Source organism: Hippopotamus amphibius, chromosome 9 (genome assembly GCF_030028045.1).
Source record: "Hippopotamus amphibius kiboko isolate mHipAmp2 chromosome 9, mHipAmp2.hap2, whole genome shotgun sequence".
Classification (NCBI taxonomy): domain Eukaryota; kingdom Metazoa; phylum Chordata; class Mammalia; order Artiodactyla; family Hippopotamidae; genus Hippopotamus; species Hippopotamus amphibius.
Window position 1 is genome coordinate 33,522,510 of NC_080194.1, and position 288,358 is coordinate 33,810,867.

A 288,358-nucleotide genomic window follows, 5' to 3' on the forward strand; every position below is an offset into this window, starting at 1 on the left:
ACTTGGCTTTAGATTGCATTGACTTCATCAGGCAGCTTTTTTTTTTTGTAATAAATTTATTTATTTATTTATTGGCTGTGTTGGGTCTTCGTTGCTGCACACGGGCTTTCTCTAGTTGCAGAGAGCGGGGGCTACTGCTCATTGTGGTGTGCAGGCTTCTCATTGTGTGGTGGCTTCTCTTATTGTGGAGCACAGGCTCTACGTGCTTGGGCTTCAGTAGTTGTGGCACATGGGCTCAGTAGTTGTGGCTCACGGGGCTTAGTTGCTCCGAGGCACGTGGGATCTTCCTGAAGCAGGGCTCGAACTTGTGTCCCCTGCATTGGCAGGCGGATTCTTAACCACTGTACCACCTAGGAAGTCCCATCATCAGACAGCTTTGAGAAAGGGATTTCCTGGGGGTGAAAATTGAATTCTTTGTTAGCAACTAGATTGAAAGAAAGATCCTGGGCCTTGAGATGTTCAGGTCCAGCTCTTTCAAAGAACAGCTGTGTCTTCCTGGATAAAGTATTTCATTTCACTCCCTTAACTGGAAAGTGCGGACTGAACATTTTGGGGGAATACATTTTGAGAATAAGTGATGGATATAAATTGCCGTGTATAGTACCTGGTACAAAGTAAGTCTTGTAAGTCATGACATAGCTCATGATGGAAAAGAAACACTCTGCCAGCTTTGTGGGGGCAAAAGAGAAATTAGAAGGCAATTGCATTGATGACATGGCAAGACGTCACAGAGGCCTAGACCAGCGTAGTAGTGGTAAAGTAGTAAGAAATGGTCAGATTCTGGACATATTTTGAAGGTAGAGCCAAGAGGATTTGCTGATGGATTTCCTGTGAGGTATGTGGGGAGCACAAAGGGGGATCACGAATAAGTCATGTTTTGTGTTTTGAGCAACTTGAAGGATGGAGAAATCTGAGGGCAAAGCAGGTTCTGGGGGTTGGATGGGTTAAATTAGAGCTGACTGTGAGACACCCAAGAGGAGGTGTTAAGTGGGCAGTTGGATATATGACTTTGGAGTTGTGGGGAGAGGTCCAGACTGGACATGAGCATTTGAGAGTCTTCTGAGAGTTTAAATAGATGATATTTAAAATCATGGGCTCGCATAAGATCCTCTTGGGAGTGAGCGCAGATAGAAAAGAATCTGGGTCTGAGAACCAAGCCCTGGAGCAGCCCAGCGTTCCCTATCGAGGGGATGAGGAAGAACAAATGCACCCCCCATCCTCCTCCTTCTCCTCTTTCTTCTTCTTTTGTTGTAATGAAAGGAGACTGTTCTATTTAATTCGGTTAGCCTTCACTTGAACCAAACTGCTCGCAAGATTTCTTTTGGGTTTGCTCTTAAAAAGTGATATATGCTCTTTGCAACTTCAAAGACTTTTAAAAAGGAAAAACACCCAACTCTGGGCTGTGGAAGAGGCCTCGTGGTGCAGGCATCCAACCAGCAAGTCAGCGCATCTGGAGATCAAGTTCCTCTCAGGATTAGTGAAATCGAGCTTTTGTTAGCATTAATTTAATGGTGGAATGTTAACTTGCAAACCTCAAAAATCCTTTTATGCTTCACATCTCTTTCCCTTTTTCATTAAAAAACAACAACAACAACAAAAAAACAAATCCCCAAACCTATGTGTAGCCAGAAAGGACAATCTGAGAAAGGTTTGACTCTTCCTTTGGGGAGATAAACAATCTGCAGTGTTGTGGCACCAGCACGGGAATCCTATGTTTGAAGAACAGGCTGAGACTACAGAGTTACTCAGGATAGTTTAGGGGATGGCAAGGTCGGGATAGCTCAATTTTTGTGATAAAGATCTGGGGGTCTCAGTGGACCATGGGCTGTCGATGAGCCAAGAATGACTTGGTTGTTACAAGAGCCAACACAATTGTAGGTTGGACTCAAAGAGGTCCTGGCCACAGGAAATGAGGATCCCCTGAATAAAGAGGCTGCTGGTTTGTTGACACCGGTATCTGGCTCCGAAAAGGGTCACCGTATTTAACACATGGCCCTGGCTATGACTCTTAGGCCAGCGAGAGATACCTCCTCCAAAGCAGCTAATAACTTAGGAGACTTGGCTTAAACAGACAAGCTAGGCCAGTCAGATGCTTTTGAAAATCTAAAGCAAGACACTTGTCAGGCAGCTGGGGAAGGAGACAGCTGGAGCTGAGAGGCCATATGAGCCACAGCAAGGGAAGTGTCCAGAAAAAGCAAGAGTAGAGAGAGGAGAAGGAGGAGGGAAAGATGCACAGGGAGAAGGAGAGAGAAAGAGAGAGGGGGTGAGGGGGAGAGATACAGGCAGAGAGAGAGGGTTATGTGGCGTGAGGGAGACAAAGGGTAAGAGACATTAAGATAGACAGAGGAGGAGCCTCAGGTCCTGACAGCTCTCTGCTCCCTTGAGGTCCACGTATGCTTCCTTAGGTTTTGTGGGGGTTCAGTTATCATCGGCACAGCCACCTTTACACTTGAGCCAGCCAGAGTGGGTTTCTGTTCTTTGCAACTTAAAGAGTCCTACATTAGAGCCCCTGTCTTTGAGGTCCTCAAAATTAGGTAGAGGAGGCAGAAAAGTCCTAACAAGTGACAGATGTCTAATATCGAGTTTCTCTTTGGTGTGCTCCAGCATTCCCGTGGCCTATGAATGTGAAACAGTAAGGCTGAGATGGTGATCCCTCTCAGCTCTTTGGGTATGTTGGTGAGGTCTGGGACCACCATAATCCCCAAATAACCACTGGCAGCCATGAACAGCTTTGTCCATTTACGCCTGCGTGCAGTTATGTGAGCCAAGGAAAGCTCTTCTCTGATGGATGTGTGTGAGCACAGAGTGCAGGAGGGGACAGATTTCTCCAGACAGACTTCTCCAAAGAGCAGTACTACCTTCTCTGAAATCCTCCCCAGTCCTCCTCCCCCTTACAGGACATCTAAGATCACCCTGGTATCACAGTCCATTCCTACCCACATCCTTCTCTTTTCCACCCACTCGTGTCAGCATATGGTTGCTGAGTGCGTGATGAAATGAGCCTCATCACCATCACATCCAAGACTTCACCAAACCCCTGCAATTTGGCTTCTGATTCTACCTGTTGACGTGGAATCAATGTCCCAAGCATCCAATAGCTTGTTCACAATCTTCACCTTTGACTTAAAGGTCTGCTAGAGATCCATATTTCTAAAATCTCTGCCAGCAGTCCGGACGTCTCTCAAGCAACAAGCCTTGCAATCCTGTATTTCTAAGCATCTTCTGGGCATCTCCACTTGGGCATCTCCATTTGGTTGTCTCCATGTGGGCGTTTCCATCCAGGTGTCCCCCCAGCCTCTCAACTCATCTTTCTTAACCAGGGAGCGGGGCTTCCCTGGTGGCACCGTGGTTGAGAATCCGCCTGCCAGTGCAGGGGACACAGGTTCGATCCCTGCTCCGGGAAGATCCCACATGCCGCGGAGCAACGAAGCCCGTGTGCCACAACTACTGAGCCTGCGCTCTAGAGCCCGTGAGCCACAACTATTGAGCCCATGTGCTGCAACTACTGAAGCCCACGTGCCTGGAGCCTGTGCTCTGCAACAAGAGAAGCCACGGCAATGAGGAGCCTGCACACCACAACGAAGAGTAGCCCCCGCTCACCACAACTAAAAAGAAAGCCCGCGCACAGCGAAAAAAAGACCCAACACAGCCAATTAAATAAATAAATAAATAAATAAAAATGATTAAAATGGTAAATTTGATGTAAAAAAAAAAAAAAAAAAAAAACCAGGGAGCACCTGCTCCTGGCTGCTCTACGGCATTAACATTCTCTCTACCTATCAAGGGATCAACCTCCAGAGTCACCTGACCTCTTCTTTCAACCCCCTACATGCACTTAGGTCACAAATTTATTGAGTCTATGTCTCTCTGCCCACCCTCATCGCTGTTGTTTCCACTTCTGTGCAGAGCTTCACATGTTCACTGTCCACGTGTCATCTCCCCTGGGATGTCTCATAGTCATCTAAAACTTAACATGTCCAAAATGGGACTCTTGAGTCTGTTACTCCTGTTCCCCAGCTGGCTTTCCCATCTCCGTAGGTGACTCCATCGTATATCCAGTGGCTCAACCTGATCATACGTGACATCTTCTTCTCTCTTGAGAGCCACATGTTTCTGGGGTGTTTCAGGAGCACCCAGGCTACAGTTCACCCCAGTTACCCCACTATAGCCATGTGTCGTTAAAGTATCGAGATACATCCCTGTCAGTTGGTAAGTAGCTCCTGCCCTGAGACCCGTGACTGCTCCTCTACCACCCCAGCTGCCCTGGACTCTCCCCTAGAATTCCCTGAATCTCCCCATGATCTGTCAGCTGAAGGGTTGGTGCCTGGTACTGCAAGGGACCTCCAGGACCCAGTGAATCCAGTAAGATAGCCATTGGTACCTATTATAATTGGCCAGCATGTGGGCCATAACAGGTATTTGAAGATAATCCCCAGTGTTACCCATTTTGAAGATGACAAAACTGACACTGGAGAGGTTACTTAATTTCCCCACAGTTCCTTGGACTCCATCTGGCTCCAAAGGACATTTATCAATAATCTCCTGACTGGTCCCCCTGTCCTAGAACAATCTTTCCAAAGCCTGGCTCTCATCACACATTGGTCCTGCTTAGAAACCTTCTGGGGCTCCCCACCCACATGGAGTTAAGTCCAAACTCAGGCCTAGGGTTCAAGGTCTCTTCATAGTCTGACCAACTCAGCCCACCCCCATGACAGAACCCCTGCCACTGCATCCCTGGGCACTTTCCCACGGCCACTCTTAGGCCCACACCACTTATTCCTCTAGGAACACCTTCCCTGATCCACTCTCCACATCTTGAAACCTTGACCTGTTTGGATGCATGACTGCCTCAAATGCCCACTCCGCTAGAATCCAATCTTCCTTATTGCCCCCACTTCTTCCTTGGAATGCCTGCAGCCCTTGGTTCAAGTTCAGTGATGACCCCAGCCCAGCCCATCCATGGTACTAATCACATTCGTCCTTGTAGAATAGTTTTACTCTAATGCCTCATGTAAGCACATTGACAGACAGTTTGAAAACCACTTTTACACACCTTATAATCATAGATGTCCCTTACTTTCATGAATCTTATACCATAAGCTTCTGGAGGGCAGGAGTCACATGTGGCTCACCTCCGTAACCTCACTGCCTGGCAGAGGCCCAGGAACAAGGTATGTGCACAGTGCACATCCTTGAAACAATGGGTAAGTCTTGCTCTTGAGAGAGAGTGGAGAAAGAGGAGGACAATTTTGCCAGTTCCCTCCAAGGCTGGCCTAATGCAGTCAGGATGCCAAGATCTTCTCTCTCCCTAGAGAGCACTTGTGGACCACCCCAGGACCACTTGTGAATTCTTACTTTATTCATGGGTTAGAATCCTTTGCTATCATTAGTTACTTTGATGCTCATATTGTCTCAGTTTTGGCCAGTGAGAGCCTCTTCAAATGGTCCTCTGTCCTCTTGACACGTCACCATCATTCTTGAAGCAGTTCCTTACTTTTTGGCACAGTAAAATGTTCCAGGCTCATCTTGTCTTTTCCTGTCCCAGCCCTAGAATTACCCATGTCTCCAAGGAGCCCTAGATCCTTTTATTGGAGAAGGGTATTTATAAACCAAAATTTGTGTGTAAAGTGTGTTCATTGCTATCGGAGCATCGTTATTTCCAGGCCCTCTCAGTGGACAGAGCTAGAAAACAGATGTATGTCATGAATACATGTCTTTATGTATGTATATAAATGTAAATAAATATGTTTACGTGTACATGCCCATATACACATCTACCCATCCATCTATCTATTCATCCACCCATCCATCCTTCCAGTTCATTCCAATACTATAATTCCAACAAAGCAGTGCGTGGTTTATTCTATTTTCTCTCCTTTCCATATTTGTCATTCCCTCCTTTGACAGTGAGAAACTTGACTCTCATTATTTACAATGTAGTTACTAATTTACTTAATCCTAGAAGGCACAGAAAGCATTTTGAGAATTGCTAATCCATATGTCTATGAAAAAGAAGTCTACTCAATGTTTGTTTGCGGCTCATTTTTTTCCCTTCAGCCGGAAAAAGGCATTTAGTCCAAATGCTGTGCACAAAAGTTACTTGAGGTAGTTCCTTTCCAACCCCTTCTGCCCAGAGATTTTAATCATCCCCTTGACTCCGTATCTCATTTATGTCCTCGTCACACCTGGCTTTTGAAGCCCAGGTGCCCCTCAAGGGGCCCCAGAATGGCTGAGCCCCCTTCTCTGGGGGTCCTCCAGGGTCCCAGCCTCATCAGGCAGCCCTCCTCCATCCCCTTGCTAGTTCCAGAGGTGTGTGCACTCATGCCCCCTCCCATCCCCTTTATGGCTAAGGATTTATTCTTTTTTAAGGCTTCATTTGCTATTATTTTAATGGGATGCTGGGAGGGAGAGGTGACACCTTGTGTTCCCAGTCTGCTCTCTTGAACTTGACACCCACAGATTCTAGAGTCACAAAGATCTGGGTTTACAGATTGTGAGGCACTGGCAGGCTCCTGGACCTCTCCGTGTCCCAGATTCCTCATCTAGGACTTGGGGATAAGAAGCCCTACGTCACACGGATTTGGTGAGGACTGACTAGACCTTTTATGTAAAGTAGCCGACACAGTGCCCGGCACCATGTTCAGTAAATGACACCTGTATTGACACCTGGATGCCATTCCTATCTATGTGGCCACTCATCTGTTCGCTTACTCATCCGGGGCCTCCTAAGTGCTGTGTATCGCACAGAGTCGCTAAGTATAAAAGGGGCAGGGAGGCCAACGCTGCCAGTGTGGGCATCCCAGCAGCCAGTCCCCGAGCTGGCAGTGTTCTTGGCAAGCTGCTGCTTCTCCTGGCTTGGCCTCCCTCGGCCCCAGGACGTGCTTTTGGCCTGGGAGTTTTAAACTTTTTCCCTGGCCTTGAGGCAGAGGGCTTGTGGGGAGAGCTTCCCCCAGCCGTGTGCCAGCGCTCTTCGGCTGGACCGCCTCTTTGATGCTGAAGACACATGATTGTCTCTGATGGGAATGAGTGATGAGCTGGAGATTTGGGTAGAGCGAGGCCAAATCCCTGTGTGGCTCCAGGAACAAGGATAAATATAGCCCAGTAATTGCTCATGCTCTTTTAAGGATTAAAAGTCAGCTTTCAGGCAAGCTGTGAAGCTCCATGACCAGGATAGCAAGGGACACAGTGCCTTTTTTAGAGCTGTGGTCAGCACTCCTTGTGCACTGCTGGGTCCTGGGCCTCCAAATGCTGTTCCCATTTAAATAAGGGGTCACCTTCACTGGTCTACACCCCATGAGGGCAGGGATGGCTCTGAAGTGTCCCTACCACATCCCATCAGCCAACCCTAGTCTGGCACACTCAATAAACATTTTAAATGAATATACGAGCTGTGAGAAGGCTATATTTTTAAAATAAGTTTTAGAATAAGATCTGTAGTCCAGTTAGCAATAACGTACCGATGTCCACTTCCTGGTTTTTGTATCATATAACAGCCATACACAATATCACCACTGGGGGAAGCTGGGTGAAGGGTACATGAGACTCTTTGTACTATTTTTGCAATTTCCTGTGTGTCTAATTACTCCAAAACAAGAAGTGAAAAACCAAAAATAACCTTTGGTCAGGCTCATGCCAATACTAGGGGAGGCAGTGCTGGAGGATGAATTGATTACAATTGTTTCCAGCAGTGCTTTTGTTTTATTATTATTTTTGAATGTAAACACATGATTCAAAACTTTAAATGTGTAAATAAGGTATACAGTGGATACACTTTGCCCCAGCCACTTAGATTCCCTCCCTCATGGGCAACTGCTGTTAATGTTGTTTGTTTCTTGTGCTGATTTTAGTGAGACTGTGCACACACACACGTACTCATGAGTGTGTGAATATGAGTATATGTGTGTGTGTGTGTGTGTGTGTGTGTGTGTATCTACACTGCTCTGTTGTCTTAGTTTCTCCACTTAACCATGTGATCCTGGAGGCTTTTTATATCACTACACAGAGGGCTTTCTCATCCTTTGCTGCGGCCATCCCCATCATCTTTTATGACCCACAACTGGTGGACATTTATGTGGTTCCCGGTCCTGTCGCTTTTATAGACAAAGCTGCAATGAATAGTCGTGTTCATTTGTCGTTTCCCAAGTGTGGGAGTGTGTTTGTAGAATAAATTCCTAGACGTGGAATTGGGTCAAGGGGATACGAGCCTTATAATTTTGATCACGCTAAATTTTCTTTTATAGAGCATGCTCCATTTCACATGCCCGTCAGTAATGTGTTTTATGAAATGCTTGTGCTAATGCAGTGATTTTAAAAGTTATTTACTTGGTGACCACTCTGTGAGTCTGGTGAAAGCTGTGGGCCTGTACCCAAGAAAAACAGAAATCACGCAGTGCTTTACATGCAGTTTCAGTTGGCTCAGAGACCCCTGAAGGCTATCCATAAACCTTAATCTAAGAAACCCTGGCTGAAGAGGAGGGAGTATGGTACAGCGGGGAGAGCTTTAGGGCTAAGCCACATAAGGGCACCTCTTAGCTCTACTGGCTGTGGAACATCAGACAAGTCTTTTCACCTCTTTAAGTCTCATTTTCAGAAGAATGATAAAATAATTCCATTTCATAGGGCATTTATGAGGGTACATACATACTTTTATGTAGAGCATCTAATGTAGTGGTTGGAATATGGTAGGTGCTCAATAGACAGTCTGTATACACACATACAGACACACAGGCGCACACACACACACACACACACACACCCCCTCACATGCACACAAAGCCTTCAGTTCCATCAACCTAAGTTTCTGGTTGTCTTTGTAGTAATTGCTGCTTGATTCATAGAATCAACCTTCAGAGCATCATTCCTTAAAGTGGGGTCTTTGGACCAACTACGTAAGAATCACCTGAGGGCCTTAATTAAATATAGATTCCTGGGTCCCACTTTAGATTCATAGGATTAGAATTTCTGGAAGAGGAGTCCAGAGAATTTCACACTTGGGGTTCTGTTACATGATGCAGTTGGAGAAACAGCACTAAAGAGTTTGGTAAATTCCTTCTAGTCCCTATACATGCAATTCTAGTAGTTACCACCATGTGGCTTTACCAGGGGGAGCCTGTTCCCAAGCAGATGGGTAGGGGTAGGCGCCTGAGAGAAAGCGTGACTAGTACCCAGGAAAGTCGCCTCTGGTTCCATCTGCAAAAATACAGTTATTTATGGGTGTGACAGACGGCATGCACTGTGGTCTCATCAGGAATCTCTCATAACAAGCAGGGAGGAGAGACACTTCAGGACTGGATGCCCGTGGAAGGGGCTGGGATGCACGCCCAGTGGGCTGGGTTCGGTGGAGAAAGACTGCCATGGCTGAGGTGACTGACCCATAGCCAGGAGCTGGTGATAAGGATTGTGTACAGCCAGGCAGCTGTCACCAGGAGGGCTTGAGGCCACAAGCCTTGAAGCACAACCCCTAGAGCTCTCAGCACGACTGGTGAATGCTTTCTGAGGCGGCAAATGATGGCCTGTGGCTAGAATTGCCAAACGTAGCAAATTAAAATACAGGGTGGGCAGTGAAATCAGAATTTTAGGCTGAAAAACCCCATATTTTCTTTTAATATAAGTATGTCTCATGCAATACTTGGGACATACTTATACTAAAATATAAGTGTTATCTAAAATTCAGATTTCAGTAAGTGTCCTGTATTTTATCTGACAACCTCACTCGGGGCTCCTCTGAGCTGCCTCTAGCTGCAGAAGAGGGCTGGAGCCCACGTGTCACTGGCTCAGGGCCCGCGGTGCCATGATCTTTCTCCAGGCGGGTACTGCACCCAAGGTGGCGAGGAGCGAGTCAGGGCAGGGTATGGACTTCCAGGAGAGAGGCAGCCTTTCCTCACCTGTGTCCGGGCAGGGGCAGGAAATTAATTTGTGTTGATCAGCAAGTTTAAGTTGCTGGCACTGTGCTGAGCCCGTCACTATTACCTCATTGAATCCTCCTGCAACCCTAGGAGTTAGGCAGGTGCAATCACTGTGATTCCCACTTGAGAGATGAGGAGACTGAGGCTCCAGGAGGTTAAGACCACAGGGCTGTTGAGTAGAGGAGCAGGGATTGAAGTCCCGGGGCTGGTGCCAGGTCTGGGATTAACTGAATCTTCCAGGCCCTTCTTTCTGCTAATCCCAAGGCTTAAGGTGGGTACAGCCCCCACCTCCGAATCCCCGGGACAGGAAATGGTCCCAGTTTCCCTGGCGCTGGGCCAGGGTCTTGTCCAGGCTCACACACTTGCTGGAGACTCCAGGCTGGGAGGCAGACCTGCCGAGTTCCCCTGGTCCCCGTCTGGCCAGGACTTGCCCAGCAGCATGAGCTGCCCGTGGGCACTGCCCTCTGCAGTGTGGGTGCCCGTGGGAGGGGCCCGGGGCAAGCTGCTGCCTCTCAGGCCCAGCCTGCGCTGAGCCCCGGGTGGCCTGGCCAGCTTCCCTGCCGTTAGCCCCCTGAGCCAGGCCAGAGGGGTCCCCGAGGAGCTCTGGGCTCTAAGTCCCAGCCCCACTCCGAGGAGGCGGGCAGCGGGGCTCAGCAGCCAGAGGCTTCTCAGCTCTGAGCTCCGGAGCCAGATGTAACATTGACCTTAAATGGTAAAAGCTCCCCAGAGTGAAGAGAGGCTGGCCGGAGGAGGAAAGGGGAATAACTCAGTTTTAGGTAAGTCTTCTCTATCTCCAAGAATAACCTGCCTCTTCGGGGCCGGCGGCCGGCGGGAGCAAGGGAACCCTTCTCCTCCTTAAAGGTACAGGGTGCTGGGATGGGGGCGCCTGACTTTAACTTTCCAGGGGAGTTGGCTTGGTTGGGTGGCATTTCAGCTGAGTATTTTTATTGTTGCTGTCATATTTCTTAAATAAGAAGTGAAACTTCCCATCCTAACTAAACTAAATTGTGCTCTTTTTGCTTACTGTTGGAAAGCATGCACAGGTTAGGGTGAAAATGTGGGTTCTAACTGGGGGTCCCCAGCCCCAGATTTCCTGTGGGCCCCTTTGGAGCAAGAGAGGGTCCCCAAATTACAGAAGCCCGCCGGGCAGGGCTTTCCCCACACCGCCTGCCACCCCTCCCCCAGCCCTGCTCTGTGCTTACTTGTACCTCTCTGCCCTCCACTCCCACCCTGTGCCACCCACCTCCCGTCCTGCTTGGACCTGGTGCTGGCCCAGCCCCGTCTCCCTCCTTGACCTGCCCATGTTTCTGTCCCCACACTTCCGTCCTGTGTTCCGGTCGCAGCCCCTGTTTTTATCCCTGTCCCCATCTCTCCCGTCTCCAGCTTTGCCCCCTGTGCCCTTTCCCTGCACCCTCAAGGGGTTATGGGTGCCCAGTCTGTGCCCTGAGCCCGCACACCTCCAGGAGCTTGGAGTCAGAGCTATTCCTAGAGTGAGCGGCACTGAGGCTGCCTTTCTCCAAAGGAAAGGTCGGGGGAAGCCAGAGGCCAGAGAGCAGCCCAGCTGTCTGCTCCCTCCTGCCCAGTAAACGGCTGTAGAAGCCCGGAGATGCACTGCAGATGGAGTAAACACAGTGCGGGATCTGGGACCCCCGGCTGGCTCTCCCTCCTCCCGGAGCTCGGAAGCTGCTGCTTTCTCAACATGCACTCTCAGGCTGCTCTTTGAGGGTCTCGGGAGAAGTAAGGCAGCCCGTGGGTCTCCTGCAGGAGGAAGGAAGCCGTTTCCCAGGGCACTTAGCCTGGGAGCACTAGGGAGTCAGAGCCTGCTAAGGGCTCCGTTGCTCCCACTAGGGGGCAGAGCCGTGCTTGTGAGACAGGTGGCGTTAAGGCCCCTCCACCTCACCCCAGCACGTTTATGGGGAGGAGACTCAGGTTCAGCGACTTGCCTGAGGCAGGACCACTAAGAAAGAGCAGAGCTAGGGGAGCTAGGAGTCAAACCCAAGCCTCCAGGGCTCCTCCCCCTCAACACAGCTGTGAGTGTGAAGGTACCCTCCTGCCGTGGGTAGCGTCTGGTGATTTTTGACCTCACGGATAGTACAGTTGTTATGGTCGTGTTTGTTTGGTCCATGATTCAGTGGTGTGCGTGTGTGTGTGTGTGTGTGTGTGTGTGTGTGTGTGTGTGTGTGTGTGTTTGGGGGTGGCTGTTTGTATTCACAGCGGTGTGCCTTCCTCTGTGCTTGGTAGCAGTGGGAGCTTCCTGCATACCGTCTAAGATTGTCTGGGAGGGATAATCATGTGCTAATTGCTACAACGTGATCAATGATGCTCAGAAACGTGTTTTCTAGAAGAGAAGCAAACATGCCATCCTTACTATGCACGTAACACTGTTCTAAGCACGTCCCCCCATGTGGTAATCCAAACTTCCACAGTCCTGCAAGGCAGGGGTTAGGACACCCCTCATCTTGTATATGGGACATTTTAGCACAGAGAGGCTCACACAGCTGATGACAGGTGGTGCTGGGTTTTGACCCCAGGCAGCCCGTCTCCGGAGGCTCTGCTCGTAACCACCATGCTCTGTAGGTCTCTGGTTGGTGCCGTTTCTGAGGGGGCAGTGGGGAAGCACCGACGCTCTTCCAACGCCACACCTGTAGCTTTCCATGCATGACTGCGTGTGCTCAGCAACGCTAAGAGGGATGTGTCTTTGCCTCAGTTTTACAGGAGGACGCTCGGACCAGAGGATGTTACATGGCTTGTCCAAAGTCATCCAGCCACCAAGGGACAAGCAGGAGACTTAGGATCTTGGATGAGGATATTTAGGGCCACGGAATGCCTCCTACTTAAAACTAACTCCCGGGGGACCCCCAGGCTCATAATTTCAGAGTGAGGGATTCTGTGAGTCTCCGTGAGAGGAAGCTAGATTCCTTGCCTGATGGGCTGAACTACACACATGGATCCCCAGCTTTCCAACCAGTCCCAGCCTCTTTCCTCTGTCTTGGTAATAACGGTGGATGGATGCACCCACGCCTCCAGCAGGAGTGGATATTGAGCCCTGTGAGGGCAGAGACCTTGTCTCATTCTCTATTGTGCATCAGGTACCCAGAATAATGCTGGGGGTGTACCAAGTGCTCAGCATCAAATTTTTTTTTTTAAATGAAGAAAAGGACATAGGCTCATAATGCATGTTCTGGTTAAACAGGGCCCTGGGTTTATTACGTATGTGTGCCTGATGATTAGATTTTTCTAGTGTGACTTGAGAGGATGCAGGGTGGGGGTCTCAAGTCATCCACCCTCCCCGTCCTGCCCCCTTTCCTGGGTAGCCCCGTGGAGTCTCTGGATTGCCCCTCAGCTGTCCTCTTTGGCCTGGAAGTTAGCAGAGGGACTGTTTGGTGACCGAGGTGGAACAGAGGCCTGGATGGGTGGGGAGGAGAGACCTAGGAGGCCTCAGACTCTGCTCTTTGAGCTCTTTGAGTCCTGGGGATGGAGATAGAGAACTGAGTTCTCTTGCAGTAAATGTAAATGAAGGAGGAGAGAAAATGGATATAAATTGGTCTTGTGCCAGGGCCTGTGTTAGAACTGCTGTTTAAGTTAATCCTTGTGGTAGAGATGAGGACATTGTGGTTGAAAGAGGTAAAGTCATATGCCTAAGGGAACACAGTTGGTAGGTGGTGAGTGGGGATTCCAGCTCAGGCCAGCCTGGTCCAAAGTGGGCACTTCTGGTGTTGGATGCCACTCAGCCTCTAGTTAGTAACCAGGGTCTCGGGCAGTTATCGAGTGTCACAGTCCCAACAATGCGAAAATCATGGGGATTGCATTGCCCCATGGACCCTGGAGGCCAGACCCTGAGTTCCGTAACAGCCCAGGGCAGCCTTCACTGGATGAGATGCAGAGGCAAGAGTCCGTGACCTCGGACATGCCCTGCCTTCTCTGTGAGGGCCTTCCCCATGGGAGAAGGAAAACAGGTGACAGTCAGCCAGCCAGACAGAAAACCTCTCTGTTAATCGGCCACAGATGTAAAAAAGAAAAGGCTGGGCTTAATCAGCTCTCGTCACTTTCTTTCCAGCAGTTTTAAAATTTATAATTCTTATTTAGAGTTTTTCCCTGGTAATAAAAGTAATGTGTATTCCCTGCTAAATAAAAGATCCCTCTGGAATCCTATCACTCAGAGATAAATATTGTTAATATTATTGTGTGTTTCTTTCTTTACATTTCTCTGTATTTTATAAAACCAGGGTCTTACTGTATGAGGTTTTGTAGCCTGCTTAAAAAAAATTTTTTTTTAAAGGGAATTCTCTGGAAGTCCAGTGGTTAGGACTTGGAGCTTTTGCTGTGGTGGCCCAGGGTTCAATGCCTGGTAGGGGAACTAAGATCCTGCAAGCCGTGTGGCATAGCCAAAAAAATTTTTTTTAGAAAGACTTTATTTTTTTTAACTACTTTTTTTCCATTTTATTTATTTATTTATTAACTTTTGGGGGTACACCAAGTTCAATCATCTGTATTTATACACATATCCCCATATTCCCTCCCTCCCTCAACTCCCCCTCACCCTCCCCATCCCAGTCCTCTAAGGCATCATCCATCCTCGAGTTGATCTCCCTTTGTTATACAGCAACTTCCCACTGGCTATCTATTTTACAGTTGGTAGTATATATATGTCTATGCTACTCTCTCACTTCATCTCAGCTTCCCCTTCACTCCGTGCCCCCGCAAACCTCGAGTTCTCCAGTCCATTCTCTGCATCTGCGTCCTTGTTCTTGTCTTATCACTGAGTTCATCAGTACCGTTTTAGATTCCGTATATGTGAGTTAGGATACAATATTTGTCTTTCTCTTTTTGACTTACTTCACTCTGTATGACAGACTCTAGGTCTACCCACCTCGTTACATATAGCTCCATCTCATTCCTTTTTATAGCTGAGTAATATTCCATTGTGTATATATATATATATATATATATATATATATGCCACATCTTCTTTATCCATTCATTTGTTCATGGCATTTAGGTTGCTTCCATGTCCTGGCTATTGTAAATAGTGCTGCAATAAACATTAGGGTACATGTTTCTTTTGGGATTATGGTTTTCTTTGGGTATATGCCCAGGAGTGGGATGACTGGATCATATGGTAGTTCTATTTGTAGTTTTTTAAGGACCCTCCAAATTGTTTTCCGTAGTGGCTGTACCAACTTACATTCCCACCAACAGTGCAGGAGAGTTCCCTTTTCTCCACACCCTCTCCAACATTTGTTATTTCCAGATTTTGTGATGATGGCCATTCTGATCGGTGTGAGGTAGTACCTCATTGTGGCTTTGACTTGCATTTCTCTGATGATTAGTGATGCTGAGCATCTTTTCATGTGTTCGTTGGCCATCTGTATGTAGAAAGACTTTATTTTTTTAGAGCAGTTTTAGGTTCACAGCAAAGTTGATAGGAAGGTCCACATAAAGATTTCCCGTGTCCCCCAGCCCCCACACGTGCATAGCCTCCCCACAATATAACAGCTCCACCAGGGTGGTACATTTGCTACAATGGATGAACCTACCCTGACACATCATAATCCCCCAAAGTCCTTGGTTTACCTTAGGTTTCACTCTTGGTGGTGTACATTCCATAGGTTTGGACAGATTGTATAATGACATGTCTCTACCACTGTAGTATCACACAGAATATTTTCACTTCCCTGAAAATCCTCTGTGCTCCATCTATTCATCCTTCCCCTCCAACCCCTAACAATCACAGATCTTTTTACTGTCTCCATAGTTTTGCCTTTTCTAGAATGTCCTACAGTTGCAATTAAACACTATGTAGCCTTTTGGAACTGGTTTCTTTCACTTAGTAATATGCAGTTAGGATTCTTCCATGTCTTTTCATGGGTTGATAGCTCATTTCTTTTGAGTGCTGAATAATATTCCATTATCTAGATGCCCCCGTTTATTTATCCATTCACCCACTGTAGGACATCTTAGTTCGTCTGCTTTTTTTTTTCAATTTTTTAAAAACTGAAGTAAAGCTGATGTGCAATGTTATATGTTACAGGTGTACCACATAGTGATTCACAATTTTTAAAGGCTGTACTCCATGTATGGTTATAAAATACTGGCTACGTTCCCTATGTTGTACATTATATCCTCATAGCTTATTTATTTTATACATAATAGTTTGTACCTCTTAATCTCCTACTCCTACCTTGCCCCTCCCTACTTCCTTCTCCCCACTGGTAACCACCAGTTTGTTCTCTATATCTGTGAATCTGTTTCTTTTTTGTTATGTTCACTAATCTTATTTTTTTAGATTCTGTGCTATCATACAGTATTTGTCTTTCTCTGTCTGATACATTTCACTTAGCATAATACGCTCCAAGTCCATCCACGTTGTTGCAAATGGCAAAATTTCATTTTTTTTTTTTATGGCTGAGCAATAGTCTGCTTTTTTTAACCAAACATTCTATCATGATCATTTTCTCATGTCATCAAAGATACTTCAAAACATGATGCTTCAAGGGTTGTCTACTACTGAGTAATTTTAGCTGTGCAACAGTTTAATCATCGTTCCTCTCGTTGGCCACTTACAAATGTGGTTTTTCTTTGGGACCTGTCTCACAGGAGCACACATGATGGCTTTTCCATCCATTTGTGGCATTTGGAAACTCACCGCTCCCAGGTGGGCTTGTGCAGTGCGCCCCAGAGCTTGTTCGGCAAGATTATAGCAAGTGGGATACTGACTCAGCTCTAAACACATGAACTCACCTCAGAATTGCCTTTTAAGTTCTTTTCTGTCCATCTGAGGTAGCCTGGGAGTGTGGGTGCTGCAGGACTTTCAGTACTAAAACCAGACGTCCCAGGCAAATCGGGGCAAGTTGTTCTCCCAACTTTGAACCTAGTGTGCCTTCCACATCTTTCACATGCTTGCTTGTCTCTCTTCCTGACAAAATGAGAGCAAGTCTTGGGCTTGGAGCCTTCATCAGGAATAGCTGGAATTTAATAACTGTTTTCACTAAATTTATTTTTACAACGAACTCCTCTCTATTTGTGGTATAAGTGGTGCTGACTTTTCCATGGATGGTAGGGATATAAAGTTTCCTTTTAAAATAAATGTGATGACAGGGGAAGCTAACACTTACTGAGTGCTTCTCGTATGCTAGGCACTGTTCTAATGCTTTCCCTGCAGTTCCTCCTTTAGTTCTCAAGGCAGCGCCCAAAGTAGTTACTTCTGTTATCCCTATTGTACAGATGAGGAAACTGAGGCACAAAGAGGGTAAAGAACTTGGCCAACAACACAGAGCTAGTAAATGGCCCTGGCAGGATTGCAACCCTGGCTTTCTGGCTCATTGCCAGTTAAATGAAAGATGATTAAACCAATAACTATATAGGTGGCACACAGACAGGAGAAAATGGGAGGGTGGTGTGCAGATGACTCATACAAGTTTAGGAAACATTGCCTTGGAGGAAACTGGGGTTCTATGATCAGGGGCATCAGTGAGTGCAGGGTGGGGTTGGGGGAAACTGAGCCACCCTAGCAAAACCAAGGGAAAGTTAGGAACCTGTGGGCCCATGGGAGAGGCTGAAAGGGATGGGGCCATCCAGTGATCTCAGTAGGGCTGCAGGGCTGAGACACGGTGCAGAGGGCATGGTGGTCGCCCGGGAAGGGACACACACAGGCTACAGGACATTCTGCCACTGACAGGCTAACCTGGAGGATGTTTCCAGAGAGCCCTGGTTCATCAGAAGGAGAAGAAAGCCTGAAGACATGCTTGCCTTTGCTCATACAGGTGTGGTCCAAAGAGCACTGGCTCCGAGTTGGGAGCAGGGCTCAGCCTTGACCAGCTCTTCCCTCGTGACCACAGTGGGAGCTGGTACCTGGAGCTTCAGGCAGCATCTCGCCCTGCTAGAGAGCTCAGGCCCTGGAGTGACCGTGAGACTCCACCACTGACCGGCTCTACACCTTGAGCCGCATCTAAATTCTCCAAGTCTCAGTTTCCTCTTCTGTAAAACAGAGATAATGATGGTGTCCACTTTGTAGGGTTAAGTCCCTCAGCCTGGTGTCTGCTCTTAGCACCCAGTAAACATTACGTAGTATTATTTCTAGCCTCTGTTTGTCTCTCCTCAGAGATTCCATCAAGGACACTTCTGGACTGGCTGTGAGGCTCTGATTGCCCATAATTCTGGGTCCCAGTCTCACCTCCATTAATGCACCACGGGCAGTGGCAGACTTATGTTCTAGATGATTGGCCATTGGTGCTTAGTGGGGTCTTTAAGGAAGCTCAGGAAAAACACCTCCTTCCTCCTCTTAAGTTCTAAGGCTCATTGAGAAGTCAGTCTAATATCACCCTTACGACTGATAAAGTTAATATTGGAGAACGAGGTTTACATTGACAGGCAAGCAGGCTGTCTAACGGTGAATTGAGCAGGCTTACCCCCCAAGCCCTATGCAGTGTCCTCCGGTGGAGGCAGGCCCCTTTACATCTTAGAGCCTGGAGGAGCAGAGCAGAATGTGTGTCCCAAGAGGAAGGGAAGAGGAAAGGGCTGACTATTCATGTTAACATTTATCGAGCTGACCATCAGACAGCCATTCCCCTGGGGTGGAGCCAGGAGTCTTACACTCTTGGGGCTCCTTCCACACGGAGGGAAACAATTGAGTGTGGAGAAGAAGCGTTATGCTTCTAACCGAACTGCAGTGACGGTCTGGCCCAAGTCATGTTGCGAAGCTGCAGGGCTGCCACGTGGTCCCAGGAGGGCAGGCACCCCAGCTCCTCTCCTTTCTGCCTGATGGAGCCTCACCATTTCTCCTCCTGAGATACCTTGGGCGGGGATGGCGGCATCTGTTTCAGGACAAGTCCTTCCTTGGACAAGGCATGCATCCAACTAGATGTATCTGGTGTGTTTTTTGTTTGTTTATTTTTTTAATGGAAGTTCCATTTAGGCAGTTCCAGCCAGGGAGGAAATGATCCTTCCCTCCTCTGGGATACTTCATATAGACAAGAGAAGAGGGTGAAGGGAACTACCTTTGTCTGAGCATGCTGTTCATACCAGGCATCTTGTGTATAATATCTCATTAAATCCATACTGTGGCTATCTATGGGAGATATTTATGAGCAACTGATTCAAGGAGGTCTGGCCACTTATCTAAGACCACTAACTAATAACTAGTAAGTGAAGAATGGGATGTCAAATCCAAACCATCAGACCCCCGATCTATAGCAATTTCCACCACTCTGTGGCTGATACACCAGGCCACAGGGCAGAGTGAGAATGTCTAGCCCTTATCCCTGCTCCTGTAGTTTGAGCCCAGGGGACCCCAGCACTGCTACGCAGAGCAGAGGCCTTCAGCTTTAGAGGCAGGAGTCTGGGGCAGCTGTTCCCCAAGGCTGACTCTACTTTGCATCTCTCTTTTGTCTCCTGTTAGTCTGTGACAATCTTTACCAGGTTTCATGACCTTGTCCATGAACAAGGCCCTTCCTCTGTTTAGCATGAAAGTACAAGTCTAGAACCATCAGCTTTTTATTGGCAGGAAATGCCATGTCGTACATCGTGAGTCTTGAGTCACTCTCTGTGATTCACCAAGGCTTGTGCCCGAAAAGTTTATAGATATGGCCATGGTCACCCAATCTGCCACAGAGGCAGGATGGAGTAGTGGTTGGGACCTCAGGTTCTCAAATCAAATGATCCGAGTTCAAGTCCCAGCTCTGCAGCTTTCTGTGTGACCTTGGGCAAAATTATCTAATTTCTGACTTACTTTTCTTATGTGTAAAATGGGGCTGATGATGATAAGTTGCTCAAAGAGTTGCTATGAAGATGAGATGGATTGCTGTATCCACAGCGCTTACATGTGTGTAAGTAATCTATAAATAATAACTGTTATTTAATCTCAGATTAACATCAAGCACATGGAACTCCAAATGGTCAGGTTTCCCTAAGGGCTGTCTTGTCATGATATTTTCAACTTGTTTGGGGATAGGTTCCCTGGTAGAAAGACTGTAATGTCCTCCTTGACTTCTTACTTAAGGTGTCTTTCCTGTTTCCCAGCTGAGGTCCAACTGGTCCCTGATGGAAGGTGATGCCGATGAGGCTGAGTACTGTCAGGAGGAATCTAGATGGCTGGATGCCAAGAGGACTCCCTAAGGAGCGTGATCTTGGGGCTATGCCGGGGTCCTCGCCCTCTCTCTGAGCCTAGTCAGTGGCCTGGAGTTGATTATGTACACAGAGACTAACACATGATAATCAAACTCACAAGAGACTGAAGTATATAATTCTGAATGTCTGTGTGCTAATGTATGGTGAGGGATTACCCTTTCCAGTAACCAAAATGCCTGGGAGATGAAGATTTTGCTCAGAAGGTGGAAAGTTCTGAGGGGTATTTCACATAGGCCATAAAGTGGCTTGATAGCCATCTGCCTGCAACAGAGAGACTTCCCCAGAGCATAGGAGGGGTCTCTCCACCGGGAACTTTATTTTGTTTTATTTTATTTTAATTAATTAAAAAATTTTGGCTGCGTTGGGTCTTCGTTGCTGTGCATGGGCTTTCTCTAGTTGCAGAGAGCAAGGCTATTCTTTGTTGTAGAAGCACGGGCTCTAGGCGCATGGGCTTCAGATGTTGTGGCACGCAGGATCACTATTTGTGGCTCGCGGGGCCCAGAGCGTAGGCTCAGTAGTTGTGGCGCACAGGCTTAGTTGCTCTGAGGCATATGGGATCTTCCCAGACCACGGATTGAACTTGTGTCCCCTGCATTGAGCAGGCAGATTCTTAACCACTGAGCCACCAGGGAAGTCCATCCCCTGGGAACTTTAGATAAGCATTTCTCTTGGAGTTCCCTTTGTCTTCTGTAGAAAGATGGGGTTTGTCGGAAGGTAGTTCAGAGAATCAAAGGAAGGAGTAGACCATTAGTCCTCAGGAACACAGCCTGCAGGGCAGTGACAGGGACCTGGCAGTAGGAACTTGCCAGTGTTTTCTCTATAGCAGACATTTTCTCTAAGGCAAGGGATTTTTGATGGTTCATCTCATCAATTAAAACATTTTTTTTAGTATGCATCTAATTTATGTGTATTTTTTATTTTAAATTATATTCATGAACTACTATGTTAATATGTGAGGTATAAAACGTAAAAATAGGAACTGTTAAAGGCTGAGAAAGAGAATATACTATTTGAAAATCTTGCTTTATGTTTTTAACAGTGCCAGCAGCTTTTTAATTTTTTTTATTTTTTGCTTCCCTTAAAAGAGTATTCTTTAGTAAGAGAAATGTGATGAATTATGCCTCATTGTGTTTTAAGATCTTAGCACTTTGGTTACCCCTGGCTTTAATAACCGTCATGGCTAAACAAGACAATGTACCAATCAGTCTTCCAGCAAGGAACCAAATCCAACTCAATTGGCTCAAGAGACTTTAACAAAAGGACCATTTACAGAGGTGTGGGAACCACAAGGGATGGTGCCCAGATACCCACCAAACTAGCAACAGCAGGGAGTCATTACCAGCCCTAGCCAGGAGGGGTGAGAGAAGAAGATAGTGTGATTGGAAGCCAGTGAAGAGCCAGGGAAGAGGGACCATCCAGGATGAGCTGTAATTATTGAGGGATACAGCCACTGCCTGAGATGTAGCGCTGAAGCAAGGAGGGGGCAGGGAAGGAAATGCCCAACCTCCCTCTCCCCCTACCCCCTGCTGGCCCATTGACCAAACTCAGCCAGCAAGCATGGAAGCCCAAGTGATGCATCCAAAAGGTGTCATCCTGGAGCACAGAGCAGAGAATGGATCCTGGGGCAGAGCAGGGAGAGGGAGGACAGGCAGAGGATAACCAGCTCAGATAGCTGATGTGGAAGAAGGGCATCCTCACTTACTGAATGCTAAGTGAAATTTTCAATTTGATCCACCAGTTGTAAAAACTTTCGAGTGTTATTAGTAGTAGTATTTTCACATTTTTTTTGCAGGAGCCTTTTAAGCCACTTGCCCATTTTATGATGGTTGGTTTGATTAAACTAGATAAATATATTTCACAAATCCACTTGGGCACGTTCAAGATGTATCATATTGATACTTCACTGAAAGCAAATGAATACATGAGGGTGTGGCTTCAGTGCCTTAGCACTTGAGAATTTCCCCTGTTCTCTCAAGACATCTCACAAACTGGATGTGACAGTGACCTTTCAACACTGAATGAAGGCGCCATTGCCAGTCTGCTTGTTTAATACTAAGGAAGTGAAAATAGATAGCAGTTTCCAATCGTCTTCGTGTATTGCACTGGATCATCTTGGTTATTCCCTGGGCCCGCATACCCCACCCTGGAGACACTGCGCTAGGGCTCAGCTCCCATCTCATCCAGGTTCCAGTCTCTGTCCAAGGTCTCAGGGGAGAGACCCCAATGGGACCAGCTTGGTTGGGTCGGTATCAATCAGCCACGGTCAGGTGACAGGATCATGGGGTATAGATGCGGCCATGGGAACCCCTTGTGTATAGGGGTTCCTCTTAGAGAAGGGGAAATTGCTGGAAGCAAAAATCTCTCCAAAAGATGTCGTCACGTGCTTATAAGTGTCTTCCTGTCCTGCCTTCTGGAGATCCTGGTCAAGCTTCCCATCTCCACAGCCACATGTACAATTTCTTGAGTTACTTCCACAGATGACTAATCGTATCCCTTGCATGTGGTTTTTCACATGGTTGTACATCAGAGGGCAGCCTTGTTTCCTTGCTGTTGTCCCCATGTACAGCCACCATTCCCAACAGTTCTGGGGTGCGCAGGGCCTTACGCTGGTAGCGGCAGACTGTTTCTTTGATCAGCGAGGTTCAGCAGAGAAAGATGCATGTGGCGGTGACCTCAAGGATCTGGCAACGTTAGACCCAGAAACACTTGGAGGTTGTCCCTCCTGTCATGAGTCCCACAGGCTGTACGCATAAGTTGTGTAGGCACGTGAACAAAGAAAGCCTGACTTTTCAGAGTGCTGGACGGGGAAGTTCAACTTGCTGAAATCCCCAGGAGCTCGTTTCACTTGACAATAACAAGGGTAATAATAATATACTTAAGATCATTACGATCCAGCTATCATTTATTGAGCACCAGCTACATAGTGTGTTAAATGCTTTACACATATTATCACATATTTTTGCAACACCTTGTATGGTAGGTAATAATAATATCTCCATGTTACTGATGAGACATCAAGGCTTTCTGAGGTTCACTAGTTCACTCGGGTTGACACAGTGGAACGTGGCAAGGTCAAGGCTAGATTGCCCTTGATGCAAAGCACATACAGCCCATCAACAGATAGAATCTCATGCTTGGAACTATTAGGCCAAGAGGAGGTAGAGGCTGGGCCGGTAAGATTTTTCAAAAGGTTAGATCATTATGGGTTTATTAAGAGATAGTAAGGGAAGCTAGAACCATGGCAGGTTTAAGATGGTTCTTGGTAGGTAGTGAGTGAATGAAAGAATGAACTCTCCCAGGTTTGAAAACATTAAAAGGTTTCCAATATTCATCCCTGGTGCTGAAATGAAGATAGCATATAAGCAGTGATCCCTGGTCCTAGGCTTGGCTCTGCTCCCATCTCATTTTGTGCCCTTGAGCAGATCGCTTATCCCTTTCGAGACCTTGGTTTCCTCATCTGTGAACAGTTCACCCACCAAGGCCCAAAGGTTCTCCCCAGTAGCTGCACGATTGAGGTCAACCCAGAGCAATAATTGAGTCAGATGCTGCATCTGTGACAAAGGAGGATTGCAGGTGTGTTAGAGGGTTGTTTATTACTGTCTGTTCTCTAAAAGCCCATGCAGTGCTTTTGGGGACAGTCAGAACTGGCATCAGGTCCAAAATAAATGGATGGCTGTGTTTTTAAGGAAACATTTACTGCTGAAGGGAATCCTTATTCATTCTCTTTTTTGTTAACAAGACATTTGACTCATGCTTCGGACATTTGCTGCTTGGATCAGAGACGATGGTCTTGGGTTCATTGCTAACAGAAGTGGCCCCTGGAGCCCGGTCCCTCTTCCCCTACGCCACAGGGCCAGCAGCTCCCAGCTCTCCAGCTCTGGGAGCACATGGGTGTGTCCTCTGGAGTCGGGACAGGGACCAAAAGACTGGAAGTCCCTTGGAAGAGATTTGGGGCAAGAATTTGTGGGCCTCCAAGAGGCATTGGGTACCCCTCGGAGCTCTTTAAGTGGCTATCTGGAGAACTTGAGGAGACTCAGAGAAATGGTTCCAGCAGCTAACTACATCTTGGGGACTAAGTCTAATGCAAGTTGGGGTCCCCACCTCCATCTTGTAGCAAGAAGTTCTAGAAGAGACCATCCTATGTGGAATATAGATCGTCAGCATTAAGTGCGTATATGGATGCCAAGAACTCCTGGATGACCTTGGCTACCAGAGCTGTTCTCTGCTGCTCAGTAGCACATTCTCATACTGCATCTCATGTGATCCTCGCAGAGGACCACGGAGTCCTGTTGTCTGTGTCAACTTTCATGAATTCTTCAGATTTCACAGCCTTATGCACTATAGATAGCACAGCCCCTCCCACTGCCCTTGCCCTGCCCCCAGGGCCACAGTAGGATTTCAGTGCGCCTTAGGCATTTTTGCCTTCATGAGCCCCTTCTTGCTTATGAAATTTATAACTCTGTTGGTATAAAGATGAATATATTGATGTTATCTGTGAAAACATGTTCTTTGACCTGAAAGTTCTTTTTTTCCCCCTCTGATTTTTAAAAGGAATTAAAACATTTTCAAGGGCACTAGGCACTGTTCCTGCCAGATGTAAGGAGTCAGCCCTGCCCCTCACCTAACTATTCAGAACAGGGTCTAGGGACCAGAAGCATTAGCATCACCTGGGAGCTGGTTAGAAATGCAGACTCTTGAGTGCTGCCTCAGAACTGCTGAACCAGAATCTGCAGCTTAACGACACCCCCAGGTAATTTGTGTGTATATTATAGCCCGAGACATGCTGTCTACCACACTGTTCCGTGGTACCGTTGGGGATATCTGGATCACAGGGCACACTGTTCCCCCAAATTACAGCGAGAAGTTTAGTAACAGAAAATCCTACGTGGAAGATACATCTTGCATTAAATGGCTGAGTAAATTCCAAGAATTCCTGGACGGCCCTGTGTGCAAAAGCTGTTCTCTCTTACCTAACCCACGTCCCACCTCCCTTCTCCTCCCCCGACGGACACTCAGTGGAGAAGTCAGACGGAGGGGGAGAGGACATATTTGCTTCTGAGCTGGTTCTTGCAGTTTTTCTATGAAGCACCTGGCCTCCAGAGCCAGAGACGGGGCGGAGGCAGGAGGCACGGCCCTCAGTGCCTCAACTCAGAGACGACACCCAGTCTCTTGGGCAGAGCTAGTTATACAGCCCCAACCAACTGCGAGGGGGGCTGGGAAATGCAGGGGACCACAGGAGTGTTCAGGGAGCAGTAACCATCTCTGCCCCAGGTGGAGAATCAGTGGCACAAAGGAACAGCTACTTCAGGGCCCGAGGCCTCCCAGAGGCAAGAAAGTGAGACACTGGGACGTGGACAACTAGAGACTCAGAGCTTACAGAGGAGTCTTTTAAAAGCTGAGAGAATTAACACAGAGGCAAACGCCTGCCCTCCCCCAAGCTCTTACTTCTCCAATAACGGGGGAGGGGAGCATCAACTGGGCAACAGAGCATGGCTTTGGCAGCCAAGGTCGTCCAGGAATTCTTGGCATCCGTAAACCCACTTAATGCGGGCTGCACATTCCGTATAGGTTGGTCTCTTCTAGAACTTCTTGCTACAAGATGAAGGTGGGCATCCCTGCCTGCAATAGACTTAGTGCCCAAGACATACACTCACAGCCACTGAGATTTTAGGTCTGTTGCAGCAGCTACTGTGAATGAGCCTAATTCACTCCCCAAGCCCCCTTGTCACAGGCCTCCTCTCCTGCGTCCCCCAAAGGGGAAGACACACACCGCCTGTCGCTGGTGCTGTCCTCTCTCTGCGGCTTGGCCATCCAGGCGCTGCCTGCTTAGTGCCCTAACCCCACCCGCGCTGTGCGGCGCCCTTGGGTTAGAGGCTTGGTACGTTCTATGTTATAGGGAAGGAAACTCAAGATCCCACTGGAAAATAAGTAAGTAGAGGGCAGCATCTTGGTGTCCTGACTCTTATGTGCCTATCTGTGAGGGAGGAAAGATGAAGTAGGAATAGAAGGAGGCTTTCACAGGCATCGAGGATCGGAAGGGTTATCCCTAAGGAGCCATGGCTGTCTTTTAATTGGCTTTACACCATCTCCACTGAGAAGTTTTATATAATGAGAGGCTGCTGTTGGCCTGGGGGCAGGGAGTGCCGGGTGTAGACTCCTGCTGCTACTTGCAAGGCTCCAGAAGGATTGAAAATGCCAGCTAACGTCTAGTGAGTGCTGACTGTGTGCTGAGCATTGTCCTAAGAAGCTTCTGCGTAGAATCTAATTTACACTGTTATCATTACCCACATTTTACAAATGCAGAAACTGAGGCACAGGTGGATGAAATAACTTGCCTGAGGTCATGCAGCTACCACGAGGCAGGGCTGGGATGTGATCCCAGGCAGCCTGGCCCCAGAGCCCACGTGCACAGCCACCATGCTCCCTCAGCTCTGGATGCCGCCAATTCGAGGGCTTGGGGGCATCTCCGACCAGGGCTTTGAGGTCACATTGAGATACTCCTTGGACAAGGAATCCTTCCATTTAACATTCCATAGTCAAATACGTTTGGGAAACTATCCATACTCTCTCTCCCTTTCGGAGACTTATCCCACATCTTTGCTTCTTAAGGGCTGAGAAGGGCTGCAGGACAAAAATCTGCCTTGTGCTATTATCCCCGAGTATATCAAAATGTGGAAGCTTTATTTTCAGAGCTCCTAGCGTCACCCAGAACTAGGGTTGAAGAGGACGTACCTTGGGAGAAGCTGTCTAGGGACATTTGTGCTTGAGTAGGTAGATCACATGGCATCTAGAAAGCCCTCACCACTTGTGAGACTGCCAAGGCAGCCTCCAAGGGGGCCAGGTCAGCTCCAAAACACTCTCCCCGGGAGGCAGATGGTGGCCAGAGGGGGGATGGTATGAACCCTGCCGGTTTCCAGTCCTGCCTGGCCACCCTCAGCTCTGTTACTCTGAAGAAGTCACTGCAGGGCACTGAGTCTCAGTTTCCTCATCTGCAAAATAACATCCTCCTTCTAGTGCAGTCAGGGGATTGAGTGAGCAAATATACATAAAGCGGCAGGGACAGTGGTGTGCTCTGATGAATGGTGGATGTTGTCACTGTCATCTGTTGTCTGTTTTGCTTGCCTTATTCTTTGTAGTCTTCTAGGTGGTTCTACTTGGAACTAGGATACTAGGGTTGGAAGCTTCCAAAGAGCAGGCTGAACCCAATTCCACCCTGTCAGGCTGGAGGTCGTTGTGCCTCTTTTCTGCCCCAAAGAGGTCAGGGGACTCCCCAGTCCAAGAGATAGTTTCCTCCTGAGAAGGGGAAGTGGATGCTCTTGGGTTGGACAAAAGAATAGGGAGGAAATGTCAAGAGCTGAGGCTGAGCTGTGGGACACACTAAGATTTAGCTTCAGATCAACATCAAAAGGGAGCATTAACCCAGGATTCCAGAAGGTCCCAGAAGATCCAGAAAAGGAAAAAGTTGATCTCCTTGCTAGAGGCAGAATCTGCACCAGGAAAAAAGTTTTGATTATAAATGAGATGCCAACTGGCAGCGTATGTGAGGTCTGTGCCAGCACTGAGCGGTCACCTAGCAGGGGGCGTTTCTAAACAATAATGGATCTGAGAATACATTTCAGAAGGCGATTATTTTAAAAAAGACCTTGGACAGAGAGGGCCATTGTGGTTGGGCAGAAAGGGCGCTGGGCTGGGAGTTCACCTCAGCTGGTCCCCTGATGGCTGTGACCTTGTCAAGTCATGTCACCCCATGGAAACTCAGCCTCTTCCTCTGAAAAACAGACATAATAGTATCTACCCTGTAGTACTTCTGTGAGGGACAAATTAAACACTGGATCTGAATAGCTTAGACAATGGAAAGCTCAAAACACCAAGAGGATAATATTAAAAACTAGGAACACCCTTTAAGGATTGCTTGCAGGAGACAGCCATCGTGATGAAACAGCGTCCATCTAAAAATCTGATGGACTCTCCCACGGTAAAGTCAACCAAGCAGACCCAGGGTGTTGGTGAAGATTAAATATGACAAGTGTGAGAGGCTTCCCAGTAGATGTAGAATTGCTATATGACCCAGCAGTTTCACTTCGAGGTATATATCCAAGAGACTGGAAAACAGGTATTCAAACAAAAACTTGTACAATAATGTTTATAGCAGTACTGTTCACAATAGCCAAAAGTGGAAACAACCTAATATCTATCAACTGATGAATAGATAAACGAAATGTGATATATCCATGCAATGGAGTATTATTCAATCATTAGAAGGAATGAAGTACTAACACATGCTGCAACCTGGATGAATCTTGAAAACATGATGCTCAGCAAAAGAAACCAGACACAAAGGCCACATATTGTATGACTCCATTTACATGAGATACCCAGAACAGGCAAATCCATACAGACGGAAAGCAGATGAGTGGTTGACGGGGCCTGGGGTGGGGGGAAGGGAAGGACGGGAAAGTGATTGTCTAACAGGTATGAGGTTTCCATCTGGGGGGGGGGGTGAAAAAGTTCTGGAACTACATTGTGATGATAGGTGCACAGCATTGTGGTGGCACTTAATGCCACTGAGCTGTATACTTTAAAATGGTTTACATTGTACAATTTGTGCGACGTGTATTTTACCACAATTAAAAAAAGTTTCCTGGTGAAGAGGAAACATGACCCCAAGGCTAGATTCCCCTCTCCTAGAGTGTGGTTGAGTGAAAGGGCGGGGGCTTCAGAGCTTGTCAGCTGGAAGCTGAGGTCTTGTGTTAACAAATTTACCAAGGGGCTGTGGCAGGCGATCCGTGTGCGGGGGCCCCAGGGGGCCCCAGAATCAAGTATGACATGCTTCCTGCTCTCACAGTGTATATGCAGTATTCTCACTTGAGGACAGACTGACAAGTACTATATGTAACAAGGAAGTAAGCGCAGGACAGTGAGATAGTCATTCTGCCTTGGCCACTGTGCTGTGCTGGCTTCTCGGAAGAGAAGATAGTTGAGGACGTGGAATTTTGGAAGGCTGGTAAGAAGGGGAAGGTTTTCCAGGGAAAGGCACAGGGTGGGGGAGCAGGGGGAGCATTTCAGAGTGGGTAACAGGTTGCTATGAATCAGGCACGGTGCCTGCGGAGCTCGGGGAGAGGGTCCTGAGAGAGATACACTCCGAAGGGAATTGGGTCAGACTGTGGAGGGCTTTGAAGGTGGAGCTGGGGAAGTGGGGACTTGCTCTCCAGGCCGGGGGGAGCCGAGGAGTCTTCTAAGTGAGGAGTAACATGACTAAGCCCGCGTTCGAGAAAATGATCAGTGTTGCGGAAGATGGACTGAAGAGGAGGGGGCTGAGGACGGGAAGGTGGGCTGTGGCATTATCTCTACAGGGCTCAGGGAGCCTCCCACCCCCACCCCGAGCAATGGTAGCGGGAAGGGTAAACCAAATCTGGTGAGCTTTGCAAGATTCTTGTTTGCATGGAACAGAAACTCATTCAAATTAGATTAGGCAAGAACCAGAATTTTCTATAACTGAGAGGTCTAGGGCAGTCCCAGAAATGGCTCGTTCCGTGGGGCTCGTTCCCTCCATCTCTCAACTGCCCTTGGTATGGGATCTCTCCTTAGGCAGCCCCTGCCTCTCGGCGGCACCGTGGTACTCACAGTCCCCGGCTTACCTCCTCCGCTCAGAATCCCCAGCAGCAAGAGCCCCCCCCAGGCATTCCAACGGAAGTTGCCAAATTGGATTTATTGGCCCATTCTTAGTCTTGTGTTCATCCCTCAGTGAATCGCCAGGGCCAGGGGTGTTCTGCTGAGCCAGGCCTGACCCTGCAGTGCGGTCAAGCAGCCCACCCCAAGCACAGGGATGATGAGATGCTGCTGTTACCAGAAGAAGGAGGACCTGCTGCTAAAGGGACATAAATTGCAGATGTCTCCCCAAAGCATCGTCTCTGTGCCAAGTCATTTACACATCTCATTTCATCCTCTAAACCAGCCTGAGGTGGAATCGGTTATCTCCCTTTTACAGAGCAGGAAACTGACTCATAGGCTAACTTGTCCTCCCTCCCCCACCCCCACCCACAGCACTTTCTCTGTTCTGTACTGCACGGGCATCTCTTAGGGAGGCAAAGTAGAGCCACTAAGAGGGTCACAGCTAAGAAAATGAGAACTAAAGGGCATGATCTTTAAGCTGAGAGACACTCAAACTGCATTCAGCCAGACAGCTCATGTGGGGGTTGGAGGTCCTGACCCCTTAGTCGTTGGAAGATTGGAGGTCAGTCCAGTTGTTGGGGATGCTCCTTCCCTGCGTTGCTCCTGTCCCAGGGGCAAGGCAACTGGGAATCACTGTTGATCGGAAGGTGGGAGAGTGGGTGTGTGCATCTCTAGACATGGAATACAAACTGGTGGTGATTCAAAAGCATTCATTGCAGACAGACTTCACGAACACCACAGCTTCCCTGCCCTTAGCAAGACATCAAAGAAGAGGGTGATGGGGCATCTGTCAGGGAAGAAGGAGTAAAGGGCATTCATGCATAGAGCACAGGATGTACAAAGGCACTGAGGCACGCTTGGTGTGACAAGTCTTCGTGATGATAAAATTCCCTGGGAAGCCAGAATAATTGTATCAGAGAGAGACAGGCTTCCGTGGAAATGGCTTCTTTTGGCATCAGCACCAGATTAGAAGCTTGGGCCTCCCCAGGTGATTCTGCTTCCCTGGTCTTCATCTTCAAGAATTAATTCACAGCTAATGACAGAGTCACCCAGGCCACCCTCTGCCCTTCCAAGCCATGTGCCAGGTTAAAGGCCTTTGACTTGGTAACAGCAAGCAGCATAAATCTGGAGCATTTCCTGTTTGGGAAGCAGGGCAAGCGATGCAGTGTCAAAAGGGCCTGGGCAGGAGTGAAGGCAACCAGCAGGGCTTAGCGGCTGCCCAGAGCCCCGCTGCGGTCTGACGCAAAGCACTCTGGGTGAATGGGGGCGTTCTAGAGATACGGACATCCCCAGGGGACTGGCCCGGCCCAGGGTAGGAGGCAATTTTAGATGCTCTGACTACTATTTTTGGAGTCTGGATCACACTAATTCACTACTGCTCCAAATGGTGAGCCGCCGAGGAGGCCTGCAGGGAACCCGAGGGCTGTTTCCCAGCCGCTCTGGTTCGGCCTGCCCGGGGTCTGACGGCTGGTGCCCACTGCCCCCACGTCCTAGGTGTTGTGCGCTTCCTAGTTATATGCTGGTCCATAGCACCCAGAGCGCCCGATTCCAACTCCTCCAAGGAGAATCCTTCACACCCTGATGGAAAGGGATGAAGCACCCTCTTAGGCGAGGACTCAAGACTCTGTCAGGCATATTGTACACCTTGGACTCTGGCTAACTTAGGAGAGAAGGGACCAGAGCAAGAGGCATCCAGAAACTTCCCTGGCCTCCCCTTCTCAGAGTTGGCTGAATCAGGCAGGGAACAGACTCTGTGCAGGGAACAGAGTCACTTTTCCTGCTGAGCTGAGATTTCCTCTTGCTTGCTTGTCAGCAGTAGAGGGGCCACAGGAAAGGGGAACGGGCAACACAGGATGCCTTTATTGGGACAAATCTGGATGGATGAAAGGAGCGTGTATGAGAATGTATCCTGGGAACCTTCCAGCTGAAAGCCCAGAGGCGCAGTGCTGGTGTGCTTGTCACAGGTCACATTCCTCTCTGTTTCCAAAGCCAGTCCTTACTGATGAAGGGGAAGAGAACAGGGAATCTCCAGACTGAGATGAATCCTGTCCTTGCACCTTGTTTCATAGAGACTTCAGGGTGAGAATAAAAGATATCATTCCCATTTGTGCCTGTGCTTGTGAAAATACAACATATGTTTGAACGTCTTTGCTGGCAGAATTCTAAATGCCTCAGGTGAGAAATGATGTATCCTGAAAAGATGATTTGACTTTTGGGAATGTTGCATGTGTTGAGCGTGGTCTGGAGTGAGTGTGTGTATGCATGTGTGTCCGTGGGCATACATACTGCATCCCAGCTCGCACCATCTGTTATTAATAGTTATTCCCACACAGGGAGGGGGGGAAGAGAAGCTGGGACAAAGTGAAAGAGTAGAATTGACATTTATGCACTACCAAATGTAAAATAGATAGCTAGTGGGAAGCAACTGCGTAGCACAGGGAGAGCAACTCGATGTTTGGTGATAACCTAGAGGGGTGGGATAGGGAGAGTGGGAGGGAGGCTTAAGACGGAAGGGGCATGGGGATATATGTATAAATACAGCTGATTCACTTTGTTGAACAGCAGAAACTGACACAACAGTGTAAAGCTATTATACTCCAATAAGGATTGAAAGAAAAAATAAATAAATAAAAATAAATAAAATAAAATACGTAAGATATAAGGATGTAACGTACAGCGTAGGAAATGTAACCAATATTTTATAATAACCTTGGTGGAGTGTGGTCTATAAAAATATCAAACCACTATATTGTACATTTGAACTAATACAACATTGTAAATCAAATCTACTTTTAAATAAATTAAATTTTTGTTCCTCCTCTAAAAAAAAAAGTTATTCCCCATTCTCCTGCATCCCTCTAGCCCTAGGCAACCACAAATCTACTTTCTGTCTCTATAGATTTCTCTATTCTTGACATTTTGTATGAGTGCAGTTATACAATACGTGGTCTTTTGTGACTGGCTTCTTTCACTGAGTGTGAAGTTTTCAAGGTTCATCCCTATTTCAGCAATGTGTCAGCACTTCATTCCTTTTTTCAGCTGAAAAATATTCCATTGTATGGATATACCGTATTTTATTAATCTATTAATTAGTTGGTCATATGGCTTGTTTCCACTTTTTCGATATTATGAATAATGCTGTTGTGAACGTAGTGTACGTGTGTTTGTGTGGACGTACGTTTTCACTTCTCTTGAGTATATACCTAGGAGTGGCATTGGCGGATCCTATGGCAAATCTGTGTTTAACCTTCTGAGGAACTGCTAATATGTTCCCAAAGTGGCTGTATCATTTTACATTTCCACCAGCAGTGTATAAGGGTTCCCGTTTCTCCACATCCCTGCCAGTTCTAGTTCTTATCTTTTTTATTGTAGCCATCCTACCGGGTGTGAAGTGATAGCTCGTTGTCTGGACTTGTACTCCCTGATGGCTAGTGAACATCTTTTCAAGTGATTGTTGCCCATTTGTATATCTTCTCTGGAGAAAAGTCTTTTCAAATCTTTTGTCCATTTTAAAATTGTTTTTTGTCTTTTTATTATTGATTTGTAAGTTTTTATACAAGGGTGAGTCAAAAATTATCAGCACTCCGGTTATATTAAAACTTCCGTTGGCCGCACTGTCTTATCAGTGCTTTCCATTCAAGGCTACTGTCTCCCCAGTCACTGCTGTGCAGGTGTGAACGTGTTACATTAGTTCATTTGTATCTGCGGTGTGAGCAAAAATGGATGCCCCATTTGTGATCTGCATGAAAGAAGAGCAGCGTGCAGTGATTCATTTTTTGTGGTCTGAGGGTGTACCTGATGCCGTTATTTATCAAAGACTTTGTGTGCAGTATGGAGAAAGTGTTCTGTCGCAAAGAAGTGTGTATGAATGGACAGAGAAGTTCAAGGAAGGTCGCACAAGTGTTAGCCATCAAAAAGGAGCCGGATTTACCTCTGATGAAGAAGTGAAGACAGCAGTGCATTCATGGCTCGCAGCTCAGCCTAAAACATTTTTTAATGAGGGAATATGAAAGCTTGTTGACAGATGGACAAAGTGTATTGAAAAGCAAGGAGATTATGTCAAAAAATGATGTATTTGTCTTTTCTAAAAGTTAATTAAAATAGTCCACAGCCAGAGTGTGGATAATTTTTGACTCACCCTTATGTATTCTGGATATAAATCCTTTATTAGATATATTATTGCAAAAAATTTTTCCTCTTCTATTGGTTGTATTTTCACTCTCTCAACTGTATCATTTGCAGTGCAAAAGTTTTTAATTTTGATGATGTCTAATTTATTTATTTTTTTGTTGCCTGTGCTTTTGATATTGTACCTAAGAAGATATTACACTTAAGAAGGTATTGCCTAACCCAGGGACACAAGGGTTTACTCCTGTGTTTTCATCTCAGAGTTTTATAGTTTTAGCTCTTCCATTTATGTATTTGATCTATTTCGAGTTAATTTTTGTATATGGTATAAGGAAGTGGTCTGACTTTATTCTTTTGAATGTGGATATCCAGTTTCAGAACTTTTTGTTGAAAAGACTATTCTTTCTTCCATTGAATTATCTTGGCATCCTTGTTGAAATCAACTGACTATAAATGTAAGGGTTTATTTATGGACTCTCAGTTCTGTTCCATTGATATATATGTCTATCCTTGTATACTCTCCAGTATCATGCTATCCTACTGTAGTTTTATCTATTAAGTTTTGAAATGGAGAGGTGTAAATTACCCTTTTTTTCCTTCTTTTTCCAAGATTGTTTTGGTTATTCTTGGTCCCTTGCATTTCCATATGAAGCTTAGGATCTGCTGGTCAATTTCTGGAAAAAAAAGGCAATTAGGATTTTGATAGGGATTATGTTGGATATATAGATCAGTTTGGGGAATATTTCATCTTGATATTAAGTCTTCTGATCTATGAACATGGGATGGCATTCTATCTATTTAGGTCTTCTTTAATTTCCTTCAACAGTGTTTTGTTGTTTTGAGAGTATAAGTTTTTCATTTCTTTTATTGAATGTATTCCTAATTATTTTATGCTTTTTGATGCTATTATGAATGGAATTGTTTTCTTAATTTCATTTTTGGATTGTTCACTGATAATGTATAGAAATATAGTTGATTTTTGTATATCCATCTTGTATGCTGCATCCTTGCTGAACTTGTGTATTAGTCCTAACAGATTTTTAGTGGATTCCTCAGGATTTTCTATATATAAGATTATGTCATCTGCAAATAGTGATAGTTTTACTTCTCCGTAACTAGAATGTAAAGGAATGAAACTGAGCTATATGTAATGAGATGGATAGACCTAGAGATGTCATACAGAGCAAAGTAAGCCAGAAAGAGAAAAATAAATACCGTATGCTAACTCATGTATATGGAATCTAAAAAAATAGTATTGATGAACCCAGTGACAGGGCAAGAATAAAGATGCAGATGTAGAGAATGGACTTGAGGACACGGGATTGGGCGGGGAGTGGTGCGTGAAGGGGAAGCTGGGACGAAGTGAGAAAGTAGCATAGACATAGATATACTACCAAATGTAAAATAGATAGCTAGTGGGAAGTTACTGTATAACAAACGGAGATCAACTCAATGATGGATGATGCTTTAGAGGGCCAGGACAGGGAGGGTGGGAGGGAGTCATGGGAGGGAAGGGATATGGGGATATATGTCTCAATACAGCTGATTCACTTTGGTGTACCTCAAAAACTGGTACAAGAGTGTAAAGCAATTATCTTCCAATAAAGAGCTTTAAAAAAAACCCAGAAAACAAAAAAAAAACTAGAATGCTTGGGGCCTACTCCAGAGCATTTTTATTTCATTAGAGGGTCCTGAAAGGAGCTTTGTAGCTGGCTTAGAAAAATACTAAAGCAGTTACTTACCCAAATTCATTGATACCAATTCCAAAGATTAGCTGTTTGAAAAAGAATTGAATTTAAACCTGATATGGCTAAGAAATTCTGTCAATAGCTGTATTAGTTTGCTAGGGTTCCCATAACAAAATACCACAGGCTGCATGGCTTAACAAGAGAAATTTATTTTCTCACAATTCTGGAAAAGTCTAAGATCAAAGTGTCAGTAACTTTGGTTTCTCCTGTGGTCTCTCTCCTTGGCTTGCAGATGGCCATTTTCTTGCTGTGTCCTTACATGGTCTTTCCCTGTGCACACACATCCCTGGTATCTTTCTGTGTGTGCAAATTTCCTTTTCTCATAAGGACATGTGTCAGGTTGAATTAAGGCCTAATGGCTTCATTTTAATGCAGTCACCTCTTTTAAGACCCCTATCTCCAGATACAGTCACTTTCTGAGGTGCTGGGTGTTGAGGCTTCAATACGTAAATTTTTGGAGAACACAGCTCAGCCCATAAGAATAGCCTTATTGGCTTTCCTCTGAAAGATCTGATTTCTGGTTAGTTGCAACTAGTGAAAGATTTATTTAAATAACACATTCACAAGACCACCAAATGCCAGTGATCTGCAGCCAGAATTAAAGGGCACTGCCTCTAGTCCCTGAGCTAAAGGATCCTCGCTTGTGGTCCTGCATGTTCCTTGAGCTCATCTTGGTCAGGCTACCCTAGAGCCACATCAAGGAGGGTCCAGCTATCAGACTCAGACATGCATGTAACACCTAGAACCTCTGTTTATACTACCTGCTTAAAAAAAGTAATTCCAGAGCCTGCTGGGTAAACAGTATGGTGACATACTTGTATGAGGAGTCCTGAGAAGTGAAATTTGAAGTTCTTAAATGGAAAGACTCCTGTGAAATGAACTTTAAAGCTCTGAAATGCAAAAGCTCACTCTAATTTTGTTCTTTTTTCAGCAAAGAGTCAGTTTTCGAAGCTCAAGATGCTAACTATTCTTTGCTCTTTAATTCTTACAATAGCCAAGAGCAAAATTAGTTACACCTATAGAAACCGAAAATCAAACTTTCTCTCCAGGTCATCTGACCTGAGGATACATCCCACCTCGGCTGGTAAGACAATCTCCGTCTTTCCTCTGCACAGTCTCTGCTCCGTTTTTCAGCCTTTTATTTTTTAACTCTCTTGCCTTCTGAGTGTTTTTATTGACGTCTGGCCACAAACCCTTTTAGGAAGCAGGCAGTTGTAAATCACCCACACGGAAATCAATAAAAACCAGTAGACCCCATAATAAGACTGATTTGCTCCCAGATAACCTGGATCCTGCAGGCTCAGAAGTTATGTCCATGGAGGGATCTGCGAGGAGGGTGAAGGGTAAGGGGGGGCATTGTATTCCGAAAGAGGAGGTAGGCAGCCAGCCCCCAGAAGCTCAGGGAAGGGATGGACTTTGGCTTCTGTCCATGCTCTTCTCATCTGGCCTCCAGGGAAAGCTCTGTGTTTCCATTTTATCCAACTCAGATTTTTCCAGCCACATCAGTGGCATTTTCTTATCTCCCAAGGATCTGCTTCAGAGCTAAAGTATCTTCTTTAAGCCTCAAGAAAGAGCAGTAGGAATGAACTGCTGGATTTCCTGGGGAGGGGGAAGGTGGCAGTGTAGGTTACCGTAGCACAGAGGCATGGAAGAGGAAAGAAGCTCTGTCAATCTGTCTATTACCAGGTCACTGCTTTCTGTCCCCTCCAGGGAGTCAAAAGTCAGAACTTTATTGTACAGAAGCTGAAAGCTAGGCTGGGAGAAAGGCATGACTGGCCCTAGGTCACAGAGTGGCTTCATAACAAGGTCACAAAGAAATGGCCTCACTGCTTTGAAATCCTAGTTTTGTTCCCAAAAGGAGCTTTGCTCAGGAAATGCAAATTCATGGGTAGTCAGAATGAAAAAAAGTTAAACTGCAGAGAAAAAATGTCAATCAGCTGGTTCATTTATTAAAGAGGAGTACATCAAATTGCCTCCTGTAAGGGGCAGGAGGGGTAATCAGGCTCAGAAAAGGACTGCAAGGAAAAACTCAGAATGCCTGATTTTGCTCCCCAGGTAGCCCTGGTTTCCTCAAGTTGTGCATCTCTGGCCCTCCAGGAAGTCTTGTCCCCCCTTCCCTTAGGGGCTTTCAGGAGACGTATGCATGTAATCTAGGGTAAAGAATTATTTGATTCAGTTTAACATTAGCCAAACCCTAATTATGTACCTGGTGCTGGGGATACAAAGATGAGAAGACTGGGTTTGGAAGGATGAATAGGAGTCTGCCATGAAGCCCATTGAGTTGCTGTCAGCCAAGTCGGGGAGACCAACCTGAAAACAAATAATTGGAATTGTGTTTGAGCAGGGTCGGCCAACTTTTTCTGTAAAAAGCCAAATAGTAAATAATTTAGGCTTTGTAAGTCAGGTAGTATATGTCTCACAACTCCACTCTGCCCTCAGATTGCAAAAACAGCCATAAGCAATGAATAAATGAATTGTTGTGGCTGTGTTTCAATACAATTTTATTTACAGATAGAGTCAGTGGGTCATATTTGGCCCACAGGCCAAATAGTTTGCTGAACCCTGTGTTGGAGGAAAGTCACTGTGACATGGGAACCAACCTTCCCAAGGGTCCATTTTCTGGTTCGTTATCAGCTTCTCTTACCTGGAAGTGCAGATGAGAAATTTCCAGAAGCTTCAGTGTTTCCAGAAGCTTCTTAAGAACGACTCAGCTTAAACTCTGGATTGAACTCTATAGTATTTTCCAAACAGTTAACTTAAGGAGAGATATTATACATAAAACAAATTGCAATTTAACAGACAGAGTATACGTCAATCTGTTGTTAAGGATGATACCTTCTCTATGATGAATCAGTGAATCCTCAGCCTCAAAAACCTCTTCTGGTCCTGTGCTGGTGTTTCTTTTGTGCCACCACTGCTGCTGGGTTCTGTGTTACCCTCATCATGGTGTGTTGAACAGAACCCTGGGCTTGGAGCCAGACCACCCTGAGCTCAAACCCTGTTTACAGTGCTTGAGAACTGTCATGCCTAGAGCAAATTATTTAGCCTTTCTGAGCTTCTCATTTGCAAAATGGGAATCATAATACCATGCAGCGCTGTTGTAAGGACTGAATATGATAAAAGGATGTAAAGAACCAGGTAGAGCACCTAGTGCAATGAATACAGGTCTCTTCTGCTGATGCCTCACCAGTTGTTTCCATGCGCTCACCATCCTTCCATTGTGGGAAGATGACAGCTCCGCTGGAGAGAAATCCTCTACGGTTCCTTCCTGTCTCAGATCATTGAGCAGCCGCAGTTGCTCGTGCCTGTTCAAGCAGCAGCATCCTGAAATTCATGTGCTTCAGGCCACCAAAGTTTGCTGTCGGGACAGTCATTCCCAGGCTCCCGCCTTTGCCCTCCCCACCCCCAGCCTCCCAGGCCATTACACATCACTGTTTACCATAGTCTGTTCTCAAGCTGTGCCTAAAGACTCAAATCCTGCAGCTATTTGCATGACTCTGGATGCCAAGGGAATTGCTCCATTTTACTTAAGCACATGGCTTCTTGTGGCCACAGCCTCCGTCCAAGGAGCGACTTTTGAGTCGACCAAACTGCAAATGCAGTTCAACTCAGATTCCCTTGGTGAAGAAAAGACCCTGGCCAAGATCCACAAGGGCTCCTGTCCCCTCCATAGGCCTGTGAGGTGTGAGCTTCTTCCTTGTCCTGCAAACCAAGGTCCTTGCCCCAAACTCTGGGGCTGGTGTCCAGGGCAGAGGGCAGCAATCATCTTCACACAGCCTTCTGTTGCTGGGGTCTTGGGGTCTGCTCTCCTGGGGAGGGTTAACAAATGCCGTCTGACTCAGGGCTGAGGAGTAGATGACGTGAACTCCCGGTGGTCATCCTCAGGAGGCAACGACATTTGAAAATCATTTGAAGGTTGAAATTTGACTCAGCAAACATGTCTTTGTGTTCACTGTGGTATCTTTGAACAGGAACATGCAGGCTGCTCAAACCTAGCTCTGCCTCTGGAGACTGAGTTTTGGGCCAGGGGTTCTGGGAGGATGCTGAGCCCACCGAAGGGGGCAGGGAATGCAGAATGAGGAGCAGGTTCTGAGGAAAGGGGCATGGTGATAAGTTTAGTTAGGGAATAACTTAGGGCAAGCGCATTTGCTCCAGACCTGAGTTTTTCAGATCAAACTCTCACACAGACAGCAGAGCGATGAAGGGAGAGAAGACTTTGGTGTTGAGAAAGACCCTGTACAGTCTTTACAGTCTGTAAAGACCCTTTACAAAGGCTAAGCTGTTTGTCCCAGTTGGGAATCTTTATTGAAAGAGCCAAAAAAACCAACATAAGCCAGGTTAAGCAAAAAGGAGTATCCATTTGTTCTTGAAACATAAAAGGCCAGGGATATCAGGCATGGTTTGATCAGGGCCTTAGATAATAGCCTCAGAACCTAGTTTCTTTCTGGCTCTTTGCTCTGTTTTCTCTTGTATCAATTCCACTCTTAGGTGAATTCTTTACTATCACAACTAGGATTCTGTTTTCTTACATTCAAAGTCTGCACTTAAGAGTAAGAATCTCATTCCCAGGATGCCCCGTGAAGTCTTAACTGTATCTCATTGGCTCACTGGTCACATGCTCACCCTTGAACCAATCACCGAAATGGGGGACGTGAAACAAAGATGGCCACAGGCTGCCTCCAGCCCTGGGATGCCAGTTAGACCCCTCGCCACTGATTGTGTGACGACTCTCAATAGGCTCCATGGACCCCAAACTCACGGGGCACAGGCTGGCGACGTAGCGCAACCCTAGGGCAGAGTGGCAAAGGAACGCATCCCCACACAGGCTGCTGATGTCACAAGCTGCTCTCCTCTCCCCCAGAAGGCCCCTGTCACCAACCCACTGTAGTCCTTCCTTTGGCCTCCTGAAGCACGTATTGGGCCCGACTCTGCCTTGCAGCCTGGCCCAGGCCTATTTCCACAGCTTCTGAGAACTGGGATTCCCAGTGTGGAGATAAATGGGGTGGGACTCGGAGCTGGGAGCTCCATCACAGCAGGGAAGAGCTATGTCTTCTGTTTTCCTTAGATGGTGCAGCTGCTTCCTATCTGCCCCGCACGGTGCTGTGAGAAGGACTTTCAGTTCCGCACCTCGGCTGGGGTTGCCCTTGCTGGCCCTGAGATAGGGCTGTGATCTGGAACCATCCAGATCCCCTGTCTGGAAACCTCTCCCAATACTCTTGTTCTGTCTCTGCTGAGATTAGATAGGAACAGGAGTGACTCTGCTCTTGAGAAAGAACAAAGACCCCATTTGGGGCACAGGAGACTCAGGTTTTAGTCCTGGCTCTGTTCCCTGACCGTGTGACCGGGCACGTGTCACTTTACCCCTCTGACTCAATTTCCTCATCTGTGAAATGGAAATATAACACCTTCCTCACAGAGCTGAGAGGGTTCAAAAGCTGATAAATGATATTGTACATGCTGTGCTGTGTGTGGAGTAAGCCCGATAAAAGGTAAGCTTTAATTCCTAGAGTCCTTTCTTTCAAGAGGAGGCGCCACCAGGTACTGAGCTCTGGACCCGTGCTGTGTTCCCACAGCTGGGGCGTAGACGAAAGCTCTCTGCCTTCAGGCTTGGCAGCTATGGTTTGAGTACAGGAAACCGCAGCGTGGCAGATGGGGGGCAGCTGCACCGTGCGATCACGGACCAGAGAGCACGCAGCGTCCGGGAGAGGTCAGGGAAGGCTTCCTGGGGAGGCAGCCTTGAAGGACACGCTTGGAGCTCCAGTGCCCAGCACGGCACTGACATCGAGCAGGCACTCATGAGTGTTTCGTGAATGAATGAATGATATCGCCGGGCACCGTGCAGGCCATCTTTTCCTTCTGACTTTCCCCAACCAGTGCCTGCGTGTAGACCCTGATGGTTACTCCCCAGAACAAAGCTGGGAAGGGAAGGGGAGAAGGAGGGGTCGTGGAGAGAGGCACGGCAGACAGGCACGCTGGGAATTGGACATTCGCTTATTATTTTTCTTTGTTTGGGGATAGGGGTGTTGCTGAATCAAGGAAGATATTTTATCGTATTTTAATATTATCATTTTTTTTGGCTGCGCCACGCAGCTTGTGAGATCTTATTTTCCCCACCAGGGATCGAACCTGGGCCCTCGGTAGTGAAAGCATGGAGTCCTAACCACTAGACATCCAGGGAATTCCCAAGAAATTTTACTTCTGTTTGGAACAAAGTTCCCAAGGTGGTAGGGTGCTGTTCCTGGCTTTTCAGACAGGCTGCTCCCTGGCGATTCTCTTTGATTTCTCAGGACACCAAAGAGACTATCTTTTTTTTTCTTTTAACAATTCCATTGTTTATTATGCAAGTAAGTCAGGCTCATTGTAGAAAAAAAATGGGAAAATATATACATGAATATATTAAAGTTATTCATAATTGAAGATAACCATTTTCAACATTTGGGTTTTAACCATCTGGACTTCTCTCCCCCACCCTCATGAATAGATAGAGCCATACATCTATCTACTCATATTTCACATAAAGTGTATATACATAAAAATATAGATGATTTTTAAATGAAAGTAGAATCATGCCACCTGTTTTTAATCCCGATCCGTATATTGCAAACAAAAATGACTATGTCTAAAGCATCAAACCTTTATGCCTTCGAACCTTTTTTTTTTTTAAGCTCTTTATTGGAATATAATTGCCTTACACTTTTGTACCAGCTTTTGAGGTACACCAAAGTGAATCAGCTGTATTTATATATATATCCCCATATCCCCTCCCTCCCACGACTCCCTCCCACCCTATAGATGTTTTTGAAGAATGTTTTTCGAACCTTTTTTAAATTTTTTTTTTTTTTTTTTTTTGGCTGTGTTGGGTCTTCGTTACTGTGCACGGGCTTTGTCTAGTTGCGGCGGGGGGGCAGAGCTACTCTTCGTTGGGGTGCTCAGGCTTCTCATTGCGGTGGCTTCTCTTCTTGTGGAGCAGGGGCTCTAGGTGCTCAGGCTTCAGTAGTTGTGGTGCACGGCCTTAGTTGCTCTGCGGCATGTGGGATCTTCCTGGATCAGGGATCGAACCCATGTGCCCTGCGTTGGCAGGCAGATTCTTAACCACTACACCACCAGGGAGGTCCCCCTTTGAACAATTTTTGATGGAAATGTTCTAAAATGTAACTCACTTTCCATTTTTCCCCAAGGAGCCAGCACGGGAGCTCTGCTTCATCCATGCTCACCATGGACATGCCGGCTGTACAGCAGGGCTGAGCGCAGGGACTGGGAGGCTGTCTAAGACAGGCCCGGACCCAATGGCCCCAGGGTCTGGGCCATACAGAGTGCTTGTGTCTGCTCTTCAAAGTGTGGCTGCTTCCTTCCTTGTGGTCAGTTGTGTCTTCTCACTGTTTTTAATCTGCTGTGGGCTGGAAAAACCAGAAAACCAAGCCTGCAGGGGAGCATATCTAGATTTTAAGCTGTCTTCTGTTGTGTGAGGCACAGGTGATTTGTGTTGTCAATATTTTCTTTCTCAGATATAAGTAAAGAAACACTTCTTAAGTATTTACTATGTTCTGGATACTTTACATGCCTATTTTATTTAAATCTCATAACAACACTTTGAGCAGCCTGATCCCATAGAAGTTCATTGCTTTGTCAAGGGCCACGGAGCTGTAAGTGCCAGAGCTCTGATGGAACCTGGTCTGTTTCACTCCCAAATCCCAGCTCTTCTCCCTGGACCATGTCCCATGCTTGCTGCCAGTCGTGGGCTGGATTTGGTTTGATGTCATGGCCAGAGGCAGGGCCACTGGACTGGGGAGCTGCTTCTGCAGGGGGCAGGGCTTGGCTCCCCTGAAGGTCTGAGGCCAGGAAAAGAGCCTTCTCCTCAGGCAGCACCTCCAGGGCCCGGACAACAAGGAGAGACCCGTAGAATCACAAATCACCCAGAGAACCTGTGAGATGGGGCCTCATCAAGCTTTAGGGAGGGCCAGTCTCCGCTTAGCTGACTGGCCTTCTCAGATAGTGCTCGTAGTTGGCACTGCTTATTGGACTTGATTTGAATTAGATTAATTGGCAGGAAAAGCCCAGGGGAACATTTTCTCACAGTATAAATCAGAGATGGCAATTGGTGGCTGCAGACCAAATCATGACCAGGGATATATTTGTTTGGCCTGCATGGTGTTTCTCTAAATTTTTTCTTTTTTCCTAAGCTCTTTATTGGAATATAATTGCTTTACACTCTTGTACCAGCTTATGAGGTACACCAATCAGCTGTATTTACACACACATCCCCATATTCCCTCCCTCCCGCAACTCCCACCCACCCTCCCCGTCCTGGCCCTCCAAGGCATCATCCATCATCGAGTTGATCTCCCTTTGTTATACAGCAACTTCCCACTGGCTATCTATTTTACAGTTGGTAGTATATATATGTCTATGCTACTCTCTCACTTCGTCCCAGCTTCCCCTTCGCCCCCCGACCCCCAACCCCGTGTCCTCCAGTCCATTCTCTGTATCTGCATCCTTATTCTTGTCTTGTCACTGGGTTCATCAGTACCATTTTTTTTTGACTTTTTGAATTAGGTTTAGCATTTATAAATTGGGAGATTTCATATTTAAACATCTGGGATTTGGGCTTATCTTGAAAATATTGGGAGATCTAGCCAACAAAGATGGGTATTTTTTCATGCCCCCCCCCCCCCGGGCCCCCAGTTGAATCGTAACTGCCCCTGTTAGATGGTGCCTGTGCTCTGTGGCTGGCCACACCCCACAGTGGCTATCATTCATCTCACCTGCCTGGCCTCTGAAGGATCAGAATTTACCACCTTTGCACATATCCTATTTTTACAGAAGCTGGTTGCCAAAGTCTTTTTAATCTGTTTACTAGCAATATGGTTTCATTCATTCATTAATTCGACTAACATATAGTGAGTAGCCATTCTGTGTTTCACCCTGTACTGGTTCATAAAATTTTGAATATTTATTTAAAAAGTTATAAAAATATGAATGAGATATAGTCCTTGCTGTCGAGGTGCTCAAATTCTAGCTGGGCTGAAGTCTGTGCAAATTGCTCTGGGGGAACGGGGGAGTGTGGTAAACTGAATAATCCTCGCCACTCCCTGCCAAGATGTCTGTGTCCTAATCCCTGGGACCTGCGCATATGCTACCTTAAATGGAAAAAGGACCTTTGCAGATATGATCAGATTAAGGTTCCTTGGATTTGGAGATCATCGTGCATGAGCTGTGTGGGCCAGTGAAATTCCAAGGGTCCTTATAGGAAGGAGGCAGGACAAAGTCAGACAAGAAGGGAATGTGAGGATGGAAGCCGAGGTCAGAGAAGAGAAAAGATGCTACACTGCTGGCTTTGAAGATGGAGAAGCGGCCACCAGCCAAGGAATGTAGGCAGCCTCTGGAAGCTGGAAAAGCAAGAAGATGGATTCTCCCCTAGACCCTGCAGAAGGAACACAGCCTGCTGATACTGACTTTAGTCACTGAGACTGATTTTGGACTTCTGACTCCCAGAACCGTAAGATAATAAATCTGTTATTTTCAGAGACCAGGTTGGTGGTAATTTGTCATAGCAGCCATAGGAAACTGATACCGGAAGGTAGACATTTTTTTCTGGGTGAGTGAAGGAAGGAATATTTGAACTGGACGAATAGGAGTTCGTCAGGTATAGAAAGGGGATGTAAGGCATCCACAGCATAAGGAAGAGGATTGTGCAAAAGGTGTAAAAAGGCAGGGGATGTCTGGAGGTTGGCTATTGGCTCATTGTGGCTGGACCATAGGCTATATGAAGGCTGAAATAAGAAATGGGGCCAAGGAGAGGGGCTGGGATCTTGACTTAAAACTGGTCCCATGGGGAAAGGGAGTAGTTCTAAGTCAAGATTTCTCACAACCTCAGAGATTATAAGAAAGGGAAGGTCGATCCGATTTATGTTTTAGAGAGACTGCTCTGGTATCTTGTGCAGGGGAGTTGGAAGGGGCCAGCCCAGAGGAAAGGAGACCAACGAGACTGTTGTAGTGACTCGGGTCACGCAGTGCCATGGCAGGGATGGTGACCACGGGAAGAAGAGAAGTGATCAAAAATACCTGAACTAGGATTGACGAGACTTGGAGCCAAACTGAATGTAGGGAGTGATGGAGAGGGAGGAGTGATGACGGTTGGGTTTTTAGCTTGAGTGCGTTCACTAGCACACAGGAGTGGGTTTGTGGGAGGGCAGGACTGGGGCCGGGAAGAAATGATGGGTTCTGTTTGGAACATGGTGAGTGTGAGGGGCCCACGGTGCACCTGGGTAGAGGTGCACACTGTCCAAAGGCAGTTGGCAATCACATCTCCATAAGCGTGCTCTCTAGGGTGATGTTCAAGTCATCTGCATTTCTTCTGTTCCCTGGCAGAGGTGAGGAGCAGGGGCCTGGGACCGAGGGGCTCAGTGGTGTGCTGATAAATGTTCAACAGCCGGCTCTATAGTGAAAAAAAAGACTTTGATATATAGCATTTGCTGATTCCTGTGGTATAAATACTCCCATCATGACCAGTTTTAATCTACTAACTCCGCATCTCTGAACATGGAGTTGGGAAGAGGTACATGGTAGCGCATCATTAGAGAGTGTTTCCTCCATACAGACACACTAGAAATGAATCATCTCAAGAGAACAGATAATAGTAAAATGTAGTAAAACAATTAGGACATCATTATTGTGGGTGCTTATTTCCTTTGTTTCTAGTCTAATTTAATTTTTAATAGTGTCTGTGTTTAACGACCAGCTCACAAAATACTTGACAATTTTATATTCAGCTCTTGTGAGCCTGTACCAGCAGGCACCAGCATACCACTGGAGAAGTTCCCGTAAAGTACAAGATAGAAGGTCCTAGAAGGCCACCTCCTTCCCAGACAGGGAAGTGACTCCGGAGATCACACACCTGGGGAGGCTAGAATCAGGCCCAGGATCTAGGAGGCAGCTTCTGGTCCTCCATTGACTGGAGGCAGCCTCAGGCCTCCCTGATGGCCCCTTGGTGCCCTGGCCAGCTTTGCAGACCCGGGAATACCGTGTGGTCCTTGACCCCAGGACGATGACTCATGTCACCCTGAAGTGAGTGACTCAGGGAAGAGGCTGCTGGGCGGCCTGGAACAAAGAGAACTGGGCGAGATTTATTTCTCCTGGGAGCTCAATGGGAGGCTCAGATACTTTTCTGCTGTTCCCGGTGCCTTTGAACTGCCTCCGATTAAGCAATTGCACATATTTCCAAGAAGAGAAAATTTTTTTCAAGTGGATTTATTTTAAAAAAAAAGAATTGCTGAAGTGAACAAGCTGGAGAGGAAAGCTCGGGAGATGTTCTGGCTTACTTCCTGTCCTGGCTGGGGCTGGGGCTGGGGGTGGGGTAGATGGAGGTCTGGCTGTGACTTGACCCCTTTTTAGGGGGTGTAGAAGCGGGATCCCAGACATTTCAGGATTTCTCCAACCCTCCCCTTCTTCCAGAGTGGCATCTAAGGTCCAAGGGCTTCCTGAGGGCCAGAGAGTCGGGGTGAGGGGGGCGCCATCATTTGACAAGGTGGCCCTCCTGTTCCTGTTAGTCCTTGCTTGGTAGGTAACTTCTGAATCCACCTTTTGAAGACACCGTCAGGTCTGGCAGCTGTCTGCTCCTGGGTGCACAGAAATTACTGTGCTCTCTGCCCCGTGCCCCCCACCCCGCCCTCTGTGAGGACGTCCAAAGGCCTTGTCTATCAAGTTACATCAAATAGCCGTTTCCTCTCTTGGGGGTCTTCTCCTCTGGGTACTGTCTGGGAAATGGGGCCCAAGACCTCTCTGCTCTCAGATGTGGGCATCTTTCCCCACCTCCCCAGGGAAGCAGGGCACAGGCCCCAGTCTCAGGCACTCACCAGCGTCCACCCCTCACTGCTTCCACCCCACCGCTCCTGTCTTTCCTTTGCCCCATAATCTTCACGAGTCTTGGGTGGGGGGACACTTACCCTTATTTAGGTTGTTTTTGCCCAAATCCTTTTTTCTGTGCGCTGAGCTTTTCCTGTTCCCCTACACGCTGGCTCTTTCTGATAGATAAGGCGGAGATAGACTCCCTCTCCTGGGCCTCCTGCTATTACAACTGCCCCCAACCCCCCACCCAGGCCGTGAGCACAAAATGGGCTCGCCGTTTGCCCGAGGGGAAGGGCAGTGGGGGAAGGGAGATGTGAGGAGTCTGTTATTCCAGACGTGCCATCTATCCTGTGTGGCTCCCCTGAGTGCCCCCACCAGCCAAGCATCCTGTTCACTCAGGTACTCTTCCTCCCGGGGCTGGCCCGGTCTCGCCTCCTGGATGTGGCCCTGGCACTGGTCTCAGCAGACGCTGGCTCACTCTCAGGGCTAGAACGGGTCTGAACCAGGGGAGGAAGGCAACCGCAGCCAGCGGGGCCGGTGAGAGATCCTCGGGACTGGAGGGCATGGCCAGAGCGTGCAGACCCCAGGGAGTGTCGGGAGTGCTTAGGGTCCTCTTCCCGAAGCACCACTAGGCCACAGCCCCTGTGCTCCCAGCCCCTGGACCACGAGGCCTGTGGCGAGGGCGAGGCCATGGAGGGGCTCCCTTCCCGTCTCTCATACTCCCCTCTCTGCTGCCCCTAAAGCCTCTTCCTTCCATCCTCCTACACCCCACCCTTGCTCTCCACGCCTCCTTTCAATCAGAATCTGCTTTCAGGATGGAAACTTGGGGGTCCCGCTGACATGCTAAGGGCTGTGCCCTCTTCACGTGTCCATTCTTCCATTTATCCTGTGCAGCCCAACACCTGCTCCAGGTCTCAAGCTAGGTTTCATCTCTCCCTTGCAGAATGACAACTTCTGTGTTTTGGGAGTCAGCACAGGGGTGGCAGAAAGGTCCGGGGCTTTGGAACCAGATAGACTCAGGACTGACCACAGCACAGATCTAGGACTCGTCACGTCATAGAGCTGAGCGTAGACCTGGGACTGACCACAGCACAGAGCATGGACAACCGCGGTGCAGACCTGGGGCTGACCACAGTACTGCACCCTGTCTCTGTAAACCAACGACTGCAGCCACTGGCTACCCAACAGCAGAGTGAATGGCCCCTTCTGGGTTTAATTCCAATTGTGTCTGTTGGTCTTTTATCTGATTGTCAGTACAGAGGAGAAGCCCTGGCCAGGCTAGGACTCTGTCTCCTTAGCTTACCAGAAACAAAGCTGAGAACTCTGCCACCCAGGAGGAACACCAGACTCTCTGGGCCTTGGTTGGGTTCTGGTGATAGCGTGGCTCAGAGAACTCAGCTGCCCAATTCAGAGAATGGAAAAGGAACTCACTGAGTGTATGCTTTGCGGGCACCCTGTGTGTATTTCCTAGTTTAACCCTTTCAACCTTAAAAGGTAGGTACTGTTGCCTCCATTTTATAGAGGAGAAAACTGAGGCCAAGAGGAGATGAATCCAGCAAGAAAGAGGAAGACGAAGAATTAAAACCTAGTCTGCAGAGCCCTCTCACAGCATCCTGAGGTTAGGAAGCAAGATAGAGCTATTGCGAGGCAGACCCTAACTTGGACTCACTTATGAGGGTACAGGACCCAGCTCCGCAGTTGGCCAGGTCTAGGGACCCACAGAGGCACCTCTTAGTTAGCATTTTGAGCTGATCTCTGATGCCCAAGGCGATTTTCCAAGTGTATCCAGGGCTGCCTGGGGCAAATGCAAAGAGTTGAGAGCATCTTCACTTGCCCAAGCTCAGAGACACTGCCAAGGGACGCCTGCTTTCACAGCACGAACACATCGGCTTATTATTTGCTAAAAGCAAACCCTTCAAAATAAGAGGCCAGAAGGCTGACATGTGTAATGGGATTAGGGGGCAGGGTTCTGGGACCTTCTCTGGCTGTTCCTCACTCACAGGTATGGCTTTGATCAAGTCCCTACCCCTGTCTGGGCTTGTCGGATGGGAGCAAGGGTAGCACTGGCCCTCCTCCAGTGGCCTCCCTGTCATCCTCTGAGTTTGCAGAGGGACTGAGAGAGATGTGTGTGCAGTCACCCCAAACAATTCCCTCCATCAAATTCTTCATCTAGAGATAGACCAGTGGTATTAATAGCAACCTAATCTCTTTCAAATTCTTTATGCTGCTAAAATGAAAGCAAAAATTCAAAACTGGAAGAACGAAAAAAAATCCTCCCTTCTGAGAATTCTGAGTCACTCCAGAAAGGTCAGTGGAGTCTAGGTTAACTCATTGTTTCCCAGAAGGGCCTCTGGCTCTTCCAACACCCAAAGATTAGTAGAGGGAATGTGAGAGCCACTCTGTTTGTAGGCTGTGCTCCTGAGACACTGATTGCAGAGAGGGGTTTGATCTCTTCTGGACTGGTCACAAGGCTCTGGGAGAGGCAACCCAGGGACCACTGTACGAGGCCACTGCTGGCCAAGAACACCACCCATGAGCTAGTGAACTTGGCCCTGCAGCGAGCTGGGGAGCCAGACAGATCTGTGGTTGACTCCCAGCACTGCCCCTCATGGGCAATGCGACTTTGGGGCAAGCCTTTGGGCCTCTGTTTCCTCATCTGTAAAATAAGACTAATTATAATGTTTATAATAATAGCACTTACATTATCCACCTCAAGGTTGCTGCGAGCATCGAAGGGAATGTAAAGGCCCTTGAGAAATCTTGACTCTTAATGTTGCCCCCATGCCTGCTGGCACATTGGCAGCCCGACACGAAGCCCCCCCTCCCGTGGCTGAGATGTAGGTGTTCTGCCGGTCATGGCTGGTCATGCCTGTGCTTTATGGCAGCTGTGTCAGAGCAGCCCCGTCCTGTCCTCTCCCCATGGCCCCCAGGGTCCTACGGCTGCTATTCCCAGGGGGCAGAGCCTGTGCTGCTCACCTAACAAGTGTGGGCCTTTCTGGGGTGAAAGGTTGGATGGACAAAGTAATGGACAGTTGCATAAAAGAAGATTAAGAAGTTGAGTGGTTGAACACATGGACCCACATACTGATGGATGGACAAATAGGTGCGCTTGCCACCCTGCAATAGGAAAGGCAGTAGAGGCCGAGTAGAAGAGGGGAAAGATGAGGGGCCTTAGAATCAAACTAGTCTGAGTTATAATTCTTGGCCTGCCACTTATTAGCTGTGTGATCTTGCACGAGTTGCTGCATCTCTCTGATCCTTAGTTCCTTAATATACAAAATGGAAATAATAAACAAGGTAGCATCTGAAATGCACCTAACATAGTGTCTGATATTTAGTAGGCAACTTAGAAGTGTCTGATGAATAAAAAGGAATAAAAGTATATTTGTTTGCTTTCTTTAATGAATAGCCAGGGGCAGATAAAAATATTTAAATGCGGTTTAGAGACTTTTGGCCTTTTCAATGACACCAATGATTGGCTAGTTATTCCAGCAAAGGCTTAGATAATTTGTGCCAGGAACAAAGGTAGCTGGACCAGTCAAGTTGCTTCACTTCTCTGCACCTCAGTTTTCATTGCTGTAACATGGGCCAAGCTGGGTACTTAAGCACTGGTTGGGGACAGGAAGAATACCGTCCAAAGAGCTGATGGCTCTTGGCCATGACCCACCCAACCCTTTACTGACCAAGCTGGACAGGCAGCGAGAAGAGCCCTGAAAATGGGTTAAAGAACGAGCGGCCTAGAGACCAAACATTACTAAATATTTTTTCCTTTTTTGGGTGAGTGCTCTAGATCACCACTTCCTGGAGATTATATTCTAAACTTTGCTGTGATGGATGCGAGGTCTGCATGCCCAAGAGCTCCAGCGGAACCCAGATGTCACCCTGGGGGAGGGACTCTGCTTTTACCTTGCTATTTTAAGCAGCGCGTTTATAATAATGGATGGGAGAGAAAACCACGGGGCAGGAGCAGCGTGGGAATGGCCTGAGTGGGTGGGGCTGCTGGGGCTCCCCCTGAGGAGCTCGGGGTTCCGTCCTGTCAAGTGTGGGACCTCAGCCAGCCTCCACTCTGCTTTATGCTGCAGCAGCTGACACCTCTTCGCGCTTGTCTGGCTTAATTCGCTTCTGTTTTACTTTGCTTTCTGACCCAGGGACTGACTTAAGGTCTTTCTTGAGAAGCAGGAGGTGGAAGGAGAGGAAGTGGAAATATTTCTGATGCGACTTTGGAATCCTATGGGATGGGGCTTTCAGGTCTGTGGTTTGTTGTGATTAGGAGTTCAGGATTTCAGGGACTCCCAGGGTTGTGAAAGGCCCCTGAAGTGGGTTAGGAATCCTCTGACCCTTGCCCCAGCCTTCGATGAAACTCTCCCAGGTATGGTGAGCACACTACCTTCAAAAGCAGCCCATTTCATTTCCCGATAGTTCCAACCACTAGAAAGTTTCCCCTCGCCTTGATCTCACCTTTCAGTCATTGGCCTTACATTTACCCTTTCGGGGACAATAGTACTATGTGAATGGCTTTTAAGTATCTGCAAAGAGATTTTATTTCTTCCTGTACCTTCTCTTTTCCAGACTAAAGGTCTTTAGCTCTTTAAACACAAATTCTTGTCCTGCTTCCCCTTTTTTGAACGTGCCCCAGCTTGTCTGAATCCCTCTTAGCATGCAGAGCACAGTACACTTCATGTAGATTAAGACATAAAAGTGGAACTGTCACCTCCCCTGTTTTGGAAACCATATTCCTATTAAGACAGCCTGGAGGCATGCACAATTACACATCATTTTAAGAGTTTTCTTGGGACGTGTAGTCCACTTTACGGGTAGAATTGGGGTTGGGGGGTATTCTTTTGCTACCCTCAAACCCTGCTACCACACACTTTGCCCAGCAACACTGTTGTCACTGCTGCTGAAATCCAAGTCGAACTGATAGAAATTAATCACAGAGCTCCCCTTTGGGCAACGCTGATGCCAACGTTACTCATTACCTTAGTATCATTTGGGCTGGGAGGCACAGCACGCCATGGCCCCCTAAGAGCTAGGTTAAATCTGTCTTCTTGGCAATGACCCACCTTCCTATCTCACCTCCTCCCCTAGGCCTCCAGGTATCCTGTTCAAGGAAATTCAGCCAGCATTTCAGGGTTCATGGCTCAGTCAAAAACACCATTTCTAGCATGGAATCTTCTCTAAAACTGGGTTCCACTCGTCCCAGTTTCTGGAGTCAGGGACCGTTTTCTGGGATCCTGCGGCTTCTCACTTTCAAAGTGTGTACCCCCTTATCTTGTTTTCCAGCTGCCTCCCACCACGGGACTCCATGCTCCTTGAGGGCCAAGACCACACCCTCCTCATCTTTATGGTAGCGCAGGTGTGCGTGTTTGTGGTGAAGGAGTGAGTGACTCCGCTCACGGATCATGTACGTGAGATGAGATGTCTCGCGCCAGCCACCAGGGGTCACCCCAGCGGTTTCAGAGCTGAATGGGGCTCACTTTCCACCCCAGAGAACGACAGACGTCAAGATGGTGGTCACAGGGACTAACACCCCGGGGCTCAACTTCTCCAGTTCTTTAAATACAAGTCACCAAGCATTTCTGGCTGAATCTTCTGGGTGTCTGTCATGTCAGTCCTCTTGGCTTCCTCAGGGAGCTCAGTTCAGAGGTGTGTGTTGTGTGGGGCGTCTGTCAGCGCTGTGGCCCCGTCCGAGCTGCCCCACAGCTCTCTGGCTCTAGGGCCTTCCCGAGCCCTTTCCGTGGGACAGGAAGAACGCCTGGTGTCACGGGCGGTGGCGGGGCTTCCTGGCTTCTCCTCCTGCAGCCTCCAGCAGACAGCACCTTGCATAGGACCCAGGGCACAGTGGGTACTCAGTAAATGACAGTGTCTTCTGTCTTCCTCGTGTGTACCCCAGCAGCCCCTAACTGTGGCCGAGGGCAGGGCCTGAGGATGACGTCTGCGCCTGGTGGTTTTCATCTGCTGACCCCCAGAGTAGCATTTTCAAGGAATCTCTGAAGTTGCAGAACCAGACTGGTTGTTGGTTCTTCAGGTCCTTGGAGGTGTCCGCCACCCCTCTTAGGGCAGGGGACTTAAAGGAGTTTATGGGTAGGAAGAGGCCAGGCAGAGCCCTCTGGACTCTGGCCAAGCTTCTGGGCTACAGAACAGCATGCAGGTAAGCCTCTGTGAGCACCTGCTCCGTGCTGGGTGCTCTCTCTCTTTTCATCTGTCGGACAGTTCTACATGGGAGGCATTCTTAACTCTGTTCCCCTGACAAGGAACCAAGGCTCAGAGGTGAAGCCAAAGTTCAAGATTACATAGCCAGTGAGTGGCAGAGCAGAGACTCAAATCTAGGTATCTGGTTCCAAAGCCTGTGCTCTTTCTGCTATTTCTGCTATCCTACCTCTCCAGATAGAGACCTGACATGACTTGTCCCCTTTTCTAGGAGGAAACAGAGGATCCAGACCCACTGACTCAGGTTTATTGGCGAGATTTTGGTCCTACACCTCTTGACTGGCAAGAAATGTGAGAGTGTGAAAGCACAGTTAGTACTTACAAGTAACGGTAGTTAGTAGTTACAAATTAGTACCAGTAGTTACCAGTTAGTAGTTACAAATCAACCCAATTCAAACTGACTCAAACACTAAGAGACTTAATTGTTTCTGTAACTAGCTAGTTCAGAAAGAATTCTGGCTGCAGGTGAGCTTTGATCAGGGCACCAGCTCCGTTTCTCCGCAGGTTTCCTGGCTCTGCTCTCCTCTGGGTGTGTCAGTTTTCTCCTCAGCCTGCCTTCCTCATGGAAGCAAAATGGTGTCCGCAGCACCAGGTCTCACATCTGCACACTCCACCACCCAGAGCCAGAGAGAGCATCTGGGTCCCAGAACACTGCCACGTGCTCATTGGCTTAGGCTGGATCCACTGTCCATCCCTGAGCCAATCACTGTGGCAAGATGGATGAGATTATGCTGACTTGGGTCAACCCCAGCCAGGCCCTACCCCATGGGGTAGCCAGGCCTTACCCAATGGAAAGGGGTAAGTATGGCTTTGGGGAAGCAACCTAAGGTTGCTCGGGGCAAGCACTGCACAATGCATAGGAGATCCACCCTGGCTGAGCCTCCAGACTCATGACTTTAGCAGGCCTGACAGGTCCAATGAGGGCTGTCCTCAAGTGAGAGAGCCCCATACTGACGGTCAGAAGAGCTGTTGAAGGGCATGAAGTGAGCCATGGGGCAGGAAGTCAGGAGATACCATCTCTTTCTCCTCCCTTACCTGGCCAAGCAAGGCTGTGTGGTATAGTGGCCTCCAAATCAGGAAGACCTGGATTCAAATGCTTTGTTCTTCGTATGATTTGGGGCAGTGGCTTCTACTCTCTGACGCAGTTCTCTCTTCCATGAAATGTGAATAGCAATGCCCGCATCAGAGATCATCGTAAGGATTAAATTAGGCGACGTCGGGAACGCTCCTAGGATAGTGCCTGGCACCCAGTAAGCTGCTCAACAAATGGTTGACGAATACAAGTCTGGCTCCCAATGCAGTGTCCTCCATCGGCTATGGCTTTGAGAAGTTTTTGAAGCACTCGTCTTCCTTCTGGGATGGCTGTGTTTACCGTACGGCCCAAATTAGACGCGAAATCTCTAAGGTCACCTCTGACTTTGTAAACAGAGCCAGAGAGCAGGAGGAAATGCTATTCCAAATGCCCTCTGCTTGCCTATTTTAGCCCTTATTGATGTAAACTCAAACAGGCTCACTGTGGCTTGTGGCTCCTGGAAACGGGACCCAGCATGGGTCAGGGATGGGAGTGGATTTGACTTGTCCTTTTGGCGTCTCCTCAGCCTGTGGAGCCCAGGCCTCCTGGAGCATCTTTGGGGCTGACGCAGCGGAGGTTCCGGGCACACACAGCCACTCCCGCCAGGAGGCTGCCATGCCCCACATTCCCGAGGACGAGGAACCCCCCGGAGAGCCACAGGCAGCCCAGAGCCCGGCCGGCCAAGTAAGTGCCTCCTCCCTGCCTGCAGCCCGCCCGGCCTGGGCCACACCAAGAGCCCTGGGCTGAGGCCACAGGGTTTGCCACCAGCCTGTGCAGGCTGCAGTGGGCCTGGGGAAGGTGTGTGGCTTCCACACCGAGGAATAAATACCCACAGGTCATTTGAATTGACCAAGGCCCCCACATATCCTGAGAGGGGTACCTCCTAGGCTGCGTCTCACTGAGGCCTCAGGGGGAGTCACACTGCCCTCCTAGGGTGGAGAGAGGCTTGGAGGAGAACCGTCAGCATGGCAGGTTCACTTAAAGTGAACCCACTTAAAACAAAGATCAAAATTTCTTAGTATTGGTAAATAGTGAAAAAGGATTTCAGTGAGATTTTATCATAAAAAAGGAAATGATGTAAGTAAATTAAAGGGGCTCGTGGAGGTTGTTTGGACAAATGAAAAGGTGAAGATGAGTTATTTTAAGCCACACATATTACAAAATATAGCTTACGTGATCATTTTTAGAATGAACTTGGAATTAATCAAGTGTGTTGATTTTGGTATTGGTATATTTTGTATGCCGACAAAATGATCACAACCTTCACATTTTACTTTATAGCACCTTCATTAAAAGATTCTGTTTGTTTAGTATATTTAAGGGCTTCATTCATTTTCCTAAGGAGCTGTTTCAGTCCCTCAATATTCAAATTGTTGCCTCGTGAAGAACCTTTCTTGCCATCACTCTCATAATTTGGACTTCACTTGTTCACTGGTCCAGCTCCATCTGCTCCTCATTGGTCTAAGACCTTGTATGTGAAGTTCTCGGACACGGTTTTCCGAACTCTATGAACTTTGCCGTTGGTTTGCACTGAACTTATATCATCCTTTTGTATCTGACAGTTCTCCCAACTGCCCCGAGCCAGAGGAACAGACACATGTGAAGTGAGGGAAGATTGTGTGAGTGAGCATTAATTTGATAAGTGGGCAAATTCTAGGTGAATAGTTTCATGTTATGGTGACATTTGTTTTCTTTACACATCATAACTGTGGGAACTAAGATAATAAATACTTAGAAAAGAATGGCCTCTTGTATCCCCATATCCCAAGCTCATGGGATTGAGATGTTGCAGAACTTGGCAGCCTTGGAGAGCCCTTGAGCCAAGCCCCCGGGCCTTTGGCTGCAGGCACCAGCTCAGGGCTTCACTGAGCCCCGCTCCTAGGAATGTCCTGGGCTATGGTAGGTGCTACTCATCAGTTGCTTTCAGTGGCTCTGAGTTGTTCCTCTGCTCCTCTGCAGGTGACATCTAGTCTTCCCCAAACTGTGTACTCTGCTGTTGCCCCTTTCCTGCTTCTACTCCTCACCACGTGTGCACAATTCCCCCAAAGAGTTGCCAACAGTGGACTGTAAGATTTAACCAAGAGAAAATTTGCTAATTTACTAAAAGCTTGGAGTTTAAAGAAGGGAAGGACAACACAGAGTAAAACATATCTGGATTCAGATGTCACTGGTCCCCATCCTCAGGTCACGACTTTCCCAGTTTCTGTCCCCTGAGCATCCTGAGCCTCAGCCTTGGACCAGTTCTTGCTGTGGTCATCCCTGACCCCTTCCACTTCATTCACAACGATAGTGCCCTTAAGCCAGATTCTGATGCAAAATCTAGCTTGCAGATCCTGGACAACTCCCCCAAACAGCTGCCACGCCCTGCTCCCTAAGAATACAGATGTTCATAAACAATAAATAAATGAAAGATGGGGGAAGATGCAACTCTACCCTCAGTGAAGAGGTCCTTATACACTGAGTTCAGTTCCTCTTGGTTCCAAACCTCTCTAATTAAAAGACACATCAAGCCTTCTCCTCAAGAGATATAACACCAGACAGCACAAAAACCTGCTGGCTTTTCTGACCATCATGGCTTCAAACCACACATAGGTGTAGCTTCACGGGGTCAGGGGTGAGGGCGAGTTTCTAGAGGTGGCCAAGCAGGGGCTTACCACACAGCTGAGGGTCAGAGGCCCTAGCTGAGCAGCAGAAACTCCAGATTCCAGGCCCCCACAAGCTCACTTTCCCTGTGACCTTGAGCCAGAACCAGACTTCTATAACATCGACCATGGGCCCTCATGGTCTCTGAAGGTCCTTCAAATACTCATGGGAAGACAGGACAATAAAGAGACTGTTTGCAGGTCCCAATAGCCTCTGCGTTGCCAGCCTCCAGCAGGAAAAGGACCCATGAGGAACTCGGGTGAGCTGGAGCCAGGATGCCCAGATCCTATAAGAGAGGCCCATTAGCACAGGATTTTGGAATGTGAACTCTGGAGTGAAACCGCGCTGGGCTCAGGTCACAGCTCCTCCACATCCTGGTCAAGAGACCTGATGTTGAGACTGTTAACTTTTCTGTGCCTCTGGTTCATAATCTCTTCTCAGAGCAAGTGTTAGTGGCTGCCTCCTGGACTCTGTCTGTTCAGCCCAGCCCTTGAGGGCCTTCTTTGGCCTGAGGGACCATGGAGCTTGGACAGGTTAGACCCCAGACTGAAGGCCACATCGGATTCAGTATTATTTTATTCTCTGCTCTGACTGACAGGCACTGGGTCTCCCTGAGTTCTCCAGAAGTCCACAGGCATCATCAGTGAAGAGCATCTCCCTCTATTGTACCCCTCAGACAACCCACATTGGGCTTCTTAGGCAGCCACAGCCTCAGGGGAGGGTCAGGCCTTGTGAGCTGGGCCAGAGTCTCTGGGGGCTGGAGCCTGGGTCCCTGAGAGCAGCAGAGGCCAGGGAAGCAGGGTTGGCCAGGAAGGCTGGGCTGGAACTCCCGGTACTGTGTGAATTCCCACTCTGTGAAGCAGGCAAAGAACAGAGCATCCTTCTGAGTTTACTGCTCCCTGGGGTCCAGCCGTACTTCTGATTCCTCCGGCCCCAGCCCTCATTTCCCATCGCAGACTCGAGCACTAGCTGAGGCCTCTCACGCAAAAGCTATAGGCCTAGATCCTGGTTTCCTCTCTGCACATGCATACACGGACACTCACACACACACAGACGCTAAACACACCTTCACACACACACAGACTCAGACAGACAGATCCTTTAGGACCCTAATCAGAAGCTGTGATCAAAACCCACAAAGAAATAAAGCCTCCTGACAATGCACTCTGTGAGACTGTGTCCTGAACAGTGCTTCCTGGTTGGCCCTTGAATAGGGAGGGGCTTAAAGGGGTGAGCTTGTAGCCAAGAGGTTCTTGCAGGAATAGAAGCTGTCAGAACACAAGCCTAGGACCTTAGGGGACCACCAAACAACAGGATGTCAGGGCTAGAAGGGATCTCAGCTCACCTCCAAGTCCCTTCCTCCAAAGGCAGGCAAGATTCTGCACAGTGTGAATCACCCAGGAACTTGTTCACTCCAGATTCCTCCACCAACCTAGACCCACTGAACCAGCGTCCCCTGGGGGGTCTGTGCCGTGACTGGCAGCTCTGCTTCCTGATCAATCTGGAGCCTGCCTCCCTCCTGACTCTCCCTCAGTTCTGCCCTCACAATGGCCTGTCGTGGGGGGAAGACCCACAATGCATGAAAGCAGTTTTTGCGTCTTCCCAGAGCCTCTCTGCCTCCAGTTCCTCCAGATTTTGCTGCCATGACAGCTTTCAGAGCCTCCCCCTGCCCCTCCCCTGGACACATACCAGCCTGTCTCTGCCTCACCCTGGAGTACCAGACTTGGCTCCAGGCCCCAGAGGCAGTGTGACCAGGACATCAGCTCTTTCCAGGCCTGTGGCCAGCAGCCATATTAGAAACTCCGTTCACTGGGACCACATGGCCTCCTCAGAGGGGCCTTACAAACCTGAAGGTGTGGAGAAGTTCATAATAACTATACGAGCCCAATTTTCACGAGCTCTCACTTCTACCATCCCCCTCCAGGGGTTTCAGGAAGCCCCCAGGGACAGGTCACTGTAAGCTTATAAGCCGATTTCACATCTTTCATATCATCTGCTCCAGCATCCCTCCGGCCACCGCTCCCTGACCACCTGCTTATCCTGCTCTCCGTTATCCACAAAACCACTAATAACAGCTAACCTCGTGCCTCCAGGTACTACACTATTAACTCATTTAACTTCCAAGCCACCTTATGAGGTAGGTGTCATCATCCCCATTTCATAGCTGAGGAAACTGAGGCACAGAGAAGTTAAGTTCCTTCCTCCAAGGTCACACAGCTTGTAAATGACATGCCCAGGATTTGAACGCAGGCAGCCTGGCCCCAGAGTCCACAGTCTTAGCCTCTGCCCTGCACTGTGCACTGTCGGCTTTGTCTCTGGGGCTTCTGTGAGAGGTGCCTGGACCAAGGGTACACTGTCCTCTGCTCCCAAAGCCACTTGTCTGAGAGGGCTGACGTGGGCCCTGTAGAACTCACCACCACATGAGTCCTGAAGCACCGGAGCTGGTGGCACTGGGTCTCATTAAACGCCGTCTGCCTCTGCCATCCTCTCAGGTGTATGAGCCCGTGCAGCCAGGGGACAAAGCTCCATGTCACACATCCTGCCAAAACCCCGAGCTGCCCACGCCCCATGCTGTGCAGCCCGCTTCCTCATTCTCCTTCAGCAGGATGATGAAACAGCCCACTTGTATGGGCATTGGCCCCTAGAAACCCAGGCCACCATGCTGTTCCTACTTCAGGGCACACACACCCGTTACTCTCACCCCAGGCCTCCCTGAGCGCCTACTTGGTACTGCACTTTCTGACCCTCTAGACAGAAATTGATGCTTAACCCTCATATACAGCAGTGTCTGATTGACAAGACCACTGCAGCGCTCAACTAACCAGCAGCATCCCTACTCCCACCTCAACCCCTATCCCTAAATGTCAGTTAACTGAAAATGAGGTTGGAGTGTTTTCTGGAGAAGCAGCCCACTGTGTGCGGCCCTAACAGGAAGTGATCTCTTTGTGGAGCTCCTAGAAGCTCTCACCATGAAGCTGCAGGTCCTCCCCCTCTTTTGGCCCAGAATTGGACAGCATGGTAGCTGCCACCATAACAAACCTGGAACTCTCTCCCTGCTTAGCGTAGGAAGAGACCCATCCAGGCTTACCACCATCATCCCACACGGCTGTCCTTTTAGGAGAGTTCCAAGTAGTGTTCCCCAAACAGCCAGGGAGTTCCAGAAGGTACAGGAAATGCTTCCGTTTCATAGAAACATGAGATATAAGCTATGTGGCAGAGTGGAAAGGGTTTGAGGTTCACATCCCTGAGTGTGAACCTGGGTAAGTGATTCATTATGCCTCAGTTTCCTCATCTATAAGCCAAGTGTTGCAGTAATAGCCCCCACCTTCCTGACTTACCCAATGAGAATGATCGTACCACGCTTCCTATGTGACAAGCACTGCTTTAAGCACTTTACATACAACAACTCTAGGAGGTTGGTGTGATTATTATCCCATTTTACAGATGAGAAAACTGAGGCAAGGAAGTACACTCTAATCACTAGAAACTGGGCAGTACCTTGAATACTTCACTTGAGGATTTTGAATTCATACTAGTCTCCTCCCACCCTTTGCAAGAACAGCCTCCATTCAGATCTTCAATGAAATCTCTTCAAATAAATTCTCAGTAGAGCGTTAGAGTCTGATGTGCAAGATGTTGGAGACATCTATTGGGTACCTGCTATGTGGGCTCATCCCCGAAGGTAGATATTATTATAATCTCTATTTTATAGAAGAAGAAACTGAGTCTCTGGGAGGTTATGTAATTGTCGAAGGTCATATGGTTGTGTCATGACTGAATGGAGATTCAAACCTATTTCTGCTGAGGTGTTCCCGCCACCTTTGCCTCCTTCCCTGGCCCCACCCAGCAGTAAAGCCAGTGTCCTGGACACCAGAAGCCCTAGGCATGGGAGGCAGGTTCTTGATGCCTTATAGTCTATGGAAAAGAAGCTTGGAAAGGGTCTGGAGGACTGTTCCACCAGGATGGCTTCTGGTCAGATATTAAGAGCTGTGAGATTGTAGCTGTGGAAGTGTCTGCAACAGAGCAGAAAGTGCTTTAGAAATGTTGGTTATTACAAATGGTCAAGAATGTATATTACAGTTATTTGTCCTTAGTTGCTATTGTGAGCAATGGAGTAGCTTGTCAATTTTTGTTTCTCTGGGTCCCCTGTCAGATTGCATGCCAGCTACTTAGGGTCAGGGGCCACGTGTGTATCTCTGACCCTCAGCGTTGGCTCTAGCATGTGGTAGGAGCTTAGGGAGGGAGTGAGGGAGGGATGGATGGATGGATGGTTGTATGATAGGCTGGGTGGATAAATGGCTGTAAGCATGATTTAATGCCTGGACTTAAGGGAGGAGGAGATGGACAGGAGGGAGGAGGAGAGGATAGAAGATGACAGATGAATGGCTGGCTGGCTGAGGGATACCCGCCTCCCCCACAGAGTAAGGCTAGTAGACACTGTGTGCACTTTTACACTCCTGAAGTCTGCGGCATGAAAGTAAAAACAGTGATGAAGAAGGCAGGATTGTCTGGGGGTGATTGACCCCTGACTGCTAGGAATAGACTGGATAATGGCAGGAAGGAGGGTCCACGGAGGCAGGGCAGGCCGTGGGTGCATGGGGAGATCCACAAGGTGGGTGTTGGGAGCCTTCGGGGAGCCGGGATCTGGTCCTCAGCGCTTGACAGGGATGAGCCCCAGGTCCAGCCGAGCTCAGCAGAGGCACTTCTGCTCTCTCCCATGCTCTTAGGACTCACTGCTGGAATAATCATTTTTTCCCAAGTCCCCAGAGAGTCCTTTTATCCTGTCACAAGAGTGCTAAGTCCTCTTTGTGGCCGGGGCCCCCTCTCCAGAGGAAGTTCCTGTTTGCCCTCCAGGCTGTGAGAGAGGGACCTGGGGATACAGCTGCAACAGTGCCCACCCTCCATCACCATCCTGACTGTCATGGTCACCCTTAAAACAAGCCTGGAAAATGGGGATTATTAGCTCCACATAATGTTTGAGAACTTGAAACTCAGAGAAGTTAAGTGACTTGCCCAAGGTCACCCAGGAGAGATGCCAGTGTAGACCTCCCGACTTCACCACCCTACATTGCCACAATTGCCTGCACAGTCCCTTTCCAGGCCATCTGTCAAGGTCCAAGTGCAGGAGCCAAACTCCCCACTCCCTCCTGGACTGGGGCTGATCTGTTGCTCAGAGCTTCCGAGCCAGGCCTAAACACGTGACATTGGGGAAAGGAAGCTAATATTCCCGTCTGTGACACTGGCCTATATTTATCTCTGCACCCAGGCAGTTAGGAAACTGTTGTGCATTCCTGGGAATTTATGAGCGAAATAAACATTTAAATGTTTCTATAAGGTTTATTTAAGGAGAACAAAATGTGACCCGCTGGCTTATTAAAGGGTGAGTTGCTGGAAGATGACCCGGCTTCCGTGGTGCTCGGCTGACTCCAGGGAAGGAGAATGAATCCCTGGGGAGGCTGGGCCCCTGGAAGGTGAGAGGGGTGCCCCTGCTATCTTTGCTCCTGCTGTGTGTTCAGCCTGGAGGGCTTCCTGGAGGAAGGGGCTCGTGAAGGAGGGTGCAGCTCGGAAGAATAAGAGGCATGTCAGAGGGCTGCAGGGCACCAGGAACCAGGGGAGGTGAGACCCAAGACCTGGAGAGAACTTGTAAGGGCAGGGTGTGAGGCGGGACGGCCAACAGGCTTGGTGTTTGTTTCTTCCCCTATTTACCAGCTGTGCAGCCCTGGACATGACATGTCTGTTTTTTGTTAGTAATGTGGGATTGAAATGGGAAAAGAGGGGAGAGAAAAGAAATGTATTAACCCCTATTCCACACTCAGGGCTTTTGCTTTCATCTTCTCATTTCCTCTGCAGGATTCTGTGAGGTCAGGAGGTATCATCACCCCAGGTTGTTCATGGGTGTCCTGAGGGTCATTTGTGGAGTTGCTGGGAGGATTGTGAGAAAACACCCGGGAAGTGTCTGGGACAGGGCCCCCCACATGCAGTCGGTCCGAGTAAATGTCACTTCCCCCTATCCACATTTGTTTCTTTTCTCCTATGCGTAAAAGGCATCTCTACTTTGTCTGAGATGCAGATGGTGAGAGAGGGAGTGGAGGCAGGTGAAGGTGGCCTTGGAGGTGGGCTTCCCTGGGAGTCATTGATTGCTTGGGCTTATGTGGCCAGATGCCCCAAGGAAGATGCTCTGTGGCTCCATGACCAGAAAGGTGAGGCCCTCCTAATTTAACTCCAAAAAGTTGTTCAGATGCAAAACTAAGAACAACAGTCTCCTCAAAACCAAATTCCAAAGTCATTAATTTAGCCCCAAAGTTGCCAATAACAGAATATAATATCTGACACTTATTGAGCATTTCCTAGCTGCCAGTGCCCTTCTGCGAGCTTTCCAGCTGGAGCTGCCAGATTTAGCAAATGAAAATACAGTTATGTCCATGCAATATTTGGGACATACTAACACTAAAAAATTATTTGTGGTTTACTTGAAGCTCAGATATAACTGGGTATCCTGTGTTTTATCTGGCAATCCTATTTCTATATCAATCTGTGGAATTCTTGTAACTACCCTGTGAAGTAGTTATTTTACAGATGAGGTAACCAAAGCACAGAGAGGTGAGGTCACTTGCCTAAGGTCACACAGCTAATATGAAAAGCTGTAGCGTGAATTAGTGTGGCCCTGGAACCTGCTGCCCTTGATATCCTGAAGCCAGGAATTTGCACGGCAGACTCTGTGTTTGAACGTGCTGACCCACAAGCTATCTTGAGGCCCTGCCTTCTGTTTTGGCAGCTCAGAGTGCGAGCAGGGATGGGTATTTACACTGCATTAAAACCTGGCAGAATTCACCCAGGGGGCCCCTGGAATCTTCCCACACTCTCTCCTGATTACTGTCTCCCAAGTGCCTGCTAAAGTGAAACCCAGCCAGCACAAGGCTGAGTGTTCCCCACAAAAACAGTTTTGCAGAAAATTAGAAGTTGCCCAGAGCTTCCTGTGAGCTGATTAGGAAGAGAACAATTTGATTTTATTACCATATATTTTGCATGCATTGGAAGGAGAGAGTGAGGACGTTCCAGGACATTCCATCAGGGGATTAGAGGATTTCTCCCTGATTGTTTCGTGCCTCCTGGTTTTTAAGCAGCTTCAGATTGTGTGTGTCTGTGGTTACATGCTTGGCGCTTGCCACCCATGGCTTGTTTCTGCCTTTCTGTGTGGGGACCTCTGCCCCTGACCTTCCTCTGAGTGAGGGTGCCTGCAGCCCCATGCATGACAGTCACCTCAGGAGAGCTTTGCTGCAAGTGGCCTTTTGCCAGGAGGCAGGCCAGAAAGCAGCCTCTCCAGTGCCTTGCAGACTAGTTATCTCACAGCATCAGCATTAAGGGCCTCAGGCCTGGGCACCACCTGGGATGGGGTGGGGGTGGGGAGGAGGGTACTTCCGCCCCACTCCCCATCCCATTGTGCTAACTGGGAAGCATTTCAGAGGCCCGCCTGGTTCACCTTTGTCTGCCCAGGCCCTAGCATAGACCATAGCACATCCTAGGCATTCAATAAACGTTTGCTGGGTGAATGGACAGAACAAAGCATGATAATGTGCGCGTGTTTACAGACTGGCCTCCTCTTAGACGCTAAGACTTTTGAAAACCTTTGTGTCGATCATAAGATGGGGGGAAGGTGTAAGCAAGTGAAGGGTCAAAGGGCAGAGGAGAGGTGAGGATGGGAGTTAAGGTTTGTTCTTTCGTGTCCTCTGGGGTGAGCGTGAAGAGTAGACTTTTTTTTTTAATAATTTTAATCAGAGTATAGTTGATTTGCAGTGTTGTGTTAGTTTCTACTGTACAGCAAAGTGAGTCAGTTATGCATATACATATATCCGTTCTTTTTTAGATTCTTTTCCCATATAGAGTATGGTGTAGAGTTCCCTGTACTATACAGTAAGTCCTTATTAGTTATCTACTTTATATACAGTAGTGTGTGTATGTCAATCCCAATCTCTCAATTTATTCCTTACATTGGTTTTTCTGTCTGCTGAACCATGCTCAAGGCAGGCTCTCTCAGCCTGGCCCACGTGGATCACAGCTTCATTGGCTTTCAGATCAAATAGTTTAACTTCAGGGTCAAACCATGGGTTCTAGAAGGAACATGTATTTCTCTTTATCTGCTAGGGATGTCAGTATTTATCAAATTGTTCCCTTATTTTTATAGTGTCATGTTTTTATATCATGTATTTTATTGTTGGTGACCTCAAATTGCTTTGGGAAATAGTGTGTCAACAAAATTAAATAAATAAATGAACGGTACTCCACATACTTAGCAGCCAGGATCTATGAAACTCTCGGAAATGGGTACACAGTGTAACCTCAGCACCACCACCACAATTTTATTTTTCAGAGCACAGCATGCGGAAATTAATGTGTGGTCCCTCCTGCCCCCTCCGTAGACCCAGCCCATCGGCACCAGTGCATGTTGCGAATTTGTAAAAGCCCCTCCCCAAGGGATGGCAGAAACCATATGCTATAACAAATGTGAAAGTGATATTTTAGTCAAAGTGTGTTTCTTTCGTTTACCAGAGGATTCATACAAGAAAGAAATTCTCTAAATATGATAAACATGGAAAAGGTGATTTTCAGAGGTTAAACGTTCCCCGTAGAAATAAACTCCACCCAGGGAAGGAACCTCACACATACTATAAGCATGGTCAGTGTTTTGATTGGCATTTCCATGGTAACAGTCACCCATGAGGCCATATGGAAAGATGCTCCATCAAGATGTGGTGGAAGTTACATGTCCACGAATAAGTCCTAGAGATCTGTTGTAGAGCACAGTGCCCAGAGTTAAAGATGCTGTATCGTGTACCCCCAACTTGCTAAGAGAGTAGGTCTTATGTGTTTATCATCACCACCAGCATCATAAAAAAGAAGGCAGGAGGGAACTTTGAGAAGCGGTGGATAGGTCTGTGGCGTAGATTTTGTGATGAGGGTTTCACGGTGTATACTTATCTCTAAACTCATCAAGTCGTGTATGTGAAATACATACAGCTTTTCACATGTCAATCAAACCTTAGTAAAGTGACTCGAATTTAAAAAGATGACTTGGGTGGAGGAGGCTTTAAGCACAAACCTCCTACACTCCAGAAAACCAGGACAGGCTAAGAATCATGGAGCAGTAACACAGATGCTTTTGGGGCCAGGCAGGGAGTGTAAATGTTTGAAGCAGGCCAGTGGGAGCTGACTCCAACCAAGGGTTACTCGGCAGAACTGTGGACACGAGATGAATGGCTTGATCTCTTGGTTTTTCAGGAAAAGCAGGAAATCCAGACCTGTATGGCAATTCTTCCAATTATAAAATGTTGGTATATAACATAAAAACGTGTAACTACTACTCACAGCAACCAGGCCCCTAGATCTCCAATCTGTACCTCTGAGCTCAGAGATTAGGCTTCCGAGGATGCTAATTCTCTAACTGAGATCCAAGAGGCCATATCAGCAAGAAACCCTTTTAGTGATGTGAAGAGAACCCTCTGGAAAAACTTCTGCCCTTCCTGCTCCCCAGAGAATCTGCCCGATAGAAACACTCCCCACCCCATTCCTTCCTCTTCACTGACTCTCCCATTTAGCTTGGCCCTACCCACCCCATCTGCATCATCACCTGCCGTGTTGACAGGCTCTTTCCCCCTCTTGACCTCAGCAGCTCCCCTGGGTGCTGTTCTACTTGATGTCTTCAGGTCCCACACCACAACCCAAGATCCCGCCTGACCCCTTGGAAGGGCCCAAGCCTCTGCTGCTTGCTCGTCTCCCACCAGTGAAGGCTGGTGGACAGAAGGTGGGGAGAACTGAGTGGACCTGCTGTTCCTTTGAGTGACAGCCATGATGAATGGGTGTTTGTAGATCAGATGACACTTATCAAAGTACACGCACATTCATCATTCCAGCTTATTCACACACGCTGATTCTGAGGCCGCAGGCCTTTGACTATTTTATAGTTGTGGGAACTGAGGGACAGTGCGACAAGAGGACAAAGCAGGTGACCAGCTCATCACCAGCCCATCAAGGTGAAACTGTCCACAGAAGGAGACGTTCCTTTTGGGGAACTTTCCTGAGTGTTGCTTCCAGGAGAAGTCTTTGATAGAAGGATGGATATCTGTGCTCTTGGAGGGAATGGAGCTCTGGGGGAACAAGGACAGAATGGCCAGTCCTGGCCTCAGCCGCAAGCATCACGCTGACTCCCTGTCACTCTACCTTGGCCAACTGTGCGTACCCAACTGGAGAGTGACACAGCTCCAATTTACTAGGGAGTTCCTCAGAATTCCTGTGGGGCAGATGGGTGCTTTAATAGTAGGGCCTCTTCCAGCATCTCAACCAATGGGAATCACTGGGATCCATGGATGGATCTGCCCTCAACATGTCTATATTTTCTCTTTGGGCAGTCAAGTTATTCCCACGCCTAACCCTCCGTGTTCCCCAACTGCAAAACCACAAACACCAAACTCACTGGAGTAGCACCCAAGGTCCTTCAGAAGCTGGCTCAGCCTCTTATTCTAGTTTCATATTTTGCCTCTGAATTAGGCTCCTGGACCTAATTATAACATGTCAAGCAAGTCTCTGAAGCATTTTCAGGAACTGAGGACAAGAGACCAAGTATTATAACAAAAGATATTCCCCACGCTTTTATCCAAGGGTTTGGGGAGCTGTAAGCCAGGAACTGTGGATGAAGACCAAATATATATGAGGAATGTATTTTGGTCACCTGAATGACCAAATGTATACATTTCTTATAGATCACAATATCACGGCCCCCACCCCTGGACCCTCCTATTTCACATACTCTGTAGTCTATGCTCCAGCTACATTGTGAATCCCTAATGCCCAGTTATGCCTTTTGCTAATGCTGTTTGTTCCCTTTGCCCAGAACCTCTCCCCTAATATCTTTGTCTTACAAGCTCCTATTCATCTTTCAAGACCTAGCTCAAATGTCCCGCCCTCTGGAGAGTCTTCTCCAGCTCCCCTCATAAGAGAGTTTTCTTTCCTTTCCTTTGAGCGTTCACGGAATGTGTTTCATCCCTTATCATCTTATATTTATTATAAGTATTAATTACTCCTCTGTATCCCTTGCTTGGCTCTGAACTCTTGAGGGTCTTTGTACCTCAAACTGCCCCTGGCACATGATGAATAACTAAACTGTGTTTGTTGAGTGAGAGAGAAAAGTAATCTGACAGTAATATTACCATTTATTGAAAACATCAATCCTGTGCTAGGTGCTCTCTCAACATTATTTTTAGTCCTCACATCAACCTTATGAGTTAGATTTCATGACCGTGAGGCTTAAAGAGGTTTAACAACATGCCCGAGGACACACAGCTAGTAGACAACGAGCAGAAATTTGAGGGCAGTATGATTCTTCCAAAAGGCAATGCTTCTTCCTACTCCTCCTACCCAGGCAAAGTCCCTGCCCAAACCTCCCTTCCGTGTGCTCAGGGATTCTGAGGGCTTCCCTGTCTTCCCGTCACTTCAGCTCCCTCCTGCTGAAAGGTCCTGGAACACAGGGGTCCGGCATTCCCTGGCTGGACTCAGAGACTCTTCCCCAGCTCACCTGGCCTCATGTTTGAGGCCCAAGGAGGGAAGAGATGCAAATGAAAATGGGAAGAGCTGGTTTCACTAAAGGTTGTGGAATTTAAGAAGTCCGGATGGCACCCACTTGACAACAAAGAATGATGTGAGAATGAGAGAGGGCCTCCTTCCCACCTTGCAAGGAGCCAACACCTGCATACCAAGGGCTCAGCCTGGCTCTGCAAGTGCAGCCCCCAGGCCGTGGTTTCAGCAGGGCCAGCAGAGGTAAGAGCACTTAATGCCCAGGGTTTCCAGAAAGACATGACCTCCAGAGAAAGTGGCCGTGGGGACCCACTGCCCTGAAGCTTCAGGAGGCTACACCAGTAGGGCTGGTGGTGTGACAGGCTCGGGAGCACAGGGAGACAGGCCTTTGGCTTTGGCAGGGAGAGTAGGGCATTCGCAGAGGGCCCAGACAGCACATGCCAGTAAGGGGTCAGGGCAGAAGAGGGTTATATGACAAGACCTCTGGAGAGTCTCCCAGACATAACTGGGAACAATTCTGAGATGGAAATACTGCAATAGCAGGTGCCAGAAGAACCAGAGAGATACTGTGTTACTGTTAACTGGTCCTATATTTTCCCCCAGTGCACTTAGGTGTAGGAAAGCACAGGCCAATGTGCATCTTCATGGATCTTACTGTATATCCTATACAGTATTGCTTTTATTTCATTCATTCATTTACTCACTCAACAAATGTTTATACTCCAGATAGGGTTTTACAACTCACACAGCCATTAGCAGCATAACAGTATACCAGTTTCACTACAACTTCTCCAACCTAGGATGTAATAACTCTTTCATTTTCATGGTTAGTAGTTTGTTCTATTTTGTTTAGTAGTTGCAAACTATCTCAAAAATCTAAGGATTGGCTCCTAACTTTTGTTCTTATTTCAGAAATGTGTATTTAGTTAAACATTTTTACAAAGTTACAAAAGTTAAGGCATGTTCCATTACCCACGGAACAAATCACCTTTGTGGAAATGTCACAATTAGCCAAATGTGGGGCTGTCACTGAGTATTGGGAATGTGTGGTGTCACCGCCTTTTCTGCTGGCCTCCATCCTTCCCCAGCCAGGCTGGCTGCAGCCTCAGGACTCTGCACCATTCTTTTTCTACGCTGTTAGAACTAACCAGGAGTGGCTTAGCGATTCCCTAATCATAGTGCATGAAATGTGGACCGAGTTAAGCTCGGTGAATGGAGACACCGCCTTCTTTTTTTTCCTGAATGATCCAAATAAACTGCATTTGACCCTTCTCAAGAAGGCTCTGAGTGTCCTGATACTGGAATAGAGGCTCCAGATCCAGCTCCTGGGAGCTTAACTCCATCTGCGTTTTTGTTCTAAACCACCAGGGCCTTCCCACCGCAGGAATATCTTCCACTCCGCCCACCATCATCCTGACTGGGGATGCCAGTTCACCGGAAGGAGAAACCGACAAAAACCTGGTCAACAGGTACATCCTACGTGCCTAATCTGTGCTGTAAAGGGCAATACTTCCTAGCAGGTGGGATTAGACAGGTCTATTTTTTTATAAATATTTTTTCTTTCTTGATCATTTTATTGATGAGATACAATCAAGCAGTTTCTCAAAATGGGAGCGAGAGCTTGGGATTTTTCCATTATCTTTCCCCCCGAAAACTATTTTTTCTCTCCTGGATTTGGCTCTTTGCACTTTGCTAACCTTTAAGAAAAACACAACTCATAGCAGGGGAGTTTCCTACAATAACTGTCCAGATATTTGCAAACAGACCTGAAAGATGTGAATTTTTGACTAGTATTCTGCCTCTGGCCAAAGTGGGTCATGTGTGGAAGATGACCTCCTGGGAGGGACACTGGCTCACATGCACAGAGATATTGCTGCCTCGGTTTTACACAGCACTAGCCCATGCAGTGGTTTAGCTGGAATAAGACGGTCTAAGTATCATCTGCAAAAAGTTAGGAAGATAATTCTAATGCAGATATATAGTGAGCATGTGTCAAAGATTTGTTTAACTCATTAATGAGGGGACCATCAGGATAACAAAGCCAGTTCAAAGGCGGGTACAAGAAATGGATGTACATAATAAAATCAGTAAGGAGGAGAAGAGAGCTGGAATAAGATAGCTAAGTTAGATATAAAATAGGTTAATGTTTCATGGGGCAATGAAAACTGTATTTTTATCTTTTCTCCCCAACAGAAATCATCTGCATCTCCACCAGGCAATTATTCACATTTTATGAGTTTTCTGCAAGTTAGATATTCACTCAGAGTCTGAGCCCTAATAAATAGTAAATAGAGTTACAAAGGGCAGTAGTTCAAAAACTTGAGCGCGTCAGGATCACCTGGGGTGAGGGTGGGGGGCTTTTTCAGTCATAGATAGCTGGGCCCCATCCCCAGAGTTTCTGATCCAGTCGGTGGGTGGAGCCTGAGAGTTTGCATTTCTAACAAATTCCCAAACTTAGACAAGCTTGTAAGATGATGCTCTAGGATGACTTTGAGAGAATATGCAAGCGTCTGGTTGCCTATTTACAAGCTGTGGACAGATTTTCTTAACAAGAGGACTCTGTTCTGTCTTTCAGAGCTCACAGTCCCCAGAGGAGGCTTTCTCACCGACACTTGAAGGTTTCTACTGCTCCACTGACTTCTGTGGGTAAGGGCTAGGCAGGTTTGTCTCATTTCTGCTACCAGAGATAGGGGTCCAGCTGCAGGTGTGTTTGAGTAGGAAGACTGAGATCTCGCAGCTTGGCCAGGCTCGGCCCCTTCTCCTATCCTGCTTCTCAGATAAGTCCATCCCTACAAGCCAGCAGGGCAAAGTCAGTCAGCCCTCTGTGTTTGAGCCCAGAAGAAGCATGGTATCTGACTTTAATTTGCTTTGGTAAAAAGACAAGTCTGTGGCATAAAGAGGAAGATGAGGCAGTCAACGAGAGACAGGACAGCTGGGTGAGGCTCAATTCTGGGGCTCAGGTGGTAGAGCCCTCTGACCCCTGATAGGCCCGCATCCACGTAGGTGTGTGCTTGAATGCAAGGCTGGCTGCCGCCGTCACCTACTTCTCCCCCAGGGTGCCTCAGAGTCTGCTCTGGACCATCGGAACATGGATACAGGCTTGGTCTCTGCCTTCATGTTGCTCTTGTCTGTGAGGAGACTGAGACCTGAACAGACAGAATCAAGGCACTGTGCTGCAAGGCCCTTCACAAAAGTGTTGGGGAAACAGAGGCAAGAAGGGGACCATGCTGGCTAGAGAGGGGGAAGGTTGGATAGGTGGTGTTCCAGAGGGGAGAGTATCTGAGTTGTGCCTCATAGACTTGAACACACAGACAAGAGGCAGGAAAGGTCGTCTGGGTGGAAGAAGCAATGCTTTTGGGAGGAGGGGCGAGGAGCTGAATGCTCTGCTGTGTCAGGACTTTCAAATGATAGAAACTCAGTTTAAACTAGCTCATGCCAAAAAAATAAAAATAAATAGAAGCCGGAGACTGTGTTTTCAGGGAGTGCTGAATCCGGGTGCTCACGGTGGGTCCCATCCCATCTCCCAAGTCTCCCCTCTTGTGTGTTGGCTTTCTTCTGGGCCAATGGCTACCAGCAACGTACGTCCCTTCACTGAGAAGAGAGCTCCTCTTCCCCACACACCCAGCGCCATTCTCAGAATCGCCTGTCACCGGCCTCCATGGCCATCCCTGAGCCAGTCACCCACGGGGACTGAACTCATTGCCTGGCCAAGGATGGTACACGGTTCCATTACGGGTACTTGGGATGAGGCGGGCAGTAGGGTTTAGCTCCTTCCTGACTAACGAGATTGAGGCTCAGACGAGTTTCACGCAATGCAAACTGGGGAGCTGTGACCGGAAGAAGGAGGAAAGGAGGCTGGAGAGGCCCAGCGGGAGCCATGCACCACCGAGGGGCTGGAGGAGAGGAGGCATGTGGGATCAGGACACGTGGCTGGGCCCAGCCTGGCATCTGAACGTCACACTGGGGACCATGAGGAATCCTGATGCGCTGAGGCAGGAGAACTGCATGGTCAGATATGGCCCTTAGGAAGGTCACTCTGGTGATGCAGTGGAGGATGGGATGGAGCAGCTAGCCTGGAGGTGTCGGACCTACGAGGTGGCTGATGTAATCGCGCAGGTAAGTTACAGCTGATGAGTAAGAATGGAGATGAGCACAGGTCCCGGAGAGATTTACGTGATGCTGAGTTGGTTGGACCTGGGGGTACTGAGGAAGAGGGAAGAGTGTGGATTGGCTCCTGTGTTTCTGAGCAGCTGGGGGAGAGGTGGTGTCGCTCACCCAGGGAAAGCCTCCTATTTTTGGAGAAGGATGGGTGGAAACAGTGTGAGCAGAGGGGAAGAGGAGGGAAGGTGACCATGGGATTGTGTCTTTGGCCCATGATCTTTGGTGTGCTCCCCTTATCCACACGTGTTAAGCCCACTAGCTTGTTAAAGAAACAGAGACCTGAAGGAAGAACGCTAGGGGCGCAGATAGCACAGGTGGGGCTCCTAACAGCCTTCCCTAACGGCAGAGTTTAGGGCAGTACTGGGAACCTACGTGGCTTCATGACCATTTGTGACAGAGGACCTGCCACCGCCACCGGCTACAAGCTGGAGGGGCCAGGCCAGCTGAGGGATCCCTGTCTGTCCCCACGTAGCCCTCTCCAGGGCCCGGCATCGGGCCAAGGTTTGGCTGGCCGAGTCCACTCTGGGCAGCGTCCCTGGGCTCGGGGGGGGGGGGGGGGGGGGAGGGGGCGGGGAGGCAGGGGCAGGGCTGAGGCTAGGGACCGAGGATTCCATGGCTCTCACCCCGTGCCCACCCTCCCTCTGCAGACCCTGCGGGGCATGTCATTGACCTGGTAAATGACCAGCTGCCAGACATCAGCATCTCAGAGGAGGACAAGAAGAAAAACCTGGCGCTGCTGGAGGAAGCCAAGTCGGTGAGTGAGCGGTTCCTGACCCGCCGCGGGAGGAAGTCCAGGAGCAGCCCTGGAGACTCCCCGTCAGGTAGGAGGGCAGGTGGCTGCCCTGAGCCCCTCCGAGGGTCGTGGAGGGTGGGAAGGGCCCGGCCTCAGCTGCAGCGGGAGCCCTACTTCCGAGCCATGGCCCTCAACATGCCTGCCCCCAGGCGTCTAGGCCCCAGGAGGACTGAGATGCTTGGAGAGGATCCAGTGAGGAGAGGGCCTCTTGCCCCGTTTCAGAAGCTCTGAGATAGTGAAACAACTCTAGCCCAGAAAACTCTGCTTTTTGGTTTTGGGGCCTATGTGTGACCATTGTGTCTTCCTGATTTGCCAAGAAATGCTAGCCCATATGATACCCATGAACTTGACTTGGCTCCCCGGTCCCCGAACCCTGCATGGAGAGAAAGCCTCTGTGTGATGCCCACGTGCACAGACTACTGAGTCACCCTGCAGGGCTGGAGTCTGTGTGGTCTCCCACCGTCCCCAGGAGGCCTGGCTCTGTGGGCATCTCCTCTGCAAAGGTCAGGAGAGGCCGGCGTTGGGCGTCCTCTCCCTGACCTCCGGCTGTGGGCCCCGAGAAGGATCCTAGGTACTGTGGGGAAGGGAGGGTGGTCTTTGGTGTCTTTGGGGAATTTCTGGATTAGAAGAAAGGTTTTCCTGGACCCTGAAATCCTCCTGCTATCCCTTTGGCTAAAGTCACTCTTTTTCTTGATCAAAAATTTGGGGAAGCTGGATGAGTCTGAATGTCCTGAGGAGGCAAGGGACACATTTGAAATCAGGGCCATCCTGGCACGTCTAGGAGGTACAACCTTTGAAGCTGTCCCTGCCAAGCAAAGCCAGACTCTGTTTCTGGAATGTGCTTTGGGGTGAGGCCAGGCAGATGGAGGAGGGTGACCCCAGTCGCCTTCCTCCCCGCCGAATGGCCCCAGTGTCCCCTCTGTTGGGCTGTGGTAGGCGTCTCATACGGAGTCCAGATTCAGCGCCTGAACCCAACGAGGCAGACCCAGTCTCCAGGGGCAAGAAATGCCTGAAAGGATGTCTTTGCTAGGCTGAAGTCCTGAACCTTCACGAATGCTGGCCGATTTGTGTCTGTCTCCACAGCTGTTCCCCCAAACCTCAGCCCTGGAGCTTCTCCTGCGTCCTCTCAGAGCAACTCCCTCACCGTCCCCACGCTGCCCGGTGAGGTCCAGCCCCCTGGCACCGCCCGCCTTGGCTCCTCCTGTTGGGTGGCGGCTCCCTCCCTCCCCTGGCCCCCAGGACTCCCGTCTTGCAGGCTTCCCAGCCAGGACCCCCGTTTGGCCCCACCCCCGGGGGCCTGGCTGGGATGCCCCAGAGGAGGAGGATGTGCTTTCTTCCGGGGTTTTGAGCTAGTGTGGGGAGGTAGGCCCAGCCCAGGGTGAGGATGGGGGCAAGGTGGTAGGAAGGGGGCTGTGACGGGGGCCCTCGGCCCAGAGAGGACTCAGAGAGAGATCACCTCAGAGCGTATTGGCAAAGGCCTCTCTCTGGGCCACTGTTTGTGTTTTGACGGCTTCCCTTTCATTAGGCTGTGTTCAGGGCCACACGCTCAGCTCAGCCAGGGAAGGGGCAGGGTGTCGGGGAGAGCAGCCCGTCCTCGGAGCTGCAGAGCAAGCTCCGGCTCTGGCCAGGCAGCCTGGGTTCAGGTTCCAGAGCCGTGGGGCTCGGGTCACAGCCCCACACGCCTGGCTGTGTGGCCTTGACTGCCCTCTGCCCCGGCTTCCTCATGCGGTTTCTGTGGCGATTAGGCGGGGGCGCCCCACAGAGCCTGGCACGGTGAACCATACTCAACAAACACAGGCATGACTGGCTCCTGGGCCTGAGGCACCTAAAGGAGGACACTCTGGGGAGATAGATGCATTTTTGCTAAAGAGACAGCTGAGGGCCTTGGGTGCTGGGCCTCACTCACCAGGGTCTGGACCATTTTAGGACTGGATGCGTGCAGTGGCCCAGCGGCCCCTCTGCCCGGAGCACCACCACAGGTAACAGGGCCCCATTTGGGGTTTCTTTGCCAACGAGTCTCTCTTCTTACCCCTTAACACCCAAGAGGCCCTCCCTCCATGACCCAGTGGAGGCGAGGATGCTGGGTGGTGGGGGCATCGCACACCCCTGTAGGGGTCTCCTTGAGGGTGTTTCAAGAGGAGATACAGCATCTTCACGTCGCTGACTGACTCATGTTTACTTTCTCCAGCCGAAGGGGGATGAGGCCGACGTCTGTTCACCTCACCTTGGCGCGTCTGTGAGTCTGAGCGCTGCCCAGTTTGGATGATTTGAGTGTGGGAGACACAGTGTCCCAGAAACCTAGGCTGGCCCTGGGCAGCCTGCCAGCGGGTGTGCGTGAGTGGACCGTCAAGGCTGAGGAAGCTGGAAGGTTCCTCTGCCCTGTAGTGACTGGGAGTCTGAGATGGAGGGGGTGAGGAGGTGGGATTCAGTGGGGATGACCTCCATGGTGGTCCTGCCCACACACCCCCAGTCAGGCTCCTGCCATAGACCAGGGGGACCGCCGGGCCCAGCAGCGGCCAGGCAAGACTGCTGCTCCTGTCAGCTCTTGTGAAAATCGCGGGAAAGCTTCAGCCCCTAGTTGGGACTTTTCCTGGGGGCAGCTTGGAAAACCTCATCTTTGCTGATGAGTACAAGAGCCCACGCCTGCTCAAGGTGGCGTCAAGGGCAGCGTAGAATACAATCTCGTCTAGAGCTGGGTCTGGGATAGAGTCCTCTGGGAGAGTTTCAGCACACGCGCAAGACAGCCACACAAATACCCAGACAGGCTCACACGCACCTCACAAAACAGGTCTCCCTTGGGCGATGAACAGAGAGCACAGAATCTTAGACCCTCTGAACAGTAAGATATCAGCTTTGCAAGAATCACCTTATTCAGTGATCTGTAGCCTCTTTTGGATCATAGAACTCTCTGAGAAATTGTTGAAAGCTGTGGATTCTCCTCCCAGAAAATTACATACAAGACACAAACACATGTATACATATGCATATAATTTCAGGGAGTTCACAAACTTGATGGGAAATCTGAATCCCTAAGAGTTAAGGGTCTTGCCAGGAAGAGCCAGGACTAGAATCTGGGGCAACTGAGTCAAAGCCAAAACTTGTGACTGCCTGTACGCTGCCCTCCATTCCTCTGTCCTCTGCAGCTCCTAGCCCTTGGGAAGTCCTTGGCAGGTTTTGAATGGCAGGTCCCCTTGTCCTGTCTGTTTTATAAACCTCAGGCTTGTGTGTAGGTCCCCTTTCCCAGCTCAGATGTGACTGAGAAGTCCTCCCACCTAGCCCAGAGCCCTCCAACACCCACACCCCTACATACACACTCACACACGTGCTCACACTCTCACACACACGTGCGAGCCCCTTAGCAGGGTCTGTGGGGACAGAGACCCCACAGCAGACGTGAACGCGCCCTTCTCTCCAACTTGCCCCCGGGATCCCAGCTGTACCTTATCTCTTTCAGAATGTCCTCAAAGGGCTAGCTGATCGGAAGCAGAATGACCAGAGGAAAGTGTCTCAGGGCAAGCTGACTCCTCGCTCTCCCACAGTTGAGAAGTCCAAAGAAACTGCAGTAGAACAAAAGGAAAACTTCGATCCCCTCCAGCGCCCGGAGGCCGTACCCAAGGGCCCAGCTTCTGGCACAGGCAGTGGTGGGAAAATGGCCCTGAACAGCCCTCAGCCTGGCCCTGTTGAGAGCGAGCTGGGGAAGCCGCTTCTGAAGACCGCCAAGGAGGGCAACCCTCTGCCCAGAAGTCCAGCCCAGGGCTCTGGAGGGGCGGCTCCCCAAGCCCCCCAGGGGAAAAGTACAGTTGGAGAGCCCACAGGGTGCAAGGCTGGCTCCAAAGCTGAGCTGTGGCCCCCTGCGTCCCGGCCGCCCCTGCTGCGGGGGGTCTCCCGGGACAGCGGCCCCGAAGAACCCGGCCCCCGGCTGCAGAAAGTGCTTGCCAAGCTGCCGCTGGCAGAGGAAGAGAAGCGCTTTACAGGCAAAGCTGGCAGCAAGCTGGCCAAGGCGCCTGGACTCAAAGACTTTCAGATACAAGTGCAGCCTGTGCGGATGCAGAAACTGACCAAGCTCCGCGAGGTGGGTCCCGGGGGGCCTGATGGGCAGGGGGTGCATCAAGGTTCCCACCCTGGGCTGAGGACCCCCGGGCTGGGCTGAGCTGGGCCCTGGGGCCGGGCAGCTGTGGCCCAGACGTCAGCCTTGTGGAGCCCTAAACTTCCCCATCCTAATAACCAGGCCCCCTGGGCAGCATGTTCTTTATAAATACCATCTTTGGGTGCTATTCTCCTGCTCACTCGGGTGAGGGCAGCTGGGGCGTAGCTGCCACACAAAGCCACATTTCAAGGGGAAGGTGGGTGTATGGAGGGGCACACGGGCCCTGAGTCCTGGGTTGTGTTTTCCCCACCAGCCGGCGCTGGTGGCTCATGAACAAGAGAAGCCTTTGATGGAGAACCTTGTCACGCCTGGGTCGGGGAAGGATGGAGTGGCTTTTCCCTCTGTCATGCCCCTGAGCTTTCCTTCCTGATGCCTGTTAACAAGGGGCCTCAGATCCATCCAAACACGCCCATGAGGGGCTGCTCCCTCTGTGGTACATTTTCTTCCAAACATCCATGAGGTCCCTTTCACTGGCCATCAGACCAGGCACCGCTGTCTCTCATGGGGCTACCGCCCTGTTCAGGGAATGACTGGGGGGCATCCAGGGATGTAGGGGAGAGCGCCCAGGGTGTGAGGAAGAGAAGAGGTTCACAGGACAAAGACATCCTTACCCAAGCCCCACTTCCCCACAGGGCCACCGCAGGCCGCAGCAGCCAGGACTCCACAGGGTGGGGCCTGGGGCCCCCACAGCTGGAGTCGGGCGAGGCCCTCCTGGCTCCCCTACAGAGGGGGCGTGGCACAGGGAAGGCAAAGGGGCACTTGACAGCAGTCAAGAGCAAGTGCGGGGGCAGGGGGGCGGGGTCTGCACCGCAGGAACGCATGCCAGTGCTGGCTGCTGTCCTGCTCAGAAACCTTCCGGCATTGGAGGCTCCTGAGGAGCTGGGGCCTGGCTGCCAAGGTTTATAACATTACACACAGAAAAGCCCACCGGCCAGAAAGCCCTCGATAACTAGCAGGTCAGCACAGGCTGGAAGGGCTGCCCCTGGTGGGCCGCAGCCCCAGACTCTGGGGAAGGTGACACGGAGGGGGCCAGCCGTCAGGCATTTACCTTCACGGGCCTCTGGGCAGCAGAGGCCAGGTCCAGGCCACAGCCCCCGCCCCCAGGCCCCTGCAAGTTTCTCTCTGCAGCAAAGAATGCCACGAGAACCTGGAGGCCCCATCCCACTAACCACTGCCCTGCATCTGACCGCGTCCCCAGCCCCCCACCTCCACCCCCAGCCAGGGTGCTGATCGCTGCTTGGCTGTGGGCCTTTGGTTAAGGAAACAGGTAAAGGGCCCTGGCCCGTGACTTCCATTTGGGCCAGAGCTCCCTCTGCTGGCCCCTTCCTCTCCTTCATTCAGGAGGGAAACCACCCAAGAGGCCTTTGCTACAGGGACACTGAAAATTCCCTTAGAAGCACAAGTCACAGGGCCAAGGAGCTTCTGTCTGGCTTTTCCACGTGGGGGTGCTGGTCTTGGACTTGGAACAGCTGTGAGCCTACCTGTGCCACATACCTGGAGTCAGCATCCCCACCTCTCCCAGCTCTGCTGGCCGAGGGCCCAGGCAGCGGTGGCTGCTGGCCTGCTGTCTTGGGACGTCCATCTGCAGACCTCATTTGTCAAGAGAGCTGACAACTCAAGAGGTGCCACAGGCCACTGAGGTACTGGGAGCAGGGGCACTCACAAGTCCTGGAAGTGCGTACTCACTGACCAGAACCACGAGGCAGGAAGCTCCAGCCAGCTCAGAGAACAGCCATGAGATCACAAAGATTGTTTCCATCTTTGGCAGCTCCGTACACACCCAGGGGACCCTCCTATCCCCAGAGCCCTGCGCTCTGTTTCTGTTTGTCCTCCAACACTCAGCTCCCTCGCCTGAGGCTCACAGGCTTATTTAAAAAGCCAGCCTTGCCAAGGACGATTCCTGACCCAAAGTACGGGGTGCTGATGGTGGGGTTTCCTGCAGCTTTATGGGTTGGGAGAGGAGCGGTTTCCCTGGTGCCCCTCAGAGGTCGTGACTGTCCACACCCCGTGAGACCGAGTGGTCACAGAGCCATAGAACCAAGGGAAGAGCAGCCTGAGGTCACCATCTGACACGTTGTCTTTCTTTTCCTAAAAAGGAGCACATCCTGATAAGGAATCAGAACTTAGTGGGGCTCAAGCTTCCAGACCTTAGTGAAGCGGCTGAGCAGGAAAAAGGTAGGTGGGGTGGGGCGATGCTCTCCTCAGGCCGGGGCTGAGTGCATTTTCTCCAGATCAAAGAAGGTGAACGTGTAAACACTGCACTTCCTGTCAGGGCCTTTGTCCGTCCCAGTGGCGCGTGTGGGCCGGACACAGAGCAGGCCCTCAGTAAATATTTGCAGATGGATGAATGAGTGAATCAGATGGTGTTTCCTGCCCACTCAGAGAACCTCTAAACTTGTCTCCTTCTAACCAGCCCCCCTTCCAGACCCCGCCAGCACTCCCTGAGTCTTGTTAGCACCTAGTGGGTCTGGAAGGGTAACCCACGCCTGAACTTTTAATGCTTCCTTTTCCTTTTCCTCTCACACCCAGGAAGCTACCCAAATAGAACAGTTCCTCTTTTTGAGACATCACAGTCATCCCTTGCTTTCTAATCTGCTGTCACCACAAAGTCCAGACCCCAGCCCTTCCCTCCTGGTGAGGGCAAGGCCCCACCTACCCACTTGCCAGCCTCGTCTTCAGAAAGTAAGACTTGGGGTCTCTTGCCCCCATCTCCTGACTCCCCTCTCCTGATGGTTCACACTACCCGTGGTCACTCTCAGCACAGGAGCTTCTGCTTAACGACTGTCGTGTGGCCGTGTCCAGGGTGCCACCAACCACGTTGGAAGCCCCTGGTCTGAAATATAGTAGCTAACACCTACCTAGTCAACATTGACAAGAAGATTCCCAGAAGTAAACTATCCAATAATTTTTCAAAGTACTAATTAAAAAAATTAATCATCTTTAGTTGAAATCTTTGGAAAAAATATGGTATACGTCTCTACTTTTAATTTCTAACTTATTCATTAAAGCAGATTTAAAACCCTAGGAAAAGATTCACCTGAAAATTTCAGCCACAACCCCATATATTCTGAAAAAGCAACAATTTTTATTCTTTCCTGTATTTATCCTTATTTATAATTTTTTCACAATTGATTCAGTGGTGTAGATGGAACTTCCTGTTTCTACTCTTAAAATACTAGATTCACAACTAATTCCATTAGAGTTTGACGTGGCCTCATATTTATCGTTTAATGGGTGCAGAGTTTCCTTTTGTATTGCTGTGTCTATTGTTGGGCATTTCAGATGTTTATAGTTCTATTAACTATGATTAACAACCCCAATATAAACAACTTTGTACTTGTAGGTTTTTTTTCTTTTTTCCGCTAAGTTCCTCCTTTGGGATCATTTCTCAGGCTTGAGAGTCACTGGGTCAAAGTGTAGGAATATTTGCATTTACCAAATTGCCTCCCATGGGCGATGCTCCCTGTGGATGGAGTGAGGGGGCTTCTCCCTAAACACTGCCTGCACTAGACTTTGCTTTGCTTTTGCTTCTTATTGGCCAGGATATAATGAGAACAAGATGATCCCAAATAATAGCAATTACAATATGTTATTAGCAGTATTAGTGTGAAATGTCACTTTATTATTACTTCAGTTAATTTGCCCAAACTTAAAATTTTAGAATATTTTTTTCTTATTGGGTGAATTAACTATTCATTTCTTTGCTTGTGTGTCCATTTGGGTCTTGGGAGTTTTATTGGTAATGCATGTAGATGTTATAGATAGTAACCCTTCTTTGGCTGTATTTTTCTCAATAATTTTGTTTTTGTTTTTGTTTTTGCTTTTGAACAAATTTTGTATATATTATTTTAGAGATTGTAAAGTTTTTTTTTTTATTTTGTTTATTTTTTGGCACTGTTAGGTCTTTGGTTGCTGCACACAGGCTTTCTCCAGTTGTGGTGAGCAGAGGCTACTCTTCATTGCAGTGCGCAGGCTTCTCATCCTGGTGGCTTCTCTTCTTGCAGAGCACGGGCTCTAGGCACGTGGGCTTCAGTAGTTGTGGCACATGGGCTCAATAGTTGTGGCTTACGGGCTCTAGAGCGCAGGTTGGGCAGTTACGGCGCACAGGCTTAGTTGCTCCACGGCACGTGGGATCTTCCTGGACCAGGGATCAAACCTGTGTCCCCTGCGTTGGCAGATGGATTCTTAACCACTGCGCCACCAGGGAAGTCCCGAGATCATAAAGTTTTTATACAGTAATTTTGCCTATCTTTTCCTTTGAGAAGTCTCCTATTATTTAAATCATTATAAAAATATTACTTCTTAATTGGAATAGCAAATTTATTTTCTAGTAGTTTATCTACAGTTTGATTTATCTATATTTATTTTGCTAATACCTCTGAAATTTGTTTTAAGATATAGTTATTTGAAGATTTAAGATTATGTCAATAATATTTTAATAGTGTTTTTATTTCTCATTACATTGTGGCTTAGATAATCATACACGGCATCCTTTTTTTATGTATACCAAAGACTGGTTCTGCGCACTTGATTCTGTTTTATTCTGATCAGTACTGTACCATTTTAATTACTGCTGCCTTATAATATGTTCTAGTGTACAGTGGGTTACTTCTCCCCCATTGCTTTTCTTTTTCAGAGTATTCATTACATTCTAGGTACAAAGGTTCAGTGCAAATTAATAGAAAGAGCAACTGGTCAAGAATTCAGGTGATTGGAGTTCATGGCCAGACACCACTAAACAGTGTCTGGTGTTTTTAAATATGTTCCTCAGCCCCTGTGGGCCTCTGTTCCCTGTTGGACTAGGTGACTTCAGAAGGCTCTTAACTCTAACCTACGATTTATGGATTCCAGGTCTTTGTGAGTTTTGCCTCTCACCTACCTATTCTCTAAGTGAAATTTATGTCATGTTATACAACATTTTAATTGTGATTGCTCTAAGGCTACACACTGGATTCAGAACTGTCCTAGTTTTGTTTGTCTTACAGTTCATAGATTTTTCAGTTATTTAGTTTGCAAACATTTAGTTCTCATTCAGGCATGTGCCTTGTCCCTCTACTAATTTAAGTATTCCTTTCTTTTTCCTCTAGTAGATTGAAGGATTTTTGTATAGCTCTTTCATATCTCTTATTAAGACAAATTCTACATGCTTTATGTTTTTGCTTATTTGTGAAGAAGGCTCTTTTTTCATTAGATTTTTCTACCTGATAATTAGTGTCATGGATGAATGCTGCTTGGTATTATACGTGTTTCTTGTATAATAAATATTACTATTAACAAATGGTAGTGATTACTCTTCCATTAACTAGCATAACTATTATAACTACAGTGATTACTGTGCACCAGGAACCATGCTAAGCATTTGAAAACATTTCGCTTAGTGCTTTCAACAACGCTGAGGTTGTTCTTATATTATACCCATTTTGCAAATGAGGAAATTGACTCAGGGAGATTAAGTTCACATGGTTATTAATTGCTAAAGCCAGGACTGGAACCCAGATGTGTCTAAATCTAAAGGTTCTTGACCATTTTGCAAAATACTCTTTTTTTTCACATTCACAATCTGTTATTTTGTCAGATTCACTATTTGTCTTAGTTGTGTGCTTGTGCATGTGCGTGTGTGTTTCTCTTGTACATCCGTATATGTTTTATTACTTTTGCAACATTCTCTAGTGTGATAACAGCGATAAGAACTCTTGCCTTTTTTCTGTTTTTAATTGAATTGTTTTTTATGTTTTTCTTTCAAGGACCATGTTGTACCTAATTATTAAACAGATGCACTATTTTAACTTCTTATTATTATTTCACATTTACATTATCACTGAATAGAAAAACATATAATATGTAGAAAGATAAAATATATCAAATATAAAATATATTACTTTATATTTTTATTTTTCATTATTTTAAGAAAATATTCTTCTCTTCCGAATTTTAAGATTCTTGTTGAATTTTATCAATTGTTGAATTTTATCAATCTTCTTGAATTTTTTCAATTCATTGGGAGAATCATACAAATTATATCATTTAATACATTAATTAATAATTTTCCATATATAGAGGTAAACCTTTATGGTCCTGCAATAAAACACATGTGGTTATGGTGTACTTTCTTTTATACTTACTACCAAATGTTCTATGTAGGTATCTCTTTTAAAGTATTCTGCAACCTTCCTGCTTTAGTTAAGATAAAATCTAAGTTGCTGTGACGTGAGGCCCCAAAGTATGCTAACCTATAGGAGAGAGAAGATTGTTTCACACTCAAGTAACAATTCTAAGCTGAGCTGTGAGGTTACAGGGGCCTCTGCTCCATGTGATCATTCAGAGACCCTGGTTTCTTCTCTGTTGACATTTTGCCATCCCCTGAGGTATTACACTTGTCTACATGGTTGAAGCTGGATCATGGGCAGATCTGTGTTCCAGTTTGTGGGAAAGGGAAAGAATGGAAGTCCAGAGCAAGCTTTTTTTTTTTTTTTTTTAATAAGTAAAGTGGGAGTTGCACACCTCTTTTTAGCTCCCAGTCATTGGTGATGATGTGGCACGGTCATACCTAGCAGCAAGGGATGCTGGGGAATGTTGTCACTAGCTGGGCTGCTGGCCTTATGTGGATTAAACACCATTCACATGGAAGCAGAGGAAGGCAGATTTTGGTGGATGACTATTTGCTTTTGCCACGTGGTCTTTTTTACATAACAATATTAGAAAGTTTCTCACTTAATGCATATGGAACTTTTAGTTTTTTAATAAAATTGAATACTGCTTTTTAGTATTCTGGGGTATGAGGAACTATATAAATTGTTTGACCCATCTTTTATTGATTCCTGTTTAGGTTGTTTGTATTCTTTCTCTACTATAAACAATGTTATAATGAACATTCTCCATGATGTATCTTTATAGAAATACATGAGTTTTCTTCCATGGGATAGTATCTTAGAAGTAGAATTGCTTGATCAAAAGGTATTTATATTTAAATATATATGCATACTGCCAAATTAACTTACAAAAAATTATATCAATGTAGACATCCACTACCTATAGCAACACCTCACTGTCTAATACCAACAGGGAACAAGATGGATCTTAGAAATAAAATTACCGGGTAAATAAATGAGTTTGATTCCTATACAACACTAAATTTTAAAAAACTAACCATGGAAGGTGTTCAATAAATGCACCCTTCCTCCCACTTTTCTCTCATTTCTAGAATCTGAGTGGTTAAGAGCTCAAGCTTCCCCACTTACCAGCTGCATAGCCTTGGGCAAGTTTCTTATTCTCTAGATGCCTTAGTTTGCTCATTTATAAAGTGGGGTAATAATAGTACCCACTTCACTGAGCTGATATAATGTTTTTATGTGGTACTGGTCTTTATTCCAGCAGGAACCTGACGTACATTTTAATTCCTATCATCGAGGTTGTAGAATTCTTTCTTGCCAGCTAAGTGGGATATGGTACTCTGTGCTCCACAATGTGTGGGGCAGTCTGGAGATGTGGCGGGCAACCACATGTGTTTGATCAGCAGAGTTGTGACTCCTTTTCCTACATTCTGAGAGCTCCATCAAAGAGCCTCATCCCTGCCTGTACTTGGGACCAAGGTATTGCAAACCCTCCCTGGGAGCTGGAGAGGCTGGCCCTTTTAACAGGTTCTAAATATAATAGTGCACATGAGTTCCCTGGGGAAAACTAGAATCCCCTGATGATTGTTGGCTGTTCCTTTGGGGGTTGGGGAGATCTAGAACATTCTGGAGTCTTAAGAACTTTGGCTCTCCTTCAGTTTCTGAAGACTGGGAGGCTCTCTTCCCTGTTGCATCTGGTCTTTCCAACAAGCCAACTAATTCTCTTCACAGGGACCATTTGAAGGACGTTTGGGTCCTGATCATTTGCCAGTCATTTCAAGCCAAAAATGTGAGGCTGACTGTGGACCAGTTTCTGGGCTGCATGCTGGGGGTGCAGAGGTGAAAGAGGCTCAGGCCCTGCCGTCAAGGAGAGGCCCTGGTCCCTGCCATCATCACCAGTCCCCTTGGCTCCCTCAACAACCTCCTATCCCATCTGCTTGCACTCCCTACCTCCTCACCCAGTTCAATCCACTGTCCACACACAGCCAGAGGAATCTCTGAAATGCAACTCTGGTTCAGCATCTTCAGAGGCTTCATTCTACTCTCAGGATGAACACCATAACCCTTAGTAGAGCTTACGAGGCCCTGTGTGGTCAACCCTGCTCACCTCCCCAGCATCTTCTAGGACCACTCTCCTCCCTCTCAATGTCTTGGCCTTCCTTCGGCAACTCATTCCTCCTCCTTCTTAGGCTTGGGACATGCTGTGCCCTCTCCCTGGAATGTTCCTCCTCTCTTCCTCTTTGGCTAATGAACTCCCATTTAGTCTCTAGGTATCTGCTCGAATGTCACTTTTCTAGGGAAGATTTTTCCAGCACCTCCAGATGCTTCTCCCTTATAAAATCTATCACAGCATGAAAATTAACATTTGGGTATTTCTCTAATTAATCTGTCCTGCCGGGTAACTTTCAGAGGACAATGACACAACTGTTTGCTCAGCATTATACGCCTAGTTCCATGCTCATTGCCTGGAGCATGTTCAATAAATATTGAATAAATGAAAGCTCACCCTCACCTTGTAAGAGAGGAAATCAAGGGTAGACAACGTCACTACAGTACATTGTGTTAAGCCTTCAAGACCATAAAGTTCCTAGGAATACAGAGGAAGAAGCAGCCAGCTCACTAGGGGTGAGTGAGTCAGGGCAAGATTCCTGGAGCAGCAGGTTTGAGCTGAGGAAGAGGGCATCCCAGGCAGAGAGAACAGCAGGAGCAAAGGCATGCAGGCATCTTCTAGCATTTGGCATGTTCCAGGAACAGAAGGAATCCCATGTGAACCAAGTGTGAGCCAAGTGTCCCAAAGAGATGGGCTGCAAAGGTGGAGTGGGGGTGGGAATCAGAGAAGATAATGCTTTGAGGTCCAATGAATAAGTCTGACTTTCCTTTCGCACCCCTTGCAAAGCCAGAGAAACCTGTAGGTAAGAAAGCATGAGGATGAAAACTGAGCTTGAGAATAATCCTTCTGGACAGATTATGAAAGCCGAGGCTAGAGGTGGGGAGACTAGGTAAGAGGGTATGAATAGAAACAGCCTGGTGAGAGGTGATGGGACTGTGGACTGAGATGGACAGGAGCAAACTTGGGGAGGATAGGTTTGAGACCATTTGGAGGTCAGCTTGGCAGGACTTCGTGAGAAGATGGGGTGGAGAGGGAGACCAGAAAGACCAACAGGTGTGTATCTGCGTAGCCAACAGACTGATGGTGCTATTAATTGGGGTGGGGAGCACAGGAGAAGGAGCTCCTTTGAGGAGAAAGACAACAAGTTTGGTTTTGGACATCTGAATGCTTGTGGGGAGCAGCTTGAATGCCACAGTCTAACAGAACTGGCTTTGCATCCTGGCTCTACCAGTATCTAGCTGGATCCTGGGGAATCTACTTAACTTTGCTGAGCTTCAGTTTCCTAGTTTGCAGCGTCTCCAGAAAATGAGCTTAGCAATATTTGTTCTGCAAGGCTATTCTAAGGTATTAGAAAGTGCATCTAACACAAGTTGATGTTTGATAAATGGTGGCTGTTGAAGTGCTTTTTATTATCCTGATCCAGGGGTAATGTCTAGGAAGTGCTTGGATAACTGGACCTGGCTATTGGGAGAGGTGTGATCTGAGGCAGTCCTTCCAGATATCCCAGTCTGGGCTCAGAGTTCTCAGGTTTCAAGCACGGAAAAGGCCTCCCTGAGAAAATAGATCAGAAGAAAGTTGATCCCCAGGTCAAGTAGCTTTGACCTTTTCGGGGGGGTCATCCTGGGCCTCCAAACATTTTTAACCAGAAGCCCCCAAAGTTACTTTTCCAAGTCCTGCAGATTTCCAGAAACAAATGCTTTCACTGGAATGAACTAGTATAGGCATATATTTTTTAAATAATTTTATTGTTTTTATTAAAAATAGCTCATGTCCATTATCAAAAAATTCAACTAATAGCGAAAAATACAAGAAGAAAGTAAAAATTGCTTACATCAAATATCACTTTTCCCATAAATAGTGGAGTGAGGGAGATTACAGATTGCTCGATATACTTTTTTTTTAATAAAGACTATTAAAATTTAATTGAACTTCAATTAAAGTGAAGTGAAACTGTAGGGCTTGCTGAATTTTGGTAATTGTTTCCTCAAAAAAAAAAAGATTTAAAGTTTGTAAAAGTTTTAAAATATTATGAAGTACATTATGGGTTTGCAGTCATTGAAGTTCTTTTTTATATTACATATTTCTTTTTTCAATTTTTAAAAATTTTTGATTGGAATATAGTTGATATACAATGTTGTGTTTGTTGCAGGTGTACAGCAAAGTGAATCAGTTATACATACATATACATTCATTCTTTTTTAGATTCTTTTCCCATATAAGGAGAGTGTTGAGCAGAGTTCCATGTGTATATTACATATTTCAAGTTTAGATTATTGCAGGGAAACATGAGAATGGCAGTATTTCTTCCCACTTTCATATCTCTTTCTAACCTTTCCATCTCCATCTATACAAATGATAACATATTCTTTTTATACTCTTAAGGTTGTAACATTTACATTCCATTCTGTAACCGTAATTTCCATAGTTGTTTAGCCTTAAACTTATATGTAAAAGAATTTAATGCTCACCACCAATCCCTTTACTGTGCCTCACCATTCCCAAGTTTACGGTTTTAATTCATGTCTTGTTTAGCTGGATTTCATCATCATCCAGTAGTTTTCCTAGAAGGGCTTAGAGGTGCCTGTTCCTTGAATTCTGGCATGTTTGAAAACATTCTCATTCTTGAAGGGCAGTTTAGATGGTTATAAATTCTGGATCACTCTTTTCCTCAGAGTTTTGTAGATGCTACACTGTATTCAGTGTTGTAGATAAGTCTGAGACCAGCTTATTTCCAGCACCGCTCAACCCTCACCTTTCCAAACTGTATGTGACTTATTCTTTCAAATGAGGGTAGTTGAAGAAACATTTTTATATTCATGTATATGAGCGTGAGTCAAAAATTATCCGCACTACAGTTATATGAAAACTTCTGTAAATTCTACAGCCAGAGTGTGGATAATTTTTGGCTCACCTTATAGATATAGATCTATGTAATATATATATATACATAGAAAGAGTAAGATTATATATATGTATGTATGTATGTCTTTTTTGTTCTCAATGTGGTGTGCTTTTTCAATCTACAAGTTCAGCTTTTCTCTCAATGGAGGAAATTTTTTTCTTCTCTTACATCTTTGAATATGTTCTTTGTTCCTTTTGTTTTTTCACTACTTCAGAGCCACCATAATCTGTAAATTTCTCATCAGTGTCTCCACCGTAGGTCCATTATTTTGCCTCTCAATACTTTAATTTTTCTTTCCTTCTTTACTTCCTTGTGCTCATCTCACTCTCCCCCACTAATTCAGCTTGAGGTTATATCTGCTTTATTCTTTCACATTTCCATCATATTGGTTAGTTCTATATTTTTAGAATTTTTTGCTTCTTTTTGTTATTTTGGTCTTCAGTTTATTTCCTTAAATTGTAATCTTCCATTTTGTGCGATCCTCTCATCTCACCTCTGATTCCTATTTTCATTTTTTTCAGATTCTAATTTCTCCTAGAGTCAAAACATTTGTGGTATACATTTTGCACAAAAATGCATTTTTGATGTGTTTCTTGCATGTATGTGTCCATCCTGACATCTGTCTCCTGCATGTTTCCTTTCTTCTTTCCTTTATACCTTCCTCCCCTCTTTCCTTCCTCTTTTGACTGTACTATTTTTGTGTAGTTGCCATGCCATTTGTTTTCATTTAATTTCTTTTTGATATGGGCATTTTTACCTGGATTTTCTCTTGACCTAGATATATTGTGTAGGTCAATTTTCACTGACTTTTTCCTACCCTTTCTGAGGTCTCTGTCCTCCTGGCTGCGCTTAGTTGAGGACTGGGTATTTTGTATCTGCCTTGTCACTGCTTGGGTGGTGGGGAAAGGGGAAGTTCAGATGGAGCTGTGGGTAGTGGTAGTTGTGGGTTGGTTTCTGCTCTTTTTCTATAACTTTGTTCATAGTCTAATACTTGAATTTATTACACAGAATTGAGGGCATAAGTTATTCCCTTGGGTGGGCAGCAGTGGGGCATGGATTATTTCACCAGTTCAGGGTAGAATTATAGGGACAATCTGCCTGGGTGTTTATTTCCCTCACTTGACCCAACTATTCCTAGCAGCCAGATAAAGGAAAGGAAAATATAGACAAAATCCAAGGAGTTTGGCCACTCTATTTCTCAGAAGTGTAGGATGGGGGTGCGGGGCTGTGACAGCTTCAGTTGGGACTTTCCATGTGTCTCCTGCTACTCACTCCATCAGAAGGGATTGTTTTATTTATTTTCTCTTTTATCTTCCTTTCTGGTAAATCCCTCTATATTGTTTGAGATCATCAGCTCTGGTGGAATACTATGCTATCATTCTGCTTTTCCTCTCCCCTCCTTCTCCATACGAAAAGCAAATAGCATCACAGGCCGTTTTTGTCTTGTTGGAATGTTGTTATGGTGGGATGGAGATCCTTCTACTCTAAAGAAACTTTCTGAATTGCCTCTGTAGCTGCCTGCCCACCCCTTGGTCCAGTTCTCTTCTGGCTCCGTAGTCACAAAAGTGACTACAAAAATTTATCACAACTTTTCCTCTCACATCTTCCTCTTAATACTGATTCTTTGAGGGAGGAAGAAAGGGTTATCAAGGATGGGAGCTCTACATTTATTTCTAGTAAGTTGTGTTTTTCTCTGGCCATTATTTTTAAAGATCATTGCCTTTTCCTATACTTGAGAGTTGCCAACCTATTTTTAGTTGACTCTAAATTTTGTTGTTGTTGTTGTTGTTAATTTGGTTGAGATCAGGAGGGTGCTGGGTTCTGGGATCCACTAGTTCTGGGATCAGTCTTAAGACAGCCACATTAGCAGGGCTAGAAGCCCTATGTAGGGACTTCTGTTGTGGTCCAGTGGTTAAGAATCTGCCTTCCAATGCAGGGGATGCAGGTTCGATCCCAGGTTGGGAAACTAAGATCCCACATGCCATGGGGCAACTAAGCCCGCACTGCAACTAGAGAGCCCACATGCCACAACTACAGAGCCCATGCGCTCTGGAACCCCTCACCCACAACTAGAGAGAGGCCTGTGTGTCACAAGGAAGAGCCCGCACATTGCACCATAAGATCCTGCATGCTGCAAATAAGACCTGACGCAGTCAAAATTAATTCATTAATTTTTTAAAACCCTAGTAAGTTCTATTTTAAAAAAAAAAAGAAGAAGAAGCCCTAACTAGTTCTCTTTTTTGGGTGGTAGGTTTCTACCTAGAGGACTTTTCTAGGCAAAAGCTCCTCATGTGACTTCCCTGTGATTATTAGACCTCGTATGGTTCTGTCAATCATATGGATTTCTCAGGAACCCACTGCTTCATTATCTCTCTGCTGGGTGCAGTGGGGATACATAAAGGGAGAGTGAGACCAGAGGCACCACAAGGCTTGTCATCTGTCACATGGAAATGTCAGAGAGCAGTAAGTGCCAGGACAGAACCCAAGAGGTGACAGGTAACTAAGAGAACTAGCTACTTGATATGAGTCAAATCTCATATCCAAAGGAAGATCGCTGACTGCTCTGAATCTGACTCTGACTCTGACAGATGGTCCTCTGGATTTTGCTGGATGCCTTGAGTACAGGAAACTCATGGACACCATTCAGTTATTGAAAAGCTCAAAGTGTTTAAACATTCTTTACCTGAAGCCAAACTTTACCTCCTCTTCTCTCTGTGTGGTCTCCCTTGGCGAGGCTTCTGATTCATGTGACTCCCAATCTTAGCTCCATTTAGATGGTTACTACAACCTTGCCCATAGTCCTGATCTCTCGCCTGGACGACAGTTCTGGAAATCTGCTGGGTCAAAACCCATGAAAGATGGTGAAACATGGATAACTATAAAGCTCAGTGTGCAAATGGGAAGTAAGCATTGTATGAGAAGAAGATCCCTGATATGGCTCAAGTCAGAGAGATTTGAGGCTTTTAATCCTAAATGTGCTGTGAGCTCATAGTAAGGCACAGCAACTCTGTGCTAAATGAATAACTAATGTCAACGCCAAGGGCATTTGCCACTGTGCTCCAGAGCTAAGAGCTTGATAGAGCACATCTGGGCCTCTGGGACAGCAGCAACCAGAACGTGTGCACGCAGGGGACAGTATCTAGAGGCCACAATGAACAGTTGGGAAAATGGGGCTGGAGAAGGGAGGCTTTGGAGAAATACAAGAGCTGTCTTCAAACAGAAGAATTCGTGGGAAAGAGAATACTTGGTTTGTTCTTTGTGCCTTCAGAGCACAGACCCAGGATAGGTTTAGGAGATTTAAAAAAAAAAAAAAAAGGCTGTTTACTGGTTCCATTGACTAGGAGGCATTTTTTCTGAGATCTATAAAAGATCTAATGACCTTAGCTTTACTCTGGAAAAACCCTGTTTCTACTCCTGTCTATGGGGATAAGGAACCAGATGCTGATTTCTAAGTAGGACACAGATGATGGAACTGCTGAATTCATTTGAGGAAGAATAGTTAGGCAGGAGGCTGCCTGAGAAGCCTGCCAAAGAGTGGGGACTTTTCCAAACATTATGGCCAAAGAGCCAACCAGCTTCCAGTTGCCGACAACCAACCTCAGACCCCAGACACAAGAGCCTGCTTGGTACTATAGAGAGCAATGGGAAGAACACAGAACTTGGAGCAGATAGAAATGTTTGAGGTCTATGCCATTTACCAGTGCTGTGACCTTAAGCAAGTTTTTTATTAATCATGCTGAGTCTTGGTTTATCTACTTATAAAATGGGATGATTAAGGTCTAGCTCACTGGGTCATTGCGAGGATAAAATAACAATTATAAAGCCCCTGGCATATAACTAGGTTCTAATAAATGTTAAAGCTCTTCCTTACCCCCTGAAGCAAATTGCCAAGAGTATCACCATGATTTCAAACAGACATTTTATAAGTGAAACACTTTTTTTTATCAGGGCCCCCTTCTGAACTCTCCCCAGCTACTGAGGAAGAAGAGTCAAAAAGTGGCCTGGAGGTCATGCCCAATATTTCTGACGTGCTGCTTCGCAAACTGCGGGTCCACAAGTCTCTCCCTGGAAGGTAACATCAGGGCATGGGTTGCACAAGACCCCATATTGGGTGGCCCCTGTGTTTGACTCTAGATAGGACACAGGAGCACTGGACTTGATTTTTGACCCCTGAAGGGTCAAAGTCCAATAGCCCAGGCAGGGCTAATGTACCCAAGATAAAAAGAATAATAAAGGGCCAGGTGAGGTGGTTCCAACTCAAGGAGCAGGTGGAGTTCACAAGAGAGCATCCCTTTGGTGATGCACACCATGCCATCAAGAAAATGAGAAGACAACCCACAGAATGGGAGGAAACGTTTGCAAAGCATGTATATGATAAGGGCCTTGTTTATATGATATATGAAGAACTCTTATAACTCAATAAAAAGACAACATTAAAAAAAATTTTTTATTGACATATAATTGATGCACAATATTATATGTTATAGGTGTACGATATAGTGATTCACAATTTTTAAAGGTTATACTCCATTTATAGTTATAAAATATTGGCTATATTCCCTGTGTTGTACAATACATCCTTATAGCTTATTTTTTACAATAGTTTGAATCTCTTTTTCCCCTGCTCCTATATTGTCCCTTTTCCCTCCCTGCTTCCCTCTCCTCACTGGTAACTACTAGTTTGTTCTCTACATCTATGAGTCTGATTTTTTGGGTTTTTTTTTTTTTGGTTGTATTCACTAGTTTGTTGGATTTTTTAGATTCCACATAAGTGATATCATACAGTATTTGTCTTTCTCTCGGACTTATTTCACTTAGCATAATACCTTCCAAGTCCGTCCATGTTGCTGCAAATGGCAAAATTTCAATTCTTTTTTATGGCTGAGTAGTACTGACAACTAATTTTTTTAAGTGGGTAAAAGATGTGAATAGACATTTCTTCAGAGAATACACATGAGGGGTCAATGAGCACATGAAAGGAGGCTCGGCATCATTAGTCATTAGCAAAATGCAAATTCAAATGGTTTATCATGAATAATAAATGATAAATTCATTAAATGAATGATTTATCATTTATCGTAAGTGATTAAAATGAGATATAATTTTATATCCCTAGATGGTTATAATAAAAAGATGGACAATAACAAATGGTGAGGACGTAGAAGAATTGGAATGCTCAGTTAAATGGTGCAGCCACTTTGGAATAACAGTTCATCAAAAAGTTAAACATACACGTATCGAATGGCCCAGCAATTCCACTCCTAGGTATATAGCAAAGAGAAGTGAAAATATATGCCTACACAAAAACTCACACATGAATGTTCAATAACAAGCATTTTTCATGATAGCTAAAAATGGAAACAAATGCCCATCAACTAATAAATGGATAAACAAAATCTGATCTATCCATAGAGTGGAATACTATTCAGCCCATAAAAATGAAGTACTTATATGTGCTACCAGATGGATGAACCTCAAAAACATTATGCTAAGTTAAAGAAGTCAGTCACGTATTATATAATTCCACTTATATGAAATATCCAGAATAGGGAAATCCATAGAGACAAAGTAGATTAGTGGTTGTCTAGGACTGGAGATGGGGGTTGGGAGAGTGACTGCTAACTGGTATAGGGGTCCTTTTCGGGGAGGATTAAAAAATTCTGAGGTTGACTGTAATGATGGTTGTACAATTCTATGAATATACTAAAAATGACTGAATTGCAAATGTAAGAGAATGAAAAAAAGGAAGGAACAGTAAATGCAAAGGCCCTGGGACCACTATGAGGTAAGAGTGTTTGAAGAGCAGAATGGCCACTGTGGTTGAAGAGTGGGAAGATAGTCTGGTAGGGGCCAGTTCACAGAGATTTTATCCTAAGGCCCATTAAGGCCGTTTGGATTCCGAGACACACAGTGACATACAGAATGGTTTCCTTGTATGTCACCTGGCAGGCCTCTGTCTTTTTGGAGGGTGATGGCTCTGCCCTTCCCTGCCTGTGCCAGTCATGAGGCATAGCTCTCTGCTTCAGGGGCTGACCTTGTCATGTGGCTTCTGTATCTAAACCATACCTCCCTGAGTCCTCAGCGCCTTGTACATTTTTTTTAAATGTGTTCTATAGCAAAAAAGCAGAAAGTGAGTAACGAAGGTAGAAAAATAAGTTTGTTTAATAACTGATGAAAATATGTAATTTTCACTTACCAATAGCCAAACAAAACCAGGAGTCGAAGGCAAGCTCAGTGAGTTCTGATAAATCATTTAAGCAAGATGTGCATGTTCTACATGACAGTTGAGATTGCGTTGGCTGGCCCGCAGAGGAAAGGGCCTGATGGGTGGGATTGCGGCAAGAATTGCAAGCATGGAACCTCTTTGCCCTTGTTTATCTCGTGCTCGGTGCTCTGCTGACTTGATGGCCGCAGGGCCTTGCTGCCTCATCCTAACAGGAAGGTTCTCAGAGTCCCTTGTCGGGGGTGAGAACCAGCCCCGTGCAGAGATTGCTGACCCCTGCCTTTGCTCTCGGGATCCTTCCACACCCGTCAAAGGGAGGAAGCCGTGTTTCCTGAAAACCTTATCGATGGCACGCTGTGTTGCCAAGTCCTGTGACGCCAGTGGGACTCCTCCCGGTGCCCCCACCCCAGCACAGGAAAGGGCCCATGCATTATTTGCGTTGTCCGGGTTTCAGAGGGGCTGGCTTTACTTGACAGCCAGAGCCACAGCAGGGTGAGTGTGCAGAGTGGAGATGCTTGCTGTGGGAACCACACCCTCTGCGCCAGCGAGGACTTTCTTGCCCGATCTCTGATTCCAGCCATCAGAGGAGGTTCTTGCTGTGGAGAAGACCTCTGGCCACTCTTCCCTACCATGTATTCTCTGGCTCACATGCACACTTGTCACAGCCCTCAGAGGCAGGAGGAGGGTCAGGCTTTGCAGACCTGGAGAGCCCCAGAAAAATGATAATAGCTGTTCAGATGTATACAACTTGCAAAGTATATAGCTTGTATATTCTTTTATTAAGTCCTCACAACACACCTGTGAGTTAGTCATAATAACAGCATCTCCTGAGTGCCCACTAAGTGTGGATGTCATATGTATATACACATATGTATGCAAACGTATATACACATGTACACATGTATACACATATATATATACACATAAACATATGTGGATATCATGTATGTGAATATAGACACACATATATGTGCATTTATACATACATATATGTATTCCTTATAAGACTCCTGCAATTATTCCCATTTTACAGATGAGCAAACTTAGATTAAATAACTCATTCAAGGTCACAGGGAGTAGAGGCACTGGTGGAACACTGACCCCAGGACCTAATATTTTCCACCACACTTCCTCTGCAGGAGTCACTATCTGGGTGAATATCTCATGGGTTACAGAACTCATGCAAAGGGTACCCTGCATCTTTTCCATCTCGCTAGCCCTGCTTACTCCAATTCCTGGAAACACCTGGTCTGCTTGTTGTTCAGAGACATCTTTTGGTTTATTTCATAGTTTGGATAAAGTTCATTTGCGTATCTTTTCTTTTTCACAGTGCCCCTCCACTCACTGAAAAGGAAGTTGAGGTAAGTAACTCCAGTGTTTTATGAAATTGAGTGCTTGGGTTTGAGTGGGTTTATTCAAAACATTCCCTTCTCCAGCCACTGCTCCTGACATTTTTACACAAAAATGAGAATGAGATGCTGTGGGGGGGCTATGGGCATCAAGACCAGCCCTATTGAACCACCGAGCCCCCCACGACCACTCCAGTTAATGGAAGATTTTGACAAATTTGATCAGGGATGAGAAGGTAGTTGGAAGTTCCACAGTTCTTCAAAGATGGTTTGTTTTCTTTAAAAGTATGACTTAGATATATAAAGTCAGCTGGGAGGCTGCAGAATTGAATCAAATTTATTTCAAAATTATTAAAAGATGGTCAGATTTCACATTTCAAACTTTGGTCTGGAGGAAGAAGTTGCTTTCCTTCTGAGGGTTTCAGACATAAGGAAGCCAGCTCAGCCGAGGCAGGAGGCTGTGCTGTCAGATCTCCCACCTTCCCTGATTCCCCCGTGACTCCCCTCTGAGCCTCCTTGTCTCTGTGGAGATGCTGTCCCAGTGGGGATGGTGAGTGAGCCAAGAGGAATTTGTCTGCGTTTCATTCTGGTGAAGGCATAGATGGACAAAGAGAACGCATTGGTTGTGAGACAGTGAGGACCTCCAACACCAGCAGTAGTTTGTTTCCATGACAGTTATGTTGGCATTGATAGAAGGAAGGGAGCAAGAACATAGATGATTCCAGAATCCTTTCACTTCATGTTGGAAGAATAGAAGGTTTTACAGTCTTACAGCGTGGTTTACCCTTGACAACAAGAAAATGAACATACCCTTTCTGAGACCCAGTGGACCACATAAGCAAAGGCAGATGGATGAAATATCTCACACAGATAGTAACAGTTACCTGGCACACAGACGTGGCGCTTACGGTCCACGACACATGCATATCCATCCTTTCAGCTGACCCTCCCATCAGCTCTGAGAAACAGGTAAGGCAAAAAGCAGAACAGAGGAGGAAACTAAGGGATTAAGTAACTCATCTGAGATCCCAGACCCAGTCCTTAGCAGAACCAGCATTTGGAGCCAAGTGTTCTGATTAAATTCAGGGCTCTTTATATCACCTTTCCATTAAGGGGGTAACCCAGATATAGAGAACTAAACGTTAAGCATTATTGATAAACTTGACTGAGGCTTGGGCAGGACAGAAAATCCCCACCCACCGACGTCGGTGGAGATGGCTGTGGGCCGTTTGGTTAAGGGTGCGCTCCTGATTTCAGGTGTGTGCTAACACGATCTGTGCTCAGCATGGTTCGGGGAGCACAGGCTTTGCAATCAGATAGTCTGAGGCTGAACCCTGGCTCTGCTACTCCCTTGTGACACCTTAAACAAGTTAATGACCTCTCTGGTGTTGGTCTCTTTACCCATAAAGTGGATATAACGGTTCCTGTGTCAGAGGATTGTTGAGGGATTAAACAAGCTAAGGTGCGTGAAACTCCTGGAGGGCTGGTGTATAGCAGTTGCTCAATATGGAGTAGTTTTCAATGTTGCCCTCATTGTCTTCATCAAGCAGTTCAGGGTCTTTGGTTCTCCATCTGGAGATGCCACGGCCCACCATAGGCCATGTTACATGAACTTCAAATGCTCAGGCAGATCAGCTCACCCTAAGGGTATAAATCTGCTACCACTTGACACAGACAACACAAGTGAAAGCTGTAAAAATGAAGGCCATTGCTTCCTTCCTGTGTAGAGCCCATCTGTCTATTTCTCCTCCCCAGTAGTTTCCTATTAGACCAGGAATTCTATGTCTGATCAACACAACCTTTCAAAGTTCATTCATGCAGGCTGCATTTTTGGCATGGAATTTTTTCCAGAAAGCTTCTCCTAACAGAATCATACCTGGCTTTATTTAATCTCTTGGCAGCTTCTAAAAGCTGCTTTCAACATAGGATTTGGAATACTCAGGTAAGATGCTGGTTGAGGTTTGCTTTGAGTTAACAGACTTACATCTCAAGTGGGGTTTCTTTAAATACAGTGGTTTCATGTGAAACCTCCAAAACCCACGTGGCATAAATCCTAGTGTGAATCCAAACTGCTTACCCAGTCAGCTGTGTTGGCCTGAGTTTATCTAAACCCAGATACAGGATGTTATTTTCTTGACATTCAGGAAAAAGCAAAGTGTTATTCTCTTATTATTTTTCAGTAAAATGTGTTTGGTCTTCTAGTCCTGGGAAAGACCTAGTGTGGACCTCAATTTACCATTTCACCATCTTTTGTGTAGTTTACTTCGTGAAGAGAGAGTTTCACTTGCTCTTGGCTTTGGGGGCTGGTTCCAGAATGTAAAATGCTTGAGTGAAAAATCCACGAGCAGCGTTGCTCCCTGTAGTAACTCCTCCTAGCACCTCTCCCACACTCTTGTTCCCAACAGAACGTGTTTGTACAACTGTCCTTGGCCTTTAGAAATGACAGCTACACCCTGGAATCTAGAATTAACCAGGCGGAAAGGGAACGTAACCTGACAGAGGAGAACACAGAGAAGGAACTGGAAAACTTCAAAGCTTCCATTACGGTAATTGCGGAGCCTGATGGGGAAATTCTTGCAGGAGAGACTATCCCCAAGGGCTCTGCCGGGTGTCCTGCTTTTCTCAGTCACCAAGTAGCGTTTCCTGATATGAGAAATGGGACCAAGGCCCTGAGCCAGGCAGCTGGGAGGAGCTGAGGTAGAGGTTCTGAAGGCTTGGTTACCTCAGGGCTGTAGTTGAGGCCTCTGAGCCCTTGGCAGCTTCTCAGGAGGGGGTCAGGTGACCTGGGATGGCAAAGGGAGCACCTTGGGGACCAGAGACCCAGATGTGATTCCCTTCATTCAGGCCAGCCAGGTGTAGAGTGTCCATATTGGGCTTTTCCAATCCCAGAAGCCGTCGTAGCCCGGGCCCTGCAGAGGCCCCTCCTCTCGGCCCGGATGGGGCCATGGCTTGTCTTGTGACAGCCCAAAGCAAGTCTTGGTCTGCAAGGACCCCAGGTGATGTTCCTTCTTCCTCCTCAGTCCTCAGCTTCACTCTGGCACCACTGTGAGCACCGGGAGACCTACCAGAAGCTGCTAGAGGACATTGCTGTCCTGCACCGCCTGGCTGCCCGCCTCTCCAGCCGAGCCGAGATGGTGGGCGCCGTCCGCCAGGTGAGCTCTGCTCCGCCCGCAGTAGCTGGAGCAGGACTGGAAACAGTGACAACTACAGATACCACTTATTGATGGATTCCTCTGTGCCAGACATCCTACGTCCATAATTGTGGTCATTTCAGTGTATTTTTGGTGGACCACTCCATTCTCGAGGTGCTCCCCGGAAAAAGCTTTCTGTGGACACCTACATTTGGGAGCTGCTGAGTACTACCTTCCTCTCTTGGAGATTTCTAATGCATGTTGGATAATCAAGGCTTCGAGAAGTCCTATAATGAAAAAGCCTGTTTCACATTAACTACGTATTTCTCAAATGTTGTTCCCACAAAATACCTATTCAGCTCCCGTGGAACTAGTATTTGGCAAAGCATGCTTTAGGAAAAACTGCTTTGTTTCATTAATCCTCCCAACAACTCTGTAAAGTAAATTATCTTATCCCCCGATGAAGACATGAAGTCTCAGAAAGGTAATAGCACTAGTGAGGGGCAAAGCTGGGATGCAAGCCCAAGTCTGGCTCCCTTGCAGCCACTTGGAAGTCCTGAGGCACACAGGGTGCTGCCCCAATCCAGTATGGTGTTGTGGGGTCAGGCGGCCTGAGTTCTCATCCTGGCTCCACCAGGATTCACTGTGTGACCTCAGGCCTCTGTGCTCCAGCTTTTCTAACCACAAAATGCAGATGCTGGCTGACAGCATCTGCCATACAGGGCGCTATGACACTTGTAAAGCACCTTGATGTCATTATCACTGTTGCTGTTACTGTGGACACGTGTCCTGCTGCATGGATTGCATGACAGGGATGTTCCTGGGGCCCACCCCTGGGTGGTTCTCATAGAATGAAGGAAGGACAAGCCACGGGGCTGTCCCACCCATGTTCTTCCAGGGAAAGGGCACCTAACTCAGCAGCAACACCCAGGAAGCCACTCCAGCTGGGAGGAGCCACAAAGGGAGAGCTTTAGGGAAGTGGCTGGTCTCAGCTCAGGGCTGCAAGGACTTTGTCTAGGGACAGTCACTGAGCATGTCCCTGTGTGGACAGGCAGGCTGTGGGCAAGGCTCTCTGAGGGATCCATGGAGTGTGAGCAGAGACGACGCCTCCTTGTTTTGCACAGCCCTCGCGAATGTGTTTCTCAGCCCGTGCAACACCCACTCCAGCCTTCACCTTTCTCCAAGTGGCTTCCGTGTCTCAGTCCTCACCATCCTCTCTGGTTCCACTGGACTGGTTCAGGCACTCGTCCTCTCTTCCCTTGTTCTCACTGCCACCAGTCTCACACCCTTCAGTCCTGTCTCAACTAGTGACCTGATTATGTCTGTCACTCCCTTACTTTAAGACATTCGATGGCTGCCCTCTTCCTTCAGAATAAGTCCAAATTCCTTAGTCTAGCATGCAAGGTCCTTCACAACCCAGCCCAAACTCATCTTTTCTTCTCGTAAACAAACCCAACCATTTGCTGATTCCTACATGAATAGTATGATCTGTGCTTTCCTGGCTTTCCAGACAGTTCTGGTATATCCCTGTTGCCCCAGCCTAATTCTTGATGGCACCCCTTTTACTCTCCAAAGGATCCTGCCTGGAGCGGAAGTCCTCACCTCAATACAAGCCCTGTGATGTCCTGCCTCTGGACCTTGGCTCTTGGAGTTCCCTGGCTGAATGCTCTTTGTCCCTCCTGCCATGGCTGCATGTCCAGATGCTGCCCACACTCTACAGCACTTTGCCCCGTCTCATGAAGCCTCCCCCAACCCATGCTCTCCAAGCAGAGACGACTCTGCCCGCCCTCATCTCCTGAGGCTTTGTGGCTGGGCTTGTTCTTATTTCCCTTGAGCGCAGGTGCCCGAGCCCCCGTCTCAGCTCACATCCCAGACAGCAGACTCTTAGAGGGCAGAGTCACGTCCCTGTATCCTTTGGAGTCCCCCAGCCCGGAGCCTGGCTCAGAGCAAACAGTGCTGATGAGGTTTTCGTCCAAACACCCCATGTGCTCTCACTCTCTGTCCCTGCAGGAAAAGCGCATGTCGAAAGCAACAGAAGTGATGATGCAGTATGTGGAGAACCTGAAGAGGACATATGAGAAGGACCACGCAGAGCTCATGGAGTTTAAAAAACTTGCAAATCAGAACTCAAGCCGCAGCTGTGGCCCCTCTGGTAAGGAACTGCCTCCCCACCCCCACCCCCGCCGCCTTGGCCCTGTGATATTGGGTCCCTGATGGATCCAGGCTAGGATCATACCTACAGGGCAGCCCCAGGGCCTGTGTTAGGGTGAGCAAGGCTCGCTGCCCAGCTCAATGGCGACCACAGGGGCCTCGCAGTCACTGCTCCTGTGAGCTTGCGGGCCTGGAACCAGAAAGTGTGAATGGCCCCCAAGCCACTCCTGATAAAAGCAACCAGAGAAGCTGATCGCTGATGCAAAGCCTATAGGCTGCAAGAATTCAGCCTCTTTTGTGAGAGTGACAACCCCAGACCTTACAGCCTTTGAGCTTTGGGGTCCCCCCTTCGGGTAGCACATGCTAAGGAATTTGCACTTCATCCTGGAAAACATTGGGGATCCAGCCAAAGGTTTTAATCAGGGAAATGTCATGATCATATATAACTTAGAAGATTCCCTCTGGCAATGGTGTGGCAGTTACATTACTGGGGTAAAGCCAGAGACAGGGAAACCCACGAAGTGGCTATTACAATAGTCCGGGTGAGGGATGGAATCTGGGCAGAGCGGTTGGAGGGAGAGCCTGGCTAAAGGAGACACTACTGAGATAACCAGCAGACTCACAGGCAAGACAAATGCTTTAAAGACATCATCTTTTCTAAAAAGGTTCTACACGGATTGCTATAGAAGCACAGAGGAAGGGCCACCTGATTCCACTTAATACTGAGTTGTGGTGTTTGGGGGTTTTGTTTTTGTTTTTTATTGAAGTATAGTTGATTCACAGTGTGTGTTAATTACTGCAGTACAGCAGAGTGACTCAGTTACACACATATATATACATTCTTTCCATATTCTTTTCCATGATGGTTTATCACAGGATATTGAATATAGTTCCCTGTGCTCTACAGTAGGAGAGTTGCAGTGTTTTAAAGTAAAAATAGGAGTTCTCCAGGCTAGAGGGGGAAATACACCCACACGACGAAACAGTCTGATGTGGTTGGGGTGCTGGAGTGTGACAATGACAGGTTGAAAGTAAGACTTGTTAGACCAGGGCCACATGCCAGGCCCTGCGAACAATCTGGGTTTTTGTCCTCCAGGCAATGAGGAGACACTGCTGAGTTTACACCAGCTGCCATAGTCAGATTTTATTTTTAGAAGATTGCTCTGACTTCAGAGTGGACAATGCATTAGGAAAGCGTGGACATTGAGGGATGGAGAGATGAGTTAGGAGGCTTTGCCGCAGTCCGGGAGAAGGAGGACGGCTTTGGACCAGGATCTTTCCTTGGGAGTGGCCAGTGTCTGGGCTCTGGCTGAGGGTGGTGTTAGCAGGAGAAAACAGACCTTTCAGTAACAGGAATCCCTGTGGAATGCAAACATCCGTGTTACCAAGAGCAGAAGGAGGGAAAGTACAGAAAGTATAACAGATGGAGAAACCTTTATAAACAGGAGGTTTCACAAGTTTCCTGGGGAATATCAGTGATGCTTCCCAGAGTCCGAAGGCAGCGTACACATGCTCCAGACCGTCTGCTTTGGATCTTGGCAGCAAGGCTTCTGACCCACATGCATCTGGGCCTCTAACACACCTCCCTCTGTCAGTGTTGGAAGTTGGAGAAGCTGCCACCGAAGAAACCCTGCAAGGTGCAGGGTCTCCTGCAAACCACCTTACCCGCGAGTTATGGAATGAGCACAGTTGCCCGTGAGTCTCATCTGTTCATTCTACAGACATTTATCGAGCACCTCTGGTGTGCCCACATGATACTGGAATAGAGAGGTGAAGGGTACCCAGCCCCTGCCCCAAAGGAGTTCCCAACCTGTGGTGAGAGCAGGGCAGTGTAAGCAGTGCTGTGACAGAAGTAAGCAGACTTTATGGGGCGCACAGGGTAGTCCCACGTTCAGGCTGGGGGCATGAGCAAGGCCCTGCCACAAGACGGGAGCTGGTAGCTGAGTGTTGAATGGTGAGTGAGTAGTTTTCACACATCTGTTCCCACTCCACTGTTTTTCCAAACTACACCTCAGCCTGGGCTGGTGCAGAGGGGCCAGATGTGCCTGTTAGATACTCTGTGACCATTCCCTGATGGTGCTTGTACTTTAAGCTTTTATATGACTTTGTCATATATGCAGTCTTTGTCTGTGCCTGACACTCTGAAGACTACAGTGAAAGAGAAATATCTCTGATTTCAAGAAAGGTGATACATGTTCCAAAGAAAAAAGTAACATCTCTTTTTTTTTTTCTTGAGTATGAAACATGCTGATTGCCTGCCTTTTGGATTATTTCCTTAAGGTAGATTTCCAGAAGTGTAAATACTAGCTCAGGGGAAAGGAATATTTATAAGGCTCTTAAATTATTTCCAAATAACCCATTGATATTTCCATTTAATGGATAACAGTAATTCTCAATTCATTGTGCCATGGACATTCTTGGCTTTTCTTTTAAAAAATATTTTTGATGTTGATGGGTCGATATTGTATCTCTTCCCATTGTTTTAATTTGTATTTCTTGACCTTTTCAAATGTTTATTGGACATTTGTACCTCTACTTGTGTAAACTCTCTAATTCTTTGCCCACTTGTGAGATAGGCATTTTATTAATTGTATGAACTCTTCATATACAAAGAATATTTTCTGGTTCTGTTATTTTGGCTGACTGGAAAACTTGAAATCCTTTGACTACAAATAGTTAGAAATTTCTGCTGGATAAGTGAAGCAAACATTAGTCTAAAAGAATAGCTGAATCCACAAGAAAAGAAATTGAAATACTCAGATACAAGAAAAGAAAAGAGAACTGAAACCAAGCTGAGCCTGCAGCTTCCTTGGGGATAAGAGGCAGCCTCAGCTATCTGAGCTCTGGGCTTTTGCATTCGCATGCAATCTGAGATGAGGCCTCAGATACCCAAGGCAGAGAGCTGACTCTGAGCCTCCCATAGAAAGTTTAGACTTTCCAAGGACTGCATCTTTGGAACAATCACCAAGTCACAATGGAACAAAGTGGAGAAGTTTGTCTGTTTCATCCTGGGCACTAGTAAGAAAAAACACTTTCTCCTTCCTCATAGGAAAAGTGCATGGCCATAAAAGTACATGCCATAACAGAAGTGATGATGCAATATGCAGAGATTCTGAAAAGAACATCACAGTGGTGCTGCTAGGAACACTGTTGGAAACAATCATAAACCACTCTGTAGAGACACACCCTGTGCCCAGCTTTACTTAGAGGAGACAAAGTATCCTCTAAGTAAAGCTTCACAGAAGATGAGTTTACAATATAGAATTATAAAATAAGAAAACAATCTACCATAAGCAAGAATCATCAGACATCCAAACAACTGGATTATATGCTAAAGATAGCAGATAATAAAACACTAAGTTTTTTAAAGATATGTGTAAAATTATTGGAGGCCTAAAAGAACAAATCAGAAATATGAAAATAAAAGAATAAGGAAGAGACTATTTCTGATAATGCCATTTCCTTGGTAAAACAAGAAAATTCTTATTTGTCATAGAAACCTGGAAGACATGCTACCTTTTGTGATGACAAAAAATAAATAAATAAATAAAATAAAATAAAATAAAAGAATACAATTATCAAAAAAAGAGAATAAAATAGAATCCTAGAAATGAGGAATAGAGGCATGGAAATTAAAAACTCAGTTGCTTAGGAGTGGTAGTTATTATTGTTGAAGCCATTCCTCAATATTCAGATCTCCTCCTTCTGGGGACACTTCTCCATCCCCTTGAAGTTAGGTGAGGCCATGTGATTTGGCGCTAAATGTCAGTGGAAGGACGTGTCACATTTGAGCTGAGGTCCATAAGAACTTGTGTGCCATTTGCCCTATGTTTCTTCCTCTGCACATGACAGCCATCACTGCTCCAGAATAGTAGAAGCTCCATCAGCCTGAGTCTTGAGTGAGGAAATGCAGAGCAGAGCCTGCTGCCAACTCATAAGCAAATGGACATGTAGCAAAAGCAAGAAAAAAAATCTTAGTTTTTATAACCCACTAAGGCTTTGAGGTTTTTTATTATTGTAGCATAGTCTAGCTTATCCTGATTGGTACAACATTTACATCAGATTAGGAACAGTCGAGGAAAAAATTTGTTAACCAGAAGACAGATTTGAAGAAGTCACCCAAAATGCGGTTCAGAGGGATAAATTAATTTAAAATATGGAAGAGATGTTATATGTGGCATGGGATACAGAATGGGAAATTTTGAAATACATTTATTAGGAGATCCATAAGGAGAGAATGAGGGAGAGAAAATATTCAAAGGAATGTCCCAGGATCTGAGAATTTTCCAGAACTAAAGAAAGATGTGAATCCTTGCATTTAGAAAGTACAGAGACTTCAAAGTAAAAGAAATAAAAACACATCAGAGAGAAACTTTAGAACCCCGAGGACAAAATGAAGTTCTTAAATGTAACCAGAAAGAGAAGACAGATTATTCACAAAGGAATGGCAATTTCCAAGACCAATAATAGTACCAGAAGACAAAGAAGTAAAGTGTTCAAAGAGCTGAGAGAAAATAACTGTCAACCTAGAGATAATACTACCAACTAAACTATCATGCAAGCTTGAGGGCTATGTAAAGACATTTTATGACAAGAACTGAGAGTTTCCTCTCACAGATCCTTGCCAAAAGAACAACTAAAGGATGTACTTAGGGTAAAATAAAATTGAGATCAAAAGAAAATCGGATTCAAGAAGGGGTGATGATCAAAGACATTTGTAAACATGCGGGTAAATCTAAATCAGCATTTACTGTGTAAAGCAACAATCATCGTAACCTGGGATTACAAAAACAAAGTGAAATAAAAATACTGAAAAACAATATAATTAAAGTTCAAAGCAGTGATCATTGTTTTCAGGTTAATTCACGAAAAGAATAGAGATCTTGATTCATTTAAAATCTAAAGTCATGTAACATGACAACTAAAATATATAAATTCCAAACCAATTTGGGGCGAGGGGTAGTTAGGAAAAATTCAATTAACGAAGCAAGGTAAATAGAAAATACAAAATAAGATGGTAGAGATATGTCAATCGCAAGAAATATAAACAGTTTAGACTTGTTGGTTGGTAGAAAAGCCCAGATTAGATTAAGAAAAACTGTTAGTTGTGTGCTTTTCAAGAAACACAACTAAAATACATGAATATGAGGGTTAGACAGCTATACAGACTAGATGGTATTGGTCAAACTGAATTGGGCTGTCAAAAACCTTTCTCTAAAAAAAGAAAACAAAACAAAAAAAAACCACCTTTCTCTACAAGTATTGGTGTTTTCTAGTGGTAGTATTCTCCATGTGTGGTGCTAAATATTTCACATGAATTTTATTACTTAATATATGTACTTAGGAGAAGAAAATCCAGGGGTGCTGATTTCTTTTGTTCTGAATTATTTTGCAGATGACATATTGAAGTTACTGTTGTCAACAAGTTTCCATTTTTTATTGACACCACACCTTCCTTGCTCATAATTTCTGTGACTGTACATTCCTTGAATGAGCAAGAAATGACCCAATAAGCTCTGGTATTGCTATGAGAAGTCTTCACACACTCTCCATGGCATAACCCAGAGACCGTGCAGTGGTGTCAGGTGGAGACCAGAGGTGCAAGACTGGGGCTTCGTGTAGTGTCCAGAGGAGTTAGGGTGAAGGTTCTGCCCCCCAAAAGCCCCACTCTGCAGATGATTGTCTCAAAAGGTCAAGTGTCAAAGTCAGTGACCTTGGCACCTAGTCCCTTGGAACATCCATCCCTTGAGGGTCAGTTCTGGCCTATAGATACTTTGGGTTAGTTTCTGCTGTCTGCTTCCTGCTGGAGCCTAGTCTGAAAACTAACCGGGTTCTTCTCTGTTCTGTCCTACTGCAGAAGACGGGGTCCCTCGCACAGCGCGGTCCATGTCCCTCTCGCTGGGAAAGGTATGCATGTTCAAGGTATACCAGGGAGAGAAAGATGGAAGTTTCCACAGTCAGCCAGGAAATCATTCATTCTTGGATCCATTGGTGCACACGAACCTCTGGCAGAGTCTCTCATTCAGCTTCCCACACTTACTAGCTCTTCCTCCAACCGTCCCTTGCGCACAGCTTCCCAGAGCACCATCTCTTTAATGAACATGAAATGATGCACAGACTTTGGTATTGCCATAGGTAGTTTTCACACGCTATCCAGGGTTTCTTACACTGTCCAATGACTGGGGCTCATTTCTGTTCCATCGCTTCAGGATCTGATAAATTAAAGTTAGAGAAATCATTCCTCCCTAATAAAAAATTGTTAATTTTGGCCACTTTCTCCACACCAACCCCTACCACCATCACTACCCTATAAGCCAGGATATCCAGTGAATACAGCATTAGCAGGCATTTCTCAGGCCTTTCGGACCTTTGGGTGCTGCTCCCTCCATGACAGTGGGTCTGATCCCTCCTCTTCCCACAGAACGTGCCCCGCCGGAGGGTCAGCGTTGCCGTGGTGCCCAAGTTTAATATCCTGAACCTGCCTGGCCAGTCACCCAGCTCATCCCCCATCCCCTCCTTACCAGCTCTGGTGAGTATAATGTTGCTTGCCTCCCAGGCCTCAGGCTCACAGCTACTGGGTGACCTGGATGGGGAAAGGTCAATGAAGAGAGGAAATGCCCAGCACAGATTCTGAGCTATGGGTGCAGAAACTTCAGTATAGACCAGGCCCCACATCTTGTACTGCCCTTGAGAAGAAGACTCAGTATCCTTGAGCAAGATGCTGGCAGGTCAGAGAGTGTTTCTTGCAAAGCAGATCTCTTTTCATGCTTAAACCAGAACCCTCCTCTCTGCAGTGTGTTTAAGCAGCTGAAGGTTGCACTGTGGAATAAGTGGTAAGCTAAGCTTTGAATGCAAGGTGCTCTGATTCCAGAGCCTGAGTTCTTAAACCCAATGTTACCTGCTTTGATTCATTACAGCGTTGTTCACAACATTGAAAAATTGGAAATGAGCAGAGTTTCCATTAATAAGAGGTTGGCTTAATACATTATGAATAGCCCAATAAGGGGTTGCTATGCAGCTGCTAAATATAATGATTAAAATGTAAATTTTTATTTATTGGCATGAAAAAAGTCCATAATTTATTATTAGCAAAAAGCAAAACCCAATATATACAATGTAACTTTGCTTTGTAGTTTAAGAAAAAAGAGTGTTTTTCTATGTGTAGACAGAGAATTCTGACAGAATGCATGTAAAACTACTAATAATTGTTACCTCTGGGCAGTAGTAAAATCACAGGTGATTTTACTTTTGTTGGTGCCTTTTTATATTTCTAGAGTAAGAATGTATTACTTATAATCAGAAAAAAAAAACACTTCAGTTTTTTTTTTAAACACTGTTCCTATAAATAGAATATTTTCTAGATCTAAGAACTTTGTGAATCTAGTTAATCCTACCTAAAACTCTTTAATTATTTCTCCAGTTGTTTCTCTATGCCCTGTCCATGACCAGCACTATTCTATAAGAACCAATCTGACTGTGTAAGCAATAAAAGAGCTTCAATTCAAGCTCTACTGTAGTGCTAGTAGGTAGCAATAACTCACACTTCTTTCACCTCTTCCTGCCTTGAAGATGTCAGTCATCTATGAAATCAACATAAACTCCCAAATCACTCAGCCAAAAAAAGCAATCTGAAAAAAATTGTTTTGAAAAGGAGCTTCAGGAGAGCTAAGCAGTGTGTTTTAACAGGGACTATTTCCCATACTATACTAAAGGCATAATGTGGTTTACAAATATATATTCCTTTAGACTAGCGGCTGGCAATCAGGGCTAGCCATTAAAATCACACAGGCTTCTTCTCAAACAGTCAATGCCTAGGCCCCACTCCAAGATTCTGGATTGGATCAGTACTTTAAAAAAAATCTCCCCCAGGTGATTCTAACATGCAGGCATTGTTGAGAGCCATTGCTTAAACCACATCCATTGCAATGAAACAATGCAGTAATCCTGGGGAATTTTATTATAAAGAAATTTCTGATGCCTTGAGCTTTTAGTAATGGCAGGAATCTCCTGAGAGTTGTGCTTGGGACTGTATCTCCAGGGCAGTGATGGGCTTTCATGAATCCATCCCAGGGACCTTGGGGCCTGCATTTGGTAGGAGGTCCCCTGGTATTTAGTCCAAGTCTGTAAACAGGGGACAGAGAGAAACTGAAGGCTCCCCTCCAGAATGGAGGCTTGAGATGTAAACTCTTCTCTTCACTCAAGGAAACTTGGAAGAGAAGAAGGAAAATGTGCATGTTGCCTGTGCCCCAGAGGGACAGAACACCTAGGAAAGGAGGACAGAGAAAGCCAGAGGAAGGGCCAATGCCTGGGCTCAGATGCAGATTAGAAAGCCTGGGGAGGGGCAAGGGGAAAGAGGAACATCAGCAGCCCCTTCCCAGCATCATCAGAGACCTGTCAGCCGAGGCTTCTTCCTTCCAGGCTGATCCTCAATTCTCTGTTTCCTGTTTTCCATTCAGTCGGAATCACCCAATGGGAAAGGCAATCCACCTGTCACCTCAGCACTGCCTGCACTTTTGGAAAAGTAAGTATGTCCATTTTCCTCCTCACTTTGGGGCTATCTGAGGAAATTTTCCCCAAATCACCTTTCCTCCCATCCTCACTCCCAAAATGTGATGGAAAGCAAGTGAGGCTCTAGGGGAGATGAATGGGACTCTGAGACTGACAAAGATTTCAGACACAGTTTGCAAAATTCCTGGACCAGGAAGGTGCTGTGGCTGAGTCCAAGTGTGCCTCAATCCCAGAAGAGCCCAGAGGGGACAGATGCCTTCTTTATTCGTTGGGATCCTTTGGGCTACAGATACAAGAAAGCCCCCAACCAAAGGGGCTTAAATAGTAGGTCCACAGATGAAGCCTTTCCAGATGTGGTACAGCAAGGCCTCTACAGTTTCCTTGTCTCTGCCAACTTTGTATGTTGACTTCATCAGCAGGTTTGTGGCAAATGGTTTCTCATTCCAGGTATTTCATCCAGACATGACAACATCTAGAGGAAGAAAGGGACCATCTCTTCCCATGTTTCTTTCTTAAGAATGAACTCAGAAACTTTTTTTCAGTCTTCCTTCTTATTTTGTTAGCAAATTTGGAACATGGTCCCTTTCTAAACCAGTTACAGGCTTTAGGAAGGAGATTGTCATCATGGGCTTAAACAGTGCCCTAGAGATAAGAGGAGAGCATCGGCTTCCCATGGAGCAAAATGACTGCATGAAGAACAGTAAATTCATGAGCAAGACCGTGTTGCTTTTAGGAAGCAGGAGGGAAAGTGAGAATTTGGCAACAAACACTGTCTGCTACGCCTAACTTTTCTAGGCACCTATGCAATTTGCAGGTCTTTTCATCCTCAGCCAAAGCAAGGCAGGCTATTTCTACATACTCAGAGGAGTTTATAACTTGCTTTTCCAATTCTATCACTTGCTTGCTGGAAAACATCTGGATCACAGCTGCCACCTCTCAGAACTTTCCCCGTGTGTGTTTCCTCATTTGGTAGAACATACACCTCTATTCTTCCTTCATTTTTCATTGCTGTTAGAATAGTTTTGCTTGACCTGGCAAGGAATGTCTGTCTTGAGCCCCTTTTTTAGTACAGACAAGCTCCCAGCTCCCCCACCCCCAGATTCAGCCTGTTTTCCTCACCTCTCAGTATATGCAACCACCAATCTATCGCTCAGTGTCTCTCCCCCCATTAATCTTGAAGTTTGGCAATTCCTCACTTTGCCACCTCACCCCGAGAAAGCTTACAGGCCCTTCATGTTATGTAGGGTATTTTTGTTTATTTCTTAGTTTCCTTGTTTTCTTGATCACTACAGGGACATTGTAAAGGGGTGACAAACTAACAACCATATGGAAGTAACTGAGGCTACCGAATCTTACCAAGTCCCTAGAGTCGTAGTGTCTAGTCCATGGTCTCTGAATCTCTCCAGAAATGGTCATCTGATGCCCTGAGTGAGAAGCACACTGAAATTATCCTTTCCCGCCCTGCCTTTGGACACACCACCCACTTTTTCCTAACAAGGCTCCATTCCCAACTGTCAACCGGCAAAGCAAGTCAAGGCAGAAGATCTGTGTCCCCTCTCTCCCCAGTAGACTTTCATGATGGGGCAGGGCCTGGACTCTGTAGAACAAAGGCTCAGGCCAGCCGAGAGCGTCCATCTGAGGGAGTGGATGGAACCTGAACTATCCGTGGTAGGAGGTACGAAACTGGGGACAGCAGGCAGCAGCCCTGAATCAGGAGTGGCCGTGAATGAGGGTCCGTGGTGGCAGCACCATTCCAGTGGTTTAGAACCAGGAGAGAGAGGCACAGAGTGAGGATTGAGGCAAGTCAAGCCCCCAAGAAGCTGTCCGCTGCTCATTCTTATGGGCTATTCAAAGAGACCACCATGATACGTTACCCATGCTATGGCTGACTTGCCTGTTGGGAATACACCTAGCCTATAAAGATGGCTGCAAAAAGGGGCGGGGATATTCAAAGGAGGAGGGATTCGGACTAACAACAACCTCCCCCTCTGGATCTCTAAAAGATGCTAAGTAATTTTCATCTAAATTTATGGAACTGAAAATATCTCATAGCTTGCCAAGAGGCTGACAATGAGACAACCTGTGAGTGAAAATGAATTCGTGTCTTCCGTTCTAACAGAAATACAGGTGATTATAGCCACCTTTTCCACACTGTTAAAGAGAAACAATGCATTATGAGTGAATACGCATTGCTTTCTAGATCATTGTATTTAAATGGTCTCACATTTCCCTAAGCATACAGTGACTAAGCAGGAAGGGAACTGGCTAAGCACATGAAAGATGAGAAGATCATATTGTCTGTGGATAGTTTACAAGTAAATACCTAACCGGCAGACTGCACTCCCGATATGACGAGAGAATTCTGAACCTTGTTCTTGCAAGTCACTTCATAGTAACCTGTTCTTCACTCAACAAGGGTCTATGAACCTGCAGACTTAGAGAAAAATATACAGAATGATATTTAAAATTAGTATTAAAGATTAAACAAGGCTCCAGAACAGTTTCTTAAGTAGAAAAAGCTATTTATTCATCGTCTTTCATTCTCTCATTCCTTCAACAATTAATAACCAAGAACCAGGCACCTAGAATGCACTCAAGGAGCTCACAGTATAAGGGGAAAGACGGATGGGAAAGAGCCTATTGTAATACAATGTGACGGGTGATATCAGAAGGAAGCACAGGTTACTGATGGAACAACACGCAGGAAAATCAGCACTCTACCCAGTTTTGGTGTGGGGGGTGGGGGAGGGAGGCTTAGAAAACATTTCCTTTAGGAATATACTTTATTTTTTATTTGTTTATTTATTTGTTGGCTACATTAGGTCTTCCTTGCTGCACACAGGCTTTCTCTAGTAGTGGTGAGTGGGGGCTACTCTTTGTTGTGGTGTGCAGGCTTCTTATTGTGGTGGCTTCTCTTGTTGTGGAGCACAGGCTCTAGGCACACCGGCTTCAGTAGTTGTGGCACATGGGCTCAGTAGTTGTGGTTCACGGGCTCTAGAGTGCAGGCTCAGTAGTTGTGGAGCACAGGCTTAGTTGCTCCATGGCATGTGGGATCATCCTGGACCAGGGATTGAACCCATGTCCCCTGCATTAGCAGGTGGATTCTTAACCACTGAGCACCAGGGAAGTCCCAGAATTTACTTTAAAAGTGAAATATGAAGGGACTTCCTAGGTGGCACAGTGGGTAAGAATCCACCTGCCAATGCAGGGGACATGGGTTCGAGCCCTGCCCCAGGAAGATACCACATGCCATGGAGCAGCTAAGCCTGTGTGCCACAACTATTGAGCCTGCGCTCTAGAGCCCATAAGCCACAACTGTTGAGCCCATGTGCTGCAACTACTGAAGCCCATGCACCTAGAGCCTATGCTCTGCAACAAGAAAAGCCACCACAATGAGAAGCCCACGCACCACAACGAAGAGTAGCCCCGCTCGCAGCAACTAGAGAAAGCCAGTGTGCAGCAACAAAGAGCCAACACAACCAATAAAATTAATTAATTAATTTTTTAAAAAGTGAAACATGAAGGTTACATAGTTAACCAGGTGATAGGAGGTTAACAACATTCCAGGCTCTAAGGCAAGAAAGCATGGAGTAGTAAAGGAACACTATGATGATTTATTACATGCTGACTATACTTAGTATTTATTACATGCTTACTTTTTGCCAAATGCTGTTCTAACTGCTTTACATTAATGATCTCATTTAATCCTTACAATGATACCATGAGGTAGGTATACAATTAATATCTTTATTTTATATATGAGGAAACCAAAACTCAGTGAAATCACCACTTGCCTGAGGTCACACTGCAAGTAGAGAGCAGAACTCATGCGTTTCACCTCTTAGTAGACCCTCAACTGAAGAACAGAAAGAAGCTCAGTGTAACTAGTGAGAAGTGAATGGATTTAAGAGCAGTTTCTGAAAAAGCTCCTGTGCACTATTGGAAAAGAACCTACTGACTGCCTGGGCGTGGAGCGGAGGCAGAGTGGATGGGAGCAGAGGGAGTACGCAGAGCCGCTCAGTGAGGGGTTAGCGCCACCGCAGGTGTGGATGGTGCGCAGGGCTGGCTTCATAGGCGGGCCATTATACTGCTGTGTTAGAGAGCACATTCTCACTATAATCTGTAAGATAACCATTTTCTACAATTTTTAAACAGTCAAGATAAATTGCTTAAAGATTTTATATGATATTAAATATATACAGTAAACAACTCCCCTTTGCTGATAGTATTCTGGAATGGATTAGCCCTCAATCAACTAGTAGTGGACCTGAGGAACCTGGGATTGAGTAACAGAGACTAAGGAGGCTATTGTAGTTCAGGTCCCCTGGGCTGGGCTTGTCTGAGGGAGCCTTGGCAGTGGGGTTGGCAGTGGGGGAAGCTGAGCCTGAGAAGGTAAGATCTGTCCATTGGAAACGTTTGGAGTCAGTTTCAAATATTGTTGACCATGTGGAAAAAATAGACTCTACTATATCTGCAGGTCAAACAACACATTTTGATTAAATAGCCTGAGAGCTGAGTGCAATGACAAATGTTTTTGACCCAGTGGACATGAAAAAACAGTGAGCCTCATTCTAATTAATCATGCAAAAGAAGAAAGCATGCAAGATTATGGGCTAGGAATAGATGCCAAGATCCATGAGTGTCTGGCCCAGAAGCCCTTAGGTGGGCACAAGCTGTGCTCAACTCCAAGTTTATAGGCATGCGTAGGGATTCCTTCAGCTCAGCCCAAACACTGAGTTCTCAGGAAACAGTCATTTACATAGAGGACCTGCCCATTTTGTAAGATTAACCAGTACCGATGAGATGAGCCACAGTGAAATCAATACAACTCAGCAAACAATTAAAGGCACTTACTATGTGCCAAGCACCATTCAAAGTGAAACACAATCTGTCTCCCTGCAATTGCAGTCACGTGGAGGGATGGACATGTGTATAAAACATAAAAGTGCCCTAGCTCCGGGTGATGCTGTAAAAGAGGTGCGATGAGGGTATAAAGGAAGGGAGAGACCAACTTTAACCAGAGGGTGTGAGACAGAGGAAAACATTAGCAGCAGTTCCACAAGGGAAAAGGTATTTGAACAGTCTTTAAAATGCATAGGGAGAAAATTCCAGAGAGTTGGAGAAGATATTTAAGGAACAATAAGCTCAGTCTAGGGGTCAGGAAATAACAGTAAACATTTTACACCCTACCATATTTCATAAAAGAATTGCTTTCCCTGCCCTTGGCTGTAGCTCTGTTTTTCTGCTCTTGTTCCAATTGTTTGGACAAATAGGAAACCGCACATGAGGCGAAGATTGCGTGGAAGGGAGTGAATAAGGTAGTGTTGAAAAGGAGAGATGTTATGAATAGCTGATATTTTTAGAGTGTTATCTTTCTTGTTCACAATGAGTTTGGGTTTCCAGCCTGATGAAATGTACAATTTACAAAGTCTGAGGGAAACTAAGACATGGGAAACTGATGCCAAGAATGAGGAGACTCACTCAAAAAGCCTGTCTGAGAGGTCGGGGAGGGTGGCAGCTGTGATCTTTCAGAGTCTTGGCTGAAAAGCTCTGCTCGCTGTTCTGCCGTGTTCGAGGACTCCTCCATGACAGGACTCCCACTGGGATTCCAGACACCTAGGTGAGCTGTGGGATTTACAGAGAAGGCATGGCCATCAGGATACTGCCTTTAAACTCTGAATTTCATACCTCAAATGGGCTCCCAGCACCATCAGCCCTTCTACTGTGATCGTCTACCACATTTGTCCCTCCACCCCAACCCCATGATTCTTCTGCCTTCTCTTCCCTCCTCAAGCCTTCCTAGGCCTCCCTACCTCTCAATATTAGGAAATGACCTTGTCTTTCATTTTATAGAGAAACTTTAAGCTATCAGATAGGAGGATCCCTCTCATCTTCCATTGTCAGATTCCCAACCCACCATCTTCATTTCCTTCCTCCCTTTGTTATCACCGAGGAGAAGTTTCTCCACCTTTCAAAGGTCTGTCCCTACTTTCCCTTTTTTTTTTTCTTAATATTGTCCAATTTACTATCTTAAAATTTTTTTACACACCAGTCTCACATTTTGTGCTGCCAATGTATATTGCTATTCATCATGAATTTTGCGATATAAGTACTTGCAATCTCTTTTCATTTTTACTGTATGATAGCTTCTATGTTGTCACTCTACTCTGCATCAGTAGTAAGCATATTCTTTAAATTAAAAAAAAAGTCCATACTTATTTTTTCAAACTAGAAAAATCATTTAAATATGCTATAGTTTAAATAACAGTATTTTAGCTTATTTACCAATTATGATTTATATAGATATCAGTAACCTGTGCTGTTTACATAAAGTATTTGAATAAACACTGCAATGTTACATGGGTCTATAAAAAGGCCTTGTAACTGAGTCAATTCGTTGACACCAAATAGATCAGCGCTGTGTACATACACAATACTAGATACAAAGCATGGGCCCAGTATGTGTATTACAATGTGACGCCAATATCTTACATGCTATTATCATTTTTCAATATGATAGTTAAAATGAAGTGCAGTCTTACCAAAATAATAAAATACTATATACATCTTATGTTTTTAAATTTAAATTTAACTTAAAATGTCCTCAGTTGAACTAAACACATTTTAACTGTTCAATTAGCTTCAGTGGCTAATTGGCCATTAGTTTTTGTATTAAACAGTACAGATGTAGATCATTTGACTTCCATACCAGTAATTGTTTTACAATATTTTGCCTAATATTCCTTTTCAAAGAATTTATTCCTTTTCAAAGAATTTGTTCCTTTGATCCTCCCCTTTCTCTCATCCCCTCTACTGGATCATTTCTATCCACATTCAAATGTGCTTTCATCCCTTGACTCACTTTTTCAGCTACACATTCCCCTGACACAGGCTTCTACTCCCTGTCCTTGTCAAATTCTTGTGTCTATGTCTTCCCCTTTCTCACCTCTCATTCTTCACTCAGCTCATTCCAATCTGTCTTTGCTCCTACTGTGCCACCAAAGCTCCTCTTGACCTCCGTGTTATCCAATCCATGTGCTTTTTCTGTACTCATCTGACTCAGGCTCTCAAAAATGTGTGTGTGACACACTTAATGCTCCCTCCTTGACATGCTCTCCTTTTGTTATCAAATGGGGGTCCCATTCCTTGCAACTTACAAAATCAATACTCAAAAATGGTAGAAAGGAAAGGTGCGTTTAATCAGAATGCTGGCAGTCCGGGGAGATGGTGGACTCAGTATCCCCAGAAACCACCTCCGAAGATTCTACTCAGCCAGGAAACTTTTAAAGGGAAGGAGGGAAGTAATCTCAGTTATCATTGGGATGGGGGTCAGAGGGGTCACCATCCCCCCACTGCAGTCTCGTCGATTCTAGATATTATCTTGTTCACAGTTTGGTCACACGTTTTGTTCGGGAGATTACTGAAGGGGAAGCTAGGGAAGAGATCTGGTCATCTTTTAATAACTTAATCTTCATTTCTTTTTCTTTTTTTTTTTTAAATAATTCCCTTTAAAATTTTTTTATTTTATTTATTTATTTATTTGGCTGTATTGGGTCTTTGTTGCTGTGCCTGGGCTTTCTCTAATTGTGGTGAGCAGAGGCTACATTTCATTGCGGTGCGCAGGCTTCTTATTGTGGTGGCTTCTCTTGTTGCGGAGCATGGGCTCTAGGCATGTGGGCTTCAGTAGTTGTGGCACATGGGCTCAGTAGTTGTGGCACATGGGCTTAGTTTCTCTGAGGCATGTGGGATCTTCCTGGACCAGGGACAGAACCCACGTCCCCTGCGTTGGCAGGTGGATTCTTAACCACTGTGCCACCAGGGAAGTCTCTATTCTTCATTTCTACCTCTTTGATCTATGGAAAGAACTGACAAGTTAGGCAAGATATTGTGTAATTAAAAGATTTGAAAGTTGAGCTGGAGATGAGTAGAGCATGGGGGTGCCTGGTTTAAAAGGAGGCAAAAGACCTGTATTCAGAAAACTATAAGATAACAGATGAAAGAAATCAAATACAACACAAGCAGATGGCGAGATATACCATGTTCTTGGAGCGAAAGAATCAATATTATGAAAATAACTATACTACCCAAGGCAATCTACAGATTCAGTGCAATCCCTATCAAATTACCAAGGACATTTTTCACAGAATTAGAACAAAAAATTTTACATTTTTTATGGAAACACAGAAGACCCCAAATAGTGAAAACAGTCTTGAAAAAGGAAAAAGGAGCTGGAGGAATCAGGCTCCCTGATTTCAGACTATACTCCAAAGCTACAGTAATCAAGACAATATGGTACTGGCACAAAAACAGAAATATAAATTAATGGAACAGTATAGAAAGTCCAGAGAGAAACCCATGCACCTATGGTCACCTAATCTATGACAAAGGAGGCAAGAATAAACAATGGAGAAAAGACAGTCTATCCAATAAGTGGCGCTGGGAAAACTGGACAGCTTTTCATGTAAAAGAATGAAATTAGAATACTCCCTAACACCATACACAAAAATAAACTCAAAATGGATTAAAGACCTAAATGTAAGGCTGGACACTATAAAACTCTTAGAGGAAAACATAGGCAGGACACTCTTTGACATAAATTGCAGCAAGATCTTTTTTGACCCACCTCCTAGAATAATGAAATTTTTAAAAATAAATAAACAATAAAAACCAAACAAATAAATAAACAAATGGGACCTAACTAAACTTAAAAGCTTTTGCACAGAAAAGGAAACCATAAACAAGATGAAAAGACAACCCTCAAATGGGAGAAAATATTTGCAAAGAAGGCAACTGACAAGGGATTAATCTCCAAAATATATAAACAGCTCATCTAGCTCAATATCAAAAAACAAAAACCCAATCAAAAAATGGTCAGAAGACCTAAATAGACATTTCTCCAAAGACATACAAATGGCCAAGAGGCACATGAAAAGATGCTTAACATCACTAATTATTAGAGAAATGCAAATCATGACTACAATGAGGTATCACCTCACACCGGTCAGAATGGCCATCATCAAAAAATCTACAAACAATAAATGCTGCAGAGGGTGTGGAGAAAAGGGAATCCTCTTACATTGTTGGTGGGAATGTAAATTGATACAGCCACTATGGAGAACAATATGGAGGTACCTTAAAAAACTAAAAATAGAACTACCATATAGCACAGCAATCCCACTACTGGGCATATACCCAGAGAAAACCATAATTCAGAAAGACACATGCACCCCAATGTTCACTGCAGCACTATCTACAATAGCCAAGACATGAAAGTAACCTAAATGTCCATTAACAGAGGAATAAATAAAGAAGGTGTGGTACATATATGCAATGGAATATTACTCAGCCATAAGAAGGAACAAAATTGTGCCATTTGCAGAGATATGGATAAACCAAGAGACTGTCTTACAGAGTGAAGTAAGTCAGAAAGAGAAAAACAAATATCATATATTAATGCATATATGTGGAATCTAGAAAAATGGTACAGATGAACCTATTTTGCAAAGCAGAAATAGACACAGACATAGAGAACAAACATATGGACACCAAGAGGGGAAAGAGAGGGGGTGGGATGAGTTGGGAGTTTGGGATTGACGAATATACACTATTGATACTATGTATAAAATAGATAACTAATGAGAACATACTGTATAGGAACCCTACTCAGTGCTCTGTGGTGACCTAAATGGGAAGAAAATCCAAAAAGGAGGGGATATATGTATATGTACAGCTGATTCACTTTGCTGTGCAGCAGAAACTAGCACAGTGTTGTAAAGCAACTATACTCCAATTAAAAAAAAAATTGTCACAAGGGGGAAAACAGTTAGTTACAATACAGCTTTGTTAAAGTGACAAGAAAAGGGGCTCCCTGCTGAGGGCAGTTTCCTACAAAGAGCTGCTTACACTCTCTCAGCTCCCAGGACTCCATGTTCTCCGGGTTCTCCTCTTACCTCTGTAGCTGCTACTTCTCAACTCCTCTGCAGGCTCCTCCTTCTCCACCTGAGCTAAGGACGGAGATGCCCATGGCTTGGGCCTGGGTCCTCTTCTCATCTTTCCTCATACTATGTCCCCAAACAGTCTTATCCATTCCCCTGGCTTTAAATACCATCTATATTCTGAATATCTCGAGCCTGGAGCTCTTCTCTCACTCTTTGGTCCATGCAACTACCAGCTTGACATCTCCACCTGGATACCTCACAGGTATCAAAACTTTATCTTGTCCAGAAGCTAACTCTTACCTCATTGCCTCTCTTCAGTTCCTCAAACATCACCACATCTTTTGTATCCCAAGGTCTTCATACATCCTTCATCCTCTACCTGGGATGACCTTCCCTCTTCTATAGTTGTAGCTGACTTATCTTTCAGGTCTGTGCTTCAGTTTGTCCCTCTCTGAGAGGCCTTTTCTGGCCACTCAATCTAAGAAGATTCTCCCCTCATTACTTTCTGTCACTGCACAGAGTTTGTCTCTCATAAAAGTTATCACAATTTGTAATTAATTTCATATTTTTTCTTTCCTTTTTGGGGGGCATTCTTTCCTGCTGTGCTCCATGTTGGCAAAGACCTTTTCTTTTGTTTTCTAATGTATCCCCAGCACATTACAAGGTGCCTGTGACTTACTACTGGGTAGACATTTAAATGAATGAATCAGAAGATGGACTGCAGGGGTGGGATGACTCTGAACGTTTGGTCCACCTCCCTCTTCCTCCTCTTAGTGCCCTAAGCTCCCAGGATCTGTCTGTCCACTTAGGGCATCTCCTGGAGCAAGAATAAAAGTGGATTTGAAAGCAGGAAGAAAAAGGGGAGCTGGTGCAGTACTTGATGTTTTGGGGTCTAGGGAGGAATCATGGACTAGGGCCTTTATAAAGTCTTGTCTCAAGGTAGAAACATTGAAATAAATTCAGTCCAGGATGAGTTTCCTCACTTCTGGCCAGGAGCAGGCCAAAGACGTGGTTTGGTTTTCAGAAGCCCCATCAGTCCCTGAAAGGACGCCCTGTACTTCCCTCTTCTCACTAGTGGAAAGACGGACGGAGACCCGGCTTGTGAGGCCTCTGCTCCCGTGCCGACTCCAAGCTGCCTGGAGGGGATTAGCCAGGAGACCAAGGCCAGGATGGAGGAAGAAGCGTACAACAAGGGGTGAGTCAGCCTTCAGCCGCCCTGAGGTCACCTGGCATTTCTCAGAAGATACCTTCCCACGGGCCTTTCCTGTCTCTTAGAGGATTTAGGGAAGCAACCCGTGGCCCCCGGGACCTCCTTGCCTGAGTAAGGAACTACATAGGAAAGAGCAGTACTGTTCCACAGGAAGGACAGAAGGAAATGGGGCGAGAGGGTGTGATTAGATAATAACTAGGCTGCCCTCTTTTTAGGCAGAAAGCCACCAGAATGATCTGGAAACCAGGGGCCCTGGGTGGGTTCCTCTTGGTGGTGCCCGAGGCTTCCTGACACATGCTCGGAGCAGTCACGCTGCTGCCAACAGTACCCAGGAGCAGTTGCTGCCCCACTTCCTGGAACTGCCTCAGCCATTCCTTCTTCCTGTCGAAGGAGTCCCCTCGACTTCCAGCTGCCCCCTTCTCTAAGAAGCTTAGAGACTGAGCTTCAACAGCACCTTTGGCCCATTGCCAGTCACTGATGGGACAGAATACTGAGCAAGGTCTCAGAACACTGAGCGAGGTAGAGAATTACCTCTGACCAGGTACCCCGCCCTGAGCTTCTTTTCCTGCAGCTCCTGAAGGAGATACATCTTCCCTCTGATATAGGACCTGTGGGCTTTGGTGTGGGGGTCACCTGCCCTGTGTGGCGGTCACCTGCCCTGTGTGGGGGTCACCTGCCCTGTGTGGCAGTCACCTGCCCTGTGTGGCGGTCACCTGCACCGTGTGGCGGTCACCTGCCCTGTGTGGGGTTGCCCCAGCCCAACTGTTCTGGCCTGAAACACTCAGCTGTAGGACAAGCAAAAAGTACGTTCAGGGTAATATCAAAGCTGGGCAGAGGAAATCGGAGGGTTTCTCTTGGAAAGCCTGTCTTTTCCCCCACACCTGTCCTCTGCACTTAGAATGCAGCGGCGTGAATGCTTCCATCAGCTTTGTGACCATTTACTGTGAACGTGTGTGCCTTTCACTTTCACAACGCTTCCCAGCACGCCTGCGTGACAGGTGTCACCTTCCCTAGGACAAGCCATATGCCAGGCACGTCCTCAAAATAGTCCAACACCCGTGCAACGGGTGCCAGCCTCTCCTTTTTCCAGGGGAGGAGCGAGGCTCCAAGGCCACACAGAGCGCAGATGCAGTCCTCAGCCCTCCCAAATGGTTTGTAGGAGAAGAGTCCAGCCAGGAGACACGGCACCCACATTTTTTCCCTGTCTGTTTTGTCACACTTTCACATAAACAGGAAGAATGGCTGAGGGGTGAGGGGAAGTCATGCTGACATGAGCCACCGTGGGATGCCGTGGCGTTCCCCAGCTTTTTCCTATTGTGTGGAACCACAGGAAGTGAGTGTGTAATCATCGGAGGGGCTCCGTGTCCTCCTCTAGCAACTCAGGAAAGGATGCTCTGCACCCGGACTTTCCAGACTCAGTTGTTTATCATTGCCTTCCAGATACCAGGAAGGTGTAAAGAAGACCAAGGAGCTTCAAGACCTGAAGGAGGAGGAAGAAGAACAGAAGAGCGAGAGCCCTGAGGAAGCTGAAGAGGCAGAGGAAACCGAGGAAGAGGAAAAGGAGCAGAGAAGCAGGTTGGAGCCCTCGCTGTTGCTGAAATGGGTCCCCATTCATGTCATTGCACAGCCTCCCTGGAGGTGCCAATCCAGGGCAGCGGTGGGTGTAGGGCCCAAGTGAGCAGCCAACAGAAACCAAGAGGGCACTCGTGTTGGAGGAGGAGGCAGAGGAAATCCCACAAAGCCCAACTAGTTAATAAGAGGACATTTGTGAGAGCTGAGGGGTCAGGGGCTGTCAAGGGCAGGGTTGGCAGCAACCAGGAGCTGAGAAAATGCAAGGGACCACAGTTAGCTCATTGACCACCCATCCCCATGAAAGAGCCAAGGTCAAGGGAGTTGGCCTGAAGCCCTAGAGGCAAGTGGGGGCAGAGCAAATACAGGGAAGTAGGGGATGAACTCAACTTTGTGGCAAAGGTGACTCTCCAACAGGTTCCTTCCATGGTGACCAGACAAATTTGGTCGTCTGGACATTGTTTTCACTTTGGATTGGAAATATTTGGATTTTTCTTTTTTTAACATATTTTATATTTCAAGTGCATTTTCCACTAAATCATGAAAAATGTATGTAAAGTGGATAAAGGTTATGTAGATCCTGCATCTTGCCCTACCTGTGCCATATGGATTTAGTGACACATCATCATCCTGGATTTTAATGGAGGGCCCCAATTTCATATATCTGGCCCTATTATTTCTGTTAGCACATTCAAACCAGAAGTCTTGAATTTTGATTTTTTTAAATGTAGTTACAGCAAACTCGGAGCACTTCACCAAAGTCATTGTTTTTAGACTCCCAGGCTACCTTGGGGTCCAGGATGGCTTCAGCCAACAATGATCAATTAATCTAATCAGCTGTTACCCTTGGGACGGGGTATGTGTCTGTGCCTCATTGCTGGCAGACTCTGGAAATCACATGCATGCAATGAATAAGGTAATGAAATGCCGACTAGAAGTGAAACGGACATGCTTCAAAACACATAGCAACGACCAGTAAGTAGAGCCTAGTTGGTGGAAGATTCAACCAGAGTGAGAGGTGTCAGCCTGCAATAGTCAACTCAAGTGTTCAAGGGGAGAGAAAGTGTTTCACTGTTGGAAAGAAACCTGTGTAGGGATGCACCACCTCCTCTAGGGAGAGAAGCCCAGTTTTCACAATGAAAGCACAGTCCCTCCTCCAAGTGGCTGGGTCCTAGCCTTCCTGGTCTTCTGTCCCTCCTGGGGGTCCTCTGCTCTTGTTTTGCGGGCCACTACTCTGTCTCCTCTCCTTTACTACAGTCAAGTCCAGGCCTGGACTCTAGCCCTTTGTTTGGCTCCCTTCAAAACAGAAAGACAATCTGGGACTTATAACCCTTCTAAACACTGAGAAAGAACAAAAGAGAACTAAACACAGAGTACGTGGAATATAAACAGCCTGGTTTACAGAGCACAGGGCTGGCATCCTCATCTAGTTAATTTGCTCTTGGGTGATTGGCCCTCCCATTTCGTGGGATCCCAGAAGAAGTGAGGCTGTGCCTGGCTCCCGCTCTGTCCAGCTCCTGGTCTGCCCTTTGCCTCCATCGTCCAAGAGTGGCCTCTCGGTCCTGCTGATCCTGAAAGGCCTCGTTCTCTCTCCCTCTCAGTTTCACTTTTTGGTCCTAAGAGCATGCCTGTGCCTCAGGTGGTGGGTACCAGGCACCAGCACAGCCCTGAGAAGGGTCCCCGGCCTTCAGCACAGGATGTAGCTTCACCGGCTCAGGCCCAGCAGTGTGGCATCTTCTCCATAACGACTGCCACTGCTCTCATAGAAACTGCCCACCCACAGTTACAGGATCCCTTCCTTACCTGTCACCCAAGCCAGACTAGCCCCGAGAGCTGCTGTTGTCAATGCCAGGCAATCCATTCATTCTCAAGTCCCTTACGTACACAGTCGCCTTCGGGCACCCGCATTCACGCATGACTCCCCCCCTGAAATTGTGGCATCTCACTAACAAGCAAGGTCTGAAGTTACTAAAAGTTCCATGTCCTACGTAGCGCATTTCAAAAACACTGGGCTAACCCCAGCAGCTGACCCCTTATTGAAGAGATTCAACATCAAACTGGAGTCTTTTTGTCTGAATCTCTCCTCTGTTATAACAATATATAATAATATAATCTGTCCTTAATATTACTTTCTGGAGGATCAGCTTAAATGGATTTTGGGTGAATCAACCTGATATCTTAACCATATTACAACAGAGAACACAGTCTTCTGACATTTAAGTAATGCATGGAATAAGTGAGACTCATAAGATACAACAGAAAACTGCTGTCTTTTCTCCCACTGTCTGTTCAAACCTGCTCTTTGAGGTTAAGGTGATATTAGGCAGATCCCTTACTTTTCCCATAATTCTCATAAAGAGGAAGTCCTCTGGTCAAGTTTGTCTCAAGAGTAACCTCATTTCAGGCGTTAAAATGGCCAGTTCACTGAAATAGTCAAAAGCCTCAACTTAAAAAGTTCAACCTTCTCCCCACCCCTTCCCCCCAGCTCCTCTCTGCTTCAGGAAGGAAGCCCGCAGAGGGGACAGAGCTGACTTCTTGCTCTCTGTCACTCCTGCCAGCCACCCCAGCTTTGCTAATGCAGCACCTGACCTCTCCAGGGCTAACGCTGCGAAAGGGGATGGAGTTGAGGGGTAGGAAAAGCATTACTTGACTGGTCTTATTGTGAGCAGGCTCCAGGTCTTGGCAGGCATTTAAGGCTGACTTTCTGATTTTGTTCAGTGTGGTGTTTTGGGGGACCTTCAGAGAAAACCACCCCCCTCCTAGCCCCCAGCGCACACACCTTCACACCATTACTGAGGATTTCTCAACTGCAGATCCCTTTATGAAGTCGAATGCAGCGCTTCTGGCCGGCTACTTAAAATCCCTGTCTTGGTCCTTGGGCAGCTGGAGGTATACCTTCCGTGCTCAGCTTCTAAGTAGCATTTCCGGGCGTGATATCCCATCCCAGCTCTCCTTCTCCTGACCACATCCATTTAAGGCGAAATATGCATCTTTGGCCCACTATTGGCGGGAGGATGGTTTTCCGTACCACGGCCCCTGCTCGGATGCCACCAAACAGTTCAGCAAGATTCTCACTCTTCAGTTCTCTCGGGTGGGAGTCACGCACAGTCCACTCACTGTGCCCCCAAACTGCAACGTATCAAGCTCCCCAAGCAGCATCTCCGAAGCCCCTCTCTCCAGGCCCAGGTGAGAGGGGAGCAACCTCACCCCTCCTGATGGAGTAGGTAGAACTCAGAACAACCCAAAATTGATTTCCAAAGGAATTCTGTTTCGAATCTGATTCCATTTCTGACCGCTTTTGTAGGCTGGAAATGGGTAACCAGCTAAGGATCACGAAGCCAGATCTTGCCCTCCTCCTTTACCATCCCACTTAAGGACAGGATGAGAGTGGGATTCTCCCCACTCCAGGAGCTTGTGTGAGAGCACAGAAATACAGCCCCAAAGAAAGACTGTGTCTTAGCATCCAATTGTATCTGAATAGAAATTAAAGAAACTAAATGGGGTTGAAAGAACCCAAGCTTCCATTTCCAAATTCTCTCTCCCCAACAGCTGTGAACGTAGCTAAAGATTTTCACCTCAGCTCCTGTGCTCCCTGTTTTGCTTTGCTTAATTGTTCCTGAAACAATCAGCGGAATTCCCACATGGAAGAGAAATCAAGCAGTGCTTTAGCGTCCAAGGCGGGCACTCTGCGTATCTGATCCGTTTCTACGGAGGGTGCTCGTGACGTCTTTCTACCTGCTGTAAGGCACCTAGCTCTGAATTAGAGCTTTCTACTTCTCGGCAAATGGCCTGCGTATTTCAGCGTCTGTGTGAGCCTAGGGACCTTCGGGAAGCCCTGCTGTCACTTTTCTCACCTCTTCCATTTGGTGATTCTCAGTATTCTTGTTGTTATTTTTAAAAATAGATCTGGTTTAGAAACAGGAAGAAATTCTGACTTAATGAATGTGTCCAAGTCCTCTCCAGAGAGCTCTAAGAATGGACTCTTCCAAGCAGGCTGTCTGACCAATGTCTTTTCACTGGGCCACAAAAAGGAGTGGAAAAATTGAAAGCCAGTTGGAAAGAGGCGAAAGGGAAGTAAAGCAGGTGAAAAATGGAGGGGGAGGGAAGAAAGGGAAGGAGGGAAGAGGAAAAAGTGTGGCGAGAGCAGAGAAAGTGGAGGAGGGGGTATCAGGAACGAAGATTAGTGAGGCTGACAAAACATCTTGAATAAGTCACCCAGAGTTTGCTGGAGGCCACGGGTCCTCTGGAGGCCCCTGGGATGGTTTGAAGTGAGCTCTTGAGGTTGATCTGGTTCCTTGTCATTTATTACTCGACATTGAGAGTCTTCTAGGAGTTTATCACAGTCCTTCCACTCTAGATACAGTCAGATGTGGGACTGAGGACAACAAATTATGCATCTGAACGTGGAGGCAGGGGACAGGTTAGGACTCAGAACTGATCACTGATACCACTAAGTGCAGAAAAGATGCTGGTCCTGTCTGGATGTGTGGGAGTATGGGTCAGCCAGCCTGATATCTTGGGGCTTGGGAGAGTTCAGATATCAGTGACCATCTTGTGAGTAGATGAGGGCATGTGTGGACGGATAGATGATCACAGAAATAAGTAGAGTGTTCTAACCTAGTCTCTCCCAACATAAAGGCTACAGACTGGTGGCATCAAAATCACCTGGGGGAAAATTTTAAACTATAGATTCTTAGACCACACCTTTGGAGATTCTTAGTCAGTAGACCTGGGGTATTTTGAATAATTGCTGCCAAACAGCTCGATGCACAGCTGAGTTTTGAGAACCACGGCTCAGGAGCACGTGGAAAGTATTCCAGTTGGAAGTGTCGGTCTGGGCATCATATATATACTAAATACATACATATATATATATAAAATACTAAACCTTCCACCTATTCTTTTCATTTGGCAGCAAACTTGAAGAATTGGTTCATTTCTTACAAGTCATGTGTCCCAAACTGTGTCAGCACTGGCAAGTCGTCTGGCTGATGGCCGCAGCAATGCTGGTCTTCACTGTCGTGCTGGGGCTCTACAGTTCCTATAACTCTTGCGTGGAGCAGGCCGACGGGCCCCTTGGGAAATCCACGTGCTCGGCAGCCCAAAGGGACTCGTGGTGGAGCTCAGGACTCCAGCACGAGCAGCCTACAGAGCAGTAGGAGACCCGACACCCAGCCGGTGCCCTGCTCCAGCACACAGCCTGCCGCCCTTTCCCCGAGCATGATGTGTCAGGCCCGGGCGTGGGCACGCCACTGCTGCTGTCAGGGGAACAAGCAGGGATTCTTTCACGCTCGGCACCCCCATGGGAGCTATTCACACACAGAAACTGATGTTCTTGGAGGATCAACAAAAAGCATCAGTGGACAAAGAAGTGGCCTTCACCAGGAAGCTCCAACAGAAGGGACGGTTGCCTGCGGCAGCTCAGACGGCTGGGAAAAAAACAAAATGCCTTCCTTACAGGTGTCAGTGTGAAGCCCACTGTCCCCCGTTTTCCTCTCTGTGATCGATTGGAAATCAGGAAGGACTGTGCCTAAAGGCTAACTCCGCCCCTCAAGGATCAGACCTGGAATTTGGAGTCCCAACATGAATACTTTCCCATTTCCCATCTCATTCTTATTGACTCTCCTTCAGCCTCCCCTTCTCCCCTTTGCAATCAGAGTTTCTCTTTACAGAAGTCAGAAAGGTTTCTCAGAAAAATATTTAGGCTGATTTTAGCTCAGTGCTTGAAATGAAATGGGAAGATGTAAATTAACATATATGCCTCTGTACACACACACACACACACACACACACACACACACACACACACACACAGAGTACGCACATGCAGGAGGCCAACTACCCTCCAAACGCGTGCTCTGGATGTGTGTTCAGGATAAAGCCAACCCACAGATTTTCATTATGCGTGGGGCAGTCACCAGGCACCTGTTCATTGAGCTCTCCAAGTGGACTTATGATGTTTGAGAAACACTGAAAATTCATGCTTCCGTGGCAGGCTTGCAGGTCTCCATCTCCAGTGCTAATTCTAAGCTGCTATAGAGCACGGTCTATGCCCTCTTTGTTCTCTCTGGCTGAGAGCAGTTAACCCGCCTCGCGGGGAACGAGGAGACACAATGTGCTTTCAGCTTCACTGTGCCCACATGCGCGCGTGCGTCTCCACCGCAGTGCTCCCGCTGCGGTGGGAGTCCCAACCCAAGTGTAGGTCTCAGAGCGTTCCCATTGTTTAGCAGAGAACTGAGATTGCATCCCACCCTCCACCCTGACTGCTCGTTCTGCCTTTACAGCCGCTGCCTGCCTTCTTGCCTCTTCGGTTCTGGGGCGTGTTGGCTTCTGCGTGGGTTTTATGGTGGTGGCTCTGCTTTTGTTTCTGTTTTGCTGTTGACATTTGTTTTTATTGGTGACACTCATATAGAACTTACTATGAGCCAAACCCTGTTCTAGGTATTAGATAGGGATTCATTCACTGGGTCCTCAAGAAAAAGAAAAAATGAGGACTCTTCCCATTTTCAGATATGGAAACGGAAGCACAAAAAACACAAGAAACGTGCCAAGGATTCCCAGTTAGTAAATCACGGGGCTGGAAGTCAAACCCAGCCAGGCTGGCCCCAGGGGCTGTCTTCTCAACCCCTGCACTAAACTGCCTCTTCCAAGGGTCTCCTAACTGGACAGCTCACATTCCAGTCCCACGCCCCCGAGGGTCCCTTCAGCCGCTCCAAGCTATTTCTGGTTCCCAGACTAAATTATTGTCTCTCACTAGTTTTTCTTCTGCCGCTCTCCTCTTCTGGCCACTCTTCAGGACCAAGGGCAAAATTCATTCCCTCCGTACAGCTGTAATGGCCTCCCTGCAGCTCCCCATCATACCCCACATAATAGGTCCCACCCTTCTCTGCGTTTTCTGGCCTTTTTTAAACATTTTCATTACTACTACAGTGTATCACAATAACTTATTTATGTGTCTGCCTCTCCTAGCACTTTCCTCAAAGACAAGAACCATGTCTCACCCATTCCCTGGGTAAGTGCCTAGCACGGTGGCTGATGCTTGGGAGGGTGTCATGAAATGTTGGTCAGAAGAACATGTGAGCATTCAAGGTGGTGGAGAGCAGTCTGGGAACAGCTCATGTTTTACATACTTTCCAGCATCAGCACCATCACTGCCACCATCTCAGTGAGAAAAATAACATCTTTATTAGCCTCGACTTATTCTAGTATTTTTCAGTCTGCTCTCTGATCCGACTAGCAATGCCATTTCCCAGCTCTAGGGCTGAGCTTGATGCAACCACTCCTTTCAGAAAGACCCACCTAGATCAGGCCCCACTGTAAAACAGCATATTGGTTTTTTGGGGGGTGGGGGGTGGGGAGGGGTCCTTCCTAGTGGCTAGAAAGCCACTGTGAGAGAAGCCCAAGCCAGGGTTGACCAAGGATGTGCCATTAAGGTAAAGAGGTGCAGATCAAGGCAGACAGACTTTGGCTGCATGGACGGATGGTTTGCCCTGCCTCTTCCAGGGGGACCGGATCCACTGAAGGACCTTTAGGGCTCTCGGAGCCAAAGACAGGTTGCCACGTGGAGCTCCAGAGAGGGTGGCTGTGGGGCAGGACTCTAGACTGGCAGTGTCCAGCCTCAGCCTCCCTTGAAGAAGGACCAGGCTGAGCTGGCCCATCGCCCACTTGGCCACAGGAGTCCCACCTTTGTTTCCGGTTGAGACAAAGGCCAGGAAAGGAGCTGCAGTGAGCTCTTGACCCTGCAGCTGCTCCACAGAAAGGCCTGCAAGGATGCTTCCAGACCAGGCCCTCAGCCAAACAACTCTGTGAGTAAAGGGAGGTTGAGGACAAGAAGGAGTAACCACCTTTCCAAGGGCATTCCTGAAAAAGGACTCATCGGTATTTCTTAAAGAAAAGCAAAGATCGACCTGAGGCAGCAATTGGAACTGTTGCCAAAGCAGCAGCGAAATGGAGAGAAACAGTCCCTGTATTTCCAACAGTGATATTGATCAGAAATAAAAGTTCCCTTCAAAATGCCTCTGAGGTCTGACATCTCTGCTTGGCCCTAGGACTCTGTGTTGTTTCTGTGTTGCTCCCCGTGTACAGCCTGGCCGAGTAAGTGGAGAGGGAGGTGCTAGGTTTGTGTATCACTGGCTGTCAGTTCCTAATGTTGTTAAACCTCGCACAGGTGTGCTAGCATTGAACTATAGAGTGTCACATACCTGAGTTTGAAAATAAAAGCACATTTCCACACCTTTGGCAGCAGCCGAATGCCTCCTCATTTTGTGGAGCTGAGCCACAACCTTGCCCGACCTTGAATTAGAATCTACGTTCAGATAACAGTGCCTTCCAGATGTCCCCAGCCCTTGGATCACAATGGGCTCCCTCCCAGGGGCTGGATCATTCCTCTCCTTCTTGTCTTCATTACTGATCCTAGTTTCCTGTATCTTCCTGACTTATGGTTTTGTGGGTTTTTTTTTTTTTTTTCTGATTTATACACTTTGCTGTGATAGAGACTGCTGTTTTCACCAATCTGATTTACATAGCTAGATTATTTTTCTATTTTTTAAAAAAGATTTTTTTTTGATGTGGACCATTTTTAAAGTTGTTATTGAATTTGTTGCCATAAAGCTTCTGTTTTATGTTTGGGTTTTTTGGCCGCAAGCATGTGGGATCCTAGCTCCCCAACCAGGCATCAAACCTGCACCCTGTGCATTGGAAGACAAAGTCTTAACCACTGGGCCACCAGGGAGGTCCCTAGATTATATTTTTCAGTCTTTTCTTGAAGATTCAACTGCCTAAATAGACTCTCCTGCCCAGTACTTTACATCCTCTATATTTCCCACCCCTGCTGCCTGCCAGATTCAGAGCATTCAGTTGAGGACCTGAGGCCTGAGAAGTTGGGGGGCCAACTGGGTGGGAGCTGAGTCTTTGAATGGGCGCTCACAGAATTCAACTGTGACGTGAGCAAGAAATAAAATTTTAGTATATTAAGCCACTGAAATTCAGGAATGTTTGTTACAGCAGTTAGCCTACCCTTACTAACGCATACAGAATCAGAAATAGGGCAGTTCAATAACAAATTTTCAAAATGTGAAACACTGGCTTAGCAATCAAGTGGCAGAAAACCAGAACACTGATATCAGGGACTGGAAATATGGTGACCTATGTTGTGAAGAAAACAAAAATATTTGGTAAAATCTTACCCATGATAACTTGAAAGACAGTCCATGGGCAGCCTGTAGCTCTAGGGCAAGTGGCTGAAAAGAATCGATGTTGGAGTATGTGAACCTTTATTGGCTGCCTTTCGAGAGGTATTGCAAGAAAAAAGAAGTACTTGGGAAAGAATTGGCTATTTGGAAACAGAAAGGAAAAAGGATATAGAGGTCTTCGATTGAGGCTTAGAAAATCTGACTGCTTCTAAACCCCAAACAGACTGAAAAGAGCTTTGAGTGAAAAAGAACCAATAAAACTTTCCAGTTGAATTCAGATCAGATCAGCCCTGTGGTAAAGGCCAGATTAAGGATATGGCCCTTCCATCTGTAGTTTCTAATGAACTCAGTGTAGCCACCACTAAATTAGAGCGAGGAGGGTATGGGGCTGAGAAAAAGAAATGCATCTTGAAAATTGTGACTGAGAAAGGATTTGGGATATAATTATTGACACATGGAATCAAATGGAAGCAAATAGATCAGCAACCTAAGTTTGTGAGGGAATTGTGTTTATTGTATGACGAGACACAAGCCAGGACTAAAAACGCCTTCGATTGTTAAGTTAGAAAACAACTTTTGGGATCCTAAGCTTATATCAGCAGAAAGCAGACTGTACAAGCTCTGCTACCCCCAAAGAGCCCATACTCCCTATTTCCCACTACAAATGTGGCTAAGGAAGAGTCTATCCAATGAAGGGCTACAGAGAACAGTGAACATGGGACATGGGAGCTTCTCCTAGAAAGCAGAATCAGGATCTAATCAAAGGTAGGTAACTGTGCTTGGCAAAATTTCTAAAATGCCTCCCCTCAAGATGTTCCCCCACCCCAATCCCTGGAACTTTTGAATGTGAGACATCCCTCCTGTTGTTTCATGGTGCAATTGACCTTAAATAGGGAAACCATTTCATGGTTCTTTTTTTCCCTTCCTGTCTTCTTTCCTTCTTCCTTTTTGTAATACTGTAGCAAATGCTTGAAGGCTAACTCTCTTTCAGGTGTGACACTAGCTTTAAGGATAATGATGAAGAGAACACCATTCCTGCTTTCCTGTCTCCCTGGCTCCATAGTGATAGAGTCATGTGTGTTTCTGAGGTCCCCATAGCCTAGGTCTTGTGCTCACCCAAGTAATGAAGTCGAAACTACAGCTATTTAAGGGATATTCCCCTGGTCTCTTAGAAGCTCTCTATGTTTGAACACAGCAGGTTCTCTTTTCATTGTTGGTATCTTCCACACCAATATCTAACTTTATGACCAGTAACATTTGTATGGGAAAGAACTAGTTGTCCATACACTATTCCTATAAATGACATTCCTTTCGGAGAAAACTAATAACCCTTTGCTCAAGGCATTACTCTCAAGCCAGAATTCCGTAATTGCCATGGAAAACAAACCACTGAAACTCTAGCAGGGAAAACAGAGTGCAGACTGCTTGTACGCAGTACAGATAAATCTCACATTCATCAGACAAAAAAGGGGGAGTCCAAATTGAATTGTCTACCAGAATATGAGACGTTATTAAAGAGAGAGTTATTATATAAAGGACCCCTGTGGTGATTACTATTGTAAAGTGTTAAATGACTCGTTTTGTAAATTGCCCCCCAGTCATGTTTTTTATAAACGTTTAATGTGTCTGGTTTCTGTGAAGCAGGAATCACCTGTAGCAGGGTAGAAATTTCCAATATATAAAGAAATCCCTAACGGAAGCATGAGGACTCTGTCCTTGGTATTTAAATAATCATTTAGTTTCATGAGCCCTGGCCTCATTCCGCCACAGGTCACAAGGATATGTCGTTGGGAAAAAAAACCCACTGATCGTGGGAGGAAAAGCAACACAATTCATGCTCAGTCTCCTTTGGAGACAGAGATTCCTAAGAGTATATAAGTGAGCAGGCTGGGCTCCACAGTCAATAACAGTGATCCGGGTAAGAATCGAGCTGGTGGGGGAGGTGGGTGGTGGCAGGGAATATGGGAATTGGGGAAACCTTCAGCAGTTCACCCTGTGCTATCTGCCTTCCTCATTTGTGTGTTTTCTGAGTCAGCATTAGCTAAATTTTCCAGAAAGCCATCCACAAAGTACAGCCTGGGCATTCAAGGGACGTCACTCATTTCCCCTAGTGACCTTGACAAGTCAGAAGCTTGAAAGCAGGGAAATCCGGATGTCTCGGTTATGAAGCGGAGCCGTGGGGGCCCCCACTTATTTCCAGAAGTCTCCATCCAGACTGGTGATTGTCAGCCTCTGACACTGCTGCTGCCCATCTGAGGTGCTTCTCTGGCTCTGAAGGGGCTGGCGCAATGGCCAAGTACTTCAGCCTGGTGCTGCTTCTTGCCTCCATCTGGACCACAAGACCCTTGGTCCAAGGCTCTCTCCGCAGAGAAGGTAAGTTTCTTACCAGGTTTCTGCCAACCTGAGGCAAGGCAAGGTCTCGCAAATTGTCCTAAGCCTACTAAGTTCTTGATTGAATTTCTGGGGTGGAGGTGGCCCTCAGTGTCAACAGAAGATCTCATTGGTAGTGTTGCTCTGCCAGAAATGTTTTCACCATATTGTCAACTTCACCGAAATGATTCTCATTTACCTTTATGTTATCTTGACCTCTATTTTTGGTTATGGGATATTTTTATTGAGAATATTTTGAAACGAAATATTGAGGAGAGATCACTTGTTTTAAAAAGTGTTTCACTGAAGAAGCAAAGCATGATTGTGAAAATTTTTAAGCAATCACTAAGCCTGGGGAAAATGGTTAACTTTCACAGAATTTTGGCCTGTTTTATATTTTTGGAAGTGTCAGTATAATCACTTTAATTTTAGTTTTACTATACTATCATAGAATGCATACATTTTTAATATGCAGTAAACAGCAAATTAACTGAAAAAAAAATCTGTGAAGATGTAGGTTTGAAAATCAGCTGCCTACCAAAGGAATGAGTTGAAATGATTTCTGGTTTTTGAGATGCCTAAATGGTAACCTCATTCTGCACTGTAGGCAAAAAAAAATTGTAACCACAAATCACTCATTACAGCTCTGGGCAAATGAAAATATGAGCACTTTAAAAGGAAAATTGTGTGTTCCTCTGCTGGAAGATGCCCTGAGGTATAAAATAAGTCAGGAACAGACATCCAGAGTTGATTCAGATATTGTTGTATTCCATTTTATAAGGGAGGTTAGAGTTATATGATTGATTTTTTTTTTTTTAAATACCAGAACTTTTACTTTCAAATAAGTTTGACCCTCTTTGACATCCTGCTGGAGAGACTGTTCCCTTTTCCCCAAAATAATGCCATTAATACTCAAACTATTATGGAAATTGTTCTTTGACATTGACTCATCACACTCTTTGGACCACCCTCAATAATGGCAAAATTTTCCTAAGGGAATTAAAATTTTGGAAACAACTGAAAGTTACACAGAGCCATGATTAGGGAAAAGGTGGCTGATGAAGGCGAGTGGATGAGAATGGGCACCAGTATTTTTGAGGGCCTATTTTTATACACTATATATATACAGTATGCAAAAAATATATATATAAGAAATATATATACATACATATATATTTCTTAAGAAGACATTTTATAGATGAAGGAACAGGCTCAGTGAGGCCAAGCAACTTGCCTAAAGTCATAAAGGCAGTAAATAATAAAGCTTGGGTTTGAATTCAGATCTGTCTGATTTCTAAGTACATACTATTTCCTACGCTTGCTGTTTCCTAAGAAAGCTTAAGGAAGGGGTTACTGGAATAGCTCTTGGATTCCAGTGCCCTGCTTTTGTCCTTAAATAGGAAAGCATAAAAATCTATGAATATTTGTTGATGGCTTACTATGGACCTAGCCTCCACTAGGTACAAGTTACATAATTTTAAAATTCTGACAAAAATTCTGTAAAGAAGATATAACCATCCACTTTTCACAGCTGAGAACACTAACTTGCCCAAGGTCCCGCCTCCAATAAACAATAGAAAAAATATTCAAAGCTAGGTCTATTGCCAAGAATAGGTCTATCATTACACATAACAATAATATTTAGAGTAACAATGATGTATGATGAGAGACTATCAAGACCACTTTACAATGTAATTAATATACCTTCTCTACAGGTATTCCCAGAGAAACAGCCATAAGCAGGCTTATAAGTTAAATGAGCCAAAGTCCAGGACAAATGGTGTGTTTTGAGAGTTCAGCTCTGGGGGTGTGTGTGTGTGTGTGTGTGTGTGTGTGTGTGTGTGTGTGATCATCTTTCCCCCCATTGCACAGTGGGAAGGAGAACAGTGTCCTAGTTAAGAACTGAGGTTTTAGTATCAATCATTATTGAGTTTGTGCCCCCAAACTGCCACCTAGTTGCTCTATATCCTTGGGCTCGGGAAAGTTACTTAATCTCCCTGAACCTCAATTTTCTGTCAAAAGAGACAGGGTTTGGCACTGAGTGGCATCTACAGATGACAGAAGTTGGAATTAACCTTGGCATTAGTATTAATATCAGGGTTGGTGTAGGTATTAGTATTAGTGCACACAGTCATAAGAGGCTGTTCTGTCACAAACACTCATGTTGGGTGTTGGCTCTCTGGTCTCTCTTTCTGTGAGAGCAGGGTCTGGAAGCAGACCAAGCTATCCACATGCACCATACATCATATTCACTTCCCTTCCCCAGCCCCCTGCTCCACAGCAAGGTCACATGGGGGACTTAGAAATGCTCCTTCCATGTTTGCAAGAAGAAACTTCCTTTAAATACCAACTTATACAGTGGTCAAAGCATTTGACTAGGCATCCAGTGCACAGATCTGTGTCCAAGCAATTACTTGGGAGACTGAAATGCCCTTTTATGGACTTGTGGATGAAGCCCAATAGGAATAAAGTACCTGAATGCAATGCAACGTTGCAATTTCATACAGGTCTATAAATCCCAGAACCCAGAGAGAAGGGATCAAAAGAACTCTCAGATCCATCAGATTTTCAGTAAGATATTATTCACATCTTAACTGTTCAACTTCCTCAGCTTCCCCAGGAGATCAGTCATTAGCAGACTAAAACCCAAGTGCTTTGAAGATAACATAATGATACTATGTTATGATTTACTGAGCACCTACTATGTGGCAGGCACTGTCCTAAGCATTTTTATTTGAATTAACTCATTTAACTTTCACCACCCTATACAATAGATACTGTTATTCTTTCAATTTTCTAAATATGGAAACTGAGACTCAAAGAGATGAAGTAACCAGCTTAAATTCACAGAGCTGGAAAGCCACAGAGGCTAGATTCAAATCCAGGTCTGACTCTAAAACTCTACTTCCTTTATGTAGTTTCTCTGCTATGCAAGATTTACTATCTTACTCCTCCAGGAACTTCTGAGTAAGCCTGCCCCCCTATGGTCAGAGAAGACCTGGGACTAAGTTCACATTCTATTATGTCAAGTGCAACAGTTTCCAGCCCATCTCAGAAATAGTGCTGTCCTCAACCCACATTGGTTTGGAGTATTGCTAGCTGTTCTGTTAACCAGAGCCCTGGATTCTATCTTTCTCAAAGTCTCAGACCTTTCATTTTATAGACTCCAAAAAGGTTTGCAGCAGCTGCATCCCCTAGACCCCACCCCAGGAACTGGTAGCCAAAGCCTCCACGTAATGAGCAAGGAAGCTGAGTACAGTGAGGGATGATGGACTTGGACCTGGTGAGAAGAAGAGCATGGATCCGGGCAAGCACCTACCTAACCCAGCAGGATATCCTTGTGGAAAATGCCTGGTCTGTGTCCTGTTATTTCTAAACTTCAACTGCAGCTGCTGCATTGAGACAATGATGCTCTACTAGGAAGGAGAGCTGGAGGGCTGGGACAAGGACAGCAGCCCACTGAGGGACTATGTGATTCCTTTGCAGAGCTTTCCTCAGAACGATGCAGAATCATGGGGGTCACCCTTGTGAGCAAAAAGACACAAGCGCAGCTGAATTTCACAGAAGCCCAGGAGGCCTGTAGGGTTCTGGGACTAACTTTGGCCAGCAAAGACCAGGTTGAAGCAGCGCGGAAAGTTGGCTTTGAGACGTGCAGGTGAGAAACAGCTGGACTCACAAACACTGCGGGGGGGGGGGGGGGGGGCTTTCCCTCTGTGTTCTCGTTCAGCAGCAGAGATCAGTGTGCCCACTCAGTTCACGTGTGTTCTCTTACAGCTACGGATGGGTTGAAAATCGGTTCGTGGTCATTCCTCGGATTATCCAGAACCCCAAGTGTGGGAAGAACGGGGTGGGTGTCCTGATTTGGCGAAATTCACTCAGCCAGAAGCACAGGGCCTATTGTCACAACTCATCTGGTGAGTCAGATCGGCAGCCTCTCCACATGGCATGTTTTGTCTGGATTTCAACAGCTCTATAACCATCCCGAGAAAGCCTGAGCAGCTGTAGAAGCAATCACAGTGATGGTCATTGAATCCTCCCAAGACCGCCTCTTCAACCAGGCTAGAGGTGGCAGTGTCCCTCTCAGAAGAAAAAGTTAGGGAAAACAGGACAGATTGGCAACATGGGGAGAGGGCATCCCTGGAAGATCCATAACCCACCCCCACCCCCTCCATCCTATAAGATAAACAAGAAGAAGGGAAGGAAACATCCACTATGGACAAAGCAGTGTACTAAGCTGTCCCGCTGAACCTTGACAACCTCCGTGGGAGGTGTGCTTTATCATCCCTGTTTTGCAGATGAAAAAGTTTAGCTCAGAGGACTTAAGTACATTCATCTAAGGGCTCCTTACTGTGAAGATTCACATACAGATCTAACTCTCTTATCCCACATTCCTTTACAGGAGTGGAAGTTCAGATGCAACATTAGATGTTTTTAAGAATAAGACCCAATTTTCATTTCACGAAGGAAGGAATTAAAGCTAGAAAATAGAACTGATTTGCTCACCATCACCCCTTTAACCTTGGTGAGAGACCTTGGGTGCCTCAGCCCAAGTGCCTTACCTGAGTAACTTCTCAGAAAATTTTCCTTTAACTAAGCACTTGTTCTCGCTTTAGCATAAGAACCTCTGTCTGATTTATTACTCTTCACACATACTCATAAATCTGACCTTCTAAAGGTCAGGTGGCTCAGTGGTCATTCTCTAAGATCCAAGCGATAAAAGGGCACGTGCCAGGTTCTGTTGCCCAAAGGCAGCATAAGGTCCAAGAAGTTCCGGAAACTAGGGGGCCTCGGCTGAGAATGGGCCCTGAAAGATTTGTCTGCTTCCCTCATTTCACAGGTGAAACAACTGTAGCTCAGAATGGAGGTTTATCTTGTTCAAAGTGTTACCGTCAGCTAGCGGCCGAGTCAAGACTGGAACATAAGCTTCTTCCCATATTTTTTCCACCATCCTCCTCCCCTCACCTCTTCCGCCTATCCCTTTTGGCTGGGGAGTTGGTGGCTGCAAGCCTGCTTATCTGATGGCCAGCCCATGCCTGTCAAATGGCCTGGCTTTTCAACGGCCTGGCCTTCCTGCCAGCTGTCAGCGTGACCGTAGGACACCCAGCCCTCTGGACTAAATGAAAAGGAGTCCGGGGAGATGACTTGGATTTGCTTATTTCCTCTTGGTTCCATTTAACTTGTACTTCCGTTCCCTACGCTCCCTGTATACTTAAAGTTAGGTGTAAAGGCTTGATTAGACTCATGTTCACTAGTTTCAGCAAACATATTTGATAGATCACATCCCAACAAAAGGCACTTAGTGTCATAATGTCCCACTATCAACATGCTAATTTTGATCATTTGAATTAGACGGTGACTGCCAGACCTCTCTAATGAACTCAGATATGTTTTCCCCCTTTGCAAAGAGGAGGTAACCTGTAGGGTAGTATTTTGGCAGCATGCAAATAGTCTGACCCCAAATCATCTTTTACCTAATAGTTCAAGCACACATTGATGATGCTAGCTGTAATCAAATATTATATGCAGGACTGCAAAATGATAATTTTCTAAATCTGTTCTTCCTTCGACATTTATTAGCTGGGATTCTTTGATGAAGAATCTCTCGTCTCTCTCTTTCACTCACACACACACACACACACACACACACACACACACACACACACACACACACACACATCTCCTCCCTCCCGTTTATACTACACATGGCATTTTACTTACTCTATGTGTTCAATATGTTATAGTCAACTTTACAATTATTGTTCTTTTTGATGCTCATATTGTCCCAAATTTGGCAAGTGGGAGCCCTTTGTAGTTGACTTTTGTGTCTCTCATCCCATTAGTATTTGAGCAAGTCATTGCTTTCTGGCATAATAACATGTCCCAGGCTCACTTTGCACTTTCTTGCACCAGGCAAGAATCAGTTATTTTTCACCAAGGGGCCTTGGTTCTTTTGCATAGAAAATGTTAATTGGAAACCAAGATCTGCATGCAAGTTGTTCTCATTACTACTTCTCAGTCCTATTTAGTGGGCAACTAGGAAAAAATATACCTATAATGCATTTGCATTGATATTTCCAACTCAAATTTAACAATGCAAGTTTTTTCTTTACTTGTTCTATACTTGCATCTCTTTTATATGGAAAATTCTTGTTCTCAATAAATAGTATTAATATATTTTCTTATCCTACAATAGTTTTAAAATTACACAAACACTATTAGAGATAATAAACCTACTGAAAGGAATTTGCGATATCTTTGCATTTCTTTTAGTCCCAGAAGATATCCTTCGAAGGATGTACTGTCAGAGAATTGTGTACAAAAGTGACTTGAGAAAACTCGCTACCCTGTGTGTTTATATTATCCTTTTGAAATCAGTTAGGTTCACCTGCTTCTGTTTGCCCTCTTTGTGAGGATCAGTTACCCTAGCCCTCATCCTAACACTAACCTGGACTTACCCTATGCTTCTTTGTCTTTGTAACTTTCTTTTTTATTGCTATCTTGTGAGCTCTGAGGATCACAGTAACCTGAAACCTGACCCCAAACCTTATCCTAATTGTCTTTCTTACCGCTGTCTTTGTGAGCTTTGGGAAAGGACCAAAGTTCTTTTAGTGCTCAGCGTGCACCATCTGTGTCATGCTGTTTCCTCTGCCACAATGCCCGTCCTCTTCATCACCTGGCTAACTTGTATTCTTTATTCAGGTCTCAAGTACCGTCTTCTTCAGGCAGCCTTTCCATAACACTGACTCCCATCTTTCCTCTTAGACATCAACCACACTGTGTTTAATATCTATCAAAGCATTTGGCGCATTCTAGATAAATTACATCTGTAGTTTGGAGGGAAAGAGAGCCAGGTCCTAACACGTCCAGGTGAGACGTTCTGTGCCCTTGACCAGTAAGAGACCACAGGATCAGATTGCTGTTGCTCCCTCACACGGTGGCCTTCTTGGCTACACTTAATGAGCACAGAGGTGAAGGAAATTAATTCTTACAGATCTTATGCATTATGCCATAGATTATGCTAGGTCCTACACATTTACTATCTCATTAACCCTCAGTAAAATGATGCAAGTGAACCGCTTCTACTTTCCAGGAGAAGTAACTGATGCTTAGAGTGTGCTTTTCTGTATCAACAGCCAATAAGGGATAGAGCCAGGATTTAAGTCTTGGGCCCCGCCACCTCCACGTCTCCTTCCCTGGTGAGGACCACGCGACAGTAATAGACCAGACCCAGGGTGGGTCCTTCCCATGAATATTTTTTAAAACTTCCCCAGATGATTCTAACCCACAGACAGAGTTGAGAACCACTTTTCTCTAGATCTCTAAGATATAAGTTTTAGAATTCCAGTTGCTCCCAGGTTTTCCTATTTCTGTGCAATTGCAATAATCTCCTTCTCGCCTCCTGGTTGCACTGTCTCCCGTCTCTATCTCACCCTCCACACACCTCCCCTGATGATTACGTCCTTCCTCTGCTCCACAGCCTTGGGTGGCTTCCTATCTGAGAATCCACTGTGAACCATGAAGCCTTTTGCACATAAAACTGGGCGTATATGAGAACTTCTGTATATCAGTTGGAAGGTTTGCTGACCCCAGTTGAAAATTCCCTCTCCTCCAGAACAAATTCCAAATTTGCTACCATGGCAATTATGACTTGATGTTCTGGCTCCAACCTATCTTCCCAGTCTCATCTCCTGCTCACAGTTATCAGGCTCCCCATCACAAACACACCCTACACGCCAGCACACTGTGCTCCTTGTCATTTTCTGATGTTCCTACACTTTCAAACTTCTGGATTCTTGGGTCATGCTACTCTTATTGGCTGGGATATCCTATTCCCTCTTCCATACTAGATGAGCTGGAGCTCTGTTCCAGCCATACTGGCCTTCTAGTCATCAAACATGCTAAGATTATTCACCTTCTGGCTCTTCAACTTCCTGTTCTCTTTACTTGGAATGCTTTTGCCCTAGATCTTCAATGACGCGCTACTTTTCATCATTCAGGTTTCAGCTTAAGTATCACCTCCCCAAAGAGACTTACTCTTATCACCTTATCCAAAGTATGTGTCCCCATTCCTGCCCCTTCCAGTTTGATCCTTATCCTGTTTATCTTGTCAGCATTTATCATCCTCTGAAATTTCTGGCTTTTTTTTTTTTTTTCAGTATTATCTCTATCCTTCTTTCCAATAACATATAAGACCCTTATGAGCAGAGACTTGGTCTTATTTGTACCACGTCTCTAGCATCTAGCACAGTGCCTGGCACAGAGTTGGAGCTCAATAAATATTTGTCGAATGAGCGCATTTGCCCTCCATTTCCTGCTCATGCGGTTTCCTCTGTGACTCCCCAGTTATCTCCCCCTACCCTCATCAAAATACTTCTCTCCTCCTGGAAACAGGAATCATCCCTTCTTTGTCTCTGTATTCTCACTTCCCAGCACAGTATATTGTGTTCAGTATACTTTTCTCCCTGATATTAAAAAACATTCATTTTTTGAAGGAAAAATTTAGCACATGCTCAAGAACGGGAAATGTAGCTAAAAGTCCAGGCAGAATTGGCGGTATAGTGGTGAGCCTAGCTGCCTTCCAAAGTCCAGGGCAGAGGTCAAGGATGATGCCTATTTGAATAGAGGTCTTCTCAAAGTAAAATGAAGCATATAAAATATTGATTGAGTGCATGTGGGTGAAAATGATTTATCATGTTGACCATGGCCTCGGTTGGTAACCTTTACTTAATTTTCAAAAATAATAGAATAACTTTTTCTCCGTGGCTAACATTCCAGCTGATGCTACCCACTGTCACAAATAGCTAGGGATTTAAAAGAGATGCAAATGCATGTTGTAATATATTGCATGGCTTTGCCATTTACTGGCTATGTAACTTTGGGCGAGTTATTCAATTTCTCTGAATTTCAGTTTCTTCCTGTATAAATGAGGGTTTTATAAAATTATTTAAGTGCCATGGTTGACTCAGAGCAAGATGTTCAACAAATATTAGTTTCCTCTCTACCACGTTCAACAGATTGGAGAGCAAACCTATACCCTTCGCCTGTCCCCCACCTCCTTTTAAAAAAAAATTTTTTTTATGAGCATGGAGAAATCTGGTTTTAGTAGATCTTTGTCCTGAAGTGGTGTCATGTGTGTATATTTGGTTTCCCCATCTACTCCTTTCTTCATTTCACTTTTCCTTCTTTCCTTTACACATCAAATATTGAGCACATACTGTGTGCCAGGCACAGTGCACATACCATGATGACCAAGACAGACAGGAATCCAGCTTCCAGGGAGCTCACAGTCCAGTGGGGAGCAGTGTAGTGAGACTCATGACAAGGGAAGTGCAAGAGGTACAAGAACATATGTCTAGGGATCCAATCTGGTCTTCAAGTCTGCCTAAGAAAGAGATGTTCAGTCTGAGACCTGAGGGATAAGGAAGAGCTAGATAAAGAGGGGCAAAGACCCTTACAGGTGTAGAAAGCATCCTGGTCAAAGGCTTGGATGTGAGAGAAAGCATATCAAAGAAGTGAAGGAATTTAGTATGGCAAGGGGAGCAAGAGAAAGACCCTCAGGTGAGGCTGGCCATGTCATCAGGGACAGATCATGGAGGGACTTACAGCCTATGCAGTAGAGGCAGTCAGGGAAGGATTCTAAAGAAGGAAGTGATATGATTAGATTTTCATTTTTGTAAGACCATTCCAGCTGCAGTATAAAGGGATGGGAGGAGAGTAAGGCTAGAGGCAGGCAGACTCGTTAGGAGGCCACTGCAATACTTACTTCTTATTTGACTTTTCCCTCCCCGGACAGATATTTGGGTTAACTCATGCACTCCAGAAATTATCACCACCGATGATCCCATATTCAACACCGAAACTGCAGCGTACACAACAGAAATGATTGTCCACAGCAGTACATACTCAGCGTCGTCTCCTGCTGGACCTGACTTTACTACACACACTGTGACTCCTGCTCCAGCTTCCACTTCTACTCCGCGGAAAAGAAAATTAATTTGCGTAACGGAAGATTTTATGGAAATTAGCACCATATCTGCAGAAACTGAATCATATATTGAAGATAGAGTGGTATTTAAGACTGAAGCTGTTGGATTTGGAGGTAAAACTTTCTGTCTGCATAACGTGTGTATGTTTGAGTGTGTGTGTGAGTGTGTGTGTGTGTGTATTTAACAATGTATAGAAACTAGGCTGTATCCAGATTGGGCCCTTAGGACCTACCAAATACAAATAAAAGCTTAATACACACTCAAGTTTCATAGTCATAGAACTTGAAGTCTCTAAAGAAACTTAATGATTAATGTAAAAATCGTGAGTCTAAAATAGCTTCACTTTTAAAATGCAAATACTTTTCAGAATAAATTACTATCTATTCATATGTAGAAGTTTTTAAAATACATATACACACCTTAAATGCCTATGATTAGTAAGTTGGTTTTCCTATTTAAAAGGAAGGGTCTTGCACTTGACTTGCCCCAAACCTGTCATCTCAAGGCCACAGAGAGGAAATGGACTCTGTCATATTGCAACTTACAGAGTAGAGAGAGCATGAGAGGCTAAGCCAAGGATTCTATAGGCAAGAAGAAGAGAAGCACACGTGGGCCCAACACCCTAAGTGGCCACAGAAAAGGCTCTTGCTCTGTCTGTGGTCTCCATCGTGTGTAAGGATGAGTCATTAGAAGAGCGGTGCAGAGCAATGTCTACGTGAAGGACCAACAGGCCCTGTCTCTGTCTCCCCCAGGCGTTCCCACCACCCTGCTGGTGCTCGCGCTCCTCTTCTTTGCTGCTGCCGCTGGCCTCGCGGTTTGCTACGTCAAAAGGTGGGGTTGTTGGCACATGATTAGTCTTGTCATCTTTGTCACATCCATATCTTGTGTTTATCCAGGGCTGTTATCAGCATTTCCTTGGTCCAAATGGAGATGGCAGTCCTCTTATACTGTAAATTTTCTCCCTCACCTCACCTGTCCTCCCTACCACCCAACCTTTCCTACTATTTCAGCATGTCTATATTATCCGGCCTTCAGATATAGGTCAGCGGCTGTCCCTTTGAATATCAAGAAATAAAAAGAGGAGATTGACATCTAGGGAAAAATGGATATGCTTTATTTGATTTTCAGTTCTTTGTTTTTGATCAAAGGGCATTGAAGCAAGCCTAAAGTTTGGCCTGTAAACTTACTGTCCCATCTAAATGAATCCATCCATGTGGGGATGGGTTAAGGTATTTGAGTGTACGTGTGTTAACATCTTTCTGAAATAAAGGTACCCAGTGGGCTATGCCAATATGGGCCATCACAAAGTATTATCTGTTGTTCTATGTGTTACATAGAAGTCTCCCACTTTAATTTTGTGTTTATGCCTACAGGTATGTGAAGGCCTTCCCTTTCACAGACAAGAACCAGCAGAAGGAAATGATTGAAACTAAAGTAGTGAAGGAGGAGAAGGCCAGTGACAGCAACCCTAATGAGGAATCAAAGAAAATGGATAAAAAACCAGAGGAACCCAAGAGTCCACCCAAAACCACAGTGCGATGCCTGGAAGCTGAAGTTTAGATGAGAAAGAAATAGAAGGACACAGCTGAGGCTGATTTCCTTCCTGATACACATCCTGGTCACAGATGGGGAGCCTAAAAGGGCCAAAGAACCAAACAAATATATCCACCCTTGGTTCCTAACTAGAGTCAGCTCAGGGCTACCTCTGGACTCTGGAGTCAATCTAAGGGAATTCCCTTTTTCTTATTGCAGTCCTTTCTGGATCCTACCCTCCCACAGTCTTTCTAGCCTGGTTATATCCTAATAATATGCCAGTGGGAGAAAGGAGCTTTTGCAAAGAATCAGGACCTAAAACAGCTAACCAGAACATGGTTGTTAAGAGGCCTTCAGGCTGCCTCGGAATAGGGGAGCTGAGAGCCAGGCAACCATTGAGATCAAGGCTTTGTCTGTTGATTGACCCTACAGCCCAGATCCTGTCTTCAGCTCTGGAAAGAAAACACTTATGCCACCTGGCATGTCCTTCTGAGCCAGGTAAGAGTAAAAGAAGGAAGGAAATGTTTAGCTACTGAAGGATATGGAGATTCCCGTAACTTGAGACCTAATCTCTATAAAACCAAAATAAATAGAGAAAAAGAATGAGGCTGAGGATACTGACAGCATGCGTCAGTAGGGACTATAAACACAGACAGGGTCAAAGTGTTCACCTCTGAATAATTTGAGTTGGAATCACGTTTTAGAAGCTACACACACTTACTTTTCTCTCTCCTGCTGCTGCTATTTTCTCTAGAAGAATATACTAGAGAAAAGGAGTATATTCTTTTCTCTCCCCTCAAAAAATCTCTCATAAATTTCTATTTTTATCCAAGTTACAGAAGTCATTACCGAATAAAATTACTGTGTTAAAAAGCAGTAAAATTTAATAAACATTTGCTGAATGCCTACTATATGTCAGGTGCTGTGCAAGTGATTATATTCTATAATTGAATATTATTCATCAAAAATTGCATATAGTAGAATGTATGAAGCTAATATTTTTCAGTGTTAATATCCCAGTTTATCCACTTCCAAAACCGATTTTCTTTTTGCTGAGACTAATCATTTTCTCCTTAATATGGCAACCAGTATAGCCTTAATTTATTATTAACATACTAAAAAGTACATCATTATCTCTACACACCAAAGCACAATTTTTTAGATGTCATTACCAAATGTATCACTTGCTCTCCTTTTTCCAGCAAAAGGAGCCTGAGAGGTGCAGAAATATTTGTGCTGAAAAAAATAAAAGTATTTAGAAAATTTCTTTGCTTTCTTATTTAAATAGATGCATTATACCTTTCATGCAACATTAAAGTAATCTGTTGTTTGCAAAAATAAGAGAGACAATTTTGGTTGTTGAAGTACATTCGCAAACCCAATAGTACATAGATTACCATGTGGAGCTCTTCTTGCTTCAGGTGGTCTTATTTTAAGTAGGTCAAGTATACACACATAAATTAGTCCTTTACTTAGTATTCAGGTCCTACATTCCAATCTGTTTCAGAGTTCACAGGGAGGTGGAGATTCAGATAGCTCATTTGTCCTGTTTCTCTAACTTTCTCTCTCCCTCTCTCTAGTCTTTCCCTCTTAGACAGCTAATATCTTCTTCCCCTCACCAGCAACCCCACAATTCCATGATCCTTTCAGCTCAGAGACCATAACTTGTTGGCATAGTCTTTTATGATTGTCCCACAAATATCAAAATATGGCTTAATTTCCAAGAATTAGACATCAAGAGGTTTCACATATTTGTATTTCTGTTCCCTTGAAAACTGGCAAGATCTGGAACTAGAGAACCCATATTGCCTCATGGCCATAATTGCTAATACTGAGCAGTGGCTACCCCCTTAATTTATTTTTATTTATTTGTTGGCTGTGTTCGGCCTTCGTTGCTATGCGAGGGCTTTACTCTAGTTACGGCGAGCGGGGGCAACTCTTCGTTGTGGTGCTTGGGGTTCTCATTGCAGTGGCTTCTCTTGTTGCAGACCACAGGCACTAGGCGCATGGGTTTCAGTAGTTGTGGCACGTGAGCTCAATAGTTGCGGCGCACAGACTCTAGAGCACAGGCTCAGTAGTTGTGGCACAGAGGCTTAGTTGCTTCACAGCATGTGGGATCTTCCCGGACCAGGGCTCGAACCCGTGTCCCCTGCATTGGCAGGCGGATTCTTAACTGCTGCACTACCAGGGAAGTCCGTGGCTGCCCCCTTTAAATGGATGATGCTTTCTCCACCTCACCACAGTCCTCACCACTTTATTGCAACCTCACACCAAAGTAAAGGTGCCATTTCCTATGGATCTTATAGTCCTATTGTCTTTTTTTTTTTTCCCCCATACCCAGCCCATTTCACTCATTTACAACCTGCCTGGCCCTGAGGTCTTTGAGTTTAAAACTCTGGTTTGTTAGTCCTTAAGCTTTATCAGCCTTAACTGATTGTTCTCAGGGAGTAAAGAAGAAAGAAAGAGAAAGAGCCTAAGTGATGGTCTTCCTTTTGTGTATGTTAACTGGAAAATAATCAGATCTTCCACACTAGGTCTCCCATCCATGAGCATCTACCATATATTAGGATACTGTTATCTTCTGTTAATTTAGACAAGAATATGCCCTACTCAGGAGGAGGAAGGAGGAAAGAGAAAAACCCCCCTAGCCACAAATGTCAATTGCAAAAATACTGGTGAAAATGTGTAATTTCCATCATTATGGAAGAAAGGAAATAAGAAAAGATGAGAAAGGAAGGAAAGAAGGAAGGAAGGGAAGAAGGAAGGAAACTATCATTTATTGAGCACCTACTAAGTGACAGTCAGTTTGCAATATTGTTCTATTTAATTGCCACATCTTCCCTGAGAAGGATTATTACTGTCATTTTTTATTAATTAGAAAGCTGGACTTTTAGAGAAGTTAAGTCATGTTTCTGGGGTCACAGGTCTAGTTGAGTGGTAAAGGTAGGATTCAATCCCAGGTCATAATGACTGCAGAGCCCACACTCCTTTCCCTACATCACTGGGCTTCCCTAGCAAATGACAACGTAGGGATGTAAGCCATTCCAATATGCAAGCTTGAAATCAGTCATTTGCCAAAAACCACAGAGGCAAAATAAGAAATACAACTCAGGACTCCTGTCCCAACCTCAGGGAATTTTTCTTCAAATCCATTGCAATAACAAGGGAAAAAGAGAATCACTAAAAATCTTTGAGAACTTCTCCCTCCTTGAGGCAGACACCAACCTCAGCAGAGACTTACCTGATTCAGCTCATATGATCAGAAAATGCAAGGCTCAGAAGGACCCAAGGTAAGCTCCTCTAAACTCTCTTTCCATAGTTAAAAAAAATGGAGCCCAGTGTCACGAACAGCTAGAAGTAGAGCCTAGTCTAGAAGTTTCCTTCTTCCTAGTCAGATTCTCTTTACTCTCCATTGAACAAAGAGAAATTGGAAGAATATGAGGGGCCATCCCAGGTCAGACCTACAATCCAGCCTACCAAAGCCAGTCTTTGAACGAGGCAGGTAGACAGTGATGTGATTACATTTGCAGGTGGTAAAGGATTTCCCTGCCCAGAAATGCCTCTTCTCCATGCTTGTCTCTCTGGCCAAAACATTATAGATCCACTCCTTTGGATAAAGGTACTCTGTTTTGGGAAGGAGCCCCTTGTAAAATTGCATGCTTTTTATAAAGTCCAGGCCAACTGTCAGATATTAACATGCCAATGCGGGTTCAATAAAGAAAGCTGATTTCCAAGGGTAGAAAGCAGGCGTAAAGCAGATGGCTTGAGACCCAGCACATGCTTGCATATAGTGAGAGTTTCTAAATGTCCATTGCCTCAAACAGAATTGAATCATATCCACTTTCAAGCCAAAGATTTTTACATTTTATTGCCCTTCTCTAGACCTTTAGCTAATGCCCAAAGTAAAATCAGTTGCTCTGGGGAAGAACAGGTTTCTAAAGACAATAATAATAATATGCAAGTAAATAAATTCTTCCTAAGGAATGGGAGGGTCACTCACACACTAAAAAGTAAAGGTATAAGTCTCCAAACAGGAAGAAAAGCAATTATCTGTCAGTTCAATCTCCTAGTTAAATGTAAATAGAATTTAGTTGTTTACCCTTTAATAGTCTATATGCAAGATCAGGTTTGACCTCAGAGCATTTTAATAATACTGAAATCAGCTAGGAGCATTCTTTTTCCCTCTTTCCACACTGTACTCTTTCAAAAGAAGTCACAATGCATAGCCCATACTAAAATAGGGGAGTTATATTCTGCCTCCTTGAAAGTGAAATGTCTGCATAAGTTATTTGGAATCCTCTTGCACAGGATATTGATTTATTAATCTCCATTAATTTATTCAATCACATATTTCTATCCGTATGGACTCATGAATATTTATTTTCCACTTTAGTATAATCCAACACTTTTTTTTTTTTTCTCATATTGCTCCAGCTTTGACCATTGGGAACTCTTTCCTTTTGCTCCTGTGTCACTTTGATCTACCCCCATCATTGTGTTTCACTGGGCACTTCCTTACTTTCTGGTACTATACAATGATCCAGGAGTTAGAAAGCAAAAGGAAGGAGAAACAGGCTTTACACTACTTCAGCTATTGCTACAGGCAAGCATGATCGTGGAGATACTGGGCTTTTCTGTGGCAAAGGTCCAGAAGCTGCCCTAGCTTCCTGGTGAGAGGCAACTACAGTTGTAGTAGCTTTCAGACTTAGGTTCTAAGACCTTCCAACAATATTGTAAATACCCCATGTTAAGGTTTTTCTGTGTAAAGTAGTTGGAGAGGTTTCTGCTTGCTGTGAGGGAACACTGACTGATACAAATGATTCTTGAACATTTTACAATTTGGCCTCAAATCCTTATACCTCAAATCTTATCTCCAGTCGTTCCTGCAAGGATACTTCATGATGTAACTACACAAGAATATTTGCCATTCCAGAATGTAATCGGTGTTATGCCCTCTCATCTTTGTGTTAGTTATCTGTTGCTGCATGACAAATTACCCCTAACCTTAATGGCTTTATAATAACACATCATCTGGAGTGGTTGTGGGTCAGGAATCTGGGTGTGGCCAACTGGGCCCTCTGCTTCAGGGCTCTCACAGAGCTGCAGGCAAAGTGTCAGCCAGGGCTGTAATCCTCTCAAGGCTTTTCTTGAGAAGCCTTGAGAAGATACAAGTTCATTCACACGGCTGTTGGCAGGATTTTGTTCCTTGTTTGCTATTGGCCAAAGGCTGCCCTCAGTACTTTCCCATGTGGAAGTCACTACTGGGGCAGCTCACAGAATGGCAACTTGCTTCATCAGAGCCAGCAAGGTTGAAGTCAGAGAGTGTGCTAGCAAGACGGAAATCATCTTTTACACCTAATCTTGGAAGTGATATCCCATTATTTTTGCCATATTCTATTATGCCCAGCTCACACTTAAGAGGAGGGGATTATACAAGGGCATGAATAAATACCAAGTGGTGGGGGATCACTGGGAGTCATTTTAGAAGACTGCCTCCCACGACATTAATGGTTCTTCTCATTCCTTCTCTTTGCAATGTGCATGTCTATGTTATCATATGATACATGGTACTATTGCTACTTGTATTAGAAAAACTCAGTCTTCTTCCTGTGTGTCTTCACTCTCGTACTATTGCCACACACACAACACTTCTGACACCAGATATGTGTGGGCTTTTCTCCACAACAAGCAATTCTCTGGGACACCAGCTGGGTATCCTACAAGTTAATTTTGACACAGTCCACTTGGAGATAGTGTCAGATCCCACAGGTTAGGGGTTCAGTTCTACAAGCCTGCCCCTCCCTCCTATTTCAGACACCAATCAAATTCCAGGTTGTTACCCATGCTTCTAAACCATTGGCTATAAAGCAGAGGTTTCCACTACCCCCTCCTCAGGTTTGATTAATTTACTAGAATGGCTCACGGAACTCAGGAAAACAGTTTGCTGTTTACCAGTTTATCTAAAGGAATGTGATAAAGGATAGAGATGCACATCCAAATGGAAGAGATGCACAGGACAAGGTATGTGGGAAGGGGTGCAGAGCTTCTATGCCTTCCCCAGATGCACCACACTACCAGCACCTACAGGTGTCACCAACCTGGAAGCTCTCTGAACCCTGCACTTTGGGAGTTTTTATAGAGGCTTCATCACATAGACATGATTGCTCATTAAGTCATTTTCCAGTCCCTCTCTGGAGAATGGGGGGTGGGGCTGAAAGTTCCAAGGTTCTGATCATGACTTGGTCTTTCTGGTGACCAGCCACCATCTAGAAGCCTGCCAAGAGTCACCTCAATAGGACAAAAGACATGGCTATCGCCCAGCAGAAAACTCTAAGGGATTTAGGAACTCTATGTCAGAAACCACCGTCAAAAACCAGATATTAGAACAAAAGATGTTCCTAATGCTTTTATCACCTAGGAAATTACAAGGGTTTTAGGAGTTCTGTGCCTGGACCTGAGGATACTATATATATATATATGTATATATATTAGCACACACACATCGCTGGCTTTCAGTAAATGCTGAATGAATGAATGAATGCATACACTCGTTCAGATTTCACGAGCTCCAAGTCAGTACCTCTATCCAGCTCTCTGTATTGAGTGTTAAGATCATTCAATACAGGGTCAATTGTTCCTGACCACCCAAATATTGTTCTTCCTCATGACTTTTTCTTGGTTTAGAATGCAGTTGTGAACAAGCCAGAAGAACACATGAGGGCTATTGTACTTGAACTTTACTCTATGAGCTGGCCATTGACTCACCTCTATGAGTAATCTCATATTAATATTTATTTTAACAAGGAAACTGTGGTGTGTTTTGGACTGTGGTCAAGTTAAAGCTGAGCTCCCTCAGCAACCACAAAAACCAATAAATATTAGTAAAATTTGGCTCCTTGGTCCCTAGATTTTTGTTCTAGTCTTTGAAGTCTAGAGTGCTTTCTTGGCAATCTGAAATTCTGTATACTAAATTCTAAGATTTTCTAGAGATTAGAACTGTTTGGGGGCATTTCCAGACTTTTTTTTTAACTACTCCAATCGTTATTTTGTTTGGATTTTTGTTATAAGGTAAATTGAAGACATTCTTCTGTGATCAAAAAAAAAAGAAAATACAAATTCAATTAAAAGTAAAATCTCAATATCAAAAGACCTAATAGAATACTATGTTCTGCATATTCTTTTACCTATGAAGATTATCATTTCATCAAAAGCTAAAATTTTAAATAATAGTAATAACAAAGACTTGGGTAACAAAGACTGCATAAAGCTATGGTATCATAGCAAAATATCTTAAAATCACATCATGTTTTCTCCATTAGTAGATTTCTTAAAAGATTCTATTAAAGGTATACTATCAAGTGTAACTTCTATGTAGTAAAGGTATGAGGAAGAGATGTCTGAAGATCCAGCATAGAAACTACACTTGGGTTATAAATCTGGAGAGGAGGGTGGGATGAGGCATATGCCACCGGTAGACATCAGAGATGATGTGAACTCATCATGGGTTTTGACTAGTGTCTAGGCAGAGGCAAGAGGCAAACCTGATGCCAGTGTAGACTGAAATATGGCTTTGTCTGTGGGAGATGTTGACCTATGTCTGAAACCCCAGTGCAGGTAGATCAGAGCACTAAGATGTTCAGTGAAAACGACACTGATACTTCACTGAGTAAGCTGGGTGGCCTGCATCTGCATGGGAGAAATGTCATGTGGTGGCAACCAGAGCTGGGGAACACTTCAAAATTTAACAGAAGCAAGAGAATGTTCCCATCCTTGCTCCCACCTCTGTATGTCTCCTTTTCAATATCTCCTCACGGGAAGAGTCATGACTAACCTGATTGGTAAAGGCAAGGACCTCTAGTCCTTATTTTACTGGTGAGTGGAGTTATTCTGCTTCTAAGCTCAGGACTTATTCATGTCACTCAACTGCTTCCTGCCTCAGATCCTGGCAGGGCCTGGTCCCTTGAGGCAGGGCAGCCGTCCTCATCCATCACTTCCACACTATATATGTGGTTAGATAAGTGGACCTGTGGCTCCCACTGCATCCTTCTCTTTTTGGTTAGTATTTAGGCCTCCAGCCTTAAGCCCTATGCCCAAAGCAGCTTCCACAGAGGGCCCTGCAGTGGGGTTTATTGGCTGATATCTATAAAGTGTGGGTAGAGGCAAAGATCATTATCCTTATTACATTATCTATACTTCCTTTATCCCCCTTTTCTAGAATGATGGCTTGGGAAGCACCAATATAATCTGCATTTATCTGGCTCTGTTGAAGCACAAGCCTACTCCTTGAAAAAAAAGCAACCCTCCAGGTTTATCCAGAAGCAGGCAGTTCAAATGTGTTCATGAGCAAGTGTGGTCACCTTCCATTTGGCATCAAGTTTTTTCCCACTGCTCTTGGTCTAATTCCACTCCAGTAAATGCTATCATAGCTTCCATTAGGCACTCTGGCCATTTTTGCTTGTTTCTTCCTTTTCCCACCAAGCACCATGACTATTTCCTCTAGGTATCAATAAATCTACCAGGAACCACAGTCCCTACTGAGCACTGCTTCTATTTCCTCAGGGAACTGCCACACCCACAAGACACCACTGACTCTGCCAGACTCTGCTGCTGCTTCCCTGGTAATAATATCCTCTGTAGCATCTACCAACTAACAATGCTATTCTCTTGATGACACCTTGACTACTAGAGACTGCTGCTTTTTCCTCCAGCCACTGTAAAATTCTACAGGCTCTGCCATCTATGCCAGCTATTATTGCAGTTGCCTGACACCAGCACTGATGTGCTGGAATCCCTGAAGTACCAAAGCTAAGGAATGTGCTGGATAGGCTTGCTGGATTTAGCAAAACAAACACCAGGATGCCCAGTTAAATTTGAATTTCCGGTAAACAATAGGTAACATTTTAGTCCCATATATTTGAGTGAAGTAATATTTGGGACATACTTATACTAAAAAAACAAATCTGTTGTTTACCTGAAATTCAAATTAACTGGGCATCCTGTTTCTCTAGTAACCCTAGTGTGGGACAAGTGGAGAATTAGTGCTTCTCTCTCCATTTGTGATTAACTCCATTTGAAATGGACCAAAGCGGTACTTACCATCACTCATTATACTGACTTTTTAGTGCAGACAGCTTTTGCAGTTTTTATTAACATCCCTCTATAAATCAATGACATGGACTTGATTCCATGGGAATTGGTTCATGGATTAAATCTAGTTAAAATCATCTCACTCCAGCCCCCTCCCCATCCCATGACTAAGGCTTTACTAGGCAATCATTCATGATGGCTTGGATTCCTTTCCCCTTCAGATGAGTTCTCTCCATAGAGGGAAAAGAGAGGAAAAGAGGAGGAGGTGATCCCAATCAGATATTAAAACATATTATAAAGCCCCTATAATGAAAACAATGCAGTACTAGTACATGAAAAGACTGACCAAGATTTAAAATCTTGTAATATTAAATTTAAATTAGGGATAGCAGTATGAACTCTAGATTATCATTTTCTTTTCAATTTCCCTAGCTCTGTTCATGAAAAAGGACTAGAAGCAATGACAATCCAATAGCTATGGATATATCTAGAGACCAGACTGGACCTCTACATACCATTCCCCAGTAAAAGGATCCAGAATTCCTTGGAGGAGTGGCTAGTTCCAGATCTGGAGCAGGAAATATAGAAGATGAGCCAGGGACCAGAACACAAGGAAGCTATCAAAGTCTTGCCAAAAAGACCATATACTGTGATTACCATTGGCTAAAAATGGGACTATATAAACATCAAAAGTAATAATAAATGCAATTGATCAAATATATAAAACCCACGAATTCATAATTATACTAAAAAAGTTAAAATTCCACACACATTGGACACAATTGCAAGTAACTAGGTATCAACTCCTTTAGAGGAAAGAATTTGACATTTCTCCTTTCTTTCCTTTATGGACAGTATTTCAGGGTAATCAAATAGCCTTGGTTCATAAGCAGAAGCCTTTCACAGAAGTGATGTTACTAAGTGTTCTGATAATTAGAAAATCACCATTTTGTAACCCCTAATAAGATGGGTTCAGACTGCCATCATAAAGGATGAAGCATTAGATGAAATATTATGGGAACCCCAAAGATCAGTCTTAAAGCAGATATCGTCGGCCTCCGGATGTGATGCAGCATGAAGTGCACAGCACAACCCATGAAGTATTCCTGCCAAAACAGTTGAACGGGAAACAAATCAAGCCTCTAAAGTCAAACTGCATATATAGGAAATATGGCAAGAAAAGGGAACAAGGTAAATGGAAGAAAACAGATAAATCCAGAATGTAGGGATAGTCTATACAACCATTGACCCAGAGTAATAGTCCCTTTGCATTAATGTAGCTAAACCTTAGTTCCTAGTCATTCAATCAAACACTCATCTAAGTGTTTCTGTGAAGGTATTTTGTAAATATAATTAAAGTCCGTAATCAATTGACTTTAGGGAAGGGAGATTATCCTAGATAATCTGGGTGGGTCTGATTCAATCAGCTGAAAGAATTTAAGAGCAAAACTGAGGCCTCCCAGAAGAAATTCTACCTGAGTGTAGTAGTTTCAGCTCATGCCCAAGAGTTCCAGCCTGCCCTTCCAGACAACTTGCTCTACGAATTTCCAACCTGCTCTAACAGCCACAACAACTAAGTCAATCTTTGCAATAAATCTCTTAGTATATATTTCCTACTTGTTCTGTTTCTCTGGTCGAACCCTAACACACCCACTTTTTGTAACAAGTTGATAGCATGAGAAAAGCAGGAGAGATAGACTGTTCTAAATTTAAAAACTTAAAATCTTACGATCAAATGCAATGAGATACCACAAAGTGTTGCGCCGAGATCAATGATCATAGAAAATAGCGATGAAGGATCCTAATTCAAAACAAATCAATACAAATTTACTGTCCGTAAAAAGACATTTTTTTACATAATCTGGGAAATATAATTATGGACCAGCTGCTTCTAGTCCTCGTTTTCCATGTAGTAGGTGATGAACAAACCTGGGTTTTGCTCTCTCGAGATAGACTTTGTCATTTCCCATTAGTCTGTCTGTCTCTCTGACAACAAGGACCCAAAAAAACAAGGTGAATAGCTTCCAGGACTGGAGCAGGTAATCTCTATGTTGTTCTTGAACTTTCTCACTTCATTTCTCCCGACCCTGTCTGTATGCATTGGATTGATTTTTCATTGGCACGTACACGATAGTGGTAAGGTTTGAGGCTCACATTTGCTTAAGGAGAAACATGACTTCTTTCATCTGTAGTATTATTAGGCTCAGCTGGTTTAGAAAAAAAACAGGCTTCCAGAGGCAAGAGCTTAAGGGAGCAGAGACAACTGATTGATAGTAGTAAAATGTTGGTGTGAAAGGATCTGACAGCTAGGGAAGAGAATGTTAACTTGTCCCCTAGCCAAAAAAAGGTGTCAGGGAAGTGGATTCCTCTGGTTTCAGTCAGGTAGCGAGCGTTCAAAATAAAAACAGATAGTGGCAGAGGAGTTGTTGGCAGGAAAATGGGAATTCCTGGGGTCAAACTGAGGTGGCTGAGGCAGAGAAGAAGTTTGCTGCAGGTGAGGGATGAGTTACAGCACAGGTAGGTGGGTCATGGAGAGTTGTGTTAAGATCAGAGAGGGCAGAACAGCGTGATGAAGGATTGTGAGGGAGGGTGTTGGGAGCTGGCTTGGACTGACAGGATAATGCAGGGGTAGGGAGTATACAGAACTGACTCTCCCCAAGATTCAGAAAGATCTTTGGGGCAATGGGGTGGTAAAATCATCCACCTAAAACAGTTCCCAAAACTAGGGCCCATTTTGTTGACCTGCTCTGGCTTACTGTTGAGCACCAGCTCCTTCATGGTATCGACTTAAAAGATAATATTTTAAGTTGCTTGGTCTGGCAGCAAGATACAAGATAGACGGAACAGATATGTTTCAGGATAGGTTTCAGGTTGATCACCTAAGGTATACTCATCTATCTGTGGACACGGATCTAATATGGAACTTAGACTGAGATGATAGCAATAAATGAGAATGGGTTAAACCCAATTAAAGTAGAGTAGCTAAAACATGAAGTTCTGAAATCAGACAGTGGGTTGGAATCCCCACTCTGCTTGGGAAGTTATTTCACCTCCCTGGGACTGTTTTCTGTCAAATTGAGATATTAGTATCTTTAACATCTGTCTTTTAGGACCATTGGAGGCTTCCAGAAGAACATATAGAACACTAAGAACTCACAAGAAAAAAAGGATTAAAAAAAATGAGAAGAAATTTTTTGGCTGCGTTGGGTCTTCATTGCTGCATGTGGGCTTTCTCTAGTTGTGGCAAGAAAAGGCTACTCTTCCTTGCGGTGTGCAGTCTTCTTATTGCCATGGCTTCTCTTTGCTGTGGAGCACAGGCTCTAGGTGTGCAGGCTTCAGTAGTTGGGGTGCATGGGCTCAGTAGCTGTGGCTCGTGGGCTCAAGAGTACAGTCTCAGTAGTTGTGGTGCACGAGCTTAGTTGCTCCATGGTATGCGGGATCTTCCCCAACCAGGGATTGAACTCATGTCCCCTACGTTGGCAGGCGGATTCTTAACCGCCAGGGAAGTCTCAAGAAAAAATTTCAAAGAATGTACAGGATACCATGACAGAATGCTTTAGGAAACTGAAAGACATCTCTTTATATGACTGAGCCTGGGAGACCAGAAGAAATATTAAAGCCACTTTGATATAGAAATTAAGTTCAGGTGCCATTACTATGGTATTCATTCCTATGGGAGATACCCCATGTAGTTAAGGAAGTATAGGATTGATACATCAATGAAAGTTAACAATTGGCAATGTTGATTTGGGAATCATCTGTATATAGGTGATAATTAAAGCTATGAGTGCATGAACTTTCCAAATGTTTAAAAATAAAAGTAGAGGGCTGAGGCCAGAGCTTGAGAAGCAGCAGCCTGAGAAGAGGGATCAATGAGATGTAAAAACCTCAAAGTGCAACATCCTGGAAGATGATGATGCTTTCATCTTAACTGTAGGTGACGCCTTGCTCCTCCATAGTCTACAATGATTTAATTAAAAGCAGTAATACATTGTTAGGGAAAGCACTAGACTAGTGGCCAGAAAATCTGTATTCTAACCCAGTTCAGTTAACTTGCTCTGTAGTCATTAGTTGAACCATTTCCCACCTTTGGATCTCAGTTTCCTCATCTGTAAAAGAAGAATGCTCGACCAGATGATTTATTAAACAGTTATTCCAACTTTATGATTTTATTAATTACATACAGGAAGTTAAAAGTATTTACAACCCATAGCCACTAAAAGCCTTCCTCATATATTCCCACAGACCTGTCACAGATGTTTAGTGACCTTATGAAAAGCAGGAGACATGGGACATACTTTCCTAGAAAAATATTTCGAAAGTCTCTGAAATTTTCCTGGTCTTTACTACAGAACTGTGTTTACTACAATTTTATTGAAGCCTCTGTGTTTTAACTGGAAAATACCTATATAAACTATGACAATCTGAATACACATTGCAAATTCCAAGATTCATTGTAAAAGGATCCTTCTTCTTATAAAAGGATTAACTTAGAGTTTTCTTCTCACATAACTCTTTTTTAAAGTTTTTCTTAAAATTGTAGTTGATTTACAAGTTTGTGTTAGTTTCAGGTGTACAGCAAAGTGATTCAGTTTTATATATATTCAGATTCTTTTCCATTATAGGTTATTACAAGATATTGAATATACTTAGACCTTGTTGTTTGTTTTATATATAGTAGTGTGTATCTGTTAATCCCAAACTCCTAATTTATCCCTCTCTCCCATAACTGTTAATATTTATATTTATGGTTTCCTACATTTTTCCTACACTTTTTTATATCTGAAAGAAAAATAAAGGCTTCCTTATCTTGCTACAAAACAACTTCATAAATCCTATTCCAGAGAGAACTTCTAATCTCTTCTATTATGGGTTTTAAGATAATCCTTATTACTGTCCTATTGTTTTACATTCTAGCTAATTTATGATGTTTGTGCAAAGTTAAGAAAAAAGCTGTTATGATGAGAAAGAACTATCTAGAGATGTCAATAGTAATACTAAATACTAACTTTTAAATACTTTAGTCTTGTAGTCTTGCCTACAGTCCAATCCTCACTATACTCTCCATGAGGTATATAAGAGTACTGGCTCTATTTTATAAAATTGAAGGCAATTTGCAAAGTGATTTTCCTGACTCCCAGGCTCAGATCAGGCTGAAATATAAAGCTTCTTAAAATTTAAACAGACACATCTTTTCCCCCAACATCATTAAGTTATAATTGGCATATAATAAACTGCGCATGATAGAAGTATACAATTTGAGAACATGTATACTCCTACGAAACCATCACTATAATTAAGAAAATGAACATATGTATCACCCCAAAAAGTTTCCTCCTGCCTCTAAGTAATACCTTCCTCCCACTCATCTCTACCCTGGCAACTTTTCATCCCCCACCCCAAGTAACCACTGATCTTTATGTCACTGTAGTTTGGATTCTCTAGAATTTTTATATCAGTGGAATCACACAGTATGAATTGTCTTTCGGTCTGGTTTCTTTCACTCAGAATAATTACTTTGAGATTCATCCATGTTGTTGAGTATATCAATTGCTCATTGCTTGTTAATTCCTGAGTAGCATACCATTGTGTGGATTAACTACAGTTTGTTTTCTGTTCACCTATTGATGGACATTTGGGTTGTTTCCTGTTTGGGCCTATTACAAATAATGCTGCTATGAATGTTCACGTATAAGTCTTTGTGGGTAAGTACCTAGGAGTGGAATGGCTGGATCATATGGTAGGTGTATGTAGCTCTTTTCAAAATGGCCAAACTTTTTCCACAAAAAGTTGTATTATTTTACATTCCCAACATGCAGTATATGAGAATTCGGCAGTTCTTCCACGTCCTTGCCAACACTTTATATGATCAGCTTTTTAATTTTAGCCATTCTAGTAACTAGGGTGTGCAGTGATATCTCATTGTAGTTCTAATTTGCATTTCCTTAGTGACAGTGATGTTTAGCATCTTTTCATGTGCTTATTTTGTAATCCATATATTTTCTTTGGTGAAGTGTCTATTTAAATTTTTTGTCCATTTAAAAAAATTGGTTCTTCGTCTTCTTATTGAATTGTAACTGTTCTTTATATACTCTCGTTAGAAGTCCTTTATCAAATACATGTTTCGCAAATACTTTCTCCCAGTTGATGGCTTGCCTTTTCGTTTTCTTAAGTGTGTTTTGAAAAGCAGAAGTTTTAATTTTGAGGAAGTAAAATTTACTAATTTTTTCCTTTTATGGACTGTACTTTTTGTTCCACTTTTTTTAATCTTTGCCAAATCCAAGGTCACTAAGATTTTTCTCCTATGTTCTCTTCTATCAGGTTTATAATTTTAGTACTAAATTTAGATTTATGATCCATTTTTAGTTAACTTTTGCACATGGGATGAGGACAGGGTCGAAATTCTTTTTACTTTTTATTTTAATTTTTGGCATATGCTATCCAATTTTTCCAGCATTATTTGTTGAAAAGATTATTCTTCCCTCATTGAATTGCTCTGGCATATTTGTTGAAAATCAATGGATCATATTTGTGTACATCTATCTCTGCACTCTATACTGTCACACTACTCTGTCTTTACACTGACACAACGCTGTGTTGATTACTGTCTCTTACGAAGTCTTAAAGTCAGGTAGTGTAAGTCCCTCTACTTTGTTTTTCTTGATCAAAATTTTGGCTACTTTAGGTAGCATTTTCATAGAAATTTTAGAATGAGCTTGGTAATTTCCACAAAATGAACCTGCTATGATTTTTATTGGACTTGCCCTAAGTCTAGAGATCAGTTCAGAGAAAAATGACATTTTAAAAATATTGAATCTTCTGATCCATGAACATGATATATCTCTGTACTTAGACCTTTAATTTCTCTCACAGTAATTCACAGTTTTCAATTATATGTCTTCCACATTTTGGTCAAATGTATCCCTAAGTTTGTGCATGTGTGTGTTTGTTTTGGGGTTTTTTGCTGCTATATAGTATTTTAAAAAAGTCAAAGTCTAAATTTTCATTGTTACTATAGAGAAATAAGCTGATTTTTATATATTGAGTTGGTATCCTACAAAACTCACTTCTAGTTCTAGTAACTTTTTTTTGGTAGTATTTCATAGTATTTCTGTCTGCAAATACAGTGTTACTTCTTTCTTTCCAATGTGAATGCATATTTAAAAATTTGTCTGGTTAAAAAAAAAAAATTTGTCTGGTTTTATTGCTCTGACTAGAACCTTCAACACTGTATCTAATTGAAGGCAATTTTTTTTCAGAGAAATAGTCCTAACTCCTGGCCCAGATTAGGCTCAACTATAGGACCTTTTTGAATTTAATTAATTTTTAAAAATCATTATATATGGTTCATTATTAGGCCGTTAGTTTTTCCCACATTCAAATATTCATCAAAGGTTCAAATGTTGAACAATTACTGCATGCCAGGCTTTGTGCTGGTTGTCAGGGAGACGGTCCTCAGTACATTCTCCATAAGGTACAAAAAGGGAGTACACATAACACACCATTGTAAATCAACTATACGTCAATAAGATTTTTTTTTTTAAGGAGTACACAGACATATGAATCTGGCCCTAATGAAGTCTCACCATCTTTCTGAGGCAGTTTAGAACAAGAGTTAAAAGCACAGGCTCAGGGTTTAGTCAGCTTGGGTTTGAATCTGCCTCTGCTGCTTACTGATTGGTTGACCTTGGAACACTTGACGTTCCTAAGCCTGTTTCTTCAACTGTTAAGATGAGAGTATAAATAATACCTATCTCATAGGACTGCTGTAAGGATTAAATGAATGAATACCTTTAAACTACTTAGAACAGGGCTTGGCATATAGTAAATGTTCAACAAATATTATTTATTATTAGAGGGCAAGATTAATTCTTGCAAGGTAAATCTACAAATGACTGGGGAAGGGTGAGTGTGGCAACATTCACAAGCATAAGAAGTACTTTAATTTAGCCGCTAAGCATAAAAGGCGGTAGTGCGAGTCATACCTGGGTCTAAACCCTTGCTCTGCTGTTTACTGGCTGTGTAACTTTCAGCGAACTATTTAATCAAGAGCAATGCCTATAAAGTGCCTAGTATAGTATTTGGCACACAATAATAATAACACTTGCCATTTACTAGGGCTTACCATTTTGCACGCTGTGCTGGTTACTTTCTATATATTCTCTTTTATGCTTCTTAATCTAGCTAGGTGAGAATAACGCGCCCCCTTCATGATCAAGAAACGAAATGACCTTTGTGTAGCTATGACCAGTGGGAGATTGAAGGCCTAATGCGCAGTGGCTTGGAATCCAATCCTTGACCAAACCGGGGCTGCAGTGCTTTTGTCACCAGCTGGGCCCTCGCTCAGGGCATGGGGCCAGGAGAGGCGGCAACCCGCCAGGCTACACTCACGACCGCGCCGCCCCACGGAGCCTAAGCCTCAAGGAGCCTGCCGGGCGAGGCCTCTCCCGCCGCCAGCAGGGCCCGGCCCTCTCCTTGGCCTCCGCCGCCACCCTCCCCTATCCGATGGCCTCCGGGGCCCGGGCCTAGCACGTTCTCAAAAGCAGCGGAAGCAGCGAGCAGAAAGGCGGGGCACCGTCTCCAAGCAACGCGCGTGGGGGGCGGGGCTTCTGCGTCACTGAGGCGCGACAGGCTTGCGGCGGGAGCAGCAGCCGCTGCCTGCGGGTCCGAGAGGCTGGCCGAGGCGGCGCCGTTGCTGCTGCTGGAAGCGCGATGCCTTGAACCCAGGGTGAGCTCCGTAGCGCTGGCCTGTCGCCGCTTGCTCTCCCCGCTGCTCCACAGCCCTCGGACGGAGAGTAGAAACGCCGGCCAGGCCTCGACTGCCGGGCCGGGCTTCAGTGGGGAGACAAGCCCCGCCCCGCCGCCGCCTTTGCTAGGCCTCGACTTAGGCTGCGGAGCTGGCTCGGGAGGCCCTGTTCTTGGTCGCACTTCTCTAAGCCAGTGGTTTCCGGTGGCAGGGCGTGGAAGTGGCTTGTCCCGTTTGGGGGGAGTAGTTCTGGGGGACCAGGAGAGAGCTTTTCCTCCTCGAGCGCGGATCCGCTTTTGAATGTTGCCGCCGGCGCAGTCAGTCGGCCAGCGGACGTAGCAGATGGTAACAGGTGCGGGTGCGCTTGAGGAGGGGAGGTGGCGGAAGGGTGATGGTGTGTTGAGTTAACGCACTAGTGAGGCTAGGAACCAGTGCAAGAATCCATATTAGAAACCCGTGCCTGGTGATGGCTCAGAGATGGCCAAGTCTGTCTGCTGAGCCCGCCCTCCCTTTCTAAATTAGCTTTGGCTGCTCTGCTTCCCAAAGTACTGGGCTTGTCCAACCAGCTACCGTGAGACCCGGCAGAGACCAGAAGTTTTCTTGTTACTAATTGTAGTAATCATTCCTGGAAAGGACACTTTCTGTGTCACTTTTGAAATGATTTCTTTGTTATTTTTATCGTGTTACAGAATGTGAGTTTACTATTACTGCTCAGGTTTAAAAATGGCAGTGTACGTCCGTATTCTGACCCTGTCCTATTTCACGGTGCCACCAGGTGATGCAGTTCTTATCTCTAGCGTGTTTAGAAAGCGGCCGTGACACTTCGTGTGGTTTATAACTCTTAGATCTTATGCATGAAGTGATTCTTTTCCACTTCCCCCCGCCCATTCTTCTTGCTATGAAATGAGCTCCATCCGTTCCGCACTTCGTCTGTAACATGAGGTACCCCGGACCAACGGTCCTAAATTAGTTTCCTCTGTATTGGAAAGCATCACCCGGCCAAGAAGTGATGCTTTCTGAATTCAGAACTCAAAAATAGTATGAATATTTCTCCTTTCCTCTGATGCTGCCTGGCTGCAGTTTCTAAGTATTTTCCCCCAGGATATGATTGTGTGTTTCCAAAATGTGTTCTTTGTCATTTGGTATAAGTGAATTTTATATTTGGCGTGTGTTGCCTAATCCTTGTTAGTTCACATTTAAACACTTGACACGCTTCCTTTCCCTTTCTCTTCTCCAAAAGGCAGAGAATGTCCAGAGAGAATTCTTAAAAATGTAGTTAGAGCATTTTTCCAGATATGAAATGTATTTAGTAAACACCATGGTGATATCAGAAATCCATGTTTTCAGTCTCCAAGTCCTATCCTTTTGTAGTTTCTCTTTGTATAAAATTTTTGTCTGATTAAGATCTTTGAGCCCAGAACAGGCATTCCAGACTCTATAGTGGCTCTGACTAGTCTAATTGTTTGAAGTAGGGTCTGTTATAACTGCTGTTACTTTCTTGTCTTGCAGGACAGCTGATAGATAATCTCTTTACAGATCTAGAGTTTGAGTAAGCAATGAGTAATAAAATAAATTGTATCTTTAGGGACCTAGTTTTTAGTACTTAGTTTTTAATCACTGATGCTAAAACCGACTTAAAATAGTGAAGTAGTGAAAATAGTTGATGATTATTTCAACTATATCTCTTTTGTAAGTAAAGAAGTTGATACAAAATTTCATGGAGAACAGGTTTCCTAAATACTACAGTATTTGTGACTAGTGATCTTGTTGTACTTCCAGGCTTTTCATCTTTGCTTTAATCCTTTTATGAATGGATATGATTTAAATTTTCATGAAGGTTTTTTTTTCCCAGTTACCCATGATGTGATTTTTATATCTTTATAAAGAATATTTGAACTACAGCAGTTCATTTTGTTAGAAAAGAAGTGATCAACTGTATGTTACCACCCACCAGAGAATGAGGCATTTTTGGAATCCTTGATATTCTTATGAGTTTCAAAATAACAGTTATTCTTTATTTAGAAAATCCTTCAAATTTTTTTTTGAAAGCACATTGTTATCCTGATTGAAAGTACTAAATTATAGGGGCACAATAGTGTGAGAGCTGCCAGTTCTTTGAGAAGTCTTAACCAGAGATTTATCTTTTGCTGAATTCTATGCCAGTGGCTTGCAAATTAAGTTCCTATTCAGTACTGCTATTTCATGATCTAGAGGGAAATATTTTGCTCATACCAAATAATGAAAATTTCTCAATTTACATAAACATTAATGATAAATTTTTATAATTTTATATTTTTTCTTACATGTATTTTTTTAACTTCAGCTTCTCTCCAACTATTAGATGAGTGAACAAGTTAACAGAAGTCAATAGAATACTAAGTTAATGATAAAAAAACCAAAAACTGCCAATAATATTTACTGTATCCATTCATAAACATTTCTTGTGTGCTTATGTATCTGCCAGAAGAGAGAACACAGCTGTTACCCTCAAGAAGCTCGTAGAGGGGGATGGTCAAATGACCTAACTGATGATATGTGCTGTGATAGAAGAATGTGCCGAGTCACCAAAGAGGGACATTGAAAAACCTGTGGCGGGTGACTAGAGGGTGGCCTCAGCAGATTGTTTTGTGAACATGCATGCACCCTTGATTGTGGTTGCTTTGCATCTAGATAGCAGAGTCATATTTTTATGCCCGTGATGGATGTTGATATTTATCGTTTTGTGGTATTCCACCAAATGAACTGTAAATCCCAGGCCCTCTCTACTGAACCAGGTTGAAAACCACTGTTCCATGCTCTTTCAGTAGTCTCGAGATAGTGTTCCCTTTTAATCTGAGGAGTTAATAATCAGGTTGCCCCGATACCTGTTACCAAGTGCAATTACAAGATGACAAGTTCATATGCTGCCTCAAATTATACATTTTTTTCAGAGTTAGGGCACCAGTTCAAAACAATATGGAAACAAAAGGGACAGTTGTTTTTTTTTTTTTTGGGGGGGGGGACACTTTTTAATTGAGGTATAATTGATGTACAATATTATATAAGTTTCAGGTGTACAACATAGTGATTTACAATTTTTAAAGGTTATACTCCATTTATAGTTATTATAAAATATTGGCTATATTCCATGTTGTACAATATATCCTTGTAGCTCATCTATTTTATACACAAGTTTGTATATCTTACTCCCCTATCCCTATCTTGTCCCTCTCCCCTTCCCCCTCCCCACTGGTAACCACCAGTTTGTTTTTTGCTATATCTGTGAGTCTGTTTCTTTTTTGTTATAGTCACTAGTTTGGTTTTTTTTTTAGATTCCGCATATAAGTGATGTCATATGGTGTTTGTTTTTGTCTGTCTGACTTACTTAGCATGATAATCTTTAGGTCTTTCCATGTTGCTGTGAATGGCATGATTTCATTCTTTTCTATGGCTGAGTAGTTTTCCATTGTATATGTGTACCATATCTTCTTTTGCTTTCTTCTGTTGATGGACATTTAGGCTGCTTCCATGTCTTGGCTATTGTAAATAGTGCTGCAGTGAACACTGGAGTGCACATATCTTTTTTTAAAAAATTTTATCAGAGTATAGTTGATTTACGACGTTGTGTTAGTTTCAGGTATACAGCAAAGTGAATCAGTTATACATAAACATATATCCACTCTTTTTTAGATTCTTTTCCCATATAGGCTATTACAGAGTATTGAGTAGAGTTCCCTGTGCTATACAGTAGGTCAATATTAGTTATCTGTTTTTATATATAGTAGTGTGTGAATGTCAATCCCAGTCTCCCAGTTTATCCCTCCCCACCCCACCTTTCCTCCTTGGGAACCATAAGTTTTGTTTTCTACATCTGTGACTCTATTCCTGTGTTATAAATAAGTTAACTTGTGCCATTTTTTTTAGATTCCACATATAAGCGATATCATATGATATTTGTCTTTCCCTGTCTGACTTACTTCACTCAGTATGACAATTTCTGGGTCCATCCATGTTTCTGCAAATGGCATTATTTCATTCTTTTTTATGGCCGAGTAGTATTCCATTGTATGTATGTACCACATCTTCTTTATGCAGTCATCCCTCAATGGAGATTAAGGATGCTTCTATGTCCCAGTTATTGTAAATAGCACTGCAATTGATATTGGGGTGCATGTATCTTTTCAAATTATGTTTTTCTCTGGATATGTGCCCAGGAGTGGGATTGTTGGATCATATGGTAGCTCTATTTTTAGTTTTTTAAGGAACCTTCATTCTGTTCTCATAGTGGCTGTTCCAATTAACATTCCCACCTGGAGTGTAGGAGCGTTCCCTTTTCTCCACACCCTCTCCAGCATTTATTGTTTGTAGATTTTTTCATGATGCCCATTCTGACTGGTGTGAGGTGATACCTCATTGTAGCTGTGATTTGCATTTCTCTAATAATTAGTGATGTTGAGCATCTTTTTATGTGCTTTTTGACCATCTGAGTGTCTTCTATGGAGAAATGTCTGTTTAGGTCTTCTGCCCATTTTTTGATTGAGTTGTTTTTTGACAGAGCTTCATGAGCTGTTTGTATATCTTGGTGACTAATCCCTTGTCAGTCACTTTGTTTGCAAATATTTTCTCCCATTCTGTGGGTTGTCTTTTTGTCGTGTTTGTGGTTTCCTTTACTGTGCAAAAGCTTTTAAGTTTAATTAGGTCCCATTTGTTTGTTTTTGTTTTCATTACTCTAGGAGGTGGATCAAAAAAGTTATTGCTGCAATTTTTGTCAGAGTGTTCTACCTATGTTTTCCTCTAAGAGTTTTATAGTGTCCAGCCTTACATTTAGGTCTTTAATCCACTTTGAGTTTATTTTTGTGTATGATGTTAGAGAATGTTCTAGTTTTATTCTTTTACATGTAGCTGTCCAGTTTTTCCAGCACCATTTATTGAAGAGACTGTCTTTTCTCCATTATATATTCTTGCCTTCTTTGTCATAGATTGATTGACCATAGGTGCGTGGGTTTATTTCTGGGTTTTCTATCCTGTTCCATTGATCTATTATCTATATTTCTGTTTTTTGCAGCAGTACCATACTGTGTTGATTACTCTAGCTTTGTAGTATAGTCTGAAGTCAGGGAGCCTGATTCTTCCAGCTCATTTTTCTTTCCCAGGATTGCTTTGGTTATTCGGGGTCTTTGTGTTTCCATACAAAGGTAAAATTTTTTTGTTCTAGTTTGTGAAAAATGCTATTGGTAATTTGATAGAGATTGCATTGAATCTCTAGATTGCCTTTGGTAGTATGGTCATTTTGGCAGTATTGATTCTTGCAATCCAGGAACATGGTATATCTCTCTATCTGTGTCATCTTTGATTTCTTTCATCAGCATCTTATAGTTTTCACAGTACAGGTCTTTTGCCTCCTTAGATAGGTTTATTCCTAAGTATTTTATTCTTTTTAAGGCAGTGGTAAATGGGATTGTTTCCTTAATTTCTCTTTCTGATCTTTCATTGTTAGTGTATAGGAATGCGAGAGATTTCTGTGTATTAATTTTGTATTGCTACTCCAGCTTTCTTTTGATTTCCATTTGCATAGAATACCTTTTTCCATCCCCTCACTTTCAGTCTGTATGTGTCCCTAGATCTGAAGTGGGTCTCTTATAGACAGCTTATAGACAGGTCTTGTTTTTGTATCTATTCAGCCAGACTATGTCTTTTGGTTGGAGTATTTAATCCATTTACATTTAAGGTAATTATAGATATGTATGTTCTTAATGCCATTTTGTTAATTGTTTTGGATTTGTTTTTTGTAGATCTTTTTTCTTCCTTCATCTTTTGTTCTCTGTGATTTGGTGACTGTCTTTAGTATTGTGTGTGAATTGCTTTCTCTTTTTTGTGTCTGTATCTATTGTAGATTTTTGGTTTGCAGTTCCCATAAGGTTTTGATATAGCTGTCTATATATATGATTATTTTAAGTTGCTGGTCTCTTAATTTCCGGTGTATTTCCAATGTCCTGCATTTGTACTCTCCTCTTCTCACAATTGCTGGCTTTGATATCATATTTGTGTGTGGATGATTTCCTACCTTTATTTTATATTTGCCTTTACCAGTGAGCTTTCCCATTTGAATTTTCTTGTTTCTAGTTGTGGCCTTTTCTTTTCTGCTTAGAGAAACTCCTTTAGGATTTGTTGTAAAGCTGGTTTGGTGGTGCTGAATTCTCTTAGTCTTTGCTTGTCTGTAAAGCTTTTGATTTCTCCACCAAATCTGAATGAGGGCCTTGCTGGGTAGATTATTATTGGTTGTAGGTTTATCTTTTTCATCACTTTAAATATATTGTGCCACTCCCTTCTGGTCTGCAGAGTTTCTGCTGACAAATCAGCTGATAACCTTATGGGGAGTCCCTTGTATGTTATTTGTTGCTTTTCCCTTGTTGCTTTTAATATTCTTTCTTTGTCTTTCATTTTTGTCAGTTTGATTAACATGTGTCTCAGTGTGTTCCTCCCTGGGTCTATCTTTGTGGGGCTCTCTGCACTTCCTGGACTTGAGTGTTTCCTGTTTCATGTTAGGGAAGTTTTTTGCTATAATCTCTTCAAATATTTTCTCAGGCCCTTTCTGTCTCTCTTCTCCCTCTGGAACCTCTATAATGTGAAGATTTAATGTTGTCCCAGAGGTCTCTGAGACTGTCCTCATTTCTTTATATCTTTTTTCTTTATTCTGTTCTGCGGCAGTGATTTCTGCCACTCTGTCTTCTAGCTCACTTATTCCTTCTTCTGCCTCATTTATTCTGCTATGGATTCCTTCTAGTGTATTTTTCATTTCAGTTACTGTATTGTTCATCTCTGTTCTTTAAATCTTCTAGCTCTTCGTTGAACATTTCTTGTATCTTCTTGATCTGTGCCTCCATTCTATTTCTGAGATCTTGGATCATTTTTTACTGTCATTACTCTAAATTATTTTTCAGGTAGATTACCTTTCTCTACTTCACATAGTTATTCTTTTGGGTTTTTGCTTGTTCCTTCATCTGGAACGTATTTCTCTGTCATCTCATTTTGTCTCACTTTCTGTGTTTGTGGACCCCTTTCCACAGGCTGCAGGATGATAGCTCCTCCTGCTTCTGGTGTCTGGTCCCTGGTGTGTGAGGCTGGTCCTGACACTTGTGCAGGCTTCCTGGTGGGAGGGACTGGTGCCTGCCTACAGGTAGGTGGAGCTGGGTCTTGTCCCTCTGGTGGGCAGGGCCATGTCAAGGGGTGTGTTTAGAGGTGGCTGTGAGCTCAGTATGGCTTTAGGCAGCCTGTCTGCTAACACTTGGGGCTATATTCTTGTCTCGCCCGTTGTTTGGCTTACGTCCAGCACTGGAGCCTGTAGGCTGTTGGGAGGGCCAGGTCCTGGTGCTAAAATGGTGACCTCCAGGAGAGCTCATGATGATCAGTATTCCCTGAGGCCTCTGCCACCAGTAACATTGCCTCCACAGTGAGCGACAGCCAACCCTTGCCTCCACAAGAGACCCTCCAAAACCTGCAGGTAGGTCTAGCCCAGGCTTCCATGAAGTCACTGCTTTGTGCTGAGTCACAGTGCACATGAAATCTTGTGTGTGCCCTCCAAGAGTGAAGTCTGTGTTTCCCCCCAGTCCTGTGGAGCTCCTACACTCAAGTCCCACTGGCTTTCTAAGCCAATTGTTCTAGGGGCTCCAATGCCAGACCCTCAGGCTGGAGAACCTGATGTGGGGCGCATAACTCTCACTCCTGTGGGAGAATCTCTGTGATATAATTATTTTCCAGTTTGTGGGTTGCCCACCTGGCTGGTCTGGGATTTGATTATATCACAAAAGCGCCCCTTCTTCCATCAAGTTGTGGCTTCTTCCTTGTCTTTGAATGTAAAATACATCTTTTTTGTAGGTTCCAGTCTTTTTTGTCCATGGTTGTTCAGCAGTTAGTTGTGATTTTGGTGTTTTTGTGAGAGGTGGTGAGCTTAAGGCCTACTCTTCCATCTTTTCTGGAATCAAGGGGATGCTTTGATTTGCATGCTTGCTGCCTCTTTCCTCAGTGTGTGCTGGCTGTTATTCCCTTGATATGAGGTGTGTAGGTGCGGCAGCCCATGTGCACTCCCAGTACGGCAGGGGCAGCGATTGGTGCATGCTCCCATGTATCCCAGTAGTGGCCACAGCCCATGCACTCCCAGGACAGCAGGGACAGCGATTTGCACCTGCCTGCTGCCTGTGCATGCTCCCCAGATGGTGGGGGCAGTGATTGGTGACTGCTTGCAGGTCTCCCAGCAACAGTGGCAGCCCTTGCACCCTGGGACAATGGGGGCAACACTTGGTGCCTGTTCACAGGTCCTGCAGGAGCAGTGACTAGATCCCACTCGCAGGTCTCTTAGTGGTGACAGTGGCCCGTGCCTGCCACTGGAGCCCACGGTGGCAGTCGCAGTGGCCTGTGCCCACCTCTGGAGCCCATGGTGGTAGTGGCAGCTCATGCTTGCCCCAAGAGCTTGTGTAGGTGGTGTCCTGTTGGCTGAGAGCATGTGTTCAGGGAAAGAAACTCCTATTGTCATCCCACCCCTCTCCTTGCATGCCCCTCAACAATGGCACCTTGCCTTTCTGGCAGACCCACACTTCTTCTGAGTGCACCCTCAATTGCCATACTCCAGCCTCTTCAGGCTGTCTGCACACAGCCAACCCCAGTCCTCTCCCTGGGTCTGACCTCCAAAACCCAAGCTTCAGCACCCAGCCTCCACCCACACCAGTGGACAAGTGTCTCAGGCTGGGGAGCATAGGGTGGCAGTACCAACGTCTATACAGGTCAGTCTCCATTTTTGCCTTCTGCAATCCAGTTTCTGCACTCTGCTCAAGGATCCAAAGCTCCCCTTTCATCCAGGCTGATCTCCCGGCCAGTGAGGGGACTTCCCAGGATGTGGGAGCTTTTCCTCCTTCACAGCTCCTTCCCTGGGGTGCAGGTCCCATCCCAGTTCTTTTCTTTCTCTCTCTCTCTCTTTTCTTTTTCTTTTGTCCTACCTGGTTATGTGGAGGTTTTCTTGCCCTTTAGGAAGTCTGAGGTCTTCTGCCAGCATTCAGTAAATGTTCTGTGCAAATTGTTCCTCTTGTAGATGTGTTTTTGATGTATTTGTGGGAAGAGGTGAGCTCCATGTCCTACTCCTCTGCCATCTTGATTCCTCTCCCTTGTAGTTTTGATTTGCGTTTCTCTAATAATTAGTGATGTTGAACATTTTTTCATGTGCCTATTGGCCATCTGTATGTCTTTGAAGAAGTGTCTGTTTAGGTCTTCTGCTCATTTTTTGATTGGGTTGTTTGTTTTTTTATTAGTGAGTTGTCTGAGTCGTTTGTATATTTTGGAAATTAAGCCCTTGTTGGTTGCCTCATTTGCAGACTGATATTTTCTATCAGTCTGTAGGTTGTCTTTTTTGTTTTGTTTATGGTTTCCTTTGCTTTGCAAAAGCTTATAAGTTTAAGTCCCATTTGTTTATTTTTGCTTTTATCTCTGTTGCCTTGGGAGACTGACCTAAGAAAACATTACTACAGTTTATGTCAGAGAATGTTTTGCCTATGGTCTCAAATAGGAGTTTTATGGTATCATGTCTTATATTTAAGCCTTTAAGCCATCTTGAGTTAATTCTTGCTTATGGTGTAAGGCAGTGTTCTAACTTCATTGATTTACATGTTGCTCTCCAGCTTTCCCAACACCACTTGTTGAAGAGACTGTCTTTTCTCCATTGTATATTCTTGACTTTTTTTTCAAAGACTAATTTACCATAGGTGTGTGGATTTATTTCTGGGCTGTCTATTCTGTTGCATTGACCCGTATGTCTGTTTTTGTGGCAATACCATACTGTTTTGATTACTGTAGCTTTGTAGTATTGCCTGAGTCTGGGAGGGTTATGCCTCCAGCTTTGTTATTTTTCTTCAGGATTGTTTTGGCAATTCTAGGTCTTTTATGGTTCCATATACATTTTAGGATTATTTGTTCTAGTTCTGTGAACAATGTCATGGGTAATTTGATAGGGATTGCATTAAACCCGTAGATTGCTTTGGGTAGTATGGTCATTTTCACAGTATTAGTTCTTCCAGTCCAAGAGCATGGAATGTTTTCCATTTCTTTGAATTGTCTTCAATTTCCTTTATCAATGCTTTATAGTTCTCAGCATATAAGTTTTTACCTCCCTGGTCGGGTTTATTCCTAAATGTTTTCTTGGGGGGAGTGGAATTTTAAAAGGGATTTTTTTTTACATTCCCTTTCTGATATTTCATTGTTAGTGTAAAGAAATACAACAGATTTCTGTATGTTAATCTTGTATCCTGCTACTTTGCTGAATTTATCAGTACTAGTAGTTTTTGTGTGGAGTCTTTAGGGTTTTCTGTATATATTATCATGTCATCTGCATATAATGACAATTTTACCTCTTAAAAGGGACCATTTTCTAACTTAGTAAACAAGCAACTAGATCTTTTTAATATCTGTTTGGTGAGCATATTGATTAAATTTTCATGAATATTTTACATGAAATCTTAAGACCATATATTTCAAAAGTTTGATTTTTTTCTTTGTTAAGAGTTGTAGGTATAATTTAAAGTTATCAGTGTGGTTGATTAGAATATTTTATTGCATTTTTATTAATTCAGTACAGGAATGCTAGAGGGAATTTATGTTTCACTTTGGGAGTGAAGTATTAGGTTAGAGGTTACCTTCTCCACTACTCATTCAAGCAAAAATTTTCCCTAAAACACTAATTAGATAAACTTCTTATTTTTGCTTAAACACCTCCACCTTTCCAATGAAAGCAAGCTCACATACTTTACAAGACAGCCCTTAACCCTTCTGGATAATTATGAATGATAAATTCTTGTGTTGACCTGAAATCAGCCTAATTTATACTGGCCATTCTGGTCTCTGTAACTATATAAAATAAATGTTACTTCCTCTTCCACGTGAAAGTTCTTCAGGTGTTTGAACAAACCTCCCTTGTTGCTCCATGTTGTTACTGAACTATGATTATCTAGATCCATAACATTTTGTGTGCTTTCCCAAATATGTTCAAATGATTAGTGCCCTTTAAAAGTGTGACTGTTTAGAGCTGATTACAGAACTTGGGTGTGTTGGAACCATTACAGAGCACCAGTGAAACCAGGCTCTTGCTCTGGACATCTGCTTCCAGCAAGAGTTTAGGATTATTTTAGCATCTTTCTTATCCCTGTTTACTGTTGACTTATTTTTTTTAACTTTCATTTATTGGCTGCATTGGGTCTTCATTGCTATGCTCGGGCTTTCTCATTGTGGCGAGTGGGGGCTACTCTTCTTTGTGGTGTATGGGCTTCTCAGTGGGGTGGCTTCTCTTGTTGCAGAGCGTGGGCTCTAGGCACATGGGCTGCAGTAGCTGTGGCTCGCGGGCTCTAGAGCACAGGCTCAGTAGTTGTGGAGCATGGGCTTAGTTGCCCTGCGGCATGTGGGATTTTCCTGGAACCAGGGCTCGAACCCCTGTCCCCTGCCTTGGCAGGCGGATTCTTAACCACTGGGCCACTAGGGAAGTCCCTGCTGACTTATTTTGACTGGAACCCTCTGACCTTTTATATTTTAACTGCCTTTAAGCATATCTTAAGCATATCTTACCTATGTGCTTTATGTGCCTTTCAAAACATATTCTGGATTTAACTTTTAGTCGTATTTGACATAATTTGTTGAGTTTCAGAAAATCACTATCCATTTTCAGTCTTGATTCTGGTATTCTGTGGACATTATTCATTCATTCCAGTTTTGGTCATCCACAGACTGGGCAGACATGCTGTCTTGTCTTTGTGTCATCAACAAAAATGGTAAACATCCCATCTCTTGGTGCCGGTCTCCCTCACCTTCTGCCTAGGTTTTAGTCACTCTGACTTTTATTTTATTTATTTATTTTTAATTACCTCAAAGTCACCATACTCCTTCCTATGTTAGGCACTTTCTATAACCTCTGCCTGGAATGTCCTCTCCTTGCCATGACTCTATCCTTCTCTGGCTAACTCTTGACTGATAGCAAAGGAAATGTTTGCCCAAGGACTTCTTCCTGACACCAGACGAGGTCAAGTCCCCCTTTTATAGGCTTTCTGTACCCTGTACTTGTTTGGCTTAGCACTTACCATTTTGTAATTATGTATTTATTGGTGTGATTGTTGTCTCTTCCCCACTGTATCAGATGCTCCATGGTACCAAGAACCATGTTTCTTACACTCACTATATGTATCCCCAGAACATTGCACAGTGCCAGACATATGGTGCTTGTTGAATTTAATTTTTTAAAAGGCCATGTAACAGTGGTTCCCTAACACCTGTGTACAACCTTTGGCTCCTGATGATGTTTTCACACATTTGGATTAGAACAAGAAAAATAAGGAGAATAATGTTACTGTATGTCGTATACATCAGTGTGAAATTACTGCCTTCTTGGGAAGAACTTTTATTCTAACATTATATTCTTTTATTTCTTAGGTTATAAGGTGTTTAAATTTTTGTAAATTTTAGGGATTTTTTTTTTGTTTATTTTTGGAAACTATCCTTACTTAGAATAGAAATAATTGTGCAACATCATGGTGCTTTGAGAATTTAATAGTCAATGAAATCCAGAAATCACTGATGTTGAATACTCCAGAGACCTCCTGTAGGCTAAAATTTTTGTTTCTCTTTGAATACAGTTGCTATAAATCCACTTGGCTATATTTAAAATATATAATTTTGCCTTCAGAGGTGTTTTATAGTGGCCTGGATCTTCCTCAACAACTTCCTTTCATTTATAAAATCTCTGTAATACATATTTATCATTGCCAAGTAGGCTCAGATTCAGAACAATAATTGTTGAGTTTTTCTTTTTAGAACAGTTGTACTTTTCCTATATTTAATGTGACTAAAAGAATAAACCTCAAATATGATACACTGAATTTGAATAACAAAAGCAAAATTTGCATATTTATGGTTACTGAGAACTCATATTGTAAACGATTTTATATTTTAAAGTTACATATTTTATATTTTAGAATTATAACTTTTAGTTTTTTTGATTAAATGATAAAGCAGATTTCCTGACAAAATTTTTTATTATAAATTGTAACTGTTTCACCTGCTTTATGTGATATGAGTGTTAATTCAGGTGAAGTAAAATGATAGTCTTTGATGGGTAAATAAAATGGAATTTCTTGGAGGAGGAGAGATCAGATTCTTTTCAATTTTAATGCCTTTTTTCTTTTTTCTAACTTTATTTTTTTAAAAACTCTGATATTAGCTTTGTGACTTTGTTACTTTAAGCTCTCTGTGCTTGTTTCCTTAACTGTCTTGTTTCTTCATCTATAAAATGGTTATCATGAGGATTTAAATGACTAAATTCATGAATACATTTAAAGTACTTACAAGATTGTGTTACATAATAGAAGTGGTCAACAAATGTTAGTTGATTTTACTATTATTAGTAGTGGTATTCGTAGTGAATCAGGATTTCCTTATTCAGTTTTAGAATATATCAGGATAAACACTAAAAATTTATCTTATTTTCTATTTTAACTATATCTTGATGCTTGATATTTTGATAAATCATTATTTACCAATGGAAAGAAAAAACTGTCTAGAATAAACACATCCAGTTCTTCTCTAGCCATAATACATAGAATTATCTTTCAAGACTTTAGAGTGATTTTTAAATCAATGTTTTGTGATTAAATTTTAAGTCAATTCAGTAACTTATTGATCTACATTGATAGTAGATTATTAAAGTAGTGATCCTGCCTTTTTAACTAAAATATCACCTTCATATTTAGAAAACAAGTTACATAAATTCTAAGTTTAAAAATACCTAGAGGAGTTAAAATAAAAGCACTGTTTTTTTCTAAGCAGAAAATGTAAGATAGTTGAATTAGCTGGTCTGTTTAATTTACATATATTTTACAATTAAAATTAAGTTGCACATTTATAAAGTAATTTTACAATAAATTTTTAGCTGATCTATTTATATCATGATTAGACATCATAGTATATCATATTGTTTAAGAATATAAGCACTAGAATCTAAAAAACTTGAGTTCAAAATTCACTTCAACCATTTACCAACTGTTTAACGTTATTTTTTATATTTTTTTATCGTATTTCTGTTTACTGGCAATGAACAGATGGACACCAAGATTAAAAATACAATATCTCTTAAAATCACTCAAAAATGAAATACTTAGGTATAAAACTAACAAAACATGTATAGGATTTGTATGTGAAAATTTTACCATGCTGATGAAAGAAATCAAAGAAGATCTAAACAGATAGATATACTATGCACATAGATTGGAAGACAAAATGTTGTAAAGATGTTCATTCTTTGCACATCAATATACAAGATTAATCGAATTCTTATGAAAATACCAGAAAGATAGTTTATAAACATAGACAAGATTATCCTAAAATTTATAGTGAAAGACGATGAATCTCTTTACATTCAAGGTAATTATATGTATGTTCCTATTACCATGTTCTTAATTGTTTTGTTTTTGTTTTTGTTTTTGTAGGTCCTTTTCTGTTTCCTGCTTAGATAAGTTCCTTTAGCATTTGTTGTAGGGCTGGTTTGGTGTTGAATTCTCTTAGCTGTTGCTTGTCTGTAAAGCTTCTGATTTCTCCGTCGAATCTGAATGAGATCCTTATTGGGTAGAGTATTCTTGGTTGTAGGTTCTTCCCTTTCATCACTTTAAATATATCCTGCCACTCCATTCTGGCTTGCAGAGATTCTGCTGAGAAACCAGCTGTTAACCTTATGGGAGTTCCCTTGTACGTTATTTGTTGTTTTTCCCTTGTTGCTTTTAATAACTTTTCTCTGCCTTTAATTTTTGTCAGTTTGACTACTATATGTCTTGGCATGTTTCTCCTTGGGTTTATCCTGCCTGGGGCTCTCTGCACTTCCTGGACTTGGGTAGCTATTTCCTTTCCCATATTAGGGAAGTTTTCAACTATAATCTCTTCCAGTATTTTCTCAGGTCCTTTCTCTCTCTCTTCTCCTTCTGGGACCCCTATAATGTGAATGTTGGTGCATTTAACATTGTCTCAGAGGTCTCTTAGGCTGTCTTGAGTTCTTTTCATTTTTTTTTTCTTTATTCTTTTCACATCAGTGATGATCACCATTCTGTCTTCCAGGTCACTTATTTGCCCTTCTGCCTCCGTTAATCTGCTATTGGTTCCTTCTAGTGTATTTTTCATTTCAGTTATTGTGTTGCATATATCTGTTTGTTTGCTCTTTAATTCTTCTAGGTCTTTGGTAAACTTTTTGATCTTTGCATCCAGTCTTTTTTCAAAGTCCTGGATCATCTTCACCATCATTATTCTGAATTCTTTTTCTGGAAGGGTGCCTATCTCCTCTTCATTTAGTTGTTTTTCTGGGGTTTTATCCTGTCCCTTCATCTGGTACAAAGTCCTCTGCTTTTTCATTTTCTCTATCTTTCTGTGGCTGTGGTTTTCAGTTCCACAAGGCAAAATATTGCTGATTGCCGAGACCAGCTTGGCAACTCAAGGTGAGTGACGGGTGCTGCAAGCTTGAAGAAAACACAGACACAGACTGAAGAGAAAGATGGGACCGGGGGACTCAAGACCTCTAGGATCAAGAGCCTCGCTGATTCGTCCCCCGTTGCTTTTATTTGGCTAACACTCCCAGGTTAATCCTATAAACAATCATAGGCTTCGCATGACTGGGGCAATGATCTTTGCCTCCTGGGCCCGATTTGAGCAGGTGTGGATCTGAGCTGGGCGTGGAGAGCAAAACAGCCCTGGGGGCAGGAGACCTCTCTCAGATGGATTAGGGGTCTGTGCCCCACCCCTGTTGGCCCCTCTGCGACTGTGCCTGTCTTAGGTTGTCCCTCCCTTGAGGAATCTTACCCGTCTCTGGCTAACCAGTCATCCTCTGGGGCCAAAAGGGTGATATGAGGTGTGCAGTGAGAAAGGGGCTGTGGTCCTAGAGACGGCCAACCCTCTGCCTATGCCCCCATAGTCTCCACGCCCCGCACCCTGAGCTCCTCCACTGCTCAAGCAGGACATTCTGAATCCCATCGCTCGGCCCACATACGTTAACATTTTCAAGATTTCAGAAAGGCTCCTGAATGTCTTCCCACAGCTGATACTGCTTGATACTGTTGTCTGCCCTCTTGTGAAGGAAGGTATCTAGGAGGCTCCTGGGTGCTTCCTGATGGGAGAGACTGATGGTGGGTAGGGCTGGGTGGGTGGAGCTCAGTAAGACTTTAATCTGCTTGTCTGCCAATCGGTGGGGCTGTGTTCCCACCCTGCTGGTCATTTGGCCTGAGGCCACCTAGCACTGGAGCCCACAGGCTCTTTGGTGGGGCTAATGGTGGACTCTGGAAGGGCTCACGCCAATGAGCACTTCTCAGAACCCCTGCCGCCTGTGCCCCTGTCTCCTCGGTGAGCCACAGCCGCCCCCCACCTCCGCAGGCAACCCCCCAACACCAGCAGGTAGGTCTGGTTCAGTCTCATATGGGGTCACTGCTCTTTCCCCCTGGGTCCTGGTGAGCACACTTTTTTGTGTGCCCTCCAAGAGTGGAGTCTGTTTCCCCCAGTCCTGTGGAGGTTCTGTCATCAAATCCCACTGGCTTTCAAAGTCTGATTCTCTGGGGATTCCTCCTCCCGTTGCTGGACTCCCAGGTTGGGAAGCCAGACGTGGGGCTCAGAACCCTCACTTTAGTGGGTGGACTTCTGTGGTATAACTGTTCTCCAGTTTGTGAGTCACCCACCCAGAATTTATGGGATTTGATTTTAACGCGATTGTGCCCCTCCTACTTCATTGTGGCTTCTCGTTTGTCTCTGGATGTGGGGTGTCTTTTTTGGTGAGTTCCAGTGTCTTTCTGTCAATGATTGTTCAGCAGTTAGTTGTAATTCTGGTGCTCTTGCAAGAGGGAGTGAGTGCACCCAACTGTTTAACTTCAGATAAGTCACTCAACTATTTCCTTATGTCTCAACTAAGAATATAATAATGTCTACTTCTTAGGGTTATTGGAAGAAATAAATGAGATAATATATGAAAGCCTTTAGTTTGGAGCCTCACATGTGGTAAGCAGTCAGGAAATGTTCTTAGGAAAATTGTATGAGATAAACAAGCTTCCTATTAAATACAATCACTTAAATGCCTGTGTTGTGTGTGTAATGGTTAACTTGGCAAAATTATAGGAATTCACTCTCCCAGTAGGTAAAATGAATCCTGTTTTCTCATTTAACTATATGATCTTTAAAAATAAATAGAACTGTAAATCTTTACTTTAAAATATAGTCTAAATAAATTCCACCTTAGGCTCATGTAAATCTATTGAGATCTCACTTAAAGGTATTCCTGTTTTTCTTTATTTTCTTGATGGGATGGGTATGTTGCCATTTTTGTGTTACATGTAAAGGTAACTTTTATGTATATTTGACAGAAACTATGTGAAGCAACACTCTTTTTGGATTTCATAAGACGTTTCATCATGGGACAGCAAATATCGGATCAGACGCAGTTGGTTCTTAACAAGCTACCAGAAAAAGTAGCAAAACATGTAACATTGGTTCGAGAAAGTGGCTCCTTAACTTATGAAGAATTTCTTGGACGAGTAGCAGAACTTAATGATGTGTAAGACTTGTTCTTTTTCATTTTATTTTTTCCCCCGACATATGCTCCAATGTTGTGACTGTTTGAGAGATAACCAGAAGTATTGGTTGGTAAGACAGTGTTTTCAGCAGCAGTTAGCAAATATTTATTGAGTACTGTAAGACTTTCTATGTGGCTGTCTAAAATGTGTCATAGGACTAAAAGAATGCAAGGAACTTAAAACTGAATTTTGAACACAGGCATATAAATTGACCCTTGTTTGAAAGCACTAAAGGAGGTGCCTAACAGAAGAGAACATACCAGTTAGTCATCTAGAGAAAGGCACCTAGGATAGTCACAGGGCACTTCAGGTTTCTGAACATCAACCAGTTCAGCTAGATAATAAATAAATCTTCTGTGTTTGTTCATTGAACCATTATTTTTGCCAGAGAAATATATATATGGTAACAGTTTGTCATCACTGAAGAATAAGATATTTTGTTTATAAATATTTTCTAACTAGCTGTCATCTTTAAATCTCTACTTAACTCTTGAATAGATTTCTAAGATGGTATATAAACTTCTCTGCCTCCTTAAAGAGCACACCCAATAGAACTTAGCCTTCTCTTTGTGAATTATTCTTTATTAAATCAATTTTTATACTGATCTGTATAGAAGCTATTAAAATACACTTGGCTCTTTGTCCCTGAATGACCCCATTTTTGTTTGTGTGTTCTCCCCTAGTGACTGGAGAGCAGATGTCACTTCTTTCTATTAAGTCTTCCTCTAGCAGCACCCATATCTGCCTCTCTTTGTATATGTATCTTCTGTCTCCCTGGAGGTATAGTTATAAATTATTGGCATTGCCTTTTAATTGAGATCTTAAAGGTTCTCTCTTTAGTCTGTTCAACTTTGCTAGCATTCACTGAGCAAGTATGTGCAAGGCACTCTGCTGACAGTCAGACATTTTAATTGAGGCCTAAAGTGATTACCCAAGTATTGATGGAAGATCCAGCTTTCCCCAAGTCTGAAGATCTTTCCACAATCCCACATTACCTCTCCTTAAACCCCAAAAAGGCCAAACAAAATCACCTAGCAGTTTGGGACCACTTAGTATATATAAATTTGTATTATAGTCACTATTAATAGTTTAGGGTGAAATACATGAATGTACTCCTTAAGCTTTGCAGTAGTTATATTGGATAAGAGACACATTATACTTGGCCATCTAGAACACAGTAGCTAAAGAGAAGGAAATACAATCTTCTTATGGACGTGGCTGGAGTGTCCTGTTATTAGCCAGTCATGAAGAATAAAGCATTCTTAACTCTTAAAAGTTACCTTAGAAGATCATTTCTTTTCAGAACACTGGATTTCACTCCTTAAAAACAGACAAACCAAACATACAAAAACAAAAGAAACAAAAAAAAAAAACAAAACAAAACAAAAACCCAAACCCTGTATGGATATATGGATGGATCCTGTGTGGCTGTATATGTAAATGCATAGAAAATGAGCTGGAAGGATGCACACTGGGTCTCTGGGGAGTTGATGGAAAAGGGGGGCAGAGAAGGGAGGTTTTACATTTTACTGTGTGTATTTGTGCATTGTCTGATCTTTTATAATAAAAATGTAGTTTTTAAAACTCTAGCATTTTTGTTTTTGTTTTTTTTTTTTAAGATCATCCAAACGGTAGTATTTGAGGCATTACTTTTGAGACCATATTCTTTGGTTTTTTTTTTTTTTTTTTTGAGGGGGGGGGTCCTCGATCAGAAGGACTTGGGCCCCCCATGAGCGGCGCCGGAGAGTGGATCTTCCGTACGCCACATTTCCCGCGCCCCACCGCGGGGCAGGGATTCGGCGCTGGGCTCTTCCCTGTTCACTCGCCGTTACTGAGGGAATCCTGGTTAGTTTCTTTTCCTCCGCTGACTAATATGCTTAAATTCAGTGGGTCGCCACGTCTGATCTGAGGTCGCGAGACCATATTCTTTTTTTTTTTTTTTTTAATTTTTTATTATTATTTTATTTTATTTTTTTGGGGGGTACACCAGGTTCAATCAACTGTTTTTATACACATATCCCCATATTCCCTCCCTTCCTTGACGCCCCCCCCTCGATTCCCCCCCACCCTCCCTGCCCCAGTCCTCTGAGGCATCTTCCATCCTCGAGTTGGACTCCCTTTGTTATACAACAACTTCCCACTGACTATTTTACAGTTGGTAGTATATATATGTCTGTACTACTCTCCCGCTTCTTCTCAGTTTCCCCTTCACCCCCCGCCCCCTCCCATACCTCGAGTTCTCCAGTCCATTCCCTGTATCTGCTTCCCTGTTCTTGTCACTGAGTTCATCAGTACCATTTTTAGATTCCGTATGTGTGAGTTAGCATACAATATTTGTCTTTCTCTTTCTGACTTACTTCACTCTGTATGACAGATTGTAGTTCTATCCACCTCATTACATATAGCTCCATCTCATCCCTTTTTATAGCTGAGTAATATTCCATTGTATATATATGCCACATCTTCTTTATCCATTCATTTGTTGATGGGCATTTAGGTTGCTTCCATGTCCTGGCTATTGTAAAGAGTGCTGCAATAAACATTATGGTACAAGTTTCTTTTGGGATTATGGTTTTCTTTGGGTATATGCCCAGGAGTGGGATGACTGGATCATATGGTAGTTCTATTTGTAGTTTTTTAAGGAACCTCCAAATTGTTTTCCATAGTGGCTGTACCAACTTACAGTCCCACCAACAGTGCAGGAGAGTTCCCTTTTCTCCACACCCTCTCCAACATTTGTGGTTTCCAGACTTTGTGATGATGGCCATTCTGATTGGTGTGAGGTGATACCTCATTGTGGCTTTGACTTGCATTTCTCTGATGATGAGTGATGTTGAGCATCTTTTCATGTGTTTGTTGGCCATCTGTATGTCTTCTTTGGAGAAATGTCTATTTAGGTCTTCTGCCCATTTGTGGATTGGGTTATTTGCTTTTTTGGTATGAAGCTGCATGAGCTGCTTGTATATTTTGGAGGTTAATCCTTTGTCCGTTGTTTCATAGGCAATTATTTTTTCCCATTCTGAGGGTTGCCTTTTAGTCTTGTTTATGGTTTCTTTTGCTGTGCAAAAGCTTTTAAGTTTCATGAGGTCCCATTCGTTTATTCTTGATTTTATTTCCATGATTCTAGGAGGTGGGTCAAAAAGGATGTTGCTTTGATGTATGTCAAAGAGTGTTCTGCCTATGTTTTCCTCTAGGAGTTTGATAGTGTTTGGCCTTATATGTAGGTCTTTAATCCATTTGGAGTTTATTTTTGTGTATGGTGTTAGGAAGTGTTCTAATTTCATTCTTTTACATGTTGCTGTCCAATTTTCCCAGCACCACTTATTGAAGAGGCTGTCTTTTTTCCATTGTATACTCGTGCCTCCTTTGTCAAAGATAAGGTGCCCATATGTGTTTGGGCTTACTTCTGAGTTCTCTATTCTGTTCCATTGATCTTCCTTTCTATTTTTGTGCCAGTACCATACTGTCTTGATCACTATGGCCTTGTAGTATAGTTTGAAGTCAGGAAGCCTGATTCCACCAACTCCATTTTTCCTTCTCAAGATTGCTTTGGCTATTCGGGGTCTTTTGCGTTTCCATACAAATCGTAAGATTTCTTGCTCTAGTTCTGTGAAAAATGCCATTGGTAATCTGATCGGGATTGCATTAAATCTGTAAATTGCTTTGGGTAGTACAGTCATTTTCACGATGTTGATTCTTCCAATCCAGGAACATGGTATATCCCTCCATCTGTTTATGTCATCTTTGATTTCTTTCATCAATGTCTTAAAGTTTTCTGCATACAGATCTTTTGCCTCCTTAGGCAGGTTTATTCCTAGGTATTTTATTCTTTTGGTTGCAATGGTGAATGGGAGAGTTTCCTTAATTTCTCTTTCTGCTCTTCCATTGTTAGTGTATAGGAATGCAAGAGATTTCTGTGCATTAATTTTGTATCCTGCTACTTTACTAAACTCATCAATGAGTGCTAGCAGTTTTCTGGTAGAGTCTTTAGGGTTTTCTATATATAGTATCATGTCATCTGCAAAGAGTGATAATTTTACTTCTTCTTTTCCAATTTGGATTCCTTTAATTTCTTTTTCTTCTCTGATTGCTGTGGCTAACACTTCCAAAACTATGTTGAATAACAGTGGTGAGAGTGGACACCCTTGTCTTATTCCTGTTCTTAGAGGGAATTCTTCCAGTTTTTCTCCATTGAGAACAATGTTGGCTTTTGGTTTGTCATATATGGCTTTTATGATGTTGAGGTAATTTCCTTCTATGCCCATTTTCTGGAGAGCTTTTATCATAAATGGATGTTGAACTTTGTCAAAAGCTTTTTCTGCATCTATTGAAATGATCATATGGTTTTTATCCTTCAATTTGTTGATATGATGTATCACGTTGATTGATTTGCGTATGTTGAAGAATCCTTGCATCCCAGGGATAAACCCCACTTGATCGTGGTGTATGATTTTTTTAATGTGCTGTTGCAGTCTGTTAGCTAGTATTTTGTTGAGGATTTTTGCATCTATATTCATCAGTGATATTGGGCGAGACCATATTCTTAAGGAATAAAATTGGATTGAGAATTTAATAGTGTCTTACGAGTGGAATTTTTATTTTTTTTATTTTTATTTTTTCACATGTGATTTTTTTTTTCATCTTTATTGGAATATAATAGCTTTACACTGTTGTGCCAGTTTCCACTGTGCAACAAAGTGAATCAGCTGTATTTATACATATATCCCCATATCCCCTCCCTCCCTATCCCACCCCTCTGGGTCATCAGCAATCATCAAGTTGATCTCCCTGTGTTAGGCAGTTGCTTCCCACTAGCTATCTATTTTACATTTGGTAGTAAGTAAATGTCAATACTACTCTTTCATTTTGTTCCAGCTTCTCCTTCCCCACTTTCCCATGTCCTCAAGTCTGTTCTCTACCTCTGCATCTTTATTCTTCTTCTACCACTGGGTTCATCAGTACCATTTTTTTAGATTCCATATATATGTGTTAGCATATGGTATTTGTTCTTTTTCTGACTTACTTCAGAGCGGAATTTTTATATTTATTGTTTCAACTTTTTTGAAGAGTAGTCAGTGACATTTGCCATCCCCTTAGAGTCTTAGAACTTATATACAAAAAACCTAGCCTATTACATGAAATTTTATTTTTTGGCCTAAAGATACAGGATAAAATGTGTCCTATGAAAGCATCCTCAAGCTGAGCTTACTGTGTAATACAGAGGTGATGATAAAGAGTATCTCCCTTTTATTTATTTAGCACAGAATGTTTCTGACTGGATTTACTCCTTAAAACCAATTCCCCTGGGTCAGAGTTGGGCATTTCACAAGTTCAGTTCTGTTTGAGAACTATAAAGTTAAACCTGCACAAAAGAAGCATGGCTTGATAGCTAGAAAGTAGAACTGGGAACTGGCAGTACTACTTTCACTGGCTGACTTTGTTACCTAGGGCTAGTTGCTTAATTTTCAATGGCCTCAATTATTTAGCTGTAAGTTACTTAATCCTGAGTGTGATATCCCCACTGGTGCTCAGAGAGAAATGTAAGTAATGATAAAAGGGAGCCGCAATGCTTAATTATGTCTTTGAACGGATTTAAATTGGCATTGACGCATGTGATTGAATTATCCTAGAAAGTGTTATATTTTTATGTTAGGATCCTGTTGCTTTCTAAATTAGAATCACTCTGCTAGGGGAAGACAGTAAAGTTATATAAGTGTCTCAAAATCATTTGCTTCATCCAGTTTCAAATTATCTGTAAAAATGTTCTTCTAAGAGGTATATAAGTGCTTAAGGACTCAACCAAGAGCAAGATTTTTTTCATACTTTATATACATCTGAGGCAATAGTCAAAATTTGGATAAATGAAACCAACTAAATTTTTTCTTTAAGTACCTGATTTCTTGTTCATGGTTTTCCTAGCTGTCTTTGTTAGGAATTTAAAGACCATTGTGATATAGATATGAAAAAAATAGATTTATAAATATCATTCCACTGTGCTGCCCACCTTGGCAATTAAATTGTATGTTTATAGTCAAAACATTCTCTGTTCTTGTGTTTTAAAAATCTAATTATTACAATCATTATTGTTATTTGTCTTTCTGTGTTTTCTTCACATTTCCTCCTCTGTCTTAAAGTTTCTTGAACCTGGTTTCATAGTTCCATTATTTTATATGACTTTTTGTAAAACTAACGAATGTGTTTACCTCTTTTTAGAACTGCTAAAGTGGCTTCTGGCCAGGAAAAACATCTTCTCTTTGAGGTACAACCTGGGTCTGATTCCTCTGCCTTTTGGAAAGTGGTTGTACGAGTAGTCTGTACCAAGGTGAGACTGACAGAGCCTTCCAACTCTGAGCTTAAACTATTTTGGTGGTTAGAACCACATTTAATAGTATAATATAATAATGATATGATATGATATGAATGTTTATAATTAGGTTGTTATTAACATTTATTTGTAAAACCATGTAAAACAGTTTTGATACTATTTTTGCCTCCCAGGTTAACTGTTTGGATTTCATTGGTTGTATAATTGCCATATAGCAGAGATTTTTTTATAATCAAGAAAGGTGGTAGTAAACTCTCATCCTTACCTTTTTCCTCTCTTATTGGATTTTAACTGACTGGACTCCTAAAGTGATACCCTACTTAGCTCTAAGATGACTTCTTAAAAATTAAAGTATCTTAGGAGATCATTTCTTTTAAAGAACACTAGGTTTTATTGATTAAATGATAATTTAAAAATCCACTAGAAAGGTTTGGTTTTTTTGGGAGGTTTTAGAAGAAATTTTTAGTTATAGAATGCATTGTGTGTTTGGGGTTTTTTTTTTTAGTAATTTTTAGTTATTGAATGGATTTTTCACCATCACTGCATTGTGTCTTTTAGCTCATCTTTAAATTTTAGATAATTGGGTATTCCAACTGTACAGAAAAATATGATGGCAGCTGTCATAGAGTATTCAGAAGCCTCATCCACTAATGGGTAGATTAGAATAGGTGGTTCTTAATCTTCTTGAGGCCATAAAACTTTTGGTGAAAATGAAGGCATGAATTTTATTACACTTCCTCTTATCCCAGCCCCTGCTCTCAAACACAATAAAATCATCCATATGCATGTAAACGATAAGTTGGGCACTCATGAATGCCCTTAATTCAACTCCTGGTCAATCCATAAAGAACTCCTGGGTAAGGAGATTTTTCTTTTCTTTCGTATCATGGACCCTGGATGTTACCCAAATAATATGCTGCATTTCCCAAGTGGGTTGATTGCCAGTACTATGCTATAAGCGTAGTGGGATTGTGTTTAGTTGATCAAATTTGAAGGTCTAATTATTTAAGTAATAAAAGAACTTTAAAAAGGATTAGAGGAGCAAAGACAGATCTTAATTCCAGAACTTGGCTAAATGCCTGAAGTTGAATGGCACCTGTTAAAGTTTACAGTTGATTTAGAGAAAATACACAGTATAGCTTAATACCATTCAGCTGGGTCTAGCCACATTGAACATTTGCTTATTGATTTTTTTAAGTCCAGATGTTAAAAAGCACTGTAATAATAGCTGCCAGAGAACCATCATTCAAAAATTTTTTGCATTATTCATCACAGAGGTAGCTAACATGATAGAGGTAGCTAACATGATAATAGTGTGGGTAACAGTGTAACTTTATATAGTGTATAATGTGTTACAAATCATAGTAACAGAATACCCACTGAAATACAGCTTGATCCAAGATCACATTTTGTTATTTGTATTTTGATTCCTGGGCTCAAAAACTGCAAACCAACCACATATTTTTCCATTTTCTGTTTTGTTTGTTTGGGGGTTTATATTATATTTATATTAAATTCATTAGGGATGTTTTACAGTGTTATAAATATGCATACTCCCAAAAGAACTTTGGGAGTCTGCAACTTTTGACTTTGCAAAGGAATAAAGTAAAGAAGACATGAAGAACTGCGCTGAAAACATGTAAAATTCATTCAGATAGACTAAGTAAATCCCATACAATACTCCCATCATCTGCCAGTTTACACTGCATATAATCTTTCAGGACTATTTGAAAGTTAACTTTAGAGGCCACATGGGTGAATTTATAAGAACTCTAGTGACAAGAGGTCATTTCTGAAAAAATATGTATTCTTTTTCCTTTTCTTGCTCTGTCTTCCACATTAACCATCCAGCTGATCTTTTCAGTTTTACATCTACTAGGTTTCACTTGAGTTTATTTGTGAGACAAAGTTCAGACTCTCAGGCAGACTGTAACTAATGCTCAGGCCCCTCTTTCTTCTCATCCAGATTACTTTAGATTCTGTGATTAATCTTCACACCTTCAGACTCTTCTTCTAATTCTAATTTATGATGCAGTGAGAATAACCTTTCTAAAGCACAACTCTCATCAGATCACTTTTCTCTTTAAAATTCCTCACCAGTTCTTCCTTGGCTTCAAAACAGTCCCAACTCTAACCTGGCATTTGAGGCCCTCTACCATATGGCACCAAACTATCTTTTCTGTTTTACCACTGTCCCTTCTTGCAGTCTGCAGTCTTACCAGGCTTAACTAATTTAAGGCTGTATCGCTGTTACTTTCCCATCTCGATGCCTCTGCTCATTGAGTTCTCTTACCTAGAATGTCCATTCCTCTGTCATTTAAATTGCCATCAGGAACAAGTTGCAGAAAACTCGTTCCACCAGTTTAAACAAAAACGGTATTTATTTTCTCACTTATCAAGAAATCCTAATATAAAGTAGCTCCTGGATTGGTTAATTCAAAGACCTAACAGATCCCTCTTTCAAACTCATTGAGTCAATATTAGCTCACATTCTCCCTCTTACAGCTACACTGGCAGAAGGGATGTGATTACTGTGATCGGTTTAGATTAGTGTAACCAGCATTAACTCCCAAGTCATTTAGGGAGTGGTAGGCACCAAAACAAAATTAGGGCTCTACTGGCAGTAAAAAGTGGGAGTGGCATTTGGATAATCAGCCAGTGGTTTCTGCCACATCTTTTATTTCTGCATGTCTAAACTTGAGGGCTCCATAAAGTCCACCTCAAATAGCATCTCATCCATAAAGTCTAACCTAAAGAAGTTCTCTTGGCTCTTCTAAACTCCAGAAGCACTTTATTTATACTTCATGATTAAATTCTGTGTTAAATTATTTATTTAGGTTCTTAGTTTCTCTAGTAGATACTAAGCTCCTGAGAGCAAGAACTCTGTCTAGATTCATCCTTGTATCTCTTACAGCCTGTAATGCTTAGTACCTGGTAAGAACTCAGTATATGCTGAGTAAACAAAAATCTGTCGAAGAAATATTCTCGTTTTAAATGACTGGGATAGGTTGAAGCTTTCCATGTTTATTTATACAGTATAGTACCTAAATTACATTTTCTCTCCATTTTTATTCTATAAATTACTCAGCTCACATCGAAGGGGCCAGTAGAAATTGTAAAAAGCTGTAGGAATATGAATGGCAGATTTCTGATCCCTTAGTTTTCTATTGCTCTACTTTGGCAAACACAGAATTAATGTTTAATTTTACTATTAGTCAAAAAAAATTTTTTGCCTCAGTATCTCTAACAATAATGGCAATTATTCTGTATGGTGATTAAACATCATCCTTAAAATAAGATTCTAAGTTAGAAAAACAAAAGTATTAAAAACATAGGCAATCAGAGCTTTCTTTTGTGTAATTTTTCTTGATTTTAGATCTAAAGAAATGTTTTATTTGCATTTCTTAGTTTCTTTTTGGAAGAATCTATGAGATGTCAGTGTTAACATTAGAAAAAAAGAGTTGGAGTCCAATATAAAAAGCTGATAGTAGACTGAAATTTTATATTTCTTAACCTTTGAGCAGCTTAAAACCAATTTACAAGACCTTATCTTAACTATCTGCTGTCTGCTATGATGGTTATACTCAAACATTATAAAAAATAATCTAAGTAATGTTTAAATGGAATATTTTGTGGGAGTAATATTAGAAGAATTAATGGGTTAATTAAAATTATGGACTAAGGTGGCTGTTAAGAAGCTATATGAATTATATTATTTTCATCCACCTTGTTACTTAGGCCAAAACCTTGGAGTCATCCTTGACTTCTCTTTTTTTCTCTTATACCCACCCCACAGTCATAAGTGAATCCTGTCAGCTTTTTCTTCAAAATATATTCAGAATGCGACCAGCTCTTAGGATTGTCACTGCTATCACCTTATTCCTAGCAACCATCATCTCTTACTGGGATTATTCAGTAGCTTCCTAACTCATCTCAGTGCTTCTGCCCTTGTCCCCATTCTGTCTAGTCTCAGCACAACAACCAGTCTGTTCCACTCATAATCTGAAATGAAATTAGGTCTTATTACTCCTTGGCTCAGAACCCTCCAGTGACTTGCCATGCCCATGGAATAAAAGGCAAAGCTGATTACTCTGATCAGCTAAGTTCTATACATTCTGTCCCCACCCCACTCGCTAACCTCATCTTCCATCACTCCCACCTCTCTCGTTCTGTCCCAGCTGCCCTGGGTTCCTTGCTGGACTGTGTGCTCCTTACCAGGTTCACTTCTGCCTTTGCACTTCCTATTCCCTCAGCCTGGAATGCCCTTTCCCCCAGATATCCATATGACTCATTCTTGTACCTCTTTAGTTCCTCAATGTCACCTTCTCTGTGAAGCCTTCCCTGCAACCTTACAGTGTTTTCTTTCCTCTGTTTAATATTCTCCATAACACTTATTTCCATCTTATCTAATCTGTATTTTATTTATGTCTCTCCTACCTATAGTGTAACCTCCATGAGGGCAGGGATTTTTGTGTGGTTTTTACACAGTGTCACCAGTGCCTAGAGCAGTGCATATAGTACCTGTAACACCCATATAATGGATACTCGATAAATATTTGTTGTGTGAATCCTATGATTATAATAATTACAGATTGTAGCGAATATAACAAAAAAGCAGACTCACAGATTTAGAGAACAAACTAATGGTTACCAGTGGGGAGAGGGGTGGAGGAGGGGCAATATAGGTAGGGGATTAAGAGGTACGAATTATGAGGTACAAAATAAGCTACAAGGATATATTGTTCAACACGAGGAATAGAGCTAATATAACAACTATCAATGGAGTATAACCTTTAAAAGTTGTGAATCCCTGTTTTGTATACCTGTAACTTATATTGTACATCAACTATACTTCAATTTAAAAAATTGCAGTTTAAGTTTTGCTATTAAATACTAAGTTTATATGAATTATTCCCTAATTTATTCTGAATCATGTAGTTTCAAAGGAAGACAGGCCCAATTTCCTTGTCTCTGAAAGTCTTATTTTGTAAGCCCGTATAAATTCGTATCACCTTTAATTCTATTTATTTGTTCTCTACCCCCTGTATAGTCTTTTATTACAAAGAATCTTACATATTTGTATCTCCATATAGATCTTACCTTCCCCAAATTTAATCAATTTTCTGATTATTAGATATGGTTCTACCATTTTCACAATATGGAATCTGATTCATACTTGATTCTCAGTTTTTTCTCCTATTGTCTTCTCAAGTAATAATTAATAAATGCTAGTTACAACCATTATTGTTTTATTCAAAATATTGAAATGTTGCTATAATCATGTTTTTTTTTTAATTTTATTTGTTAATTTATTATTTTTCGGGGGGTACACCAAGTTCAATCATCTGTTTTTATACACGTATCCCTATATTCCCACCCTCCCTCGAGTCCCCCCTCACCCTCCCTGCCCCAGTCCTCTAAGGCATCTTCCATCCTCGAGTTGAACTCCCTTTGTTATACAACAACTTCCCACTGGCTATCTATTTTACAGTTGGTAGTATATATATGTCTGTGCTACTCTCTCACTTCGTCTCAGCTTCCCCTTCATCCCCCGCCCCCTCCCAAACCTCGAGTTCTCCAGTCCATTCTCTGCATCTACGTACTTGTTCTTGTCACTGAGTTCATCAGTACCATTTTTAGATTCCGTATATGTGAGTTAGCATACAATATTTGTCTTTCTCTTTCTGACTTACTTCACTCTGTATGACAGACTTAGGGCTATCCACCTCATTACATATAGCTCCATCTCATCCCTTTTTATAGCTGAGTAATATTCCATTGTATATATATGCCACATCTTCTTTATCCATTCATTTGTTGATGGGCATTTAGGTTGCTTCCATGTCCTGGCTATTGTAATGAGTGCTGCAATAAACATGATGGTACATGTTTCTTTTGGGATTATGGTTTTCTTTGGGTATATGCCCAGCAGTGGAATTACTGGATCATATGGTAGTTCTATTTGTAGTTTTTTAAGGAACCTCCAAATTGTTTTCCATAGTGGCTGTACCAGCTTACATTCCCACCAACAGTGCAGGAGAGTTCCCTTTTCTCCACACCCTCTCCAACATTTGTTGTTTCCAGATTTTGTGATGATGGCCATTCTGATTGGTGTGAGGTGATACCTCATTGTGGCTTTGACTTGCATTTCTCTGATGATGAGTGATGTTGAGCATCTTTTCATGTGTTTGTTGGCCATCTGTATGTCTTCTTTGGAGAAATGTCTATTTAGGTCTTCTGCCCATTTGTGGATTGGGTTATTTGCTTTTTTGGTATTAAGCTGCATGAGCTGCTTGTGTATTTTGGAGGTTAATCCTTTGTCTGTTGTTTCATAGGCAACTATTTTTTCCCATTCTGAGGGTTGCCTTCTAGTCTTGTTTATGGTTTCTTTCACTGTGCAAAAGCTTTTAAGTTTCATGAGGTCCCATTTGTTTATTCTTGATTTTATGTCCATGATTCTAGGAGGTGGGTCAAAAAGGATCTTGCTTTGATGGATGTCATAGAGTGTTCTGCCTATGTTTTCCTCTAGGAGTTTGATAGTGTCTGGCCTTACATATAGGTCTTTAATCCATTTGGAGTTTATTTTTGTGTATGGTGTTAGGAAGTGTTCTAATTTCCTTCTTTTACATGTTGCTGTCCAATTTTCCCAGCACCACTTATTGAAGAGGCTGTCTTTTTTCCATTGTATATTCGTGTCTCCTTTGTCAAAGATAAGGTGCCCATATGTGTTTGGCTTACTTCTGAGTTCTCTATTCTATTCCATTGATCTTCCTTTCTATTTGTGTGCCAGTACCATACTGTCTTGATCACTATGGCCTTGTAGTATAGTTTGAAGTCAGGAAGCCTGATTCCCCCAACTCCATTTTTCCTTCTCAAGATTGCTTTGGCTATTCGGGGTCTTTTGCGTTTCCATACAAATCGTAAGATTTCTTGCTCTAGTTCTGTGAAAAATGCCATTGGTAATTTGATAGGGATTGCATTGAATCTGTAAATTGCTTTGGGTAGTACAGTCATTTTCACGATGTTGATTCTTCCAACCCAGGAACATGGTATGTCCCTCCATCTGTTTGTGTCGTCTTTGATTTCTTTCATCAATATCTTAGTTTTCTGCATACAGATCTTTTGCCTCCTTAGGCAGGTTTATTCCTAAGTATTTTATTCTTTTGGTTGCAATGGTGAATGGGAGAGTTTCCTTAATTTCTCTTTCTGCTCTTCCGTTGTTAGTGTATAGGAATGCAAGAGATTTCTGTGCATTAATTTTGTATCCTGCTACTTTCCTAAACTCATCAATGAGTGCTAGCAGTTTTCTGGTAGAGTCTTTAGGGTTTTCTATATATAATATCATGTCATCTGCAAAGAGTGACAATTTTACTTCTTCTTTTCCAATTTGGATTCCTTTTATTTCTTTTTCTTCTCTGATTGCTGTGGCTAACACTTCCAAAACTATGTTGAATAATAATGGTGAGAGTGGACACCCTTGTCTTGTTCCTGTTCTTAGAGGGAATTCTTTCAGTTTTTCCCCATTTAGAATGATGTTGGCTTTTGGTTTCTCATATATGGCTTTTATTATGTTGAGGTAATTTCCTTCTATGCCCATTTTCTGAAGAGCTTTTATCATAAATGGATGTTGAACTTTGTCAAAAGCTTTTTCTGCATCTATTGAGATGATCATATGGTTTTTATCCTTCAATTTGTTGATATGATGTATCACATTGATTGATTTGCATATATTGAAGAATCTTTGCATCCCGGGGGTAAACCCCACTTGATCATGGTGTATGATTTTTTTAATGTGCTGTTGGATTCTGTTAGCTAGTATTTTGTTGAGGATTTTTGTATCTATATTCATCAGTGATATTGGTCTGTAATTTTCTTTTTTTGTGACATCTTTGCCTGGTTTTGGTATCAGGGTGATGATGGCCTCGTAGAATGAGTTTGGGAGTGTTCCTCCTTCTGCAATATTTTGGAAGAGTTTGAGAAGGATAGGTGTTAGCTCTTCTCTAAATGTTTGATAGAATTCACCCGTGAATCCATCTGGTCCTGGGCTTTTGTGTGTTGGGAGATTTTTAATCACTGCCTCAATTTCCGTACTTGTGATTGGTCTGTTCATGGTTTCTATTTCTTCCTGGTTCAGTCTTGGAAGATTGTATTTTTCTAAGAATGTATCCATTTCTTCCAGGTTATCCAATTTATTGGCATATAGTTGCTTGTAGTAGTCTCTCATGATCTTTTGTATTTCTTAGGTGTCTGTTGTTACTTCTCCTTTTTCATCTCTAATTCTGTTGATTTGCATCTTCTCCCTTTTTTTCTTGATGAGTCTGGCTAATGGTTTATCCATTTTGTTAATCTTCTCAAAGAACCAGCTTTTAGTTTTATTTATTTTTGCTATGGTTTCCTTCCTTTCTTTTTCATTTATTTCTGCTCTGATCTTTATGATTTCTTTCCTTCTGCTCACTTTGGGGTTTCTTTGTTCTTCTTTTTCTAATTGTTTTAGGTGTAAGGTTAGGTTGTTTATTCGTTAATTTTCTTGTTTCTTAAGGTAGGACTGTATTGCTATAAACTTCCCTCTTAGAACTGCTTTTGCTGCATCCCATAGGTTTTGGGTTGTTGTGTTTTCATTGTCGTTTGTTTCTAGATATTTTTTGATTTCCTCTTTGATTTCTTTAGTGATTCCTTGGTTGTTTAATAGTGAATTGTGTAGCCTTCATGTGTTTATATTTTTTGCAGTTTTTTTCCTGTAATTGATATCTAGTCTCATGGCATTGTGGTCTGAGAAGATGCTTGATATGATTTCAATTTTCTTGAATTTGCTGAGGTTTGATTTGTGACCCAAGATGTGATCTATCCTGGAAAATGTTCCGTGTGCACTTGAGAAGAAAGTGTATTCTGTAGTTTTGGGATGGAATGTCCTATAATATCAATTAAGTCGAGATGGTCTAATGTGTCATTTAAAGCTTGTGTGTCTTTATTTATTTTCTGTTTGGATGGTCTGTCCATTGATGTAAGTGGGGTGTTGAAGTCTCCCACTATTATTGTGTTACTGTCGATGTCCCCTTTTATAGCTGTTAGCATTTGCCTTATGTATTGAGGTGCTCCTATGTTGGGGGCATAGATATTTACCATTGTGATATGTTCTTCCTGAATGGATCCCTTGATCATTATGTAGTGTCCTTCCTTGTCTCTTTTCATAGTCTTTACAGTCTAATTTGTCTGATATGAGTATTGCTACTCCAGCTTTCTTTTGACTTCCATTTGCATGGAATATCTTTTTCCATCCCTTTACTTTCAGTCTATATGTATCCCTTGGTCTGAAGTGGGTTTCTTGTAGGCAGCATATAGAAGGGTCTTGTTTTTGTATCCATTCAGCCAGTCTGTGTCTTTTGGTTGGAGCATTTAATCCATTTACATATAAGGTGATTATTGACATGTGTGTTCCAATTTCCATTTTCTTAATTGTTTTGGGTTTGTATTTGTAGGTGTTTTCCTTTTCTTGTGTTTCGTACTTAGAGAAGTTCCTTTAGCACTTGTTGTAAGGCTGGTTTGGTGGTGCTAAATTCTCTTAACTTTTGCTTGTCTGTGAAGCATTTGATTTCTCCATCAAATCTGAATGAAATTCTTGCTGGGTAGAGTATTCTTGGACGTAGGTTTCTCTCTTTCAGGACTTTCAGTATATCCTGCCATTCCCTTCTGGCCTGCAGAGTTTCTGTAGAAAGGTCAGCTGTTATCCTTATGGGTTTTCCCTTATATGTTATTTGTTTCTTGCTGCTTTTAATATTTTTTCTTTGTGTTTAATTGTCGTTAGTTTGATTAATACGTGCCTTGGCGTATTTCTCCTTGGGTTTATTCTGTATGGGACTCTCTGTGCTTCTTGGACTTGGTTAATTACTTCCTTTCCCATGTTGGGGAAGTTTTCCACTACAACCTCTTCAAATATTTTCTCAGAACCTTTCTTTTTTTCTTCTTCTTCTGGGATGCCTATAATTCGAATGTTGGTACATTTAATGTTATCACTGAGGTCTCTAAGACTGTCTTCTATTCTTTTTATTCTTTTTTCTTTTTCCTGCTCTGTGGCATTTATTTCCCCCATTCTATCTTCCAACTCACTTATTCGTTCTTCTGCCTCGGTCATTCTGCTGTTTATAGCATCTAGAGTATTTTTAATTTCAGTTATTTTGTTATCCATTGCTGTTTGTTTTTCTGAGTTCTTATGAACTGTTTCTTGTACTTTCTCTATTTTGTTATCGAGATTTTGTATCATTTTTACTATCATTACTCTGAATTCTTTCTTAGGCATTTTTCCTATTTCCTCCTCATTTATTTGGTCTTGTGGGTTTTTTTCCTGCTCCTTTGCCTGCATGGTGTTTCTTTGTTTCCTCATGGTTGTCCAAACTTTTGGGGTTGCTTGTCCTGGCAATAGAGGTGTTTATAGAAGACTGTCCAAGCTTCAGACTAATGTCCAGGTGTTGGGTTAAACAAATATTAAGTCTAGGAAACACATACATGTATAAGACACACAATTACTGAATCTATTAGGACATAAGACTCTGGAAAGACCTGACAGAACCCCAGTATGCTATCAGATATTCAAAGAGAAACCCAACAGAAATTGACAACTGAAATAGAACAAATCAGAGACAAAAGCAAAAGCAAACAAACGAACAAATAACACCTTACGCATACAAACACTAATCCAGGGATATTTTGTAAGCTAGAATCAAATATAGAAAAGAGCTAGAGTACCACCAGACAGAATGGAGATTCTCAGAATGAAATTAGACAATTGTACTAAGAACTAAGATAAAGACAAAAACCTAATATTAAATGCCAAGGCGGTGCGTCATCTGGAGAATAGAGCAGGGAGTCTGAGCAGATCGATAGTGTTGCTTATAAGTATGTTAAGATAAAATAAACTAAAAATGGATGGAAGAAAGGGGAACAGAAGAGCATAGTGTGATTGGAAATATGCAAATAAAAAGAAAGGAATAGAAATGCATAAAAGATAGGGATGAAAGGAAAGTATGAGAGATATATTGTCCTTACTACCAAAAACTTAGCTAGAAATAGAAGTATATAAAAAGGCAAAAAAATAAAAATAGAATAAAAAATAGCATTAAAAAAATTATGTTATAAAACTTGTAGATCCCTTAGGACTAAGATCGTAATTAATAAAGGAAAAAAAAATCCAAAACTGATCCCAGAATGGACCAGTTCAATAGGATTGATACTAATATTTCTGTTTCCTTAGAGTCTCAGCTGTAAGTGTCCTTCTACTCGCCTTGGGTTTTTTTGCATTATTCTGTGACCAGCAGAGCTTCCTTTATTGTTGGTCTGTAAGCATCGGTGTGTGGCCTGGGGGGAGAGAGGGTACAATAGTGGCTCCTTTCCCTGGGAGTGAGTGAGCAGTGGCGCACTGTTGTTTCAGTTGGGCTTAGAGGTGCCTGTTGCAGAGGGACGCCTGTGGCTCAGGTGTAAACAGAAAGTCTCAGAGTTGGGCCTCTCTCCAGTTTTTTTTTGTTTTTTTTTTCTCTGCAGCCTCCCTGCTGCCTGCGTTCCAAGGGGTTTTAATCTAGCCCCGCCCGAGTGCCTGAGGGTACTTGTTCTCCCTGAGCGCCTTAGGTGGCCCACAGGGCATCTCTCCACTGCCAGCTGCAGGAGCCGAAAGAGAGAGAGAGGCTATGCCTGCGGCTCCTCCCCACCGTCCGTGAGGCTGCAGCATCCAGCCGCCATCATGGCCGGGCAGCTCTCAGGGGCAGGCACTCCTCGCCGTGGACCTCTTCCCTCCTGTCCTCTCGGTCCGTCACCTTAGTGGCAATGATTTTTCTCACCCTGAACCGGCTCTCCGGTTCCCACACTCCCGCTCCCGGACCCTCTGTTCAGCTGTGGATCGACGTCTCGGTCCCGGAACGCTGAGCTGCGGTGCGGACCCTCCGTATGTTTCTCACTCCCTCCCGCCTGCCACAGCTCCGCCGCTTCACCCTCTTTGAGCCGTCATAGATGCCTCCCTACAGGTTATGTTGGGATCCTTGCCGTCCTTTCTGGTGTCCGAGGTCGTCTGCTGGTGTTCAGCTGGTTCACTGTGGGAATCACTGCATCCTTCTGTGCATTCCCAATGCATCTGTGGAGAGGGATGCATTCCACGTCCCTCTACTTGGCCGCCATCTTTTTTTCTAATCATGTTTTTTTAATGTAACCTACTATTGTACTTCCCTTTCTCATGTCCCCAGTTTGTAAATTTTGGTATATAATAGAATTTAAGATATTCAAGAAAGTAATCGCTTGTTTCAGTTATAGTAGAATGGCATGTGGTTTTTGGATTCAAATAAATCTTTAATTAAGAAATTCTTTAAGTAAAATAAAAAGAATTGTCAATACTGATCTCTAAAATTCATTTCTTAAGTCTGGGAAAGTTGCCTGACCTCAACAACTGAAGAGGATGATGCCTGATCAACCCTATAGGTTGTTTTGAGTATCCCGTGAGACAATGTTGTGTATTTTGAACCCCGCAGATACAGGGGATGTGATATTATTCATTTGCTCAGACTCTTGCTCTCTTGTTAGGTAATTTGAAAACTTCTGTTTCCTAGGATGTTTGACTAAATATTTGTCCCCCTTTTTGGGAAAAATTGATCATAAAAATTATCAAAATTTTTTTTCATTTTCTTTGTATTTTTAGATTAACAAAAGCAGTGGTATTGTGGAAGCGTCACGGATCATGAATTTGTACCAGTTTATGCAGCTTTATAAAGACATCACAAGTCAAGCAGCAGGAGTATTGGCACAGAGCTCCACTTCTGAAGACCCTGATGAAAACTCATCATCTGTAACATCTTGTCAGGCTAGTCTTTGGATGGGAAGGTACACTGCATAAATACCATGTTTGTTTTATTTTCCAACATACAAACTACTGAAATCACATTCATGTTTTTGCTGGTGCTCTCCATGACACCTTAAATCACATTACTTTTTGTCACAGTTGATATTATATCCCAGATCTGCTTTTGGATTATTCTCTGTTTCAGGACATTGTTAGAATGCCAAATTAAAGAAAAACTAAAGTGGCTTGCACCAGGTGATGTTTCTGTCAACCCAGTTTCCATGAACCCACTCTCCGCCCTACCAGTTTGCATTTAATGACAAAGGATATAGTTACTACCCCTCTTATAATAGGCATTTAGGTTCTTATACAGTCAGAGCTCTTCAGAGAATTAGGTCCAAGAATCTGGCAAAACTATTCCAGTTTTTCTTAAAGGTATCTAATTGGAGCACTAACATTGTAAATATTGGCTCCAGGACTTGGCAGTCCATTCAGGAATGAGCAAGTAGTTGGTGCACATATTGCATGTACTGAGTTACTGGAAGGAAATGAAGTCAGCCAGCATTTTCTGTGATGGTGCTTGTTTACTCAGGCCTAATATATTATTGTTCTATCTAAACTTTCTTTTCCTTCTCTATAATGCTGTTGGTGTGTGAAAGCTCCCACCTGTTGCCATTTGACAACCAGGACCATGATTTAAATTTGTAAATGCCTCATTGGAAACAGGCTTACGTGGGTCCAGAAATGTTGACATCCTGTCGTAATTGTCATACAGGGTAGACAGCACAAATCTGTACTGACAGTGTCTTTTACCTTGAAGTTAAGAATATGACTAATAAGAACTTCCTTCTTATTGCTCCACTTACAGTTACATTTTCCTATCCATTCTTAACCAGCTGGTTTCCAAATACTATGTTGTAGGAAGATTGTATTTTAACTTATCATTTCCTGTTTATCTTTAATAGGATTGTTTGGTTTTCTAGGTTTGGGCTGTACAAGTGTTACTGATGCAATGCTAAATGAGTTTTAGAGTATTATAGGCAGCATTTGGGCTTATTTTTCCTTTATTTTGTAAAGTTAATCTTTCAAAGACAGGCATCTGATTTTCTGCTTTTTTTCCTCTCCCTCTTCAGAGTGGTGATTTTGTTTTTCAAAAGTATTTTGATAGTTGAGAATAGTATTTACTAGTAAATAGTATTTACTAAGCTCTATGGTAGCAAATGAATTGAAAGTATTACTCTTTTCTTATTGCAATCTTCGTAATGAAGGAGGTAAGAGTGTTATTCTTTTTCATGTGTCCTTGAAACTGGGAAACTCAATGCCTGATTGGTAGGTTAGGGCTGCTTCTTACCTTTGTATGTTTTTTTGTTGTTACACCCGAATATACTTTTACTTTATAGAAAAACAGACTTTTCAAGTTGCGGGGGATCTGAAGAGGTATTTATTTGGTACAGCCTTACACCTGGGGCCTACTTCTACTAGTGGTTTATATTTATTAAGTACTTATAGAGTATTAGGCATTGTGATGAGTGCTTTACATGTATAAACGCATTAAATCACAACAACCCCTATGGGAATACAATTATTGGTTCATTACAGATGTAGAAACGGGGGTTTAGACAAATAAATGACATGGCTAGAAATTGGCGTAGCTGAGGTTCACGTTCAGGCCTGTCTAGCAATACAGCCATGCTCATAACCTCTGCATTAGTACTCTCTGGTGCATGAAGATGCTGCGCTAGAATGCTTCTTAAACTTTGATATTCACTGGTTTTGAGAAGGAGCTCTACCAAGCTCCTGGGTGTTGTCACTACTGCTCATCCATGGATAGCAGTTTACATAGAGAGACTTCCCACATTTAGCCAAGTGGTAGTCCACCTTATACATGAACACCTGCAGTTGGATGGGACTCGTTGCCTCAGAAAGGCAAGCCTTTTGTTACACAAATGGCTTTAATCACTATGTAATTTTCCCTTTTGCATTATTTTCCTCAGAGACAAAATCTGGCTCTCCTGAGGCAGCACAGCACAGATTCTAGCACCAAATTGCTTGTGTTCAAATCCTGGCTCTACTCCTTACTGTGTCACTTGGAACAAGTTATTAAACTCTCTTTCCTCAGTTTCCTCATCTTTTAAAAGAGGAGGACAATATTAAAATCTACTTCATAGGACTCTTGAGAGAGTTGAGTTAATATATGTAAAATGCTTGGAACAATCCCTGGCCTATTAAAAAAAAAGTCTGTAAAAGTTAACTATCATTATTCTTAAATTATTACTGTATTCTGCTTATTTCAGTGACAGTGCCCTCTGGAAATCCACCAAACAAGCCTTTTCTCTCTTTCAGCCCTTCAAATACTTGAAAACAGTAATCAAATTTTCACTGAGCCTCTGTTCTCCAGGATAAGCCTCCCCAGTTCCTTCGGCCTTTTTTATATAGGTCTCTTCTACATCCCAGAGGCTTTCCTGGATGATCTTTTGTCAATTTGTCTTTCAGGGTAGGGGGCAGAGAACTGAATTCTCCACTTTACAAGTGGTCTAATAAGGACAAACAGAGCAAGACTCTTTCTCCTTCCTTCTTCTGGTCACTGTACTGCTAGGAAGGTAGCAAAAAAATCAAGGGAACATAGTACAGCTTCCACTGGCTGCTTCTGTGTCTCCTGTTCTTTCTTTTACCTCCATCCAGAATGCTGTTCTTTGTAGCCCTCTACTCCTCAGTTTTAAACTCTAACCTTCAGAACTCTGTCACTCATTATGGATTCAGTTATATTCTCTGCTACTGACACCCAAGTCCACATTCTTAGACATAAATTGTAAGCTTCTCAAGAGCAGAGACCCCAGTTCTTTGGGTCTGGCACAATACACAGCACCTAAAAGGCATTTAAACGTTGAAATGAATAGATATAGAAAAATTCAAATACATTAGATCCCCATCTATCTAGGTTTTCATTCAGTTTCCCCGTTTCAGTTCAGAGGCTGCCCTCTTTTATGCCTTGCTAAAGCATAGCATTTACTCTGTTACCACATCCTGATGATTTGTCTTTTGTAATGCCCCTTAGACCAGGCCCTAATTATCTCCCGGGTGGAATTGCTGAAATGAGGATCCGACTGGTGTTCCTTCCTCTCGACTGTCCTTCATACTGCTCTCCCAATTACTCTACTAAAGCATTATTACCAGTGGGGGTTCACTTTCGCCTTGACTAATAAGCTCTGTCAGAACAAGTTTAAACTTATTTTTTTGACATACAAGGATCAAATTATCTCTCCTATACTTAAGCAATTTTTTCTCTTATTTTTCTCCCCAGAACATCACGTCAGCCTCCTTGTTACACACATATACAGAGTTTTGGTGTTTTTTTCCTACCTCTGTGGTTTCGTTTATTCACACAAAATGTCCTCTGTCGAAATCCTATCATTTTTTTCTACCTCATCTTTCTGACAAGTTTGAAATATAGTCATTTCTTCCTTCTCTACTTAGCACTTACTACATGTAATGCACATTTGACATTTGCTTATTTTCTATATACAAACGGACAGATTTTAAAATACTATATCAATATCTTACATACAGTGGTATGAGCACAGCAGGGAATAAAAACATGTTAGAGATAGTTCCTACCCTTAAGAAGCTTATAGTCTAGTGACTATACTTAAAACAATTTTTGTGTAATTATAAAAGTAATACATTCTTTTTTTTCTAATTCCAGCAGAATCTTTTTTTTTTTTTAATTATTTTATTGGCTGTGTTGGGTCTTTATTGTGGTGCGCGGGCTCCTCATTGCCGTGGCTTCTCTTGTTGTGGAGCACAGGCTCTAGGCACGTGGGCTTCAGTAGTTGCAGCACATGGGCTCAATAGTTGTGGCTCACAGGCTCTAAAGCTCAGGCTCAATAGTTGTGGCACACAGGCTTAGTTGCTCCATGGTATGTGGGATCTGCCTGGAGCAGGGATGGAACCTGTGTCCCCTGCATTGGCAGGCAGATTCTCAACCACTGTGCCAGCTAGGAAGCCGAAAAGTAATACATTCTTGATGAAGAAAAACTGAAAATTACAGAATGCCACAAAGATTAAAAGCAAATTAAAATCACTTCAAGAAACATGTATTGAGAACCTAAGAGAAATTCTTTATATTCAAAGCGCTAACAGTTTATGGATAGACCAACCAATAAATAGCCAATTAAAATGCAGTATTTAAGTCCTTTAATTGAGGAAAATGTTGGTTTTGAGAGCATAGAGAAGATGGTATCTTGAGCTGAGTAACTGAGGTTGGAGTTTACCAAACTCACAGGAGTATCACAGGAAAGGAAAACACCACATACAAAGGCCCTTGGCTCATTCAGGGGCATTCTAAATTGTGGCTGGAGTAGAAGGTTCAACATCTCTTTTCTTCCCAAAATGAAAGAGCTCTTTGGACAAATAACTTTGCTTTCTATCTCTTTTGTATTTCATACAGCACCTGATCCTTAAGACTAAGCTGTTCTTTCACTTATATGCCCATTCTCAGCAGCAGCATAACAAGACCCTGATGGCAGGGTCCATATTTTAGAAAGTTTTGTATCCTGCATGGTGAATAAATCATATATTGGTTGAATTCATTTATAAAAATTCAGTATGATTTAAATGGGCTAAGTTATTTTCCATTTTTAGTCCATGTTTTCTTTTTAACCACCTCAGGATTTCTCTTTTATCCAGTCTTTTCTTTATGAAATTTGCCCTTCTAGTACTTCTTCGCCAATATATTTGCTATCCCTGAAAGATAAGTTAATTTACTCTGATATTGCATGAGTCATATTGTGCTTTATGTTGAGGGCATATAAATGCTTGATAATGCTTTTTAAGGCAATGGAAAGAAAGTTTACTGCACAGCGACAACAGAGAATGATATCATTGCTCCAGCTCAGTTTTCACGTTGCAGGGTAAAGCAGCTGACTGATGAGGAGGAGTGCTGTATCTGTATGGATGGTCGAGCTGACCTCATCCTGCCTTGTGCTCACAGCTTTTGTCAGAAGTGCATTGACAAGTGGTAAGTAATCTGCTGCCTTCATGGGTTAGGCCAAGGTCAAATGGGAGAGTGTATATGAATGCAAAATATTGTAGTTCAAAGAATGCAAAAATATTGTAGTTAAGTATAAGAGATTTTGTTCTTTAGCACTTTGGATTTTAAGACATGCCCCTTAGTGGTTAAAATATTTTTATACCTAAAGTTTATAAAATGTGGGGATGTATCTTAGTTTTGGCAATTTACTTTTGCTGTAAGGAGAATTGTGCCTGACTAGAGTCTAGAATCAAACATTTCCCCCTTTCTTCCTTTTTCCTCCTCATTTTTACATTTTTCCTTCATATATGATTAGAAAGAATAATATGAATCCTGAATATTGAATATTGGACCTGGAGAGAACTTTAGAGAACAGCTATTCAAGCTCATTATTTTACAAAATAAGAATCAAGCATTTAGGAGAATTTATAATTGACATGTAATAAACTACGTATATTTAAAGTACAGCTTGATGTATTTTGATATATCATATACCCGTACAAATCATCATCACAATCTAGGTAATGAACAAATCCTTCACCCCCAAAAGGTACCTCATGCCCATTGTAATGTCTCCTTCCCCCCACCCCTTCTTCTAGTCCCCAGACAACCACTAATATGCTTTCAATCACTATAAAACAATTTGGATTTTTTAGAATTTTTATAAATGGAATAATACAGTATGTACTCTTTTTTTGGTCTGGCTTTTTTCATTCATTATAATTACTGCAAGATTTACTTATGCTGTAGTCTGTGCCAGTAGCTCCTTCCTTTTTAGTGCTGAGTAGTATTCATTGTATGCATATACCACGGCTTATTTACCCATCCCCCCATTGATGGACATTGGGTTTTTTTCAGTTTTTGGCTATTACAAATAAAGCTGCTATATACATTTGTGGACAACTGCTTTTATGGACATACATTTTGTTTTTTTCTTGGATAAATACATACAAATGGAATGGCTAGACCATATGGTAGATATATGTTTAACTTTTTAAGAAACTGCCAACTGTTTTCCAAAGTGATTGTGCCATTTTAAACTCCCACCAGCAGTGTATGAACCTTCATACACCAGTTGCCCCACAACCTTGCCAGTACTTGGTATTCCCCAGTCCTTTTAATTGCAGCCATTCTAATAGATGTATAGTGGTATCTCATTTTAATTTGCTTTTCCATGACTGATGATGCTGAGCATCTCTTCTTATGCTAATTTGCCATCTGTGTGTATTTCATCTTTGGTGAAATACAGATTCATTCAGATCTTTTGGTGCAATACAGATTCATTCAGATCTTTGCCCATTTCTTTATTGGGTTGTTTTTGTATTTGAGAATTCTTTATGTATTATGCATACATGTCCTTTATCAGATATATGATTTGCAAATATTTTCTTCCACTCTGTGATTTATCTTTTCATTCTCTTAAGAATGTCTTTCAAAGAGTAGAAGTTTTTAATTTTGATCAAGCCCAGTTTCTCAGTTTGTGATTAATAGACAATGATTTTTAGTGTCATATCCAAGAAATCTTTGTGTAACCCAAAGTCACAAAGATTTTCTTCCATTTTTTCTTCCAAAAGATTTCTAGTTTTTAGGTTTTACATTTCGGTCTGTGATCCATTTTGAGTTAATTTTTGTATATGGTGTGAGGTATGGATCAGAAAATTTTTTATTTTACCCTTCTATGGCTTTCCAGTTGCTCCAGCACAATTTGTTGAAAAGACTATCTTCTTCACTAAATTGCCTCTGCACCTTTGTTGAAAATCATTTGTTAAAACACAGGTGAGTCTGTTTCTGGACTCTATTCTGTTCCATTGACCTATTGTCTAGGTTTGTAGATTAGTGTAGCTTTGTAAGTCTTAAAATCAGGGATTGTTAATCTTTCAACTGTGTTCTTCTTTTTCAAAGTTGTTTTGGCTTTTCTAGATCTTTTGCATTTCAGTGTGACTTTTATAATCAACTTGTCAATTTCTACAAAAAAGCTATAAGAATTTTGACTGGGATTGTGTTAAATAATATGGAAAGTGTTAACTTCTTAATAATGTTGTCTTCCAACCCACATCACAGTATATTTCTCCATTTATTTAGGTCTTCTTTAATTTCTGTCATTAATTTTTGTAGTTTCCAGTGTTGCATATCCTTGATAGATTGATCCCTAAGTATTTTATAATTTTATGCCACTTTAAATGGTATTTTTAAATTTCAGTTTCTGATTATTGTATTTCTATATACTAGCAATAAATATTTTGTGTATCAGTCTTATATCCTGCAACCTTACTGATTTATTTATTATAGCTTTTTTGTAGATTCCATAGGATTTTATTGAATGTCTGAAAAACACTTTTGAAAGATATTTTTTCTGGATATAGAATCCTGGACTGATAATATTTCTTCTCTCAGTACTTTAAGGACATTGCTCCACCCTTTTCTTGCTTACATCATTTCCTTTGAGAAATTTGCTCTCATCCTCATCTTTTTTCTCTGTAGGTAATTTTTTCCTCTGGCTGCTTTTAAGGTTTTTTCCTATATCACTGATTTTGAGCAATTTTATTTTGATGTGCCTTAGTTTTCTTCATGTTCCTTGTACTTAAGGTTCATTGAGCTCCTTGAATTTGTAGGTTGATAGTATTTTTTACTGAAATTTTTCAGCCAGTATTTTCTCAAATATTTCTTTTCTCTTTTGTCCCCTCTCCTTCTGAGACTCCAGTTACTCATGTATTAGACTACATGAGGTTGTCCCCACAGCTCACTGATGCTATTTTATCCTTCTTTTTTTGGGTCATTTTCTCTGTATTTCATTTTGGATAGTTAATATTGCTATAGCTTTTCAAATTCACTAATCTTTTTTTCCTGCAGTGTCTAACTTGCCATTAATCCCACCTAGTGTATTTTTTTCTTCAGGTATCTTAGTTTTCATCCAGAAGTTTAAATTTTTACTATCTTCCAGTCTCTGCTTAATATGTTTGGTCTTTCCTCTAGCTTTTTTAATATATAGAATATAATTTTCATAACCTTTCATTTTCTTGCTGCTAATTCTAAAATCTGTGTCAGTTCTGGATTAGTTTTGATGGATTTTTCTCTTCATTTTTGGTCATATTTTTATGATTCTTTGTATGACTGGTAGTTCTTAACTGGGTGCAGATGTGATTTTTTTTTTTTTGGCTTTTGGGGTACTGGTTATTTTTGTATTCCTATAAATATTCTTGAGCTTTGTTCTGGAATATAGTTACTTGGAAACAGTTTGATCCTTTTGAGTTTCGCTTTTATGGTCTGTTAGGCAGGACAAGAGCAATGTTTAGTTTAGAAGCTAATTATGCCCCACTAATGAGGCAAGCCTTCAGAGTACTTTACCCAGTGCTCCATGAATTATGAGGTTTTCCACTCTGGCCAGTGGAAACAGACAGTGTCTCAGGCCCTGTGTGAGCTTTGGTTACTGTTCCCTCAAGTCCTTTTGGGTGATTCCTCAGCCTCGAATAGCTTCCTCACATGCACACACTGATCATTACTCTACTGAATATATATATGGGGACCTCCAGGAGACTCTGGGAGTCTCCCTTTGTGTAGCTTTCTCCTCTCCAGTACTCTACCCTGTGAACTCTAGCTGCCTTGACTTCCTGAGGTTCCCAGCTCTGTCTTGTCAACTCAGGGAGTCCATGAGGCTCCATCTCAGTTTCCCCTGCTTGCTCTGTGGCCTGGAAACTCTCAAGGGCAGTAAGCTGGGCAGTTATAGGGCTCACCTTCTTTTGCTTCCCATCTCTCTGGGATTATAATCCTTTATAGTATTGGTAGTGTTGAAAACCATTATTTCATGTATTTTGTCCAGTGTTTTAGTTTTAAGTGGGAAGATGAATCTGGTCCCTATTGGCCAGAAATAGAAATCGACTGTTTTAAAATTGTGATTTTTGTGCACAGAAGAGCACACATAATTATCTTGAAAAATATCTCTGAGGAGCCAGAAATGAATCTGAATAATATATGCCAGCTCTACTTTCACATTTAGTTTTTGGAACAGATTTCTAAATTTTTGCACAAAAGCCAAAGAGCAATTGATATAATTTAATTACTTTGGTCTCAGACTTCACTGAGAGATGAAGAGAAAAATATTTGCCTCTATGACATGTTTCTGGCTCAAATATGTTATTTTTGAAATTTCTACAATAATGTTTGACAAGACAAAAAAAATCCCTTTGAGAAATAATATTAAGTGATTATAAGCTCTTTACTTTCCCCAAAATTATTCTGCATGTAAAGTTCATTTTTTATTTTAAATCTTGAATGCTTCCATTCCATTGTTTATAGCAGCAAAAGATAGGAAAAAACCTAAAAGTCCTTATATGGGAGATAAATTAAATGAATTATGGCCTATCCAAACAGTGTATGTTTATTTTGAATAGACAGCTCTAACATGTGCTGATACTTGTAAAAAGAGCAGTGATGTATAGACACACAGAAGCTTGTTCATGCCTAGTCTATCTCTAGAGGAATGTATAAGAAACTGGTAACAGTGGTTGCCCCTGGGGATAATTAATTAAAGATTGGCATAGGAGGAAGAGATATATTTTTCACTATATACTTTAATGCTGTTTACTTTAAAAAAAAACATGTACATGTATTACATTTCAAAACCATTTTTAAACACAAAAAGGAAACAAACTTTTTTATTTGACTTCTCCAATAGGAGTGATCGACACAGGAATTGCCCTATTTGTCGCCTACAGATGACGGGAGCAAATGAATCTTGGGTGGTGTCAGATGCACCCACTGAAGATGACATGGCTAACTATATTCTTAACATGGCTGATGAGGCAGGCCAGCCCCATAGGCCATGACCTTGAGGTGAAACATTCTGTTGCTATGTGGGCTACAAACACTTTGATCGTGGGGGAAGAATGCAGGGACGCAGAGAAATCAGTTTTCCCCACCCTTTTATTTTCACTATTCTGACAATTTTTCCATTTCTTTTGATAAATTTTCCATGTCTTCCATTTATGGTAAACTAAAATTTGCTACTGTTTTAGACCATATTTTCCTATTATTTATCTGTTCTAATATATATTAGGACTAATTGCTCTTGAATCCTTTGCTGAAATAACAGCAACATTTCCAGGGGCTTCTGAAACACTGTTATTTTTCAGGACAAGAGTATTCTCGAATCTGTTTAGTTAGGTTTAAAATAAACCTTGAATGTTAGAAAGCTGTAGCCGAGAGAAAATCTTAAATGACCGAAAATGTAGAATATATCAAAGTGCATGTTACTGCTTAAATTAGTCTTTCTGCTGGAATCTAAGGAGTATGTGTGCCCCCTTGTGGTTACCTGTTGCTCCTTTAATAGTTTTTACTTGAAATAACCCACAGTTATTTCATAACTAACAGTGTGTTTTGGAACGACCTGTTTTTTACTTAAAAGTCTTCCCCCCTCCTCCATGCTGTATAATTTGGGTGAGGACTATAAATGTGGGCAGGACTTTCTGCTGGGGAATCTTCTTGGCTCTTCTGGAAATGCTTTGGGACACTGTTCTAAATAGCTTTTCATAATCCTTATGCATCTTGGAGTTTCAGATGGAAATTTTTCTTCATCACAGACCCTGAGTTTTATGTCCAAATTATAAGTCATTCAGTATCAGTGTATGGTGCTTTTATTTTCTTAATTTGAAGGCATCTTTTTGAGGTCCCAAAGTCTTCAAATTTCTTAGATTGAGAAAAGAAAATTGGGTGTAGCCTTTTAACCATATGTACATAAAACACCTCTGAAAATTAGCAGATAATCTGACTTTCTTATGTTTCACTGCATTCATTTGAAATACTCTGAAGGAGTACAGTTATCATGTTCAGTGGCACTTGAACCATTTTTTTAACATTTCGCTTATAAAGTAAAATTTTTTATTTTATGCTAAACCGTAACGTTTCAGCACATAATAAGCTAGGGCCTGATGTCTTTAAAAAGTATTTTAACATTCCATGTAACTTTTCTGATTTATTGTTGGTAAATTGCAAATATTACTATTTTCCAGAGTACCAAAGTATACAATTTAAGTTGCTGCTTATTGACAGCAGAATTTTCGGATACTAGGGATTTTAATAGGCATGCAGATGAAGTAATTCATTTTTAGGAAAAATGTCTGACCAAAGGTAACTTGATCTTACCCCAAAATACTGAGAATTGGTTGACATTCATGATGGGGGCAGCTCAGTACAAAACAACTAGATATTTGCTATGGATGTTTATGCAGGCGGAGTACTGGGGGCTCTATCCTGTGAGCACGCTTGATGGCTTGTGACCTAGAGAAAGCCCCTTCCTCTGGTTTGTAGGTTCTTACTTTAGAAACAGACTTTATCTATGATTTTCACTATTTTAGCAGTAGAACTTTTTTTTCCAAGTAAAAAATCTTACTCAGAACCCCTACACACACGTGCTGCACAGGCATCCACACACACCCCCACCCCACTATATAGCATTATAAATTTCCTTATATAAACTTTATACACCATAATAAGTAAATATTTATGAAGTCAACCAACAAAAACGTGTTAATACACTGGTGATTACCAGTATATTGGAAATTGATGCGTAATACAGTTGTATGATGGGACTTTTTTTCTCCAAAAAAATTTTAATTAAATTCAAGTCAAAATCCAGAACTCTGAATCTCCCCCGTGGATTCTTACTACTCCATGGACTATATTTTGTAAACCTTGAGATAGAGAACCCTCTGAGGTGTTTTCTAGCGCTAAGATTTTAAATTGTCTTTTTGGATTAGATTTGCTGGATCTCATTCAGATCGCCCAATTTAAGAATGTTTCTGAAAATGAACAAAGTTGCTCTACAGATTTTTGGATCTTTCCAGGTGTAGCCAATGATTTTATCCCCCAGAATCCTTCACCTTTCAAGGAATTATTTAACAGTGAGGCCAGTGACTTGATATGGCCCAAACCTTTTTATTTTCCAATATAAGCTCCAAGACACTAACTGATCTACTGTGAAATATGTTTTTACTAGCCTTATCCAATAATGAGCACAGTTTTTTGCTTACTCCATTAAACTGGGTGATAATTCTTCAGATGTGAATGTTAGGTAGGTTCTATTGTAATAACTAATCATAAAAGTTGTAAATTTGTTTAATGGATGAAGTGTATATGTTTTGTATTCTGTACAGCTTGTCTTTTTTAAATATGAAGTACTTAAATGCACTTACTATGATAGGAAATATGTGTGCCTTCTAGAATTTATGCAGTTTCATGAACTCTTAAGAAATTTGTTTTATAAGTTATAAAGTTTCCCTATCTTAACTCAGTAACAAAGAGTTTACTCATAATAATGTGGAACTTTGATTTGAGAAAGTGGATTTGACTGTGTACTGAATTTAGAAGTTGACAATAATAGTATCTGTTTTATTCTTAGGGCAGACTGACATATTGTGCAATAAATAATCTTTAGCAAGTAAATTTTAACTAATTAAAGAGATTTTTTTTCTTATCTACTAAGTGTTTATATTCCTTAGAGGACTGTTTTATATTGTGCTATGGGGGACTGTGATGTTTTTGTGTTGTTTTAAAACTCATTTCAAATTAGACTTGATTTCCTTATACCTAATATATATATAGGTAATAAGGCTGCTTGAAAATATCTTTTGGTTCAGTGATTTTTATCATTGGGAAGTTGGATTCATTAAAAAGCAGTCCAAAGAATTTGCACTTATAACTGGTTTTTCCTTCAAGTCCAGCCTATTTTATCTAGGAATAAGAAAGCTACTTGGAGATTAGGGAAATCAGCTGATCACCCACATTTATAATGGACAGCACAATGACAATATAATATAAACAGTTAGCAACAGACTTTCATTTGTTTTCCTTTCTTTTGTTACCCTACTGGATAGTAAAAATAATCGATGAAATACTTCACCCTATTTAAGGGTAGTTTTGATGTTTACCTTGTAAGATATTTTGTAAAACAAAAGGATGTAATTAGAGAAGCAGGCTAGAATCTTTGTGCTGAGAAGTGGAAAGCCATTTATAAGAAGGAGTAGCAGTTTATAAATAATGTATATCGTCATGGAGAAGTACACACTTTGGTATCAAAGACTTTTCAAAAGCCCCCTAAGAGATATCTTGATAATCTTGCAGCTGTTTACAGTCTCTCTGTCATCCTCTGTGTTTCTAATAAGGTATTTCTTTAGAGGTTGAAGGTATAAAAATTTTCAAGGAACTGTGTCTGATGAGTGTTCCTTTTATTGCAGTTAGTTATACTTGTTCTTTAGAACAGTCATAGTTCAGGTGGAGAATACCTAGGTTTATTACCAACATATCACCTTCAGTTGTGTCTGCAAACCCAGAGAAAGGTCAATATTGTTTCACCAACACAGCACTCAGAAACAAGTAAAAAGAAAGTTACAGGGGTGTGCTTTCAACTCTGCTTTATCCAAGGTAAGAGAAAGTAAAGGCCCAGGACAGGCGTTGGTAAATACCAACCCAGGAACTGTGATTGGTTTTTATGAGACAAAGGACAATAACATTGATCATTTCAACAATACAGTTTGAAGTAACACATAACGTGAAACTTGAGCCTTTTTGAGGAAGCAAGGGATAACATACCTCAAAAACACTCTTTTAGAAACGTGGGCCAGTATACAATTGGCTTTGATTCCAGCCGTGATCACAAAAGAAAGAGATCCACCCAAAAAAGCCAATTAGGTACAGTGATGTAATAAAAGTGCACAGTGCTATAGAAAAAGGTATCTGAAAAGCTTTCAGGACAGGTAAAATCCAACAGGTGTTGGCTGAACAGACTGAAGTTATATCCAGGGAGAAGGAAATGACCATGTGAGGCTTTGCTCATGAACTGTTACAGCAGAAGTTAGAGAAAAAGAGCAAAGGTTTACCTTCTGGGTTTTCCAAGCTTCACTTTGAAATTCTGAGTTTTCCTAGTGAATGTCATCCTTATCTGAGTCTTAGTAAAAAGATAAATTAGTAGTTACTATTGATAGCTTTTCATGATGCCCATCTTTTCTTAAAAACTTAAAGATTTGCCTAAAATAGTTTAAAACTATTGAGCCACAGTCCTAATAGACTTTATTTAATAATTAAAAAATACTTGATACAGATAAAATGACAATGAAAAACTGTACAGTGCTTGCTATAAGGGGAAATGTATACAAATGGCTTTTCAAAAATAATGAATGCTTAAGATAAATGCTCGGTTTTCATTCAGTTTCATGATTAGCTGTAAGATAGCATATGTTCGCCTAGTAAGACTACATTTATTGTTCTGTATACTAAGTTGACCAGTGGAGGGGACAGGCATTATGAAGTAACAAGACAAGACAATCTAAAGTCAGGTAAGCATTTTCACAGGCAAAAATAGGGTTCTTCTAACTTTGTAATGATTCAGAAGGGCTCCCTGTAGTCTGCATTTGCCCACAGCGATAGACAGGAAGGTCCTTGAGCAGCTTATTGAGTACCAGGAGCACACATCCTTAAAAAGTTGCCAAAAGAGGAAATTCATTCAGTTATTTAATATACACATTTATTGAGCACCTACTATGTGCCAGGCACTAGTAACACAGATAAAGAGTACATTGGTAAAGCTTAAATTCAGACTGGTCTTTAAAAATGCTTTCTACCTGGCCCCTGGGACCACTTATATCTTCTGAAGAAGTCTGCATATTAGGTAAAGGAGAGATTGCACCTTGTGAGGGAAAAAAACACCAGGTTACAGTGATTAAAAAAAAAAATCTAAATTTGTGAGGCCTGATGGAATAGTGGGGAAAGGACTGGATTAGGATTAGGGAAACCTAGTTCACGTCTCTGGCCCTAACTCTTCATAAGTAAAATGATAATCGGGCTACAATCATAGAATATTAGAGGCAAAAAGAACAGAGGTCACCTAGTCCTGTGCTTTTCAAAGTCCTTAGTTCAAATGTAAATACAAGAAGCCCCAATGTAAAACTGATGAAAGCAGAGTCACCTTGAAGAAGTAAAAGCAGCGCCCCAGAGCCTCACTCCCTGCTGCCCACCCCTGCCCTGAAGTGGTCCAGGAGGGGAACTCACAGGACACTGCTTGAAAAACACTCATATAGTCCAAACCCTAACCTTTCAGATGCAAAATAGGAGTGATGGTTTTGATGTGAATATTTGGTTTCCTAAATAGAAAGGGAGGAAGGCTAAATAAAAGTTTTAACAACATTTTTTAAAAAATGCAAAAAAGGAAGTTTTCTAATTTTCTTGAAGTAGCTCCTTTATGAAAGAGAACTTTGAAATAGATTTTAAGGCAGCCAGCCAGTCCGAGGCTGAAATGAACAACTACCAACTAGTCTGCAGGGCCTACAGAGAGGACTATGGCAGAAAACCACACAGACCTCAGGTCAGTGGGCATTGGACCATGTGAGATCCTGGCCCCAACAATGCAGGCATTAGCACTTCCAAGAGAAACATTTGGAAAATTAGGAATAAGTACAGACAAGTGTCCAACTCCCAGATCCCCAAGGAGTCACCATCTATTACTCAAAAATATTAACAGAAGCGGGCATGTTAGACCTTAAAGTGAACAGTGCAACCAAAAATCACTAGTTTGAAAGTTCTTCACAGGCATCCTCTCCATGGAGGACAGTTTGGTATCTTGACCACTGTTAATCACAGTAGACTTGAAATTAAACCAAAAAGTTAAAATGCATGTCCAGTGCTTGACTAGTTGGTCAGGGCCATGATCTCTTCCGATTTCATGGCATCAGACAGGAAGCTGAGCTCATTGCACAAGGTCTCGTATCGGAACGCCATCCGGATCTGAGCAACATTTGTCTTTCGAATATCATTTCCTTCAGGTCCTTCTTTATAGTAATTTTGTCCCAGAAATTTTTGCTTTTCCTGTGCACCAAGAGAAATACAAATGAAACAATATACCTTAGATTCACTTTCTGTATCCACATGGCAGCTCTGACATTAGCCACACCAAATCAGGCTAGTCCATCAAGACATCTTTCCCCACAGAGCTCTTACAGAATTCCTCCTGGCCTCACTATCCTCGAGGATGTCACCCTGACAACCACATTGATTCCCTTCATTTCCGACTGTGCTTTCCTTGACCAGAAAGACAAGAACCACAAAAGCTGCTGGCAATAAAGAAAGCAGCGTGAAGGCGTGAAAACTCTAGCAAATCTCTCCCAAGAGCTGACAAGGGCACACAGGTGTGTCTGAGGGGAGCCAGTCCAAGGAACCAAGTCCCCACAAAATGGATCTTGAGCCTTAACTCTTGTCTGCATCAGCATCCAACAAGAGCGGCAGGATGCAGCCCTCTCCCTATACCAGTGACACTGCCCAGGAGAAGTGGCGAGGAACCTAAGACAGCATCTGGAGCAATGGTTCTCAACCCTGGCTCCACATCAGAATCACCTAGGGAGCTATTAAAAAAAAAAATACCGACATCTGGGTCCCATCCCTAGAGTTTTTCTATTCAATCTGGGTACTATTCACCTATTAAAAAAAGTATTGAGTGCCTACTAGGTGCCAGGGTCTATCCTAGGCTCCAGGGATATAATGCTGAACTTACATTCTAGAAGGCAAGACAGAAAAACACACGACTACATACGGCAGTGTCATATAGTAGTAAATGTTATGAAGAAAAACAGACCAAAGGGATGCAGAATGGGTGATCAGGGAAGGCCTCTCTGAGGAGGTGACATTTGAGCAGAGGTCTGAAAAAGGTGACAGAACAGCCATGAAAATTCAGGAGTCTCCCCAGTGTTCTACCCTAAAACAAGAGTTTTCAGGGTGACAGAGACCTTGCTTGTTCCATTCATCCCCAGTCGCAGGGCCAATAAAGTGCCTGGCACACAGGCACCTGATGTACATGTGTTGAAAGGACAGGAGGGACAGGACAGTGCCATTACAAGGCTTACCTGATGCGAGAGGCCACTCTGCAGCACGCTGTTCCTGGCGATCTCACACAGATCACACGTGCTCAGCTTCCACACTTGAGCCGCAATTGCATATTCTTCCATAAGGGCTTCCTAGATTCCCCCCCAAGTAAATGTGTTAGATGGGAAACTGTCCATTTCAGTGCTTCACATATTTTCCAAGCTAGAAACATCAGACTGGCATTGCAGATTTCATTTTTCTTTAACGACTGGCACCTGGATAATCAAACTACCCCGCCCCATGCCGCTTGAATTACAAACTCCCGAAATCTTTTTTGTGTGAAAGATCAGATATATCAAAGAATGCCTACAGATTTATCTGCTGACCAACACATGTTCCAAGCCCTACACCCACTCTATAACCTTGCTTAGTATTTAACATATTTTCTTAGGCTTGTCCAAAATAAAAGTTAATCTGAGTAAAGTGCTAAGGACAGAGATGGAACATTAAATAGGAATGAGAAGTGATCAAGGATCGGTAGTGAGACAGTGTTAGGCCAGAAGGATTTGGGTTTGAGCTGTGCTTTTGCTTTGTCTTCTGGGATGTGAAATATCTGACACTTATCACAAGCCCTTCCATCACCTCTTTGCCACATCATTGCCTCTGTATCCTAGAGCAGTGGTTCTGAAAACATGGTACCAGCATTCCTGAGGGTCCCCAAGGCCTTTTGAAAGGTCCTCCCTTTTCCAACTATGTATTTTGTGAGGCAAGATTTCTTCATACACTTTGATAAAAACAATTTATCACAACAGACAGACTGCAGAAGCAGAGATGAGAATCCAGCTGCCTTTTTAAACTAGACATTAAAGAGATTTGGAAAAATGTAAAGCAGTGCCATTCTCGGTATTTTTGTTAAAATCTGCAGAAATACGCTTATTTCTCATAAAAAATTGCTAACTGTGTTAACATTTAATGATATATTAGTGTTATTTTTACACGAGTTAATATTTTTCAATTTCACACAGTTAAGTATCACTAGATACAAGGCACGTCAACCACAGCTCTCAGAGGGCCTCAGTTCTTCAGAATATAAAGGGGTCCTGAGACCAGAAGCTTGGAGCCTGTCCTAGAAGACCCAGGCACTTCTATTTTTACTAATCCGTGGCTGGTCTCATCAGTACCACCTAAACGTGCTCGTACACTAGTGACTGGTCCCCATGCATGGCATCGCCTTCCCTTCCTCTTTGCTTTCCCAGAGATCCACAGTGTGCTGGTAATATCAGTGCTAACAAAAATGGTGGCTAGGGCTTCCTAGGTGGCGCAGTGGTTGAGAATCCGCCTGCCAATGCAGGGGACACAGGTTCCATCCCTGCTCCAGGAAGATCCCACATGCCGCAGAGCAACTAAGCCCGTGCGCCACAACTATTGAGCCTGCGCTTTAGAGCCCATGAGCCACAACTATTGAGCCCATGTGCTGCAACTACTGAAGCCCATGCGCCTAGAGCCCGTGCTTCCGCAACAAAAGAAGCCACGGCAACAAGGAGCCCACACACCATATGAAGAGTAGCTGCCACTCACCGCAACTAAAAAGAAAGCCCGCGCACAGCAAAAAAGACCCAACACAGCCAATAAAATAAATAAATAAATTTATAAAAAAAAAATGGTGGCTCACATCTTTAATGCATGCTGTACACAGACACTATATTAGACTCTCTGATTCATTATCTTAATGAATCCTCACAATAAGGTGCAGGTGAACATAGGGACAATGTTATCCCTATTTTACACATGAAGAGGGCTAAAATACAGAGAGGTCAAGTAACTACCAACATCACAGAGCTAGTGATTATCAAAGAAGGAGAACATGAAAGGCAAAGAAAAATCCTCAAGGATTCAAGAACCCCCAGGGCTTCTGGAAGGAACACTTTTTCCTCATCAGGAGCTTACCTCTCGTCTTCACTGGGCCACCAACCCCACCCTGACCGAAGGCAGAGCTGAGTCCCGCGCTCAGGTGCCTGTAGTGGGAGGCCCTACGGTCCTCAGCTTCCCCCGAAGTCCTCACCTTCGTGTAGTGGAACTGCATGGGGTCATCGGTGGAGAGAGAAACATGCAGTCCCTTGTGCAGGAACTCCCTCAGGGGGTTTTTGGAATATTCGAGGAACAGACTGTTGTTGCTAAGAGGAGACATGGCAATGGGGATCTGAGCAAGGTAGTAGAGGTACTGCAACACCGGACTCTGCAAGAGAACCACCAAATTCAGGGCGCAAGAGCCAGCGGGGCTGTCGGAGCGGGGACGAGGGAAGCATTCACCAGGGGAAACCGGGGGAGGAGTCCGGGCAGTGTCCGTGAGAGCCTCCAGTCACCCCGAGCTCCCCGGTGCCAGGAGACCCGGGCCCCATCCCCTGCATTCACCTCACTGCTGCCTCAGGGCCCATCCCTCCCTGGGACTGCTCTCCTGCCCACTGTGGGAAGCGCTCCTCCTCGGCTCCAGACCGGAGGCACAGCTTCAGGCAGGAAGGCTACCTGCAAGGCCCCAGGCTGACCCCAACCTACGTCCTCAGGTCCGTCCTGGACATGCCCCACTTTTGTCATTTTGCTGCTTTGACCACAAACATTCAGGCTGAGACTGTAAACACGGCAGCTCCTCGGAGGTGGGAGGGGGCGGACCTGACCCGGCTAGAGCGGTTCTCTGACGTAGCACCCACCCCACACAGAAATGTGAAACACGGGTAGACCGCCCCAGAAACAAGGAAGGAGAGGAGTTTGAGCAAATGTCCTTCCTACGGAAGTGAGTTAAAATATGGAGCAGACTGAATGCACAGAGTTCATGGCAGCATTATTTACATGAGCGCAAAGTTGGGTGGATTCGGTACAACAGCTGGAGACTGGCCGAATCGGTCACAGCCCATCGAGGGGCGGCCATCCTTCCAGCAGCCTTTAGAATGAGCAGCACAGGAAAGCACTTGTGATGCAAAGTTAAGGAACAAAGAAGGAACCAAAAATCTGTGTTCATTATGATAGTAAGCGTGTTAGAAATATGTTCTGGAAAAAAGATGGGAATTGGAAATACTAAAAAGCTAATAATGCTACTTCTATCAAAGTAATAGCAATAAGGATTTTTTTCCATTTCTTCATTTTTTTGAAAATCTAAATTGTGATGTATTTGATTCTATTATTTCATAATTAAGTACGAAACCAAGAGACTATAGACAGCACAGCCCAGAAAAAGGCCCAGGTTTTGTATCACTGGCCAGCACCTCCCAGGGTGCAGGCAGGAGCTCAGGTGGTCCCACTCCTCCCCAGGGGAGCCCCGGGCAGGACTGTGACTGCAGGGCAGGTGTCTGTCAGGGGCCCGGTTACCTTCTTGAGGAGCAGCCCGTGGGAAATGTTGTCGGCAGTCAGGAAAGCAGATACCAAGTGAGTGATGGAGCCAGCCTCTCCGCAGTGAGGCCTGAAGAGGAACGTGCTCAGGCCCCGTTCCCTGAGGACGTGAGGCTCGTGGTGAGAAAGAACCCCCTGGTCCACCTGCCCTGGGCCCCGTGGACCTGCACCATTAGTTCAGGGGCCCACTCCAGGGGAGACCGTCACCCATGGCAGGGTCAGCACAGCTGACACAGGGCACCCTGGAAACAACCTCTCCCCACATGCCAAGCCCAGAGCTCCTCAGAACCAAGAGACATCATCTCTGGAGGACAGAGAGAGGGTCTAGTCCTCCGTTCTCTCTTCCCCTTCCCCAGGGCCTGGAAGCCCAGATCCATAGAGCTTCAGATCAGGAAGGGCCATGAGAAACCACTGAGTCCAGCCTCCTTGTTATAAAACGGGGGCAAACCTCGAGAGTGGAGTCAGATGCCAGAAGCCACTGAGCAGGGCAGCAGCGGAGCTGGAACTATAGCCCCTGCCTCGGAAAGCTCAGCCCAGGACTGCAACCCCGGCCGTCTCCTTTCCATCATGGTCCCACTCAAAACCTCCACACCCACACACTAGCGCTGACCGAGGCTGAGCTCTGAGGCCCTGTGGCCCGGCACGGGCGGGAGGATGCCAGGCCTGCAGGGAAGGCCTGGTTCAGCGTCCTGCCGCGTGGGCCTCGCCTGCGGGTGTGCGCTGTGCATGCAGTCTGTGTTGTTCCCTAGTATGTGTCCCTTGCCCAGGACAGTGCCTTCACACGGCAGATGCCATGACATGTGGAATGGTGAGATGCACGTGTGAACACCGTTGGTGTGGAGGTGAGTGAACGTGTGTTGGAAGGTCCTGTGTCTGTATCATCAGGGACAGACACGCACACATGTAGGTGTCGGTGAGCGTGTGTATGGACACGTGTGTCCGGGCACGGGGTCTGGCTGCCTTGCATGTGTGACTGTGTCTGCTGCAGCAGGCGCGCCTGCATGTGTGTGTGGCCCCGTGGGGACGTGCCCTGCGCGGTGGGCTCGGGAGCACCCTGGTCTGGGGCGCGCACGGGGGCCGCTCACCCACCTGCGGAGACTGTTGAGCACCATGATGTTGGCGTACATGTAGTACAGGTAGTAGCTGTAGGGCGGGTTCTGCTCGCTGGTCCAGACGTCCGGGCTGGGGCTCTTGTCTGAGAACATGTGGTCGCTGTGCTTGGACTCATCGTCCACGCTGTCAAACCCTGTCACCTGGGCAGGAGGAGGGGTCCTGCATCAAACCAAGGCAGACGAGCGCCAAGGCTCTGGCACGCGAGCGTGCTGGAGGCGTCGGGGCCCGCGCCTCTCGGCGGGAGACCCCGTGGCCTTCCCGGGGCGGGGAGTGGGCGCCGCGCCCCAGTCTGCCCCCGGGGCTTCCGGAGGTAGCCCCGCCGTCCGTCTGGAGAGCGCCAAGCCCCCGTCGTGGTGGCAGCCGTGAAGGGACGCGGGCCAGGCCAGGGGAGCGGCGAGGCGGCCACGCTCACCTCCCGTCCTGCCGCTGCGTCCGCGGCGGTGACCGCAGCCGCCAGGGGAGGGACCGGCGTTTCCCCTGCAGCCACTGTGCGTCAGGCCCTGCTTGGAGCACTGACCACCCATCAGCTCGTTTCACACTCAAGCGACCCATGAGGGAGGGCTTGGCTAAGAGCAAAGCAGGGCCGGTCGAGGAGCGCGCCCCCGTGAGACGACCAGCTCTGACCTGAAGGGGCTCAGGGCCTTCGCTCTTTGGGACCGCAGGTGGAGGATGCCCTGGCGTGGCCTCGATGGTCCAGGTGTGGCCACGAGAAACCAGCGGGGGTGCCTCACAAACAGGCCAAGGTGGACGCTGTCCCGGGGGTCCCTTGGAAGGCCGAGCCGTGGCTCCTGGGGCCCCTCCGAGCAGGGTCCAAGCAGCTCAGGGACGCCTCCCACGGCACTCACGCCTCAGCTGGGGCCCACCCTGCGCCTCTGGGCAGCCCCCCCGCGTCACAGGCTTCCTGCCACCTGCTCCCAGAGGCCAGGCCCTGACGGAGCACATGCCTGAGGGCCCGGGCTCTCAGCCAGCACGCAGGGCGGCTCTGCTCCTGTCCCTCAGCCACTGCCGTGCTTTGGGGAGGGGCCCCTGAAGGACCAGCCCAATCTGCGGGGCGCCCAGCCCAGGCCCAGCCGGGTCTGCCCGCTCCTAAATGGGCAGCAGGGGCGCGGAGGAGCAAGGGACCACCGGGGTCTCGGCTGAATCTTCCCTGTCAGAGTCATGACGCGTCAAAGGAAATGACAGGGTCCCCACTGCAGCGCTCAGCATGGCCGGAACGGGGCTGGGGGCGACCTCGAGTTCCACTCTGCTCCGGGCTCTCTAGCTGCACGCTGCACCTGAACTCGGGGGGCCCAGCACGGGGGCCACGTCAGCCCCTCTCCTGAGCTCCGCGTCCCACCCATGCGGGGCCCCAGACTGGGCCTCCCATGGCCTCAAGCGCAAAGTATGTCTAAACCCCAACTCCTCCTCCTCCCCAAGCCTGCTCTGCCCCTACAGTTAGCAGTGACCCCCAAAAGGCACACATCTGCTCCCCGACAAAGCCAGGGACCGGGAGGCCCCCTCGACCCTTCCCCCTGCTCACCTTCAAGCTGTGCCCGGGCCCCACCCACAGCCCTCTAGGATCTTCCCTGCCTCTCTTGCTGTCGGAAACCAACCCCATAACCTCCACCAGGCACTGAACCTGCTTCTCACCATCTGCAACCACCTCTACTCTGGGCACCAGAGGGCGGGGCCCGCTGCTGCCTCCCCGATGCCCTTTCTGGCTAGGTGCCTCCTCCACCCTTCTCAACCCCTCCCACAACCAACCAGATAAATATATTTTGTGGGGCTTGTGTACTTAACCAGACAAGGTGTGAGGACCACTGGTTTCTAGGGAAAAGCAGGACTCTGAAATGCCTGCATTTGTAACGACCTGAGGCTGCAGCCAGGGCAGGGGCTGGTCCTGCCAGCCCTGCTTGGTCAGGAACTGACTCTTCCATCTTTCTGTCTTCTCAGCTCCCCACCCACACCCACAGGGTCACCCCAGAGGAGAAGAGCACTTCCCTTCCCTGCAGCAAGCCCATCATTCTCGAAATTCAGCTTCTCAGGCTGGCCATCTCATGCCTGGGGCACACCAGTGACGGGACCTTTGAAGGGAAGGCTGAGCCAACCTGCCCGGAATCCTCTCCTCCCTCCCCCACTGGGCCCGCTGCCTGGGTGCCACCCACACTCACATATTTGAGGAAGAGGTGAAGCTCTCGGTTATCTTGAGGGTTGATGGTGGCCTCAAAAAGAGGAAGGAAGATGTTCTCCAGCATCTTCCCAAAGCTTGGCAGCAGCCTCTTTGACCTAAATATGTCACTGGGGGAAGATGGAGACTCACTGATGATGGTGGACCCAACAGCCCCCTTGGCCCGTCAGAGCCCGGCCCCGGTCCCTTCCTCAGCAGCACAGGTCCCCATTTAAACGCCCAGGGTAGAGTCAGAGGTGGGGCTCCAACACAGATCCTTCCCCTCCTTGCCAAGTTCTGCAACACTAAGCATTAGTTGGCACACTCAACACCTACCCATGCCCGTGAGAGAGCTTTCTCCAGCTAGAGGCCAAGCTGGGAGTGGGGCGCTGGGATTCGGGCTGATCCAACGCTCTGCCTCTCAGCTCAGTTCCCCTAAACCACGCGTGTCCCGGGCCCATCCAGGGGCCCCACGCTGGCCAGAGTGGATTGGACAGTGGGGGTCTGAGTCATATCCAGGGAGACGGCTGGCACTGTAGACCCCCATCAGGTCATTCAGACCCCAGACCTGACCCAAAAGGATAGTCCATCCTCAAACCGCAGTGACAAGAAGATGGGCAGTAGTTCCCACCAGGCCCGTGCACACATGTTCTTCAAAAAACAGAGCTGAAGTGTCACAAGGACATCTTTGCCGAGCACCCCTCCCTGTAGGAACATTCCTGGGGCAGAGAGGCCCCATCCCTGAGTGGCACAGACTCAGCAGCTCCTGCAGGACAGGCGGGAGACCCCAGGGGACACAGGTAGACAGCAGCCACCTCACTTACTAGATCCGAGGCACCTGGATGATCCAGCGCATGTTGGGTGAGTAGACCTTGTGCTGGATGAACCAGCGGGCCAGGTTGGGCCACTCCTCGGGACTGCGGCCGTAGATGGAGAGCCGTGGCTCTGAGTACTGGTACTTGCTCTCCTCCAGCTCCCGGGCCACCTCCTGGCACCAAGAAGAGCTCGGGTCAACCCAGAGCACCCCAGCTCCTAGATCCTGCAGCCCCCTGCTCCCGGGCTCAGAAGTCCTGATCTACATCCCCTTGCTGCCACGTCACCACTCACGCCACCTTCCTGGGGAAGAAGGCCTTGGGCCTGCACAGTCACACGCGTGATCAGGCCAGGCAGCAGAAGCATCTCCAAATGGGGCTAACCTGTACCCAGTGCAGGCTGCAAACACACAGAGCAGCAAGCCTGGATGCTGAGAGTTGGGCCAGGGGTGGACACCCTTCCCCTCCTCCTGCCTGCAGTCGGCACGGTCCACACACAGCACTGCCTGCCCACTTGGGAGCCGGCGGCCAGGGCCACAGCACTGGGCACCTAGACACCTGTACCTCACGTGCGCCAGGTAGTGGATGGACGGGGGTCCAGGGAGGGGAACAGGACTGGAAGCGCTGTAGGGCCCTCACCCCCTGAAGGCAGACGCTGTCAGGAGGGGCCCGGGGCTCACCTACCTTGACCATCCGAGCAAAGTACTCTCCTCCCAGGTAGTTTTCAGTTTTCAAATACAGATCTCGCAGCTCGCTAGCCCCCACAGGGTTGTATTTGGAGTTGAACTTGTCAAAGCGGTGGAACGTCTGCCGGCCCTGCAGAGAGGAGACACCAGCCAGATCACCACGTCATTCTGCAGCCGCCACACATGCCCCGTCCAGGCCTTTACGAGGTGGCCTCCGCGAGCCACGCTGAAACATGCCTTCTGTGTCAGGTCTTGGATGAAAGCCTGGAAAGCCCAGGGGCCAGGACCATGCGTCCCCACTCAGCCAGCCCTGGGGTCCTTTTGTGAGGCCCTCTGTAAAGGAGGCTCAAGGGCCTCATGCTTCCAGGAGCAGGGCGGGCTGAGTAAGCAGAGAATACTGAGCCGTCAGTAATGTGTGTCCTATTACTGCTCAGACTTCATAAGGGACTTCCTCCACATTCCCTCATTCAGTGTCTGGTTTAAGGGGTTTTTTTTATTGTGGTGAAACGTACATAACACAAAATTTACCATCTTAACCATTTTTAAATGTACATTTCAGTGTATAAAATATATTCACACTGTTGTGCAACTATCACCATCCCCATAACACTTTCCATCTTGTAAAACTGGAACTCTGCACACATTAAGCAATAACTCCCCAGGACCCCCACCTCCAGCCCCTGGTAACGTCCACTCTCCTTTATGTCTCTATGAGTCTGCCTGTTCCAGACGCCTCTTACAAGTGGAATCATACAACATTTTCCTTTGGTGTCTGGTTTCTTTGACTTCTCGTAATGTTTTCAAGGTTCACCCATGGATGTAGCAGGTATCAGTACCTTATTCCTTTTTAATACCTGTGTGCGTGTGTGCATGCACGCGTGTGCATATCACATCCTGTTTATCCATTCATCTGCTGAGGGACATTTGGTTTGCTTCCACCTTTTGCCCACTGTGAATAATGCCGCTATAAGCACTGATGTGCAAGTTATCAGTTTTAGTCCCTGCTTTCAATTCTCTGGGGTACAGACCTAGGAGAGGAATTGCTGGAATACACGGTAATTCTTTTTTTTTTTTTTTTTTTTGGCACACGGGCTTAGTTGCTCCGTGGCATGTGGGATCTTCCTGGAGCTGGGATCGAACCTGTGGCCTCTGCGTTGTCAGGCGGATTCTTAACCACTGCGCCACCTAGGAAGCCCCTACACAGTAATTCTTTATTTAACTTTCTGAGGAAACGCCACACTGGTTTTCACAGCAGCTGCGCCATCATCTAGTATTTTAAGAACTTTGTAATGTCAACAAGGCACGTGGCGGTCATCATGTTATAAGCAAGGAAATAAAAGCTTAAGTGAGTTGCTTAAGGGCACACAACTCCTAAGTGGAGTGAGAACAGGGACCTATCTGACCCCGAGTCACACACTCTCTTCCCCCGTCCCAGGGCTGCTCCTAGCACTGTTACTCTCTGAGGACAAACCACTTCTCACACTCCCCACGGCTAGAAGAGGAAGAGATGCCGACACAGCCAGCCTCTCTCCAAGCTCAATCGGGGCTGCTTCCAGGGGGCTAAGTCCCCCCACCCAGGGCTGCACAAGGCCCCGGGGCCAAGCTCACTCACCGCGTGGACGTCCAGCGAGTCCACAGTGAGGTCGTACGGGTCCATATGCAGGCTGTCGAACACCTGCCGCAGGGTGATCTTGCGGCCCCGCTTCTCCGCCACCGTCCTGTCGGGTTCCGTCTGGTACGTGTGCTTGATGAAGCGCAGCAGGTGCTTCTGGTTCATGCAGGCAGCCGCGTGGATGTGTGTGTCCACCTGCGACACAGCGGCCCCGAGCGCGTGAGCGGGGCCACCTCCCCAGCAACAAAAGCCAGGATGCCCAGGCCTCGGCGTGGGATGCAGAACCTCGGCACCTCCACCGATGCTGGATTCCCCCGCCCCACTTCTCTAGCCTTGCTCTGCAGTCCCCTTCCTTACCGTATCAAGAGATCTTTTTTAAATGTTGGTGGGATCCAGCCACTCTCCCTGTTGACAAATTAGCAATGCCTCCCAAGTCTTCAAGATAAAGCCCGAGCTCCTTAGCCTGGGATTCAAGGCTCACCTCAAGCCTTAAGTCTCACCTTGCCACTGCCCCACACTCTGCTCCAGCCAGGACACCCTGCTTACCGGTGCCTGAGGCACCATGCTATTCCACACCAAGTGTCCTCAGCCTGGCATGCCTTCCCTCCTCCCCACCAATCTCATCCACCTGGAAATTTCCTACGACTTCCTCTACACGGAAGCCTGTTCTGATCCCCTAAGCACAACAGATCGGTTTTTGCCTTGCCCAGCCTGGGACCCTAGCACAGACACTCCCGTCACTATATGTCCTCCAGTCAGATTTAATCATTTTCCTTCTACTTCACCACTAGACCGGGAGCTCAGTCCTCAAGGACAGGGACCATGTCCGAGGCACCTAAGCCTCCAGCACCTACCCCAGAGCCGGGTATGATGTTGACCCAATGGACGGATGAACGGACCAATGGACAGGTGTGGGAGGTTCCAGTAGTTTTTGATGATATCCACACCCTCATAGAAACCTTGAGGACCCACCTAATGCCCCACAAAATCCCACACTCGTCATTGACCTCTCTTGGAACCCTCAGAGCGTTCCGCTCAGCCACCAGCCCTAAAGAAACGCAGGGCTTCCCTGGTGGCGCAGCGGTTAAGAATCCGCCTGTCAATGTAGGGGACACGAATTCGAGCCCTGGTCTGGGAAGATCCCACATGCCGCGGAGCAACGAAGCCCGTGTGCCACAACGACTGAGCCTGCGCTCTAGAGCCCGTGCTCTAGAAAAGAAGCTGCTGCAGTGAGAAGCCTGCGCACCATGACAAAGAGTAGTCCCCGCTCTCCACAACTAGAGAAAGCCTGTGCACAGCAACGAAGACCCAACGCAGCCAAAAATAAAATAATAAATTAAATAAATAAATACATTTATAAGAAAGCACGCAAGCGAGCCCTGGCTAAGCTGAGGGACAGCCTGAAGTCACGGTGAGGACCCTGACCTGCTTCCATGAGCCCAAGGGGCCTGAGGAAGGTCCCCCAGGAGGGTGGCAGCAGCCTCACGGACCAGGGAACTGCCGGCCGCCAGCCTGCCCTCTGCAGGCCCTGCTGCGGCCAACTGGGCACTCTGCCAGGGCTGGGGTGAGGAGCCGGCTGACCTCAGGCCAGGGAATGCTGTCCACAGCTGGCCAGGCATCTCCGAGCCATGCCAAACCAGACACCCAATCCACTGAACCTCTGTGAGCTTTTTACCAGCCAGCCCATGCCATCGGCCACATCACTCACTCATCAGAGCCCTTCCTGCCCTTAATCCTGTCACTTCTACCAGAAAGACAGACCACTAGGCATCAGAGAAAGGAAGCACCAAAAGTTAAAACATCATCCAAAGCACAGTACACAGGTTCAGGCACCCCAGGGACGGGCTGGGCTCATGTGGGATGCACAAGCAAAGGTCAGCCGGACTCAGCTCGGCCGCACACAGCTGGGCTCAGCTACCTCAGCGTGACTTAGCACATTCTGGGCTTTCTTGCTGTCCTCCAGCACACCAATGACACACCACAGGGGGTGCAGCCTGTCCTCCCCCCCATGAGTCGTCACAAGATGAGGGAGGAAAACAACTGGACGATCCGGGAAGCAACTGATCCGGGCTTCAAAATTACCAAGGTGATTATTTTAGGAACAAGTAAAAGAGCCAGTCATTGGAGGTCAGCATTTTCAATTTACCAGAAGGTCCAAGAACATTCCTTGCTTTCACCTCAGATCTAGTTCTAAACAAACAGTAGAGCTTCTAAAGAGGGCTGGCCAATACCTGGCCCCTAGGCCAACACTATTTCCACACCCGTGGCAGACATCAGTAATCAATTACAGGACTCTTCACTAAGCTTTGGGCGTAGCCTCAGGTAGCCGCTCCCAACTGGTCGAGTTTGGCACAGAAGACGAGACCTATTTGCTATCCCTGATAGGACACTTAAACCAAAGTGGGTCAGGCCTCATCCTGCCCAACTCCCAAGCAGCAAACCCACTCGGCCCCTCATTCTCAGCTCTGAGCAGAGAACAGTCGTCTCTGTTACACATTCCTGCTGGTTGGGCCGCACACCGCCACAACCCAAGACCTGCTGTGAAGCTGCAGGTCATTTCACAAATGCCACCCACACCGACCCACGGCCACACACAGCTTCTGCCTCGGGCAGGGCCCTGGCTTTCCCTCAAGATGCTGACAGCCCCTTGCAAGTGTGGAGGCCACCTCCCAGCCCATCCTGGACTTCAGGCAGTCAGCTGTCCTCCCCCAGCAGAGGCTTCCGGGGTGAGATGAAGCAGCCAGCAGCCAGGAGAAGGCAGGGGCAGGCACAGCCTGACCTGGAGCAGACCTGGGCCCGTGTTTACAGACGGCTGTGGTGCCAGAGAACAGGCCACCGTGTCACAGCACGGGGCTCCAGGCCATCTGTGTCCAGAGACTGACAGGGAACGCGAGGATCGGCTCCGGTACGTAACCGCAGGACTCTCGCCCACGCTGTGGTCAGAGAGCAGCTGGCAAGCCCACGAACACCCACTGGGGCCCTGCCTCAGAAGCAAACAGTGCCCGAGACAGTGCCATCAGCAAGGACACTGCCCCCGGCAGCAGCAAGCAGTCAGGCCCTGACCACGCACGGGTGCGGAGGGCAGGGCGGCACAGGGCTGGGCGAGGAGTTTCCTGGGACACCCATCCGGGCGTGCACGGTTCATTCGGGCAGGGCAGAGACGAGCTGGCCTAATGCCTGAGGCACTCGCCTGTCTGAGCACCTGAAGATCACAGAGAAGAAAAGGATGGTGCTTGAAGGTGAACGTGCCACGTAGGTGTCTCTAACACACGTCCTCTCACCTCGGCCTCGAGATCCCCGAGACTCTTCCGTGAGCCCCAGAGCCCAGGAGCAGACGCCTAGCCCACACGTGTAAGACTCCTGACCCCATCCAAGTGGGATGAGGCTTAGCAGAGGGGATCTCGGGGCCTCCCTGGAGGAGGCCTTCCGTGCAGCACTGCTGAGTGCTCCAGGCAGGAGGTCGGGGAGGCCTGAGCTGGGCTCCCCAGAGGAGAAACAACCTCCTCTGGCCTACCCTCCCTTATCAAAGCGGACCCCAGGGAGGACAGTCCTCAAGGGGTGGCACTGTGGTGGACAGAGGCCCCTGTGGCGATGACGGCCCTGTTGTGACTCAGTTCAGGTTCGGCCCCCCCTCCTCCAGGCACAGCCCAACCCCCACCCTTCCCGGGGAGCTCCTCTCGCAGCACACGGCCACGTCCCCGCCCGCCGCCCCGCTGCCTCTGACAGACCCGGGGGCCCCTGCGTGATCCGGAACCTCACACACGTCCGCGGCCTCGCTCCCCACAGCCCGCCACTGCCCTCTGCCCCACGCCTGAGCTCCAGCCACACGGCGCCACTCGCAGCAGTGCCAGCGCCCTCGCGGGCCCTCCTGTCTCAGGCCGCCGCCCCCTCTGCCTGCTGGGCCATGGCTTCCGTCCCCTGCCCCGCCCTCTGCCTGGCAAACTCCTCTTCACTGTCAATCAGCTCAGTCCTGGCCTCTTCCTGAAAGGCACCCCTGTCACGCACCTATCACGCTCAAAGTTTAACAGGCTGGGAACTGCTTGAGGTCAGGACGTGACTCTTATTCGGCATCAAATGCCCCACGCGTGGCACGGGCCCCACGCTTGCTGTGTACTAGTTACGTGGAATAAAGTGGAAACGCAGGAGGCTGGGATCATTTACCCTGTACGCCTGCCCCGACAGCAGCCCCTGCAGGCTGCAGGCCCTGAGCCCAGGCTGCTCATCCACGCTAGGGGAGGCCCAGAGAAAGGAGCACGTCTGATACTCTGCCTTAAATACACCCCATCCAGAAGGAAGCAGACCACTAACTCCCACGTCCAAAGAGGTCTTAATAGCTTTTTTTGATCCATGATAAATTTAATATATTCTCTACCTCAAAAGTAGGCTGGTCTCAACTCTTATCACCAATTAAGAGGCCAAGCCCTATTTTTCGAGGAGGCACATTCCAACGGATACACAACATGGACAAATGTTTCATATCAAGTACCAGGCGTGGCCTGCCGCACGGAAGGCAACTGGCCAGTCTTCCTTCTGTGCGCAGGAAGGCCACACGACGGATCAAGCCCAGACTGCGGGGCACCCCACTGGTCGGGAGGAGGCCCGGGAGTGGGGCTCTGGACACTGGCCTGCTGACGCACCTTTCTCACATTATAGAAGTCTCGGTGGGGGTTACTCTTCAACTCTTTGAACTCGGACATTTCATTTAACATCTCGTGAAGGCTGAACTTGGATTCCAGAAAGTTCAGTCGCCGGTGACAATATGTTTTCCTGCAGGTTGGGAAGGCGGAGAAACCACAGTTGAGGAGAAGTCACATCAAGCTCTCCAGTTTGGAGACCTCCAGTGTCTGCGGGGACCGACCCCCGGGGGGAAGGTCAGGGTGGGGCAGGGAGGGATGAGGAGGGGCCGGCTTCCGCAGACCCAGCTGAACTGTGTAACCACAGCCACGCGCTCGACGAAATGGAGCGTCGAGAGGGGGCAGTAGAGAGCTGACCCTGCACCCTCATTCAGGTTCCCTAACTTCCAGCTTCATGGGTTTAGGCAACCCATCTCAAGCTGTTGTCTCCCACGAACAAATACGGAGACGGCAATGCCCAAGACTGAAGCGAGGGTTACAACAGCGTGTGTGTGTGAAGGGTCCAACTCGGCATAGGCTCAAGCAAAGTCTCCCTCCTTCAGCCCTTCTGTCTCTCCACCCTCCCATCTATCCTCAGCCACCTCTCATTCCTTGAAGAGTTTCACCTCTGCCCAAAAGATTGGTAATACAGTCAAACCCTAAGGCATGACCTGCCCACTTTGGCTGCAGAGAACCCCCCTGTGACCAAATGACATCCCCCAAATGCCGAGACCTGAAGACCCCTCAACTCCGAGGCTTCAGGATGAGGGGAGGATGTTCTGCATCGTGGGCAGACTAGGAATGTAGGGATGTTGTTACCAGGACAGCAATCTCCGCAAGGGCTGATGTGCACACCAGCTGGCAAAGGCCTCTGGGGGTAGGAGCACTCACTGTTCCCAGCCACCTGCCAGGTGCCTGTGCCCTCAGCCACACGGAATCTTCAACCACAAGCCAGGCCACCCTGCTTCCCCGTGGCCCCCAACACACACAGCTCCCTTGGCACCCAGTCACTGAGACGTTCGTGAAGAGGAGCTGCAAAGCCTGGACCAGCACCATCCGCGGTCCGCTGGGATGAGCCCCAGAGCCAAACACAGGAGAGCCTGGGTCAGACAGGATTCCCAAGGTCATCTCACCCAGTCCCCTCCCCAGCAGGACGTGCCCTGACAGCCTCCCGGACAGGACAGCCACCGCTCATCCATCCCCAAGGCTTCCCCTCAAAGCTCCTGCTCACATGGGCTGAGGCAAGCTCCCAGGAACTAGCCTTTCCCTCCCAGCTCTCACTCTGCCCTCGCATCACCGAGGACTGAGACCACTCTGTTTATCCCTCTGGGGCCCACTCTCCTCCCTTGGAAACTGCTGTCACCCTATCTCCAGCAAACCCCAAGAGGCAGGGCCAGAGAGAAGTCCCTCAGCCGTGACCAGCTTCTTCCCCACCCCACCCCCCCGTGCCCGGACTCCCAGTCCTGGCTGGGCACTCACAGCACAGCAGCTTGGAGGGGCTCACCCGAGCCTCCAAGGCTGATTTGTTTAGGTGCTCACCAAGAGGCAAAGGCCCCAATTCAGGAAGGCAGCTCCCTGCCAGCTCAAACCAAGCCTGTAAGCATCATGCGGGTCGTGGCTCCAAGTTCCCAGGTTCCCTGCACTCTCCCCTCCAGAAACACAGAAAAACCAACACAGAAGCAACAGCCTTCATCGCTCCCTCACCACGTACAGCAGTGCCCTAGGCTGGCAACTCTCTGCAAGGCTGCGTCCTGCCTGGGGGGAGGGGCGACAGCCCCTTTAAGGTGCACAGGGGGCCACTGGCAAGCAGATGTTCCACACCTGCCCGTGCGGGAGGGACAGGCAGTAGCAACTCTAAGAACGTGCCAGCCTGAGAAGGAAAACTGCTGCAGAAACCCGCAAAGCACTGGGGAAAGGGGAAACCACTCTCTTTCTGGGATGGTTTCACTGAGGGAAAGCCCAGCGCAGAAGGCCTTTCCCAGTCCCTCCCTACAGAACAGCAAAGAGAGGCATACTCGGGGATGGGGGGTTCCTTACGTGGGGCCATCGGTGATGAGCGCCAGGATGTGGCTCATGTCCACCGTGTAGGTCTCCAGGTCAGGGTAGGGCAGGCTGTGGGGCTCCTGGCGCTCCAGCGTCTTCTTGTCATCGTACACGTAGAGGATGCCCCCCTGCATGCGGACCAGGTAGCCCAGGTTGGGGGGAGCGTCGTCCAGGCAGTAAGGGTCTTCCTGCGGCAGTGGGGGAGGGTGGAAGTCTGCAAAACAGGATTGAGTGATGGCAAAGCGCCCTTGAGCTCAGGCGCTCACAGGGTCTCAAAAGTCACGCTCTCGGTGAGGCCTGTCCTGGTCGTCTGATCTAAAAACCTAACCAGCCCCACCTCTCCCAACATCTCATATCCCCTTCCTTGCTTTATCTTGTCTCCTTAGCACCTGCCACTGTGTAAAATCATTTCTCTTCTTTATCTTGGGTAGTGTATGTTCATTTCGTCCACTGCTGTATCGCCGTTCCCGCGAATAGTCCTCGGCACACGGCCGGCACGTCACCGTTTTAATTTCACTGAAGTGAGCTTCAGCCTCCTGGTACTTCAGGGACACGAGGCTTATTAAAAAGGGCAGCTGCGTCTTCTCCTAACAGGAGAACAGACAGGACCTAGGACTGGCCCGTGGGAAGTACTGTCCCTGTCCTTCCACATCTTCCTGAGCCCAGTGTGGCCAAGGGGTTGGATGGAGAAGCCACGCCCTCCCCAAATAAGCACAGATTAGGGAGTGTGTCTCCCCCAGAGACAGCTGTCTGTCCCCACGGCCATGGGTTTTAGCCCACAGGAGCCAGAAAATACCTCTTGGCTATCTCCCAGCTATGACTTCGAGCAAATGACTGAACCTCCCGACCCTGTCTGCTCAGCGGAGGACGACACCCTGCCTTAACAGGCTGTTGTGAGGGCTGCAGTAGCAGGTAGAGGAAGATGCTTTGTAAACGGTAACGCATCAGAGGGCATTATTCTCATTACCCTCAGAGTGGCCTTTCCTGGCTCTGGATAAGCTCTGTTCTGGCCACGGAACAGGTTATGCTAAGTGGCAGTAGAACTCGGGGCTTCAACTCTTCACATCAGCCAACCCCGCACAGGGTCCAGCGCCTACCAGCCAGCCTGGGCAGGAGAAAACCCTGGAATCTTCATCCACGGAAAGAACAAAGGCTGCCTGGGCGTCCCCCATCAGTGTTTGGAACAGACTGTCCCTAGAGCTGATGGGAGGCGTTCACAGGGCCCGAAGCAGCACAGAGGGGGGAACAGGTGCGCCTCTCCTCCCCCAGTCAGGCACGGCCACAGGCCAGCTCACGCGTCCCTAGCACGTGCCAGTGCCTGTGAGGCCTGGGTGAGCCACAGCCCCCGCCTCGCCACGCGCACACCCAGGCCCCCGGGGACTCCGTTCTGTATGAAGTACACCTTTGACAGTCATTCCTGCCTGTCCTCCACAGCACTGAGCAGGTGGGATCAACTTCCTTCAGACAAACAGAGAAATGGGCCCAGGAGGGCTGAGACTTACCCAGGGCCCCAGGTGGCAAGAAATGCCCGAAGTCCAGGTCTCAGAGCTTCAAGGAAGCCAGAGACAGGAGACATCTTGGCACAAACTCCACCCAGGGGGGCAGCCAAGGCCCTAGGTGCTGGCACAGACCACCAGGCCCGCATCCGATTCCCCACCACCAACTTTCAAGATTGAGGTTTCTGTTGCCTTCATTCTTATTACTTAACTTACAGCCTCTCCTGCTCCTGGGTCCTTCACAGGCCAAACAGACTCCACCAGAAACTGTCCTTCCTTCTCCGATCCCCCCTTCCCCAAACTCCACATCATCAACACAACTACTATTTACCGATTACTCCCTAGATGCCAGAACTGCGCTACTTCACGTGCATTCTCTCATGTCATCCTCACAACAGGCCCAAGGGATAGGTATTATTAGTATTTCCATTTTACAGATTGAGAAACTGAGGTTTGGAGAAATACTTTCTTTGCCCAAGAAAGTGGTGAAGCATAGATCGGAATGCAGGTGTGTTTGACTCCGGAACCAACTTCCCTACCCTGGGAACACACCCTCTCTACCTACCCTGACTCTACCCACCTCACCGCCAATTTGGCATTTACTGTCTGATTATGTTTAAATATCCAGCATGAGACTGCCTGTCTCCCTAGAGGACTCCCAAGGTCAGGGACTACCTTTCACCCCCCTCCCAACCCTCTCAACTTGTACAGCTCAACTCAACTCAGGACAAGGCCCAGAACACACATGCAATTAGTCCTTGAGGAAACCAGCAGAAAAAAAAAAAAAAAAAAAATCAGTGTAGAAGCCAATACCAGGGCTCTGACCTTAAAACACCATCTTGGGGAAATACACCCAACCAGTGAAACATCCTGACCAACTCTCAGGCCGTGCCCCTCTTGGAAGCCCACCTGCAGCCACAGCGCCGTACCTGGGAGGCCCTCTTCCAGGGGTGCAGCATCCGCCCGCCGATGACCCAGGTACTGGGCAGTGGTCTGAGGGAAGCGGTGATAGGCAAGCCGGGCATACTTCTCCCGGATCATCAGGGCCTTGGCCAGGCTCTTGGCAGCCTGCTCATAGTCCTCCACGGTGATCTGCAGGAAAGGGTTCACACAGCAGGCCTGAGACCGCTGGCCCAGCGAGACCTGCTGTGAGGTTGGCCCTTGATTGGCAGCGGGGAACGTGGGTTTGGGGAGCATTCCCACCCGTGTGGGCCCAGTGGCTCCCTGTCCTTGAATGATTTGTACAAATACCATGGTTTATGCTGGACACCCAATTTCCTTTTGGGAGCCTGGAACTGAGGAATGTGCTTTGCAGATGTGCGGCCAGACCCAGTAAAAACGTTGGCTGCTGAGTCTCTAATGAGCTGCCATGGTAGATGACACGTCACACATGCTGTCACACTTCAATGCTGAAGGGATTAACTGAGTTCTGGTGACTCCGCTGGGAGGGGTTGCTGGGAAGCTTGCTGCTGGCCTGCTCCAGACTCTGCCCCATGAACCCCTTCCCTTTGCTGACTCTGCTCTGCATCCTTTCCCTGTAATAAATCCTAGTCAGGAGCACAGCTATGTGCTGAGTCCTCGGAGTCCTCCTGGCACATCACTGAACCCAGTGGGGGTCTTGGGGACCCCCACAGAGGAGGAGAGCGGAGGCTGGTGGGAGGGAGGCAGGTGCTCCAGCCTGCACACCCCCAGGCCAGCCTCAGTGCTGCTGATTAAACCACAGGCCAGCTGCTGCTGCACCCAGCACACGAAGAGGCACAGCCTGAATCATGTCCCGATGGGCAAGCAGAATCATTTTCAGTGGAGAAAAGACATGGGTTCTTCGGAGGTAAAGATAAAGACATCTGTGTGCTCAGTCTGCTGCTTTGCCAACCCCAGGCTTCTGATTCACCTGGTCATCACCCCAATTCACCCAGTCAACAAGCACTTGTGTGTTATGGGACAGACCCTTTTTGTAGATTTCACTGTGGTCCTCACTGCAACCCATTTTACCACAGGGGAAACGGAGACTCGGAGAGGATAAACCACAGGAAGTCACAAAGTCAAACTTCAGACCCTGATCTGACGGATTCTCAAAGCCCAAGGATGTTCTGCTTTCCTGGACTGCCTCGTACTCAGAGATAAATGAGATAAATTCCCACCTTCCAGGGGGCTCGTTAATCTTTGTCTGTTGGGAAGGACGCGTGTGGAAGAAGTCTGAACGTGCTGAGGGAGACAAGCAGCTACACAGACAGTCATTCCTAAGCAGGGATAAGTGACGCGGCAGAGGGAGGTACAAGACGGAGCACGGGGCAGGGAGGGCCAGGGCCTGTGCTCCCCAGCTTTAGTAAAAACAAAACAAAACAAAAATCATTTTCAGTTTTGAAACGTTGTAAACATACAGAGAAGCACTGAAGATAATATGACAGACACCCATGTATCTACCTTCCAGAGCTAATAATTTTAATATTTTTTATTGTTGTTTCAGATGTCTTCTATGTGTACATAAATAAATCATCTCGGATACAGCTAAAACTCTACCTCCTCCCTCCTCCACCCCACTCCATCCTCAGAGGAAGACAGCTGGTATACATCTTTCCCATGCATGTTTTTATACTTTTACTTTTTCTTCCCCCTTGCTTCTTGTTAAGGAAGGAGCGTCTCCTTTCCCGACTCCAGGTGTCCCCATGAGGGGGGTGTTAATCCCATTTTACACCTTCTGATGGCTTCTGAGAGCAGCAGGGATAAGTGAGCAGACACCATAGACACAAATATCCCTACCAATGGCAAAGCCAAACACTTTGTAGGACTAACGGACTCAGCGTGGCAAGGGGCTCAGGCCACGGCTGGAGCTATCAGAGACGTGCTCAGCATCCCAACTTGTAAGCACTGCAGGCCTCACGCCCGGCAGCAGACCCGCGGGGAGCCAAGGCAACCTGCAAGGCCAGCCTGCCTCTCATGGACTGGTGGCTCTCTGGGGACCAGCTGCCCAGGTCAGGGGCTCCATGCCCTACCATGTGCCAACCAGAAGGCTGGCTGAAAGCTAGTTAACGCGCCAGGCCAATGTCCTCACCTTCAGCTGGCTGTCAGCCCACCTCCACTCTCCCCTTCCACTGCCCTGCCCACGTGCCAGAGGCTGGGTGGACACCAAGGACTCCTGGTCAGAATGCTGTATTTCCAGACAAGGCCTGTGTTGTTTCCAATCCAATCAAAATTCCCCTCCATAGGAAGGAACTTAAATAAAGTATGGTTCATCCACATGGTGGAATACTATGCACTTGTAAAAAGTAACCAGGAAGTTCTTGATACACTGATATGACATTATCTCGGAGACGTGCTGTTAAGTGAAAAACCTAGGCTCAGTATAATGTATAGTAACTACCATTTGTGTAAAAATAAATAAATCAACTACATGAGCATAGTAAATTGTAGGTACACAGGCCACTTATCTGAGAACACACGAGAAACCAAAACCAAGGATTCCCTCTGAGGACTGATATAATTTTTGTACCTTTTAAATTTTAAGCCATATGCAAGGATTTTTTTATTGCTCAAAAAATAGGATTTTTTTTTTTAAGCTAGAAGAAAATTTATAAGAGTAATAAGTTACTTTGCCTTCTCAGATATATTATATATCCTACAATTACTGTTAAAAAGAAGAGAGACAGAGAATAAGAAGGCCAACTGAGGCACGAGTCGTAGGTTGAGGGCCAGGGAGATGGAGCCAAACCCAGCACTGAGTGATATTTTGCTTTAAGAAGGAAGCAATAAAAAATGCATCATCCAACCAGGTGAAATTAGCATACTTTCAGCGACTGAGTTCACTGACTTCGTGCAAACCAAGCTTGTTCACTTTCTCGTCACGGTCCTCCCTTCCTGGTTGGAGGGTCCGGCCTGTATTTAAGGACACGCGATCAAGCAAAGAGGAAGAGCTGAATCAGCAATAACGGATTTCACACAAACCAGTCAACGCCAGGCCTTAAGTCCATTCAACATTTGGGAATACTAAAGGGCCCAAGCTCGAACCGTCCCCCATGGGCCGCAAGGACAGAGAGCAGCATTCTGGGCCCAGAGCACACGGGGAACCTGCAGGCCACAGCTGCAGCCCTAGACCCTCCTCACAGGGAGAGCAGCGCCCTAGGCACACACCCACGCCCACGACCGCACCTAGAGCCCTCCTTCTCTTCAGACTCCTGTGCCTCCTGCCTGGCACCTCCCAGACACCTGCAGGCCAGGCCAGGCTTCGGGGCCGGGTGTGACCCCGAGGGACGCCAGCCTTTGCAGGAGGCACAGAGGACACGCACACAGCCCCGGGGAGCCCACGGAGACGCCTTACCCCGGCACAGCAGTCTCCGCTGATGGTGACCCGCTGGAACTCGGGCATGGTGTGGGGCGCGGGCGCAGGCTGCGGAGTGGCTCTGGGCAGCGCCGGGGTCGTGGGAGACACGGCTGGACTGGCTGTCGGGGGGCCCTTCCAATCGTGCTGCGTCGGCATTTGCAGAGACAGGGACTGGGACCGAATCATCTTAAAACTTTTCTTTCTAAAAGTCAAGGACGAGGAAGCGTGAGAGACAGCAGCAGCGAACTGGGACGCGTGATGAAGAGTCTCTGTTACGGACATGGCAGGAGAACTCGGCTCTGATTAATCAGTGGTGCTGGCCCTGCTATGAAGACGTTTCTAATTGTTCATGCCTTCCTCTCACACGCGGCTCTCTGCATGCAATATCCCAGACACCCCTCCCCACCGCCACTGAGAACGGCCGTGGGCTGCGTCCGCAGGGCACATGAGGCAGGCAAACAGGCAGACGTCTCAGGAGGCAGAGGGCAGGCCACCCTTCAGGGGTCCAACACCAAGGGCACATGAGGTGAGGACGATGTCAAATCATCCAGCATGCTGTCTTCAGGCAAACCAAACTCTGAGTCCCAGCATGTGAGCAGTCTCAGACAGGGACAGCACACGTCACACAGTTAGGAATTTGGGGCACTGGAGCCAGAAGAGACTGTGACAGTCAACCAGTCCCAGCTCCTGTTTTCATGAAGGAAGTCAGGGGACCGGGGATGGGAGATGACTTATACAAAGTCAGGGCCAGGTGCAGCTAGCCCTTAGCTTCCCACCTCCCTGGTGCCCTGTCACCCCTGCTGCTCCTTCCTCCAGCCTGGCATGTGCCCTCCTGGCTGTGCCTGGCACAGATCTATAGCTCTGTTATGGGAAAGGGACGGACCAGCATCAATTTCAGGTCCCTCTGGACCTGTCACCTTGGCACCAAAAGATGATTTCAGAAACTCTTGGGGAAGTTGGCACAAGGTTGGTTTAAAATGCCGCAAGCTCGTGCTTATTTGCAATGCTGATTTGTGAACACTCACCTGTCTCATTAACTAACTGGTAATGTTTCAAATGACACCACTGCAAGTCCTAGGCTCCCCGGGCAGGGAGTTAAAGCAGCAGGGAGGTGAGGCCATCAGCGCTCCCCTCTCCCACGTCTCTCCCCCAGCACTGCCACCCAGTGATGTCCAATGTCGGAAACCAGCTGACTACTTGGCCTCCTGGGTACTATCCCGACACAACCAGTGTCTACAGCCACCAGCAACGGACTCAGTGACAACTGTAACCCATCAGAGCCCCTAGGACCCCTCCTCTTCTCCAGGCACCGGTGGTACCTACAGGGTGTGGAGAAGTCGGGTGATCTCCAAACGGACCTTATGACTCACCCGGAAGCAGCTGTCTTCCTCCTGGCTCTTGGCCAGGTCTCTTCTCACAGACCCATGACCAGTTTTTCAAGACCCACCAATGTTTCCCTGATCGGTTTATACACGCACAGCTTGCCATGGCTCTCTGGTCCTTATCTGCCCACATGTGTTTTCACCTCTTTGAGGACAAGGCTGTTTACACCTGGGAAATGGAGGTAGCCCTTTTTCAGAAGTCTGTCTTTGCCCTGCCCCTGCCCCTGCATCACAGATGTACTGTGTTGTTCAGGAAACCTAGGCTGAACTCCGGGAATCTCCAGCCTAGGCCTTCCCCAGCCTGCCATCTGTCACGCGGAGCTGAGTCAAGCCTCCTGTTTCAAGGAAGATGCCAACTCATGCCTGTCAATCATTCCTCAGAGGCAGACTCACCTTGAACAATGAGGTTCTCACTTTGGCATCTTGTGGATGTTCACACCTAGAGGAAGAGCCATTACTTTGGGCTCCCTCTCAAGTTCTGACAGGTTCAGCCAGACCCTATGAGACTGGCTTCTGTGTCACTCACATGCCTGCCAGGTCACTGTTTTTATCTTTATGCCAACTATACCCCCACAAGCCTCCGCCAATGCTGCCTGAGGACCAGTCCTACTAAGGAAAAGCAAGATGACATCTACGGTGAGAAACAGGTAAGGAAGTCAAAAAACAAACAAACAAACAAAAACATAATCAGAAAGTTGGACAGCTGCCTAAGCCAAAGCCCACCAGGCTTGTCCGAGGAATGTCCACATTCCTCTGCCCCAGTGAGGAAGCCAGTACCCACCAGCTGGTGCCCTCAAATTCTCCTTGAAGACCTCCATCACGGCTCCAGCCTTGGTCTTCAGGTGAGCCCCAGACTGTCACGTGTAACCATGGGCCTGGGAGCTGAGACTTCGCAGGGCTGAGGGACAGGTTTAACAACAGATGGGGCAGCTCCTCGGGGCCCACACACCATGGGCAAGGGCTTGCAACAACCAGAGCTAACCACTAAGCTCGTCTCTAAGAAAACTGGAAAAGCTAAACGGAGCCCAAGGCGAGGGCCCTGTGTTCCTCGTCTGTGGTTGCACGACAAACTGCCACAAGCCTGGTGGCTTCAAGCAACCCCCGCGTGCTGGCTCACGGTTCGGTAGGTGAAACACCCCGGTGGGCTCGGCTGGCCTTTATGCCCACGGTATCGAAAGGCCAAATCCAGGAGGTCGGCCACACTGAGCTCCTCACTGCAGACCCTGGGAGAGAGTCCACTTCCAGGCTCATGCAGGTGGTTGGCAGAATTCATCTCTACGTGGCCCTAGACTGAGGCCCCGGTTCCTCACTGGCTCCTGGGCAGGGTCGCCCTGATTCTTGCACATAGCGCCCTCCATCGTCAAAGCCCAGCACAAAGCCTGGCTCTGACCCTTGGGGTCTCTGACGTCCCCCTCCACTACCCACCGAGAAAGCTCTCTGCACTAAGGGCTCGTGGGAACAGATTGGGCCCACCCCCTAACCTCCCTATCTTCAGGTCCACTGAGCCACACGCCACAGCATCACCTCAAGAGCGATGTCTCATCATATTCAAAGGGTCTGGAGATTAGGGAGGGACATCTCTGGGGGGACATTTTAGAAATTCTGTCTACCACGGGCCCATATCTATTATCCGTTCTGTACAGCCAAGGCTCAGCCACAAAGGTGGAGAATGGCAGCCGAATGACTGTCTCGTGTGTGTGTGTGTGTGTGTGTGTGTGTGTGTGTGTGTCTGTGTGTGTGGGTGTCCACACACCTTTGCTATCCCTCTCAAAGCTGTCTGAAGCCCCACATTACCTTGTGGATTGGAGGATTTCAGACCCAGAATAGCTATGCTTCACTTCAGCAGAACAAACGGCCCCCTCCGCTGACCCTTGATCAGAATACTTGCTGCAACAACTACATGAGGAATGAAATTTTAGAGAAGCTGGCCAGGTATTGTCAACTGTGGGGATGCACAAAGGGAAGAACAATAAAATAGAATGGTGTAACTTTTAAATAATAATAATTAATAATAATAATAATAATAATAATAATAATAATAATAATAAAAAAGAAGTGACCATAAGCTTTTTCTGAATTATAGAACCATGCAGTATCCTGGCTGGAAAGGACTTTAAAGACTACACACCCCAATCTTCTCCTTAAGGCAGCCTTTGTTTGAATAACTCAAGTGACGGAGAGCTCACTACATTTCTGAATAAGACATCAGCTATCAGTCATTTATTCAAAAACCATTTACTAAGCACCACCTCTGGGCCAGGCCAGTGCTAAGCATGCAAATACAAGGTGAACAAAACATGATCTGTTGCCACTGTTAGAAAGCACTTTCTTGTGATGGCCAAGATCTGTCTGTCCACAGTCCCACCTGCTGCACCTCGTGTGAGCCTCGGGACACAGAGTAAGCCAGCTCGCTCTGCCACAGCTGGCCCGCCCCTTCCTTCCCCCACTCACATGTCCACCTGGCAGAAACTCACTCCTGCTAAAGAACTGACAGGGCTCTGAGGACACCAGCTCCAGGCCAAGCCCAAGGGCCCAAAGGACCAGGGAGCAGCTTTATCCTCCCTCCTGGGCCGCAGGGACCCTCCTGCCCAACCAGGCCCTCGACGCAAGGACATGAACGGGTCACCTGGGCTGTTATTAACACATCTCTCAGCGCGTCTGCTGCCCCCGTGCATTCTGTGGCCCTTGCCTGCCCCGTCATTCTCTGTGTCCCCACCCTCACCCTGCCCCTCTCCCTAGCCCTCCTCAGCTCCTGGGAACCCCAGTTAAGAACCCCAGGGCCTCCTTGCTCTTCTAGAGAAGAGCCAGCATCTTCCCAGGGGCTTGTGAGGTCCGTCGAGGGGAACGCTTTCACCCCGGGCTCTCAGCTATGTGCAGTGAGTCAGGAGGCCACAATGGATCCCACTTTACTCAATAAACGACCATGTGCCAGGTCCTGGAGGTACACGGGGAGATAAAATATTCCTCTGACTCCAGAGGCCGACGTGTGCTGACCTCGGTGGCCAAACAGTGCAAAAGATTACCATCACACGTGGTGGGTGGTGTGATGAGACGCCCTAGATAATTTGGGATCCCAGAGGAGACACCTAATCCAGACTGGGGGGTGGGAACCATGGAGCAGGAGGGTCAGAGAAGGCTCCCTGCATCACTCCCAGAGGGAAAGGGGACCATCCCAGCATGGGGAGGCTTGTTGGAGCTTTACGACCCATTAAATGAAGCCTTAAACTCTATTCTTAAATTTATTTATTTATTTGCTGCACCAGGCAGCACGCGGGGATCTTAGTGCCCCGCCCAGGAATGGAAGCCGCGACCCCTGCATCAGAAGCACAGAGTCTTAACCACTGGACTGCCAGGGAAGTCCCTCGATTCTTAACTTTGAAAGCAGATGAATTAAACTGTTTCAAAGGAAGCTCTTTTGTCAACGGCCCTGAATTTAAGAGTAACCTGCCCCTGATTTAAGAAGTTGCATAAGACAAAATGATGTAGCTGCGCTATGCTCGATTCATAACAAATATCTGCTTATCTATTTTACTCAGGGAAGTCATTGTTCTGGAGAGCTAAATTTTTCAGATAAATTCTGTCCCCTTTTTACCCTGATTAAAAAAAAAGAACACGTCAGTGTGGCTTTGAAAAATGAAATTCATATTTCTGGTATCTGAAGCAGAGCGTGCTGAGCGTAACTGAAACCTCTCTCCGTGACTCAGGGTCATCGCTGCATTATTCAGTCACCGTCTTAGAGGTGTTCTGTCCCAAGACTGCTGTGCTTTGAATTCTTGCATCTGCTTTTTGTAATTATTCTGTTTCCTCCCTAGCTGTCAACTGTCAAATAACAATAACAAAAACAGGAACACTAATGATGTCTAAGCACGGTGGTAAGCTGTCATCCGTATTAGCTCATTTAATTCTCACAAGGCAGGTCTTTCTATTATCCTCATTTTGCAGATCAGGAAACAGGTTCCAGCACCTAAGAGCCTTGCCTGAGGTCACTCAGCAGTAAGAGACGGGCTGTCACTTGAACCCAGCTGGTCCGATTCCAAAGCCTGAGCTCATAATCACCACACAACACACCTGTGACTCTACCTATAAAAGTCCCTCTCCCTACTTCTAATTTGCTTCCTTAAATCTGTCACAGGATAAGAAACAAAATAACCAAGCTTATTAGAACTCAGTGTAAAAGAACAGAAGATGGGGTGAGAGTACTGGGGGGAATGACAGCTAAAAGGTACAGGGTTTCTTTGCTGGGGGGGGGGGGGGAGGGGCGCCGATAAAAATGTCCTAAAATAGATTGTGGTGATGGTTGTACCACTGCAAATATACTAAAAACCATTGAATTGTACACTTTAAATGAATAGATTGTATCATATGTGAATTACACCCCAATAAAGCTGCTTAAAAAGGAGACGAGGAAGTAGGAGAGCCGAAGGAGCCCTAACGTGCGTTTTGGTTGCACATCGGAAATTTTTCTCGTTGTCATCCATGTTGGCTACGTGCCAACCATGAACATTTGCAGGCTGGGTAAACTCTGGCTAGGTGACATGCCAAGATTCAAAGTGAACAACAGATAGATTCTGGGTGCCAGCAGGGTTTTCCTGCCTTCTCATCCTTGCCTAACTTTGATTCCATAGATAGTCTACCCCTCCCGCTCACCCTGACCCCTCAGAGTCTCAGTAGAGACGTGGCCAATGTCGTCTTTCTAAGGAGGCAGAGGGGTCCCTGCAGCAAGCTGTCGCTGCTGGCCTCCGGATCTGGCCTGGAAAATGAGCGCCTCCCGGAGCAGTCTGGGGTGCTGGCTCCCTGGAGTTACCCCCAGCCCTGGCAGCGTTGTCTGAACCCAGCTCAGCTCCCAGAGCTGCTGGAACCCTGACAGCAGCCTCACGTTCTAGGTGCTCATCTTTCTTACTCACAGCCCAAGGTTTTCATTCTTTTTGTGAGAAGCTGTTTTATTTCCTAGTTCTAGCCAGTGCCTTTACATTAGACTTAAAATAGTCTTTTATTAAAAAGAGAGAGAGAGAGAACGGTTGTAGAGAAAAGCCTTCTCCAAGTACCAGGAACATTCAGGCTTGTCAGAGGAGCCAGTGCGAGGGAGACCTTTTTCCAACTGGAAGCCCCATCTCATGTCACTGTTTGAAACACAAATCCACAGATTCTAGGTATCTGGAGACCTACTTCTGGCTCCAGGCTTGGGGGCTCCTTGCAGGAAGGTTCCATATTACCATTTATATTCCAAAACATCAGGGAGCAGCCAGAGATAAAGAGGAAGCTGCAGAGAGGGCTCCTCCTCCCAGTGGTTCACATCTGAATATTTGCATAACAATGCCTCTACTGAGCAGCGAGGCTGAAAGATACAACCTGAGGTGCACAGCTCCAGAGGATACGGGGACATCTGACAGGTTGTCTAGGGACCAGGCTGTCCTTGGCAGAAAAGAAGCCAATGGAGAGCAGGCAGCTGTGGTCCAGCTTTTCCCTCCATTTCATTCAGAAGCCAGCAATTACATCCTGGGAAGCAGCCCCCAGTGTCATTCCAGTGTCTCCAAGTGAAAACAGGGACCCCAGCCCTGGCTGGAGATGGGAGAGCCTCGTGGTTATAAGTGTGGGGATCTACATTCAAAAGACGTGGGTTTTAGTCTCTGCCCTGTCACTTACTGGCTATATGTCACTGTACAAGTAAACTTAACTTCTGAGCCTTAGTTTCCCAATCTGCAAAATCAAGATAAGAATACCCACCTGATAAACTTACTGGGGGATTAAAGAATGAAAGTAAACTGTGGGACTTCCCTTGTGGCACAGTGATCAAGAATCTGCCTGCCAGTGCATGGGACATGGGTTCAATCCCTGGTCCAGGAAATCCCACGCACCGTGGAACAACTAAGCCCGTGCACCACAACTACTGAGTATGCACTCTAGAGCCCAGAAGCCATAACTATTAAGCCAGGATGCCACAACTACTAAAGCTCGTGCGCCTAGAGCCCGTGCTCCACAAGAGAAGCCTCCACAATGAGAAGCCCATGCACCACAATTAAGAGTAGCCCCCACAGAATAAACAAATGGGACCTAATGAAACTTAAAAGCTTTTGCACAGCGAAAGAAACCATAAACAAGACAAGAAGACAACCCTCAGAATGGGAGAAAATACTTGCCAATGAAGCAATGGACAAAGGAGTAATCTCCAAAATATACAAGCAGCTCATGCAGCTTAATACCAAAAAAGCAAATAAGCCAATCCACAAATGGGCAGAAGACATAAATAGACATTTCTCCAAAGAAGACAAGCAGATGGCTAACAAACACATGAAAAGGTGCTCAACATCACTAATCATCAGAGAAATGCATGTCAAAGCCACAATGAGGTATCACCTCACATCCGTCAGAATGGCCATCATCAAAATATCTAGAAACAATAAATGCTGGAGAGGCTGTGGAGAAAAGGGAACTCTCCTGCACTGTTGGTGGGAATGTAAGTTGGTACAGCCACTACGGAAAAGAGTTTGGAGGTTCCTTAAAAAAATACAAATAGAACTACCATATGACCCAGTAATCCCACTCCTGGGCATATACCCAGAGAAAACCATAATCCAAAAAGAAACAGTGTTCACTGCAGCACTATTTACAATAGCCAGGACATGGAAGCAACCTAAATGCCCATCAACGGATGAATGGATAAAAAAGATGTGGCACACCACGTGGTGCCAGGCATATTACTTCCGGGCATTCCTTACTTGTAAATGAGGATGCTCAACTAAAATGAAATGAACTATAAGACTATATTTTGGTGGGGACAGGCAGGGGGCGGGGGGGGGGCAGGACGACAGGGACGACACAGTCATAGATTTAACAACATTTCAAAGGGTTTTGTACATCAACACTGGCTTTAAAGTTAAAATCTCTGCCCTTCAATTTCAAAACAAAAAACCCAACCAGCCATTTTGCCACAACCACAGGTTCCCAGTATTCATGACTTCTGGGTAATTAAAAATGTCAGTACTTTTCCACATACCAAATGCTTAGTTTTAAGCTATTTTAAAAATGTAAGGTTGAAAATTTGAATAGATGTCATAAACAAGTTAGCTACAATGTTTAATCATTATCAATATTATACTCAACATTGGAAATGTCCTTTAACAAAGAATTATAGTAGTTGATTATTTTATTTATATAAGGAATTCAATAAAAATATTTTCAGTGACATTTGGCTTTCTTTATACCTAACTTAACAGAAGGAATGTTTCCAAGTTAACAAAGGTACACTGAGTGAACCAGAAGGAAAGAACCTAAATAGATTTTTAGAGATCTGGCTTCAAAGTGATATATTAAAACACTCCTATATGATTTTTAGTTAATTATTAATAGGGATATCAGCATACAAGTCTGAGAAAGTAAAGAATGTTTAATCCAGACCCCCAAAATTTGTTATTCTTTAAATAATAACTGCATAAAAGCCACTTTTTTTTACATAAATACTACATAAACTTAAGAGTAAGCTTTTTTTTCATCTCACAAAACTACTCACTTAGTGAAGTTCACTTGTACCATCTCTATCCTTAAAGGAAAATTTAAATTTAAGGTTTAATTCAGCTTTCCCTCTTATTTCCCTGTCCTCCTATGAACTGCTTAGTTTTAGTCCCTCTTATAACCTTCAGATTTCCCTATCTGTAAAACTGAAGGAATGGATTATACTACCAAGATCTTTTCTGGTACTGATTTTTAATATACCTTGAATACTAATCAGAATGAAGCCATTATTGTATAAGGCAATGTATTTCAAATTGAGGAGATCTTCCAGAGATAGTTACCCTTCTAATTTAAATAATAAATTAAGACTACTCTGTTGTGTTTCAAAATGAGTAAATTCACATCTCTTTATGCCCTTTAAAGGTTGGTTAGGCTCAGAAACTACCTTTTTAAACAGCCTCTGTAAGGTCAATAGTAAGTTCTCCATTCTTCCTCTTCTTGAAATAAACACAAATAGAACATAACAAAAAAAAATGTGGCACGTATATACAATAGAATATTACTCAGCCATAAAAAGGAATGAAATTGAGCTATATGTAATGAGGTGGATGGACCTAGAGACTGTCATACAGAGCAAAGTAAGCCAGAAAGAGAAAAACAAATACCGTATGCTAACTCATATATACGGAATCTAAAAAAATGGTACTGATGAACCCAGTGACAGGGCAAGAAGAAGGATGCAGATGCAGAGAATGGACTGGAGGACACGGGGTTGGGGGGGCAGGGGGGCGAAGGGGAAGCTGGGACGAAGTGAGAGAGTAGCATAGACATATATACACTACCAACTGTAAAATAGATAGCTAGGGGGAAGTTGCTGTATAACAAAGGGAGATCGACTAGATGATGGGTGATGCCTTAGAGGGCCAGGACAGGGAGGGTGGGAGGGAATCGCGGGAGGGAACGGATATGGGGATATATGTATAAATATAGCCGATTTGCTTTGGTGTACCTCAAAAACTGGTACAAGAATGTAAAGCAATTATATTCCAATAAAGAGCTTAAAAAAAAAAAAAAAACAGCATCTGCTTGCCACAACTAGAGAAAGCCCATGTGCAACAATAAAGACCCAACACAACCAATAAATAAATAAGTAAAATAAAATAAATAAATAAAAATTTAAAAATAAAATAAGGCAGTACCTTAGGAAGGACCTGCTGGTGGACCAGGTTTCAGAGAGGGCTCAAGGTCCACCTTTGGGGTCTGCAATGTGCTGGCCAGGCAGGCCCCCAGCTACGGCCCCACCAGACATTTTCTCAAAGCTTTTTATTCTTTAATTCTGCTCTCCCAAGTGAGATAAAGTAAAAGGGTGAGGGCTTCCTAATGCACTTGGACAAGGATCCAAACTATTGGGTTGGACAAAAAGTTCATTCGGGTTTTTCCATAACATCTTACAGAAAAACCCAAATGAACTTTTTGGCCAACCCAATACTTATCAGGGAGCACAGGCCAATCTGATCTGGGCCTTGCCTACCCTTCCGGCCGGAGGTCATGGCGCTTCCCCCTTAACCACACCTCTGCCCTACACGGGCCTCCAGGAAGATACCTGAGGGCCGTTGTCCTGGCTCCTCCCCCTGTAAGGCTCTCACCCAGCTCTACACGTAGCTAGCTCCTTTACACCCTTGCATCAGCTACAATGACACCTCCTCGGAAAGACCTTCCCTAAGTACCCAATCTGGAAAAGGACTCTCGCTCTCCATGTGTCAGCTGGCTTCTGGCTAGGTTTGGCCAATGGCAACCAGTGAGGGAGACTGAAACATGCCAGAAGGATTAAAGCCAGGCATCTCCTGCCTCCATCTCTGCCTTGGGAGGCATCTCTGCAGCTGTTGCCTCTCCCCCCAGGCTCCAGTTTCCATTGGAAAGGCTACCACAGTTCCAACTTCTCCACCCCGGGCTCCAGCACCACCACCTCTCTCCACTGTCTCTCCAGCCTGGGGTGGTAGCTGCTTCCCACTGTGTCCAATCTCTGGGCTGCCTCTCTCCCCACGGCTTGCCGCCTCAGGTCCCCACCACCAGTTCCCTGCATGAAAATCCTATTTCCAGTACTCGAGTAGTTTCTGCTTTTCTGGTTAGACCCTGAGACACGGCACCTATCATAACTTGTCATTTTTCAATTAATGTGTCCAGTCACTTAATTATTGTCGACACCAACGGTAAGCTCTACAGGGCAGGGACTGTATCTATCTTGTTCATCCCCATTGCCCAGCACGGCAGCTGGCAAATAGTGAGCTGAGTTAATTAACAATGCAAAGTACGTGTCAAGTGATGAAAAGAAGTAAAACTGATGTTTCCCAAGAAATTCTCAAATTCCCAGAAGGAAAATGGAAATGTCATTTGCAAATGGTGTGTATTTGTGAACATGATTTGTTATCAAAATGTCAGTAGAGAAAGTGGTTTTTGATCTTTTCAACCAAACAAAGGCACCAAACACCCTTCAGTGAGTAAGTGGTAAGTTAAGTAATCTTGGTTAAGAAATAAACTCAGCTCCCAGGATGGCCAAGTTCACACAAGGCATCTCATCACAGGACACACTCCCGCAGCCTGCCTGGGTCTGAACAACCCCACACGAGTCAGGGGGACAAACCTTTTCGCGGTCTCCACAGACTTCTGCTCTGCCAGCTCCTTCTGCAGCTCCCTCTCCTTGGCCTCTTTCTGCCCAATGGGGCAGTCCTCGGGGACGGTGAAGAGGGACAGGGCATCTTTGCTGTCCTCTTCCCGGAGCACTTTAGCGAACACCTTCTCGGCCAGGAGCCGGACTTGCTCGTCCACCTCGGAGATGTTCAGCTTGGGGAACTGGCGCGGCATCTCGGCTGGCAGAAAAAGAATGCGTGTGAGCTTTCAAGAATTACTGGACCACCTGAGTCACTGGTGTGGGGCAGGAGAAGGTACCGAAAAAAGGGCTGGGTGGCCCAGTCCTTGGGGTCAGCTGTCTACTCAGGAATTCCCCAGACCAAATCCGGTAGGCCAATTTTTAAAACTAGCTCCGGACTTCCCACATAGCACAATGGTTCAGAATCTGCCTGCCAATGCAGGGGACATGGGTTCGATCCCCGGGCCGGGAAGATCCCCCATGCTGCAGAGTAATTAAGCCCGTGAGCCACAATTACTGAGCCCATGAGCCACAACTACTGAAGCCCGTGAGCCTGGAGCCCATGCTCTGCAACAAGAGAAGCCACCACACTGAGAAGCCCACACACTGCAACAAAGAGTAGCCCCCGCTATCCACAACTAGAGAAAATCCACACGCAGCCACGAAGACCCAATGCAGCCAAAAGTAAAAGTAAATAATAAATTTTTTAAAAAAAGAAATAGTAAAACTAGCTCCATAAGTGATTGGATGTGAAGGGTGTGGGCCCACTTACATCTCACAAGAAAGCAAACATTCAGAAGTGAAAGAATGAACTGTCCAACCAAGCAGATTTCTGTTTTCCGGAACCCAGGGAATCCTTAGCACATGGGCAGCCCCGCCCTTCTGCCTTGGTTTCCATGACAGAACAGGAAGAGGAGCGTTCAGAAGCCACCTCCTGTAGACTATGGGGACGCCCTGCCGGATGCTACAGCGACCACACCTGCCGGCCGCTGCACAGAGGGGAAGACCAAAGCCCAAAGGGTTTAACGATCAGCATAAGGTCCCAGGAGATCCACAGCTACATTCCTCACCATATAAAATGAGGCCTTTTGCTGAAAGGAAATCGTAATTCCACCATCTCCCAAACCCTCTGGAACTCTTAACAAGACAGCAAATAAGATAAAGGTTTGGGGACAGGGAGACTGTACCTCTCCCAGCCCAGCTGCAAACTCACTTCCTCAAAGCAGCTTGTCCTTGTCCTCCTCTGCACACTGGTCCCTCACCATCAGCAGCCAGCCTAAAACACCTGGCTGGTTCCTTTTTCTGTCTGTCTGTCTTTCGACACTTACATAGCACGTAGTAAGTACACTCTGCCAAGCCCTATAAATTGACTAACTCAGTTAATCCTGTTATTCCCATTTTACAGATGACAGAATGAAAGCACAGAGAGCTAACTCACCCAGGGTCACACCTCTAATATGTGGGCAGAGACCTGTGCTGTTCTCAGTCTCCAGCTCCCCTGTCCCTTTCCTCTCTAAGCCTCTGCTCAGGGATTTGAACGCAGGCACCTGCTTCCTGAATCTGTCTTCTGAACCGCTACATTGTGCTGCTTCTCTCTGCCCATTTGCGGGTGCAGGTCTCCTCACTGTCCCCAGCATCACACTTATGGAACAGACCAATACTGCATCCATTCCACAAGCCACCTTCACCAGGAGTGGCTCTGGAAGAGGCATTTCCTGCCCATCCCATTTCTTTAAGGAGGGTTTAGAGACATGGTTTTGTCAGCCTGACAGAGGAGGATGAAGGTGAGACAGTGCCCAGTGCTGCCTTGCAGGGAGAGGAAGCAATTACGGGGTGGGGGGACTCACTGAGCAACCTTGGGGCCATCATTCTCTGTGTGTCACAGTGCTCTCACCTGTGAGATAAGGGGATTAGACTAAGTAGTCTCCAAGGCCCTCTCAGTTCTCAGCTTTGCAATTTTATGTACTGGGGAGGTTTCCAGTACCCCAGGAGGCTTGCTGCTCTGGTCTTCTCTGCAGCATGTGGGTCTAATTCATGACACAGGAAGGAGGAAAGCAGGCTGATAACGGACAAAGTACCTCTGTGTGCCCCTAGACTGTGAAACCAATTTCCTCCTTCCCACCTCCCCCTGGGCCAGGCCTTTCCTGGGCCTCTCTCACCCTCAGGGGCTTGAGTGGGAGGGAGCTGGGAGGAGAGAAGCAGCTCAGCACGCAACTGTGCTGGTCTCAGGCAGCCCAGACCAAGACGGCAAAGGCCTGTCCAGCAAAGATGAAGAGGAACAGCTGACTGTTGGAGATTTCCACATCCTGATAGCAGAGAAAAGGGGAAGCTGGGAACCATCAGAGCAGAGGCCAGAGATGCAGATGACAGGAGAAAGAAACGGAGAGAAAGACAAAGAGCTAGAGCCAGGAGGAGTTGTAAGGGGAGAACAAGGCTGGACCCCCAGCCCCCAACTCTAAGGCCATGGGCAAGTGCAGCATTCCAAAACCTCACATCGAATCTCAGAAGTAGACCTCCAAAGGGCCCCCAGGCAAGGGGGAGCAAATGCCATACACCATTCAAGCATCTGACAGAGTAAACCCACTTCTAGGAACTGCTTCTAAGAAAAGAATCTGAAGGAAGAAAAAAGCACAAAGATGTTTACCTGCACTCTTTACATAAATAGCTTTAAAATGTCCAAATAAGAGCGTACTCACTTGAAAAAACAAAAAAAACACTAGGCAACCAAAATTATAATTATGAGGACAGTGCAATCACATAAAAAATACCTTGTGAGATAACAGCAAATGGAAAAATTAATACATGAAACTGTATGCATGCTTTCATTATGATACAAAAACACACTCCCTTATGGACAAGGGCTGCAAGAGACACACGCTCAAATGACCAGATGGCAGAGTCACCTGTGTGAGAGGCACTATCTGATTTTCATCATTAATGCTATTGTAATATCACTTCCACAAACTAAACAAGACAGAAAGAAAATGAATAGACTTAAAAATTATAAAACTAATCAAATAGGAAAACTAATCAAACTTTTACATCCCAGATTTTGGCAATCAGGGTCCCCTCCCACCGAACCCACAACAGAGAGAGGCCAGTCCAAAGGGAATTCCATCACTGAGACCCATCCGTGCATCAGCTTTTGCCTTGGATGGAAGCTGCCCACCAGCACCTTTCTACGCCCCTCACAAACACACACAGGCCTGATCCAGCCACACCCCACCAGAGCCCCTCAGAAATTGGCATTTGGGGGTTCTTTGTGTCTGAGGGCTCTTAGGCCAGATCCTGCCATGTTTTTCCATGAAGCATTTTTAGTTTGCTCAAGTCAACTAAACACACTTTTCAGGATGCATCTTTCTGCAAAAGATCTTCCTTTTTCTTTAGCTCGAATAGCTTAAATCAATCTTTTCCAAACTGGGTCCCATTAGAAGTCAATACCTGTTGCTATGAAACAGGTCCTGTGGTCAATTATTATGGAGATGCTGAATTCCACAGCCCCTTCACCCCAGATTCACAGAGCATACCGAAGACTTGAGCATCACAGATCCCTTTTTGTCAGAATCCATATGAATCTCCTACAGAACTACGAGCAGTGTCTTAAATAACTGGCAAAGACTCCATTCTGGGCCTTAGTATTGACCACGTAACCCAGCTGGGGTGCTGGGCTAAGTCAGTGGGCCTTAGGAGCCTTCTGGACATTTGCTGTCTCTTGCACGTCCTTGGCAGACAGCTCCCACATGCCAACCCTTCCCTCCAGAGCTTGCCTCTCTTCTCAGACCCAGAGACCCCTGCCAGCCCAGGCATGCGGAGGAAAGCCCACCATGCACATGCCCAGCAGAGCTTCAGCTCCAGCTGCCAGGTCAAGCCTGGCTTTTGACCACTGGTCAGCTGAAGCCAGCAGGCTTGGAAGGCTCAACTCTGAATTCACCGGCATGGCTAGAGATACAGCTTATGTCGTTGTTACATATAATACAATACCCTCCAATGAGCTTGGAGGCAGAGGGTCGCAAAGTCAGGCAGCTGTAAAATGCCACCAATCCCAACAAACAGGAAATTTCTCATGGCATCATGGCCCCTCCAGAAAGGGAGCACAGTGCCTCTTAAATCCCCTCCTTATACATAGGAAGCTGCTTCTTGCTCTTGCCAGACTCCCACGATCAGAACCCATGACACAAACCTGAGCCTGGCGCTGGAGTCTCCATGGCTGCTCCTGAGGATGCCACCCAGGTGACACACTCAGGCCAAGGGCTGCGTGCTGCCGGGAGGCTGAGCTGAGTCAGTGTAAGTGCAGCTAGCTGGGTTCTGTCTGCTGCTGGGGTGGGAGGTCTCTGCTTTGCATATCTGTGAGCAGCCCTGAGCAAGAGCAGGAAAAGTCTGGGCTGGAAATTCTTCCGTGAATATGAAATGGAAGTGGAAAATTTCCAAGAGTCCCACAGGGCCCAGGTAATGCCCGTTATCACGGCTGCTGTGTCCAGGGTGCAGCGTCCTGGCCCCATTCACAGCCCTCTTCAGAGCAGGACACTAAAGCTGCTGCTGCTCAAAGCAACAGTGCATTCAGCCCTCCTGACCAACCGCAGACGATAAGCCACGGCCTCTCGAACGTCCAGACCCCTCCTGGATGCTGCGATAACATCACCTGTGCTGCTTCAGTTTTGAACCCCACCTCAGGCTCAGCCTGGCAACCAGGCTCATCCTACCAAGGGGAGTCATCTACACACACAGAGCCTGCCCTGGTCCCCTCAGAGGGTCCCCCAAAGCAGCCCTCCCGAGGGCACCCCAGGACTGGCCGGGGGAGCTCTGGGCCAGTTGCCGATATGAGCCCGCTCCCCCGGCTCTAAGAGAGGAAAGGACTGGAACCAGAAAGGACAGAGCCTCAGGGGGAGGGGACATCTCAGCGCAGGAACAGGTGAGGACGAAAAGCCAGGTGCCCTGTCCCATGTCTTTCCTTCTTCCCTGAAAGGAGCTGCACATCACAAGTGACAGGACAGCCTGCCCAGTTCTGCTGGAGCACACCCACCTGCCCACCCACCCACACCCAGGAAAGAAGTGCCTCCCACCTTACCCACCCAAGCCCACCTGTCCCACCCTCCCCTTCTTACTGCCGCTCTCGGCTCCCGCGTGGGCCTCCAGCTTGGAGGAGCCTCCTGAGTGCTGGCTGGACACAGCCACCTGGCCGCCAAAGCTGCCGCTCTCCCTGCTTCAGGTGACCCACAGAACAGTCAGGGTGGATCACAACAGCATCGCAGGGCGCAAAGCTCCACTCTTTGGGAGAAGGACGGTCCTCCGTGGGGAAGCTCACAACAGACACACGGCTTCCCAGGGCCTTAGACCAACAGCGTGGGTCTGGGAAATAACCATGAGCAACAGGGCTATTTCTGTGGTGCTGTTGAAATCCTGGGGAGAAGCGCCCAGGAAGGATGGGGCCAGTTGTTTACTGGGAGGCTGGCTCCAGCCCTGACTTGGGCCTGAGTCACCTCCTCACGTCCAATCGTGAGGTTGTGCCTTCCTTAGCCCACATCATAATTCCTGTGCGTACAGAGCAGGATTACAGGGTTGACACACGATCCTCGGGCCGCTGCTGGGCTTTAGCTACCCAGAGATTACGACCCACCTGTCCTCACAGCTGTTTCATAAACAGCGCAACCAGCAGGCTGCACACAACCTAGAGGGAGGGTAATGTGTATTCATTAAATAATTAAACGGCCTTAAAATGGAGAAAAAAAAATCTGAGCCCTTAGTACTATTCTGCCAGAGGGAGGAGAGGCAAATGATTCCTTCTGTTAGTGTGTCTGGGGGGTAGGCAGGCAGGTAGGATGGGGCTGCCATGGGAGCATCCTAGCCCATGCATCTGAGAACCAACTTGGATCCAGCACATCCAGGGAGTCTTATTATTAATCTATCCACCAGACCATGGATAGCCTTGGTCTAAACAAGCATTTTCCAAAGTGTAGTCTGTAGAACTAAAAAATGTCAGAAGGCTTGGACAATACTGCATACTATAGTCCTTTAGGGGGATTCACACACAACTATTACTAGCAGGTTCTAAATATCTGAGAAGTCCTCCAGTCAAGAAAGCTGCTTGACTTTGTTTAACCCAACACACTTATTTGACACTCCCACCACTGCCACCATAGGGAAAAATACCTATTAATATCGTGGGCACAGGCTTTGGAAAATGCCTTCCACTTCGAGCCTTTATTTTCCAACCTAGAGAAAGCTGCCTTCCTAGGCCCCAGTGATCAGTGTGAGATCTACCCCATCATGTCCAGACAGAGATGGGCAGCAGACCCAATAAGATGACACAGGTTGGGACAATGGCCAAGGGTTCTGCTGTAGACGTGCAAGACCCTCCAGAACAGTAGCAGTTTAGGAGGAAACTGTGGCTCCATCTTAGGAGAGCAACCTTTGCTCAGGACCTAACAATTCCACCTTGAGCCTAACATGTCTCTGCCCCTCATGGCCCAGAAGTCCCCTTGGACTAAGGAGCACAGGTCCCAAACACAAAGCCTTTTCCCTTTTGAAGGAACATTAAGACAATCTATGATACTACTGAATGGAAGAAAATATTGCTAATGATATACCTGATAAGGGGCTAATATCCAAAATATCAATATATAAACAGCTCATACAACTCAACATCAAAAACACAAACAACGTGATTAAAAAATGAGCAGAAAACCTGAACAGACATTTTTCCAAAGAAGACATACAGATGGTTAACAGGCACATGAAAAGATGCTCAACATCACTAATCAGAGAAATGCAAATTAAAACCACAATGAGATATCACCTCATGCCTGTCAGAATGGCTGTCATCAAAAAGACCACAAATAACAAATGTTGGGGAGGATGTGGAGAAAAGGGAACCCTCGTACACTCTTGGTGGGAATGTAAATCATGCAGCCACTGTGGAAAATGGTATAGCAGTTTTTCAAAAAGCTAAACATAGAACTACCATACGAGCCAGCAATTCCAGTCCTGGGTATATATCTGAAAAAAGGAAAACACTAATTCGAAAAGATCCATGCATCCCACCGTTTACAGCAGCAGTGTTTACAATTGCCAAGATACAGAAGCAACCTAAGTGTCCATCAACAGATGAATGAATAGAAATGTGGTATGTATATACAACAGAATACAACTCAGCCATAAAAAAGAATGAAATTTTGCCATTTGCAGCAACATGGATACAGGGCATTATGCTAAGTGAAATGAGTCAGACAGAGAAAGGTACTGTATGATATCACTTATACGTGGAATCTAAAAAATACAACAAACTAATGAATATAACAAAAAGGAAACAGACTCACAGATATAGAGGACAAACCAGTGGTTACCAGTAGGGTGAGGGAAGAGAGAGGGGCAAGATAGGGGTAGGAGATTAAGAGGTACAAACTACTATGTATAAAATAAATAAGGGCCTCCCAGGTAGCACAGTGGTTAAGAATCTGCCTGCCAATGCAGGGGACACGGGTTCGAGCCCTGATCTGGGAAGACCCCACATGCCACAGAGCAACTAAGCCCATGCGCCACAACTATTGAGCCTGTGCTCTAGAGCCCATGTGCCACAACTAATGAGCCCACATGCTGCAACTACTGAAGCCCGCGCGCCTAGAGCCTGTGCTTCACAACGAGAAGCCACCGCAATGAGAAGCCCAAGCACCGCAACAGAGTAGCCCCTGCTCGCCACAACTACAGAAAGCCCACGCGCAGTAACGAAGACCCAACACAGCCAATAAATAAAAATTAAAATTAAAATAAGTTACAAGGACATATTGTACAACACAGGGAATACAGCCAATAATTTATAATAACTATAAATGGAGTATAACCTTTAAAAATTATGAATCACTATATTCCATACCTATAACATATAATATTGTACATCAACTGTACTTCAACTTTTAAAATCAGACTTAAAAAAAAAAGACAATCTATGATAACCAGGCCCAGGCCTGCATCTCCTGCCCAGATGACCAGACTGCATTCACTTTTTTTTTTTTTTCCCCATTGCCATGAGATAAAGACCTACAATATTTATTATGTGTAAGGACATAAAATTGCGGCAAGTCAGACGGCATTCACTGTTATTGCTTAAGTATCCCTTACAAAACCCCAACAAACAGGAAAGGCTGGAATCAAATTATGTTTCATCCAAAAAGATACCACTCTCCCCTCCCCCAAAGGGCTGTGGGCTTTCCTATAGGGGTCCATTTTCCTTCTCATTTCTGAGGTGTCCATGACTCAAAAAGGGATTGGGCGAAGGGGCTTGCCCACCATACATCACCTCCATGACAGACCTTGCCCATCTCATTCACTACTGCATCCCCACGCCTGGGATACAGGAGGTATCAAGAAATATTTGTTGAATGAATGAACGTACAGCATAATGAATGAGTCAATGAGCTAAGCGGTGAATCTATCTATGCCAATGTCAAGAGTCAGCACAGTATGTGGTTAAGAATATGGACGCAAGCCAGACTACCCAGGTTTGACTTCTGCTCCACCACTAAGTTGCATGACCTTGGGCAAGTTACTAATTTCTCTGGCTCAGTTTTACTCCCTCTAAAACGGGGACAATAACAGTGCCAACCTCATAGGTTGCCATGACAATTAAATTAGCATGTGTAAAGTGCTTAGAATAGTACCTGGCACGTAATATGTGCTTTATAAGTATTATCTCTCGACATCAATATCATCCTGATACCAGGTGGGAGAAAGTCCAGTTGGGAAAATGAACATGATCTTTCATTCAACATTATTTACTGAGCACTATTATACAGCAGATACTCTCTCAACTCCTATTTGGGTGCAAGGAGAAGGAAACCATGCTCAAATGTGAAACCAGATCAGGAAAAATAGCCTTCTCCTCTATGAGTGATACCTCTTGCTGACTTTGCATGACCAGCACTCCAGCCATGAGCCCATCCTCTTAGGCCCTCACCCCTTGTAGATCAGAGCCCAAAGCCATGATCTCCTGTCCTACATATGCAGCAGCACACAGAAGAAATAAGAGATTAATGTTTGGGGGGAAGAACCAGGAAGGCCAATGAGTAGCTTTCAGGAGAGAAGATATTCTCCCTGCTTAACCCTAAGGCTACATTTTATCTGCCCACGACATTTTCAAGATCGGGGATCGATTTCAAAGCCATTCAAAAAATGATTCACTGAGTGTGGGGACAAGGAAAACCAGCCTCATCTCTCCAATAGCTTCCTGACCTTGCTGAGAGCCCCTCACTACTTATTATGGTGGAAGAGCTGAGGCTGGGGCTGAGGGCGGGGCTCAGAGGTCCAAGAGTCTCCCAGCAAACCACCTATGCAAGTCCCATGATTCTTAGACAGGGCAGCCCCGAACCGGCATCTTCAGAGCAAGCCAGCCCCTCAGAGTTGCCGCCGGAGTTGCAGCAGAGTTGCAGCCAGGTTGCACTAACTACTCCAAACCTGCTGTCCACACTCCAGAAGGTGAGCACTGACAGGGGCTCTGTCTGCCTGGCTCTATGGCTTGACTACTACTCAGCATTGATGCTTCACAGCCAGAGAAGGAATTTCTCCCATGAGGGTTCCAGCGGCAGCCTACTTCTCCCTAAAGATGGCCAAATGTTGGTCACCACATCCGGGAGATAGCCAACAAGGGCTCAGGACCATGCTGAAATTCCTCCTAGTGCTTCCAGCTTTCTTCACTCAGCTCCTTTGTTAATTTGTCATCACCAAGCTTCACATACAAGGACCCAGCAGTTAGTGGAAATGACACTCTAGTCAGCAAGGCTCTCCTACTCCAGGGCCTCTCAAAACTCACCCCAGAGGCCTCTGCCAGCCAAGTCAAGCAGCTCCACTGGCAAAGCAGCTACCAGGAAGTTCAAGGGCAGAAAGCAGACTGCCACATGCAGTACACCTACCTCCCTTGCTGGAAACGAGCCAAAGAGGTAAGGATGAAGGCCTCCAATGACCCCATCACACTGCCATCCTGTCCATCCTCCTGCCTCCAGGTGCAAGTCCTCAGCAGTTTGACATCTGCTAGTCCTCAGGCACCTAGAAACTTGCCTGGGCGCTTAAGTGGCGGCAAGTCCCGGGTCCCTTAATTTGTCTAACTCTTTCAAATCCAGTGTCGGTCGCGGGGGAGCCGAGAGGAGGCGGGCTCACCTGAGCCCTCTGGAGCCCAGGCCCCCGCAGGAGCTGGGACAGGAGCACAGGCCAGGGCCCAGGCAGGGGATGTGCCCGGGGTCGGAGCCGCCACCTCTGCGGGCAGGGAAGCCCAGGGCCGAGATTCCGACCCCGGGGTGCTCCGACTCCCACTCTGGACCACCGGGGGCCGCGGGGTGTGGGCCCAAGGTCAGCAGCGCAGCACTGCGCGCACTCACCGGGTTCAGGGGAGAGGGCCATGCCGTGGGCCGCAGGGGGCGGCCCGCAGGCTGGAGCGCAGGTGGCGGCGCGGGGCAAGGCGCACAGCGAGCGCCGCAGCAGGGCCGCCCGGGCAGGCCTCGCCCCAAGCCGGCGCTGGGCGGGGGCCGGCGGTGCGCCCCGCGGCAAGGGCGGGGGCCTGCGTTCCCGGGGCGCGGTGCTGCGGCGCCCCAGCCCGGAGCTCCCGGGCCCGCCGGGCGGGAGGAGGAGGGCCGCTTCCGCAGGGGAGAAGCCGGGGGGGGCCTGCGCCGCTCCCAGCCGGCGACCTACCTGGGCGCGCAGCGGAGGCGAGGCGAGAAGCCAGCGGCCAGGGGCAAGGACCCGGCCGCCGCCGCGCAGGTCTGCCCTGCCCGCCGCCCGCCCACCCGGCCGGGCCGCCGTTACCTGAAGCGCGGGGCCGCGCGGCCAGCAGGAGAGGAGACTTGAGGGCGCCGGGGGCGCGGCAGCCGCCCGCTCCCTCGGCCGGAAGCGCGCCCGCGGCAGCCGAGGCTCAGGGCCCGCCCGGCTCCCCGGACCTCGCCTCCGCGGTCACCCCCGGGCCCCAAAGCGCTCCTCACGATGTTCGGATCTTGCCGAACCTCCTCCCCTGCCGGGGCTTGTCCCAAGGAGAGCTCCTGGGGTCAGGGCCCCCGGACAGGTGACTTACTCCCCGGAGCTGAACTGACACTCTCTCTCTCCTCCAACCCTGTGCTCTGGCTCACGCACCCGCCCCTCCGAGTCCGGACTGACCCCTTAGTTGCCGAAGACAGTGGGTGCTTTGCAGCCTCCCCTACCCGCCTCTCCCCAGCCTTTGAACCTGCTGACCACACCTTCCTTCCTGGAACACTGGGAGTACCGTTTCCAGAGTTGGCGCCCACAACCCCCTCCTTTCTCCCTCCAGATGTTCTACATACCTTACTGACTGCAGCTTCTCAGCCTCCAGGGCCTGGCTTTTCATTGTGGCGTTGTTCTCCCGCGTTCCACCGCAGGGCTGCCTGTCTCCTCTTGGGATCTCACCCACTCCCACGGTTATAACACCCTCCTACCTGCTAATGACTCTGGAACCTCCTCTCCAGCCCAGAATGCTCCAGAGCTGCAGATGGCGTATCCAACTTACTGGACACATCTCCCCTGGAGGTTCCTAGGCCTGAGGAAATGTGTCCAAACTCAAACTCCTAACTTCCTCCCAGGAACATTCCAGAACCTGCTCCTGTTCCTGTGTTTCTGTAAGCAAGCAGAACCCTATAGGGCCTTCCAGGGACAGCCTCTGCCCACCCTCCGTGTCCTCCACCTGCCTCTTGTTTGAAGAAAGACTTAAGCATCCTAGGCATTCCCTGAGTTCCAAAGAGCTAATTTAATGAGAAGTGAGAAAATGCAGAAACAAAGGAAAACAGTCAAGTAAGACAAAATAATAATAGTTTAGCTACAAAACAGAGTCAAGGACCTTTACCTCCTCCTCGAGGACTATAGATAATATCCTGAGCCAGATCCTTGAGCTGTTTTGCAGAGACTGAAACCCCCACCAGGTGGAAGACATTAACTGCAGGTTGGTCAACAAGCATATAGACCCCAGACAACTGGAACCAGGAGGTGGATGATGCTGACTCCCCATTACCTCACCACCAATCAGAAGAATGTCCACAAGCTGATCATGTACCCTATTACCTTCTCCCTGTCTTTAAAAAACCCTTCCCTGAAATCCCCTGGGGAGTTCCAGTCTTTTGAGCTTTAGCCGCCACACTTTCTTTCACCACAACCTGGTGTTAGTAGTTTGGCAAGTGGACCCAAATTTGGTTCGGTAACATTTCCAGCCTTCTGAGTGACAGTACCACCCACTCCCAAGCCACACTTGAGAGCCATCCTCTACTCTTTCTCCCTTCCGTATCTCACACCAAGTTCCGTCACCAAGGGGGAAATGGAACTATTCATTAGTGTCCTGATGGTGCCAACTGCTTTCACATTGTCTCATTTGTGCACCATGTTATTCCTTCCATGTCCGAGCCTGATATTTACAATTTATAAGTTATATGCACATGTAACTGTATAAATATATTATGTATTATAAAACACACTAAAAGCCATTAAAGGATTTAGTAAAGATGAAACAATAATTTTAAATTACTTCATTTTTAATGAATGGTGCATTATGCCTTTTTTCCTTCACTTTAAGGTTATTAGCAAAAATCTGTGTAGTGAAAGCAGCATGATTAAAAATGGTTTTAATAAATCTTAGTTTAATATTTTATGAGACTAGAAAGTACACTTTTAAGATCAGTTAATGTCAATACTTAGTCCTAATAGCTGTTATTGCAAAACAAAAACCTCACAAAGATAAATATACCCAAATAAAAGAATTCTATCTTGACCACACATCTTAAATCTCAATTCTCTCTGCTTAAATCCCATCTACCAATTTTGCAAATGTGAAATTCCCGCAGAAAACTCTTCTTTGTCCATGAAGCCCACATTCCCAATGATGTTTTTGTTATCAAGCAAGAGTTCACTGCCTGATGTGCATAGGAGCCAATAATGTCACTGGTTTTGAGAGAGAAAGAGAGAGCCTTATTGCAAGGTAGACCAGCAAGGAGACAGGAGGCAAAGCTCTCAAGTCTGTCTCTCTGATCTAGGGTTGGGGTGCACTTTAAGGGGTTAGGGTGCAAATTTCAACCTTGCAAACTGATTGGCTAGTCTTGAATCAATGTATAAGCTACTCATGCTACTGGAAGCCAGATTTTCCTTATTGAAGGACTTCTCCTTTTGCTTTGTTAAGGGTTCCAGTGGCAACTTTTCAATTCTTTGAGTTCTATAGACTGAAGATTATCAGCTGGTGGTCATCTGGAGAGGTGGTTTCCCATCTTGCACTGCTGTCTCTGTAAGATAACTCAAGGTTTGATTAATCAACCTATTTAAGGAGGTAAAACGAGTTTAAACTGGTGCTAGTTCAACAGCCTATTTAAGGAAGCAAAACCAGTTTAAGCTGGTCAGTGTTTTACAAGCTGTTTCATTTTCATCAGTTGTTCCTGCAAGTATTTTTAACAATGGGATTTTTAAACTCAAGAATTCTTCATTTGGACGAACGTAAAATAGGTTTTAAAAGTGTACTTCTTAATTTTGAAGACTATGGCTATGACAGTCTGTATAGTTGACCATGACACTTCATTTTGGCATTAAAATCGCATGATAATGGAAACAGTTGCAAGCATCAATTTTCAAACTGCTTGAAATAACATGATTATTATAATAATCATAATCATGATTATTTTAAAGCACAGTTACATTCATTGCTAAAATATCACCTTTACCTGAAGAGATACATTGTGTGTGTGTGTGTGTGTGTGTGTCCACACACAGTTGTGACAGTCACAAGCCAGCATATCAGAGGTCGGCAAATTTGAAATACCTGTCCTATTGTTAAAGAAACACATCTTTAAATTCCACAACTTTTAACTTCTTTGCCTTGAGATAATCAGTAAACCTTGAGTAATATAAAAGATTTTCATAGTCTCATTCCACATCTCATTACAAACTATCATAAAGATATTACTGCATTTAATGTTTTTTCAAATTATCCCTATTATTCACATCCTGTAATATTTCATGCTCTTCTAACTTCAGTTACTTTATTGTTGTAATTTGTAACTGAATGATGCAATTGTTGAGTTTCACATGGCGTCCCTCCCTGCCCCAACCCCCAGTTTTGTATTCCAGTCTGGGCAGCCACTCCATTGGTGGTTACTCTTACACATAAAAACCACAGCATGTTATACTAGATATATCATTCACATTATAAACACATCTTTTCTTTAGTAGATCACAAAAAGTATTTCTTTATGAATGCCATCATTGAAAAGATTTAAAGTAAAACACGTTAACACCTGGCATCCAACCATAAGCCAATTCCACAACACATCATGTGCTCTAAACCTTTTTTCCAAATCTTTGACAGTTTTCTGTGTATCTTTCAATAGAATTCATTTTTATGTGTTGCCATCTTCTCTCTGTACCAATTTAGTCATTTTAACCGTGGCAAATAGAACAGCAGGTTTTTTCCAATGATGTTGACTGACATTTGCCTTTTACTATTAAATAAAAGAGATTTTACTCAAAAGAGATTTCTAAACATGTTTATTACATTTAATAATGACTCACAAAAATACACAACTAAGTATCACATGACTTGGGAAAAAAAATGTAGAGGTTTGTCTTCCTGCTCTGGGTGTATAGAATATGTGTCTTGCTGATCATGATGGCATGTTTACATTATTATTAGCTAATACCTCAAGGTCCAATATACCCTTAGGCTGATTGTAAACTACAGTGAGGTAAATCCATATTTTGAGTGGTCTTTTTTTATAAATTTGAACTTTTTTCTGATAGACTTCCATGTCAAGAGATATCATCAAAATGGATCTCATAAGAATAGTAGGAAATTGTGAGCATTTGCTCACTTCATGTCTCTGTGTCACATTTTGGAAAATTTCAAGAGATTTCAAACTTTTCATTTGTTAGGGTGAACTGTGATCAGTGATCTTTGATGTTACTGTTGTAATTTTTTAATTTTGTATTTTTAAATTGTTATGTACTTTTTTTTGTTTTTGTATTTTTTAGACATGATACCACTGAACACTTAATCCACTACAATATAGCGTAAACATACTTTTTTTTTTTTTTTTGGCTATGCCCCACAGTTTGTGGGATCTTAGTTCCCTGACCAGGGATTGAACTCAAACCCCAGCAGTGAATGCGCTGAGTCCTAACCACTGGACCACCAGGGAATCCCCAAACGTAACCTTTATATGCACTGAGAAACCAAAAAATTCATGTGACTTGACTTATTGTGATACTTGCCTTATTGTGGTGATTTGGAACTGAACCCACAATATCTCCAAGGTATGCCTTGAATAAAGAGAAGTTTAGATTTTTCATTTAGATCCCATTAGATCATCCATCCTACACACCCCACTTTGAAGACCACTGATTTAATCTATCCCTCTCCTTGCCTCAGTTCAAGACAAACACCAACTAGTCGCTGCCAACACTACCGCCTCCTTTGCCCCATCCCCCTCTCCCAGCAGCACCACCAGTCTCTTCTCCGTGCTTCTGCCAGCAGGGGCAGACACCCTGCGTCCTCTCCTCCTCTCCTCCAATCTGCCCTTGCTTCCAATCATCCAGACCTGAACGCTTTGGAGAGCAATGGTCCCAAAACTCTGGGTTACCTCCAAGAGTGCTCTGACTCCTAATACCACTGGTAGATGGGGATTATTTTAGCATTTCTGGAAGCCCTGAGGTGTTTGGGGTCTGCGCTTCATCTCCCCCAACCTCTACTAACAGCCTCCTCTGGGTAATTGTTCCACACTGCACACATGCACATCAAAGATGGGCACGGCAGCCTCCAAATAACCAATTTCTCTGTGTCCTTTTACTGTCTCCTGAGCAACAGAAGCCAAAATCTCCCTCTAGGAGACAAAAAAAAAAAGAGGCATTTTGCTTCTGAGAGTGCTGTGTCAGAGTCTCAGCAAATATATCCAGTTTCCAAACCAAAGTGCCCTGGGGCCTTCTACTAATTGAGTGGACTGAAATCATGGCATATGATCTGACAGCGGGACAGAAATAATAGGTCCATCAGGAGGACATGATGGTTGGAAGAAGAGTGCCTGGGGCAGTGTTCCTGGCTGGGGAGGGAAGGGCATTGTGGCCCCCACGGATAATGAGGCATAATGGGGGTACAGCCCTCCCCCTGCCTGCCTCTCCACTCCAGACGGAGATTCAGTTCCCTCCCCAGACATTTTTTTTTTGAAATGACAAAATTTTATTTATTTATTTTATTGAAATATAGTTGATTTACAATGTGCTAATTTCTGCTGTACAGCAAAGTGATTCAGTTATACATATATAGACATTACTTTTCATATTCTTTTCCATTGTGGTTTATCACAGGATATTAGTTAGAGTTCCCTGTGCTATACAGGAGGACCTTGTTGTTTATCCATTCTATATATAATAGTTTGCATCTACTAATCCCAAACTCCCTATCCATCCCTCCCCCATTCCCCTCTACCCCTTGGCAACCACATGTCTGTTCTCTATGCCTGTGAGTCTGTTTCTGTTTCGTAGATAAGCTCATTTGTGTCATATTTTAGATTCCACATATAGGTAATATCATATGGTTATCTGTCTTTCTCTTTTTGAATTACTTCACCTAGTATGACCCTCTAGGTCCATCCACGTTGCTGCAAATGACATTATTTCATTCTTTTTTATAACTAATACTCCATTGTACCACGTCTTCTTTATCCATTCCTCTGACAATGGTTAGGTTGCTTCCAAGTCCTGGCTATTGTAAATAGTGCTGCTGTGAACAGTGGGGTGCATGTATCTTTTCGAGTTAGGGTTTCCTCCGGATATATGCCCAGGAGTGAGATTGCTGGTTCATATGGTAACTCTATTTTTAGTTTTTTAAGAAACCTCCATACTGTTCCGCACAGTGGCTGCACCAATTTATATTCCCACCAACAGTGTAGAAGGGTTCCCTTTTCTTCACACTTTCTCCAACATGTATTATTTGTTGACTTTTTGACGTAGACTTTTTTTGCCATGCCCACACGGCTCGCAGGATCTCAGTTCCAGGGCCTGAACCCAGGGCTTTCATGGCAGTGAAAACCTGGAATCCTTACCACTAGGCCACCAGGGAACTCCCTCCTCCCCAGGAATTTTTAAATCCTGTGTGGCCAATCAGCCCTAAGCAAGCTGGAGTCTGACAGTAGGTCCCCTTACAGTTAACAGCCGGTTCCTTCTTCCTGGAATGGGTTTCTAGAAAGGAGAGAGACGAACTCAAGCACTTTGAAAATTAGTGTAAGAGCTAGCCCCTAGACCCAGAGCACGTGCACTCAGGATTGGAAATGGAACTGTTGTGAAAGGAAGTGGGGTCTGATAGGAAGCCTTGGGGTGACTGGGGACCTTGGGCTTAGAGACCCTCGGTCACTCCTCTCTGGACTGGAGTGAAGGAGGGTCAGTGAGTGGGGATTCGAGGCTTGGGGCCCACAGCACATGACCACAGAACACCCTCTCAGTAGTCAGGGGCAGATGTCCCAGGACATGCCTGTCTGCTTATGGGCACACAGTCTCTGTAATTAAACTGAAGTCTGGGAATTAGCAGTTCCCCTCCCCATCTAAGAAAGGCCTGTTGCTCTGCCTTCCCTTCAGGACTCTGTACAAGATAATGCTTGGCTGTAGCTCCAACTCACCCCCCAGCGCATTCCCATGTTTGTGTGTTTTTCATGCTATCCAAACTCTACCATCAGCCTAACCACGATACCATCTGGTGAGACTCTGCAGCTGGACTCCTATAAACAGGAATCACGGCCTCAAACACATTGCACATTCAACACATTGTCTGAACACCCCAAATCATCTGCCCCTAGCTCCCTTCATCTCTTACTTTATAATTTGAAATTCAGGTGTCAATTTCTAGCATGACTGTAGCCCTCCAGAGTTACCTGGGAGGGGGGAGAGGAGGGTGGGTAGAGCAGAGCCTCAGATGAGGCTGTGACCTCTGTCTCCTGGAGATGCAGTCTTCCCCCATCACCCCCTACACACACACACACACACACACACACACACACACACCCCTTAGGCCATAACTCATTCCCAAGATCTCTCCTGGCTGCAGCTCCTAGCATTCCCACTCCCAGGCCATCTTCTTCCCAATCCCTAAATCCCTGATTCAGAACTGCCTGCCCAACCATTTAATGAACAGTAAGGTCAATGGCTGAACCAGAAGCAAGAGCCTGTCGCTGTCCTACCCCACAGTGTCTGCCCTACCCCACAGTGTCTGCGTCCCAGTTAAGTGTCAGACTCCAGAAGGCTGGCCACCATCAGTGTGACAGTACTGTTAACACCCGATCCATCCTCAGCTCTGCGGATTCTACCAGGGACATCTGGAGGAATGGGAGCAGCTTACATTGTATCCAAGAGAAACACGGGCATTTTTCCAGTTCCTGAATTTCTATTATTTAAGAATGAGCCTAACTATGATCTCACTGAGGATAATGACACCTCTGGGTGAGGGAGGAGGACTCTGCAGATTTTAATTTGGGAAATCAAAAATCAGAAAATTGTGATGATTGCACAACATTGTGAATGTAGTAATTGATGCCACTGAATTGTACACATAGAATTGTTCACGTTACAATGGCAAATTTTGTGTTCTATATGTTTTACTACAATAAAAAATTGTTAAAATGACCAAAAACTTTGAATTTTTAAAAAACCTGTTATTTCAAAACTCCACTGTTTCTTCATACCATTAAATGTGAACAGGCTCAGGGCAAATGGCTCTTTATCAACTATCCAACTATCCCCAAACCTTCAGGCAACGTGGTTTAAGAGATGCTCTGAAGGAACAAAGAAGGAAGCATCATGTTCCACACTGGGAAGACCCAGGAATGATAGGAGAGTGGCTGCCAGAGGAGAGGGGATCCGCACATAACAAGGAATGAGAACCCAGAGGACACTATGACACAGAAGCTGCACCCAGAAATCCTCAGAAATCCTGGAGAGAACACTGGACGAGCCCCCAGGCAGTTCAGGGTGGGCAAAAGTCCCCATGGCTCATGATTTGTCTAAAGGGTGAGTCTCTGAGAAAGAGAAACAAAGCAGTTGGAAGTCACTGGTATCTATCACCTGTCAACTGTTCCCAAAAGGTAAGCCCCAGTCCCTGGCCCATCTGCGTAGTTCCTGTCTACAGTCACATTCCCGACAATCGCCTCTTGAGCCAGGTCGGTTTCCAGTGACATATGGCAAAGTTCAGATCCTTTCTAAATAAACATTGCAAAAGCTTGTGGTTTACCAATAATTGAATATTCTCAAATGTATTAGTTGGAATTAGATTCAGCTGAGGGTAACAGAGACCTAAAATAACAATGAGATAAATAAGAGAAAAATGTCTTTCTCTTTCTTTCAGTAAATGGTCCAGAGTTGGGAATTACGGGCACTTCACAAATCCTCCCAATCTTTCCAGCCACCACCCTCTCTTTCCTCAAGTGTGGCCTCATCCTTGTGGGAGTTAGCAGTCCCCCTTCCTTTGATAAGAAAAACCAACAGCCAGATCTTCAGGCATTATATCCATGTTTCCTGAATCAAGAGAGAGGAAGGACCATATAGTGGTTCAAGTTTTCATCTTTTGAGGAACCTCCATACCAGTTTTTACAGCATATCTACCATTTTGCATTACCCTCAACAGTGTACACAAGGGTTCTAATCTCTCCACATCCTTACAACACTTGTCTTTTGTTTTCTTGATAATAACCATCCTAACAGGTATGAAGTAATAACTCATTGTGGTTTTTATTTGCATTTCCCTGATGATTAATGATGTTGAGCATCTTTTCCCCTGTTGGCCATCTGTACATCTTCTTCAAAGAAAAGTTGATTCAAGTGTTTAGCCCATTTTTAAACTGGGTTATTAGGTTTTTTTGCTATTGAGTTGCATTACCATATGATCCAGCAACCCCACTTCTGCATAGTTATCCAAAAGCATTAAAATCAGGATCTCAAAGAGATATTAGCACCCCACGTTTATTACAGCACTATTCACAACAGCCAAGATGAGGGTGCAACCTAAACGTCCACTGATGGATGAACAAAGAAAATGTGGTACGTCCATACAATAAAGATTATTGTATGGACGTAAGAAAGAAGGAAATCAATACGTGACAACACGGATGAACCTCAGGACAGGATGCTAAGTGAAATAAGCCAGTCACTGGAAGACAATTACTGCATTTATTCCACTTACATGATTCTTTTCCATTATAGATTATTACAACATATTGAATATAGTGCCCTGTGCTATACAATAGGTCTCAAATGCCTTTTAATGAAGCCATCATATCATATTTCCACTTATCTTCCATTGGCCACACTGAGCAGTTCTGTAACATCCAAATATAACGACCATAGATTTTTGTGATTAACTTGATTACACCAGGCCTAAAATCTCACATGAAAGAAAGTAGGGAAAAGTACAACACAGTGCAGTTTAGATATCCTCACCACCCAGAACTTCTCCAAGTTGGTGTCAGTGCACCATGATATTTGAATAGTCATAGCAACCACTCCAAGATCCAAGGACCTAAGTTAAGGATAAACCTTTTGGTAATTTCAGGGAAATCAAAGGAGTTGTGTGTCTTTTGTGCTGTGAGGGCAGGATTCTATCTGACTTAAGTCTTCACTACCCTTCCTCATGAAGTCCTCATGTCAACAGTTACCATGCTGGTAAATGGTGTCACATGCTCCCACCCTGCTAGTGTGGTGACAGGAAAAGGTCTTTACACAGAGCAATGCAGGCCTGGAATTAGCAGAATTATATACTGTGATTCACCTGCTCTTACTTGGAAAGCCAGTCTTGACTTGACATGCTCTAAAAGTCCTACAGGCAGTCATTCATGAAATATCTATTCAGTACCTAGCAGATGTCAGGCTCTAGGTCCTAGAGCAACAATGGTCAGCAGACCATTTCTTGCCTTCATGGAGGTTACAGCTATTTAGCAAGACAGGACATTAATCAAATGACCACCTGAACACATAACTTCAACAGTCATAGTGCTGGAAAGAAAAGTACAAGAGCTGTATCAGAGCACAACAAGAAAAACTGACCTCCTTCCAGGTTCCACATCTTGGAAGCAGCATGTGCAAAAGCCCTGGGAGAATTTAGGGGAATAATACCTAAATTGTTTTCCCCCATTTTATTTCTGTCACATATTCATGATTGGACATTCTGTAAAGATTACACAATAAAAGCTCTATTTCCAATGTGTATAAATTCCTTATTTTACTAAAGGAAGTACCACAAGTCCTGGGTAAATAAAACCAGATTTAGTGCTCCAGGGTGGTGATGTTTTCAAATTAACTTTTCCAAATCCTGTCAGTTTCCCAGCATTTATTAAATTTATAATAAACCTGTTTTTAAATTCCTCATGCCCACCCTCCCCAACCACTCGTGTTTTCTGGATGTTTCCAATTCTCTCTCTCTCAAACATTCCTTCCATGTGAGCATATTCTGGAAGTCAGTGGGGAAGAATGTCCTCTCCATACTGTTTTGTAAGCATCTTTATTCCCTCTGCCAAAGCTGTGGAGGGGCCAGACCCTGTGCAGGCACTCCAGGGCCAGGTCCCACCCCTCCCACCCTACTCCTGCTTCAGTGGGCTCTAGCTTTAATCATTCATTCTCACCCACGGTCTGGACTTCTGCTCAGCCCTTCTCCAGAGATCAAGTGGAATAAGATCTGGATGACATTCATGGTCCTGTCTCCTAATACCACTACTCCACCCCTTGCTTCAAATCAGATCTGTCTGATCTCTATCCATCCTGATGAGTTAGATCTAAGTGCATTGCCAAATTCCATTCCTACCAGGGATCTCTGAAGTCACATTCTCTGTCATCACCTCTTGTGCTTTCCCCTCCTGCAGGCATCCACCATTTAAACCCCTGTCCCCATTGTCCATCTCCAGAGCTGGTTTCTGAGAACCAGAGTTCCAAGCCATCTACAGAATGGCTTCTGTATCAGTAGTGTCCCAGAAGCAAACAGATGCTACCTTCATATTAGGATGATTTATTTAATAGATAATTTAATAGAGGGACTATTTACAAAGATGTGGGAAGAATGTAGGGAACTATGAGAATTTGCATGATACTCAAGGGCTAGTAGCATCAGGGTGTCACCTCCCTGGGCCTGAAGGGGAAAGGCAAAAGAGTATCTGCACTGATTACATGGCAGGCTTCCAATAAAGCCAGATTCCAAGTCACCTTACCTGTCTCGTATTACCTGGCCAACCCCTTTGATCCTGGTAGCTCTAGCCTACATCTCCAGCCCCCTTGCTAAGACCCTGTGCAGAGGTTACTCTTCAGCACAGGGTTTTCCTGTCTCTCACCTGGCCCGCAGGCCTCCCTATGAACCCAATGGCTGCGGGCACCTGGCTGAGCCCACCTATCCCTCTAGCTCTCTCTCTTTCTCAGTCGAGGATCTGCAAACAGTGCTAAGAGTCACCACCTTGGCCCTCTGACCCCCTTCTGACCTCTGGCCTTTTTGCTAGCTGTGACTGGTACCTAATCAGGCTAAACATTGAAGTCATGCCCAGTTTCTGTGGCAGCCTGATATGGAGGTCTTACAACCCTCCTTTTCCATACCAACATAGTTTGGTCCACTCATGGCTCAGGCGGCTGTTTCCAATCTGTTTCCAGGGTTATCTACCATGAGAAGAAAGGATCCCTTCCACCAACCCCTCCCTGTCCTCCATAGGTCACTATTACAGAGAACACAAAGCAAGGTGGCCCAATACTCCCACAGAAATCAGTGACGCAGCCCTGTTTTTATTCACTTTCCATTATAGTCCGTCCCTCTGAGGATGGTCAGGGCAACACAAGCAATGTGCACAGGCTGGACCCTCTCCCAAGAGGTTCCTACATCCTTCAGAGAGCAGACTGCTGCCTGACCCCCTCCCCACAACTGCTCCAGACACACCCAGATGCATCTGAACCAGGCAGTCCTAATTCCCAGGACATCAGGCTGTCCCACCAGGACCATGGCTCAGTTTCGGTTTGATAAGGGACAGCTCTGTCCAAGCAATCACTCCACAGACTTTCCGAATATTCTTCTTTCTGTCCAACTGTCAGAAGCTGAGTGTCATCGTAGCCCAATGTGTAAAATGTTCTCTGTCCAGTGGGTGGGATTTCGGGGGGAACAAGTTAACTTCAATTAATTCATCCTTCTTACACACCTTGGGACTGATAACTGTGTTTTTAAATAGGAAAAAAATGCAAATATAAAAAGATGCTTACCAAGATCATATAGTAATATAGTAAATGCTTACAAGAGAACACTAAGTTATGAAAGTACAACAGAGAGCGTGATTTCAACTATGTAAAAAATAAAAGTGAAATAAATAAAAACCAAACAAAAATAAAGTGACAGGAATATATTTTTGAAAACAACTCTAGGTTCTGGGGAAAAACCTCTTAGCTTGGAGGGCCCACCTGATTCTCCAACAGGCTGCCCATAGCCCCACATCTGCCCCAAACCTCTGGGTGTGCTTTGGTCAGTAGAGAAGACACCACAACTAGGAATTTGATTTTATCCAAGGTAAGGAAAAGCTATATGTAAAACTGGAGAGTTTTGAGGTGCTTTAGAATAGGAGGGATGGGAATAAGAGAGAATATGAACTGTGAGGGAAGAGCTTAAATAGAGAAGGGAACCCAAAAACCTGGCTATGGGGCAGGGCCAAACCAAAAAGAGAAACAATGAAAAATTTCCTATGGGGTGAAGAGGAAGGCATATTCAATGTAAAGTTGTTTCCTATTGTGTGCTGTGCTGTAATACCCCTCCATTAACCACACATATTCAGCAAAACCTTTTATAACAATAATCTCATAATACTGATGTTTGGGAAAACAAAGGAGAAGAGGTCTTCTACAATACGGAACAATACAGGAGCTGATGTAAAATAGGTCCTCTTGTATTAGCCAAGATAAGTTAGGCTATGGCAAGCCTATTCAAAACAAACAAACAAAACTAAGTAGTTTAACACACAAAAGTCATGTTTCTTGCTTATATCACAAGCCAATGCAGGTCAGGCAGTTCTCCTGCATGGCTTTCCTCCAAACAGTGACTCAGAGATTCACGCAGGTTCCATCCTGCACTTTCAGCATCTTGGTGAAGTCTTTCACTACTTGGTGTGTGGAAGAAGAGAGGTAATGTGGCCAATAGCACTACTGAAGCTGTGCCTAGAAAAAAACCTATACCACTAAATATCTACATTAAAAAATAAGAAAGGTTAAACACGAATGATCTAAGTGTCCAACTCAAAAACTTTTAGAAAAAGAACAGCAAATGAACCACCTTCCCCACACTGACAAATAGAAGGAAAGAATAAAGATAAGAGCAGAAATCAATGAAATAGAAAAAAAGACATGCAATAGAGAAAATCAACAGCCAAAAGTGTATTCTTTGAATAGATTAATACAACTAAAAAACACCAGGCAAGGCAGATCTAGAGAGGGAAAAGAATTTGAAAGAGAGAGAGAATGCAAATACCAAAATCAGGTATAAAAAGTGGGACATCACTACAGATTTTACTACATTAAAAGGATAATGAGAGACTATTATAAACAATTTTATGCCAATAAATTGGCATCCTGTATGTGCATATTTATGCCAATAAATTGGAAATTTTAGGTGAAATATTCAAGTTTGTTAAAATACAATTTACCAAAACTGCCACAAGAAAAAATAGAAAATACCAGTAGTTCTATATCTATCAAAGAAATTGAATCTGACATTGAAACTCTTCCACAAAGAAAATTGCAAGCCCAAATGGAGTCACAAAAATTTAAGGTATAAATAATACTGATCTAAACAGATGCATCCAGAGAATAGAAGAGGAGAAACATCCAAACTCATTTGGTAAAGCCTGCAAAACCTTGATACCTTGATATCAGAAAGACATTACATGAAAGAAAAATTACTGGCCAACATCGTCGGCTGAAAATTTTAGAGGAGCAGGGACTTCCCTGGTGGCTCAGTGGTTAAGACTCTGAGCTCCCAATGCAGGGCGCCTGGGTTCAATCCCTGGTCAGGGAACTAGATCCCACATGTGTGCCACATCTAAGAGTTCACATGCCACAACTAAGGAGCCAGCAAGACGCAACTAAGGAGCCCACCTGCCACAACTAAGACCTGGTGCAACCAAAAAAAAAAAAATTTAGAGGAGCACATGGCAAGCCTATGTGGTAAACAGTAACAGTTTCCACCACAGCACACTCTTCTGGTCATTAAACATCCTTTTGTTCCCCTCCCCCCACAAATAGAACACCTTCAACTGCTCTTCATGGAAAACAAGCCAAAATCCGATCTATCTTTGCATTTCATAGTCCTCTCCATCAGGAACAAACGTGACTCCTTTTAGACTGTGAACTAAAAGGGCAAGTTTTCTGTCTCATACCCATGGCAACATACAAATATGCAGTGATGGAACAGGAAGAGGATACCTTCAGTTAACACTCCCATTCAGAAAGGGGAAGACTGAAAGACCCACAGTGGTCACCCTTCCACAGCTACACTGGTACGACCCTGCTGAATACACTGATATTACAATGCTGAAGTACCCACAGGCAGACACTGCAATAGCTGCCTAGCCTGGGGCAGGAATTCTCTCCTCCACTGTTCTCTGTGACCCTCGGCACCACCCCCTCTGAGGGGCTTCCTCTTGGAGCCTCACTCTCTTTGGCCAAGTCTAAAGAGCAAAATGGGAAGAACGCTCTTTTAGGGGCTGTGCAACTTCCTGCCAGAAGTTGTTTTAAGGCTTAACTAAAGGACTCAAACTTTTTACACAGGCTTGTGGTCTCTTTAACAAAAACACAGACATATATATACTACCAACTGTAAAATAGTCAGTGGGAAGTTGTTGTATAACAAAGGGAGTCCAACTCGAGGATGGAAGATGCCTTAGAGGACTGGGGCAGGGAGGGTGGGGGGGACTCGAGGGGGGGGGGGGCGTCAAGGAAGGGAGGGAATATGGGGATATGTGTATAAAAACAGTTGATTGAACCTGGTGTACCCCCAAAAAAATAAAATAAAATAATAAAAAAAAAAAATACAATTTCCTCAAAAATTTGCTAAGTTTCTAAACTATTTGCATCCAGACCATTCCGTTTGCCAATATTCACACTGTGTTCCTTTTTTTTTTTAATTTTATTTATTTATTTATTATTTTTTGGGGGGTACACCATGTTCAATCATCTGTTTTTATACACATATCCCTGTATTTCCTCCCTCCCTCGACTCCCCCCCCACCCTCCCTCAACTCCCCCCCACCCTCCCCGTCCCAGTCCTCTAATCAGTGTTCCTTTTGTTAGATATAGTTTTCAAGTTTGCTTTATTCTTTTGCCTTCTTGCCCCCAAATACTCTCTTTCAATGTGAGAGCGATTTCTTTGAAGCTAATTGGAACAAAGGAACACATCTTTAATCAGGTATTTTCCATGATTCACTTTAATCAGCTAAGATATTTTCTTGTGCCTTCATCACACAAAGCCTTTTGAATTCCCATCTCTTACTATTTGGGAACTAGAAGCAGTCAGCTTTTCTAACTCTGCAAGCCTCAGTATTCTGGACTTTATCTATTCCATTTAATTTAATTGGCAAAACAGCCAATCCTATTCTTTTTTTATTTTAAATTGAGATGTAATTTTTATACCATAATATTCACCCTTTTAAGGTGAATATTCAGTGTTTTTTGCTATACTTACAAAGCCGTGCAACCATCACCACTATCTAATTTCAGAGTATTTTCATTGCTGAAAAAGAAACCTTGTAACCATTAGCAGTCACTCCCCACTTCCCATTCCCTCTATCCCCTAGATTCATCTGTTTTCTGACTCTATAGATTTGCTTATTCTAGATATTTCAGATAAATGGAATATGTGGTCTTTTGTCTCTGGTTTCTTTTACTTAGCATAATGTTTTCAAGGTTCATCCACACTATACTATGAATCAGTACCTCGTTCCTTTTTATGGCTGCATAATATTCCATTGTGTAGATACACTGTATTTTGTTTGTTCACCTGTTTATGAACATGTAGGTTGTTTCCACTTTGGGGCTGTTATGAATAACACTGCCATGAACATTTGTGTACAAGTATTTGTGTGGTGTATGTTTTCATTTCTCTTGGGTAGATATCTATGGGTGAAATTTGTGGATCATATAGGAACTCTCTGTTTAAGATTTTGAGGAACTGTCAAACTCTTTTCCAAAAAGGCCATTCCATATGACATTCTCACCAGCAATGTATGAGGGCTCCATTCCATATGACATTCTCACCAGCAATGTATGAGGGCTCCAATTCCCACCATCACTCATCACTGTCTCTATTTGATTATAGCCAGCTTAGTGGGTGGGCAGTTGTATCCCAGAGTTTTAATGTGCACTTCCCTAATGACTATTGATGTTGAACATCTTTTCATGTGCTTATTGGCTATTTGTATATCTTATTTAGAGACATGTCTCAGATTCTTTGCCCATTTTATTCTTTTTTTTTTTTTGGCCACATGCCCCTTATAGTGGAAGGGCAGAATCTTAACCACTTGACCACCAAGGAAATCCCCATTTTTTCATTTCATTCTTCTCAAAGTATTTTCTAATTTTCCTTGGGATTTCTTCTTTGATCCATTGATTATTCAGAAGAAATATGTTTAATTTCAACATGTTTGTGGATTTCCTTCTATTACGGCTTTCAAATTTCATTCTATTGTGGTCGGGGAACACACGTTATTCCAAACTTTTAAATTTATTGAGATTTGTTTTATGGCTTGACATATGGTCCATCCTAGAGTATGTTCCGTGTGCACTTGAGAAGAATGTATATTCTGCCATTGCTGAGTGCAGAGTTCTATTGCTCTCTGTTAGGTCTAGTCTGTTCATATCGTTGTTCAAGTCTCTATTTCCTTATTGATCATCTGTCTATCCTTTACTCTCTATCTGTTCTACCCATTATTGAAAGTAGGGTACTGATGTCTCCAACTATTATTGTAAAACTGTCTATTTCTCTCTTCAGTTCTCATCTTCCATTTCATGTATTTTGGGGCTCTTTTGTTAAGTACACAGATTTATAATTTTACATCTTCTTGATGGATTGATTCTTTTATAACAATAAAAGAATTAAAATGTTCTTTGTTTCTAGCAACAATTTTTATCTTAAAGACTATTCTGTCTGATATTAGTATAGCCATTCCAGCTTTCTGTTGGTTACTATTTGCATGGTATATCTTTTTCCATCCTTTTACTTTCAACCTATTTCTGTCTTTGAATCTAACATATGTCTCTTGTAGACAGCATATCGTTGGGTCACAGATGTTTGTTAGTTTGTTCGTCTGTTTGTTTAGTTTTTATTCATTCTGCCAGTCTCTGGCCAGTTCTATTCTGAACTCATCCTTTTCTTGTAATACCTTGACAACTGCAGCCAACAGTAGTTCAACACACACTACTAATGTTCTGTTTTTCAATCTCTTCTAGAAATGTCATATAAATAAACATGGATTCTGCCTCCCAAGTTAGATCAATTAATAATGTTTCAGCAATTATCACCCATCATTGAGTTGATCTCCCTGTGTTATGCAGCAGCTTCCCACTAGCTATCTATTTTACATTTGGTAGTGTATATGTTGGTAATGATTTAGAGGGGTAGGATAGGGAGGGTGGGAAGGAGTTGCAGGAGGGAGGGGATATGGGGATATATGTATAAATACAGCTGATTCACTTTGTTGTACAGCAAAAACTGGCACAACAGTGTAAAGCAATTATATTGCAATAAAGAGCTTAAAAAAATGTTTCAGCACTACAGCACTGAGATATTTCCCATCTCCAACATTAGTTTTCTGTTCAGCATGCCATCAGACCATTAAGCTGTTAGCACAGTGCCCTACTTAGAGGTACCAATATTTGTATGAGTATGAAGTTTATATTAGAGTACAATAAGCTATACTGTGATAATAAATAAACCCAAAACTCTAAGCGGTCTAACCCAACAAAAGTTTATTTCTCACTTATGTCACTATCCATGCACGTCCGGCAACTCTTCTGCATTGCCCTCACCACGCAGTAACAAGTTCCTTACAATGGGCAATTTAGCCATCTCAGAGTTCTTAGCTTCTAGAACCACAGACAGGAAAGAGAGAGTGGCTGATAGTGCAGGGAGTTTATTGCCAGGCTTGAAAATCACTCCTGTCCACATCTAGCGGGCCAGACTTAGTCACGTTGCCAACTCAGCTGCAATAGAGATGGAAACTTTACAGGAACACATTGATATTTGGTGATTACTAGCAGTCTGCACCATACCTCTATTCCCTAAATATATTAAAGTTTCAGCTCTGAAGTGGGAGAAGCATGGTTAGAGTTCACTATTTTATAAATACAGGCCATCTAGAACAGGAGGAGGCATCGTGGCTAAGTGCTGTGGGCTCTGGAGCCAGGCTGTCTGGGTTCAAATCTTGGATCTACTATTTAATAATAATTGTATCACCTGTGGCTCCATACTTGCCCCCTGTATGTTTCAGTTCCTGATTTTAAAGTGGGGATTAAGTAGTACCTAGCTAGCTCCTAGGTTTATTGTCAAGATGACATGAGACGATCCATGTGAAAACAGCAGAGTGCCCTGCACATGGCAAGTACATCAGAGATGGTACCTATCATTAAATAGATTAAAGAGTTAGAAAATAATGGCAAAGGATATAAAAGCAGACAGTGAACATTACTGCCATTAGCGATATTTTCCTCTGCATGCCTGATTGGAAATGAGTTCGTCTGGGGAGCTCCAAGCAGTGGCAGGAAAGTGTAAGGCCAGACAGATGAGGTGCTAATGGGCCTATTTATGTGAGAGGAATGGGCATCTGATAATGGTGCATGGTCCAAGCCTGAGAATGGTCCCCTGAGGACTTAGAGAGGAGGAGGAGAGATTAATTGGGGCGCAATTTAAATCTCGATCACACTCCTACCCACAGGAGAGTGGGGCTGTTTGCATGGTGTCAAGAAGCTTGGACTCTACTTTGACTGCCTCTGATGTTCCAAACCACACAGCCCTGCAAAGCCCAGGAGGATTTCGAGGGAAACTGGCAAGTGTGCATCTATCGGCACCACTCTGAAGGGACTGGACTATGGGCTCTTGTTGCTGCTGCCTAAGAGGTGATGTTGCAAGGAGGCCAAAGAGAGAAAGTCCTCACCTGAGCTGTGTGTGATCTGTCCAGTGTTTTAATTCACAGTCTTCAATTAAGAGCATGGTGGTTAAAAGCACATGTTCTGGAGTCAGACTGACTGAGTTCAAACCCTAACTCTGACCCTGAATTAACTGTGTGAATCTAAATAAATCACTAGGGACTTCCCTGGTGGCGCAGGGGTTAAGAATCCACCTGCCAGTGCAAGGGACACAGATTCAATCCCTGGTGGGAAGATCCCACATGCTGTGGAGCAACTAAGCCCATGCACCACAACTACTGAGCTTGCGCTCTAGAGACCTCAAGCCACAACTACTGAAGCCCACGAGCCTAGAGCCTGTGTTGCACAATAAGAGAAGCCACCACAATGAGAAGCCCACGAACTGCAACAAAGAGTAGCCCCCACTCACCGCAACTAGAGAGAGCCCACACACAGCAACGAAGACCCAACATGGCCAATAAATAAATAAGTAAATTTCTAAAAATTAAAAATAAAAATAAATAAATGAGTCACTAACTCCTCCAAATCTGAGAGTCTTCATCCATGAGCTGAAATGTATATTATTGTGTTGGCTGTCTTCTATTTACCCCTCCATATCCACTTTCCACCCTTCTCTACACACCCTGGCAGGAGTCCCCAGAGGCTGGCCTATAAGAACCATATCAAGGGACTCCATTGCTCTCTGGCTTCTGGTTGTGTCCCAGAAATGAGCAGGTGGGAGGAGAGTGAAATCTTGATACTTATTTCCCTAGATCCCACACTGCTGAGTTGTTGAGGGTTGGTTGTGACCCTCTCCTCAAAACCACAGCTACTTTTCAGGCAGCGTTCTACTTATAGCTTTCCCCACAGGTTTCAAAAACCACTATTTCCTTCTTCCTCTTCAGGCCTGGCACGAAACAGCTCCCCACCGTCACGAGCCCCAAGATACTCCAACATACCTTGCTGCTTTCCCTAAGCTCTAACCACTTAATCCCCTTATTAATGTGCTTCAATGACCCACTTTTGAGGGCCAGGACCTTGAATGATACAACTAGTTGCTTGCAGTAGATACTCCTTGGGTGGCTAACTGATTCACAGTGATCCCTGTTCTCTGAGAACAGCCCTTATACAAAGCCCAGGGGGCCCAGTGGCCATGCCTGTAATGCATATCCCTTCAACCTGATTGGCCCAAGGATAGACACCTGACCCAATCAGATTCTCCCTCAGAGGAATGTGGTATTTGGAACAAAGAGATAGCAGGGACTAGGAGCCAATAGGACTGCCCAGATTTATCCCCCAAAACCACGTTCTAAGGAGTCTACAAAAGTAGGCAAGTGTCTACCCTCCCAAATATTGATTGTCCAGCTCTGCCTCCTATCCCATGAGAAACCCTATTATCCTTTCAGTACATTTCTTCTTTACTTAGCTAGCCAGAGTTGGTTTCTGCTGCTTACAGTCTAGAGAACCTCAATAAACACAGCATCTCATAGGACTTTTATGAGATAATATATGTAGGATGTTTAGCACAGTGCTTGTGTATGGTAAGCTCTCAATAATTTGTAGCATTTATTATCTACAAAAGTGGAGCTAACAAGAGAATGAATAAACAAGCCACAGACCAGGAGAAAATATTTGGAAAAGATGCATCTAATAAAGGACTGTTACCCAACTATACAAATAACATTTAAAACTCAAAAATAAGAAAATGAACCAATTAAGAAATGAGCAAAAGACCCTAACAGACACCTCACCAAAGAAGATATACAGATGGCAAATAAACATATGAAAAGATGTTCAACATCATATGTCATTAGGGAAATACAAATTAAAACAACAATGAGATACCACTACGTGCCTATCAGAATGGCCAAAATTCAGAATAGTGACAACACTAAATGCTGATGAGGTTGTGGAGCAACAGGAACTCTAATTCATTGTGGATGAGAATGCAAAATGGTATAGCCACTTTGGAGGACAGTTTGCAAATTCTTACAAAATTAAACACACTCTTAACACACTACCCAACAATTATGCTCCTTGGTATTTTCCCACATGAATTGAAAACTTATGTCCACACAGAAACCTGCACACAAATGTTTATAGCAGCTTTATTCGTAAGTGCCAAAACTTGGAAGCAACCAAGATATCTTTCAGTAGGCTACTGGACAAATAAACTGTGGTACATCCAGATAATGGAATATTATTCAGCTCTATAAAGAAATGAGCTTTGAAGCCATAAAAAAAATGGAAGAAACAAATGCACGTGGACTTTGGGTTATTATGTTGTGTCAATGTAGTTTCAGCAAAAGAAAATAGAAAGAAGCATGGACATGAGACGATATATGTGACTATACTAAGGTACTCTTTTGACCATATGTCATTGAACAAAGATGAGGACTAAATTACCAAAAAGGTGCTCTCATGAGGATAATGTAACTGTGTAGCCCATGCATGTGGTCATGAAGTGGTTAAACACCAAAACCCCAAGTGGTTGCAGATTAATGGTAGGACACCAGAGGGTGGGAATCGATGCCTTGGCAGTAAGGGGCCTTTGGTAGTCAGCATCCATCCTTATCAACAGCCCATGAGCGTGGTCTGGCCCAGCATGAGGCACAGATGGAAGCTGGCAGAGACACTCAGATGCATCTAGATTCTGCTCTTCAACTGGATGAGGCTGGCAGAAGCTCCCTGGAGCAATCTTTGGGAACTCTGGGAGCTCTATGGAAAGAACTTTTAGCCATGTGGTAGTAGGCAGAGTAGAGCCAGCAGTATGGACCAAATGTCAGGTACAAAAGGTAAAGTGGGGCCAAAAATGAAAAATGGCAGGTTGAGAACAGGAGGGACCAGGAGCAAGCCAGAACACAGTGTGTGGGGCTGTCGGGAAAGGTTCAGATCCAAAGTTGTAAACCAAGGGCATTAGGGGCCTGTTGTTTTGTTTTGTTTTGTTTAATTGCAATATAGTTGCAATTTTTTAATTGCACATTTTATGCTTCAGGTGTACAGCATAGTGATTCACAATTTTTAAAGGTTGTATTTCACTTATAGTTATTATAAAATATTGGCTATATTCCCTGTGGTGTACAGTATATCCTTGTATCTTATTTATTCTCTACATAGTTATTTGTACCTTTTAACCCCCTACCCCTATCCTGCTCCTCCCTCTTCCTTCTCCTCACTGGTAGTCACTAGTTTGTCCTCTAAACCTGGGAGTCTATTTCTTTTTTGTCCTATTGGCTAGTTTTCTTTTTTAGATTCCACATATAAGGGATATCATACAGTATTTGTCTTCCTCTGTCTGACTTATTTAACTAAGCATAATACCCTGCAAGTCTATCCATGTTGTTCCAAGTGGCAAAATTTCATTCTTTGTTATAGCTGAGTAATATTTGATTATATATGTACCGCATCTTCTTTATCCATTCATCTGCTGATAGACACGTAGGTTGCTTCCGTAACCTGGCTGCTGTCAATAATGCTGCAATGAACATTCATGTTCATGTATCTTTTTGAATTAGTGTTTTCGTTTTAGTTTTTGGATAAATATAGGGGACTGTTTTAATGTTATGTTGACTCCATGGCCCAAAGGCTGTCCCTGGTATCTTAAGAAGTCCATGCAGAGCCAGACATACTGGATGAAATTAAATCTCCTCAAAAGCAGAGCCACTGAAGACCTGCTCCTTTACTGTGAACTTTGAGCAATCCTGGTGGAGAGACTGGGTATTCTCCACTCTTGACACTAAATCCCAGTTTAAGAAAGTAAATCATTTCAGGGTATATGATGTGGTATGCAGACGGCTTGAGACAAAGAAGAGGATTAAGAACTAAAACCAGGATAAGACAACAAAAGGAGAGGATGCCGACAGAATCAGGACAGACGTGATTCCTCAGCCGCAGCTGGCTGTTTTGTCACAGTCCCCTAGTGAAGAGGAATTAGCATCAATAACTGAATAACTCTTCATCTTCTGTGTGGTTTCCCGTGTATACACATTCGCTTCTGTCCACTTGTATAGTTCTCATCCCCCAGTGTCAGCTCAGTCCTTCTAGACTAACCTTTGTGTTGTCATTGTCTTTTTCGAATTCCAAGGAAAGCCATTCTCTGGGTTTGGTGATAACACAGCTGCCATTATAGAAAGACACATTGACCTGGTGGCTTCCAACAGGCAGTCACTGTTTAGATCCTGGTGTCCAGATTAAGCAGACTCAGTAACAGGATAACAGCTCTACCCCCGCCCCCCATCACACCCTTAGAAACTCATAGAACAAGCTGGAACATAAAAGAATGAGGCCTGAACAGGCCTCATAACAATGTGGGTGTGCCACCTATTACATAAACACGTGGGTTAATTAAGAAGCAAGGTCCGGACTAAAAACTGGGTCATATATGAAGGGGCCCAAGAAACAACAAGCACAAGGATCACTGAGACATGACCAAGGAACCTGGCAGCAGCTGTGCTGTTAAGTCAATAAGAATGTGTTGCCGGGAGATGCCCAGTCTTGCAAGTTGACCAAGCATTCTTCTTCCCTGAGTGGCTGAAGGAGCAAGGTCACAGCCCCAGGACTGAAGGCAAGGCAGGAAGGTGGCAGAGCTCTGTGAAGCCCCCTAGGGCAGCTCCTGCTCCACAGCTCACCTTAGGGTAGAGCCTGCCCTGGGCTATGGGCAGCAGAAGAGGTGGCAGAGTTTCCAAAACTTGGCCCACCGCTTCCCTAGTTCTGTAAAAATTCTGCAGGAGTGCTTGACCCTAGAGCCTCAAGTCACTCACAAAGGAGATGTGCTCAGGCATCCAGCTTCCCATTTTGTCTTCTTCAAAAGGTACATGACAACAGTGTAAAGCTATTATACTCCAATAAAGATCGAAAAGAAAAAAGAAAACAAAAAAGATGCATGAAATTTCTCTCACTCTTTTTTTCTCACTCTTTTTTTATAAATATATTTGTTGCTATTTTTATGTTCATGTTTTTCCCCAAATCAAAAACTTCAATAACCATACAGCAACACAAAGGAAAGGAAACTGCTAAATAGTCATTTCCCAGACTACAGCCCAAACTCCAAAGGAGAATTTGTGTCGCCACACCTGCTCTGAGCTGCAGACCACAGATTGCTGTTTCAATGTGGAGACAAAAATGGGCTTCTTTGAACCATTCCCTTTAAAAAGTGCTACAGGACTTCCCTGGTGGCACAGTGGTTAAGAATCCACCTGCCAATGCAGGGGACACGGGTTCGATCCCTGCTCCGGAAGATCCCACATGCCGCAGAGCAACTAAGCCCGTGCACTACAACTACTGAGCCTGCGCTCTAGAGCCTGTGAGCCACAACTACTGAAGCCCTCACACTTAGAGCCCATGGTCTGCAACAAGAGAAGCCACCGCAATGAGAAGCCCGCATAGTGCAACGAAGAGTAGCCTCTGCTCACCGCAACTAGAGAAAGTCCATGCGCAGCAACGAAGACCCAATGCAGCCAATAAATAAATAAAAATTAATTAATTAATTAAAAAGTGAAAAGAACTACAAAGGAGTTACTCTTGGACTCTTCTACACAGAGGACAGCTGGGAATTGGTTCCAGGTACAAACGACTCACCACGGCTTCCCTCTGATAGTCTCAGGACCATTCCAGCCATTCTGCGTCCCGCACTTGAAGGTGCTGACCGACCATGTGGAAAACTACCCACAAAAAGCTGTGAAAGAAAGTTGCACAGCAAGTTATAGGACGTCACAAGGGAAAACTACGCTGCTTGGGGTGGAGGAACAGAGCAAAATCTTTGCAGAGCTTTGCCACTGAGCTAGCTCCCCACCCATCTTCTCGTCCTCCCCTTGGCCCTCCAATTCTGCTTGCTGACTCTTTATAAAATTGCCAGACTTCATGTAATACCCTGGCCTAGAATGAGGAAAGGAAGCAAAAATTCAAGAGACACATTTAGAGGTGCCTATTCTACCTACAACCCCTTCTCTGGGATCTGTCCCTGTTCCTAGTCCCTTTAACTTAGATGGTCATTCATTCATTTAATGCACAGATACTTACTGAGCACCTCCCATATCTTAAGCACTGTGGTAAATGGAGATACAAAAAACTGAACAAGACAGACAAAGGCCCTTCCTTACAGAGCTAATACTTTAGTGGGAGAGTTAAATAATAAGCACGCAAACAAATGATAATTTTGGATAATGATACTTGCTGTGAATCTTTTTTAATGCAAACAAAGTGATGGTCTAGAGAGTCATTTGGGAGAAGGGCTGCCTATTCTAGCTAAAATAAACTAGGAAAACCTCTCTGAAGAGGTAAATACAAGCTTACACGTGAATGACAAGGAGTTGTGGTTGCAGTGAACATTCTGGACAAAAGGAAGAGCAAGTGTAAAGGTCCTGGGACAGAAATGAAAGAGCAACAGAAAGGCCAGTGTGGCTGAAGCGTGTAAAACAAGGGATGATGGTAGAAGGAGTTTGCAGAAGAGCAAATGCCATGGTAAAAATCTTGGGTTTTATTTTAAAAGCAATCGGAAATCACTGGAGAACCTTAAATAAGAGAGTGCCATAACCTGATAGACGATTTTTAGTGCAAACTCTCTTCCATATATTATTTGCTAATGCACAGCTAATTTCTAAATTAAGAACATGTTTACAAGACAGGTGTGGAAGTTATTCATTCCAATCCATTAGCAAGTCTTGTTTTGACTGAAATTTTAAATAACTTCTGATAATTAGTGCATCTTGGCTCTTAGATTTCAAATGAGATGAAAGAATCTGTCTTCTTTTTTATTTAGAATTATTGCAGCTTTAGCCCAATCCAAAGAGTTTCTTCCAATGAAACAAATGCTTT

General features: G+C 44.9%; 4 protein-coding genes across 25 annotated transcripts; 3 read left to right on the forward strand and 1 right to left on the reverse strand.

The window, feature by feature from the left end:
- The first annotated feature begins 10,605 nt into the window (after nucleotides 1-10,605).
- On the forward strand, nucleotides 10,606-131,448 carry IRAG1 (inositol 1,4,5-triphosphate receptor associated 1). 7 transcript variants are annotated; one of them, XM_057750589.1, is made up of 21 exons: nucleotides 10,606-10,681; nucleotides 55,231-55,388; nucleotides 70,281-70,381; nucleotides 71,488-71,558; nucleotides 73,721-73,894; nucleotides 74,950-75,027; nucleotides 75,793-75,845; nucleotides 76,055-76,102; nucleotides 77,321-77,938; nucleotides 80,110-80,188; nucleotides 93,084-93,207; nucleotides 96,689-96,719; nucleotides 99,113-99,253; nucleotides 99,728-99,859; nucleotides 101,849-101,990; nucleotides 107,847-107,896; nucleotides 108,411-108,518; nucleotides 110,446-110,510; nucleotides 121,511-121,630; nucleotides 123,086-123,220; nucleotides 128,130-131,448. In XM_057750589.1, the coding sequence occupies exons 1-21, from the start codon at nucleotides 10,615-10,617 to the stop codon at nucleotides 128,371-128,373; spliced, it is 2,739 nt and encodes a 912-aa protein (XP_057606572.1). In that variant the 5' UTR covers nucleotides 10,606-10,614; the 3' UTR covers nucleotides 128,374-131,448. The 7 variants fall into 7 exon arrangements, with proteins under 7 accessions (XP_057606572.1, XP_057606574.1, XP_057606573.1 ...); XM_057750591.1 differs by lacking the exon at nucleotides 55,231-55,388 and adding an exon at nucleotides 71,106-71,127 and having other exon boundaries at nucleotides 10,657-10,766; XM_057750590.1 differs by having other exon boundaries at nucleotides 10,672-10,766.
- A 3,100-nt stretch (nucleotides 131,449-134,548) lies between these two features.
- Nucleotides 134,549-148,556, forward strand: LYVE1 (lymphatic vessel endothelial hyaluronan receptor 1). 2 transcript variants are annotated; one of them, XR_009055552.1, is made up of 7 exons: nucleotides 134,561-134,778; nucleotides 138,262-138,430; nucleotides 138,550-138,689; nucleotides 144,569-144,874; nucleotides 145,514-145,592; nucleotides 146,135-146,792; nucleotides 148,456-148,556. XR_009055552.1 is itself a non-coding variant. In XM_057749924.1 (6 exons), exons 1-6 carry the CDS (start codon nucleotides 134,694-134,696, stop codon nucleotides 146,319-146,321), a joined length of 966 nt encoding a protein of 321 aa, XP_057605907.1. In that variant the 5' UTR covers nucleotides 134,549-134,693; the 3' UTR covers nucleotides 146,322-146,897. The 2 variants fall into 2 exon arrangements, 1 of the variants encoding a protein (XP_057605907.1); XM_057749924.1 differs by lacking the exon at nucleotides 148,456-148,556 and having other exon boundaries at nucleotides 134,549-134,778; nucleotides 146,135-146,897.
- A 15,456-nt stretch (nucleotides 148,557-164,012) lies between these two features.
- Nucleotides 164,013-213,326, forward strand: RNF141 (ring finger protein 141). Of its 5 annotated transcripts, none has more exons than XM_057695770.1 (7): nucleotides 164,081-164,109; nucleotides 178,614-179,606; nucleotides 181,512-181,702; nucleotides 187,935-188,043; nucleotides 200,720-200,901; nucleotides 205,770-205,877; nucleotides 210,562-213,326. In XM_057695770.1, exons 3-7 carry the CDS (start codon nucleotides 181,560-181,562, stop codon nucleotides 210,710-210,712), a joined length of 693 nt encoding a protein of 230 aa, XP_057551753.1. In that variant the 5' UTR covers nucleotides 164,081-164,109; nucleotides 178,614-179,606; nucleotides 181,512-181,559; the 3' UTR covers nucleotides 210,713-213,326. The 5 variants fall into 5 exon arrangements, with proteins under 5 accessions (XP_057551751.1, XP_057551753.1, XP_057551752.1 ...); XM_057695769.1 differs by lacking the exon at nucleotides 164,081-164,109 and adding an exon at nucleotides 164,176-164,479; XM_057695768.1 differs by lacking the exon at nucleotides 178,614-179,606 and having other exon boundaries at nucleotides 164,013-164,109.
- A 1,606-nt stretch (nucleotides 213,327-214,932) lies between these two features.
- On the reverse strand, nucleotides 214,933-262,815 carry AMPD3 (adenosine monophosphate deaminase 3). Of its 11 annotated transcripts, XM_057695754.1 has the most exons (16): nucleotides 256,531-256,953; nucleotides 255,609-255,784; nucleotides 251,423-251,648; nucleotides 239,948-240,152; nucleotides 236,562-236,724; nucleotides 234,131-234,350; nucleotides 232,118-232,247; nucleotides 227,481-227,675; nucleotides 225,867-225,998; nucleotides 225,195-225,358; nucleotides 224,375-224,501; nucleotides 222,201-222,364; nucleotides 221,091-221,211; nucleotides 219,793-219,966; nucleotides 217,772-217,882; nucleotides 214,933-216,740 (listed from the first exon to the last, which is right to left on the reverse strand). In XM_057695754.1, exons 2-16 carry the CDS (start codon nucleotides 255,631-255,633, stop codon nucleotides 216,564-216,566), a joined length of 2,334 nt encoding a protein of 777 aa, XP_057551737.1. In that variant the 5' UTR covers nucleotides 255,634-255,784; nucleotides 256,531-256,953; the 3' UTR covers nucleotides 214,933-216,563. The 11 variants fall into 11 exon arrangements, with proteins under 11 accessions (XP_057551737.1, XP_057551743.1, XP_057551741.1 ...); XM_057695760.1 differs by lacking the exons at nucleotides 255,609-255,784; nucleotides 256,531-256,953 and adding an exon at nucleotides 262,723-262,815; XM_057695758.1 differs by lacking the exons at nucleotides 255,609-255,784; nucleotides 256,531-256,953 and adding an exon at nucleotides 262,214-262,532.
- Between the last annotated feature and the right edge of the window lie 25,543 nt (nucleotides 262,816-288,358).

Coding starts and splice junctions, on each gene's coding strand:
- IRAG1 (XM_057750589.1), top strand. CDS start 10,615: ATGGTAAAAGCTCCCCAGAGTGAAGAGAGGCTGGCCGGAGGAGGAAAG. Junction 76,103..77,320: donor CACCTCACCTTGGCGCGTCT/GTGAGTCTGAGC, acceptor TATCTCTTTCAG/AATGTCCTCAAAGGGCTAGC. Junction 99,860..101,848: donor TGGTGGGCGCCGTCCGCCAG/GTGAGCTCTGCT, acceptor CTGTCCCTGCAG/GAAAAGCGCATGTCGAAAGC.
- LYVE1 (XM_057749924.1), top strand. CDS start 134,694: ATGGCCAAGTACTTCAGCCTGGTGCTGCTTCTTGCCTCCATCTGGACC. Junction 138,431..138,549: donor GTTGGCTTTGAGACGTGCAG/GTGAGAAACAGC, acceptor GTTCTCTTACAG/CTACGGATGGGTTGAAAATC. Junction 144,875..145,513: donor TGAAGCTGTTGGATTTGGAG/GTAAAACTTTCT, acceptor TGTCTCCCCCAG/GCGTTCCCACCACCCTGCTG.
- RNF141 (XM_057695768.1), top strand. CDS start 181,560: ATGGGACAGCAAATATCGGATCAGACGCAGTTGGTTCTTAACAAGCTA. Junction 188,044..200,719: donor TACGAGTAGTCTGTACCAAG/GTGAGACTGACA, acceptor TTGTATTTTTAG/ATTAACAAAAGCAGTGGTAT. Junction 200,902..205,769: donor GCTAGTCTTTGGATGGGAAG/GTACACTGCATA, acceptor TTCACGTTGCAG/GGTAAAGCAGCTGACTGATG.
- AMPD3 (XM_057695754.1), bottom strand. CDS start 255,633: ATGGAGACTCCAGCGCCAGGCTCAG. Junction 227,676..232,117: donor ACTTCTATAATGTGAGAAAG/GTGCGTCAGCAG, acceptor GCTGTGTCGCAG/GTGGACACACACATCCACGC. Junction 219,967..221,090: donor ACGGGCTGCTCCTCAAGAAG/GTAACCGGGCCC, acceptor GTTCTCTTGCAG/AGTCCGGTGTTGCAGTACCT.